This window comes from Coturnix japonica, chromosome 2 (genome assembly GCF_054131305.1).
Source record: "Coturnix japonica strain WE chromosome 2, WE-NBRP24, whole genome shotgun sequence".
In the NCBI taxonomy this organism is placed as follows: Eukaryota; Metazoa; Chordata; class Aves; order Galliformes; family Phasianidae; genus Coturnix; species Coturnix japonica.
In genome coordinates this window covers 16,211,911-16,455,703 of record NC_140664.1, presented here as the reverse complement: position 1 = coordinate 16,455,703, position 243,793 = coordinate 16,211,911, and the positions used below count along the sequence as shown (strand labels likewise).

General features: G+C 36.4%; 1 protein-coding gene across 1 annotated transcript; it reads right to left on the bottom strand.

Annotated features, from left to right (window-relative positions):
• Nucleotides 1-975: 975 nt before the first annotated feature.
• Nucleotides 976-149,051, bottom strand: ANGPT1 (angiopoietin 1). Its single transcript, XM_015856162.3, has 9 exons — nt 148,309-149,051; nt 79,996-80,151; nt 76,423-76,544; nt 66,433-66,665; nt 51,942-52,069; nt 47,863-47,964; nt 35,851-36,017; nt 14,346-14,476; nt 976-3,420 (listed from the first exon to the last, which is right to left on the bottom strand). Exons 1-9 carry the CDS (start codon nt 148,603-148,605, stop codon nt 3,260-3,262), a joined length of 1,497 nt encoding a protein of 498 aa, XP_015711648.1. The 5' UTR covers nt 148,606-149,051; the 3' UTR covers nt 976-3,259.
• Between the last annotated feature and the right edge of the window lie 94,742 nt (nt 149,052-243,793).

Genomic DNA, 243,793 nt, shown 5'->3' with positions numbered 1-243,793 from the left:
AAGTGTGAACAGTGACTTTATTATTACCACTGGCATTGATTGTTCTAGTCTCTTTGATGACAAATGCCATTTTAAATAAAGAAATGGACTTCAGGAGAGGCAACTTTGACCACTTCAAGGATCAACTTGAAGGTAACACATAGGTTAAAGCAATGGAAGGTAATTGGAAGGCCCAGGAGAAGTGACTGACATTCAAGAATCAGTTCTGGGCTCCTCATTCAAAGGCAGGGAACTTCATAAGAGCCCAGTGGAGGTACACTCAGATGAGATGGGGCCTGGGACATTTCCATTATGAGGAATATAATATAACTGAATTTCTCAGTTCAGCCTGGAGAAGACTGAGAAGGTTCCCTATGATAGAATAAGGGGCAATAGGCACAAAAATTTGCTTTTATAAATTTATTTCCTCAATTTTTTTAAAACAATTATAAAAAGCCAGTTTGGTTTGAATGAATGGAATTCTCAAGGTGATTTAATAGAAAGAAATCTGAGAAAATGGGGAAAAATGCATTACAAAGTCATGAAAATTGACCCTTTTAGTGTTAAAAGGCATACAAATGTAGTAAGAAGCATTGCTGGTGAAGGGATCAATGGAAATTTTTCCAAGGAATGATAAAGAAAACATATCAAAGGGAAAAGAAATAGGCAGCACAGTTCTATTTGTATTCGCATGTGGAATTAAAAAAAAATAAAAAAAAATAAAAAATGTTATTTTAAAGACTGTTAGAATTGTATGATTTGAAACTGAGAGAAATAATGCCCCACTAGTTTAAATGAGAAAACTGAATCACAACTGAAATAGGTATTTTAATCCAGTGGTATACACATTTCTGCATAAACTATAATGAAACTCCTTTCCTATGCTTTGAATAAATTTGCTAATGTTTCTTAGAGGGAGAGATGGTGGTTTGTAAAATGTTGTCAGCCTGCCACAGAAAGGCATGCTCAAAGTAAATGAAATCACAGAGCCTGCAATTTTAAGAAATGTTTTATTATAAAGGATAGGACATCAAATCCACTTTTTCTTTTTTTTTTCTTATTTTTTTTTCTTTTTTTCCCCAAACCGAGATAAATAAACAGTAAATACCATGCTTTTGATTTTGAATGCGTTTTGCTTTTTGCAAGACATTCTGTAAAAACTGCAGTCCAAACTTGGAGACTTTGAAATATAAATCTGTTGAGAACACAGCGGAAGATGAACCTCAGTCTTTGCGCATAAATGAAGAACAATTCATAAAACTGCTGGAAACTGAGACAAAACAGCCCTCTGAAGAAACTGCTGAGCAAGGACTAGTTTGGTAACTTATTCAGCAGAAAACAGCAAATTAATCCTTGTGCAGGATTATTTCAAATATATATATAAATATATACAAATACACAAAAAGAAAGAGCTTCTCACTTTAAAAAAGCAAACATCAAGATGTAGCAAAAACAGAGAACCTTGTGGGCTTTGTGATCTTTAATAAGGGATGTTTTAAAAATTCAAGTCTATTTTTTTTTTTTTCTCCATTCCATTAAAATAAACTGTTAAGGAAATAAAAGCAGTTACTCTGCTAAGATATTTGATCTTGATTGTGCCCAATTTCAGTAACAGTTCAACAAACAAACAGCTTACCCAAAAAACAGACAAGCAGAATCATCACATCCAGTTTACAAGATTGATCTTGGTCCTAGTTTAATCAATAGAAATGTTACTTTTGATTTCAGTGGGAGCAAGATCAAGGTAGCAGATGTAGAATGAGTCTAAGCTCCTTTCCCAAATTTAGTTTAGATTCTAGTTTATTCACATGATTAAATCACAAGGGTCTGTGGGCAACTTAACAACTTTTTTGATGTTACGATAGGGACATACACTTATTTATAGCTGAATTATTTCCACACAGCTCTGCAACATTTTAATACAACAGATTTTTTTTGTTTTGATTGTAGAAAACTGTAAACAGTCTTCTAAAGTTCTTTAATACTTAAATCCTTTTGACGCTTTCCACTCTTTGAGTCGGACCAGGGTTGCATGTACAAATTTAATGGCCATCACAGGAAATATAAACATGCTATTTACAGTTCACAATTCCTTATTTACTATACAAATCTGATGAGTATTTTTTTATAGTTGTAGCCTAAGCACTGAGAAGAGCTGGCATGCTTCTGATACTTACAAAAATGTAGTAATACAGTGAAAAAATGAAAATTTAGTATAAAAGTAAAATAATTAATGATAAATTGTGCACATGCAAGGATATTGTACAATGAATTCATTGACTCAAGCCAAGAATTAATGTCATTTTTTATATAACCTAACAATTTGCGTTCCCCGTACTTTCAATGGAAATATTCCATGCAAAATCATGTATTTTCTTTAGTATAATATTTCACAGTCTTTAAAACTTCCATCAGTTTTCATATGTGACATTCAGACCTTCTTTAATGAAAGAAGGGAGAAGGCCCAAAATACATCTACGTTTGTTATCACACTATAAATCCTAGCTCGGAGATTATGTCAATTATCTCATTTACCTCTACAGAGCAACTGATTTATGCTTCTTACCCTTATCATTCTTCGTACACTTGACTCAGTTTATTAATGAGAAACAGAAACATGTCCTTTAAGGATTTAATAAAAAAATAATATTATCACAAATCATTGGACTCTGGAATTAACTTAAATCATCCAGCTATTCAAATTCAGTTCATTTTAGAAAAACAATATTTGGAGTGGTCACCTTCAGTGCTTTAAGATGAGTTTTAATAAAGGAGTCTCTATAATTCTATTTTTTTTTTTTTCATAATAATGTCGTTTCACTTTTAAAAATCATTCTTCTTAGTGTACCTTGGTTGATGTGTTTCATATCTTCAAATTCTGATGCTGTTGTTGAATAACCTGGTATGTTTTTTGCATGTTTTATTTTTATATGTATATATTAAGGAAAACAACAACAACACTAAAAAACAACACACACACACAAAAAAAACCACCATTAACTGACAGACATTGGATTCAGTTAGATTAACTGGATTCAGTTAATCTTCTCTGGAAAAATCTGCAGACACTTTCTTCTAAACCAAGCCTCCCCAAGCCATTAAGACATGGGGTGACTGAAGGGGAGTTTTTGAAGGCTATTGACTGACAATGAAGAGTCTTTGCAGCATGCCTGTATGTTGCTTTCATGAAGCCCTTCAACTTTTACCTTCAGAATGTGATAGTAGTGCTGCTAATGGCAGTGGCATTCTGATTTGTTCTTGGATTCACCACTGAAAACCTTTAAAAGTCCAAGGGCCGAATCATCATGGTGGTGGAACGCAAGGAATAGCTGGGGCCTTTAAAGTAGTGCCACTTGATACCATTGAGCTTCCCATGGTTTTGTCCTGCTGCATAGAACATCCCATTGAGATTGGAGGGGCCACAGGCATCGAACCACCAGCCTGAAACCAATAAAGAAAAAAAATTATCTGCAAGACTACTAAGAGACTAAGACTACTTCGATTTTCTTTTCTAAGTTTATCTGATTAGCAACTTCTGGCATGAAAAAACTCATCAAGCTCATAAGGAATCCTGGAAGAGAGATGATGAGGATGGTTTTCTGTAGCCAGTTGTGTTGGAGAATACAGTGATTTACAGATCTAGAAAAGTATTTAATACCTTCTGTTTGTATACACTGAATGTGAAGCACGAGCAAGAACAATAAAAACAAACTGCTCTGCATGTTTAAACAATAATACAGTCAATCTAATTCATGTCAATGTACCATAATAAGACAGCACCTCACAGATGGTTTGCATAATTTTACTTTTTTGGTCACTTTGAGCATAGGTATGATTTAATTTTATTTACTGATTCATTTACTGATTTGTTTATTTATTTATTTATTTTCTGTTTCTTTGTGATTTTTCAGCTGCTCAGAAGGTTTACACTTGTTTACAGACAGGTAAGATGTTCTTGCCAAGCATAGGTTCCGAACCTAGGCATGCTGTGCTGTTATTACAGTATTACTATGAAATATCATTAGTATGCAGAATGGTGTACACTGAGATAGACAGAATACCTATGCATGGACAGATGGTCTAATTGGTTCATGTGGATGGGTGTCAGAAAGGCCAACTTAAACCAAGGTGAATTCACTGTCCACACACTACCATATATTCAGTCTCAAGTTTCCTAAACCATACTTTGAAATTTGCTGAACACAAACACATTGGAGTCACTAGTGTTGGAAAAGTCCTAACTCAGATACATTTGAGATTTCTTCACTTCTCTGTACATTCTCTGTTCAAGTTCTTGGCTGGACTTAGAAAACTGACAAATGTCCATTCAAATTTAAAAAGTAGTACAGGTTTTTTTAGGCTCTGTATTTACCTGTCTGCAGGTAGCACAATATTTCTAGTTATGTGATTATCCCTAAGAAAAGCTATTACAATATAGCTTTACAGTTGTATAAATACAATTGATTGGTATCACAGGTAGGATTAGAAAGTGGTGTCTTTTCTGCCCCTTCACTCTGCCTGTTTTTTCCCTGCTTCCTACTCACTGACCCTTTGAACTCTGAGCACAGTCTCATATTTTATTCTTTCTGAAACACAGGGCAAGAAATGTCTTCCCCAGCTTTTGAGCTTCTAGGCTGTTGCTCCTGATGCTGCATTGCGAGACTGTTCTGAAAAGTGAGGTGATGCAGATTTTGGAAAAAATAAAAACAGATCTTTGCTTTGTGACATCAAAACATCAGTCTGGTATGCAGAATGATTCCATGAACTGTTGAGCTGGCATAATTGAAGGAGAAGTAAACTGAGAAGTTAGGTCTAAAAAGAAATGCAACAGCTCAGCAACTTTTCAACCTGAGATTTCTGGCAAAGAAAATGCATGTAGAGAAATACCTGCACCTTTGTGAGTGCTTTGTTAACAGAGCACTGAAAATAAACCAGAAATACTTATGAAGTAGTTAACAATATTACTAAAATGAGGGAGTTTTTGCTATCTTTTTTATGATTGAATGCAGGAAATTCAAACTTGCTATGAGCACAGCTTTTGTTGCACATTGTATAGAAAAATATCATACTGCCTTTAGACTTCTGTAGTTATGATATGCATACATGTCATATATATATATATACATACAAACCAGGAGAGAAAATGGGCAAAGTAGTGAAAAAGTGTGATTCTTCAGATCTATTTAAAGTAGATGCTTTCAGATGATATCAACTACTCTTGATTACATTCCCAAGATCCCCAATTAAATTAGAACTCTAAATTAGTTAACTGTGATGAAGACATCAAATGCAGCAAGAATATCCCTCTCAAACTATTTGTGTATGTTAGAATGGAAGAGCCCTGAGCAACATTTGCAGCATCCTTGCAGTATGAATTTGAGGATTTGCCTTTCAGCCTCCAAGAGCCTGAGGGTATCAAAAAAACAAAAGAAAACAAAGGAACCAAAAAACCTAACTACATTTGTCTTTCAACACCATGAAAAGTTGAAACATTTTCATGTTAAGGTGAATTTTAGATTGCAATGGGAATTTGAGTTTTTCTTTAAACAACATGAAACTTGGCAATAATGTGATTACAGAACATAAATTGACACAGATAAACTAGGTGACATGCTGACTCCACTGAAGTTAGTGGGAGTTTTGCAGCATATCTTGATGGGAATAATTTTTTTTACTGTACCTTACTGAGTATCTATGTAATACAGTAGAAAAATGCATGGTCAGAATGAATTCCCAGGCTGCAAAGAGCTAATACTCCCAATGCCAAGAACACATTAACCTTGCTGGTTAGAAGCTCTATTTGTCAGAAAGATTTCTGCAGCTTTTCTTCATAGTAAGCGCTACAGTCTCCTTGAATCTTCAGCACAAGTTTTATGCATCTTTCCATAATAACGCTGTACTGAATATCTGCCTTTATTTCTTCAGGCAAATAAAGCCATGAAGTTTACGTGATGGCTGTTACTCTTGATGGCTTGATGCTCCTTGCTTTAAAAAACAGTCATTCCAGCATGATAATTTGTCCAGGACCCTTTGCAAACCTCTTTCAGGCACCAGTAAAGACAAACAATGTTTGTCCATTAAGAGGCTACCTAACTACCCAGATGCCACTGTGGACTGAAATACAGAATTTTAATTTTCAGTGTGGCTCCCACCCTAAATTCTGAAAACAGAACTAAACTGTGAGGAGCTTCAGTTAGGTAATGGGTGCTGCCCTAATGAATCTTCCAGTATCCTCACACTGACAGTGAGCCTTTTATGCATCTGTAATGAATACACTGTACAAGGGTATCTTAAACCACACCCTACTACTACTGATAAAGCATTGGCAGTGAGTAGTCTGTAGATCCAGTGTTTACACTGTCCTCTGTATTCAAATTCATATAATTTATGCTTCTAGCCTTGTACAGTAATTTCTTAAATTTTGGATAATACTTAGTGGGGTATTTTTTTCAGAGGTAACACTTCATAGTGAAATCTTAAGGGAAGAATTTATGCCAGATAAATTCTGGCAGACCTCTGTTTGAATACAATTGACCTCCCTTTGATTACAGTGATATACCTAAGGGGGTAATAAGCAAAGAAAGAGAAAGTTGTACAGATGATGTTTCACTGTAACAAGAGTATAATCTTGTAGAAACTTAAGACAGAGCTAAACAGAGAAAATCTAATCCTCATTTTTCAAATCTGGAACACAGATGCAGTTGAGTTCTGTTTACAGTGGTGGGATGAGGATATGTCAATCTGTGTTAGATACCATTTCATTCATCTTAAAGGAACAGCAAGAAATGCATGAACTGACATTTTGGGGAGAAGGTTTTCTGCAGTGCTATTCAAAATCTGTTACACAATGGAATGATTCACAGATACACAAGATATTACAAATATTTAGCGAGGACCCACTTAATCTTCACATCACAGACTTTTAAATAATTAGTTCTTTCAAAATACGTTTTAGTGAGCATTTGTTTTTGCCTACTGTAATGTACTTGTCTGTGAGACTATTCAGTTTAATCAAAAGATGTTACCTAACACTACATTAAGATGCTGGCTTTACTTTCTTGCATGTTTCTTAAAATATACATATACATATATATATACAATTTCCCCTTTATTTGTATGTTTGTTTTGTTCTGCTTTGTTTTGTTTTGTTCTCCATTTGATTATTTCTCTACTTCTTCTAGTCCTCTTCTTCAGTCCTCTAAAAACTCTTCACTCCCCACAGGGTCTCAGGTTATCACAAAACATTTAAGTGCATGTCTCAACAACAAAGTTAACCTCCTTTGATAAATGCAATAGAAATGTTTTGGTTTTTTTTCTCCTACAAGCTCAACTTTATGGACTGCGGAAAGAGGAATAGAACAATTGCCTTTCTTGGTAGCTATGATGAAATGGGGGAACATAAAACTGAGGTACCTAAGAGAGATACCTGGAACACTGGCCAGTGCAGGAAATACCAACCAAAGCAGATCCAGGGCTGTGAGACAATCTGAAACAAGGAAAGATTCCCAATAGTTAAATGTTGGCTTGTTTCCTGATGTTCACAGGATTTTTCTCCACTGACGAATCTTGTTTATGTTTCACTACAAGACAATGGATTTCCCAAATAAGCCTCAAGACCATTTGGAAGAGCAGTAAGATTTTAACCGCAGATATAACTTTTGGCAATGATTTCCATGAGACATTTGAATCATGTATGTGGATCATGAAAGGTAGACATTATGAGAAATAATAGTAGAAGAAAGATATAAAAGTGACTAATGAAGTGATAAAGGGAAGGCTTTCGCAAGAAGGTTAAGAAAATTTTTTACTTAGAAATGCAGATAGTTTCTTCAAGCTGCTGTCAACATCAAGTGCTTTGTAACTTATTTGAAATGAGTATAGTCTGACATTTTTTTGTGGCTAACCTACTTTTAATAATTTTCTTTTGTATTATAAGAAATGCTATCATCCCTGTTGGCAATAGAAGTCCTTAGGTCACAAAGTATATTGTCCAAACAAAAAGTAATTTAGATGTTACATTGCTAGATTGCTTGAAAATAAGCTATACAAATAAACATTAATCACTCCTGTAGACACTTGCTCTTCTGGAGAAAAGCACACTTATGTTTTGTGAAATCCTATGCACTGCTCTTTAATTACTATTGCTGTTACCTCTGAGAAGTTTTTAGATGTCATCATCTCTTTTCTTTAAATAAATGAATTTTGAATAGTTCAGTTATCTTAAATCACCAGTCATCATATCAGCCTCACAGACCTACGTTTACCATATCTTTAGTTCAATATGAATGTACAAATTCTTGTGAACAAAACCCTACCTAATAAAGTAGTATTACTCAAATGAGTAATAATATTACTAGAAGAATATAGTGGAAATCTTTTATAATGGTCATCTGCTTTGCTATCTAAAGTAAAAGCAAAGGAAATGCTCTTGTCCATAGTTAGCATTTATAAACATGGTAATATAATGATGATGCTCTTAGTAGTCATACATCTAATAAAACACATCTAATAAAAATAATCCAAGGATCCTACAAGGATCTGCTGAAAGATCTGGGGCTGTTCCTATAAGGACAAGGTGAAAGCTGGAGCTGTTTAGCCTGGAGAAAAGAAGGCTCCAAGATGACCTGATAGCAACCTTTCAATATCAGAAGGGAAACTATATGTTGGACTATATGGCCTTTAAAGGTCCCTCGCATCTCAAAGTGTTCTATGATTGTATGATTCTAACATCTCTAGCATAAATCAGTGCAATTCCAATAACTTCGTATCTACATGGTGGTTATATTCCTCTGACTATAAAATGTTAGGTTATACAAATGATCCTTCATGGATGGTGCCTTATGTGGAACATTGTTATGAAAGCAATGAATGTACAAATTGGTTGTTTCCTACATAAATGGACAAATATCCTTGGAATTCAGGCCAGATAATTTCAGGTGCACAGAGGTTACCACTTTCAAAGCTTTTGTTTCAAATAAAATATAATGGAAGTTGTATTTCTTATTCTCACCAGACCACATATGGACAGAGTTCTACATTTGAATAAGAACTTCCCTCCAAAAATGACAAGAATCCTCTATATTGCTCTTGTCAGGGATTTGTAAAATTTGCTAGGTGGAGAAAGAACAAGTAAAACAATAAACGCACTATGTTTTGGATTGCTCATCAAGCAGTGTCTCACCAAACAGTCAAGAAATATGCCAAGGACTGTAAATATATTCATGGGAAACATCTCTGACTTGAGAAACCCTTGAGATGCAGAAGACAGACTAGGAAAATACACAGGGGAAGTAATATTTATTTGCATTGTTTTTACACTCATGTTGAGGTATCTACTGTTTACTGTTGTTGAAGACAGAAGACTGCAGGCAAATGGACCTCTGCTTTCTGCCAATTAAATAAAAAACAACAACAAAAAAAAACCCTATTTAAATAATTCTATGCTTTTTCAGTCTTAGCTAGACATCTAGAATGTCCCCATATCACTTTGGCAAGCTAAATAATAAAGATTAATTATGTTCTCACGTCATCTGAAGCTAAATATCAGTGTATACATCCCAATTTGTAGTAAAGGCAAGGCAAACAAAGTATATTTGACTTTCACTATAGTATAAGTTCCTCTAAGTCATTTTGCAATGCTTGTAGGCAATTGCACAAAGAGTTTCTGGGGTTCAGCTGGTAGGCGGTGCCCAGCAGGACATTCTAACTTGGCCTGATGCCAACAGATTTGATCCACAGGCATTAAGAGCTTTTTCACTGCCAATAAGTCTGAAGTGTCCTCAATAACTATCCAGTGCTTCTTACAGATGAGAGTTTGTTACATTTGAAGTGCTGTGTCTTACACAAAGTTCGGCATGTGGATCACTGGGGTACTCTTCAAGAATAATGTTTGAAATGATATGGGAGCATAATCTTTTGCTCAGTTTACTGTTCAGAGATTTTGCACCAGTCCCTTGTGGTTATTTTCAAAAAAAGACAAAGATGATGCTACTCTGATAAACACCAAATTTAAATGAAGAAATTATATCAATAAATATACTTTCTCTCATCTTAACCCAAGGGTGCTTAGTTGAAATTTTCCATGATTTCCATAAACAAACAAACAAACAACAATAACAACAAAAACAGAAAAACAAACAAAAACAGATAAAATGTTTAACTTTTGTAAAAAGACCACAGGAGTTCAGAATCCAGCTCATATGTGAATGCACTAAAACTATTTCTTAAAATAAGTATTAGGATAGAGTCAACTAGCAGAATGGGGCTCTCCCAAGGACAAAGAGCACAAAAGCACAAAATTTTGTTGATGCTATATTATAATCCTCTCACTATTTAATTTTATTTTTATTCTGGGGGAGAGAAAGGGTAGAAAGGAGGAGAGAAAATATTTTTTGTATGGATTAAATAAAACTGCCAACAAGTAAGATCACAGAGAGAAATGTGTGTTCTCCATACATTTTTATTTTCAGCCTTGACTGTAACCATATCACAGTTCTGAGCTTCAGCTTATCTCAGGCTTTATTCCTGACATAAATATATTCAGTTCACCTCATAGAGATAACAAGATCACCCAAACTGTCAAGATAACAAGGAACCTGACTTTAGATTTCATATCATTCATCATTAATGTGTTGTCTGTGATGCTGCCAAAACTAACAGAGAGACTGATAACTTAAAAAAAAAAAAAAAAATGAAAAAAAAAGAAAAAGAAAAAGAAAAAGAAAAAGAAAAAGAAAAAGAAAAAGAGCTTTTCCAAAACCTCTTTTGGATTGCTACTTTAATCAGTCTTTTTCTGTGGCATAAAATTGAAATCTACCCACTAAACAAATGTTTTGTTTTTTAATTCAATTTTGGATACTTGTAAAGGAATGAGAAAGACTTTTTCAAGGAGTAAATCATATCAGTGTTTGGAAAAGATATAGAAGGGAGGTTGATTCACATTTCTAAAGCAATCTGCATGACTGAAGTCTTTCTCTTCCTGAAGAACTACACCTTACTAAATGCTGCACAGCTGCTTCAGTCACTTTTTCTGAAGGCCTTGTTGCATCTCCTTTTACACTTCAGTGACTTGTTCTATTTATGATTTCCTCACCCTCTGGTAATTCACCCCACTCCTCCTTATTCCTTTCAAATGCTACCAACATATTCCAATCTGTGGTTTTCCTGCTGATTTATGGGTCTGCTGCAGAAAAATATACGTGAATCTTTGTGGAATGGTTGTTCAACAGCAGGCTGACCTTAGCAGGGCATTGACCTGCCACAAAAGTCAGGGTAGGAAAATATACAAAACCTGCTGCTCCCAGATTTAGCTGTCTAGGAGCAGAGGTGGTTTTCCAGGCAGCTCAGATACATGAATGAATATGCACGTCAGCACAGACATAATCCCCATCTAGGAGATTCTCTCTGGGCTCTGACCTGCCCTGGAAATATTTACCCATTAGTATAGAAAGATAATAGTTTTAATTAAAATCAACTATTGATTTCTTACCCATTATTTGTCCCAAAAGTAACTTTTCTTACTCAAATAGGAAAACACACTGATCACTTGTCTGCTGGAATAAGTTTCCTGAACTGACGTTTAATAAAAAAAATAAAAATAATAAAAAAAAAAAATGACAAAAACCCATCTTCTGTTAAGAGGCGATAGTCTCATATATGCCTGAATGTGGCCTGAGCTGGTTATAGTCTGAGTGCCAGTGACCACAAATAATATCTGGTTTAAGGTCTGATCCAAAATACTGAATAATTTTTATGCTCCAGAGTTTTTTCCAAGAAAGTTAGAAGTCACTGAGGGAAATTCTCAGAAGATCGGATGTGAAGAGCCTTTCTTTGTCATTCAGTCTATGAATCAAAGAATCACACTGCAAGATTCCTCCTACAGTGAGATGTCCAAGATGTAAAAATGACCTTGCCCATTCAATGACTCAGAATAAGCACCAACTTTAAGAGCAATTTCTGACTCTTTTGCAGGTGTTTAGGTATCCATATGAGGAGCTGTCATGGTTTTGTAATTTTTGTTATTTGTATTCCACATCATAACATCACGTGGAGCCCAGAGAAGAAGAACTACACTTCCCAGAGGACCTCATGGTCAGAGAGGGAAGCACGTCATGGAAGTGATGCTCGCTCTCTCTCTCGCTGCCTGGCAGCAGGTGTGGGTGTGCTTCCAAACCGTGGCACGTTCAGTTTCAAAGTAGGCTTCTCGGTCTTTGGAAAATGCTCTCTCTCTCTTATTTTACTTGTTTTATTAGCCTCGGTTTCAATTAGATTGTATTATATTTTGTTATCTTACATTCCAATATCATAGTTAGTAACATAAGGTTTCCTCCTTCCTTCCGCTGCTCTGTTTCCTTGAGCCCAGCTCCCATCTCCCTACCCTTTTCCCTTTTTCCCTTCCCATTTTTGGGACCAGGGGGCTCACAGGCCTACTAACCCCCTTTCATGGACATAGATTGATCTAAATAACTTCATTACAGGAGCTAAACTTGGGTACTTCTCATCCACATTGGAGGGAACAGATATCAGTCACGTTTGCTACACTTACTGGTAGTCAGATTGATTTAATTCTTTTAGCTGTCCAAATGTTACTTCTTCATGATCTCCCCTCAGCCCAGTTCATCCCACTTGTCTTCTGAGTTTTGACTCTGCTCACTAAGGATGTTGTTTTAAACATTACAGAACACCTAAGTGCCATAATCGGAATCTACAGGTCTTGTCTTTCATAAGTATTAAAGTAAAGTATTAACAAGTGTTAAATCACAGTAGTTATTTCAATAATAGTATCACATCCAGGTTCTGGTAACGTTTAAAACTTACATTCTGTTATGAAGGGTGCTCTGAAAGTAACGCCTCCTATTTTATTATGCCTGTCCATGACATCACTGGTGGATGTTGGTGGTGTGGCAGAGATGGAACCATCCTACCAATATTCTGTTAAATTTTGTAGCCATGTGACAAATGGCAGCAGAGGGGCAGTCTGACAAAATATTGTCTGACATGGAAGTGCATATGAAGCAAACATGTGTTGCTGGATTTTTCTATGAGGAAAAAATTATACCCATTGACACTCAACATTCATTTTGGATAGTGCATTTCAGCAGTGGTGGAGGATCATAAAAGACAAGCCACATTCCAGATGGTCATGCCCAGCTGTCACACACACTATCAGCTCACCCACACAAATTACAATCAGGGAATTTTGTACAGAGCTCACTATTGCCTTCAGTGCCTGAAAAAAATAGTTGGAATACTGCAGTTTTCCTGAGGTAGGTCCCACAAATTCTCATAGAGGAGCAGAAATAACGTTGTAGGTACATTTGTCATGACTTACTGAACTTATATAAGACTGAAAGGAACAGTTCTCTGGATTGCATCATTACAAATGTCACCACTGCAGGCCATAGTCAAAGTGGTGACACATGAACTTCCCACTGAGAAAAAGTACAAGAGACAGCCTTCAGATGGTAGAGTGATAGGCACTGTCTTTTGGTATAGGAAGGGTGTGATTCTTTTGGGTTTTCCGGATCCCAGAAAAAACAACAACTCTGAATGCTACATCACAACACTGAACTGAAGGTTCAAACTTCCAGAGTCAGTCCAGAGAAGAAAGTCTTTATCTTGTAACACAATTACTCCAGGCCTCATATCATAGTGGACTGTGGATCCCACAGTCAGTCTTGGCTGGATTTTCCTTATACATTCACTGTATAGTTTGGAAATATTTTCTGAATATTCAGCCCGATGAAATAACTGTGTGAGCAACATTTTCCTAGCAATGATGTCATCAAAGCAGCTTAGAAACAGTACTGTGAAACCGCAGCTGGTGCAGATTGTTATGGGTCTAGCATGCAGGTTCTTCCCATTCAGTGCTGGAGAAAATGAGTAGCATTTCATTCAACAGTGGTGACTGTGTTGAAAAATAGTGTTTTGTAGCTGAGAATTTGCTCTATCAAATTGTGTTATTGTGATTTTTGTGTCTCCTGTAATTTCCATGGAAAAAAATAATAGACATTATTTTCAGAGTGAACTATGTTTCTATTTCCCTGCCCTTTCTCTCTTATTTTTCTGAGATATTCATTTCCAACATCTTATAAAGATCTTTCTCCCTTCTTCATTTCTACATTTCTTCCCTCTTACTTTGACTTTCTTACCTCAATAAGAATGCTAACTTATGCTTTCCCTATTGAATATGTTGCAACAAGGGATATTAGCACTACTATAACATACATAAAATGTAGGAGTAATAAAAATAAAAGGAATTTTTCACATAGTGCTTACACTCCCATGAATGCAACTTCATCCATATTTGCCTAAGGAAAATAGTGGACTCCCAACAATGTATTACATATCTCTAGAGTGGTACTCACCTCCAGTTAACATGAGAGCACATTTACACATGCAGTTGTCATTATCAGCATCTTTTGTACTGAATTCAGCACCATGCAGGATCAAGCTACTCTGTTTTCCAGCTGTTCCACTGTGACCTTTTAAATAAAGCCTGAAACAGTGAGAGAAAACAATCAGTGTCACCCAAAAGAACCATAAAATATGAAGACCTCTTTGCATATGAAGTTTGCCTTGTACAAAGTACATTCAGAAACTTCAGAAACATCTTGTTTTTTTGTTTTTTTTTCCTGACGAAATGAGGAAATTCTGGTGTTTTTTTGTTTTTGTTTTTGTTTTTTTTTTGTTTTGTTTTTTGTTTTTTGTTTTTTTCTCAATGTGTCTGTAATCTGTAATCCCTGCAGGACATAGTCCCTGCACCATAGCAGAACCAAGCACAGGGAATCCACACTGGAAAATGCAGGAAAGTGGAAGGTGTCAAAGACCAGAAAGGGAATGAGGATAGGTGCCCAGAGAATTGCAGTACATTGATACAATGATTGAGTATTTATGTAACTGTTCTCTTTAATGCGATACAAAAACAGCATTTCCTGCTAATGGCAATCATGTTATTAATCCCTACGCTTGAAAGGGTGTTTCATCAGTTTCAGAATTTTTAATTCCACCAGTTACATGACAAGCCAATAACCTGCTTCTGCCAAAGCTGTCTCTGAGTGATGAATGAAAAATAACTTAGAGTTCAAGCCACAGAACTCTTAATGATTTGCAGTGCTAAATATCTCTTTCTTTAAGGAGCTTTGTCAACTAGATGAAAACACAACCATGAGCTAGGAATTTAAGCTCAGCTTCAGCAAGTAACAACAGCATTTGTGTTGCTTAGCAAAAACTACTTTCTGCACATAGCTACCTAAATCAGACATCTGACTTGTAATTTTTTCATAAAATGTTGCTGGAAGATGTGAGTATATTTTGCTAATAATATCTTCATATACATGAAAAAGAAGACAGTATCTTAGAGAAATATGAAGCCATAATGTCCACATCTCCGGAACAAGCCTTGGTCACTGGGGCCAGAGAAAGAGGAAGAAGCATCCTGTACTTATCTTACTGAAGCTTTAAAGGAAGGAATACAGGAGAAATAGGGAAAACCAACAACATGTTTTGGGATAGACTGCTTCACTAAAGAGAAGGTGAGAAACAAGTTTCTTCTAGGGTTATTGAAGAAGGATATGTACACCTCTGAGATATTGAATGAGTAATGGAATCAAAAGTGGGACTTAAGCTGTAAAATGGGAGAGATGTGACTTTCTCTGGGATTTACAGATGGAAGTGTTATCCCAGAAAAATGCCTTCCAAACTTCAACAAACACAGTAAAAAAGAGCAGCAGTTATGATTCACTGATAGTGATTACTGTCTCTCAGATTTTGCTCAGTTTAATCCAGTGAATCTGGAGGAGTAAAAAAGCAAATGCCTTAAACAGAATGTCATTCCTGCATTTATTTATATGGAAATAGATAATTTGCTTCAAATTGATCATAGTGTCAACAGCAGAAGTAGGGAACATCCCTAACCCGGTCTATTATACAAATTAGTAGTTAAGACACTGGCATCTTTCAGAGATTGGAAGAAGAATCTGTTTCCTAGACATAAAGTTAACAAAATACAGTTCTTTCACAGAATTTTGTGTTTGAAGATCTGCTTTTGATAGGGATGAGAAGGGACATGCAGCTACCATATGACAGCTTTTCTTTATTTAAGTACAATACTAGCTTAGTTGTCTTGCATGCTTCTGCAATGTTAGATCCAAACAAATCCAATCTTTTTTAGCTTGTCATGGAACCATGTTACTGAAAGGCATCTTCTCTTTATCCCAGTGAAGCCATGTAGATTTATACCAAGTGACTGAGACATCTCAAGATGTGGAGTTATACAATTACTGCTTGGGGCTCTTGAGAGTCTAAAATTCACATTTTTAGACTGACTTAAACTTCACCTAATTTTCACTTATATTCTTCCTATGCAATATTTTCCACCTTTTAAAATGAAAACAACAAGTGCTTCAACTTAATATATTAAAAGAAAAACTTATTAAAAAACAACTGTAAGGACTATCTTTCCAACAGCTGCCTTCATCTGATTTTGATGCTGCATGTTGCCTGATCTGAATCTGATGATTAAATAACTTTAGGTTCAATTCTTAGAGTAAATTTTATCTATAGATAAGTATATACACATGTACATATAAAACTTCTTGGATTAGATGTAAATACTTTGCACAAATACTTTTGAATTGCAAAGAAAGGATAAGGCAAACTGTAAGCCACAAGAAAAGATCACGAACATTCTCAGAAGTTTACAAGGAACAACTGAGGAACAGAAATACAGCAAGTTCATTACATTATGCTATTGTCCAATCATAGTGGCAATTATCCCATAATTGTAATGTTACTCTATCAAAGCATGCTTTCTTTAGATAAAATTACATTATGATCTGGCTTTGTTCATTGTTTCTTTGTTCCACATAAAGTAAAGGCTGGAATTGATCTCAACTTCATTCACTGGAATTTTGCCTTGTTTTGCAAGCTGTGCCTAATTTTTTGCAGAACAAAATAAACTTCTCTGAGATCGTGTTGATAGAAAAATTACTTTTCAAGTGATATCTACAATCTGATTTCAAAATGCCACTATATCAGGAACACCAAAACTCACAGAAGTCTCATAAAGTCAGTATAAAAAACAAATACTGCTTACTTAAATCAGGAAGACATCGCTAGCCAGATTTTTTTTACTAACAATCAACACTATAAAACTCACTTAGTCCAATAAAAAATATTCTTACATTGTAAGAAAACACTATGGAAAAGACGAATGTGAGTGTGGTGGTGTGCAATGTTTTCCCCAATGGGATAGGCAATAGGATTATTTACAAGCATATGCTTTTACACTGATATTTTATAAACATTCCACTCACAGCAGATTTAATCTTGCCAGTTATTTTTTATTTTCCCTGAACACCATTTGTCTGGTAGGTCTCTAATGATTTAGCTCTAAACCTGAAATAAGCAATTGTAGTACGTTAACCATATTACAGCAGTGAAAAGATGAGCCGTACTCTGAGGCTACATGATGAAACAGGTTAAAAAGTGTGTGAGGGGCCAATTAAGAGAACAACTTCAGTAAGGCCCCCACAACATCTTTCTTTCATTCACTGGACAAGGAACTGGTTGCAAGACTCTACCCAGAGAATGGTGTTCAGTGGCTCAGTGTCCAGATGGTGATCAGTGACAAGTAGTGTCCCTTAGATGTCAGTACTAGAACCAGTGTTCATTAGTATCTTCATCAGTGACATCAACAGCAGGATTGAGTGCATGTTTAGCATGTTTGTGGATGACACCAAGCTGTGTGGTACAGTTGACTCATCCAAGGGATGGGATGCCACCCAGAGAGACCTAGACAGGATCAAGCAGTGGGCTGTGGTAACCCCCATGAGATTCAAGAAATTGAAGTACAAGGTCTTGTACCTGGGTCATGGCAACCCCAGGTAACAGTCCAAGCTGGGGAACAAAAGGACTGAGTGCAGCCCTGCTGAAAAGGACCTGTGGGTATTGGTAGATGGTAAGCTGGTCATGAGCCAATAATGTGCCCTTGTAGCCCAGAAAGCCAACCATATCAAGGGCAGCATATAAAGAAACATGGTCAGCAGGTCGATGGAGGTGATCTTGCACCCCTACTCTGCTCTAGTGAGAACTCATCTGAGTACTGTGTCCAGATGTGGAGTATTCAGTACACTCCAATACTCAGTATTCATATCCTGTCCTTGCAAATTTAGAAGTCCAGCTGGATGGAACAGCCTGATCTAGCTGAAGATGTGCCTGCTCATTGCAGGGGAGTTGAACTAGATGACCTCTAAAGATCCCTTCCAACTCAAACAATTTTATGATTCAGTGATTCTATAAAACAGTAACATTTTGATAAGGAGTTTTTTACTTAAATTGGTGTTGCCAAAAGAGTTCAGAATAAATAATACGGCAAAGTTGGCACTACACTGGGTAAAAATTTAGTCTGAAGCAAAAAACAAACCTGAAAGTGAAGTAGTTGGTTATCCTGTTTCTGAACTTCCATTCAAGCCATATGTGTCAGAGTCAACATGGTGTGAGATTAGCACGTCACTGTCCTGTACTAGTGAGTGATGATTCTACTAGCCCTCAGTTAGCAGTAAGTATCTTATGATTTAGGCTTAGTTATGTTTTTACTGATAACAGAATCAAATTGGTAGGACTGAATATTTAAAAGAAGCTCTGAATAGCTATCAGGACAGATTTAGAAAAGACGGTGATTAAGGGTGGAGCTCTTGTTTGTACTTAAACAAGACTAAGGAAAAGAAGCAAAAAATAAAAAGGAAACTAATTCCTATCAAAAGTCCAGGGGCAGTTTCAGAACTCCTGCCTTCTCACTTGCTCACTGCAGGGAAGTTCTGAAGATCAAGGGCAGTGCCTGAAACACTACTTAGATTTACAGTTTTGGCGAGAAAGGCAAAGTTATGGTGAAATAAACAAGAAGCCTTCATCTATATACACTGAAATTAAAATAGAAACAAATAAGCATTAGCAAATAAAACAGGAGTAAACAGGAGTAAGTAAAATGCTGAGTGTGTATATGAAGTTATAAGGACATCTGATGACATTCTTATGAAATTCTAAGATCATAATTAGGAACACAGCAGCTGATGGTACTTATTTAGAGAAAAACAATTTTGTTCATTGACGTACTTTAGGAAAGACATCACATTATAGAAAAAGCAACTGTTCTGTCTTATCTAACATGAGTGTTAGAAATTCCCTCTGCATTTTTTTTCCATGTGATTACTGTTGCAATAGCAGCGAGGGATCAATATAAACAGATGGTGAGGAAGAACTCTTAAACATACTTTGCTTTTCACCATTCCATACAGGGACAGAGCTCCCTTATCTCCAGTCTCTTGAAAGCAAAGCAAATTTAAGAACAGAGGGAATGGCCTTAGGTTGCACCAAGGGAGGTTCAGGTTGGATATCATGAAAAAATTATACTCAAAAAGAGTGGTCAAGTGCTGGAATGGGCTGCCCAGGGTAGCAGTTGAGTTACCATCCTTGAAGGTGTTAAAGAAACATGTAGTTGTAGAATTAAGGGACATGGTTTAGTGGGAAACTGTTGGTGGTAGGTGGATAGTTGGACTCAGTAACCTCGGAGATCTCTTCCATCCTTGGAGATTTTATGATTCTAAATTATATTGTGTGGAAAGAATAATTCTACCAACAGTTACATAAACATCTTAGGGCAGCCTGAAAAAGTCATTTGAAATTTACACTAGAAACCTCTTTTGATCACCTTGATTAGATCACCTGGAATTTCAAGAATGCACAGCTTAGCTCTTTTCACATGTTTGATGAGATTAATAGATTAACTCAGAATAACTTCAAATGAAGTTCAAAAAGAGTTAAGTATTTCTGGAAAATGTTCTTATGAAAATTGCATCATACATAATGAGACATTAAAAGATCTAAAAAATAAATGCAATCATAAATTCTTGTGTAAAGACTGCGTGTTAAACATTATTAATGATGAAGGAAACTATTTCTTTTTCGATGTTTGCTTATGGAGCACTTGTCCTCAATTAATTAATTATTATTTTTTTAAATTGGAACTAATGAGAGGTCAGTGTCTCCCAGAACTGAGATATCAGCTAATTCTTTCTATATATATACTCTTTTCCTGAGTCTCTAGAAATCATTAAGTTCTTTGTTTAGAGCACTCTGTCAGTGAAATAGCTAGGATGTCTGTAAGTCTCATGCAGCTTTGCTGGTCACGAATACACATTTTGTAAAACAATAAAAAATACATTTGCTCCCAAAATGCTTTCTTCATGGATATATTGCAAAATGGCATGAAGCATTAATAGTGATAGTTACCTCTGAATAGAAAAAGAAAAAAAAAAAAAAAACAACTTTTGTAATAAAGTTATATTTCAAATATTTGATAAATAATGTGATAAATAATCACTCTAAAGAAAATCTGCTGTGACTGAAGTTGAAAAGTCTGCCAACATCCTGTTAAAAATGCAGATGGACAAAATGTATTAACTATGTAGGAGGCCTAGGTCAGTATTCAATTTTTTCAGTATTTAGTACTCTTTACTTAGGGACAAGGAGAAACATTTCTATAAGTACATTCTCTTTGCTGAAGAGAATGGACTATTTATCTGTGGTCCAGATCAGGTAGTTTTCTGTGAGCTTGAACCGTTCTGAGTTGCAGACTGCAAGGCATTATAGTTGATGCTTTTGTCCTTCAGGTTAGAATTAGATTGCCTTGGTACCCTGGGCACATTTACATTCTTTTGTTGTTAGAAAAAATCTTCTTAAGCACAACCTACATTTTCAAGGAAAAATGTTTAATTTAGGTTTTAATAGAGCAGTAAGTACTCTCATTATTAAAACAATCAAAATTAAATATAATATTTCATCACAAATAAGGATTGTTTAACAGGAACTTAACAGCAGATGAGATAAGTAAGCATTAAAAGAAAATTAAAAGCTACTTGTAAAGAATTGAAAATACACTAGAGAAATTAAAGAAACACTATAAAGTTCAGTCACCACTACTATTACACAACTCTGAGCTGTTGCTAATCCATTTATCTAAATTGCAAGAGCAATTCACCATCTATATTGCTACCCATCCTAGGATGATTTAAAAGCACCTACAACATGAAGAGCAAGACTTTCAAAGCTGATGTCTGACTGGAAAAAAACACCAGTGTAAATGTAAAAAAAAACAACAAAACAATACTGAATTCTTCCAAACCTTAAATTTAGTTCAAATTGAGCAACAGTATAAGAAGGAAATTTGTGGACTTTAAACTTTATTGGACTCCTAGTAGAATTTGTAACTGAAAACAGTAGATGTGATGGTTCTGTAGAATGTCAAAACCTAAATAATGGAATAAGTAGCTCTGACAACTTAAACAGATTTTTAATTTGGCTCTGAATATTCTTGCGGTCAGCACATGTAAATAATTTCCTCCCACCATTCCTTACAAAAAGTGTAAGACAAGATGACCTCTGTACTTCTTCCTCTGCGATTCTGTAGCAATGACTCAGTGTTGCAATGATTAAACTTGACATTACTACAACTCCTTGCCCATTCTCCTGATGAGACAATTGAAATGTGCCAGCTGTTTATGACATAAGAAATATTAATTCAATATATCCAGGCCAAGAACATATATTTTTCAGTTTTAAGGACAAGAAGGTAATAGAAAATACAGCTATAAATGAAGATAAACACTTTTCCTATAGAATTCAAGTACAGCCTATAGGACATCATAGTGTAGATAGACCCTTTGTGGGACTTCATACTATTAAGAAAAAAACTTGTTTCCTCTCTGAAAAGCTAGTGCTAATTCTAGTTTGTGTTTTTGCTGCACGCACCTGACAGATCAAAGGAGGGGAACCGATAAATGGGAGGTCTCAGATGATATAGTCTGAGATGTGAGTGTTGGCTAACAACTGAGCCATGAAAAAGTAACAGCTACACATTACAGCAAACCACGCAGGCACCTCGTGGGCTTTTCTGTGGTACTGGATGTGACCACATAGAAGCAATATAATAAATTTGCCTTTTTCTATATTAAATTTCATTAGTAATTGACTCAAATGCTGTATAACCTGGGACAAGGTTCAGTAAGCAGGGATAATTAAAATATAGCCAGATTTATTGCCAGACAAATTTTTCCTACCACAGGATGGCCTGCCATACTACTGTATACAGACAAATTGTGCTTTGTCACAACTTACAGAAAATGTTTAAAGTACACTTTTTTTCCGGTCAGTGAACAAGCAAACATATGCTTCTATTACTTGAAATACATTCTGCAGAAGCCACAGGAACAGTCACTGAGGCAACATAAGCTGCTAAGTTTGCAGCTGATCTCAGTAACATGGTGGTGATAGACAGGAAACATACGGGAACACTCAGTTTTGCTGCTAGCAGGGAGAGAAGCATATTTAAAGGCTACTATGACAGTGATGTGTTGAAAAAGACTAAATCTCTCCAGTCTCTCAACAAATACAGCACAAATGATATACATTAATCTAATACTACAGTTTTCTGTTAAAAAATGTTTTTCAGCACAATGCTTACTAAAACAAAATCATTCATGCTATGCTTCCGTGGAAATCTGAAATGTAGCTTTTCAGATATTAGATTCATTATTTTCTTATTCATGAAAAATTAAAATCTCGTTACTGTTCCATCACCTAATCAAATGCTAAGATTTCTTACTGCTGCAGAAGCTACCACTTTTGTGAAAATTAATCTTTGTATAATAAATACCATGTTCATTTAGAAAGTATAGAGATTATTTTTATTTTCAAAATTGAAATAGCATGTAAGTGCTGAACATGTAGTTTGATGATAATACAAATTGTGTTGATAGCACTGAAAATGGGTGAACTTCTTAAAAAAATAAAAAATAGGAAACAAAGTTAAAACTTATCTGGACATCTGACCAAGGCTTGGAAAGCCAAGTTTACAGAAATTTGGTTAACTTTTAAATTTAAAAATGTTTTCTTCCCAGCTAAAATACAGTTCCTGGGTTTGGCTGAAGGCAACAGTAGAGGTGCCAAATCTGATTCTAAAGGGATTTTTCAGCACAGAAGAAACTTATAAAAGTTTGAAAAGTTGCTAAGGTTTATTTAAGTAAGTAGACCTCTTACTGCTTGCGTCTATCGATTCTGCATTTTTATTTTAATTTCTTTTCCACTCAGTGAAACTTTGGATTCATTGAATATTGGTTTGAAATTTTATTTAACTCTGAATTCATTAATCCTGCTTGAAAATCAAGTCGAAAAGATTATGTGACTCCAGTAAAACTTAAATTTAATAATTATTCCAAAATAAGCTTTGAGTCATAAAAATCTCATAGGTAAATACATGTTGTTGAAACTCACGCGGATATTTAATAAAAGTGAATTTCATAAATCCATGCTTTAGTTACACTGAGGGTGACATTAATTACCGTCACCTATATGCATTGTACATTATCCTAATTTGCTGGTTTAGATAAAATTTAAATGCAAAACTTAATATATCATCATGTTGTTAGTGCTAATTTTTACTCTTATGACTGCATCTATCTCTGTAGAGATACTAGCTTCTTGTTACCCTGAAGTGTCATTGAAAAATATCATTTGTAAGCCACAGTGAAATATTTATCACAGAGTTTACTTAATTGAAACTAATTAATCATAAGTAACTGCAAACGTTATAAATTTCATAGACAGACCTATCTCAAAAATACATAAATCTCATTGAGATATGTTGGCATTTGATACTTAAATTGTATAAGCACAGTAACTTAGATTATCATGCTTAAGAATACGTTAACAATTAATGTAGTTTTGTTTCTGTTGGCATTCATTTGGTTTTACCCTGTAAAAAGCATGCTGAAAATTATGGCTGAAGCTACAGTTTTCCTCTAAAAAGGTTATGTACCACAGGTCCAGGTCTACGACTTAATTATTCCCATTAAAACTATTCTGTACTCCATTCTACTTTTTGCAATCAGAAGAGGAAAATTGTGAAGATGATATCCAAATGTTCCTTTTTATCCCTATTTACTGAGATGCAAAAGAAAATATAACTAGGCACATTTTCATGAAAACAGCAGTATCTGTGCAGTCTGCATTTTCACATTCTCAATATTTTCATACTCCCTTCAATAAGAACTTATTACTAGTACCTATTACTAAAAAACCTTAGGTTTATCCAGACGACAGACTTTTGGCATTAGAAAGTAAATTTCAAGGAAGCGGATAAGTTTTGTACATGTATAATTTTTCATGTACCACAGATCTTATGTGTATTTGTATATATGTAAACAAGGACACATGCACATAAAATTAACAAGAAAATACAACTAACTTCCTACAAGGAGATTGTACACATATTTTTAAAATTTATCTTTACTTTTTGTTCACTTGTGGAGATTTAGCCAAAAGTTTGTTGAGCTTACCCTACCTTAGTCTGCCTGAAACAAGTCCTAAGGGTCTGGACTATATTTCAGAGTAAAAAATGATGCAGTATTTTATTTGATATTGGCCCCTTCCTTAAATATTAAACTACTTCTCTGAAGCTGCATGGGCATGATATCTTAAGTGACAAATCAGGCAATGACTTAACTAATCCTTAAGCAGGCCTGTACTGCAGGAGAAATGGAGATCAAGAGTAGTATATAGTACAAACTTTTCAGCAAGCAATGAGAGCAGGTAGTAAGAATAAGATGATAGCAGAACAGAACAGAAAAAAAAAAAAATAAATGTAAAACTGAAGACTAGTACTGAGGCAATGTCTTCAAATTCCAAAGATTTTGCATAAAACAAAATGGGACAACAGCCTGGTCCAAAAAGGTCTCTGACATTGAAGTATCTCCTAAAAGCAGACCAGATCCTGTGATTCATGTTATGGAAACATTTAAACTTTTAAATAACAAAAATAAAATATTGTCACTCTGATCATGAACCATATTGGATATTCCTTCAGTCCATGTATTATGGATAAAGTTGTTGGCTAAAAATATGAGAGGAACAATAACTAGATCACAGAATTACAGAGCCAAAACATGTATACTAAACTTTCTTTCCAAACTTGTTTCTTAAATAAGATGTAATCTGTAATTACTATAAGAAATGATTTAAATACTAAATTGGAAATATCATCTAGACTGAATAGACTTTTCCTCCGTGTTTCCACTGGCACAATAGCTAACTGAAACTATGGGAAACATCTTTAAAATACTTATGCTATTTTTTTTCCTCATTAAGAACTTTACTTTATGGAAAAGAATCACTACTGACAGAAGTGGAAATAACCTACAATTAATATTTCATCAATTTTATTTGGATTGTTTGTACTTTAAAATTATTATGGTCTGGCAGTGTAATCCTGTTTTACAATTGTCCTCCTTTGGGCATTTGTAGATTTTGGTTTTGAACTTTCTCCAGTGTTAATGACCTACTGACACCCTCAAATCATGCTATAGCACTGCTATAACATAGCTGGAAGGTAATTAGTTCGTAGCTGCCAACTGACAACAATTTAAAGCAATAACTAAACGAATAACATGTTAAAATAAATATTTTGGGTTCTGCATCAGATTTTCAAGATTTATGATGGGATTCATGTCAAGAGATGCGTTCTTTGCACTGAGTGAATCCCAGAGGAAAATACAGAGCTGAGGACATTATTTTCAAAGAAAATGTTTGCCAGAATTTCCATTCACTTACATATGTTTATTCAGTCTTGATGTAGACGCCATTTAAATGTTTATGAATTTCTACTAATTAGATTAATAGGCTTAATTTGGTGGCTGTGTAAAATGACATCAGTAAACAGTAAGGAATGTTGAAAAAACACTTTCTGGAGATGACAAGAAATGCAATCATTTCCAAGAAGGGGAAAAAAAAAATGTAAGCTTTTATTAAGGGCAATGTAATGGTTGTGATCTCATTCTTACCATAATATGTACATATTTTATTTTGATGACATCTTAAAGACTGTACAACAATAAAGAGGCAAGAATGAGTTGACCTTCTGCAACAGCTCTGATGGTACTGTCTTTGCTAAGTACTAAGTATGCTCTTGAAATTTGTTTTAAAATATGCCTAAGTGCATAGCTTAATCAGAGCCTAATTGTATTTCGAATAAAAAAATAAAGAAATTGGAGGAGGATTAAAAATAGAAAAAGATGAGGAGAAGAGGATGAAAGGCTTCCCTTACTCATATTGGATCATTCACACAGCAAGTATGATAATATGTTGGGTTGTTTTTTCCTTTTCTTTCCTTTCATTTTTTTTTTTTTTTAATTTTTTAAATTTTTCCTTAAAGGCTTATGGCATTAAAAATGGGATGTAGAATGGAAACATACAACCAAGCTTGTCCCAACCTTGCCTGAATAATTTGCAACAACTTCAGCTTGATCCTTTTACTCTTCAGTGGCTCTACCCTACAACAAATTACATTCATTCTCTGGACTTTTTCTCAGTTATCATACAAAGGTTAGACTTTAATTCTGATGGCAAGTGCTCAGGAAAAAAGTAAAAAGTTCTAAAGGTGATAAACAGAGAGTTTCTGTGAAATGCTTATGGTAACTTGAAAAATAAATATTGGCTTCCTCATTTGCTTGGTTTTCTGAATGCAAAATTTAGTTTTAAAAATGCCAAAATGAGTTATGTGGCACTAAGACCTCCATAGAAAAATATAAACAGACTGTTAAAACATATTTCAACTCCCTTGCGTTATTTGTGGCTGATAAATAGTCACATGCGAGTGAAAGTTTCACCGACTGTCACCCGTTTATGATCCAAGTTCTTCACTGGTGCCACACTGACCAGGCAAACTGAGATTGGCATGTCCTGCATGCTAGTTTTTGTGTTTTTTCTTCACTAATAACCAAGGTCATGACCTTGTAAGAGCTGCAATTCAGAATAACAACTTCTCTGCTTCAAATGGAATTGAGAAATGTACAAAAGGGATTGACTTCAGTGCAACCAAATTACAATATTAAATATTAAATAAAAGAACAAATACAAGAAAATGGAACAGAAACAGTGCATGTCCTCCTCAAGTGTTGTGAGCTGTTCTTACACTGATTTAACACTGAAAACTCAGCACACTTTTGTATCTGATGATACAGAAGACTGCAGACTGATTTATCTACAGCACTAGACATTAATTCATCTTTCTTTGTAGTTATGCTTCCAATGTTACTGTGCACCTCTTTCTTTCATGATAATAGAGGTTTGTTTTAAATTTGCAAACAAACCAACGAAAAAGAAAAGTCAGATATCACAATATTTCTGTGCTCTGATGCTCAAATTTGATCTATTTGTAGCTTTATGTGAATAAGGAGCTCAATATATCTGGTGTTGACTCCACTTTGTGCTCTAACTCATCAACTGTATTGTTGCTGTAGAATAAATAACATGAAATATCACAATTGTTACCATCACTTCAGAGGAAGATAAAGGAAATTCAGGGATGTTTCCAGTTTGCGGAGATAATCGCACTCTTCAATCCCGTCTGCCTCTCCCCCCCCAGAAAAGCAACCAAAGCTCAACAATGACAAAACACATAGAAACCAACAACAAATTCTTCAAGGCAGCTATTGACTCTGGGAAAACTGGGATGATCTCTTTACCAAATTATCTCCAAGCCTCGCTCAGCTCTTGTCTCATGAAAGATGTGAATTCACATACTGTTTTGCTGATATTAACCTGAACATGTAATGAATTGGGGCAGAAAATGTTCTCAGAGTCAGGTTGTAGATACATTTCCTAGTAGAAGTATTAAAGATAGAAGGAAAAAAAAAAAAAAAAAAAAGAAAAAAAAAGAAAGAAGGAAAGAAAAGAAGAAAAAAACCCAAACAAAATCCAACAACCGAGATCTGGTTGGCTGGGCAGTTGGTAGCATACTTCAGAGACTTTAACCACGAACATATTTGATTAAGTAAGGGTCATTCTAAGAATTCCTAAATGTTTTTTTTTTCACCAGATGAAAGCTTACTCTGTTGGGTCCAAGAGCAGACATGAGCTCATTCTGCCCACACACCATCCTGGTTGGAAGCTTTACTGTCTCAATGTGTGACACTGAGACCATTAAAGGGCAGAATATATTAACTTGGGCCTGGTGCCACATAGACAGGTCTATCCAAGTTCTGTTGAGCATAGAGAGTGGGCAGAGAGAACCAACACCAGTGCAGGCACAGGCAGTGCACCTCTGTTAGAAACTCAGGCTTTCAGTCTCTACCTTTCTTTGTTTCCTCATAGTGGAGAATTAAAGTTTAAACTTTTTTCTGTTGTTTTTCTGGAGATATTGCCAATTGCCACTAATGCATAACAAATTCTTCAGAATCTTGTCAGCACCTAGGGGTTACTTAGTTCACCTAGGTCAACACTTAGTTCATTCTTACAGAAAGCCTGATCATTCATAGGAATAATACAATTTATCTAACCGAGATCCTTTAAAGACACATCTAATCAACTGTATCCACATTTCAGCCTTACCTGGCCCAACATTTGGAAGTGTCAATTTCTTCAGGTTTGATTAAAGTTATGACAAAAGCGATGTCTAGGCTAAATACTTTTGAGCTGAACCTGTGTTCTGGTTCTTGAAAATGTGCTCCATTTCCTAACATTTAGACAAAACTAGTGATAATTCTACAATCATTAAATCTGTGCTTAAGAGAGAGATATTTTGTAATCCTAAATTTTACTGATATATTTTTTTCATCCTGCATTTTACTTCTAAATATGTCTCCCACAGGTTTTCCATGAGAACATCATAGTGTTTGTTCCCTTGACCTCATTTATCATCCCATTTAAAATCATTTATTGTCCTATTTAGTTATTTATTTATTTATTTATTTATTTATTTATTTTTGTGAGAAGAACAGAAGACATTACATATCTCTCTGTGATGGACAGCCTGTATTCAAATGCCATATTCTTTTGAAGATGTCTGGATATTCTGTGAAGTATAGTTTGAAATAAAAAATTCCTTTGAGTCGCATATATGCCAAGGTATCTCACCTTCACAAGGTCCTTTTATGCAGGAACTGTTTCACCCTAAACCCCAGCTGAGACATGAAGTTACTGTCTTCTACAATACACTAATTTCTGCACTAATACAAAGGTTGATAGATTTAAACACTTTTCTTGCTTTGTGTGGTAGTTTTTGCACACACATAATAAGTCTACTTTTTTCTTTTTATTTTTTTTTTCTGTAGGTGTTCTCAATGGATAAGAGTAGTAGATGGACCACTGCTTCCTATGCTTTACATTTTATATAACAGTTGGTTACTCCTAGGATAGAAGCTGTAGTTTTTATTCACTCAGCAAGAGAAGGGTTTTAAACCACAAACTATTCTCACAGCAGTGCCATAACCAGTTTGTACACAGTCTAGGGATGATCTTTTTTCACTTTGCACCAATATATATTTGCAACACTTAATCAAAGTCTATTAACTCAAAACGAGATGTAATCTTTGGAGCAGGGAGCATTAGAGTTCCATCTTCCACCTCACTGACAACTGATATCTACGTACGAGGGCTGCTCTGAAAGTAATGCCTCTTATTTCATTATGCTGACCCATAATGCCTGACACATTTCCTGAACAATATTAGAGCCTCAGTGAAGAGTCTGTTCCTCTGCAGCACAGACTGTCCTCTTCTGGAATAATATGTCTCTGAATTTCCTCTGGAAAATGAAGTCTTTAATCCACGCTTTTTCATTTCTTTTCTGAGTATGAGAGGACATTGTCTCCTGATTTCAGACCATGATCTGTGAATCATCGGTAGGTATAAATTGATGCCTTGCTATTTTCAGAATTTTAATAATGGATAACTCTAGACAGCTCTCTGCTCTACATGTTGCCTGATTTGGCTTCCAGTCTAAAGAACTTATCTCTCCCCAGGCATATACAGAGATTGAAGCAACCTAGTTAGGGTCCTATAATCTGTTCCTAGAGTCCAACAACTTTAATGCTAGCACTGGAAATCTTTATCTCGCCCACCTGTAAGAAACCACATTTGATTTGTGTTCAAACACTTAAATTCACTAAATCCAGGATGATGTTTAAGTCCAATTAATTTGTTACAAAGGAGTTTTTTTTTTGCCTGAAGTAATTTTGAACTGATGTGTTTATTTTATTGTAGATAAGCTTTAAGGCAAAATATGATAATTTTATTCCTACTCATGTATTTTCCTGACACACACACACACACACACACACAAAAAAAAAAAAAAAAAGAAAGAAAGAAACAGAAAAAGAAAGAAACAAACAAACAAAAAAAAACCCCAAAGATTGTGGAATCCTGGAGAAAGAGATAATGACATGCCAACTGTGTTCCACAGTGATAACTCTGGTGGAACATGTCAGAAAACAAGCTCATGTGCTTGAATACCCTGAAAAACCAAAGGAAAGTTTCTAAAACTATAAAAGCACAGTCAAACTTAATTATTTAAAGCTTCTTATCAAGAGCCTACCGAAAAACCCCTGAAGGTGGATTCTGTAGGTATATGAAGAATGGATAGAGGAGAATTACTCAGTTTTGGTGAAGAAAATACATCAGTCTGTAGAAGGTAATTGGAAATTAACCAGCTGAAATAAAAGGGGATACATAAAAGCAAGACTGAAGATAACAAGAACTCAGAAGAGGTTTGAAAGATCTAATAGTGAAAATAGACTACAGATGGATAAGTGGATACAGAGAAATGGTTAGATCTTTGTTATATTAGATATTCTTTGAATAACTTATACTTAAGACTTTGCTTTTGTCCTGAAAGAAGGCTTATTGTACAACCTCTAGTGCACACCTTGCAAAGCAAGTCCAATACATTCCTATAGTTTCAAGGAAATAATTTCTCAGAGTTTTTGGGACACCTTTTCTGGCTTTCACACATATTCTTGATATTCCTGCATTATAGAGTTCTAGAGTCAACTGTAACAAAAACAAAACAACAAAACTCAACTCAAACATGGCAAATAATAAAGAACTGTGCAATTGTTTGGCAAAAAAAAATAAAATATTAAACATATCTTCAAATCATGTAACGGATGCATGCCACAGATACTATTCTGTCTGTTGATATGATTTTGCATGGTTATTTCATCTGAAGCAGACTTGCAAAATAAATTTTAAGCTTCTAAATAAATGTAAATTACTATTGGTTCAAAATTTTGCACCATGACAATTTTTCTGAGTAATCCTGTGGATTTCATACTCGGTAAAACAGTGCTCGGTCTGGGCACTAAACCTATGTTTATTTTATTGCTTAGCTACCAACAATTTTCATCTGTGTCCTCCACCATCTTCTCCATTTGGGCCATTGAAGGTTCACTGTGATGCTAATAATAGGGAAACTAAGCACATGGATCAGAAAAAAATTCCAGATAAGGCTGATCCCCTGTTTTATCTATACTACTAAAGTGTAAAGAAAAGTTACTCACAGCAATTGCATCACTGAAAATTCCCATTCTGTTTGAAACAAATTCCATCAATTACTTATGTCTGAGGAATGTTACATCTAATTTTTCTCTATATCACTGATATTTCCCTGTCTACTTGTCTCCTGTTTATTCCACTAATAATTCATCTATACAATCTTCCATTTTATTACAAGATTTCCTAATCTCATTCTCATTCTGGTTCCAATAGAAAGATTCTTCTCCTTAATTTTAAGCCATCACCTTTCGCTCAAAAGAGCTGGGACATTTTCTATCCATCCACAGTTCTCACTTACACTTTCAGCAATCCCAAAGTCATGCCTACATAAGTAGTACTGACTCATCACCTAATCATGTTTCTTCATGAATAAGAACAAAGATAGTGAGTCACTGTAGGAATTGGAAGATTTTCTAAATAACATATTGGCGAAATACTGTAATACCTTGTCATAGAGAATATAATCAACCTTTCTAAGGATTCTGAGGTACAAACAGTTTGACTAACTTAAAATGTTATTTCCACCATTCTTCATCCCATGCCTCACTTGGAAGTGCCGTTCCTACATTATGAGTAGCAGAACCAGATGTGCAAGTATGAAATTTTTGCTTTTCGTAATCCTGTATCAGTATAACTACTTTCATTAACTAATAAGTAGGATTATGAAGTGTGATGCCTGAAATCCCAGGATATGATTACTCTTCTGGGTTGATTCTGAAGGATCTGAGGACACAGCTTAGAACATAACTGTACAGCTCACAAAAGCACAATGCAATGTTGACAGAGTACCAGAAGTGCTCTAGTCTGTACAGGAAAATAGTAGAGGCTATGTGATTCCTGGGTGACTCTTGACTAATTAAAATTTGTATACTTCTGTGAATACTTCTAATTTTTTTTAATAAACTTTGCACTAGATGTGGGGTTGTAAGATCAGATTCATTTTACTGTATGGTGATTTTACTTGGTGTAGTGCAAGGCTTGCAAAGAATTGGTCAGTTCACTGTATGTGGAAATGGCCCTGTGTCTAATCTTTTCATGTAAATAAGAAATCTAAGGATGTTAGAAAGGAAATTAATCACTTAGAAACTTCCAGGCTATTGAAACTTTCAAGTGAGGTGCAACGGTGGTTTTCCTATTGACATTATTTATCATTATAAATTTATTATATCACTACACAAATTCTCATCTCTATATACTTCTTTGGAGTCATCATCTGGGATAAATACATTTTATTCTACATTCCCAGAAACCTTTTTGAAGCTGTCTCATTTTGAAAGAGAAACAAGAATATTTTTAACATACATGTGTTCAGCATTACTCTTTTTAATCATAGATTCTTTAAACTAATAAAAAGTAGTAAAGAGAATACAAACAACCCAGAGAAAAAACAGAACCCTTCTGAAATCACCAATTGGGAGTTATCCAGAGTGAATCAAACTTTGCATAATATTGGAGTTGGATTTTCAAAAAAAAAAAAAAAAAAAAAAAAAAGCATGAAAATGAGTTTACATATTTTCATAGAAACATTTTATCATTTTGTAGTATTTGCAATCATTTTTTATTTACTATACTCATCTGCTAGAGCTGGATCTTTTATAATTTTTTCATGTCTTCCAAATGTACAAGGTACTGCCATAGCATAAATGCTCAATTTTTTGAGCTTTCCCTTCCATTTCAACATCCTTCCTCCATTTATCTACTGTTCAGATCACCTCAGAAGTTTTTTTCTTTATTGTCTGACACTTAGTAAAAACTTATGTTCCTTGAAACCAATGTAAAGTATGGATAACCTACAAACACTTCCTTTTCTAAACAGTGCTGAAGAAGCAGAATTTACTGCTGGCCACAAGCAGTAAATTCTAATGGCTTCCAAAACTAAAGAATATCTAATTTGTATGGCAAGATGACATTAAACAAACAGTAAGTGAAGTTCTGAAAAAGGTATGCTGCTCTGTGCTTCAGGTATTGAAAGCAAATATGGCAAATGCCTGACAGCTGACAACTGTGAACAAAAGGAAAAGCAGAAGTTTGAGAACTTGAGAAGTTCAGAGAGCTCATTTAAATAGCAGTTCCTTAGGTAAAGGACAAAAAGCATTCTCTGAGGAGTGGCCAGATGCCTAGGGCTCAATAATCAGGCTTTTATTTGGTCTGCCTTCTGGAGCTGCTTCTATCACAGATAGTGATACTGGCAAGCAAAATAAAGAGTTGCCATGTCACAGGGTGCATTTTTATAATAATTTCAAGAAAAGTCCAACATTCACTTTGTTCACAATATATTTGCTAAACATATATGGCCCTGCACTAGGCACTAGTAAGTCTCTCAAGTGTTAAGAAACAATCTAGATTTGCATGCAGCTTATGATGCATCATTTCTGGAACTTGTTCATTTTCTTTAAATATGCAGATTTGTTTGAGTTAAAGTGACAGAGTAATTCATCTGAAACTGCAAGGTCCAACAGAGATGGATAGAGCTTTTTTAGCTCTTCATGATTCCCTATCTGCTCATTCCAGAATAAGGTTAATGAAACTGATTCTCCATTCCCTGGACAGATTGAATCAAGCAAATTCTGATCTTTCATTGAAATATGAAAAAGAACAAGAACCAGAACTGCAGTCACTGTTATCAGTTGAAATTCCTACAGAGTTTGTGGAAATGTGACTCAAACAAGAATAGCAGAATTCAGTCATGTTACCCAGTCTTACACTTTTTTAGGCCTTCACACCCTCTCTCATTTAATTTCTACAGCTTTAAAACATTTTGTTTTTCCTGTTAAGCACAAGTATTTTAATGGATCGTTTACTCCAGTTTCCAAGTTCAGAAAGTATATTTTATATAGCAAAAAACCTCCCTTTCTTCTAATGAAGTGAGTTTCCTTTCCTAAATACTTCCCTCTTCCTATACACATACTGGAGTCCTAGACTGATTCAGAATGATTTTCCTGGCTTCATCTTCTATCCATCAGCATGTTAAAATTAATGTATTTCAGAAATCTCCAAGTGTTGGTTTCATCACTAAGGTTCTTTAAGAGCACTTTGAGACAAAGTTTAATGCCGCCAACAGAAGACAATACGAGAAAAGGTTACATCTTGGGCTAGCGTTTTTTTCTTTGGCCTTGATAATAAATGGTACACTACCATTTGTATCAGTATGGCTAGATTTCCTTCCCCAAAAAACTAACATGGTCTTGTTCTTGGCATAGACTGGGAAATTCCCTGCTCTGTGGAGTCCATATGGAAACAATACTGGTTAGATCAGGATAAAACTGTGGATGGAAAGGAACAACAATTAAATATATGCAGGTAACTATAGATCCTTTCTTAAGCTTGATTCTGGCCCTGGTTGTTCATACCTGAAGCAGCTTTGGGTCACAGCACCCAGCAGAGTTCCCAGGCTGACAGAGGGACAAATAGCAACTCTCATCCCCAAAAATCTTTACCTTTCCCCTACTTTCAGCACTTCACGTGATCTTAAGATAGGAAGAAATCCCTTAATGATTTCCAAATTTCTCTGCTGTATTACCAGAAAGATGGTAAAAAATTTTTTAAAAAAGACAAGAAAAATTTCTCACTATTTTGCCAGGAATTAGCCTACATGAATCCTGAATATGCTCCCTTAACATAAGCTTTAACAAAAGGTAAATCTGCAACATTTTTCTGATTCCTCGATTCACATTGCTACTGTTCAGCCTAGAATAAATGAGAGTAAAAATGACACTAATACTGTCAGCAAATTCAGCCATCGCATCCTGAGTAATACTCCTGTCATCTTGTTTAACTTTCATCATATTTTTTAGAGCTGTGTGTGACTGTCCTTTGATTTTTTTTCCTCATTTGACAAGTATTTCTCCCATCTTCTCCTCCTGTGTTTGAACATCTTCATATGCATAAGGTCCACATGATACACATTTACAATTTTGTTTTTTGTAGAAATACTTCTATCCTCTTTTGAGAGATTTCTTTTATTCATTTCACTCTTCGCTTAAGAGTGATTCAGAATGAATCCACCTCCACCTTCATCAATCAATGTTTTATTTCCACCCAGTAATGTACAGCATTCTGTTTTTATTCTTCACTTACATTAAATTTAAGTTTGAAAATATAGGGTAACAGCACATTTTAGTATCTTTTCCCATCTCCATTGCTTTAGTCTTAACATTTCCAATATTAACATTTTTTAAATTTGTATTATAATTGATTTTGTTTCTATTCAATCACTTTTGAGTTCTGATGCTCTTAGAAATGTTAAAATTTATGCAAACTTTTAGTACTTCTTACAAACAATGCAATTGCTTGTTCATTCCTCCTTCTCAAATGTGTTAGTTTTTGTCTAGCTTTTCATCAATGACAATTTAGATTTCTATGCCATTTTTTAGCAACTTTTTGATTTTACATGAAAATCAAAATCATATTATCCTTTCTCATGCTTAACAAGGAAACAATGAACAATATTTAACACTCGGTAGAGAAAAAAGAATTTCAACAGATTCTTACCTGTAATTTTGCTTTTCATTTCCTATGTGAAATCTGTCATACTGTGAATAAGCTCGGTTTCCTTCCCAGTCCATTAATTCAATTCTTAGAGAATATTGCCTCTGACTTGTTATAGCAAAGATGAATTCATTCCCCAGCCAATGTTCACCTGATGGGCTACCAAAACCCTAGAAAAATGTTTGCAGAAAAGTTAGATTCAATTATCTTAATTTATAGAATATTTATACAATAATAAAAGCATCATCCCATTTTACCTATATATTTTAATTACTGGTCATGGAGATACTGTGCCCTGGTCTGATAGTCTCTAAAATCAGTCCATCATTATTTAACATGAAGGAAAATTGTGCAATTCAACTCATTTTTTGAGGGCAGTGGATATTATCAATAAAAAATCACTTCTTAATTTCAAGACATAATAGTTGGAAGCTAAATTTCTATGAGGATTGCTCAAAAAGTAATGTTTCTTCTTTTATTATGTTGGCCCATAACATCAGAAGTAGATGCAAGTAGTATGGCAGTAGAGATTGATCCTTCCTATCAAAATCTCATTATTTTTTGTTGTCATTTGATAGATGGCAGCTAAGGGGAAGTCTGACAAAATGGCATCTGACACAGAGACGCATATGAAAGAAAAGTGTGAAACCTCCATGAGGAAAAAAATAATAGCTATTGACATTCATTGCTACTTGCTAAAAGTTTCTGGAGACCAAACAGCGGATAGGATCACAGTGCAGTGGTGGATGGTGTGTTTCAGCAGTGGAACAGCAACAGCAGATCATTTCCACTGCTGCTGATTTTTAGAAGCCTGGCATGCAAGATGCATTCATTGCTGGCAAAAATGCACAGCTAATGGTAGTGAGTATGTTGAAAAACAGTGTTTTGTAACTAAGAATTTGCACAGTGTTATTGCTCATTCTGTATCTGTCATATTTTCCATGGTTATAAATAGGAGTCATTGCTTTCAGAGAGACCGGTGTATATTCTTCAATTTTATCTTTATTTTTATCTTTAAATTACATTGATTTAGATTATATGTTGAACTGAAATTAGCTGTGAAGGACAGTTCTGACAATTCCTCCACTGTGTCTGTGTGCTGCAACAGAAGATGTCAGTCTCTGGTTTAAAATCCTCTTCTGTATATAGCATATGTAGGACAAGACCCAACCTGTGAGTGATTCCCAGTTAAACTACGTGTTTCCATCATTCTCAGTCTACTCAGGGTCATATTGCCTAAGATTTTGTCTACTATAAATCCATTTTATCTTACTACACTGAGGTGGCATAAAATATCTATATGTGTTCTGTTGCACTGAAACCTTTATTTTAAGGAGATAGCATATTTATATAGATTAGTCAAAGCATAGCAGAGGATAATGCAATTAAAGGCACCTAACTCTTCTTACATTTCATATATATCCAGATGATCTCATTTCCAAGCTATACTATTCTTAAACATGGAAAAATAAAAGAGAAAATAGAACCAGTGTTAAAACTGCCCTCCTACTCATATATATATTTTTTGTGCAGTAGATATTATTTAAAATTTTAATCTGCTTTTGAGAAGAACTATTTCAAGGTTACTGGTTCAATCTTAATCATATTTCTTGAGTCAGGAAAAGTGGAAGCTGGAAAAGTGCTGATTTCCTTATACTGATGTACCAGGAACGTTTTAGAAGCCCCTTGTGAAAATGTCCTGATTAAATTAAATGAATGACTGGATGATATTCTTCTTTTAATACAAATTCACCTCCTTTTACTAAATTGCATCTGCCAGACATATTAAAGAAATGACAGAAATTTATGGTAAATTATGTCTGCTTTTGGAGTAGACTAGACTGCAGTGAATGCCAAATATTTCCTTTACCATTAATTATGGGAAGTTACCTTCTTCTCTGCAGTGCCCATCACAGTATTAACAGACATTATTCCCTCTCAGTTTCAAATCATATGTTAAACCACGTGACGTGCCTTTGATTGATTCGTTGCAGTTTTCAAGAATAAGTGTGGACATTTCTAGAGAGAACCAGTTTTTTAAAGAATGGTAATATGAAGAGATGTCCTTTGGACAGGTTTTCAGTCAGGAAGATGTGTCTGTGAGGGACACTGGCAAGAAATTAATTTCATGTATGATCTGAAAGCGCAGCCTTCTCTCTGTTGCATTATTGTTTCACTGCCCAGGCTGCAGCCTTGACTAAGTGGGGCATGTGGAGATGGAATCCTGCTTCTCTGGTAGGTGCACTGTCCCGAAGTGAAGCTGCAGGGCAGGTAAGATTTTGTTCAAGCAACACATAAATATCCTAGCTGCAAACTACTAAAGTGGAAGACAGTAGAAGCTTAGAAGCTTATGACTTCTAATATTTGAAGAAAGGTTTTTTTTTGTTTTTGTTTTTGTTTCTGTTTTTGTTTTTTATTTGTTATTGTTCTCAGATGAATTTACATTGAAAACATTCTACTTAGGAGTCATTTTTAACTTGACTGTCTGAGCAGATATTTAGTTCTAACTAAAACAACAGCCTGAGAATATGTCATATCTGTCTACACTGAGCTGAGTTCAGCTTTTGTGTAAGTATGGCTGCCCTATAGCTCAGAGGGCATCGAGTGAAACCCATGTACCAAGTGTTTAGTCTGCAAGAACTGAGAATCAGTCTGTGGTGAGTCTCAGGGAGGACTCAAACTTCAATATAAAAGTCTATTGTTATTTCACACTTCCTTTCCTGTGCATTATTTCACTATATCCTCCTTCTTAAAGAGATGATTTTCCATTTTAGTCCCCGTGAATAATTTTTGTATTATTCTGTTGATATCTTGCTTTGAACAGAGCAATCTGCCAGTATGAGCTCTGCTCCCTAAGCTTTCCCATGATGATGGTTCTGTCTCTCACCTACTGCTTTGATTTCTTTTGCATGCATATTTGACATCATACATACTTTCAAAAATGTACTGCCCTATTCCTCATCTGCATAAACCCTGTCTGAAGCTGAGTAGTTTTCAACATTTCATATGTGCTCTTTTGACCCTTTTAATCACCTCAACTTATCTCTCTGCACTATGGCTCTCACACATGGTGACTCCTGTTGCAGCAACATTGGCGATGACCTAGTGGAGCAGACTCAGCCAGACTCTGACAACCTACTTTGCCCATGGTTATTGCTGCTTGTCTGAGAGGAAGGGAAAACATACTCTGCAGGGCTACTCAGCAGGCAGTTCTTTCCCCTAAAATCCAGTAGTCAGAAGTTCTTTTATCACTGGAGCTTAGGTGTCTATATACCAGTCAAAATATGTGACATTGATATCTATGTGGTTTCTTATTCTAGAAAATACATATTATTATTTTTAACAACTCTCCCCCTTTAAAAGAAGATTTTCATCAAATTCTTTCTCCCATTTTCCCACTGCTGGCAAGCAGTAGGGGCCCTCCTTTGAACTGTGGCTCTACTGAGTTATATTTGTCTTATCTTATTTAAATTACAGCTTATTCAGGATGTAATACATGTGGCTTTTTAACATTGTGTTCCCATATGTGTTCTATATAAACTCCAGACACCATATATAATTATTCTGAAAATAACAATTTTTCTTCTTCACATTTACACTTCCTTCTCCTTTTTCACGTGCTATTACGCTAAGATGAAAATCTATCACTAAGTGGTTTGCTCTCCTGACCAGAGGAAATGAAGTTGCAGCACGGTGTGAGTAAAAATGTTAATGGTGGAAAAAATGTGATGCGGAAAGTCTCTGCATTAGCTACATTAGAGAGAATTACTTCATTGAAAATTGGAATAGAAATGACTAGGCTAAAAATGATTTGTGTTTCATATGTACTGATGTATCTCTCAAGTGATATTTCTTTTAATTGGAAAACAGCATTCTTGGAAATAATTTTCATTGACAATCAAAGGCTTTTTTGTCACTATATACTCAAACAGATCTCTTGAAATGACCTGATTAGGAAAAAAAAAAAAAAGAAAAAAAAAAAGAAAAAAAAAAGATATGTATTTTTTGTATTATTGTCTCTTTATCATTCTTTATCATGAGACACTTCTTTTAAATTAAACAGCTGCTATGAAATAAAACCAAAGAAGCAAGCAGAACACAAAAAATACCTCTGGAGAAAGGAATACTCCTAAGGATGGGTATTGTATTTTATTAAGCACTTAATTTGGTTGGAAAACAAACAAATAAACAAACAGGTAATCATAGCTTTCTTAGATTTAAATCAGACACTAGTCTGATTCAACTTTTAGTTTGCATTCCTACTCTAAGGCTGGCAGAGAAAATGATACTAAAAAAAAGATCATAGCAGGCTCTTTTGATTATACCTCAGTGTCTTTTAGCCCTCAAGAATAATTCTGAATTTTATCTTCAAACACAAAATCTTTTTTTCTTCAGCCAGAAGACTTATGGAAACAAACTTGTGTGCTTGTGATGCACACCTGTATGCTATTTTTATGAACTGCCTCTGGAACAGTTCTGAGAATGGGATATACATCTCACAAACATGAAGTTCAACAGAGTTTCAGGAGAACTGATGCTGGGTGATACAGCAGCTCAGAAGTTGCCCTTTCCAGCTGCCTGTCAGCAGGAGCAAACCAGCCAGCCAAGTGCAGATATTCAACACGTATTGCCTTCAAGGGATTCTTAGACATCTGGGAGAGATTTGACAGAGATTACAAGGGAACTCAAGCTATTGCCACAGCAAATTTTAGAAAATATTTGGTAGAAATTCATGGAGATTTTAAGTTATGAGAAAGGACTTTTATAAGAGACAAAATTCCACAGAAACTAACCTCATTAGGTTTGCAGTTCATGAGTCGATTCAGTAACTGTTCAGTAATGAAAGTCAAGCATTTTAGTTAACAGCAAAGTTATGCGCATACTCCTGTTTAACTCTGTGCCAACTGATAAGATGCTTTCAGCTTTGCCTATAAAGCATGTTTATCAACTTATATGGGCAAAAGTTGTTTATCTCAGACCCAAATCTGTTATTAAATGTGTTTGTTTTCCTTCACCTACTGACTGTCAACACTCTTGTTTTTCTGTATTGAGATGACTGTAACAAACACTTCATGTTAAAAGTTTGCACTTAAAAACAATGAAGTAGGTGTTCCAAGTCATCCTCAGCCATCAATCTAGTAAAAGAAACATCTGTATTTCATGAATGTGCTTGTATTTAAATATAATTATTTTTGAAACTCAATGGAGTTTCAGTACTGCTCCAAAATTGCATTTTAAGTGACTAAGAGATACAATTTTGTCATTAACTTTTTGTATTTCATTCATAACATGTTTCCAAGTACAGGGGTTAATTCCTTAAACTTTATATTTTACTGCAAAACACTCTCATTTTCTTTTTCCCTTGAAATTTGCATAAGGTTTTGGGATAACTGGTAAACTGGATGCTTCTGCTTCCCAAAAGAGTGCTATTGTAACAGGAGGAGGTCAGAAATTTCCAAAAGTTTTCAGAACTCTCCTACATTTTCGCTATACAAATCTTTGCTCTGACTTAGCGTACTTTATTTTCACATTTCATTTTAGTTTTCACAAATTGGAAATATTTATATTTTCTGCAGCTGTTGAAAACTGTGTTATGTTTATTATGCGTATTTTGGCCAAGTTTCACCTGAAGTTAGAAAAAAAGATATCACTCTCAGCTAGTAGTTTTGTTATCAAGGAATAATCTTGTGATGTTTTGTATTGCGTTTAGAATGGTTCTTGCAGACATGATAACAAAACTTATTTTGTATATGTACTAGGATGAAGCATATATGTACCAGGATGAAGCAAAGGAGTCTTTGTTCTTTATGACTACAGCTATATCATAGAATTGTGTATGTTTTGACACAGTGCCCAACTGTTTTATATATATTAAAAATAATAAATAGGAATGTGTTGTCCTCTTACATGCATTAACAAATAGAATCAAAAATAATAAAAGCATATTTTGTAATTATTCTAGATGACTTCCAGGTTCTACATCGCCTCATTTCCAATTGCATAATGATTAACAAAGACAAAAAGCAGTCAGGAGTACAAAGAAATTTAATTCAAAACTGATTTGAAAAATGACCTGAAGAATTTAAGAAGTTGATACTTATTCAAAAATAATAAGTAGGGTGCAAATGACTTTTATTAGGTTTGGCAAATACTGTGGGGTATTCTGCTTAAATCATCTTACTCCAAGTTTATTAAAAAATTATCTCTCTTACTTTATTTATTTTGTCTGATAATGTTCATAGGAAGCTTTGACTTTTTATAGACAAAATAAAATTGAAACCAGACACAGTCAATATATTCCATGGGTTCATCTCCTGTCAGACAATTCACTGAATAAAGCAGATAATAATTCAGTGTTTTACAACAGCACTATCTTTCCAGAAGCCATAAAGAATATTCAGTACATTTTGCCTTAACTGAGGATGTGGCTTGAATTTTGTTTAAGAAGATAATTTCTTATAAATTCAGTATGATTTTTCATTTCCATCAAGTCAGATTATTAATTGTATATTTATTTTGGAATAAACGTATGCCCTATAGAAATGGCTTAAACTTTCCTGAAATAACCGGTGTGTTAAATAATGTTAACTTAGAAATGCATTAAACTAATAATAAATATTTGTAATTATTTTTATGAAATACCACCAAATGTTCTGTGCAATTTTTCAATAATATGGGTGGAACTCCAAGGTAACTTCTCCAAAGATTAAATGAAGAGTTACTTTCTAACTAAGTACAGAACTAAATGAATGTACAAGTATTCCCCATTTGAAGTTTTTCTCACAATCTTGCAATCTTGTAAGCATTAGGCTTACAGGTTGTTCTTCTCTGTCTTACTGGAGCTTCAGTGGGAAACTAAAAATTGAATGAGAGTAGAAGATTAATACCAGAGTCAGATAATTATAACACTGATTTGACATGAATTCCAAGGTTAGGGGCTGCTTCAGTGAGTCCCAAAAGGAACATATCATGAAGGAGATGTATACCCCTCAAAATAAAATTGTCCTGTGATGAGAGCAAGCAACATTCATTTGGAGGCCAGCAGAGCAGGTACCTAAGGATCTCTCTCCAAAAAAAAAATCTCTCAGAATATCCTCTGGATCTTATAAAATAGCATGTCTGCCTTTTGCTTAGAAAGTTTGTTCAATAAGCATTAAAGAATACATTCAGTATAGCATAGTTAAAATGTAGCTACTCAATACTATGTTAAATTTTTCATCAGGAAATGTTCCAAAAAATAAAGATGCTTTCTTGTGTGGTAGCATCTCCATTACCATTACCATATATTCCACTCACTTGAAGTAAAGATATTTTTCAGATGCAGATTGTTTATAACTCATGACTTTGAAATGTACTATTTGTAGGAAATGTATTTGTGCCTGTATGTTATGAAATTATTTGTGTCTTAACTGTGTCTTTTTCATCCCCTTGCATTCCTCTCTCACGAGCTTACCCATTTAACAAATGATACCACCCAACTCATCTATACTTTTTTTTTTTTTTGTTGTCTTCTGTCTTTTCTGAGGATGTGTATTCCCTAATTTTTTTCTTTCTTCCAGATCTATTCCTTTTCTGAAGAAGTAAAGTCTCTGGGGAGACCCTATAGGTCTCTACAATTACCTGAAAGGAAGTTATGGCAAGGTGGAGGTGGTATTTTCTCCCAGGTAACTAGCAATAGAATGAGAGGTAGTGGACTCAAGCTGTGCAAAGGGAGGTTCAGGTTGCATATTAGGAAAAAATGTTGCTATGAATGAATGGTCAAGCATTGGAACAGACTTACAATGAAGTGAGAGAGTCACTGTCTCTGCAGATGTTCAAGAAACACGGCAATGTGGGGCATTTCATGCCATAACTGAGGGGCATGGGTTAGTGGGCATGGTGGTGGTGGATTGACAGTCGTAATTGATTATTTTAGTGGTCTTTTCCATCTTTAATGATTCCATGACCCTATGATTCTCAAAACATTCATTTTATTTATTTATTTATTTATTTTTTCAGGAAGAATCATACTTGCACTGCAACGTAATCTGTAAAGATGATACATTTTCAAAAAATTGAATCTGTTCCTGAAGAAGTTATAAGATATGCCTTGCCTCCAATTAGATAGATGGATAGACAGATACAAGATAGATAGAAAGATGCATAGATTAGACAGACAGTCTAATTGGAACCAGCCATTCTTCTCTTCAGATCTGTTTTACTAAGCCACAGAAGGAAGGGGAAGACTGCTCAGAACAGCAGTCAGACAAAAACTCTGCTCAGAAAAAATTGCTCAGGTAAGCTATTTTTTATTTTTATTTTTTTAAAGACATTCTCTTTCCAGAACTTAAAACTCTAATTCCCACTTCAAACAAAGAAATACGAAAAATGGCAGAAACCTGCTTTAGGATGATCCTAGCTGCTGTTGTTAAAGGAATTATCTAATATTTATCTTTAAATATTTCTGATAATATACAAATAGTAATGTAAAAAGTCTGTTTCAAGACATGAAAGAGAAGATACAGTAAATACTAATAAGAAAAGGACAGGAGACTGAATTCAAACAACTTCCTCAGAATTTCTTCAAATGTATATATCTGAATGTATAAAACCGGTATTGTCTATAAGATTCTGTATTCAAAAATCTTTTGTTCTTAAGAGCAAAAGCACAAGTTCCACTGAATAGCATATGACTGATGCAAAAAAATGAACTGATAAGAACTTATGCCAATAAGAAAGAAGATAACAGAATAAATCTGCACAAGGTTTTTATTTGTCAGGTACTGTTTTAGATACCAAAGAAAGTTTAACTTTGTTTTCCAGAGTGGAGATTGGATATGAATGAAAATGGAGCTAAAAGAACAAGGAGAAGTTTGTAGCACTGTTGTCACTAAATTTTTAGTGATTAAAGCATGGAATGAGTTGTGTATTCCCTACTTTTGATGTATTTATCTCTCTATTGATCCATTTCATGTGTTTATGTCTGTGGAATACGCTGAACAGGAATTGAATTTCATAAACCCTTGAGGCATCCGTGTGAAACTGAGTCAAAGACAGGGATTACCTCAAGATTTTTCAGCAGGATGAATCAGTGGTAGCTGGGTAACTCCTGTAACCAGCAGTGCTGTCAATCACCTTTACAGAGAACTTCCCATGTACCTCCTTTCAGAGCTACTTGTCATAAGGATCTCAAGTTAGAGTTAGAGAAAATATGCAAAGATCTCATAAAATGAATAGAACCAGAAACTTGTGAAGGTGATAGTGACCTGAAACTCTTAGCCCAACCTTGAAGCTGTCATTCAGTACTTGCTTGTAACAAATCTTTCCACTATTTTTGAGATTCTTTTCCCACAGGAACAAAATGCACTGAAAGTAAAAGAATCCCCAGAGATTAATTACTGCTGTTACATCATCATGATAATGCTTATTTCTGTTAGATTAGATACCCTAGTGAGATACAAGTGCAAGAAGAATGTCCTAGAAAATCTAGAAACTACATCTGAGCATGTCTTAAGAACTACTGTATCTCCTACCACAGCACCTGGTTTTCATTGGAAGAAAGAATAAGTAGATGGGTCAGAAAGGAGCTGTGAAGTGATCTAGTAATCTCTGTAGACCCTCACTGAGAAAAATAAAAAAAAATAAAAAAAATTAAAAAAAAAAAAAAAGAGGCAATTAAGTCAGCATTACTCTTGTGTTGAAGCTCAAACTACTTCACATTACAGTAATCTCCAGTTTCTTCTACAAACTTCAGTTGTCCAACATATTCTGGGATAAGATAACCACAGCTAGAGGCCTTTGGTAGTTACTATGGTGGAAAGAGAGATAAAGCTATATACCAACTGTTTTCATGATTCATAGGATGTTTACCAGTATAGTCTGAAATAGATACTACAAAAGTGAGCTACCTACTGGAAGATTATAGTACCCACAAAGAAAATGAATTCAGCTTGCTTAAACTATAGAAAACGCCCATAATCCAATCCTGAACAACTTCATACCATTGTAATGGAATTTTTATTTATTTATTTATTTATTTTAAAAAAACAAAAACGGAGTGGTCTATGAAAAAGCAAACAAAGAAGTATCAGAGTAAATTTTGAAAATTCATATGCTGTGAATAAATTAAAACAAAACATATGTAAAGAGCAAGTTAGATTGCGCACACAAATTCTAATTTCTTCATAAGAACGATATAGTGGACGACAGATTGACCATGAGCCAGCAGTGTGCCCTTGTAGCCAAAAAAGCCAATGGCATACTGGGGTGTATTAAAAAGAGCGTGTCCAGCAGGTCGAAGGAGGTGATCCTCCCCCTCTACTCTGCCCTGGTGAGGCCTCATCTGGAATACTGTGTCCAGTTCTGGGCTCCCCAGTACAAAAAAGACAGGGATCTCTTGGAAAGAGTCCAACTGAGGGCCACAAAGATGGTGAAGGGCCGGGAGCATCGCCCCTATGAGGAGAGACTTAGGGAACTGGGTCTGTTTAGCCCTGAGAAAAGGCTGAGAGGGGACTTGATCCAGGTTTATAAATACCTGAGGTGTGGGAGCCATAGTGGTGAGGCTGGTCTCTTTTCAGTACTGCGTGGGGATAGGACTAAGGGTAATGGGATGAAAGTACAGCATAGGAAGTTCTGCACGAATGTGCGGAAGAACTTCTTTACGGTGAGGGCGACGGAGCACTGGAACAGGCTGCCCAGGGAGGTGGTGGAGTCTCCTTCTCTGGAGATATTCAAGACCCGCCTGGACGCCTACCTGTGTGACATGGTGTAGGGAGCCTGCTTTGGCAGGGGGGTTGGACTCGATGATCTCTAGAGGTCCCTTCCAACCCCTACAATTCTGTGATTTTGTGATAATCTTGAAATCTCTGGTTCATCCCCCCAGAAAGATGTTTTCTATTTTATTTGACTTGAAATGAAAATAGAGTAGAACAGTTTTCAAATTTTCTGCTAAATTAGAACTCCAAAAAGCCTGATTTTCTATTTTTATGATTTCTAAAAAATTGTGTTCAATTTAAAAAATCCGTTAAAAAAACTTTTTCCTAAAATTTATATTTCCGAGTAGTATAAAAATACTGAAAACAAAGAGTGCTTAGAATCCAAAATGATATTTCGGTTAAATAATCTGACATTCCTTTTATTTACTTATTTATTTTAATTTCTGCAACAGAACTTTTCCACAAATTATTACTGACTCGATCTTATTTACTTTTTCAAGCATTTTAAATATTCTTTCCATACGGTACCTTTTGAAAACTGTTGGAAAAAAAATTTTCCTCTTCCAAGTTTGTAATATAGCTCTGAAATCTCACTGAGAATGTCTCAGAAATGAAATCCAGTTCTCAGGGATTCAGAGAACGAAACTCCACATAGAAGTTTGATCAGGGAATGAGTGAGAAGCTCGGAAATTATTTAGACTGGAGTAAATTCTTTTTCTTTTCTTTTTTTTTTTTTTTTTTAAGTTGGCAATGGGAAAATAACCAGTTAATGTAATGTTATCTGTAATTTGGTAAGTTATTTATTGTCCTTTAATTCTATTTGAAGTATCAACATTTCCAGTACATTGTCTTAATTGGCAGAGGTGTTATGTGGGTTGGGATAAACCCCAGTAAAACTCTTCATTTCTATCTGAGAAGCTCCAAATTCTGAAGGAGTTCCCCTTAGTTGAAGGCATACATACATTAGGAATATCAACACATCCTCATTACCCGTCAGTGTGACAGCAGTTCCAAACTTCAGAGAGGCAGACAAGACAGTAACATTTTGTACTATGTATGCCTGGACATCATCTCATTTTAATCTCAGTATCTGAACTGACAGAAACCCTAATTCATACAAAATAATACTCAGCTCACTGGGAAAAAAAATTAAAAAAAATAAAAAAAAATTATGACTTTAAATAGTAACAGGCATGAAAAAGGTAGTTCATAAAAGACTACTGGACATCACACCATTATAAGACTTGCTTAAGACAATGGGAAGTACTATTTGAAATCTCTTTCCTATGAATGTAGATCTATTCCACATCTTTTACCTTACCATTTTGTATTCTTTCCAGCCCTTCTGGAAATCCAGACTCCCATCTTCTCGGTGCTGTATAACTGTCCATCCTCCTCCATTGATTTCCATATTACAAAAGACCTGTGAATTAACAAAAAAGTAGAGATACTCGCATTGTATCCTGTCATTTTAGAGGCAGAAAATGTAAAATGTAAATAATGGAATTGTGGAAGCCTGTTTCCTATGGATTCATGCTTTATGCCTTTGATGGCATGCTCAGACCCCATATATGTTGAAGTGTAATTTGCTCAATAAAGTCTTATGTTCACTCAGAAAATTAACCAATTTTAAAGAGGATAAAGAGGATATTTATTTTTCATTAATTTTTCTCTCTTTTTATTCTACCTTCTTAAAAATATATTAGATACATTATGAAATATTACAAATGCTACTTATAAACTATTTTTTCTTGGCATGTAGTGATAACATTCATTATTTTATGATATAGTTTTAAGATCCAGCTAAATTTCTCAATACTAATTGAAGCAAATTTTCCTGATTTTCATTCCTAAGTACTCATGTACCCCAGAGTGGCACTGCAGCTCTCCTGATTTTCACTTGACTGTGAGTTTGATAGTTATATTTCCTTTATTAAGAAAGATGTTAATATGTGAGAAAGTGGAAGAGGTACTACCTATCAGTTTAGCTTTTGGCATTCACATTAACAAGACAGCACTGGAGAGTAACTTAGAGCTTTAAGTTGCTTTGCCAAGTCAGAGGTTAATATCCAAATCATAATATCTTTCATTTGATAGAGAACCATATTCCACTCTCAGCAAAACAATTTAAATATTTCCTCCTCATAACCATTGTCACAGTAATCCTGTGCATGTACTTTTGTTTTCATTTGCTCCAGGCATGACAAGCGAAGACCCTGTGTAGGTACAAGAAGGAAACAGAATACTGAGCAGTGAAAATATGTGAACTTCATTTAGGTTAACCACAAGAAAACCCACAAATTTATACAAATATTTTGGCCTTATTCTTTGTTCAGGGAAGACAGTGAGAGTCAAAACATTTATCTACAAGATTTAATTTCTTAATCTGATTTACAGTGAGAATTTCTAAATGATGGATTCACTTTCCTTGCAAGTCATGTAAAGCTCCCATGAATCCGTGCCAATTTCTAAAGCATTAAATCCTCATCTGTACTAAGACTACTCATTTTAAAGACACACACACACACAATCACAACACACAAAAAAAAAATGCAAATCTTTTTATTCTAGAATAGAACAAAATGCCTATTAAAATACTTGAATATTTTCTATGCAATATAGCAGGTTAAAGGAGAAAACTGCAGATTGAAAGAAAGATTTACAGCAGCTGTCATTGTGTGGTCTGGCACTTTCTATGGTGGTAGACACAAACACCTGCCGCAGTAACAGGAGTGCCAAGCTTCTTATAGATGTTTGCTCCACACAGTTCTAGCCAACAAATGTCCTAGACTGGCTTCTGTCCCAGGCAAGTTCAGAGCACTCAATCATTAAACAACTTTTAGCATGTTCTGATGTTTAATCCTCTACCAAATAAATAATTGAATGAAGAAAAGTGACTTTGAATATTTATGCATCTCTACATTCTGAGTTTATCGTCAGCAAAAAGAACCTGGTTTAAATTAAAAGGATATTCAAAGCATTTCACTACTGCCTTCTTTAAGGCATGAGTAAAAGTACCCAAGCTATTAAAAGGCATATATGGAATTATTTGTACATAATTCATAGTTATGTAATAAATTATTAAAAAATGTATAATAATAATGTAGAGGGCAGTGCAATTCTAATGTAAACAAACCTACTGAGATTACCTCATACTGTACTTTAAGTGCTTCCACACTAAGTCTTCACAAGTCTACACTGTAGATTTGCAGCAACAAGCTCAAGATCAGCCATTTGAGATTCAGAGAATGTCTCTCTGATACAGAAACCAAACCTGGAGGTAACCAAGCCAGAACCACATGGACATGGAGATACTGCCCTTGGCTTTCTCCAGCTCCTGTAACAACAATGACCTCACTCTCATTGCCCTTTTGTCCTCATCAGGCTCTCTTCCCCCACTAGCTGAACCTACCTGTGTAGCCCTGAAAGGACTCTTGCCTTTGCTGTCACTATGACCAAGGAAGAATTGTTTATCAACACCATTAAGCGCTGCACACACACACACACACGCACAACAAAGTAAGCCAATTAATAAGCTTAATATTTTAAGGTAAACCTTTTCCCATTTTAAAAATATGGAATATTATTTAGATGCTTTTCATCAGAAAGGAATGATGTATTCTTCACATAGTATTGCAAAAGATTTTAAGCCAGTGAACTGATGAAGCTAGAGGCATGAAATAAAAATTGCAAGCTGTTTTTTTAAGCATATAAAAATGAGGCATATGGATGTTATGGAGCTGTAAGCATGAAGGACAATTTTCTATGAATATAGGAAGGCATAAGGAGCAAAATTATTAGAACAGACAGTAACGTTTGTATAGATGATGAAGGGGCTTTTGCTATTTGATGTCAGGATGCAAGTATCCCTTAGGAAATATATAATGTAACAAAAACCTATTTCTGTATCCAAAAGTATAACATTGCCGTAAATGAAGCAGTCACCAGAGGCTGCAGGTATTACAGAAGGCAACAATCTTGCAGACTGTTAATGCAACCTTAATTTCTGAAAAAAAAAACCCACAAAAAAAAAAAAAAATAATAATACCAGGAGCATCAGTGCTACAGTTCTTTCAGATAGTTACAGTTTTTCATTACAGTTCAGATTCAGGAACTTTAATAAGGCTAAGTAAATTCAGTTTGTGCACACAAGTCTGACTTTGGTGTAACATCTCTGTTTGAGACGAACAGCTTCTATGGAACTGCTGTTGCTCTTTTCCTGTTCAGTAACGCTTAAAGATGCCTCTACGTTTCATATAATGTCCATTCATATTCATCAAAGTTTTACTGGCCTTTGCCCAAAGCACTCTCCCACTCCAATTGTAATCATGCTTTAATGAATACTAATACCACAGTAAATAACATGTTGACATTCAGAGGTTCCCAAAGGCTGTCCAAAGCCAAATTCATGTTGGAAATAAATTTAACATATTTTAGTAGCATTGTAAAGTACCTACAGAGAGTACATTATATGGTAATATTTATACCGTGTTCTTCTGTTTTCAGGGTCGCTATTTTACTGCAGTAAGAATAAGATAACAGAAAGATAGAGTTCCCTTCCTTCTGTCCAACCCTTTTGCTGGACAACACTCTACTTTTTTTTTGGCAGGTAATCAGCCTGTAGCCACGGTGGGGCTGCTCTGAGTTGTGCCCTGTCAGAGGGACAAACCAGCCTTTTCCCTGCATGAATTATCATTAGCCCATTTGTTCACTTTCCTAGCTTCAGCTGGCTCACTTTAGCCACAAAATCATTCTAGAAAATGCCTCTTTTATAGACTAATGTTTCATTTTCATCCCAAAAGCTCCCAAAGATCTCTTCAGAGAACAAGAAAACACAAGATCCATGATTTCAACAGTGCTAATATTTAATATGTTTTCTCTGCAGTCAAATATATTCTTCCTTGCTACATACAAGAAAAGTATGATTTTTATAAATCTTTGTTTTTAAATCCATTAATTCTTCTATTTCTCTGCTACTACATCATCTCCTCATCAGCTTCCTTATTACAGCATTTTATGAAATAACATAATATAATAGAAGAAAACAATAATTTCATAATAGAAAATAATAATTTTCTATGCCTCACTGCAGATTTATTTGTGGCTATAGAGGGATTCAACTGAACTCGCTGAGTGAGAGGAAGTGAGTCAACTCTTGAGTGTATTTGCACTTTGTGAGGGATTCTCTGTCAGTGAGAAAGAAGAATGTCTGAAATAATACACTTTATCATTATTTTCATTCTATTGTATTTTTTTTCAAGTCTGAATATAACCAGGTTTATTTGTTTCGGTGCAATAGTTTGAAGAATGAGAACTTCCATAAAGGCTCCAAATGCTCCTTTTAAGGTTAGGGGAACTTCCCACTAACAAAAATGAAAATAAATCATATATTTTCCTTACCTTTTTAGGATCTGACACATTGTTAATATAAATAGTGTAGACACCACTTTTGTTAAAACCAGATTGGTATACATCTGCACAGTCTCTGAAAGGCTTTTCTTCTTCCTTCTTCGCATTCTTAAGTAAAACTGAAAGCAGAGAAAAATACAGTAGTATAAGTTGCAACAGTAATATTAAGCATTTTTATATGAAAGAGACTCTTGCACATTGTATTGACATTCACAGTATTAACTATGCTGTGGTCCTTAGTAATTGAGTAAGTTCTATTAAAGAGCTATTATGAAACTGTCAGACAAATGGCAGAGGAGGCACCAGCAGAAATAATTTACGATGAAAATAGCTATGCAGAGTATCCTGTCTACAGAGAGATGAGCACAGCAGATTCCTTTTGAGAGCAAAGGACTGTGCAGCTGCAGGTGTTGCGCCTGAATAAAGCTGTGCTTGGGAGGTTGTCAAAGAACACTACAGCAACAGTATGCGGAGGTGGACAAACTTGTTCAGTGCTGTGATCCAAGACAGACTTCACCTGGGAGAGCAATACAAAATCTGGAAGGAGAGAGACTATGCCTTTTCACAATGATACACTGACTTTTGAATGGCCTTAGGGCTTGTAGCAAGGGAGTTATTTGCTTAAATTTGCTTTTTTAGGGGTACAGAATGATTTCATGAGTTTTACACATGCGTATAAGTTGCTAGACACAGCACAGAGGAAAAAAAAGAAAAAAGAGTTCTCCTGAAGTCACTTATATAGAGTCATGTTTAGTCCTTTTATGACTCAGAAGAGGAAAACAATTAATACTGGAAGACTGGTGCAGATCTTGATATTGCGTATCACAGATCACTTATGAGGGCTGACCCAAAAGTAATGCCTCTTAATTTATTATGCTGGCCCACAACATTGGAGGCAAATGGCGGTGCTACGACAGTAGAGGTTGGACCTTCCCACCATTCCATCCCACCATACATTTTGTTGCCACGTGACAGATGGCAGCAGAGGGGCAGTCTGACATGGAAGTCTGCTTGGAGAAAAGGTGTGGAGTTGAACTCCTCCACGTGAAAAGATTGTATTCATTGACATTCACTGATACTTGCTGAACATTTATGGACACCAAACAGTGGATGTGAGCACAGTGAGGCAGTAGGTGGTGTGTTTCAGCAGCGGGGACAGCAGGTCACTTCTGTTGGTGCGCTTTTACTAAGTGCAGCATGCAGACTAGCAAAAATTAATCACTCTGCAATAACAAATAGCCAGTGCTGGTGACTACATTGAAAAAGAGTGTATGGCATCTGAGAATTTGCTCTATTAAACAGTACTATTATACTCTTTGTATCTGTTGTAGTTTCCATGGTAATAAATAGGAGGCATCGCTTTCTGAGTGAACTAAGTATGCAGTCTAGGCTGAGAATTCAGGAGGGAATGTTTGAGGATCCCGGCTTTGTAGAGCTAGGAGATTCCCTGTAGAAGTGTCATCTGAGAGCATTCCCTTCACTTTCACAAACAAAAGTAGTCCAACCCCACACGATACTGAAGAATATGATTTCTTTCCAACAACACATACTTTAAGCACATCAGTATTCCCATAGAAATCCATCTGTCTACTCAGAATCTTAAAGTTAAACATCGCCATAAGTGCTGTGCGTCGCTCAGGCCAGCACTTCATTAATCTCTTCAATAAGGAAACAACATTTAAGTCCTTCAGACACACTCATTGTCTGGTGACACACACCTCGCCCCCAACCCCCCCCCCCCTTTCCCCAATTCTTTTGCTTGAAAATTGCTTGAGTTTTAGAAAGAAAAAGGATTATGTCTTATCCACTCTCCAATGAAGTGGTCCATACTGTAAATATGGCACTTAATGATAGTGGTGTACCAAAGAGCACGTCTTGCACAGCATGTGAGACAATCTGGGCCATGAAAGAGTTTGCTTTGCATCTTGATACACTAACCCACCTCTGAACACTTCAAAGCAATATTTTAGCATAATGAATTTTTGCAAGATTGTCATTTATATCATTAAACTGATGCAGAAAGTGAAGAAGAAAAATGACAAGTATTTTGCCCCAGTGGTTTTGTGAAAAGGGAAAAATGGTTAAAAAAAAAGAGAAGTCCAGACTTGAATCATAAGATTATCCTACTCTCTAGGATAATCTCTTATTTTTCCCTATCTATGCACATGTTGTGCTTATTGTTTTCTTTGAACATCATCAACAGAAATAAAACTAGATTCAGGTACTCCCATGTGAACTTCATTTGGAAAATTGACTACTTTGGAACCTAGAAAAGAGGCAGTGCTGGCGATAGTGATAGGTGACACTTCCCTGTGAGATGGGGCCCTCAGCAAGGCACACAGAACAGTGCATGAAGGTGTCAGGTTTTAAATAAATAATAGAAGCAAGTCCTTCATGACTTGTGTTAATTAAAGATTTCACAGTACTTTTCTGTATGCAGATGGTGTAAGCATCAGCGGCCAAAGTCCAGCTTGAACGATTACTTGGGGTTTGAGCCAAATCCCAGAGGAGTTAAAGCAAAGCTTCTTATTGATTTCAAGGGGCTTTAGATTAAATCCATTCTTCCCAGCCTGAATTTCTTGAATGCTGGTGTTTCAACTGCAAACATTAGTTTCTCTTGTCTAAAAATGTATTTTGTTGCACAGAGGCAGGGTCTTCATTTCCTTCAGTTTTAACTACTTATATTTTAATATGTACAATATATATAGAAGGGTCATGTTACCTCTATTTTACCATAATATGCATGTTGGAAAACACTTAAGAGTCACTCAGGGATACTAAGATTTGAATTTGGTTCCTTTTTAACTGTAAGTTAGACAAAAAAATTTAAGGATTGTCTCCCAAAGTTAATATTATTTGACTTCCAAATGAGGTAAGATTATAATTTCAAATGAATTATAATTAGATTTAAAAAATAATTTTCTCAGGAAATGAATATCATAAAGCATACTTAGAAAAATATTTTTACCTTTTGCTTAGAGACTAGAGAAAACGCAACAAAACTACTGTTGACATCGGAGAGGAAGGTGACAGGGACAGATAAATGCTTTGCATATACTCAGTTTTTTCCTTTCCTTCAGTATGAGGCAGCCAAAATACCCAAGACCACACATAGCAGGTGTAGTAATTTTCTATAGGTTAAGCAACCCAATTATTTTACAACAGCGGGATTCATGCACTGAACTGCTGGAGCCAGCAGAAGACAGCTTTGTTTGAGTGCCTGTCATCCCTCTTCCAGAGAACGAGAAGGAAAACTCAACCACTTGTGAAGCTGCTGTTGAGCTGTTACACATTGCAGCACAACACATTTAGTAAGAGGAACACAAAGTTATTTTCCTAAAAAGATTGTGCTGTAATTTTCAAACTTCCAAAGTTATCAGAAAACTGGTGATGAAGTCATGGCCCTATGAAGCCATAATGGCTATGTGTAAAAAACTGCTTTCCTGAACAGAAGATTAATGAACAGCAAAATAAATTCATTTCACTGTACACCCAAAAGTCCTTTACTTAATTTTCAGCTGAACAGCTTTCTCTTTGGTCTATACTATCTACGTTTCCCTACCTGGGGGATTATTTCTTTCAGTTGCGAGTTCTTTGGCTCTATTTATTTATTTATTTATTTTCTCCAAAGCCTTGGATGACAGATTGAGTCCAGGAAGCATAGTAAATATAAGTGCCCAGGACTATTCCAGGTGACTTTTCCCATAGGGGTGCAAATAAATGTAGATTTTGAAGACCAAGGAGCTGTGACACGCCAGAGCTGAGTGGCTCTACTGCTAGTAAGTGATTTGCAAATTAGTTTCTAAAAGTTGTCTTGAAAGGAATCTGTTTTTCTACCCAAATATTAAAAAATAGCAACTAAATCTAAAGAGGAAATAACTCCTGAAATATGTAGTATTCTAAAGTCTTCCTCTAGTAATACATAATATAAAATATATTGTATGTTTCATTTTTGTTATATACATATCAAAATTATCTAGTTTGATTTCTACTAGAAAAAATATTTCAAAAATAATACATTGATCTTTTTGAGAATTCTGGTTTGGTTTTTTTTTAGGAAAATGAAGTACTTAATTCACTATAGTTTGTCTATAAATAATAAAGTATACCAAATTACAGTTCATTATGTTGACTGAATCAATAAAGTCACATTCATATTTACTAAATTATTTAAGTTCTGAACTGGCATATTTTTAAAATCAGTTGAGACTGAGTTAATGACTAGAGTCCTGTGATCTGTAGTGATAGTCAGTAAATGAAAGGCAGCTGTTGTTTTTTGTCTATGATGGTGACTTAATTGGGCAGATATTCAGAGATTTCTGCAGTATCTTATTTAATTATTTTATTTTCATGCCTTAAATGTTTTATTTACACAAATCCAATTTTCTTAGAAGACTCAATAGTCACTATACAAACCAAAAGGTACTTAGGAAAAATATTCTTCGTGCTTTTGAATCCTAGAAGGAAAAGTCTGTCACCAAAATCTTGCTGGCAAATATACTTTAAATTCCACCTGCTTTGTTAAAAGCATTTCATGTGAAAATATATCTCTCAGATGAGAAGCTTCTAACAAGTTGAAAAGGAGAAGCTCGTAAACTGGTGTCTTTCTACCTAAAGCTGCAGCATCTAAGGACAGGGTCATTCAAGGACTACAGTGTGGTAGTTGCTATCAGTATCCAGCCTGCAAGCAAAGTTTGCCTTAATCTTGTCATGGTTCCAGAAACACAGTGAAAAATCCTACATTTCCATAAGATAGCCGGTATCTCTAACCCCTTTTCCAGCCATTTGGGTGCAGCTGCTGTGCTCCACTGCCTTTCCAGTTAAAGTTGAAAATACCACCCGGTTTGCAAAAAATTGAATTGGGAACAGTCTGATAATGTTCTCAGAAGGATGTCAGTCAGATATCCCCAGTGTGGAGGCCCAGAACATGGCCTCCACCATGCATATATGTTCCCAGAGTTATCACCAGGAGCCATAAACAGATCTGACAGAGAAAGGGTGAAGATTATTTTTGTTTTGAGGAGGAAAACTCTTTTTTTCTTTTTTTTTTTTTGCTGACTTACAGCCAGAGGTACAGTGTGTCATTCTAGTGGCCTAGTCTTGCAGATAGCAGCATCCACTTGAGAGCACATACTGAACTACAACATAGATGTCGGCATTTTGCCAGTATTCCCTTCAGTAACACAGTTGTGCTGCAATTGCTCTGCGTACAACAGTAACAGGCATAAAACTGGAGATGCTCCAACTCAGATTTGCTCTCCTGATAACCATCCTGTTAGGTTTGTAGGTCCTGCCTACAAACTGAAATGATAGCCATAGATGTGCATGTTTCTGTACCTGGCAAAGAGGATTTGAATAGTGCATTTCCTGGATTCCAGGCTATACATAAGAATACATAAGAAGCCAATGATTTCTACTTCATACTACAAATTTTTCACCACTTGAAGTAAATCTATTATACTTTGTGGACCCTGTGTCACACTCTTCATCATCATATTTTAGCCTTTTTTTGTTTAATTTTTTAGGCATAGGATGAATTTTGCACAGTATTTGATTATCAATCAATTATACTATGCTACATATTTTTCTGATTTCTTTCTGTTCATTTGTAGTAATTTATAAGATTTTAGAATTTATAGATTTTTTAATTTCATTCACTAATAGTCAAGAAACAAATCCTGTGCTTTCCATTCAAGATTTACTTGGGAGTTTACCTTGAACCTACATTGCTATTTAAGCTGGAAGGAAGCAGAGCTCTAGAACTCCTTCCTTGGGCACACTCAGCTGCTGAAAAATTAGAACGGAAAATGCTGACCTTAGTTTGAACTTTCAGAGTTTATGGCAGTATGAGTAAACGTTTTCATTTTCTATTTAAGGGAGCATTTCATTATTCCCCCCAAATAAATCTGCAGTGTCATTTAAATGAGTGGTGCTGCTCTTCCTATTGCTGTTGGTTGCAGTCCACATGGCCAGAATGAATCAACTAACACGAGAGATCCAGCAGAAGGCTAGGATTTTGTTTCTGAGTTGGGGGCTTAGCAGTACCAGACTCCTCATCCCCCTTTCTCCCCCTTTTTTTCTTTTCTCTTTTTTCTTTTTTTTTTTTTAACAGACATGTAACTCCATTGGAACAGCTTCCTTAGTTTGACTTACTGTTGACTTTCTGTGTGGTTCTAAAATTACTAGAATGTATGGAGAAGTGAAAGGATTTCGTTCCCAAGGAGCAATGACAAAAGAAAAAGTAGTCCTTTTCCATCAGCCCCTAGCCCTTCATATTTTCATGCATACTCCTTACTACTGCATGTGGGAGGTCCAAATGAATGTGTAAACCTCTCTTAATATAATTCAACACAACTACCAAGCTATGCTGAAATGCAGTTAGCAGGGCTAAGTTGATTCTGCCAGCCTAAGAACTAGCACAGTCTCAGATTTGTTAGAAACACAAAAGGTCATTACATACAAGAATTTCAGATCCGCATGTTTAAAGTGAGGAGAGAAGAGAAAAGGCTCAGCAAATTAGTTGCCTCATACTAATGTTTATAGAAAAGTTTTAGCAGTTAACAGAATATTACATTTCTCCTTTTTTCCTCCCCACTAACACTGTAAAGTAAGAAAAGCAAACAATGGCATAGCAAGAGTACTTAAGCTATCCAACTACTTATTAAAGAAATTATTTAAAGCAGAGTTCCTCTCCTGTAGCGCTGCAGGAATTGACTAGGTCTTGGAAAACGATGTTAACTTAGTGAGCTTTCACCCTCTCCAGGGCATAATTATTTACTACCTAATAAATTATCAACAGTTATCAAGTCTGTTTCCCAATAAATCTGGCCTTAGTGACTGGTAACAACAATAATACTTCGATTCACTGCACATTTGAAAGACATCACTTAGGAATACCATAAAGTGGTCCTCATTAGTGAGCTGAAATAGAATGCCTTATGGCCCGTTTACAAAGAGATAAAGACACTTAATTATCCAGCTGTAATATAGTTCCTTAATAGTTTCTGCTTGAGACAGCAGTTTTGCAAGTAACCAGCTATTCATGGAGAGATGAGAAGTAAAGAAGTCTTTCACAAACTGCTAAAAGAGAGATTAAGCCACTGGCTTTGTTTAATATCTCCAGTGCCCATATTTCTTTAATTTATTTATATTTTTTCCACACAGAAACCCTAATGTGCCTTTAGTGTTTCCAGCTGAATCATGCATACAAAAAAAAAAAACAAAAAAAACTTCACTAACAAGCCATTTGGGTGACACTAGCAGTGTTGTTGGCTGGTTTATACATGCTGATATCCCCTCTAATATCTTTGCTGTGACTGCATAAACCATTTTCACAAAGCAGAGTGAAAAGGGATTTGGCACTGAGATACTCTGTAGGAGTGAGAGATGGTAATTGACTTCAATATTAATAACCAAGAACTGAAATAGAAAAATATATACTCAAAATGTTCATTCTTCAGCAGTAACAAATATCGACTCCTTGCTGTCACTTTCAGGAACTCAATAGGGATAAAGTACAGAAATCCCCAGTTCTGTTTTGAAGATCTCAAATATTTTTCCCACTGACAAACATATTAAATGTTGTACAATTCAATTAACTTATTTAAGTATGGTACCTCCATTAAACCACAGTTTGATTTGATCATAATTAACACATTTAGTTGCATTTTATTATACAAAGTAACTTGCAAATGAAGTTATCCTTGACTGAACTGGATACACATATTTATTTTAATATATTATTATTTGGTATTAAAATCATTATTTCTTTACTTTCAGAAAACAAATGAACCCGTGAAGTACAAAACAATACTAGTGTTGATGTGCGGGTGTTTCCTACACAACTGCACAAAGACCACTGCAGCACTTCAGTGTCTTTCTATTTGGTGGTCCTGTACATGAAAGACAAGGAAGACTGAGTGTTTCCTATGGCACACAATAAAGTAAAATTCCATTTTTTATCTCTAGATTCCAAGATTTCAAAATAGATACAGATGCAGGTGTTTATCCTAAATAAGTCGAGTAGGCTTATATTGGTGAGGTTTGTGTGGGTAGAAAAAAGTGATTTTTTTTTTTTACAGTAATCTTCTGCAATAATGTAGAATAGGTTTGAAGGTTGGAAGGGACCTTCAAAGGTCATAATCAACTGCCTGATCACTTCAAGGCTAACCACAATAAGGATAATGTCCAAATGTCTCTTTAACACTGACAGTCATGGGGTATCCAGTTGTCTTGCTGGAAAGTCTGTTCCATAGTTGGACCACCCTCCGACTAAAGTTTTTTCAATATCACTATACAAACACATCGTCATTCTTAGCTTTGACATCTTTGAGTATCTATGTAGTGCTCAATGGCAGAATAAGAGACCTGTGGAATACAAGTGGCTTCAGTGCATTAAAACAGCTTTTATTCAAAGATCAGGTGTGGCTGCTGTAGTTTAGCCAAGTCAATTTAATTGGGTTTTTATTTCATTCTTAATTAGTAGTAAGAAAAAAATAATAAAAATATTTAGAGTTTATGGATAAAGCGTCCTGTTTTGTTATTTGTGTTAGGGTCATTCAGTTTCAGCTACAAAAGAAAAAGAAAAAAAAACCCAAAACTGTCACTTTATTAATGCATTTCTTTCTTTAAACCATACTTAAAATGCGTGGATCAAGGCACACTCTTGATTCACATCAGATCTACATCTTGCAGCTAAAGCTGGTCATAAACTTCATAAATTATCAAAAAATCTTGTTCTGATTGCTTCCATACTTTGGAAGAAAAATGAAGTGACTAATGTGCCATACAAGGTTCCTGTCTCATGAGTTGCACTATATAATGTTGAACAAAAACCTTAATAACGGTAGGGATGAAGTACAAAAAGAAGACAAATGTTAAGGAGCTAAAAGAGATTTCTAGTGAAATGGTTACACAGAATATATCTCAGATGAATACCAATATTATTGTTGCTGTGCACATAAAACCAGTAACTGTAGTGTACAATCTTATACCATCTACTTTGCTGTCTAAAATGTGTTAGATTTGAGTAATTAATTTGCCTCATTATATAGCTGAATCAGTACTATACAGAAAATTCATGTTACTGAAAACAATTCAAACAGTAAGACTTAAAATCATCCTTAGGAGCACCTGAATCTTTTAATCTATGTTGGCATTCTGATGAATCTTATCTAATTCTCTTTTTAAATACTCACTTGTATTATAGAAGTTGTCTTTGAAGTCTATCTAATGAAACAGGCCAGCTTCTATGCTGGGGTAATTTTGTTAGTGCCAGTGGAGTTTCCCCTGTGTCTGCAACCTTCAGGTCATCTCTTTGAAGTTCTCATTCTATCCTCAATCTATATATTTCACTATAGATTTTAACGTCATAACAATTGCATTCTAAGAAATAGAATACTTAAGGTTTAATGTTTTGAGTAAATGAACTGCTATGCCTTTTAAAAGTAAGTATTCCAATAGAATAAAGTTTTCCATGCAGTATTTTCTAAAATATGAAAACTTCTCAGAAGTCTAGAGATTTGAACCTTTCCAGAAATGTCTAACCCAAGTTATTTACTTCACAAGCTCAACAGGCACTTTTGGGGGAGGTAAATTCCTGTCATACATGTGTATTATTTTGAGAATTAAGCTTAGCTTCTCATCAGCATTCAAGAGGAAGCTAATGCTTTATTTCTCCCCTACTAGGAGGTCACAAAAACAGATGTTCATGACAAAAGTTTCTTTACTTCTCCATTAATTATAAGTACATGAATTTAGACCAAAAGTTTTAATAAGGTATGCTAATATGCAGTCTGACTATATATATATATAAATAAAGAAAATGAAAACAGAAAAGGACAATAAATGTTAAATATAAAGTTAAACATATTTCCACTCTGAAATTTTTAAATTCCCTTATGCTGTGGGTAGGAGTAATTATGAAGTCATGCAAATTAATGTAAACATGATAGGCACACGAGGTCAATTTTCTTCTACTGGAGCAAAAATAAGAAAAGAACAAAGTATTCGAAAATAGGTGGGACTTCAGACTGAGCACATTTTGTGACCTTTGGCTTTAAGCATAATTTCCCACTGGACTAATGCAATTCTGAACTACTTAGTTTCAACTTGGGTATACTTCTATGACAAAGATATTATCTTTACTTAACACAATTTGCAGTGCATTCCTTGCAGTTTTTTCAGTCAACGCTACAAATCCTTTTGAAGAGTATTTTTTTCTGACCTAGAAACTTAGTAAGTTTCTCACATACCTTAGATGTTTATTGGTTAATGGTAACATTAATGTGACTAAATCAGCAGAGCTATCACGCTTTTCATATTCTGAAATACTCATAATACCCGGTGATAGTGAAAGAAACAGAACTTTAGATAGTATCCAATTCTCTGTTATCTTCTATAAGTGAAGGACTTCTACAGCTTTGCAGGTAGATGTGCAGTGCATCTACAAGGATTAATTAAGCCTTAAGCTCAACATTTCTATTTCTCTAGTCTTCTGTTGCAGAAAAGTAAAATTCACAGGCATTTGTTTTTTTTTTTATATTTGAGTATGGAGATTAGTTTATTTCTAGAAAGTTTCTTTAAATTTCCACAACATGAACAGTCATTTCAATGAGGTTAGTGTCTTAAAGCACTGTTTTTTTTAAAAAAAAAATCTATTTTAGAAGTTTATTGACAGCCCTTCCAAGATTGTTTAGCCTAAAACTATATATGAACAAGATACAGACACAAGCCAAAAAGGAGACTTCTGTGTCCCCCACAGTATCTGGCATTTATTTGACTCTCTGTATTCTTTGGGATCTTTCAGAGTTTCTATTTTTATGGTTTATATTCATCTGAAATCCAATAATTACTCATTGTCAGAGAGAGGTGGGTGGTATTTTGGAAACAAAACTCACAAACAATTTGTGCTTAACAGGTGGCCCCCATCTCAAAACTAGTCTTCTACAAAACCAGCAGTGAAAGTGGGATCTGGATTTCATCTTTTAGTCCATCTGTATTTTTAGAAATTATCCTCTTTTTTACTTTTTTTTTTTTTTTTTTTTTTTTTCCCCTTCCTCACTCCCCTTTAAGTTCTTCAGAAATCCTCACAACATTTATCCAGCCATGGTTGAAGTACCAAAGCAGATTATACTGTAGGATTGTCATTCAGTATTAGGGACTATGTTAGTTATGCTTTTCAGAGTGTAAAACTAAAAAACTAAACAAAAGCTATTTCTGCTCAGTACTATAGCTCCATGGTGGCCATCAATTACCTCACAGACTACTAAAAATCTTCTAACTTACTTAAAATAATCTAAAAATAAATATTCTGATACAATTATATCATTCCTGGAATAAATTTATGTCATGATTTATAATCAAAAAACAATGGTTGGTTTCAAACGAAGTCATTCAACTGTAACTTTAATTTTACTTAAAATATCTTTCTTAATTCCTAACTTTATTTCACAAATTGGAAAGCTTGAGTATAATGATGTAAGAAAAGGAGACCATCTTGCTGTCTGTGACACTTTTTGGTTTTTATCTCAGGAGAGTTTTCAGATTTCTTGAGACTGGCAGTATTTTGTAAAATAAACAAACATACATATAATGTAGAATACACAGTCATACACATTTAATTTATAGTGGGAAATCCAAAAAAGGTACTTAAAGACATTCTTAAAATACTGAAGTTTTAGCCACATTTTTCAGTTTCTCTCATCTCCTGTTTTCATTCCTGGGAAGTTACTCATCTGTAACGATCTTGCCTCAGTCTTAATGCCTTGCTTAGGTCACACTTCCTTTCAAAGATGAGGATCAACAGTTAAAAACTTGAAGTTTTTATGGGAGTCTGTCTTTTGCTAGCTCTTCATCTTTATAATAATTCAGAAATCTTTATTAGACTCAATGACATCTAGCAATCAAAACTTCACATAACCAAATATTATTGTTTGTCAATGACAGATATCTATTACTGGGTCTCCGTCTTCTCTCCAGTGTTGGCTGTTTTGTAGGTTTACATAACAGTATCGTACATGCCTTATTTCTCATCCAATAATTCTGTATTCTACAGCTCTCTCTCCTCATATGGAAATCGTTCCAGGTCTGTAATTATTTCCCTTATACTATTCTGTTCTGGATCATTTCCATTTCTGCTATATTCCTTATGAAATTAGATGACCAATATTTAACAGTATAAGACAGAAGGGGTGTCACTGATGTATGTTTCACATTTAGCTATTCTCTACCTCCCAATAAACAAGTATTATGACATATTTTATGTGTTAAGCGTTAGTGCATACATGAAGGCTTCTGCAAGGCTAAATTTCATATTTTTGTTGAGAATTGTGAGTAGCCTAAGTTGTATTTCCCAGCACATATACTCTTCTATTTTCAACACATATTTGCATAGACTGAATCTAGTAGCAATTTTTATTGCAATGATTTCATTTTCTGCCTTCAATGGAATAGTCTCATACTCCAGGATATTATGTCTTTTAATTTGGATCCAGGAGCCCAGGTTAAATGAACCACTTCTGAAATCCTCATTCAAAGTCTTTACAAGAAGCAAATGAGGAAACCAAGTTTAGAAAAAATGTGTTTCAGTTTTTGTTTTTGTTTTTTCTTTGAACCAAATTTGGAATATTTTGAAAATCTTTTTCTAATCTTAAAAAGAACTTGCAGTAAAGATCCATATGAAAATAATATATATTTCATATTGATAATAATTTAAAAATACTCCTGAGCTCTATTAGAAAGCCCTGAACACAACTTTGCCAGGTTTCTTTGCCAAAAGATCGCAAAACCTGATAAATGAATTGCATTGCATCACAATTTTTCTTTACTGATATGAGAGCAGCCTACTATGAAGGATGTTATTTACTTCAAAATGCTGGGGAATTGTCTAACAGAATAAGCAGAAGGGAACACTTAGAATAAATATGAGGAGGGAAAAGAACGTAGTGTATCAACATGGGTCCAAGCAGGAAACACTTCCAAAAGATGAGATGTAATCCTCGCCACTGGAACTATTCAGATTTAAGCCACACAAGTTGCATGGGAATATACAGCAGAGAGCAAACCCACACTGCCTTGAGCTGAACAGCATGAATGATATATTTTTCTGCCTCTTAAACCAAACATTGTGTAACAATGCAGGTAAATTATTTTTTAAATTTTAAAAATTATTTATAGTAATTACTGCTCTGGAATTACCAAGAGGAAACAAGCTGGAGACCTTGCAATGCTGGTACTTAACATCACATAGACCTTTCTTTTACACTTCCAGTCTCACTGAATGTCTAGCAGAATTTGTGCATCTACAGTTACTCTGTGTTTACCCTGAATCTTTCCTCAGAAGAGGTTTGATGACCTCTTTGTTATCAAAAAGGTTTCTTTGATGTTTCTTTTCTCAACTTTATTTCTGCAGCAGTAGTTTTTACTTACTGCTTGGCATATCAGACACAACTGTTTACCCCATTTTAGTTGCTAATCGTAGCATATGACCTTGCTGTTACATTCTCCCTTACATCTCTTATTCCCTCTATGTCATATAACCTTTTCCTGTTTTTCATGTAATGTATTCTTTCCAGTGTCATATTTTCAACCCTTACAGTGATCTCCAAGCAACATTTGTCTCTTTCCGCCACCTACATTGCATAGTCCTGATGAAAGGAATGTCTGTAATATTTTTAGCATTAGAAAATAAAAACCCACCTCAATTACTTTCTCATTGTCAAACAAAAACCAAACCAAAAAACAAACCAAAACAAACAACAACAACAACAATAACAAAAAACAACAAAAAAGAAACAGCAAACCTTTATTATAAACAAAAAACTCGTTCAGTAGAAGAACTACTTTTGTATGGTTACTGCACCTTAAGTGCCTACAACTGAATTCATCAGCTTTAAAACATATTTATGTGTATGGAATTCTGGTTTACTTTCCTTCATTTTCTCTCCAATTACTGTAAAGGAACTTGAGAGTTGGCACCCATAAAGTAACCATCAATAAATGCGTTTGGTTACAGAAGGAGACAGATGCTCTAAGGAGCAAAATAGTCAGTTTTGCTCAACAGCAAAACAGGTAATGTGTAGTCAATGAAATTTTGTCCTACAGCAGCTAAGGTTATGGTACAATAACTCAGTGATATTCGATTAAAAGAATAATATATGACTGTTAGCAGAAGGTTTGGCTTCAGAACTGACATTAAATGTTATTTGATTGGTGGGTTCTTATCAGGTCTTTTTTCTTCCATTATAATCCTAGAACCACATGAGTCATTTTGGTTAGAAAATATCCATAAAATCATCAACTCCAATCATTACATAACTCTGCTAACTCCACCACTAAATGCTGTCCTTAAGCACTGCATCCACACATCGCTTAAATACCTCCATGTTCTTCTCTTTCTTGGAATAAGCTAATTGAGTTATATAAAAAATAATACAGCATGTCAGAAAGAAATCTGTAATGTTTTATAATTCTGCTTTCTTACCTCCTTCCTTAGAACAGAGTGTAATTAAAGTATGAACTGTATCCATCAATTCAAGCTGCTGCTTCTGCAGGACACTGTTATTAGTTGTTGCCTTGTTTAATTGCTTCTCTAGTTCCTGGATTATGTAGCTTTGCCGAGTGACCAAACTCTGTAGATTCTCTTTTTCCTCTTTCAGAGTGTCCATCTCTTCTTTATGTCTTTCTTCCATTTCTAAAATTTTGTGCTCAAGTAAACTAAAATAAAATAAAACATCAAGCAGATATTATTTCACAATAACTTTTTTCATAACACAGGTAGTAAAGCAACTTTATCTTCACTGCAGATTTCAATCAATAAATTATTTATTCTGAAATGTCACAACAGTTAAACAGCACAACATTCCCCATCAAGTAGACAAACATGACTGATCACTAATCTTCAGTCTTGTAACTGTTTGCTTTAAAATGGTGCTAAAAAATAAAAACCATGAAATTACATGTCTAGTTATTATAAAAATCAGATTTTATAAGCATATAGACAGTAACAATTTTTTATTACAGTGGTTCAAGCAGAAAAGTCCAAGGTAGGCAAAGAAGGGAGAATTGAAGGGCACTGAAGAAAAAGCCATTAGTAGCATGGGCTGTTCAGTTTGATAAGAGGTAAAAAAAGAGTGAACTAAGGAATCTTTGTGAAGGGTTTTGTGACAGAATGGAAGTAGGTAAGTACTAGCAGCTATCAAAGGATGTGGAACTCAAAATACCATTTGATGTCCTCTGTGAAGCTGGGAATAGAATTGTGTATCAGTCGAGTGCTATCTGCTTCCACATTTCACAGCTAATATCTGTCAACGGTGAACAAGATGTTTTTTCAAGCCTTTGTTTTGACTCTGTGGTGATGCAATGGGTTTACATAACAGAGTTTTGATAGATAGGGATAGGAGAGGCAGCTCTTGGAGGAGTCCAGGAGCTGTCCCAGCTAACTCCAAAAGGGAACTATCTCTGGCCAGAGCTGAGCCAGTAAGCAAAGCAGGTTTCACCTCTGGGAAAGTGGATTGAAAAAAGGCACAAACACTGCACAACAGTAGCTGAGAGGACAGAGAACATGTGGGAGAAATAGCAGTCCCCAGAGTCAGGGCAGGAGGGCAGGAGGTGCTCCAGACACAGTGCAGATGCTCCCTTGAGCCCAGGAGAGGCTTGTGTTACATTTTGTCTCTGTGCAGAACCTGGGCATCACACAGAGCAGATCTCCACCTGCAGCCATGGTGAAACAGTGGATGTGGTCTGATAGAGCTGCAGCCCATGGAGAGCCCCTGCAGGAGCAGCCCTGGGCCAGAGCTGAAGACATGGAGAGGAGCCCACAGTGGGTCAGAGAGGCTGGGGTAGCTGCCTCTTGAGGGGACCTGTGCCAGAGCAGGTCAGTCTCAATGGATGAACCATGTGGTATGGTGCCATACTGGAGCATTTATTGAAGAGCTGCAGTCTGCGGAAAGCCAATGTAGGATCAATTCAGAAAGGAAGGCATGTCATGGAGCATAGGGCAGAAAGTGATCACGTAGGAGAAGCAGAAGACAGAGCATTATGGACTGACCACAGCTCACATTCCAGTTCCCTACACTGCTCAAAGGGAGGAAGTAGAAGATGGTGATTACAGAGGGAAGGTGTTCTTAGTTTGCTTTTAGTTTCTCACCACTCTAGTCTGCCATCAATATATATAAAAGACAAAGCATGTAGTACGTAATACGAGAAAAAGTGGTATTTTTTATTTGCCCATCAATGGTAAAATACTACAGCTGAGAGCTTAAAAGAAAGATTTTATTAATATTGGATAAATAAATAAATTTATCTCCTCTACTACTTTCTTCTGTCTGGTAATTCTACTGTACATGCCAAAATAGGTATTTCTTATGCTAATAAACCAACTGGCTGTTACAAACTTCCTAACAAACTGCTTCCTGTCCAAGACAGTTCTATATTCTATTTATCTGCACTCTTCCCCCACCTTTGTTTTTACTCCTGGGTAATAGATCAGTGGCAAAATGCCTGCATAATTTCAGGTCATTTAACCTAACTGAAGAATGTAATAAAATCCATATGGAGTAGTTTGTACTAGATATCACAGAGCCTTAGTATGAGCTGCTACAAATGATAACAATGCAAGGATTAAATTCAGGCCCTGGATTTGCTGTACAAGCTAGAGTAATATAAAAGTTTGTTTTTAGTGTGTGTTTTTTTTTTTTTTCTCACTAAATAAAAGAAATCAAACAACAGATCTCTCTCTAAAATGTATGAATGTTGGACTTGCAAAGAGGTTGAAAAAAATATACTTTGCAAGATTAACATATCTAGTTCTGTGAAAATTACAAGGATCTGAGTGAAGAAGAAGAAGAAATTAAAAGAGGGGGAGGGAAAACACTTTTTCTTGGAGTCGGATTCATTCCCAAACACAAGGGTGAACATGATATTTCATTCTTAAAGTCTGTGTTTGAATAGGTGCTAGATATGGCTACCTCCCTCTTTGACATCCTACTTAATATCCTCTCATGACAAGGTTACCCACTTACTGGACAAAGAGAAGATAATGGATGAGGTACTTTCATAGATTTTAACAAAGAATTTGATACTGTCTTTCACAGTATTCTTCTGGACAAAATGCATATAGCTGGACACATAATAGCACTGGTGAACAACTGACTGAATGGTAGGACTCCAAGCATTATAGTAAATGAGTTAAGCATGAGGTTGGTGGCATTGATCCCCAGTGCTCAATTTTAGGGAATTTTCTGTCAAAATTTTTTATCAGTGACCCAGAAAAAGAAACTGAGTGCACACTAAATTTGCAAATGACACTAAATTAGATGATTCCCTTGAGAGTAGAGAGATCTTGATAGAACGCTAGACAATAACCAATCATATAAAATGTAATAAGAAATAATAGTGGATTATGCATTTGGGATAGTGTAATCTGGAATATATGTTTAGGCTGGGGGACAAGTGGCTGCACCGCTGCAGAGGGATTTGAAGTTTTTGGCTTATGGTAACCTCATTATAAGTCAGCAGTTCAGCCTGCCAGCCAAAAGGGCTCAACTATATTTAGTGCATTAAGTACACCATAGCTAACCTGTCAAAAAAAAAAAAGTGGTTGTCTCAACTATATTTAGCATTGGTTTAGCTTCATCTCAAATGCTGTGTGCTGTACACATTGGGGCTCCACAATGTAAGGGATAAAGCTATTAGATTGTGTCCAGTTGTGGGCAACAGCAATGGCAAAAGGTCCAGAGGGCATGACATAGAAGTGCCTGAGGATACTTGGTTAGTTGAGCTTAGAGGAGGCCAGGGGCTGATTTCATTACTTCTTCAAGAAGGATGAGAGACAGAGGTGCTGATTTCTTCTCTCTGGTAACAGATAATAGAGCATTAGGTCTGAAAGCCGCATCAGGGCGAAGTTCAGATTGTACACTAGAAAAAAATCTCTATTGAGAGGGTGGATCAGGATGGATCAGGCTCTCCAGAGAAGCTGTCGTGTTTAAGTCTGTTAAGAACGGTGTAGATCATGCACTTTGATATATGGTTAAATTTTTAGGTTGCCTTTTATGGAGTCATAAGATGGATTTATGATTACCATAGGACCCTTCAAACATAGGATATTCTATGATTCTTATAATCCACAGAAAACACTCAGACTTGACAATGTGGGGGAAAAAAAAAAAGAAAAAAAAAAAGAAAAAAAAAAGAAAGAAAAAAAAGCCATATTCATATTGCTTTATAATTAAACAGTAGGTAAAAATGAAAATTGCTCCCTTTGTTCATGTCTCAGTACAAGGCATCTCCTTAACTCTTGTCCATGTCCAAATTTAAACAATTTACCTATCTTAATGATTTCATTTAAAAGACTTTCACAGTCACAATATATGTTGTTTCCTACCATAGCCCTAAGAACACTGTAAATGAACCTATGGAGATGACAGCCTTATTTGAAGTAACACTGGACATATCAAGCAAGGAGGAGGAAGATGACAATAATTAAAGCTTCCCTGTTTAGCATGTTCAGAGACAGACAGAGAACAGATGTTTTACAGCTTTAGGAATAATATATCCTAATATTTATGAGCGGTGTTTTGAGAACATGTGGTGGAAAGATGGGATTGTCTAGATACTTGGTTTCTTTACAGTTTTCTATGCAGATTAAAATTCTTGTTATTATAAATTGCAAAACTAAGCTATTTTAAGGAATGCATATGCATTTGTGCAATGATCTTTTCATAGCCACAGTTATACCACAGATAAGAGTAAGTCCTCAGGATAGGACCACTCCCTATATTCCTAGGAGAAATCCAAAACAACTGCATTTAATTTTGTTTAACTAAGAATCAGTGAGAAACTGTTACTAAAAGCTCTGATGAACAAAAGCAAAAATTTAAATAAACTGGAGACTTCTGCACTAGCATGTTCCAAAAGGAAAAAATTCTAAACAGCATGAGAAAAGGAGCTCTTATGGACATTGACTCCAACAGGGACACATTTTTTTTCAAATATATTATTAAATTAATATATATTCTATTTCACTTAAATAATGTGATAGAAACCTCATCAAGAAATCTTTAAACAGGTTGGAAAACATACACAATATATTTAGAATTCTTAAATGGTTGTCAGAGCACTGTATTGTGGAAATAAGTAAAATAATAAAAAAAAATTTTCATTAATGACCGTTGTTGACAAAAACTCACAAAAATAAAAAAGAAGGTTGTCTTTATATCAATTAATCTGGAAACACTGGATACTGTTGTACAACGTTCTTTGATGTATGATGCCACTAATATGATGAAATGACCGTTTCCTTTCTACTTCAAGCTTACTGTACAATTTTCTTTTAGGTCTGAAAACGTTACTGATCTAAACAGTTGAAGCACTCATGGGAACCACGAAGAAATAAGTCACTATTCACGAGAAACATCATATCTATATACACATAAACACACAGACATATGCATACATGTATGCATGTTTTAAAATTGTAGCTTTCTATCTGTGGGAAAACATCGAGCACATTGGGAACACAATGAAGTTAGGAAGAACAAAAAAACGTTATCATATGGGTAAGTATCAATATTATCCATTTGAAAATGGATCCCTGGAGTTACTACCTAGAAGACATTGAATTAATAAACAAAACCCTTAGCACTCCTCCAAAGTAACCATGTTTGTTTTTTATTGTACAATATACTGAGATTTGTCAGGCTGGGAATCTATTTTCAACAAATGATGTGTTAGCTTTGTCAGGATATAAACTAGTGATATGCCTCGATGCAACTGTGCTGTGTTCAGGTGATTTAGAAAAAGCCCTCTGAGGATGCTGAACAAGGTAGAAGGCCAATACAGAAGTCAGAGAACGACTTCCAGTGAAAACTGCTGTCGGTTTGAAAGGTGATGAAGGAGAACATGTAGAAAGCAATCTTGTAGCTCTCTGGGGAGGAAGGAAGTCTGGTTTAGACAATCTGCCTTATAAGGTATGTAGTTTATTCACTAATCCATTCCAGACCATGGCAGTTTAAGAGAGCCTTTTTTTTAAAAAAAAAGTCTTTGTTTTCAGAGGCCTCAGTTTAAACATGTGGGAATGGGATATAGACCAGATCGTAGAGATGAACAACTTCAGCATTAAAATAATCTTTAAAGAAGAAAATCGAGACTTATTAGAGATACAGATAAAATCATTTACTTTTTTAAGCTATTCAATAATAAAAAATAAAGGAAATAAATAAAGAGAACACATCACACTATGAAAAATTCTTTGGCTGTACATGTGTGTTTTTCTTCTATTAAGAGTGTATGGGAAGATAAACAGGTAGAGAATTTAAATGCCTGTATTTGGGTGCAGTAATAGGACTTTCTCAATAAGATACTGCTTTGTAGATACTTTTACATGGATTAGTTTTTCCCTGAATTTATAGGTGCTAAATATCTGTACTTAAGTAGTTGGACTAATTGGTTCAAGGAGTTATAAAAAAGTATCCCCATAGTTCTTCAGGCCATGTTATTTACCCTCTGCCTATTTATTTTTTATTCCAGTTATACGACAGTTCCACTGAAATCTCAAAACTGAGGTCAATAAAATGGATCCGGATTTACCTTCTTGCATATGCAGAGCTTGCAAAAATAAATAAATGGACAGACATACTGCGTTTCCTCATCTTTCACACAGTCAAATGATAACACACAGTCAAATGGTAATTCACCATTTTAAAGTACATCTTTCATAGAATGAGATTTCTTGTACTTCATATTACTGTCATCTGATTATCTTCAAATTCAAGTTGTAATTTATGTTTAAATGTCACAACTGCTAGTTACTACAAAAAGGTCCAGAATCTATTATGATTTTCCTCTTCTATTTACAAATTTCAGAACTGAACAGAAAGTTATTTTCATATTTGCATACTGAAACAAACGGCACATAAGTTAAATGCAGCTAGTACAATATGGAAAAAAAAAAAAAAAAAAAAAGAAAAAGAAAATGGCTCAAAAGAGAACTTAAGCAGGGAAATCTTTCAAGAATAAATTAAAATAGCATTTTAAAAGCCCAGTGGGATTAAAAATGGCAATGCAAGAAACCACCATTTACATTACAGTGGGTGGGAACCCACAAGACTAAATTATTTATGGCATGAGAGCATTCAACAGAAACAAGATACTGGGGCAAATGTGACTCTACTTATGCTATGGAATATCTTTCACTTCAGTGGGATAAAATGAAAAAGTTGGCCCCTCTTCCCAGCAGAGGCAGGAAGTAAAGAGTGTAAGGCCAAGAAAAGAGTGTAGTCGAAAAAACATGAAACGGTCCCCTGTTGATAAGCAGTACTCATTGTATTTAAGGATAATATACAAAGTACTGTAGTATATCAACAATTGCTTATTATTACTATAATATTTTGTATTTATTTCATCCAAAATCCAGTTCTTTGGAAGTGATTAAGATCTGTATTTTTATTTTACATGGAGGAAAATTTAGCACAGAAATGATCTCCACCCAGTGCACCATCTGTTTTGATTACATTTTGGACTGTAACAGTTCCCGCACTTGTTCCCACTGTGGTGCGTACCTACTGCAAAAGAAAGGCCCTATGCACCAAACTTCAGTCCACGTAGACAATAAAAACAAAATGATTTATCCAGTTCATTTATTTGAAAATGAGATTACATAGATAGACACATTCACTTTAACTACCAGCAACTAATGAACATCATCATATGAGTAACCTGCAAACACTGCTAAAAGTTAAGCAATGAATATACCAGTGATTTTTAGCTTAACTTATTCTCTCCTGAAATCACCAAGATTCATTCCATAGTGAACTTAACACACATATAAATGTTTTCATGATCAAGAACATACAAGACTAAGATTATGCAGTTCTTTGTTATGAATAGATGATACAGAAAATGATAATTCCTATCTTAATGTAATCATAATACTACCCTCTTTCTAATTTTATCAGTCCCAAGGACACAGGATCAAGACATGAGAAGTGTTTGCCAAGTTCCTGCTTTATGATAAGATGAAAACCCACGTAGCTTTACCTTTTATACGCAAACACCTATCAGAGAAACAGTGGGTACTGAAATGTTTCTTTTTAGCATACCAGTCCACCTCTTCTTCCTAAATACCAAGCCAGAGCATTTTACCATGACATAGACTGTTTCATCATCATGTCAGTCAAGTCAAAGGTCAACTTCAGTCGAATTTATTTGTTTACTGACATGAAGGCTTTACACCCTGACACATTGCTAAGATAAATAAATTCAGATTATCGAGTACACAAGACGTCACATGAGTGACTCAATCTCTGGATCAGGATCAGTGAAAAATTCTTGTAGCTAAACAGACAGCAACAGATAAAAATACAAGCATTTACATATTTAAAAGTCAATATTTGGATTAATCTCAAATTGAAATAGGCCTGTTAAACATGTAAGCTTCCCTTCTGCACAACAGCCAGATAACACTTTCCACCAACTACAAGAAAATCCCATATACACAATTTAGATGAATTACTTAATTCCTGAGGAACTGAAATCCAAGATAATTCCATACTTAACTATACCAACCTCCAAATGAAACACATAGAGTTCAAGAGTTTTGAATGCAATCCAATTTCTCCAGAAAAACAAACAAACAAACAAACAAAAAAAAAAACGCAAAACATTTGGTGAAATTAATTAATTGAATCCCCTTCCTTATAACAAATAAATTGCCTGTTGCCATAACTTGTAGCACTCACAGCATATTATTTTCAGCTAAATATATTCCTCAATCATTTTTCTTCAATATCTGGATCCCTGTTTGCCTTCTCCCTCTTGCTTCTTGCTATTGATAATCACTGTCCTCTCTATGACCCATCTGTTACTGAGACAGGAATACCAAACTTTGTTTTCCAGACAGGGGTGTCCGTGTCCCCCCATGTCCACATCCAAGTCCATTTTGGGCTTAGGACTGCAGAACAAGAGGCTGAGAGAGGTCCTCTGGGAAGTGGCCAGCACAGCCCCTTGTCAGACATGGCCAGTCCCCATAGCAGTGAGGACTAAAATAAAAATGGGAAACAAACAACCCCGTGAACAGCACGACTTGTGAAGATCAGGGGAGTAGGTGCTCAGACTCTGAAACAGAATACTCTAGGCAACCTGTAGAAAGATCCATGCTGAAGGTTGCTGTCACTCTGCAGCCCATGGAGTACCCAAAAAGTCAAACAATCCTGTCCTTAAGGATTTCAGCCCATGGAAAGGAACCCAATGGGAGCCAGGAGAAATGCTAAGAAGAAGAAAAGAGCAGCAGAGACAAACTGTGATGTACCGACCCAAGCACCTACTGACCATCCTGCTGTGCTGCTCAGGATAGAGGATTTGGAAATGAAGGAGTGAAACTGAGCCTAGGAACAAGGTGGGGAGGGGTTGGGGGGGGGAATGTATTTTTGCTTTTATTTTCCCCAAGTCAAACCTATTTTCCCATACAATAATTGGTCCCCGTATCTCTCTGAATCCACAAATGGCTTTTTGTCTTTTTCTCCCAGTTCAGTTGAGAAGAGAGTAAGAGTGCAAATGAATGGACATCTGGTAGCCAACCAAATTCTGACATCCTGGACTGCTAAGTGCCACAATTTTTGGTACTCACAGAAAACCACCAAACTAAAGCTTTAGAGACATTCAGCCATCAGTTCCCTCTTGCACTGCTATTTAGCTGACTTGCACAGTCAGTGCCTCAGTTTCTGTGTACCTCTGTGGAGGAGCTGAAGAGTCCTGGTTGCTGTATGTAGTTAACACTGCAAATGCTGAATTTAAGGCATTTGCAGAATTCAAGAAGATAACTGTAGCAAAGAAAGGAACAACACTGGAATTTCTTCTCAACATTAGATTTATTGTTTCATAAATAATGTGCTGCTGAACAGCTGTTGTTTGTTTCACCCTTTAATTTCAGCATAAAACCCAAATTTTGTAATTCACTTAAAAAAAATAAAAAAAGAAAAAAAGAAATAAAGAAAAAAAGAAAAAAAAACAAAAAAACCCACGGCTCCAAGATGTAATATAGAATGAAATTATTTATTTAGTGTAAAGAAAAAGATTTTTCTACATGTTAGATCATCATAACCATTAATTTTAGTTGAACTACTGAAGCTTTCCTATTTTTAATGCATGTAAAAATTACTGATGATCTCATAGTATATATGTCTGCTTGAAATTACTCATCCAAATTATCCTTATGCCTTTCAGTTGTGATCATATAACTGAGTTGTCACGAAACAAATTGAGATACGAACTTACAGTGAAAATGAAAATTAGAAGTCAGCTGTATTATACAGGAGCTAGGACAGTGTAAGTTCACACTAGCTCTTTCCACCTTTACATAAATATTACCTATGGTTTCAACTTACTGTATTTATTTCATAAGTTACTTACACAGTATGGACAAACCATGTTATTTTCAACAGTGAAAGAGTTTATGACATAAGTGAAATTTTCTTACCTGTTTTTCTCATGAATTTTCAGGATTTCATTTGTCTGCTGTAGCAGCTGTTTTTCTAGCTTGTAGGTCGACAGTGAATTTTCCAGTAGCTGAATTTCAAGTCTGGATGTTTGATTTAGCACCTTAACAATAAATTAAAAATATTAACATATATAAAATCCCAGTTGTGTTGCTATAGCAATGTAAACATATTGAAATCCTTCTCTTCGGATTTGATGATTTATTAGAAATAACCCTAATTTCTAAATCCTTTTCTTTAAACTCAGCTGTTCAGCTAGTGCAAATGAACTCAATCAGCCTACATTGATATGAAACAGCTGACACTCTGGAACTCTGTGTGCTGTAGAATAGTACTGGTCTTGGAGAAGAAGGAAAGGTGACTGCCAAATAAGCTTTATTTCAATGGAAAGAGCAAAATATATGTTTCAAAAATTCATTCTTATAAAGGAAGCTTAAACTAGAAGAGTGAATGTGTACTTGAATTTAAGCCAAAGTATTGCATCTGCTGTTTTGTAAATAGAATTCTAACTCTAGTTTGCCCCTGAGATCTCCCTTTGGGTAGTGTTAGCAGAAATCTGATGTTTGCTTATGTTAGCGCCACTTGCCCTGTTACTTTTTTTTACATCTGAAGGCTGTAATCTTAAACAGTGTTTTGTGTAATTTTACTAGGTACATCAGACTGAAAGAAGATCATTCAGATGGAAGAGAATAAATGCTGAATAATAGTTCAGAATTGAAAATAATATAAAGAATGAAAGTAATAAAATTAGTTATGAAGGTTGATTTTGCTGATATATCGTTTTTCATTGTGTAGATTCTGGAGAAGAATTTATCAGTATTTTTTAGGTAAGTGTGCACACAAGAGCTGTGAGATGTAGTCACTATTGGAACTGAATATGATTCCTCTTTAAAGGAACCTGTCAGACCTATCTTGGAAGGCCAAATATCTGCCTCATCATAGGATTAAGTAGTAACATCTTTTCATGTACACCCAACAGGAATTTATGTTACAGAGTACAAAGGAGGAAAAAACAATGGCTCTCAACCTTAATATATGCAATGCCTTCTTTTTGTTTGAACTTCTTGATACTCACAGTGACTTGAGTTGGCCTTTTAATAGGGTACAGTGGTTGAAAAAATTAGAATTGATCTCTATGCAGATATTTTGTTGTTTGAGATGCATATATTTGTGAGTGCCAGGAGGCATCACCATAGTCTGAGAGGGAGCCGGTAGGAACTGATGTACTACAAATGTTGGCAAGGTGACAGGAAGGCACCAATAGATTAGCAAAAAGTATATATCGGTGGAGTAGCCTACTTAGTTCTCACTATCTCACTGTTATTAATCAGCATTACATTAATCTTCCTCAAGTTGAGTATTTTTGCCCATGATGAGAAGCAGTGAGCAATTTCCTGTCCTTATCTTCATCAAATAAGTTTTTTTTCTTAATTTTCCCATTGTCCTGCTGAGGCTGTAGACTGAGGGAGTGGCTTGTGGCACTCCTAGCAACTAGCCATGGGCAATCCACCACAGCCTTGGAAGAATCTGTCAGCCTCAGTTCTGTAGCCCTCTGCACCATGCTTTTCTGATTAATAGTGGAAGCAGGGTCTACAATTACTTTCCCATGTTGCTGTGAGAGTTAAAGTAGGAATTGTGTCACTGGACTGAAGTCAGAGCAAGGACTACAGCAAGGTAGATACCAACTGGTATACTGAGCATCCTTTAAATTCTTCAGCTATAGGTATAGAATAAGAAGGAAGTCACTGGTGTTGCTTCTACCTTGAACTGATTCATCAATGTAAAGTGAAACAGGGGCAATATACATACATACATACATATTTTCCCTTATGTAGTTCAGTGAGGGAACAACACGTGTTCTCAATGTCTGCACCTAAGGAGGTCTTTTATACCTACTCCTACACTTTTTTCTCTGCTGAGCAAGTGATATCACAGACCATAGAAGGTATTCAGAGCTTCTGCATTCCTTTAGATATTCTGTTGAATTTAGATATATTTATTGTATTCATTTATATATTCTATTGAAATATCATTCCCAGTCCTTTCATAAGTTACTGTGGTATCTTTTTGAAGCTGTGGTCATTTCAGATCACTACATTCTTTATTGGACATTTATCTACTAATCACAATGTAGAAAAAAAGGTAACTATGTAAGGCAGCTCAGCAACAGCTTGTACCTATCATTCCTAGCCAGAGTTATTTAGAGCATGTCTTTCATAATTGCTGCAGCTTCTCAGTGCATTGTAATGCAGCTACATAATAACATGGTAATGACATTTTAAATGTGAATAAGAACATTACGATCTCTCAAGAAGTACATATGCAACTAGAACAAACCAAACAAAGGCAACACATAAGCTCCTGTGTAACATACCACATGGTAGGAAGATCAAAAATAAATAAGCATCTTAAACTGATAGAACTCAAAAGGGAAAACGCTGTATGTTGCAATAAACCCAATAGGAAATTGTACTCTGTATTGCAACAGTGATATATGTGTCACTTGAATCTAATGTGTTGTTTGGTTCTGGGAATCACATATAGATGGCTTTTCAAATTCATGTGCTATTATGCAATTTTGCAATAGTACACAGTGTTTTATAAAGAACCTGATGCTGGTCCCTCTATCATTGCACTGTAAAGCTGCTGATGTACAATACCTTTCAACTAGAAACATCTCCCAAAAATTAACCTTATAAAAGAATAAAGGCAAGTAATAATGAAGATCAAAGGCTCTGTTTTAGCCTGAAACTCATTATCTAGCTTGATATTTGTATCATTCACAGTTGGTAATTGAGCTATTAATTTGAAGTCAAATAATGATTTAGTTTCCTAGCCATTCCAGTCTGCCTTTCACACCTAGAGCTAAATATACTAACAAAGTCAAACCTAAAGCAAGTCACATATAAAATCATTGTTGTTCATACCACCATGTAAGTAAAGACATAAAGCTGTTGGAGAGGGTCCAGAGGAGGGCCACAAGGAGGGCCAGGGGGCTGAAGCAACTGCCATATGAGGACAGGATGAGGGAGCTGGGCTTGTTCAGCCTGGAGAAAAGAAGGCTGCAGGGTGACCTCATTGCAGCCCTTTAGTACCTGAAGGGTACCTATAATCAGGAGGGGTGTAAACTCTTTGAAAGAGCCAATAATAGTAGGACAAGGGGAAATGGTTTTAAGTTGAAAGAGAGAAGATTTAGGTTGAATGTTAGGGTGAAGTTTTTTACTAGGAGATTGGTGAGGTATTGGAGCAGGCTGCCCAGGGACTTTGTGGATGCCCCATCCCTGGAGGTGTTCAAGGCCAGGTTGGATGGGGCCCTGGGCAACCTGATCTAGTAAACATGGAGGTTTGGTGGCCCTGCCAGGCAGGGGGATTGGAACTTCATGATCCTTGAGGTCCCTTCCAACTCGGGTCATTCTGTGATTCTGTGATCTGTGATTCATTTTGTAAGTTTATTGGAAACCTGTGTTGAAATGTTTTGCATGATGATGTACTAGAAAAGATGGGGAAAATTCCCAGAAATTAGAAGCTTTTAGGAAACTGCTCAAGGAACATACCTGTGTTTCAACATCCGTGAGTTTTCTTGTCTGCTCTGCTGTCTGGCTGAGGAGGCTGGTCCCTATCTCGAGCATGGTGGCGGTGTGGTTCTGCACAGCGTTCTGCTGCAGCTGCACCATTTCCGATTTCATGTTTTCCACAATATAGCTCTCAAGCTGGAAAAGAGAAAAGGTTGTAGTTGGGGTATTTTTACCTGCTTAGGCCTTCTGGTGACATAAAGATGCATCTCTGTCATTCCCAAAAGGGAAAATTCAACAGGGCCTTCAGCTTATCAGCTGGAGCAGGGACCTGACTTTCTGGTAGCTCCTTCCAGTCTCTGAGTCCCCATGTTTTCCCAAGTACCACAGCCTGCTGGCATGAAGTCCTGCTTGTTTCCATCTGTGTCAAAGTTGCAGCAAATATTTCTGGTAAAGTTCTCATGGCAGTTCAAAAATGACCACACAAAAAAATCAAAGCTCACCACAGAGACACTCTAGGTCCTCTTTGAATATTATAGCATGTGAGTCCTTCCTGGAAATGGTCCTAGCCTTCCTGGATTATTCCCATCTCACAGTCATTCAACAACATGACATTTTACTGGGTTAGATTCTCTGCAAAAAGATCCACAGACTAACAACAGGAGCCTCAAAATTTGTGAAGGAACAGAGACAGTATCATGGTAATAAGAGAAGGAAGCTGCTGATCAAAAACTATTAGAAGCTGTTTTGTTCCTTTGCTTTCGTAGCCTCAAAATAATTTGGGTTTCTTTCACATACAGTTAAAAAGAATGTGAATTAGGACTCTCAGAATAAATTGAGCACCTCAGAGGGTGACACTTTGTTTTTGTTTTAGTTGACATAGGCAGGGTCATTCCCTTCTATCCACCTAGACCCCTGCCCTGTAACACAAGACCATGAAGCAGGACTAGCCTACAATATGAAGAGACTGTTACACGTATAACCATTGTTCTGCCATCTTGCTTAATATACTCTGCAAAGTATTAACGTGTAAAAAAAGTGGTTTGGGGCACTGGCTGCAATACATTCCACTAAAATAAGCTGGATTTGAACCAATTTACACTCAGTGAAGATTTGGTCCCTGGTTTCTTTTTGTGGCTGAACATGCTTTTTATGGCAAGCTGATTCCAGACTTAAGCAACCACTCTTTACCTAATAATTTTAACCACATTAGACCTCCTTCTGCAGCAGCAAGGATGGTTCGTTGTGAAAGGTAAGCTGCACAACTAAATAGTGAGAGCCAGATGGAGTTGATTTAAAGGCTGAAGAAAGGAACAGGAGTCAGGCATAAACTGCATGATTAATAGGAAGGGTTGCTTTCATCTTATCTATTAGCATTCCTGTGCTGATGGGTAACTACTGTAAATATTCTAATGAGCCACATCAGCTGAACTTAATTCAGATTTCTTACAAATTTGATCAGTTATGTTTGCCTCTTATTAGTTTTAAAAAGATTCCTACAGAAAAGAACACTGTTGCACTGTAAGGTGTTTTCAGAATGAGACAGCTGAAGGTTTTTGTTGTTGTTGCTTTTTTTGTTTGTTTATTTGCTTTAACCATAGTTTGGAAAAATGGTTAATGCACATGATGTTCAAAAGTGGTCATCCTTTAACTTCAGGCTAGAAAAACTTCTGCTTGAATTATCAGGTGACCTCTCTGATCTAGAAACCTGCAGAATGTTATAAGTGGTGGGGATATTTTTATATATAATATACAAATGAGACCTAACAACCAAAGAAAACTCCGTATATTGCAAAATGATGCCTGAAGTGAATACCTCCCTTTTCCACTGTTAGTGGAAGTTCAGTGCTATGTTTTAATTAATAAACTAAAACTGAGATGTTGCAGATATTAAGCTAGCTCAAGGAACTTTTGCAAATCTATTATATTTCTACACCGTGCTTTTACGTTCAGTAATATTTTGCCTTTATTTCTTTCATGTCAGATGGTATATATATATATATATATATATATATTTGCCATCCTTTGTTTCTTGATGGTTTTATAGCCTTTGGATTTATTGGCAAGCTATCTTCTGATTGCCAGTAATCCCTGTGAAAGAGCCCTAGGAAAAAGAATGGTTGCCGTTCTCCAAATTTTACTTCAAATACTGGAATGCATGAACAGGAAACCCAAATTTCTTTCCCAGAATCAAACACCTGATGAAACACAGGGCCCTCAAGTCCTGGTACAGCCCAGGATTGGGTACCAACACACCACAAATTTCCATGCATATAATATCTTTTTTTTTTTTTTTTTTTTTTTCCAGACATGTTTATAGCGTGTATACATCATGAATGTGCATTATTTGTTCAGCTTTCTGAAACTGTCTCACTCACTGTGTAAGCTATGTTATACATATGTGCTATGGATCTTTGGAATCCATTAATAAGCATAGCGGCTAAACTCATTACACATACACAAATCAGAAGTTAGAAATTTTCACACACCAGTAAAAAGAATTGTGGATAAGGATGTAGATGTAAAAAGACAGAAATACTTCTGTATTTCTAACAACTTTCTCTGAATGCTATTTTACTAATGTCATGGAAAGGATTGCATGTGAAATTTATTGCGTATGTGTGGAGCTACAGCAAGTTTTACCTAGCAGGAACAAAGGCAAAGACTGAGTCATACTCTATACTTATAGTTCTTCTGGATTACTTCTAGTTATTGTAATATAACACATTTTCTGTGGTATACATTCTTGGGCAATTGCTCTTGGTTACTCACTCCTAAATCACACTGTGTTTGAATTAGGGACTCTCTCATTATGACAACAAAGCTGACTGTCCTGTTTCTGAATTAATCAGTAGATGCTTTTGTAAATATTTGGTTTACATTAGACTGCCAGGTGTTCGCTCAGGCAAAGGAGAGTAGAAGATTGAAATAATGAAGAGGTTCTGTTGCATTAATCTTATTTCCTTCCTTCATCTACAAATCTTTTAGTTTGCTCAGCAAATTTATTGGTTATAATGACCCTGCTAAAATTCAGTGACCAATAGGCCAAGATTTCACCTATTATTTTTATTGCAGGAAACCAGTATTTACTGGGTTCATTATTGACATGTGCTGAGTCTTTTTTTTTCCTATTTCTGAAGCCTTGCATCTTTGAAGGCTTTGTATTGAGTTTATTGAGCCTTAGACTGATATTTCTTTGTGCTTAGGTAACATGAATAACATCTATTTAACAGGTAATAGATAAAAGGATACTTGCATGGTGGCCTCACCAAAAATAAGTGACACACAGAAACTCATTCCCAAGAGTAATCCTGAGAACACCTAGGTTCTTCTGTCTCTGAGAATTTGTTCATGCCGTAAGGTATTTAATTTCAATTTGTCAAGATATTCTGCATTAAAAAGTAAATATGTCCTTTCAGGTGAGTGTACTTTGTATATTTGGATTTTCAAATCCTTTTCAAATCCTACTAGTTACTCTTCTTTCAGTTACTTTTTGTTGAAATAATGAAACATAATTCTTTTCTGCATTCTTTACCCCAGATTCCACCCTTCTCACTGCATGGCTTTCTATTGTTCATTGATGTTCCTGTTATTAACTCAGACTCATTACGTTGTACGGGAGTTTTCAGAAATGCAGAATTACAAGTGGGATGCATAATAACGTTATAACATTCTCAGAAATAAAACTGTCAGAAGGTTCAGTGTTATTGTTTAATAAACATTCCAGAGGATTATACTTTACAAGTATCTAGCTTTTTCTGGACAACATTTATTGAATAATCTTCATAGAAACCACCCAAACACTAACAGAACTATTAAAATGGAAACAGCAACTTAGGGCCCAAGAAAATGATAATGGCTTGTGGCAGATGGCTTATAAATAAAATAAGAAGTTTTTCTTTTACTTTGATCAAGTACTGTTGGTCTCATGTAATTATATGGTAAGGACTGCTATGATATCCAGATGACATTAAGCTTTCATATGCTGCCTTTGCAAGAGAATGCAAGTTAAAGTAACAGCATTCTGCTTTCACTCTTCTACTATCAAATGTATATTATACAGCATTTGTAATAATAGAAAAACAATACACCAGTGATATAAGAGGTGTTCTGTCTTGTCTTGCTTTGCACACAAGAAAATGTACAGTAAAAATGTATTACAGCAACCTGTTAATACTGTTTTCTCAATTCCTTTGTCAGAGTGGGGGATCACACATTAGGGAATTGTCTGAAAGTAATATTTGTAGCAACACAGAAAATTTTCTTTTACAAATACATAAAACACCTCAGTGGGAAAATCAAATATATAGAATTTCTGTGAATTTTACAAAATTGAAGTAGATAGGAAGGAGCTTATCTCTAAGAAAAACCATATAAATTGGATAGGATAGGATAGGATAGGATAGGATAGGATAGGATAGGATAGGATAGGATAGGATAGGATAGGATAGGATAGGATAGGATAGGATAGGATAGGATAGGATAGGGTAGGTAGGGTAGAACAGAATAGAGTGGAACTGAACATAATGTCAGAATGAAATGGAACAGTTCTGTTTGAAGGGACCTTCAGAGACCATCTAGCCAACTAACTGATCACTTATAGATACCAAAAGTTAAAGCATATTATTGAGGTCATTATCCAAGTACTTCTTGAATGCTGACAGACATGAGGTATCAAGCTTTTCAATAGGAAGCTCGTTCCAGTGTCTGACCATTCTCACGGTAAATAAATCTTTCCTAATGCCCAGTCTGAGCCTCTTCTGGTATAGTTTAGTACCACGGACATGCATCCTGTCAATGGTGACCAGAGAGCAGAGCCCAGCACCTCCCTCTATTTCCTCTCCTTGAAAAGTTACAGAAATAAATGAGGTCATCTTGTGGCCTCCTCCATGCTGAACAAACCAAGTGTCCTTAGCCTCTCCTCATAGAACATTCTGGCCCTATTACCAGCTTTGCTGCACTCTTCTAGATGAGTTTAAGGACCCCAGTGTGCTTTTTATATTGTGGAGCCCAGAACTGCAAGCAATATTGAAGGTGCTAAATACAGTAGAAGAATCACCTTTTTTTACTATCTCACTATGCTGTGTTTGATTCACCATATATATATTTGCATACTTAAAAAGCTGGCATTACATTAAAATGCAGGTGGAGAGGACACAAAGGCAATGAATAATGCTCAGAAGTTAACATGTTCATCTACTCCTGATATGAAGCAGCTCTACCTGGATCTTAAGCATATCAAGGAAAGTGCACATCAAACATAAAAACTGTAGATATATGGAAGCTGCTCTGAAATTAGTGCCTCCTCTTTATTATCATGGAAAGTGCAACAGATACAAGTAGCATTATTTGGTAAATTCTCAACTACAAAACATTATTTTTAGTAGTGTCTTCACCATAAGCTGTGTATTTTGGTTAGCAATGGACAAGGGCCTAAAGATCTGCACCAGCAGAGGTGACCCACTGTTGCTGTCACCACTGCTGAAACTCATCACTCACCACCTCACTGTGCTCACATCCACTCTTTGGTCTCCGTAAACATTCAGCAAGCATCAGCAATCAATTCTAATAGGAGCCAGAATTAAAAGGAGCCAGGAGAGTAACCCAGCAACTGTAAATGCAGCTGAACAAATATTTAGGAGAAAAAATAGCTAGAGAAAATTTGCTGAATCATTTTTTTTTAATTGTAATATCTCCGAACTTCTATCCCTCATGCAGCAAAAAGATAACTCTGTTAATGTTTTGAGTTACCCCTTAATGGTTGTAGTTTATTTGCATAATACTTAACAAATTAATTATTCTCTACTTATGTTTCTGGAGTTTCTTACTTCCAGTAATATTGTAACCAATAATTTTTATTTCTTACTTAGATAATATTTTTTTTAAATCTTAAGTCACTGTAATGTCATTTTTCCATATTCTATCCCTATCATAGAAACAATGACTTCCTGTATATATATCTTTCTAGATCATAACATGCTGAAATGAATACATGCAATTCTTAATGGAAATATTCATAGCATTATTTTTCCCAAACCTAATCTTGTAAATATATTGAAGATACTTTACCTTAGTGAAAACTGAATGATTGACATTTCATTTGTTTACTAGCTAGCTATAGAGGGTAACTAACAGAGGCTTACAATCAAGTTGCCCTCAGGAAAAACAACAACAACAACAACAAAACACCTATTGTTGATTCTGTATGTTTAATTTATAGCCTGCATAAGATCTATATAAATAAATTGTTGAATATGTTCTCATATGCATAGCAGCACACTGCTACAAATATCTATCACTTGTATCTTTTAGCATCTGACCAGTGAAACCAGTCTCATTCTGGGCACAAAGGCCAAACCGTTCCATTCAGCTAGCAGATACTGAAATCTCTGATCCAGATGACTTATACTAATTATCTTTGTCTTCACGGTGGTTTAACCTGGTTTTATAGCAAACTTGAGTTAAAAAAATGCTATGAATTTTTTACGTATTGTAAATATATATTTATTTAAAAAAACCAGATTTTTCTTTCAAATATAAAATAAAAATAAAAATAAATAAAATAAAATAAAATAAAATAAAATAAAATAAAATAAAATAAAATAAAATAAAATAAAATAAAATAAAATAAAATAAAATAAAATAAAATAAAGAGGCTATTCAGTTTTGTCAGAAGAAACCAGTCATCAAAGATGTAAAATATTATACATCAATCACCTTCCTCTTGTCCACCAAGGTGCTGTCACTGGTGGACAAGGGGAAACAACCTATGTCATTTACCTTGACTTGAGCAAGGCCTTTGACATGGTCTTCCACCACATCCTTATCTCCAAATTGGAGGTAGGTGGATTTGATGGGTAGACCAGATGGATAAGAAATTGGCTGAAAGGTCGCAGACAGAGGGTAGTGATCAATGGCTCTATGTCCAGGTGGAGGCCGGTAATGAGCAGTGTCCCCCAGGGGTCTGTCTTGGGACCAGTGCTCTTTAACACAAAGCAAATGATATCCTGGGCTTCATCAGGAGATGGGTAGCCAGCAGAGACAAGGAGGTGATTGTCCCTCTCTACTCTGCTCTTGTGAGGCCCCATCTGGAGTACTGTGTCCAGGTATGGAGCCCCCAGTACAAGAAAGACAGAGAAGTGTTGGAGAGGTTCTAGAGGACAGCCACAAAGAACCACAGAGAATCTCCCCTACAGAAATATGCTGAGGGAGCTGGGGTTGTTCAGCCTGGAGAAAAGAAGGCTGTGAAGCAACCTAACTGCAGCCTTTCAGTATCTGAAGGGAGCCTATAAACAGGGGTGTGGGGGAGTAAACTCTTTGAAAGGGTGGATAACAGCTGGACAAGGGGAAATGGTTTTAAGTTGAAGGAGAGAAGTTTTAGTTTGGATATTAAGGAGAAGCTCTTTACTATGAGAGTGGTGAAGTGTTGGAATAGGCTTCCCAAAGAGGTTGTGGATAATACCTGTCTCCAAGGTCAGGTTGGATGGAGCCCTGGGCAATCTGGTCTAGTAAATGGGGAGGTTGGTGACCCTGCCTGGCAGGGGGGGTGAAGATTCATGATCCTCAAGGTCCCTTCCAACCCGGGCCATTCTGTGATTCTGTGATTTTAAGACACATAGACATAAGTAGTCTTACAGCTTTCTCCAGGTTCAGTTAAGTATCTACAGGAAATTTGTGCCAGAATGTTGGACTTCAAGAAAGATGTACCTTATTTTCAAGGAGACTTAAGATGATGAAAAATGGCCATAATTCTGGAAAACTGAACAAATCAGGAAAGTTTAACTTAATAAAATGGTAAACAGGAAAATAACTAATTATAAGCATATAAGAATGCAAAGAGAAAGAGAATCATATGTTTTCCATATCCATGAAGCAGAAATTTAACTTTTCCATATAAGAGAAATGTTTTATAACAGTACAGGTAGTAAAACACTAGTAAAATGTTTGCTGGAAAACTGAAAAGTCCATCACAGGGGGTCTTAAAAGAATGTTTTAGGTAAAGATCAGAATGAATAAGTGGTATTTTATGATTCTTTCTTATTTTTCATTCACGTTCTTGTGTTGTTTTACTTCAATCTGTAAACTTAAAGAATCAATTTTTGGATTTAAACTATGTAATATAAATATTACTGGCCAGTAAAGAATTTGGAACACTCATCTCCTAAGAAAACATTCTGAACGAAGTCAATAGGAAAGAAGGTTCTCATCATTAACTAAAATCAACAGATTTTAGAAATGTATTAAAATCAAACATAATTATATAAATAAGAGAAACTGTTCTGTACAGACAGCAAAATCAAGAATGTCACTGAGGATGTTTCTGAATGTATGCATATATCTCAGTAATAATGTAGCCTACAGACCCATCCGAGAAAGTCCATAAAATCATGGCAGAGTATTGTACTTAAGTTACTTAGGCTGCTTTAGAAATGGCAGTCCATTTGTAGATATTTGAATGTCAGTGGTGGCTTGGCATTTTTGTGCCATGTTCATGTTATACAGCAAAGTACATAAAGTGTATTAGGTAATAATGATGTTGAATAATGCTGTACACTGTATGATATCCCAATGAAATCTTTAGAAACTGGAAGACTACTTCTATTAAACACTGTACTTAATAAAAATAGAAATAGTCCTTGCTTTGTCTGTCAGGGCAATATATAGAGAACACAGAGTTCTTTGTTTCAAGACATCAGAAGACCTCCTTGGTAACATTTACAAAGTAGTATAATATTCTATATATGAGTAATTTAGAAAAGCAAGAAGTATCATGAAATATCTGGCATATCAAAGACTGTGTATTGACATGGGCAAAGTATTGATTTTACTGGCCTGATATTTCAATCTGAACTTCCTGCTAAGACATCCTCAAGACATCTTTCCAAATTGTTTTCAGAGTTTTATATCATTCTAAAAGCTTTCATGCCTTAGGCAAAGCCAAAAAATCAATATAAATGAAATTTATTTTTCATTTCAAATGTGATTAATTACTGTCATTGCAAAAGCATACAACACATTTTAAGGATTAATTTCACTTACTTTTATATGAATATTAGATCTCTTGCTTTTTTATCTTAATGTTTAATAAAACCAATAAGGAAAATAACTGAGAATCATCTCAAATGTTATTACACAGTCCCATAAGGAAGCTACTTAGAGCAACTAAATTAGAGCAGTATGTTCTATTTTCTACTGATTAGTAATATTTCTGGTTCAAAGATTTATCCACTTTAATGTTAATCTTTAAAAATTTTATGCAGGGTCAATTGTATTTTTCTTTCTTGATCTAAATTTCCAGGTCACTTAATTCTATAAACAAAATCTTTTATGATTATACAGTTGGCTGCAAACATGACCCATGCCTGATATTCACCAAAGAAAATGGTATGACTGTAGAAAAGGCATTGTCTGCCATCTTGCCCTAAAAAAACAAATGAATCTCAGGAGGGATTTCTTTAGATCACTATGGAAGAGTGGAAATAATTTTCTTTGGTGAATTCACCTTCATGAGGATCTCTTTCTGGAATGGCTCGTTTTGTAACAACTTCTGTGTAGCTGAGTGTTTAGACATATTGTGGCTTATTCCTGAGGAAGGGCATACTGTTTGTAATCAAAATAAGCTAAAATCAAGTATCTCTTTTCTACGTTACATAAGGTCTCTGAAAAAATGTGGCTTTCAACTGCATAAATAGTTCTGATTGCTATATTACACTGGTGGCATGTAGCTAAACTTTCAGTGAACCTGGGAAACTGTTATATAGTTTGGAGGCAACACATACCTTTTTATTTGTATTATAGGAGATAGAATAATGTTTTAATAATGTTTCACTAGTTCATTTGTAATTCTGCTTGGTTTCTTACACTCATCTCTATGACATCTGAGCATATTTTTGATATTCTATGTATGAAACACTTTAACAAGAATGGTTATGAGATAACGGCTCAGATGCATATTGCTCTAGAACTTGCACAAGTTTCTTCGTCCTGTACTGCCTGATAAAAATACCATAGAAGGGGAATCTCTTCATTCATTTCCAGGAACTATGCCTTCAACTTTTAAATCCCCTCTGATGAAGAAATCATCAAATCTTTTTATTACATTTGTCAGTGTTTCATGTGTAGTTGTAACTTACTTCTGCCTTTTGTGAATGCCTGATACAACTTCTCATAACCAGATGAAGACCCTAGGCATTGTATTATGATGATGACTGCCAAAAATCTACTGTCTTAATTTTGGGTCTTTATTGATTTTTAAACCATAAATGGGAAGTATCGATACAATAAACCCGTTCTGAAAGTGATGCAATTTCTGCTCATACTGGGCTACAGGAGCTACAGAAACATCAACAAACACCTTCCCCACTGTTGCAGGCAACTATTAATCGAGAGAGACCCATAAAATATCTACTCCCTATGTCCCACCAGCCTTAAAATTGTTGGCCAAAGTCACGATCTCCATCCTATGCAAGCACATCCTCTGTGTCTGATTTTATCATAAATAGTGGTGAATAAAAATAAAAGTGATCAAGTATCGTTTGCTAGATGACAGAGAGTAATTCAAGCTTCCAAGAGTTTCAGTGTTACAGGAAACGCAAAGCTTACTGTGTGTACTCCCTGTCTGTCTTGAATGTGATATTTCACAGACTTCTGGTAAGACCTGAACCATGGTAGGGTTTTGCTTTGTCCAAAAACAGAGAAAGAGTAGACCCAGTGGTTCTTGTTGCCATGCTTAGTGTTTGTGAGTCTAACATTATCTCAAAACACAGACAAAACTGGAAGCAGAAGAGATACGCAGTTTCATGTTGGTTCATGGTCTGCTAGAGGTCAGAGTGTGCTGCTACTGATTTGCGACTCTTACCAACACATTTGGCAAGTTAGAGCAGCTGAGCAGACACAGTGCTTGTAAGCAGATGAAATCCCTCACCTGAGCACCTATTATTTATTCTAAGCTTTACAAAGAGTGTGTAACTTTGTAAAGGGGGGAGGTGGCCCAGCCAAAATATGTGCAGCCCCAACCTGATTTCTTCCTGTGCTAATAGAACAGCACAAATAGCTAAATAAAATTATTGTCAAATACTTCTTTTCAGTTATTAGAATGAGAAACCTGCGTAAGAACCTGAGATCAAAACTGTCACATATTCAGCAAATATGTACATACATTTGCAAATACAAATACAAGTGTGCATATATAAAATAAATATGAGTGCATTCCAGTAAGTAGATTTCTAATCCCTGATTTAGAAGCAGCAGTGGAAAGATCTGAAGTTCACTAAACCATATAATGTAATATTCCGGTACTCAACTTACAAAGAAGACTATGAAAACCAATAATACAGAAGCATCTTGGTTTATCTGGAATGGAGTAGTTCAAGAGAGGAATTAATAATAACCTATTAACAATTGTTTAACAACTGTATAGAAATATAAGACCTTTTTTACAGAAAATATCAGAGCAATATAAGCATATGTAGATTATCCTGGTTGATCCTGGTTCCTCTCTTCATTAAATTCCTCTGTGTATTTTGAAAGGGAGCAATCACACATTTCCCTTTAGCTATGAATGTGTGTTAATGCAACCTCCTTCATCTCCAACTGTTGGAATAAGATTAAGGATGTGATTATGGAGATCAATTCCTTGCCTTTGTTTACTTCATGAATGCTACAATTCCTGAGAAATGTAACACTACAAGTTTCTCCAGAGAGATCAAATAGTGGGAAGAAATATTACCATTCCAATTAACTACTAATTGATCTTAGTGGACGTTCAATGATAAGGAGTAGAGTCAGGTTTTTCTGTACTTTGCATGTACCACAAACTTAGTAGATGCTACAAGAAAAATGGATTGTCAATCTCTTATTTTACCGAAATTCTGTACCACAAAAACCATGGTCCAAACATATCTGAATATGGGAAAATGTGCAAATCTTTTGGAGATATTGCTGCACTTTTATCACTGAAAAGAGGAATAAAAGGAAGGGCAGTAACAGAGGAATATTTTCTCCAAAAGCCTGGCTCTAAGACCAGCATTTTTCCCCCTTTTTCCAGGACCCGGCAAGAATATTCCCTTCCACTTCAGTTTACCTTAATCACAGCTCTTCCTGGAAGTCAATGTTAACAAAAAGCATCCCTCTCTAAGTCCTGAAATCATGAGCTAAAGTGGGAGAGAGCACAGCCTTCAGTTTCCTAACTGCTAACTAACTGTCTTCAGTTTCTCTGGCTGTTACACAGCTCCTATTGCTGCTGTTAACATACATGCATACAGAAACACCCAGGCAGAACAACAAATGTGGTAGATTACAGACAGAGGAAGAGGGGCCTGTGCTAAAAGTGGATAGCTAGATGAACAGACAGACAGTTTGTATACAGTAACTTGAAAATACATCCAGTTTTACAACGGAAAACAGAAGCCATTAGGCATTATTTCTAAATGTTATGCTTAATTAAAAAATAAATAAATAAATAAAATCAGAAATAATTAGATCCAAATGGCTTGCAATGCATGCATGCTCAATACAGATTCAGAGAATTAAACTTTTTAAAACGACAAACTGGATACTTTTTCCTAGTAAAACCCATTTGGATGTCTGTGATGTATTCTTTAGACATTCTAAGTATGACTATCATGCCTGTGATCAGTTAACTAAACTCCCAGGAGTTCTGGCACCGCCACTGCTCCTGCATTGCCAGCAAGGCGTCAGGGTCAGCTGTCAGACTTCTGCTCTTGCTGATTAAGTTGCCACTTCTGTTTGTAAATTTCCACAAAATGTCCGTGTGCCCGAAGTGATAACGATCACAGTCACTTCCTATTTGTAATCCAGGAACATGCACTGGCCCTTGCCCCAGTGGAGCTTCACAGTTCACAAATACAATGTGACATTCCTTTTGACATGATTAATGTAGTGAAAACATAGAGCAGTAAGTAAAGATGAGACAATGTGGTTATTTTAAATTCTTCTAGTTTTGCTTTCTTGATGTACCTTCTACACTACTTTTAATTTTACAATAAATTCCAGGTAGACCCTGTGTAACAATAAGACTAATGTTTTCTTGCCAAGTAAAACCTCATTCAGAAGAGTGGTTTTGTAATATGTCAGAAGCATTCAGAAAGTAATAAAAAATGCATTGAATAAACTAACAAATCCCCATAACAATATTACTAAATAAAATGAAAATATCTCAAGCCCTTGAAAAATGCTGTAACTTTCAGAATCAAGAATGTCCACTGTTCAAAATCAAATACAGATATTCCTAAACTTTCAAGTATTCAGATTCAGGATTTTAGTTCAGTCTCATTTTCATAATGATAACCATGTGGTACTGTTCTTCTCTCTCATGGGTAAGGAAAAATAACTGTTGCACTGTAGTTGCAGAATATAAATGCAAACATTCAGGTCATTAGTTTAACCACATGTGCAGAACATGTAGGAATTAAGACAACATTTATCATGACTACAGCTATTCGATCTAAAGGAGAATTGACATCAATAATGTTCATATCTATCACACTTTGTACCATAATAGTAGAGAACAAAGTGCTCATGAATCCTGAGGAAAGTTTAGCAGCTGTTTTGCTGAGATGTAGGTCACAATTACGCTAACAGTTAGACATTCTGCCCATTAGCTGGCAATCATATTCATGCCCTATAGTTAGGGCAGTATGGCATGCCAATTTCTTCAGTACTGAAAACAGATGAAATATCTTGTCTGACCTTAAAAGAATGCTGTGATTGTAGATCTAATCATACTCATGTCTCCTGCTCCCAGATGACCCAAGGAAACTGTTTCAGATATGGCAAAGCACATCAGTCTCCCCCCCCGCAAGTCCCTATATGCAGACCAAAGGAAACCCATGTAAATGACACAAACACACACAAAAAATAATTGTGCATGAATGTTCCAGGACAGAGATTTTTTTTCTTACAGAACATGGGTCTTCCACGCCTGGTACTGAAACAGCATCAACCCAACTGTATGCCGTGCTTGAGGGCATAATGCACGGGGGAACCAACAGAGCCATGTGAGAGATCTGTGGGGTGACAGACTAGGAAACCCCTGATTCCCCCTTACATCGCTGTCTCATCTGGATCCAATCCTTTAAGTTCAGGTAGCACTGAGGTTTCATTTCCACGAGGTCAAGTAATGTGGGGTTAGGACGGACACATGTGGGTTTATCTCTGGAAAAAAAAAGTAAATGATCCTCTACTGGGATGAGACAGGAAGGTCAGATAAAGTCTGGAATCCTGATATATTAAAGTCAATGGATGTTTTGCAGTTACCCTCAATTTGGCCAGAATTTTACCCTTGAGACTTCACTTTTCTTTTTCACTTCCAGCTCCAGAGCAGGTCAAAATATCTTCACAAAGCCTATAAGAATGTCATTATTTTAACATTAATTAGCTGTTTGCAACTGTAATCTGCCCTGAAACCAAGAAATGGGGTTTATCATCTTACCGTGACTCTGTTTATCATCTATTACTGTGATATCCATGATTATTTTCGTGTGAAAGGAATGATGTTAACATTAGTACAAATGTGTAAATAGGGATTATTAACCATTATTATGCTTGGACTAAAATGCTAACTCCTAAACATGGAAGGAAAAAAAAACAAAACAACAAAAGATAAAACATAAGTGCTTTTGTTCTACTTGAAATAAATTACAATGCTACCAAAAATTCCCAGCAGGAAAAGGAAGGGAGAGATGTAAATTTCTGCAAAAGGTGTAAAATGTTTAATGGATTTCTGTGTGACAGTGGTAGAAGCAGTGGGATGATTCATTTTGTCAGTGTGGTGACAAAGAATCAGGAAAACAGAACTTTTTTCTTTGCAAATGGACTGCAAAGCCCTTCACAAAGCTGCTTTCTTTAAAAGGAAGAATCTAGGAAGAATTATGTAAAATGAGCAAAAGCTGCAGAGTTCCAGTTGAGAGCTGAACTTCCTGAAAGGTCGGGGTGTTTGGGGTTTGTTTGAAGCTTATCTTTTTTGTCTCTCTACAGTTATAGCCTGGGCTCCTTCCCAGCTGAGCAGCAGCAGTGGCTTCGCTTTTACGGCACCCCAAAGGAGGGACCATTCCAGCAGACCACTACAGACAGCAGGCCATGGCTCGAAGGCATCTTCTCCATCATAACCCACAAGCGAGTTGTGACAAGAGGCTCAGATAGAAATCGGCGGTATTATCACTGATCTGAAAGACTTCTTCCAGGTAGGACTTCTGCTTGCCAAAGAAAACTAGGTAACTACAAAACTGCTCTAGCTGATAGTTCCTCCTCCAAACTGACAGCTGAGTGTTTAGAAATTGTGATTTTCCCTCCTTGCATTCATTCACTTATTAACATTTGCATTAGATAGGGTTACTCTGAGGTTACTTTTTAATCTGGGATGGTTGCACAGCTTGGCACTGACAGCAGAGGAACTTGCCTGCTTTCACCATTGAAAGCAGATTTTTGCAAGATGTAAAAAGGAATACCTCTAGCTGTACTTGTAGAAATCCCTGCAGATTTCGTTTTTGGACGTTACAAGAGAATAAAAGAGAAGTAGTCAAGCTTTATTCATTTGTTCCAGCTTCCAGAAATGCAGCACAGATTGTGGATGCACCCCTGCTATTTGAATTCAGTGCATTCATAATGCTGCTTCTATTTTTGTGAGGTGGAAAGGATGTGGGCTCTGGATTTCTGGTGGCTGCAGCTGATTATTCTCAAGTCAGCTCAGTACAAAGGTTTAGTCTATTCCCCACTTTCCAAGTGGTGACAATGTACTGGTGTAAGAGACAGTTCTGTAATATGTAGAAGTAGCTTCTGTTCTCATCCTGCCAGAAAAGATTGTATTCCACAGCTAAGTCAATTAATTTATCAGGTAAAAAGGAAGCTGATGCTGATAAACCATCTGTGGCTAAAATTAAGAGTGTGAGTCCCTGCTTAATAGCAGTGCCTATAAAACACTCTGAAATAGGAGTAGCTAAAGAGCACGTAACATCTGAACTTTTGGCTTCCTGGTTTCCGTGACCCCTCCTCAAGGCTGTTACATTATCTGACAGAGTTTCTGATACACCTGTGAAATAAGAAACTGAAACATGGGCTGTCCCAGTAGCTTTCCTTAGGTGGCAGCTCCAATTTCCTTTTGTAAATATAAAGCAAGCAGTGGCTTTCAGAAAGTAAGATCCATGTGGACTACCAAAATCACGAAGTGCAATGACAAGTCATATAAATACATTCAGAAAAAAGTTCCCTACTATTTGTTTCTAGCTTATGCTTATTCTGCTTTGTAAATGAATGTCACCATAAACAGGCATGAAATTATTCAAAATGCTATGTAGAATTCAAACATGGATCCAGCTCTGTTTGCCCTCTAATTACCAAGATGCTTCAAACAAACAGTGATATTTAAAAGAATGAACCAAAGAAAAATGTCAAGAACAGCTCAGTGCTTGGATGGATTTCCTTCATCCATGTTCAAGAATGTTGGAGGACTTGGTGCAGACTGCACTAAAGATCAGTTGAACCAGAGCAAAGAATGTTCAAATATTTTATGGCCATGGGTGTTCACAATCTGTATCCATTAACATGTTCACAAAGGAAGAGGGATTTTTAGTATAAACTGGCTTTCTGAATCCTGAAGTGCTAATAAGATCCCATTATTCCATTTTATTACTTTTATATGTAAAGTCAATTCTACTCTTGCATTTACAATGAAGATTTTATTGTAAAATGAGTTAGATGAATGCTAAAAAGTAATACATACAGTATAAAATTAGCTCTGGTGAAGTTTATAATTAGAGTGCAATACTATAGGAAATAATCCTGAATTGTCAAGGGACAACATAGATGATCAAATAGTTTTAATTAATCTGTATTTTTAAATATAATGCATTTGACTGTCCCTTTGTACATCAGAAAACTGACGGATTAATAATAAAAAGGAGATTTAATTTAAAGGTGACTTTTAATGTTAATACTTCCAGAATAATCTTATGTAAAATAAGATAGAAGCATATATTGAAAATGGTTTACAGTCTCTTGCTTGGATAATTTAAATTGATTTTAAGTAGTTGAAAGTTACTAAAAAAACCCCACAAAACTCAGTGGTTTCTGCACAGAAAATTATGTCAGGGAGAGACATAGGAATTCAAAGTGATAGTAAAAAATGACTCTCAAATAAAAAAGAAAGAGAGCATATAACAGAACATCAGAGCTGCTGAAATAAAAACAACCCAACATCTACACTTCAGTACACTTGTTAACTTCCAAAACTGGATTAACTTAGTTATTTCTTCTCTTTCCCTAATTCTGCGTAATACTGCTCAAATTAGTGCAACTTTGATACCATTCAAGGATAAGCTTGTTAGCACATTAAATTGTTTAAATTCATACACTTTTTCCAACATAAACAAATAATCCAAATATTTTCATCTAGACACTGTGATTTTCAGTTACGGAAACAGAACATTCTGTAAGAATTTAAATCCACAGTGTGACTTGGAATATTTTTATAACACAATGCCAACTTAAAGTCAACCTTATATTTGGCCCTTTTTTTGCTTACACTCTTTCCAAGTAATACCAACAACAATATGTAAGTACATGATGGCAGTAAGAAGGTCTTTCTGGTCATTTCTATTCCTTTTTTATAATGAGTAGCACTTTGTTTCTGTACAGTGTTCATTGACTTAACCAAGCCCAGAAGTAATATGTAAAGCTAGGAAGACAATGGAGGACTGTCTGCAAACCCAGAACTTACTTTATCCAGTCAACTTGCAGAGAAGAGCATAAATTGGTATAACTCATGATGAGTTGGAACCTCTCACTCAAGAATGAAAGCATCTGTCATTGTACAGTTCCTCACATGGAGGAGTATAGGTTCAGGGTAAATTAATTGAATCAAAGCTCCTGGATTATTGTATTAAACCCACCTAGAATCTAGTAAATGGAAATGCCTTTGACCATTAATGACCTGAGCTGGATTTTACAGGTGAACTGTTTGTGATAGGATCTCCTGATTACTACTAATTTCCTGAGACTGTTAAACTGCAGGCATCTTTCTTCTTTTTTCCCTTTTAGTTAACTGCATAAAAGTTCTAACTGTGTTCTCATTAAGGATAATAACAAAACTCCATCAATTTATGAAGTTTGTTTTTGTGGGGTTTTTTTTGTTTTTTTTTTTTTTCTTCTTGTGATCTCCCCTTTTACAGAACAGTTAATAGATCTTTGCTGATAATATGAATTTACATCAATTAGATGTAAAAAAGACCCTCAGCTTACTTAAAACCAAAAGCATCTTGAAAAATTGTACTTGAATAAAGCATCTTTTTAAAAAAAAAAACTATTTTGGCTAAGTTTTCACTGCTGGATTTTTAGTGGACTTGTTTCTGACACTTCAACTTAGTGCTACTGTTAACTTCAGGCACAGAAATGTTGTATCACCATGCATACAAAGAATTAACCACCCAGGACATGGTATTGCAGTGGCTTAATATTCAGCAGGTCCTGCAGCCACCACAAGCCTCATTTTAAGCAGGGAGTGTTTTCATGATTGGGGGGATGATACAGGGGCACACACATAAATGTGCATAATCTAATGGGTGAGGAGCAGAGTGTTCAATAGTTTGACCTCTGGGCTTCATTCTACATGTCCCTTTCATTTCAAAATTGTGTTCAGTGTGTTTAATACCCCATATCTTTACACTCCTCACATCGTCAGCTTTATTCCAGTTTTATTATTCACATGGAGAAATAAAAGTTAAAGTCTGACTTTTATATGAGATGTCATAACGTAAATAGAGGCAAATACTTCTTTGGTGACCACAACCTGTCTGTAAATCTGTTGAATCAGAGCTAAAAATAATCAAGTTCCATGTTGCTTGGCGTAATTCATCTCTTCAATTTTATACTCTAGGAAAACAGAAAAATATTGCTAGCTATTAAGGTAGTATCATAGGTAGTTCATTATACATCTCAGCACCATGGATTCTAAAATTATTTTAATGTATTTATAAAGGGTAGAATTTTGTTCTCTTTAATTACTTTCCTCAACAAGGGGAGACTGAGACAATCTGATGAAGTTTGCCAGTATTAGCCCACTAAATTCACCTCTTTTATGGGCACATTTCTTTAGGTTTTAGAGATGAGGGTACAGCCTAAATATTTTGTTTCATTATTTGCTTTATCCTGGAACCTGTATCAGTTCAGTATTACTGCTGTTCCTTCACAAGTACATCCTAATGAGTAGCGGCAGCAGCAGTTATATGATTAGTGGTTTTAGAGATGATTGTTGAAATCCTAAATACTATTAAAACAGCCAACCTAAAATCTGAAAATGTTACTACTGAGCAAAATACCTCATAAAATATCTTGCCAAATGCACAGATTTAACAGTAGACATAACATTGACTATCAAACATGGACCTCACCTTCCAGTCACTTGTATTAGTCAAGTCACAGAAGATTCACCACTTTCTACGTAAAAGTTATTCAGTATGCCACAAAAATATATCTCAAATAAATGAGAAAGCATAGGAACATTTTAAAAAAATCTTAAAAATGTTGTAATTCAGATCTAAAAGGATAGACTTAGGTCAAAGACAAATGTTTAAATTCTTCCTACACTGAAAATGGGTCTTTTTAGTCTTAACAACGGGATTTGTAGTCACAAACATGGTGAACAAGGTAGTCTGTTCAAGCCAATTGGCAAGTACTCATGTACGCTTCAAATCACAGGGAGCAAGTTCCAAATACACTTTAGATTTCCTGGATAAATCCGTCTGCACTAGGCATCATTTACTTAGGTACAGCAAACTGATAATTTCAGGCTTTTATTTTCTTTACAAACCATCATATGACTGTAGAAAATATGACTTCTGTTTCCTCCTCAGACTGAGGGGCTTTAAACCTAAAATTCCCTTCTGTTGGAGAGGTTCCTTCCCAACATATACAGACTTGAATGGCTCAAATGTGTTCTCACCTAACTCCTACAGCAGGACCTCTATGTCATGAATGTACAAGTTGCATGACACTAAAAAGAAAATACCCAAGGATGATAGCAATGTTTAACCCCAGTAGCACAAATGTTGCATCCCAAAGTTCCTCTCTTTCACCAGATCTGTTTACAAATTTTGTAAGAATCATTGAATAAGTAAATGAGAGTAAATAATCTTCCTTTTCTCACTCCCTTGTCTCTTTCCCATTCCCTTCATCATAAGAAACAGTACAAGACATTTTTTTCTACTTTCTTTCCTCACAACTGAAGATACTTTCAGGACTACCTTTTTCCGTAATCAGAGCATGATGTAAATATATTGATTGATCTGGTATGATAAAATCAGATCCTTTCATCAGACAAATAATCAAAGAACAAAATGGAAAAAGAAAAAAGAAAAAAAAAAAAAAAAGGCATTAATTTTCCTACCCTTTACTTTTACATAAAACTTTTATCTGTGAGCTTTTTAACCATTTTTTTGTTTGTTTGTTTGTTTGTTTGTTTTTTAATTGTGGAGTCATGCAGGTATGCATCCTTCTCATTTATACATTCATTGCATTTCCTTTAGGAAGACGTGATACTAAATACAGTGAATTTCTGTCTTCACTTTTCAAAACTCCCAGGTATTTGAAATGATAAAAAATGCAATACAGTGCCAGTGGTTAGCATTTTAGGATAGTTAAGAACATGCAGATTGTCTTCAGGTGGTGAATACAAATAAAGTTACTCATGACATGGTAGTTGTTATCTGCAGAAGATCCCAGAGCAGCCCAAGCAGTTCAGTGAATGTGGCTTTAGAAGAGCTTCGTTTGAAGTTGTATAATTCAACACAAGACATTCAAGAAATCGTCAGCTATTTGAAAGAGGGCAAAGACCTTGAGAAGCTGATATGGATTCACTTTTTCCTCTGCTGTTGGATGACAAAAACTTACAATGACTGAATTTGCAGGATTGATGCAGTTGTGCAGATACATACATAAAGAGATGTTCAATCCTGTGTGCTCCCATGCAAATTTGTAGTCTTTCTGATGAAACTAATCCTACACAGCTTGCATTTTATTACTTATGGCACAGAATTACCATTACTGTCACATTGCCTTTCTTTTCTTTCCTTCCCATATTCTTTTGAAAGCTTTCCCCTTCTGTGTGCCTGTCTGACTAATTTTATACGCTGTGTCTTCACAGCATATAAAGAGCACTTAGCAATATTGTTCAGGGCCTCTTTATGACTTTTTACATATGTGTCCAATAAATACACAGTTTATTTCCTTCAAAACCAACTCATTTTAAAGCTGTGAAAACAAGACTGAGGTAATATTCAATAGAAGAATAAATTTAAATTGGGAAGCTTTTCTTGAAACACAGTCAGAGAATATATTGACATTACTGTATCTACCTCCTGGGGGTGATTTGGATTGTGTTTTCTATGTGAATTAAATACTTAAAAAAAAAACTATTTCCTATCTGTTCATGGAAGGCTACTATGCAGAAACCAATTATAAGCAATTGAAATTATCCACTTAGCATCCATGTGTCACATACACAGTTCCTACTAATGTTAGTGGAAACACTGCAGTGGTGTAGAAATAGGCTGATGGAAGAACCTTAAATTGTGGTGTGAAGAAGAAAAATAAAGCAAATATTTAATTACACTGGAAGAATAAAACTATAGGCCTGATTCTGTTTCTTTTGTAATTGTTTTGATTTTTATGGTTTCTTCATAGCTTATGCCTGTAGAAGTTAAACTATTAATAAGCTGCAAGAACAAAATCATAGTTGACTTCAGAGGGTAAAGCTTCCTATAAACCACTTTAATACTTAGCAATATTTAAAACTTTTTTTATCCTAAACAACTAAGGATCAGTTCTTCTGACTAAACTGGTGTCTTGCAAGTTGCATTATTATTGCATAGTATTAGAGATTAGTCTAAGAAAAAGAATTTCTGAAAAAATATACTGCGGAGATCTGAGGTTTTATGAAACAAGACAGTATTTTAGTAATATTTTCTTCTGCTTCATTGCATTGAGAAAAACAAACAAAAAACCAACAACAATAAAAACATTAATGGATGAAAGTAGAAGATACATAAGAAAACAAAAATAAGGAGAAGATAAAATATGAAAATGGGGAGCATGCAGCACTGGTAATAATTAAAATAATTGCTGAAGAAATTAAGAAAGATAAGAACACAAAGACATTAAAAAGTTACAATTATTTATACCAAAATGTTATTTTGTTCCAAATCTTACTTCTGACAGTATTCTCCAGTAGGTTTATTAGAGCAGAGTGTGCCTAGGATTTCTAGGACAGTGTATTGTCTAAGATATCCAAAGCCTGGGACCTGAGGTAGGCTTATATGTAGACAATTGTACATTACAGCTACTGTTCAATCCAACCCCCCATGCATTTATCTAATACCATTTAAAACCCATTAAAATTTTTGGCCTCCACAACATCCTGTAGCAATGATTTCCATAATTTTATTAAGCATCATGAGAAAAAGTACTTCCTTTCATTTTCCCTAAGGGAAATGGGGACAATTGAAAAGGCAATGTGTTAGTGGGTGACGCTGCTGTGGAAGACACTTGCAAATCTGCACAAAGGAGATACTGAATTTGACCATTACTTTGCAGCAAGCAATGTGAGGGGGTGGTTACAACACAGTCTGAGGACTAAGCCGAATTTTTACAATGGAGGGAAAACAGAGTAGTCCATGATTGTAACATCTTCTGGCTCCACTGCTGTCAATACCCTCTTTTCATTTCTGTGAACCACAAACCAATGCCAGATGTTTATCCACATGTATTCAGAAAGAAATATTAGTCTCTGAGAAAAATAGTTATATCTCATGTATATTCCATTGAAGAGCTCCAGACTGATACTTAGATACATGAACAGGAAATTATGTGGATCCTAGAGGCAGACCAGAACACAGCCTGTGGTAGAGCAAGTGGCATGTTTTCATATGCTGTGGCTTGTGCTTTTTGAAGTGGTCATGTTATGAGCTGAAAACATCCACATGTTTAGATAGCAAACATGCATGTAAGAATGTAAGATGTCTGGTAATGAATTTCTACTTTGAAGAGTGTGTCTTGCTAAATGGACAGCTACAGTCTGACACCCTCACACCTTCCCCTTTTAGGATAAGAAAAAAACAAAACAAAACAAAAAACAAAACAAAAAAAAAAAAACAACAAAAAAAACCCCCAAAAAACCCAAACCAAACAAACAAACAAAAAAAACCCCACACAAAATGAAAAAGCCCTCCTCAAACTTCTTCTCCTCAGACTTGTTCTTACATTTCTGTTCACTAGATTAAAAAACAAACATTCTGTATTTTCTTTTTCAGTACCCAAATGGTTAAATCTTCACACTGTACACTGCTAATTGCAGAATTTGAAAATTGTCAGTTCTTATCTGGTTAAGTGCTTTCAGATAGAAATCAGGCGTTTGTAGCAAAAGTCTAAGGAATTAAGGCAGCAGAAGCACACTGAAATGTAAAATCTATTCTGTAAGCCTCAATTTTTAATAAAAATATTGTCCTTCACCATAATACTTAGCACCTCTTTTGGGCAGATGATCAAGACTTTTCCTGGGCTTGGAAGGGAAGGCTAGAGTACAATGTATCAAGTATGAAATTCTGGCTCTACAGCTTTTGGCTGCGTGTAAATCTTCTGGTAAGTAATAGATAAAATATGAGCACTGCCAGTAATTGATGAAGAGGGAGACAGAAATATTACTCTGTGTTTCCAACCAATGGCTACTTCTTAGACTCATTCTAAAACCCTGGGTGCCTGGAAAGCATAAAATAACGGTAAACAATTGCAGCTGAAAAACTCTGGTGTTTAGGAATGCACATTTGGCAGTTCCATGTTGTCATGTTCAGTTCAAATCAGTTCAGAATTCTTAATTTCTTTACAAACATGTATTACCAGATATGCCCTCTACTAAATAACTGGCAGTGGATGAAAGAAGATAGAGGTAACAGACATATCTTATTAAATTGATCTTTTATCATATTTGTCTTTGTTTCTTATTAATATTTGATAAATAAATTTGTAATAATGTCAGCAAAAATTGACATAAACTACTTGTCAAATCAGAAAAAAGTTTTCCATAGTCTTGACAGGGGAAAGGAATCCACAGATGTTTGTAAGAAGCCTAAATACCACTTAGCATACTTAAACACCAAGAAGTTAGGGATGATAAAACATTTGCACTGAAGTTACTTCTTATTCTGTAACTACATAGTCTTCACACAAACTGTAATTACTTCATCTATATACAAGTATAACTTTTCAGGGTCAATGCCTCTAAATTAGTTATCACGCATGAAAGTGACTGCAAAATTTTCACCTCACATGAAAAAGGTGGTTCACAAGTGTGACTGGCCAAATGCAAAGTCTGCTGAAAGACAATAATCTCACATCAAGCTTGCCAATAAGTCTTCAGTGAGAAAGAAAAGGGAAAATTTCATCCTTGTAAAGGCAAGGAGATATTTACTGCTTAGTGAAGATCAAGTGATATTAGAATTAAAGAATTATGGCATATCCTGGGCTGTAAGGTATCTATGAGTAATATCAAGTTCAACTTCGCACACAGCAACCTAAAACTGTATACATAAGATCACTGTCTCAACATTTCTTGAACATCAACAGGCTTGGGCTACATCCTGGGGTAGGTCTGTGATATCACCTGAACAAATAAAAAGAAGTCTCAAAGAAAGTGCAGGAAAATCTCAGTTGAGAGGAATCATGTAGATAATTTTTAAAGATAGAACTGGAAGAAATGAGTTTGATAACATGGGATCAAAACCTACATGTCATAGAAGACTTCAAGAGATAATGCTGTGAAGACTTACTTGCATCATCTGTGTACAAGCAGTATTCTAATTATATCTTCTAAAAAGATCCCTCTAACGGAATCTCTCAAGGGTCTCCAACAGATGCCCTTCTGAAAGGCATTATTCCAGGCTGTTCATTTTAGATAAATGCTTATGTTGTGGTTATCATCTCATGGAAGCTGAGAGCAAGTCAGACACGGGGAAATCTAACAAATACATCCTTAAAGCACACAGACCAACATATTTTTTTTTTCAATGCACTTCTGTATTTTACAAATGTATATAACTGTACTGTCTGTTTGGAATAAGTGCCCTTATTTATCCATTACTTAAAGTAAGTATTATCTTAAGATAATAGGATAAAGAAATCTCTTCAGAATTCATAGAATCATAGAATATCTTGAGTTGTAAGGAATCCATAGGGATCACATAGTACAACTCCTAGCTCTACACAGGGCCACCCAGTGTGGTGAAGGAGATGAGGAAAATTTCTAAAGAAAGTGGGACATTTTCTAACTGTCCTTTATTTCTAGTCTCAGATAGTGGCAAGTTCCAGCTAGGAACGAAGATCATGCAAGCGTGTTGTTGGGATATATGCTTGTACCGTAAAGGTCAAAAGTAACACCTGACAGGCCCCCTGCAAAAAGCATGAATCTACATATTGTTCAAATCATATGTAAAGACAGGCTCAAAGTATAGCTGAACTGCATTGCCCTTTGCGGACCCCTCCTTTCCTCACTGTTTGTATAATGCTTCTGCACTCCTTATATATCCATACAGCTCAAGTGCCTGGAGCTGGACAATACACATAGTATGTTTGTTTCCCTTGGCCATTCTGGATGTCCTATCAAATAATAACTGAGTGGAGTAATTACTGCTTGTTTTGGCTTGCTTTACTAACCCTTTTATCATTTTAAATAAATGTGATTTTAAATAGCTTCTAATTTAAGCTGTTCAAAAATGTGATCATGTGGTGTTAAGTTTGACATAGGCTGCCCATGTCAATAGCAGTTGCTGCGTGACAGTATTTGGCACACTGATCCTTGAAAGGAAACTGCAAAATAGCTTGTGATTCTGAGATAAGCAAGAATGATGGAAATGGTTGCTTTATAGTGCCAAGCTGAAAAGACAGAACAAATTAGAAACTCCTGTGGTCTAAACCTTACTGTGCCACTGTCTCCACTTGGCACCTCCATGCTTTAGTTTCCTTTAGGAAAATGGGGATTAGCTCATGTTTACATTTGAAGAAAATAAATCTTGGGCTCTAAGTGTTCCCAATAGCTCTTTTTTACTCAACTCACTTGTTTGGAACTGGAACTTATGTGAAAATAAGCAACAATGAAGTAAGAATAAAGAAGAACTAGTCTGGAAAGGAAAAGAAGAGAGAAGAAAAGAAGAGAAAAGAAAAGAAGAGAGGAGAAAAGAAGAGGGGAGAACAGAAGAGAGAAAAGAAAAGAAAAGAAAAGAAAAGAAAAGAAAAGAAAAGAAAAGAAAAGAAAAGAAAAGAAAAGAAAAGAAAAGAAAAGAAAAGAAAAGAAAAGAAAAGAAAAGAAAAGAAAAGAAAAGAAAAGAAAAGAAAAGAAAAGAAAAGAAAAGAAAAGAAAAGAAAAGAAAAGAAAAGAAAAGAAGAAAAGAAGAGAAAAGCTCTAGCCACCAAGGCTCTCAGAACTCAAGAGATCAAGAAAACAAACAACAACAACAACAAAAAAAACTCTTTAAATGCTTAATTAGCTCTTTTAAAAAGTTTGAACCACAGTCTAGAATATTAGGCCATTTGTATAGGCATTCTAAAACCAATTATGGGGTATGTTTCAAATTAAGATAATTATGTTTGTGCAACTACTGAAGGCTGACAGATCTACTTTTAGGTATGTTTTCTGAAACATGTAAATTTAATGTGTTGAAAAAGCAGATCTCTAGTAGAAAACCATCAGAAGAATTTTGTCTTTTACTCTCCAGAACAATGGTCAGGCTGGAGAGTAGGTCAGAGAGGAACCTTATGTGGTTCAAAAGGGCAATTGTAGAGTCCAGCAGCTGAGGAGGAGTAATTGTACCCATCAGTACAGGTTAGTGGCCAACCTGCTGGAAATGAGCTCTGTGAAGAAGGACCTGGTTATCCTGGTGGACAACAGATTCACCATGAGCCAGCAGTGTGCCCTTGTACTCCAGAATGCCAGTGGTATATTGGGGTGCATTAAAAAGAACATGGCCTACATGATGATCCTCCCCCTGTACTCTGCCTCAGTGAGGCCTCATATGGATTACTGGAGCATTTCACCTATGAGGAAAGGCTGAGAGACCTGGAACTGTTCAGCCTAAAGAAGAAAAGACTGAGGGGGTTTAATATCTATGTTTATAAATACCAGATTGGTGGTTGTCAAGTGTAGAAGCCCAGGCTTTTTTCAGTGGTGCCCACTGACAGAACAAGGGGCAATGGGCATAGATTGGAACACAGGAATTTCCATATAAACACAAGGAATAACATCTTTGCTGTCAGGGTGACAGAGCACTGCAATGGGATGCCCAGATAGGTTGTGGAGCTTCCCTTGACCCAAGATATTTTCCTGTTGTTTTTTTTTTTTTGTTGTTTTGGTTTGGTTTTTTGGGGTTTTTTTGTTTTTGTTTTTTTTTTTTTTGTTTGTTTGTTTGTTTTTCCTGTTACAGGGAACCAGCTGTAGCATAGGATTTAGACTCAGTGATCTTCAGATTCCCTCCAACCCTTATGATTCTGTGCTAATTAAAGCAGGTTGTATACAAGTTCTGTATCTTTCCTAGTTTCTGAATGAAAGCTGGAGGATGAAGAAGTTATTTTTTAGCTTTAATTTCATGCTATTTGCATTTTCCAAACACACTGCTGCACTGTGTCCACAATGCGTATGGGGATACTGAGTTCAATTCCCAGATAAACTTAGCTGGAGAGAAAAACTGAAATGCTTTCATTATCTGAAGTTATTTAAGCATAGGCACAGTCTTGAGAACCTATGTACTTTTTAACCATCAAGTAGCACTTTCTTGCCAGAACCTAAGTAGTTTCAGAAAGTAAAAGGACTGAAGGATTCTGAAGTATTTGCTTGGACTTTGGAGTTGTGCTCCAATTGTTTAAATATGGTCTACCTGAAATGCTTTCTGATTCCTTTGTATAGGCAGCAATATTCATATTGCTACAGAACATTACATAGAAAAAGCTAAAAAAAAAACACAGCCAGCCAACCAACCAACCAACCAAAAAAAACAAAAAACAAACAAACAAACAAAAAAAACAAAACACCAGACTTTCCATTATTTCTTTTGAACAAAGGTTCATTTCACTGCTAATGCATGATGTAAATTGCCATTTTTGTTTGTAATAAATTTCCAAATATGCCTGAAATCTAAATATCAGTATATTACATTATCTAAATCAGCTGAGTGAAGCAAGTTCTATATCCTTTTGAAAGCTATTTGTATTTGGGAAGTGATTCCTGAAAGGACTTCTTATTTTAATAATCACTGGTAACTTTAAGAAAGTTTTAAATCTTTCAGCTACTATGCTTCAGTATCTGTTACTAATGTTTGCTTGCCAGATGATTGCAAAACCTTGTGCCAACTAGCTAAAGAACACCAGGATGCTGGCTCCATTGAAAATTCACTTGCAAAATGTACCCAGTGTCTAAAACTACACACAGTACCTCAAATCTGAAATGCTGCATCTTGGTTCAAATTTTGGTAATAGCCTCACAAATGCTGCCACTTAGATCCCTGTTATATATGTTACACAGTACCGGCATTTGCAGGAAGGCAATTTAGCAAGCACGGAATTTCACAACAGTCAAAAGATACTGTATATGTATGGATGTATAGCACCATGCATCAAGTATGCATCAGGTTGCATTTTCAGTTTTTTACTTTACATATTGTTCATGTATGCATTCAACATACACACATACCCTATCCACTCTGCAGTTACTATGTACAGCTATTTCCCACTTAGATATTTGTTGAGATTTTATAGGAAACATGTATTTGTATGCTTTTCTCACAAAGTTGATAAAAAATGTGTTGGAATTATAATAATGGTCCATTATAGAACATCAGAATCCTCTGGAACTGGTACAAAAATACCTGGCATTTTGGCATTTGTAGCTCACTGACATGGGAGCCTAAGAAATAATTTTCAATCAGTAATCTTTTGCTTACAATGTCTGTCTTTTCAAGAATGTGTGCTAAAGTGACAAGTTGTGCCAGGGAAGATTTAGGTTAGACATAAGGAAAAACTTTTTCTCTCAGAGAGTGGTCAGGCACTAGAATGGCTGCCCAGGGTGGTGGTGGAGCTGCCTTTCCTGGCAGTGTTCAAGAGGTGTCTGGATGAGGAGCTACAAGATACGGTTTAGTAGTTTGTGGTAGCAATGCTTATGGGAGGATGGTTGGACGAGATGATCTTGTAGGTCCTTTCCAACCTTGTGATTTTATGATTCTATGATTCTAATTATCAATGTTAATGAATCATAACATTTATGACACAATCATATAAACTGATACTCTTTTATAAAAGCTACTCTTTTAAATTCACAGGAGGAAATATTTAAATATCAAAGGTCTATTGATTATTTATGGAAAATTTTTCACTACTACTTGGCCCAGATGAACATGTGAAAGAAAATTTGATTCAAATAAGGTAATAGATGTATTCTGCACACCAAACCTATATGAATGAAATTCTGCCATCCTTAGCTTATAGAAGACCCAGGTAAGAAAAGCTGTCAGAAACTGCTGAGCAGAAACAAATTGGAGACCATGGAGAGATGTATCCCATCCTAACTTAAAATTAATTTTATCCTGCTTTAAATAGTGAAATTGACTAACCTACACCTCATGGAACTACAGTGGATGGGTGAACCTTACAACTCATCATTAGGGTGAATGCATTGGAGCAAATGCATAAATGTCTCAGTGAATCCTACCATTCTCACATCTGTGTGGTCTTTTTCGGGAAAATGGAAGCATGTGAAGTTCATAGAACCATAGAATCACAGAATGGCCTGGGATGAAAAGGACCACAATGATCATCTACTTTCAACCCCCCTGCTATGTGCAGGGTCAACAACCACGAGACCAGGCTGCCCAGAGCCACATACAACCTTGTCCTGAATGTATCCAGGCATGAAGCTGTTTTAAAACCTTTGCTTTCAAACTGCAGTTATTAAACAGTTTCAATCGAACTATACCGTATTATTTAAATCATAGTTTATTCAAACCTTTTTATGTTTGTTTAGGCCCAAGCGGAATTATTAGATTTACTCCTGTGCCAAAAACATAGCAACTTCAAATCATATTCTGTCTTTCAATAACATATGTATCTGTGGAACACCTTTTGGCAGTAAGAAAATGCTATTATTCTCATTTTGCAGAGGAGAAAACTGATTCCTCATGTCTCTGGTTCATCCAGTATGTCAGTTAAATAAAGGAAAGCTAGACTTTATCTGGCCTATTGTATGCAGCTAAAACCTTTCAGACTACTGAGATGACAGAAGTAGTGTAATGTTCCTACAGTGATGAGAGTGCACTAGTAACGTGCTGATCTCAATATAGTATCTGCATAGAAATTAGTTAATATTAACATCTGACCTAGAAATCAAGCTAGTAGTTTGAGTTTAGTTCAGCACTTCTCAGTTCTATAAAAGCAATGCAGATGAAAAAAATATATACATATATCTGGATATACTACACTATTTTACAAACAGAATTATCACAGATTCAAACAATTGGACTCCAAACTCCCAAATGGCATAGACTTATCTCACTCTTTGCCGTAATATTCAAACAATATTGGCAACTAAAATTAAATGTTATTAAAACTATACTGGCATTAAAGTGGAAGAAAGGAACGCAGATAGATAGAAAATGATTGTCTGTGAGAGTCTCATAGTTTCATACTGAAAATATATTGCAGAAAGATGGTGAGTCAGAAATAAAAAATAGGGTAAGAAAGACATCCTGGGACATTTCTAATCCTCACATTAGTCCACAGTGCCTGAGTGAGTTTTGCTCCTCATCTGAAAAATATAATGCAATTTCTGGAGTGCTGAAACACCACAAAATTAACAGAGAGAGTCCATAAACTTAAAAACTCCATCTATTAAAGTTAACTGCACATTTGCAAAATTTTAGATACAGTGACATGGTAAACACTAAAAATATGACTTGTGCTTGATACATGTGTGAATAATCAAAAAAAAAAAAAAAGAAAAATAACAAAAACAACAACAACAATACAGATCTCTTTTATCTATTCTACTGATTTAAAATGGTAAGTTCAATGAGACATAATAATTCCAGTAAGATATTTAACATAAAAAATCATTAATTTGTCAAATTAAAAATACATATATTAACTTCTGAGGCTTAGAAAAATTATGATTAACTGCAACAAATTATTCAGAATGCCTTGAAATGAAAGATAAGACACAGTTTTGTTTTTAAAGTATAATTTTTCCAAAGCTCAGCAAATGCAAATGCATACATATAATTAAAATTATAAATAAGCATATGTATAAAAATCACCAGTTAAGTCCCTTGGACACTTTCAATATTCACCAGCTTTATTCCTTCAATATCTGAGGAAGGCATCCTGTTATCTTCTAATTACTCTCACTGGATCAGCACTGTCAAGCAGTGATGTAGGTCAGCAGTTTTGGCATCAGGGTTCAAACATGGTTTGCTGAGCTTTTTAGCACTTGCTCAAACAGAGTTTTCTGCTTGTGCCAATGTAGCTGTGACTGAAGGAGGATTAGTACACAAAGAATCTTGAGAAATGTACAATGTTAACTGAGAAAAATCTGCCTGAAGATATCTGCTTTCCTTTGAACTGACCTTTGAGGTGTGCTGAGACATTGCAAACAAAACCCTACTAGAGGAACAGGAGCCATTGACCCTCCAGGAGGACCCTACATCCCAAGGAAGTGCACCTTCAGTGCCACGCAATCCTCTCCAAAGACTTATACTCCAACTGAAAAAGCTGGGCTATATTACTGAGTCTCAGCTGAAAACACAGAACCCACAGGAGCACTGAGGACCATAAAGGCTCCATTTGTGCTACTGTGTTAGTAAAAGAATGAGAACTAAAAGCATTCTGATCCTCTGAACTGCATGCATATGCAAAAATTGCTGGTATAAAATCCTTACAAAAGTTCTACATCCACTAGAATGTAAATAAAGAGTGTCACACGCTCTCTGCATTGCTTCCTCTCCTGAATAATGTGTCTGGCCCTTGCAAACCATACACATGTGGCAAAACCATCATTCATTTAAAACAATGTAGTGTACATGCCGGGTAACCTAGATAAAGGGTAAGACACCTGAAGAGCACCCTACAGAGTAGGATCACTGTGCATGTTCATGCTGAAATGACGAGCAGTCTGAGGCTGGGAATGAGATCCTGGAAGAAAAAGAATATTTTTTTTCTTGCCACTGTGCCCCTGAGAAAGGGGAAATCAAGGTGAAACAGCTAAGTGTAAATAAGGACCCAAGTATTATAAAAGACCTCCCTCTTTGTGGAAGGGACATAAAACCATCCTGCCCAAATACATCTGTCTAATGTATTCTAAGGCTTTTACTAAGGCTGTGCACTGAGCAGATATAGCCTCCCAGCACTGCAACTCTTCAAAGTCTGCTCTGCCAAAACACCCTTTTACTTCCACTGGCAGTATTGCTTAGGCAAATATGCAGGGTCAGTCCTGAAGGCAATAAATAGCCATGGACTCTAGACAGTCTGAATCACTGTGGCATTCGATTTAGTGCATCCTGATGACATAGCAACCTTCTATGGAGTGGCCAAAAGGTGAGCATTTCTGGCTGAACTCTTAATTGCCATCATAAAGTGAACTTTCCTTGTTCCCATAGCAATACGCCACTGAATAAAAGGTGGACTGACAAGTAGAAATATGCAAATTATTTACTTTTTCAGTTCACTGATGCTGTTTTGCATATTCTTTCATTCAATCCATTTAAAATCTCCTGTTGCTTCCGTGCAGCCATCAGGCCATGCGGAAAGGTAAACACTGAAGTCTTTATTCTGCTGGTAGCTGACAGCTTCTCTCCTTGGAGAATGAAAAAAAAAAGTCTTTTTCTTCCTCATGTCAAATAACAATAGAGGTAGCATTAGTCACAGCGAGCGTGGAAATCTGCCAGGAAAAGAAAGTAAGTAGTGCCCCTGTAGAAACCTCATAAAAATGTCCATTAGGCTTTTGGAAATGACCCTTAGCTACCAGCCAAAGCTTAATGAAATTGGCAAAACAAGAAAAGCAAAGTCTCACTTTGCTTTGCAGCTTTCAAATGACCCACAAACCTTGTTAAAATGGATCAGCAGTGGCAAATATAGACTCTGCCAAATTTCTTTGGCAAAATAACCAAAAAATCTGAAAGAGAACAGGTTTTTATAGAGGCAACAAGCCTGCTGGTACGGTTAGCTGCTGTCAACATCTCTCACACTACAATCAGAAAAACTCCCTTTGGCTTGTTTCCTTAATTAGTTATCCTATTTAATTTATTTCAACCAGAGTCCATGGGATCAGATCATGCAGTTCTTTATTTAGATAAAATCCAGATGAAATTAATGAAGGGCCAGAGTAAGGAGAACAAGATTAGACTTTCTGAAGAAGTTGTTGTACGTCAATAGCAAGGAATTATTTTTTCTATTTTTTTTATTACTTTTATTATTATTATTTTTTTTTTTTTACAAACACTGCTGTACAGCATTTACTATTTTATTGTGAGCCTTAGTGTTCATGAACTATAATTTAGGGTATATTTTATCCTGAATTAATCCAAACAAAATTATCAGCACTCAGTTCCCTGCTTCCTGCTAGATGTTTATGTCTGTGAGATGATAGGATCAGGATTTCACCTTACATTTCCTTCTAGAAAATGCAGTCCAAATCAAATACAACCTAAGGGTTTGTAAAGAAATCATTTCTTTTACAGAGAAGTTCTGTCTGACTGTTCTCAGATCTTAAAATCCATTAGCTTTTGAAAAGTTCAGAATTCTTTTGTCAGGATGTGAGCAAAACAAATCCTATCCCAATTTTTATACGTAAAATTGTCCTTATATACCATCCCATATTTACATACTTACAATTCAGAAAATAAATAAATAAATATGTTTAGCCATACTGATCTAACATGACAAACAAAAGGTGAATGGATGTATTTGTACTGGTAAGGGTTTTTGCTGAGTCTCAGAGCTGATTCTCCTTTAGATAGTTCTGAGGACTCCATCATGTAATTGAAGTCAATAGGAATACTAGTGAGAATATGAACTTTCGGATTATAACAAAGCAACCTGATTTTCCCTGGACCTCTGTGCTTGTACAGGCCTTTATTCACTGTGTGTCCTGCGCTGTTTGTGGACCATGACTGCAGAATTTTAATGAACCCCATGCAGAGTTCTTTTCAGAGCCTGCTTCGCAAAGATGCTTGTCACACTGGTCACACTGAGAAATTCCCTGTGTGCCACTGCTTTATTGCTTTGTGCACAAGTTTAAGTCTATCTTGATTTCACTTCATATATTTTCTTGAAGCTGTTATATATGGCTGATAAACTGCATATTCTTGAAGAAGTTCAGCTTGGTAATTTCATCTGCCCTCTGTTTTCCCTCCATGCTAAAATTTCAAACAGACTTAGAAATTTGGTAAATTACATAACTCAAACACAGCACTGGAGTTGGAGCATTTCTGTTTGTTCAAGAGCATTTACTTTTTTTAAGATTAAAGTTTTAAAATACAAAAAAGATCTCACTATAAAATTAAATCTGAGATCAGCCAGAAGCCAATGGAAATTCAGGGTGAAGACTGAAAACCAGGACCATTAGTCATTGGCAACTCCTGAGACACATGAAGAATTTTAAGTAATTTTCCCTTAGATATTATATATTAATTAGATATTATATAGTAATACATGGCTAAATACGGGGCATTATGGTACTTACTTAAAAAGGACTGTGTACAATGTGCTTGTCTTGCCTCTGCACTTCATAGACAGTGAAAACTCTACTCTCCATCATGACTTTAAAAGCTTCATGAACTGAGACCAATGACAAGCACAGAAGAAAGGAAAAATGATAAAGTCTCTGTTATGTTCTGTGGTTTGTGTATCTGAACAAGTACATGAGGCAGTTAGTTCAGATACTGGCCATGAATCCCAAGTCCAGCTTCTCAGGTGGTCCTCTCAGAGCACAGTAAATTCCTATGACATTTGCATGGTATGTGGACCACAAAGGAATAAAATACAAGGCATTATGCTCTCATTATAGAGGAGGGCTTTGTGGCATCTGTAGGATGTGACCAAAGTACCAGGATAAAATTATCTGCTGATAAAAGTCACATGCCTAATTAAAAAGTAAGCATACACTTGATTTCACTCCAGATTCAGCTTTAACTTTGTACAAATATTCTGGTATTATTCTATCTTTCTTGTTCCCCTGAACTTCCTGCTCAGACTGGAAATGGAAGGGCCAGACAATTCTTCTCTCCCCAAGGGACTTTGAGAGCAATTACGAAGAAAAGAACAGTCATATTTTCAAAGTTGGTGCTGACATCTAACTATAAATCATAGATCATCAGTGATTCTGAACAGTGAGCTGTACTGCCAAAATCCATAAGAACTATTATCAAAGGCAAAAAAAAATCTTTGTAATCAACAGATGGTAATGGGATCAGAGTGCCTGCTTAAAACTTGCATGAGAAATTCCATAAACTTCTATTATTTTCTTTGGATAAAAAGCACATTTAATGTATAGATGAGCAAAGGTCTCCTACAAAGCAATTTCACCAAAATATAACTTGATTCTATTTCATTCTAATTTTCTCTTTACAATACTTAAATAACATTTTATCTACACTAAATGTATTTTCAGTTCATATATATTGACAGGAAGGTATATGCTGTTGACCCTTTGGTTCATAATTGGTTAAAAACAAGCTAGTTTCATATTGCTGGTATACAGAGGTCCTCACCTACTAGAAGGTACACTGTGGTTTGTAAATGCCCAAAACTTAAAATCCCAAGTTAGGTGAGCACATGAAGAGAATGGGTTTATAAATGCTTACTCAATTATAACGTAAGCTCAGTTCAGCAGATTGTCAGCTAATTATTAAATATACATTACAGCCATTCTTAGCTGAGATATTTGGGAAGCAGATGGCTCCCATCAACAGAGTTAAAAATAAATAAAGACATTTTCAGAAACATCTGGTAGGGGCAACAATCATAAACAGTGCCAAGCTACAAAATTCAAGTACAGCCACGAAATCTGAGTGCTTCTGTCCCCAAGTTTATGACTGAATAGAAACAAAGGTTTGATCCAGCTATAAAATTTGATCTGCAATCAGATTCCAAATTCTTTCCTTAGTGTATTTGATTGTCTTTAGAACAAGCTATTTTTTTCCTCAGCCTTCTCATTATTTACCACAGGTAAATGTCAAAGTAGAGATAAATCTGACACTTCAAGTTTTTCTCTTGTGTAAATTAAATTGTGTAAGTCGGGATTGTTATTCTGCTACCTTTTAGCAACTGAACTTTACAAAAGTAGTTTTCTGAGACTTGATTTCACTGTCTTCCAGCAGTCTCTCTCACTGCAACATAATCAAACTTTTTGGATGAGAAGGGAATTGTATTACTTACCTTGATATTTTGATTTGTCAACAATTCATTTTATCATGAAGGGTAAAAACCCACCAAAATTCTGTTTAAGTGCTCCAATATTCTTTTATTCTCTTACTTATGTTTCCAAAGAGACAGTCCAGTTCACCCTAAAATATGTCAGTCTGACCACCTCTGGGTATAGTCATCTTTTTCCAAAGTGTAGTTCTAATTTAACCACTGAATTTCCTGCTGAATCATACTGTCCCCTTCATAAGTTTTCAAAGAAAACATAACAAAGTTGGGGGTTGCTGATAGGGTTTTTTCTGGAAATGTTACTGCACTAGAACGTCACCTTAGAAAAATGTTTTCCAGAATGACACTGCAATCTTCCAGTAAACTGAAGCACTAATAAGCAGCACTAGAGCAGAGCTTTACATTACAGTTACGACTTTTCCCAAAATCCAAAGTGTAAGTTATGAACATTTTGTTTTCAAGATGCTATGAAAATAAATATTATTAGGGACACAAATGCTTCTATTACATTAATCACATTTTACTTCTATTAAATGTCAATTTTCAGTATTTGGTTTTATTTTATTTTATTTTATTTTATTTTATTTTATTTTATTTTATTTCATTTTATTTTTTCTTGTTCTCCAGTAGATTCAGGTTGCATTTCCATAATTACAAGAAATAGGTCTTTGTAGAAAGAAAAAGGAAACATAGAAAACAATAACAATACCAAAAAAAAAGTTTTTTACAAGTAAAGTCAAAAAAGTAGCAGTTGTCTATGTCAAACTTGTATTGATTAATGATGAATAAATACTGTGAAAAAAAATCACTCTGAGTTAAATCAGTGTTAGAATTTCCTATCACAATAAGGAGAGTGAGTTTACCATTCATTCCTTAGAAGTCTTCCGTTAATTTAATTTAAATATCCTAAATTATTTTCAGCATTTATTAAAAACCAAAGCAGCACAATTACATGACCTGTATGCTTATTTTAACCCTATCTGACATTTGTCTGAACAATAAAAATTACCTACTGTGATAATCATGAAAATGCAATCAATTTCATATTTTTTAGGGCAGAACAATAATCTCATAACTGATCAACAGAAGAGTTGAAAAATGGACTAGCCTTGCTCTGTGAAATAAAATTCGGACACTTTCTTACTGTTTCTCATATGTTATCTGTTTATTTGCTGTGTCTGGACAGTCTTCATTCTTTTGTCTCCCTCCTACCCAACATCACATGCATTAACCAGGACAGTGAGTAGTTTGCCAGCCCTACCCTACTTCCCAGCTATGGTAAGAGGTGTGCAGCTGACTGCTCTGTGACTACCACACTGCTGTTAGAAACCACATAGAACACCACATCTCTTCTGTGCCACTCTGTTCATAATCGCAGGCTACACAGCCCATCCAAAAGAGTCTTTTAAGACCTTCAAACTCTTTGCATTTTGTTTTGTTCCACCATGAATGCCAAGTGCAACCCTTGCTGTGTATTTTCCAGCACAGTTGTTTCCACATTCAGCTGATACCTGAGGTCTCATTCAGCTCTGCTCTGGGGTGATTACTGAAAGAATTAGAAGTCCTACCAGCTTCAGTTTGAAACATCTAGTTTGATTTTTTTTAAATCTCAGCAGAGCATGCCTGAGGCCAAAGCTTTGGTGGTCTAGTGGTTAACACTGCTGTCTAGAGGCTCATGATATTTGAATTCCATTTTCTGCTTTACCACAGATTTCCTGTGTCCTTGAGAAAGTTGCTTAATCTCCTATCCCCTCAATACACAGAAGAAAAAATGGATGCTGCTCTTCTTTAGAAAGGGTGTAGTGAGGACAGTTCTCTCTTTCAGAGGAGAATTTACAGCCCCATAGTACTTAGGCAGAATAATATGAGAATTCTTTAAGACTGACTAAAACGTTGGGATATTTACTGTAACAAAAAGGGATCTGTAAAATACAGGAAGGACTATTTTGTTGGTTTGCCACATTCAGTACCAAACTCCATCCTAGAACAGGGGGAGATCTCCATTTCTTGGCTTCACAGTGGGACACGAAAATTCTGGTTAGATACCTTCATCATCCACTCTCCACAGCCACTCTACAACTGCTGGAAGTTTGACTTAGACAAAAACAATAATATTGTTTTTAAAATACCGTATTTTTAGTCCATGCCTTGATCTTAAAGAATTAGATCTCTGCACATACAGATAACACTGGGTTGAATGTAGATACTGTTAGGAGAAGAGATACTGGATTTTCTGTAAGGACTCAACTGACCTAACACTAATTTTTTAAGAAGAATTTTGCCAGAATCAAAAGGTCTCTTTGAATGAAGCCAAATTACCCATGGCTGTCTGAAGCTGGTGTTGTGTATCCCACTATTTCCTAAAGCTATGTATGTGTAAAATATACACTTATAAGACCCAACATTTGATCACTTATTTTAGTAACATGTTTAGATATGAAATATAGAGAAATCTTAAAACTATTGGTAGTATGATACAGATGATTACATACTGAAGAAGAAACACAAAACGAAATAGATAGTATGTAGTTTGCAGATTGCTGTAAATAAGGCCTCACATAGTTCAGCTGATTCCTGCCCATCTCTTCTGCTTGCCTCCCACTGGGCACAAGAAGGCTGGTCAGGTGGACTAAGTGGCAAGTAAAAAATGGGCCAGCTTGCTTCATCTAAATTACAGTTGATGATAGTTGCAAGTGTTGCTCCTCATGGGTTAGCAAAGAGGACTGCTACTATCTTAACAGCAGGTAGTAGAAATAAATTAAGCACATCCTTAATAAATTTGCATGTAACACCAAACTGCAGAGAATTGATGCATAGGGGGGCAAGGCCCTTCAGAGATAACTCAATAGGCTGGGGAAATAGTGTGACAGAAATCCAATTCAACATTGGGTGCATACTTATCCACTCAAGGAGTGACAGCCCAGTGCATTACAGAAGGATGTACATCTACTGAACATGGAACAGCTTTGCAAAACAGAGCAGGCCCTGAGGGTCCTGGTCAAGCACAGCACACTATTCAGGCTGACAGGCTTCCTCCCTGTTTGGTATTTACCCATAAAATATCCTAAGCTATTTGGCTCTCAAAAATCACACTGGGATCCCTGCATCACTTTTTGGCATCTCTTGCGGAGAAAAACACTGACAAATTGGAAAAGAAGCATTCAAGCAAATCCATGGCAGTAGAGAAAATACTATGTAGACAATATTTTTGTTTGTTTGTTTGTTTGTTTGTTTAATGTCATTATTTCCACTGTTTGGCCACATCCTCTGATATTGATAAGGGCACTGCTGTATGATTTCTAATGCATTTTTAGGTGCCTATTCAATGTACTGTGTATACCTACCACACATGCTTGCCTATTCTCGGGAGAGAGAAGAAAGTGGAAATGAAAACAAAGCAGTTTAACAACACAAAGAAAAAGGAAAGGAAACCAGTATTTGGACCTGTATCATGTAAATATCCAGGCTAAGAGATTACTTGCTATCTCGGTACGGATTGGTCTATCTTTCTTCTCCAAGGTAATTACCTTTCTTAAACAAAAACCCAAATGCTTTCAATAAATCCATTTTACAGAAAGATAATAGTTCCTTCAGAAATGTCTCCTTTTAGATCAGATATTCATTCTCCTGTTCTTGAGTCACAAGTGGTACATAATTAAATACGCTTTTCAATGTTATCAAAGTGAACTGTTTAACTGAATGTCTAAGTGACACAAACCTATTTGTTAAAGTTTCCCTTCTCAGTAATGTTTACATTTCTTCTACTGGTTGAACAAGATGGCTATGTTGTTACTCATTTTTTTGAGGCTGAATTGTTTTCAAGCAAGTGAACTGTACCATTCCACAGCTATGAAACAGAAATATTTAATATGTGTATTTTTAATTGAAGTATTTAACCCTAAGTACAATTTTTTTTTCTTAAAAAATGCAGTACTTGCTTTTGCTTACACAACAGAAATTGTAAACATTTTCTAGAACTACCGTGAGACAATTTTAGCAAAATGCATACAGACTTGTAAAACATGAAAATTTTCCTGACCCTGTTTTAAGTTTTGTGAATGGCTATTGTTTGCTTAAGCAAATCTCAAATCAAATATTTTTTGTATATTAAAGAACACTGCCTGATAGAGTGATCTGACCATTTGAAAATCAAAACAGGAAAGCTGTGCTTGCCCATGGCTTGGTCAAATGTGTCACAAACTCGATCAGTAGGAATAGTTGCCACAATTGTTTCCAGTATTTAAGTCAATATTCAGTTCCACACACAGTTACCTAGTCATAATCCACTGATTCACACAGATGAGCTGATTGAGATGCACTTCATGGCATGACAGCTGTGCATTGCCATCAAAAGTGTGGCTTGCCTTTCACATTGTTGTTGTCAATGCTGAAATGCACCTCCATTGCCTCACTGTGTTTACATTCACTGTTTGATCTCCATCAATGTTCAGCAAGTGCTGATCAATGTCGTTGGATGCTATCTTTTCCACATGGAGGAATTCAGTTCCACACCTTTGACTCACAGACACTTCCATGTTGGATGCCATTTTGCCAGACTTCCCCTCTGCTGCCATCTCTCACACAGCAACAACACGTAACAGAGTATATAGGAAGATTCAGCCTCTACTACCATTCTACCAACATCTGCCTCTGATGTCATGGGTTGACATAATAATGTATGAGGCATTGCTTCAGAAGAGCCCTCATAGAATATATTCACCTTTCACCAAAATCACAGATGAAAGACTTTCTAGTAAATCTGGTAACACTAATAGTGACAGATGCATTGAAACTGTTCATACTATATCCTTGAAAATGTACTTTATTGATAGAAAGGAAGTATCACAGCACATGAGTGGACAGTTGCTTGACAAAGCCTGACCACTGCTCATATTCATGCTCTGTTTCTTGGTTCCTTCAAAAAAATTCTTTATATCACATAAACTTGAAAAGCAAGTATTTCAGAAATGTAAATATCCTGCAATACTTAAACAGTTATATTTTCATGACAACTACAGTAAGTACACAAAGCTTTTTTTTTATGGTTATGCTTAGGACACGCTAAAGTGCTAAATGTGCAAGCAATTATGAACTTGGCACAGTAGCAGTATTTATTTTAAGCCCTACTTGTGCTGCTTTGGTGGAGGATGTTTACTTAACCAGACTCTATTAAACATGCTGAAGACTTTGTACTCTGAAACACTTTTAATTGAAGAAACACAGAAGCAATCAATCATAACAAATCGTAAAGAAAGGCCGACAGGACCATGCAAACAGAATAAGATCTGTAGGTGTCTTTTTTATCTTTTAAGGAGAAAAAAAAAAATAAAAAGCCTATTTGCACTGCTAAAATTTGTGTTTGTGGAAAAAGATGTCCTGACAGTGGTGGAGACTAAAGTTCTCTATTTATTTACAAGTAGCGCATGGTGGTGGGAACTCTTGCATGGTCTCTTGCCTTTCCTATTCAACCTCTGACCTAATAGACCTGATGAGCTTATCCTCTCTTGTGACAGGAAAAATCCATGCTGAGTATACAACCTATGGGTCTAACTTACTCAAACAGTGCTGAGCAGTGTTGCTTTTCATGCCCCATTTATAAACATATGAAAGCCATTGCACTGCCTTACATTCCTGCTCCAGGAAATAAATTCAATATAACCCTGAGCACCAGTAGATGGGAAGCATTTCTCTGGCCACCTTACTCTCAGACTGCATCTGTTCTGAGCTGCCAGATGTTAATTTCTAATTTCTTTTTTTAAGCGTAAGTTTAAAAATAATAAATTAGCAGGATACAGTGCTGAAGCTGTTTCAGAGCTTAACCTTTGCACTGAAAAAGGGGATTTTTGACAGATATTGCTTAACAAAAACTTAAAACATTTGTGCAATGGGAATTTCGCTTGAAGGAGAACTGTAGGACTATATCCAAAGTGTAGAAAGATGAAATGCTTTACTTAAATCACAGATCATGAGGAGGTATTTCAGAACAATACAGTCACTTGTGTTTTACAGTAGTGATCCATCAGTATTCATTTAAATTAAAATGTCCTTGTAATACCCTCCTGGAAAATTAGAATGCCCTCTGCTGTTAAACACTCTTAAATCTCACAAAGATATTGATGGTTTTTTAGCTAAGGTGGTTTAAATTTTTGTTTTCTGTTCTAATGAGTATGATTACAAATATTAATATAGTGGGTTTCTTCTTGTTTGTTTGTTTGTTTTTGCCTTTTTTTCTGTCTTTTGACAATGCTGAAACTTCATTTTGAGATCCTGAAATGTGAAATGAAGGATAATAGCCTATTTTGGCTTATTTCTGCTCAGATGTCAAAAACATTAGAATCTGATCACAGTTTTCTCATACATGACCAGTAGTTAATGTATAAGATGGATTTTGGTTTTCAGAATAGTATACCTTCACTGTGCTTCAGTAATTGAAATCATAATCTCAACAGCATTGCATACTTGTGTGTGGGTCACAAAAATGCATCAGGAAGTGAGACAGAACTAAATTTTTGATGCTGTTCAGAAATTAATTTTTGAGATAAATGACCCTTATCTTCACGAACAAGGACATTTCAGTGGGAAATTCACATTCAAAGTCACGGGTAGCCTTGGTTGCAGTGACTGTGAAATGATGGAGTTCAAGAACCTTACAGCAGAGAGGAGGCTGCAAAGCAAGCTCACTGCTCTAGACTTCGGAAGGGGGATTTTGCCTCTTCAGGGATCTTCTTAATAGAGTACCATGTGACATTCTTGAAGGGGTGAGGAGCCTGGGAAAGTTCGTTAATATTCAATGATCGCTCATCATCTAGGTTCAGGAGAAAAACACCAAGAGACTTGCTTGGATGAGCAAGGAGCACTTGGAGAAACTCAAACACTTAAAAGGAAGCAAATAGAGTGTAGAAGCAAAGACAGCCTGGGAGAAATATCAATATACTGTTCAAGCAGCCAGGGATCATATTAGGACAGCTAAAGTCCTGATAAAACTAAATCTGGCCAGGGACATCAAGGGCAACAAGAAAAGCTTATAGAAGTACTTCGGTAACAAAAAGAAAGAAGCTCAGGGAAAAATGGGGCCCACTCCATAAGGACTCAGGAGAACTCATTACCTAGAATATGGAGAAAACTGAGGTACTCAGTGATGTTTTTTGCTTTAGTCATAACTAACAAGTTCTCCAGCCTCACCTCTCAAGTCACAGAAAGCAAAGGCGTGCAAAACCACCTACTGTAGGAAAAGATCAGATTCATGGCCCTCGGAGGGATCTGAAGGTACACACATCCATTGGACCAGATGAGACGCATCTGAGGGTCCTGAGGAAACTGGCAGATGCTAAGCTAGCATCCATCTTATTTAAGAAGTTATGTCAGTCTAGTGAAGTTGGTCTCATTGATTTTTATTGTTTCTAATTGTATAATAATCATCTGCTTAAGAAAAGTGATGATTTAATACCTATGTTGAGAAAGATTCAGCTGGGGTCTAGTTCTTTGTGACAGCATATTTTCCAATGTAATAGAAAAGGAATTACATTTATTTACGTCATTCTAAAAGCAGATACGTTTTTCACTGCTTTTTATTTATACACCACTTCATAAAGAGCTTCTTCAAGTCCCCGAGTTTATTTTCATTAGCAATTTTATCATGGTTACTCATGTCCCTATCTGACTTAGCTGGATGTATGTCATCTGTACTAAATAATCTCAATTCCCATTAATATCAGCATGATATAAAAATAAAACCAAATAGTGAATTTTTTTTCTAACACAGTAAAATCAAAAATCAGATTTAATGTTCAGATTTTATTAACTTACTTGAGAAATTTTATAAAGGAATCTCTTCAAATTAATGTTCTCCTTTTAACGTTCCTTAACATAATACTGCAAACAACTGCAGAGGAACACTTTTTTCTATGTTTATGTCAAGTGACAGAAAGCAGAACACAAACTTTGTCAATAATGCAAAGAATTCCTAGCCAGATCCTCTTATGTTGTAAACTTTTCTAAAAATTCAATTAATGATCAAAAAGTCTGACTCCTATTAGCATAGATATTCAGCAGAAAGTAAATTCTCAAGAATATCTGAGATTGTCATTTTGCTTGTAAATTTTTTGTTGAGTATCTGTCTTGCAACACTGTATAAACCAGGTAGAAGTGAGATTTAGGATGCCTAAAATAATATTTACATAAGGATGAGCAAAACAACAAAATATTTTCAATAATTTTTACAAACATGGTATAATTAAGAATTTTATCAAGTTTGTACTTGGTCCCTCCTTTTTCTTTGCTTTATTGTTTTTCATTCAGCTTTTACTATTTTCTTCTCTAATTGCACACTGAGTTAGGTAAACATGAATGCACATTATTAATTGATAGTTAATAAGACATTTAAGTATCTGTATCCTAAATACTGAAGGTACGAGGATAGAGTCTTTTTAGTAATGTTTGTACAGAGTATGAGCATTTTTTCCTGAACTTGAAAGAGAGTGCTTATTAAGATATAATGCATATTATGATATAATCTTGCCAGATTATAGACACATTTCTCGCCTTTGAGATGTTTAGGTAGTCTTGATAGCACAAGGACGAATGAATTAAGACTAAAGGAGGAGAGCTTTAGATTTGATGTCCAATTACGTTTTTCACTTAAGAAAAGAGGCTTCACTTAAGAAGAGAGGCTGGTGAGGCACCAGCACAGGCTGCCCAGAGAAGCTATGTATGCCCCACCACTGGAGGTGTTGAAGCCTAGACTGGATGGGCCCTGGGCAGTCTGATCTACAGTTGATACAGGATGGGGGGGCAAAACGTTGTGCCTTTATACATCTGGCATCACTAATCCAAATACAATATTTTTACAGAAGATGTCCAGAAATATTGTTTAAAATCTGTGATTAGTCTTCATATATTTTATTATATGCCAAAGATGCACTGACAACAATGAAGACAACATTTTAACATAAAGCATGGCACCTGCATTATCCTCTCAGCAGGAAAAGATTCAGTCCTAGATCTCTAGATCAATTTCACACCTAATAGTACAGAGTTTAAACCAGATAAAATTCTTTAACAGGTCTTTTAAAACCATTGGAAAAATTAAGATCATAGTTTTCATTAGTAAATTGCAAAAGCTGTTATCATTGTTTAGAAATAATTTCTGTTCATTGGAAAAAAATGTATTTCCCTATTAAGGAGAAACACAGAACAATAACAATCTGTTTAAAAAAAGCAGGACTTGAATAGTATCATCAGTTCTTTCATTTACTACTTCCTGTAAGTGATCCTGGATTTCTTCGTTTTCTTTTCAAGTCCATCTTGGTTAACTGCATGCTGTGACATGCAATTCTGGGGGATCTGGTTAAATTACAATACTTTTCTGTTCTTGGCAACCCAAATATGAACTATATTGCTTGCTTTGACATTGAGAAAGTTTATGATAGAAACTCAAAGATATCACATTTTTTACTTTTTCCATTACGTTTTAATTAATTTATTCATTTAACAATCTATTTATTTATTTATAAACATCAAATATGGTTTCTCGATTTGTCCGTGTGGCTCACAACAGTTTTATTTGCTGTTCTCACACACACACAGCAAATATAATTTTTAATATTATGCTTGCTCTCTCAGTACTCCAAGAAAAATAATTCTTTTGTGGAGCCAGGCGTTGAATCTGATGGTCCTTGTGGGTCCTTCTAACTCAGCATATTCTGCAATTCTATAGTTCTATGATTCTATGATAAAAAATAAATGTGGAGGTCTAAACTTTGCAAACATTGCACCTGCATTGCATTGCCAAACTCCAAGAAGCATTATTCCAGCTAAAAATGTTAACTGACACAGTTAAACAGAATTAAGCAGAGCCTCAGTCTATTGCAATGCACATTTTGAACTCACAGATCCCCTTCAGACACACTGAGCTTCCCTCCAGAAGCTCTCCCTACTTCACAGAATATGGGTTGAGAGACTGCGGCTGTGGCCTTTCTCTCAGTTTTGGATTTGGAGATTGCATCAGAAAGGATGATGACCAGCTTTCTCATAAATAATGAGTTTCAGTGTCAATCCATGTTAGGAGACTCCAGTGTGGTGGGAAGCAACAAAAAATCAGGACATGCAGTTTTATAAATGCAGCCACTGCCTGACAGATTGGAAGAGCCAAGAATCTAAAACAAACTGGGTTAAGCAGGAAAAACAACACATAGCCTGTTTGTTTGTTCATTTTTCTTTTGTTTTTTGTCTTTTGTCATATCAGATCATGCATTGGAAAGTTTTCAAAAATCCAGTGTCTGGTAAAACAGCAGCAACTTCCAAGAGGAGCACCATTTTCAGGAGCTCCTTAGTCAAGAAATATCAGAACCAAAGACCTGAGGACTTTTTCTTTTTTTTTTTAACATAGCATTCTTAGACTGGATTTTGCAAAGTAAAGAAACTGTTATGGTTAATAACCAAGAAGCAACCAAATATAAAATATGCTAATCATGGGAAAGTTTAGAAGCTCATCCAAATTTAACTTGAACACCACTCTTGTCACTAGAATAAATCTTCACCCGCATAAAAATTTGGTAATCCCCAACCACCTCCCCTCCTACCTCCCCCCTCCCCCCCCCCCCAAAAAAAAAATATATATATATATATAAGCACACAAAAACAAACAAACAAAAAGAAAGCAAAAAAATAAAAATAAAAAAAGAAAAAGCAAAACAAAACAAAAAAACAATAAACAACCACACAACCATTCTGCATCTCTATCCAGAGGATAGAGAGATAATCTACTTCTTTAGGCAAAATAATAATAACCAAAAGCTGTAAATACCCCCATTACTGAAACCCTAGCAATATCATATTTTTGTTCTGGAATTCTTTGTCATTTTATTTTATGTCCGTAAATTACACAAAAGACATTCCAATTTTAAAAATCATCAAGATTCACAACCATTATGAAAAAACAAACTCAACTTGCCAAAAGGGTCTGTTTATTTCCAAATGAACATCTAATTTGTTTTAGCTGAAACCAGTTGCCAAACTACAGCCAATTTTAGGGGAAATACAATTATGATCATTGCAGAATTCCAACATAAACACATTCTGAACAGACATCTGCATACACTCTTAAGTGAAAATAACCTTGAGATCATCAAAAATCAAGGATGTGTCTTACTTGCTAGCAAAAATCTGGAACAAGATTACTGGGTCTATTTAGCCTTGAGAAGAGAAGACTGAGAGGGGACCTGATCCAGCTCTATAAATATCTGAGGTGTGGGGGGCAAAGTGGAGAGGCCAGACTCTTTTCAGCAGTGTGTGGAGACAGGACAAGGGGAAACGGACAGAAACTGGAGCACAGGAAGTTCCACATGAATGTGCACAAGAACTTCTTTACAGTGAGGGTGACGGAGCACTGGAACAGGCTGCCCAGGGAGGTTGTGGAGTCTCCTTCTCTGAAGATTTTCAAAACCCACCTGGACGCCTACCTGTGCGACCTGGTGTAGGGAACCTGTTTTGGCAGGGGGGTTGGACTCCATGATCTCTGGATGTCCCTTCCAACCCCTACCATTCTGTGATTCTGTAATTCTTTGAAGAGCTGAAATCAAACTCCTAGGGCCACCATAAGCATTGTAACATAATCTGAATACTCTCCTGCCATGCATCAATATTTCCAAGAGAAAGACTTCCATAAACTCGCAGACCCTTCACGTTAATGTATTAGGCACTGTTCTAAAACTGTTTCTCATTAATTCTATATTGTCCTAAGAGTTGTTAAGAACACATTTCCTTGAATGTGTCTAAATGCACATGCAATGAAAACCTTCTTTCCAGAAAGCATTGGTCAGTTCCACTTACAGGCTCTCATGTAGCCCAACTCAAAGACATAATTTCCATTCTTTCTGTTTTACAAAGAGCAATTGAATGGATTCACAAGGACCTGTTGCTAACATTGGAATGTATTGAAGTGGAATGGAGAAGAATGGAATAGAATAGAATGGAATCAGTTTATTTATGAGACCTATAAACACCAACTGCCTGACTACTTCAGGGCTAACCATAAGTAAAGGTATATTATTAAGGGCATGATCCAAATGTCTCTTGAACACTGACAGACATGGGATATCCATCACCTCACTAGGAAGCCTGTTCCAGCACTTGTCCATCTTCACGGTAAATAATTTTTTCCCAGTGTTCATTCTGACCCTTCGCTGGCTCAGCTTTGTACTATTCCTGTTCTGTCATCAGATCCAAGGAGCAGTGACTGGCCTCTCCTTTTGCTTCCCCTCCTCAAGAAGATGCAGAGAGCAGTGAGGTCACCTCTTGGCCTCCACTTCTCCAGACTAGACAGCCCTAGTATCCTCAGTCTCTCCTCCCACAACATATCATACACAGAATACACCCCCGGTGATTCAGATAGAGACAGTTATAGAGCTCCTTCTCCACCTGGACTGCCACAAGTCCATGGGACCAGACGGGCTTCACCTTCAGGTGCTGAGGGAGTTGGTGGAGTTGATTGCCAAGCCACCTTCCACTACCTATCAGTGTTCCTTGTTACCTGGAGAGGTCCCAGAGGATTGGAGGCTTTCCAGTGTGACTCATATCTCCAAGATGGTCTGTGAGGTGGATCCAGGGAACTACAGGATTGTCAGCCTGACCTTGGTACCAGGGTCAGTTATACATAACAAATCATCTTAGTTGAGATCACGCAACATGTGTATGACATCCAGGGGATCGGGACCAGCCAGCACAGATTCATGAAAGGCAGATCGTGCTTGACCAACCTCATCTCCTTCTACGACTGGGTGACCAGACTGGTAGATGAGGGAAAAGCTGTTGATGTAGTCTACCTAGACTTCAGCAAGGTTTTTTATGCAGTCTCCCATAGTATCTTCCTGGGGAAACTGGCTGCCTGTGATCTGGACAGGTATACACTTCTCGGGGTAAAGAACTGACTAAAGTTGGTGACCTGGGGGTGCTGGTTGATGCTCAGATGAATATGAGCTCACAGTGTGCGCAGGTGATCAAGAGGGCCAATGCCATCCTGGACTACATTATAAATAGTGTGGCCAACAGGAGCAGACAGGTGATCATCCCCATGTACTCAGCACTGGCCACATCTCAAGTATTGTGTTCAGTTTTGGGCCTCTCACTACAAGAAAGACATCAAGGCCCTGGAGTGTGTCCAGACCTGCTGAACCCTGGTGAGGGGTCTGTAGCTCAAGTCTTATGAGGAGCAGCTGAGAGAGCTGGGATTGTTTAGCCTGGAGAAGAGGAGGCTCAGGGGAGACCTCATTGCATTCTACAACTTCCTGAAGGGAGGCTGTGATGAGGAGGGGTTTGGCCTCTTCTCCCAGGCAACAAACTGAGCCTGAGGAAATGGCAGCAAGTTGTACCAGAAGAGGTTTAGATTAGACATAAGGAAAAACTTTTCCTCTCAGAGAGTGGTCAGCCACTGGAATGGCTGCCCAGGGAGGCAGAGTTGCAGTCCCTAATAGTGTTCAAGTGGCGTCTGGATGAGGTTCTGAAACATATGGTTCAGTAGTTTAGTGGGTAGTGATGATAGGAGGACAGTTGGACTAGATGATCTTGTAGGTCCTTTCCAACCTTGTGATTCAATGATTCTATGATTCTGTGATAGTGTTATTAAGAGGTATAATTTGTTCTCAAATCAGTTGAGGACAGATAATAATACCTGCTTTATGCATGAAATTCATAGTACTTATATTAGAACTACTATATGTCTCAAATTTCTCTATAACCAGAAGAATAAAAAACAGGGTTTTCTAACAGGATAGTTTAGCACAGAGACATCCACATATCTCATGACTTTAACATTGTGCCAGCTTTCAATCGGAGAAGCCTGTGCTGAAGAGAGATTATTTTGAATTTTGTAGCAATTAGCTAACTGTATTTCTAAAGTCAGTACAAGGGTATTCCCTGACAGAAAATAATAAAATATGAGAAAGGATTCTTCCCAAATACATAGTCTGCCATTTGAAATTGCAGATGTTTTGAGTCTCATTCAAATTCTCCTTCCACAGCACTTATGAATTCCTAGATGATACATGATCCTTCTTGCTTCTGTCTCTATAAAATAGCATGCACAGCTAACACTGTTTAGGTATTTCAGGATCATAACTGGAAGATGAAAAATTGTACATATATCTGAATGATTCTCTTGCGCTAGGGGAGGCTAAAGTATGCCAACATATCCTTCAGTCATGTGCTGAAATAAAAGGAAGCTAACTCTTTTTCAATCCCTCCCTGGTACAGTGAATATCTGAAAGAAAAGTTGGCGTCACCAGAAATCAGACCACCTTCAGACAAAAGGATGAACTCCATAAGTTTTCTAGCTGCATTAACTTAAGCCCTTCTGGGCATTGCCCGAAGGAAAAGCTGTGCAGATGAATATGAACCTCTTGGGTAAGAAATGCAAAATAAATGTAAAAGCAAAATGGAATACAAGCATGTGTTGAAGTTAGTGACAATTTAAATCAAGAGTATGCTTGTAACCATATGTTCAAAATTATTTGTACATTTGCAAAATAAACAATGCCTGTTTTGCTTGTAATTACATTTCATTGAACTGAGAGTTGTTAGATTGTTCTCCAGACAACATAAAGGGAAGCAGAAGCAAGGCTGCTGAATATTTCAGTAAATATAACAACAAACAGAGATTATCTTATGTCACTGAGAGAAATTGTGAGAGAAATTAATCAAAATCAATTCAACATTATCATTCTCTCAGCTTGGTAAAGTAACCAATTATATTAAGATATAGATAATCCTGGAAGCTCATACAAAAGCTTATTTTTCTGTCAGGATTGTTTGAGCTAATTGGTGATAGACCATTTGTCTTTACATAAAAGACATTTTTTCTTTAATTTTTCAGACACTATTACATAGTTTTAAAAAAAAAGAAAAAAGAAAAAAAAGTTCTTTCAACTCAACATTTGAGTATTATTTGGGTTATTGAGTTATTGAGTATTTTTCTTTGGGTTTATGTTTTTAATAGTTCATTTCTTTACATGCCTTGTCACAGAGATAACAGAAACTTGACTTAACAATCTGGCTCTTTCAAGAAGATACTAGAAAAAAATGATAAATCAAACAAAAGTAGGCTATTCTAAATATTTATATGAACATAGCTTTCTAAGACCTATAGTAGGGAATGCATGGAAACATATGAAGAGTCAGCTAAAATTGTATACAGTATAGTAAACATGTTAAATTTGTAGAAATGCATGTAGTAGCTTTAAGGAAAAAACACAATGATCTCCTTTCTGTGGAAAGCACACAATATGAGTTTAGGCAAATAAGTAGCAACATCAAGTTTACTCATAAAATATCAAGTAGACACCCATGTTGTCATAGTTATCTGTTCTGCACAGAACAATATTTCGCCCAGGAACCACAGCAAAATAATATGTCTAAGGCAACACCACAAAAGCATTGAGGAATTTGGCCCAAAACTCTCCCTAAAGGAAAATCCTGTTGAAACCAATTGCATTTTGCAGCATGCAAATCTCTGCTATTATCCCACTAGTTCTGTTACAGCTATTCTACCACGAACTTGATGCAAAGTGGATACATTTAATGGCTTTCACACTGAAAATAAGGCTTATTCATCAGTTCAGCTTTTTGTTTTCAGTGTTAAAAGCAGAAGAAATTCTATGTGCAACTTCCCATCCAAGTGTGCAGCAGACCAGTGCCTTGTCCTGTCCTTTGACCATACTGCAGGTCTAGGACATGCACCTGCATGAAAAGCAAATGTATCTCAAAAACAAAGAGAACTAGAAAGTAGCTGAGTTTACATATATGCATGAATTAACTTTGCCTTATCACATATGCATTCACAACTTCCAGACACATGCAAACACAAAAACTTCCCACATTTGAAAGCTAGACAACCATATAGAACTTTGTTGTCTTTGTTGAACTAGCAGTCACAAGTCTGGTTTTAGATCTTACAGTTCTCATTTTCAACAAAAGTTGATTCTGTAGGTCCTAAGAGATGAACACTGAAATTTGTGTACCCTGATTGCCAGCCAGCTTTGAAAAGGTAATCTATATATGAATTTCCAGAAAAACTGAGCTTTCGGATACCCTTTTGAAGTCAGTGGTAGTGGTAGCTGCCACATTTGGAGGTCAGATTTTACATTTTGGTCTAGCTTGATAGTTTTCTGAATATATACGAGCCTCTGAAGATAGTTCAAAACCACAAACATAAATTAAAGGGAAAATACATTTAAAATACTTCAAAACTACAGTAAAACTGTGTGATTTGCCTATCAGTATTTAAAGAAAGAGTTTTAAAGTACATACGTCAAATAATAGTAGGTATATGCATTTCATCAGCCATTTGGATAAGTCCTTAGTGTGATTCATGTAAAGCAGCACATGCTCTATATTTTACTTGTCATCACATTTAACCCCAGTGGGGAGTGGTGATGTTGTTAATAAATTATACAGGTCGTTGGAAGGAATTTTCAACAACATCAAAATTCAGAGTTCACTTTTCATTTTGAAAGCTTAAGAGTTAATTCTTTTTGATGCATTTCCATATCTTCACCACACCAGTGGAAAGTGGTGGACTGTAACATAGTAAGATGCTTTCTGTTCAGGAAAGGTTTTCATTTGCTAGGATGAAGAAATTGCCTCCTTCTTTTGGCACACAGAAGTTGATGTCAAATGGTTTGGCTTTTCCATGGATGGTGTTGAGGACACACTGGGAATCAAGAACCAGCTGTGTATGAACTCCCACATATAAGCACAGCAGTGGCTATCAACCAGTATTACCATAATGGATAGGAAGATTGACTATGTTATACATGAAATAAGTACAAGATATTAATATTTAAACACACAAAAATTTTCAATTTTCCAAAATGGTTCCCTCTTGTGATTTCACTACTCAAAGCAGCACATCTGGAAGAAAAGTCTGTTTTTTGTGTTTTTACAACGTAGTTTAAGTTTGGGTTCATTGTATTGCAATGGCACCTCTAGTTGGACACCCTGAAACACAGGATTTGGATATATATATTTATGTGTGTATATATATATATGTCAGGTCTCGGTGCAAGTGTGAGTATCTGGTTCTTTTGCTGATTTAAATCCATACCATTCCACTCTCCTAGGCTGAGCAATTGAACAGCAGCTGAGAATTGGTCTGTCATTTGCTACCACAAAACAAACAAACAAATAAATAAATCAGAGATGCATAATTTCAGAGAAAACAGCATGCTTATGTGTCTACATTAGTGAGCTGGAATTTGATAATTACCATATAAGCATTGCAGAATCAGGTCTTGATACTATTGTTAGCTAGACTTAGAGTTCCAAAAAAAGTGCCCTTTGTGTACCTTGGATTTTCAATCGGATAATGAAAGCAAAATAAATGTCATCGCCAAACCTGATTGGCATGAAGGTTTATCCACTGATGACTGTAAAATATATTGAACAGAAAAGGTTACAGAAGCATGAACAATTGTTGCCATTATTTAAGAAATTAATGCAAGACATTAAAGCAAGAATAGAGTCTCTGTGGTCTTTGTGAATGTTAAAGAGATCTATAATGCAAGTATGCACCGAACTTATTACACGAACACTACCTCTTTCATAATGTCAGTCATTAAAACAGCAGTGTTTGATATGAGGTCCTGGATGGACTGAAATTGCTTGAAGTTCTATCTTTGACATCCTGCAGCACAGACCCCTGGGTTTGCATAGCCCTGAGCAGAGAAGCTGATGGGAGGCCTGATGGTGGTTGCAGCTCCTCACAGAGAGTGGAGGGGCAGTGCTGAGCTCTGCTATTTGTGACAGCAGTAGTACCTGAGGGAACAAGCAGATTCTATCCTCGTGGCTTTTCTCATTATTTACATTTTATCTGGTCGCCTTTACAGTAAGATCTTTTGCCAGCAAGTGGCAACATAGAAACAGCAAAAGTAAAAAGTACTGGAATGCAGTATTAATAGACATCATCATCAGAAGATGCCAGAAGGATGGCATACAGTCCTATCAGTTGAGTGATGTGAGCTCCACTAAGTTCAGATAAAAAGAACCCCTGTTTTCAGATCATCTCTGCAACATCCAGACAGGCATTTCTAGTATATCCCTAAACAAATCAGAGTATTATTATCATGTGTTCACCATGGATCTACTTGTTTATGTCACCTCATAATTACTATAGGAACTTTAACTTATGCAATTTGATGATGGTATTGCAGTTGTTTGTTTTTCTTCTTTTTCCTTTAGCATGAGCTAAATTAGACAACAACAACAACAAAAAAATATTTTCAAATTAAATCTAGAACCAGGGCAGTTACAAACAGTTCTCTTTGAACTCAGATGTCTCTAGTTCAGTGGGAACAGTTTGCATAATCTCTTCTATATCAACAACATTCCACATGCATATTCTCTCTATCTTCTTCAGGAAGGAGAAAAAAAAAAAAAAAAAAGGAACTGTAGAAGCAACTGTTCCCAGATAAACAGGACGACACCAATACAGTGGGTCTCTTTTCTAATATCTTAGCTCTGCCTAGACATGGATATTGAATCTAGGCTTCTCCTTCCTATCCCAAGATAATACTGGAACTTGAATCTACTTACCCTCAAATCTGTTAAGGCAGTCAGTTTGTAGCAATCTGCTGATATTCTCTTTATCAGTAAGAAAATGTTTTCTAGTGACATTTCTTTCAGCTTCTGAAAAGCTCAATTTTTCAAAAATAGAAGGAAAATAGTTTTATAAATATGCATTTAAATAGATGAAAACAAGTAATTTGAGATTATTTAGTTAAGAATTATAACTTTTAGGATAAAAAACACAAAATTTTGATTTGGAAGTGTTGTCCTGGCACACAGCTCCCTGAGGTCCCTGAGGTCTGAAGCTCTTCAATGACTGTATCTGACATGGAGAAATTCTGTCACAGAAATGTCTCAAACAAATGCTCAACGAATATCCACAAAACCTTAACAAAGAGGAATTTTTGGCTTTAAAACACTTTTATGAAAGAAAACAAAACATTTCCTGTCTGACTTCTGGAAAAAAGAGAGAAGGGAAAAAAAAAACAACAAAAAAACTCCATTGGACTCTTAAAAATACAAACTAGATAGATAGAAACCAAAACTAGGTTTAAATTAAAATAATCTACCTGGGCTCTTTGAGAGCTTAATTATCAACTGATATTTCAGTTCTTTTTTGGTGTTTGAGTTGATTGGAAAAAGGAATGCTGAAAAAACCTGACTAGGAAAGTCACAGTGGTGCTCTTTTTGGTATGAGCAAAAAAGGAAATACTGGAAATCTCTTTATAATATTATTCTCATGAGACATGCATCCTACTTTCAGGACTGAGGAATGCTGGGAGAAGCTTGTGCATACAATGAAAGCTGCACATAAAATCTTGCTCTCAAATGAATAACAACAAAAAAAAGTTTTGAAGTTTCTCTGCTTCTCATAGTCTGGGCATGAGCCTCCTTTAAATGCAGCAGATTGACATTGGCATTGCTTCATTGATGCTGTTGACACAATTTCTGATCTACACTGTGGTTCCAAGACTTTCTAAAAGTGGACTTTTTGTACTATAAAATGATACAGCATGTGGCATTAGCTGGTATCTTTCTAGGCATGTGAAGGGAAGAAATGGTTGGGGATAGAGACTGTACTATCATCTCTTGATGTGGTACCCCACAAATTTATGCTGACACAATGCAGGGATTGTAGAGTGTATTGTGAGGAAGCACACCATCTGTTTTCTGCCTCTGCTCTTCTATAAATAACAGACTTCAGTCTCCGTGGTTGCCAGGCTAGCATTTTGCAACATACCCCTCCAGCCCTTTAAAATTCCTCCTGACCCTCTGGGAATTTCCTGTTCTGCCAAGGAGGTTTGTCCAGACAGAACTGAAGTCAGTCCCTTACAGAAATCCAGTTCAGAAATCCCCTTACAACAAGGCAGAGAAGAGTCAAGGACTTGTGTCCAAAGGGCCAAATAGTAGAGCTGGCATTTCTGCCACCCCTGGAAACACTATGGGAAGGAAAGGGCAAGGGGTCACCATCTCAGTGTGTCCAAGATTGGGAAATTCCCTTTCCTGGACTGGACTCAAGCTCAGATTTTTACCACTGATTCACTCTGAGCAGCATCAGGCCAAGAAGCACAGTAACTCATTAACATCACACTCCGGGTGAGAGTCAAGAGACCATTTTTTCCTGTTTCTAGTTCTCTCAAGGCTACTTAATGATAATGGCTTGATTCTGTGGAATGTGTTGAAAGCCTCCTCTGGGTTTATATTCCCATGGGATATTATTGTTTTTTCTAGTCATACTTTTTGGTAAAGGGCTAATGGTGGCAACACCTGGAAAACATGTGATAGCAATACCAGGCAAAGTCTGATAGAAACAAAAACAAATTTAATATCCACTCTGTTACAGAAATCACCAAGCAATTCTGACTTAGGATGTGGAGCTGTCTCACAATATAAAGCTTGCATTGCATTATGAGTAATATTCTAAAAATAATACTACAACTTGCTTATAGCGTTTCAGAATGACTTTACTATGGAACTGAAAACATGACAGCATTCAAAACCACACTGACATAACTAACACTGAGGGCAGTCAGCCTGAAAATTAAGAATACAAATGGAAAATTTACCCTGAAACACATTTCCAGTGTGGTGAATTATAGCCCAGAAAAAAAAGGACCAATGTAAATTGAAATGTCAATGGACCAAATATTTTTTGCTGTAATTTCACGAGAGCTTTATGATCTTGGCAGTGAAATAATAAATGAAAATACTTAAGTAGTATTTAAAAAAGCAAGAAAAAGGAAAAGATGTCACACTGTGGTTCATATTTTACAAATGAAGTATCCTTGTCATATCTTCATGCCCATAGCAGCGTGACAATTTCAGTCTTGCTCAATTCTGCTTCTAGGAAATACCCCATGGGGTCAGTGGCCAAATTACTAAATGTTTCCAAGATGTGTAGGAGTGCAAAATTGTTTGCTTTTGTTTTGTTTTTTTAATCCTGGATCAAGAAGCATTTTTGCTGTTTCTAGGGTTCATAGTGTAGGGAACACTGGGAGGCAGTATGGTAGAGGGTAAAAAATGGTGTTTTTTTGACTTTCTGGTTTAGGATTAAGGAAATATAATCAAGCATCCTTTCTTTATGGACCCAAATTCCAGACAAATCTTTTTATTCCTGTCTATGTTTAATTTTATAACTCCTTAGTGTTGATCCATACATTCACTGTACTTCAAAAGACAGTATGTAAATATATTGCTTAAACTCTCAAGTACATTCATTATTAATTCTCTGTATAACTGACAGGTTTACTCTAACAACATTTTTAAGATGGCTTGTGCAGCATGCGCCATCGTGGCCACCTTTCACCAGCTAAAAAGGCACCTAAAGTCATATAGTCCTCCAACTGAACCGTACAGAGAACTATCATTCCCCCTTTTTTGATGCATTGGATTATTTTGTTACTGTTTTTTATAGCTACTCTAGAAAATTCTGGAATTTCTATCCTCGTCCACTTATTCAAATGCATCAAATACAAGTGTGCAGTTTAGAGTAACAAAGCAATTCCCACACAATTCTACTTCCTGTTGAAGTCCAAAGTTACTGAAACATACCTAAATGCTTGTGATAATGTCCTCCAACACTGAAAGAAAAACAGTTTGTTTAAATGGGTAAAACTTCCCATATGCTTGTTTCTTGGAATATTTACAGTTAACTCAAAACAGGACTCTTGGTACTTTCAGGATCAAATACTCAGATCTTGCAAAAAAGTACAGTTGACAAGCTTGGGCAAACTATTTTCTAGTATTTCTGGCCTATAACTCATACATAATGTCCCAGGTGCTCATTTGATGTTAGTACATTTTTTCTTCACTTAATGGTCAAATACATGCAACAACTGCAAACATTACCTCTGAGGCCCTCACTGATAATGAGAGCATTCCCTTAGGAGTAACATACTAGTGACCATCCACACTACCACAAATGGCATTCTGGTTCTGTTCAGCTTTAACTGGGAGTAGCACTCATTTCACATACTTTAATAACCAGCAAAACTCGGAGACTTCACAGTTTCCTCTTTAAAACTCGATGTTGAACATCTCCATAGTTTCTTACTTTTTTTTTTTCTTCTTACATTTAGAAAGACATATCTTGTGCATTTAATTTAATGTTTTATTGGGAAATGTTCCTCAGCTATGATGACTTAGTTCTCAATCCAACTGTATTACTCCTGAAATATATAGTGTTTTAATAGTTATAGAGCCAAACAGCCAGTAAATAATTTGTAGCTTCATTGCTTCAGGGTACTTGATCGAACATGCTGTACATCAAATTATTTTTTAAGCCTTTTCTATCAAAGGAAAAGTTATCTTATTCTGTGTGCTTTGGTGACATGTTGTTACCTTGAACAGAACAACAATTTATGGATTACAACAGCAACCTTCACCTTTTCTATCAGCTTTCTAAAGAATCCTTCTATCAACCTCAAATAGGCTGGCTTCTTGTTCTAAGTGCCATCTCATATTTAGCTCTCACAATCTTTTGTAGAGTTAACTCTTGCCATCTTTCTGTCACCGATACCTGATAATTCAGGTCCTTTACACTTCCCCTGAGATGACCCTTTCCAAGAGGTAATAGTCCATAGTTATAAGTTTATCTTCAATTCTTTGGGAGTCACCTGTGCCATAAATACTCTGTCATAAAAAAACAATTTAAAAAGCTATATATATTTGTATTTAATTTATAGCACACCTAAGCCACAAACACGGCATAAGCACTGTGCATGGTTTACCCAGGCATTACATTTTGTCTTTAAAGAAGAGTACATATGTGTGAAATGAGGTGCAAGCATTTTGCTGGGGAGGTGAGATGCAGAGACTCAACTAACAAGTTGGTTTCAGAGAATACAGCAGAGAGTGAAACAATGCCAGCTTTCTCAGCAAGAATCTGTTAGTGAGGATCTAAACAGGTACAAATAATTCTTAAGCAACTGACATGAAGCCAGGAGCCAGCACAGTTATACTGAAGGCACACAATGTCAGAGGAATACACAGAAGGACACGTAGTGAATCAGCTGAAATTCTTGTAAAATCCAAGAGATCGGACTGAATCATTTAAGAAAAATGTGAAGAGAAACAACCTTAATCATCACCTCTTTAGTTTACGGGCTAAAGTGATAACAAATTTTGCAGTCCGTATCTTCTTCTTACAAAAATAGTAACACACTAAAACTTTCTTGCAGAGGAGTGATGGCCTTTCCCATTAACACGATAGAAGTGACGCAGGAAAGATAGGTGGCCCTCGACCATTTATCTCTACTATGGTAAGTCACACACAGAGTGAAGTTATTTAGTCTTAGCCAAGAAACAAAGGGGAATAGTTCATTCAGGAAGAGATTAAGTCATTTATTTGAGCAGTTCTCCCTCTAAGCAGGTCCCCAGAATTCCAGGCACAGAACTAAACATATTGTGGTTGGGGGCTACCAGTTACTGTGTTAACTTGCCTATGTGGCCTAGAAGGTCACAGGAGTTTCCTGATGAATTAAGATTGCAGAGAGTAAGTATTTAAATATGACACCCATAAATATACTTAGTCCTTAATGACAGTGATTTTAAATTGTCACTTGGGCTACTTTTATCTGCATATGAATGCCCAAATTTCAAGGACTGTATAATTCTTCATTGAGTTCTTTGGTGCTGGAGAAGACTTCAGGGAATCAGATTTTAAATAAAGTGTTATTGAGAGATTTCAGAAATATCAAACCATTCCCAGAGAGATTTTTCATAGAAAACAATAGTTTTATGAAGTGAGATAGTTATCTGAAGGTCCTTGCCTACCTTCTAAGGTCTTATGGCTTAGAATGGAGAACTGAAAGGATTGCAAAAGGTCATATTATTATGCTCCTTGTTATTTACATTTACATACTGGGATTATGAGAAATTTTTTTTAAAAGAAGGACCTACTCTATTTTCTGAAAAGATTTTTGCATGAAAACTGAAACTCCCAGAGGACTGTTGTCACTACAGCTATTTGAATCTGAATGTAAGACACTGAAAATTAGCATGTTAAGTACAGCCACAGGTGATTTAAACAGATAATAAAAAATTTAACAAGGTTGTTTTTTCCCAAATCTTCATTATTCAAAACTTCAGCTGTAGATGAGATCCAAAAAGGAAAAAATATTTTTTATAAACAAAGGCCGACAATTTTAAAACATTCATAAATAATATTGTATTAAGAACATACAAGTCTTTCATCATCTTAAAGATAAATGTAAAATCTTATTGCAGATTATATAATGAATGTTGCCTCTATTTTTATGTATATTTAAATTGAGTTCAAGGATTTGAAATATGCTGAATGTCAAATATTAAACTACACGTTGAAATAAGAATATTTTCACCCATACTTGGGGAGGAAAATTATCATATTGAAGGCCAGAAAGTCTTTGAGAATTGCTGATATTTTGTTGCAACATTAAAATTGTGGGAAGGTGCATCCAAAATACAGTAGTGCTTTTGTCTGTAAACTCTCCGGGAAGAGGAAAATAAAAGCCTGGCCTCCTAAATGATGTAAACCTGAAGACAGAAGTTTTATAACACAGGCAGTGTTACTTTCAAGTAAATCCTCTTGCATACAGAAAGCCTTTGAGGGAAGTTTGGTTTTGAAAGGGGACAGAATCAGTCTATAAATGGCATTAATGGCCTGCCACAGAGATAGCTTTTGGGTACTAAATTGATTAGTACCAATCTGATCATTTGTGCTGCAGTGTGAAAGAAGCTGTGCTGTCGAAAAGAGGCAGATTGCCTTCTAAGGTACTCTGCTTATTCTCTTTGCAGTCTTCTCCCACAGCAGTCTAGCTTTGCTTTAATTTCCTGGCAGAGTTGTTCAGACTTGATCCTATCTCTCGGGAAATCTCTCAAACTTGTTTGCCTCTTTGGTCCAGAGCGAGAAGAAAGAATGCCAGAACACAGATCCTTGTGCAGGACAGAGTCAGAAGACTAGTCTGCTAAGTGGAACAAGTGGATTTCAGTTGTCCCTTTGCAGCCTGGTACATGATTTGCAACAAGACAACCAGACAAAATAAGCCAGATGGCAGGAATTTACTCTGATAAATAAAAATTCCCAGAAGATGTGAGGAAAAATTAGAACTGTATGGTTATGCCAAGCCCTATTAAAGAAGCAGATGCCATGCACACATTCTGATTAGCTTTATTCTGTAAAGACACAAAGCACAACCAGGTTTGCCTTGCATATAAGGGCAGAAACATATATGGGGTGGGCAGTATAAGGATCCAATATTTTTTTCTGGAGCATACACAAATTTTTGCAATAATATGGGAAGGACAGGGGTGAACACATACATAATCTATGGGCTACAGAATGTAAGACCTCATTCACACAGAATTAATCATGAATAGTACGCAGAGATTCCTCTTGCTATCAGCTCATCTAGATAAGGTTTTCTTGAGTCCACAAGTCAGTTTCAGGAGATACAGAAAGCAGGAATTCATCAATTTCCTTAATTTTAATTGAACCCTACCAAATGCAAACCAACCTGTTACTCTTTAAAAACAAAAAAATTATAGTTATGGAGAATGTTTTAAAATAAAACTTCCAACAGCAGATAAGTAGGTATACAATGCAAACATGGATTTAAGTCAGAACACTAGAAAAGGGTTTTTGTGCACCTTAGTAACAGTCACTCCAAAATCTAAACGTATGCATATGTGTTTGTGCAGGTGTGCATGTGTGCACCCATTCAGGCACCATGGAGAGGAGTCAAAGGCAAAGGACTTCTGCAGTCTTCCTACAGAATTTTCAATCAGCCACATTTTACTCCTAGAATTTCAACACTAATTAGAACACTAATTTTCCACATGACTTCCTCAGAAAGATTATAAAATAATATTGATTTGACTTATTTTTGCTTGTTTTCTTTCTTTCTTTTTTTTTTTTTTTTTTTTTTTTTTTTTTTGCATGGAAAAATGCATGGAAATTTAACTTGGGCATCTTTCCAGCCGACCCCATATCTGTCATGTTTTCAGTGTCTGTGCACACATGCTTGCACTTTAATATAGCCCTAGTTAGATCTTATTTAGAAAAAGATGTTGCACTAATTTTACTATCTTAAGCTTTTTAAGGGTTAAATGAACCAGTGCAAAATTTTGAGTATGCTTCTTATCCCAGTGTATGACTTACACTGTTTTAGATTAACCTGATTCCTAATTAAGGTAACAAAAAGCAAAGATTGATCTTTGTGCATTAAGATTAACGAAATGTAGTGCAGACGTGCAACAATTTATGGCATCTCCAAGTTACCCTTCCAACTGAATATTCAACACTGGTGTTTCGTAACACCATCTAAAATATGCACATGTAGTTACACAAGAATAACCTTGTGTTTAAGTACTGCTTGTTTTATAAAAAAAATAACTCTTCCTATGAAATATGATACTATTTCAATGTCCTTTTCCTGATCAAACCTCAACCTTTTAACAAGATAGGAAATCCTTGTGCTACTGGGAAGATTTCTACAGACAGTAGCTGTTTATTCAAAACAATTGAGCTGCTGGTGCTGAAAATGTGATTAACAGCACAGCTAAAACCAAGATATTTCTAGAAGGCCCCTATTTACTTGCTCTTTGCAGCTCAAGGCAAGTGCAGAGAAGGTGTGCATGGACTGCGCTGCAAAGTTGAGATGAATACAAACAGGTTGCTAAATATCTTCATCTTTCGGGGTATGTTTGCAATAAATCATATAAGAGAGACCAGATTTGATAAGACAGAGTTTATTCTAAATTTCTGGTAGCAGTGGGTCTGAAAAACAGTCCATTCCTCACTGGTCTTCAAGATCTGATCAAGACTGAACTATAATCCTGTTCATCTTAGTTGAGCAGTGGATGGAGCAACAACTGCTGGAGAGGATTTGAGAACACTGTAACAATGAGTATGAATCCCACAATTTGAAGAATATGTCTTACCTATAATCCATTTATTCAGTTGCAATCTGAAAAATGCACTTAACAATACATTCATATTCACTGCAGTTGTCTACTTAAAAATAAATAAATAAAATAGTTCCACACTTTAAGACAAATATCCTTTCAAAGGAACTTCTGATCTCACTTTCTCTAAACATTGACAGGATTACTATCATATACAAACTGCTAATAGCACAAAATGTCTTCCATGAGAAAGGCTCCAAAAGCAACACAAAAAAAATAATATATTAAGCCACCCAGCAGCCTTATGAAATTTAGTAATAGTACTATGTCTGCGTTAGAAAAGGGAAACAGGAATACATAAAGTTTATGTTTTCCTTGCTGCCACAAGGGAAGTCTATGCTACATCCATGAACAGAAAGTAAAGCTTAAATCCATCCCACTTAGCTTAGGTGTTTAAATCAAGAAGTGAGCTGTTCAAGATTTCTCCAGTCCAGGTAGAGAATCAGGGACTTCCATAGGATGTCTAAGATGGTTGGCTCTTCCTCTGGGTTTGCTCATGTCTCCTGACACCGAGCTGAGAGAATCTCCATATCTATCATCTCGTACATCTCTGGACTTTGGCAAGAAGTTTGGGACTAAAACACCCAGCTCTACACTTTTCCCACAAGGGGGAAAAAGGTTTCTTTCCAAGGCACCCAACACTGTGAAGTAGAGAAAGCTTCCAAACCACAAAAGGGAATGGGAAAGATGAATTTTCAGCACCCTCAGACTGACCAGCCATTTATATCAACTTCATCTAGAAAGTCCCAGTGCTCCAAATGGGACATTCCACAGGGCATGTTGGTTGGACATTTTTGATGACTAATGAATGTAATATTTTATTGTTACCACAGTGTTCCTAATTACAATAGTCAACAGTGAAAATAAACATAGTCAGGTTCTACTGCACATTATGACAAAACCTTCTGTCCAAGCATGGGAATTATTGTTTTAAATCACTTTGTAACAAATGTGACAAAGTCTGAGACTGGCCTTCGGTCTACTTGACTGATTCTTCTGCCTCTTAATAAATTTTTTGTAAAATATACTACTCCCCGTAAAGTTTTCAGGCATTTCCATGTTTGAACACAGCTTTGAATTTTCTTAGAGCCTGTTTCTTTCAATGAACAAATTCTTACTTCATAAGGTTAGTTTCTACATGTATTTCTTCACAGTTATGTAAGTAATTTCACTAATTTCTTTTATGTAATAGTTCAGTTGTGCAATATTGGTTTATATTGGTCATGTGAAATCTCTCATAAATCTATATAGTTTATTCTTATATATTATGTCAGTTTTTTAGACCATGGCCACTTTGGGGCTCGCTCTGCCTTGAAGTTTCCAGATAATTTCTAAAAAATATATTAAGAATAAACAAGTAGACAATGAAAGAGATGCAGACGCTCCAGAAAAACTGCTCATAAATTCTTACAGCACAAATGCTTTGAAAGGGAAGGGAAGCAAACCAAATCTTCTCAATTTGGACTTTACTGTCGTGCCAGCAACATTTGCAGAGTAAATAATTTAAAAATAATATGTATATTAGTGAACTGGATTGATTGTGGCCTACGTTCAGCTCAAGCTTCTGTGTCTGCTATCTCCATGTAGTATACAATTAAGAAAAAAAAAAAAAAGTAAAAAAAAAAAAAAAAAAGTAATTTGTTTAGATAAGGATCAGAAAAAAAAAAAAAAAAAAAAAAAAAAAGAACAAGCGGATCACGGAAAACTCACTATGGTAACAGAAATCATTACCATTATGTTGACTGAGTATATGAAGCACTCATCTGTATAGCCGGGCCTGTATATATACTGGATCCATTGATACCATAAGTTCACCAAGCTATGAGAAAGTTCCCAAGCAACATACGATGATAATAATTCATATAACTCCTCTTTGGCAATGCTTGGACTCTGCAGTTAAATACCAAACAGTATCAAGTGTGCCAGTCAGTTAATGCAAGAAAGAAAATGTGATGAACTGTTTGTTTTGAACTATTAGTATAAACATATTGCAGAAATGAAACTCAAGCTTAAACAATGGGGAAAGTTATCCGGTATTAAAATAAACAGTTCTAGGAAGACCTCTAAAAATATTTACCAAATCATCTTCTTTTAAATAATTTCCGTACAGAGCTTTTTGCTGCGTCCCCAGTTTGCCAGCCAATCTCACTTACACTGATTGCAGATATGCAAATGGTAATGGAGAACGCTGGGGCTTAGTTGTCTGTAATCAGCATGCCAAGAAAGCACATTTTTATCTAGAATCAAGGTAGGAGGTCATCAAAGAAGCACTTTTGGTTTCAAGGGTATAAGAATCTATATAAAAAAAAACAAGAACAACAAAAATGTCTAGCTTCTAGAAATCTGCTAGCAGAAATATTATGGAAGATTTTTTTTTTTAAATAAAATACTATTCTAATTATTAAGCAAATCTTGCTTTCACAAACTGTCTTAATAAATTCTCTTTCAGCATTGCAGGCTAGTATTTGTGTAGAGAAAATACTATATTCTGCAAAATATAGCTTAGGTACAAATTACTGACAGTTCTGTATATTATATAGTGCAATAAATGTATTTATGTATGTCAGAATATATCTCAAATTCCGAAATACAAACAATATTTCTTACTATAACTATTCAATTCCAGTCATAGACCTATCTTTGACTATTAATTAATGTTTATTTCATTCACAGCAGGTGCACTGTAAAATGCTACCAGTGTAGAGCTATTTATCTCTGATGTTAAAAGTCAAGGAAGGGAAACAAATGCAGAGTGTAAAAATAAGATATAAGATATCTACATTATGTATTAATTTACACTTAAGCATTATGATCCTTTTGAAAGGAAGCAAGTTATGTCTGAGGTGATTTGTAATGGCAACAGCAACAAAGCAAATGCAGTATTCAGAGATGCTATAATGGAGCTGCATCAGACTCATTTGTTCTGAGTGAGCGGCACTCCATCACACAGAGAAATAGGTCCTTTCATTGCAGAGCAAGCTGACACATGGGGTACGTGCACAAGGCTGGCTTCAAGTAAGGCCCTGGGAGGAGAGGGTGGGGGTTGGGAGGAAAGGGGGGGCTGGTTCTGCCCACTGCCAGTTTTTCAATCACTGCAGAAGAAAAGAGTCCTCAGTACAAAAACCTTTCACTGGGCTTCCTACCTGCTCAATCACTTCCTTCCAAAGTGTGTGAGCACTAACCCTAACTCAGACTTTCGCACTCCGGAGACTCATTTTTCTTCCTGTTCAGTTCACAGTGAAACAGTGATCTTAGTTCAGTCTCTAGTGGACAAACACAGAATAAGTGAAGTCTCATAAGCATGATTCAGCAGGCAGTTTGCTCAAGTAAAATCATGTGTGCATAAACACAGATACAGATTTTCCTCTAAGTTCTTGCCTCAGCCTCCCAAGGTACGGCAAAATAATTTCTTAAGAAATGCTTTCCTCTACAAAAGACGCCCCCTCTTTTCCAAGCCTATATTCTATTCCCCAAAGCAGACCAAGTTATTAAAAACTGAAGAAAGTAGTTCTAAATAGAAAAGCTTGGTTATATTTTGTTTTATAGTCACATGTTCACTGGATGGAGTTATTTCTCCTTCTAGAGCCAGATATGGAAAGAGTACAATTTATCAAGAGATCAAAAAAGATTTTAGTAGTCTGTGGGGGATGGAAGGGATGTTTATGTTTTTTAACATATTTCTGTTCTGAATGGTGTTTGGACAAACCAAAGCTTGTAATTGAGATAATTGTCAATAAATATACTAATAGGATGCTCTAACCTACCTAGCAGAGTCCTCGCTAGATTTTCACTGATGGTCATTCTTTGTATGAATTTGTGTTACAGTAAAATCATGTATCCATCAAAGGAGAGCATACAGAAGTATGCTTGTACCACTTTACATGACTGACTGCATCACCAATTGTTTGATATTCCCAGTTTTGCCAAGTCAAAACATCAGAGTAAGAATGCAAATCTTACAAGTAATAAGATACAAAGGCTATTTCATTATTTATTTATTTTTACTTGTCAGCTCTCCCAGGGCATTTTCATTACAAAGACATGGACAAGATACTGTAGTGTATATCATTGTGCTGCTCTGAGTAATCCTGTTAAGATGAATGAGGACTGCTCACATTTATTTACATATTTAAGTATTTTCTGGACCAAACTTCAGCTTATATATTGGATTTGAAAAGTTTAGTGGAAGGTCAGATCTCTGGCACAAATTCTTTAAAAGCATTACTTCTGCTAAGTTACTACAACACCTTTCACCTCATTTTTCCCTTTCCATGAAAGAACAAATACAAATTAAAACAGGCTGTTTCAAGCCCACTGTAATCTATGCAACTGAAAAGTTTTACTGTGATGATATAGAAGTGTGAATGCCTAAGTGCTTTTTTCTTTCTTTCCAGCAATTAACTGGATGGAATAGTATTACAGGATCTATTTCTGGAGAAGCAGTGATATTCTTAACACGGTGCCTATAAGTGCTGATTATTTTGAATGTCCCCTTTTGCTGTCGGAGTAGCAGGTATCCTGCATGACATCTACTCTGACTCTGTGAACCGTAAGTGGAGATTATAGGGCTACTTAGTCACCTCTGTCCTTAGAATCTCTGGTGCATTTTTGTATGCACTGGCTCACAAAACACCCATCGTCTCTCAAGATAAAGCTTTAAGAAACTGCATCTTTTAGCAGTGTGAAGAAAATTCTGTTCACAAAAACAATGCCTCTAGAGGAGTGCACTCTGGCTGTAAGATTTTGCCCCTATGCACAAATGAGATAAAACCTCAGTTCTCAAAAGAACCCGTGAAAACTACGAACTACACAAGCATCATCAAAAAACAAAACAAAACAACGAACACAGCAACAAACATTCACTGAATGAGAAGTGAAAAAGTAAACACTTACTTTTTGCAGCCACTGTGTGTAGTTTTCCATCACATGTTCCAGATGCTGCAGTTTCTGGAAAGAGAAATCCTGTTCCACGTGAGGAGCATCTCTCTGAAGAGCATTAGTGTTGTACTGGTCTGTTGTGCTTTCACGACAGTTCCCGTCCTGTTCTGGCAGAATGAAAGTATAGGTGCACTGCCCATGCTGAATCCGGTTAAATCTTCTCCCACTGGCTTCCGGACCCCGGCGCTGAGTGGTACAGCCTATATGAGCAAGGAGTGCTGCCAGAAAAGCAAAGGAAAGGAAAACTGACATGTTACTGTTACTTTCCTTTCCCACTCTTAGAAAAACTTTTTCTTCCTCTTTCTTTAGTTTTTTGTTTTGTTTTGTTTTGTTTTCCTCAATTTCTCTTAAAGTCTCTAGGAAAAAAAAAAAAAAAAAAAGACTGGAAAAGCACACTTTAGAAATCAAGCTTGGATAAATTGTTATTTTCTTTTAAATTTAACTATGAGAATAGCTTCCTTAGTTAAAATTGGGAATATTTATTGCATAGTAGCTAAGATTTATTGTTTCCTCTCTGTTACAGTCCAGCATGTAGCCTGCTTTAGTCAGCTGCATATGCATATCCCAGTCTCTTTCCCCTACACTATCTGCAGCAGAACTGCTATTTTCTCTCAGACTTCAGTGAGTTTTATTAAGGTTGCACATTCAAGCCAAGCTGGAAGCAAGCAGCCTTTCACAAGATGACTTGACAGGAATGCGTGTATGAGTGCGCCCCTATGCTAAGGATGGCTGATGGCTCGTACAGAGGGATCATCTTACAAACTGGCTGGATGCATGACCTCAATCATGCATGGCTTTCCAGCCCCTGTTGCACACAATTGCTGAAGGCTTTTGACGAATTTACGTACGTTTAATAAGTGAGGCGGTCCACCTTAATACACTTCATATGTTCACACTGACCTATTAAAATGTAGATAAAGTGTAGAAGTTTGTTGTAATCCCTCTGTAAATATACAAAGCACTGAAATTAAAAATACTTTCGGTCCTGTGCTGCTCAGTATCTGTTAAAGAATTTTTAGCCAGGAGAATGACACTTATGGGAAAAAAAGTTACATTTAAGTCTCACATACTTTTGCTACTTTTTTAAGGCATTTGTACTTCCTTAGCAGAGTTTACAGAGTGCTTCATGGGACAGAATGAAATTAAAGCTGCCAAGTAGCAACAGAAAATGAAACTTCAGATGTAAATTAATTTTCTCTGTTTGGCTTCTAAAGTCATTATAAAACATTGAGGTAGAGAGGCAGAGCCAGTCCAGGCTGCCAGCTGTATCCCTGTATAATTATCACACTTCTGCAGGGATCTCTCACAAAAAGTAGAAACATTCTCAGAGCAGCATCCTCAAAAAAGGTTGTGGTAACTATTCAAGAAACTAAGTCATACATGAATAGTGTCCCTGACATTTGCCATAGACAAATCCTGAATGCGCAAATTAGAAATAAAACAGAATATTCCTAAACTTTGGAGAAATTTGGATCTGAGTTCCTGCTCTAGTATTCACTTTGCACAATTTTTCATAAGAAAGCTGGTAATCTTCTAAATGGGAGATTTAGAATCTCTTCAAAAAAGAAAAATACATCTTGCAATATTTTTACATGAAAGATCTATCTGCAAGAATACAGAGTGCAGGTATCATCATACAGCTCTCACCTCTATCACAATTTCATTCTGAAGGAACTGCCTGGGTTACTCAGCCAAGCATCCATCCTGCTCCTGAACGAGCTCTTTCTACTCAAAACTGGGGATGAAGGCTTTTTGTCTTGCATTTGAAAAGGAAGCAACACAATTAGATCAATAAAAAAAATCTCCTGTAAAATCAGAATATCCTTTCATCTCTGAACTGCTCAGTCCACCTTTGCCTCTTTTTCTGCCTCTGAGAACCAGCTGTGTGTACTGTACTTGGTTGCTTTCATGCAGCAGTTCTTACATTTCTCCAAAGCTAGTCCTGCTGTGGTTTTTTACACTCTCTTCACAATTATTATGAAATGTAATTGCAAGATATTTGCTCACATAAGATCAGAGAACTTCAATCAAGAAAAAAGCCTGCAGGATCAGACATTCAGATCAGACTATTCAGAATAGTAACAGCTGTTCTCTGTGAGGAACATTATAATGATGCATGAGTTTTTAAAAGTAAAAAGAGAACTTTATAAAAGGGCCTTAAAGCAGATAAAAAGGGAATGGCAAAGGTGGGTGTACAAAAGGCTTCCTGGATTCTTAGATCTCATTTGAAAATGCTGCTACTCACACAAATGCTGCATTCACTTTCTGTGAGATATTTGAGCAACCGACTTACTCACAGGAAGACATGGAAAAGTTAAATCTTAAACATATAACTTCTATTTTTCAGATAAGAAAGACCCTCAGAAGAGCAGACTCGCTTTGGTGCTACTGTGTGGCTCCCTCCCATTATCATGGGGCAACTTCTCCTTCCCTACCATCTCCTTCTGAAGGGCAGTAGCCATAAGGACCCTCAGGACATGTGCAGAGTTATCAAGCATCTCTGGCATTTGCACATTTATGTCCTGTTCAGTTCCCTGGCCTGGCACCTGTCTCTCATTGCCAGGTTCACCCCCAGCCCCATGTGGATAGAAAGGAGAAGGATTCAGCATCAGTGGGAGCATCTCTGATCAACACGCTACACTAAAATATTCCTTACTAGAGAGATGTGAGCCCCCTCCCTCAATGAGGAGCCACATCTTTGTTGTGGTGTAGTGCATCTGTGACATCTCAACAGAGAGAAAGCAGAGCACAGGGCCAGTGAACTGTGCAGAGACGCAACTGAATCCCCACAAGAACTCATTGATGGCTGAAAAGGTAGCACCTCTGTTGGCTGCAGTTGGGCTGTTGCTTTGGTACAAGGTTTGGTTTACTCTCCTCCCTGAATCATTCATGGTCTCATCCATAAATAATAAAAGTGCAACAATAAATATGGGGGAAAAAATTTGCTTCTAGGTTTGCAGCCACATAAATCCATAGTACAATTTTCTAAGGAATTCTATTTTACTTAAGGAACAGAAGATTCAGAAATAACAAGAGTTTTTATTTTCTAAAATTCCCTATTCCTACAGAGTTATTTACCATTTTCTTTCCAAAAACAAAACAAACTAGGAAAGAACAGTAAAAAAATAATAAACTATCTTGCCACAGGAGTTTCAGTGTTTTCTTGTACTTCATTTGACAAATAATTTATTACCACAATACCACTTGATATATGTGGTACATTTTTTTAACACATAAAAAACAGCCAAGTGAGGAAAATAAAGTTCTAAAAATTCAGTCAAAGTCATTGTAGATATTTCTTCAGGATGCTGTATTAAATAGTATAGATATAATCTGAATGTTTTGTCCAAGATTGCACAGAAAATCAACCAGAAACAGCATAGGAACATGGATATATTTAAAAGACTTTATTTTCCTAAGACCACTTCCTCCAGTGCAATGACTAGTTTTGTATTCCCTGAACTCTTCCTTCTGTGTAACAGTGAAGGGACAGATGCAGAGGTTTACTTCCCAGACCATGTAGTCACATACACATTGTTTATTTAGCAGATGTACAAAATTCTGTAGCTCACCATGCAACCAGTCATACAAGGCACAAGAAATTGGAATTCAATGTCCAGATAAAGGTTACATTCACAAAATATCAATTCCCATTTGTCTATCTACCATTAAAATAATGGAATGTTTTTTGTCACAGAATCATATGCATGCTCAAAGTTCAAATGCAAGTTCTAGAGAACCAAAATCTATTTCTGTTTCTTTATATTTCTGCTGCAATATGTGTTATTGCAGTAGATGAGTTGCGTTAAAGTTGCATCATGTCACACACTTTAATCGGAGTTACTCCAACTTGACTTCCTCAGTGAAAAAGGGAAGTCGCTCCAGAGCAGCAGCAAATTGGTACAAGAGGCAGGCTTTTTCTCTAGGTAAACCACTGCTATAGAGTAGGATACTTTTTTCCTCAATATTTTGCATTCCAAATATAAAATTCAAATGAATAAAATGTAATCATAAGTACCATACGTCTGATTGGTTAGTTACTAAGTATTGCCAGTGACTTTGGCAGAGTTGGTCCAAATTCACCCTAGTGCTGAGACCAAAACAGGATATTTAAGATTAGTTTCTCTTATTCTTGATTGTACAGAATCCATATGGTACTGAGAGCAGCTTGTGAGGAACACTGGCTTATCATGCAATATCAGTTTCCACTACTACCTGCATGCTTACTTTTCATGATCTCCTGGGAACAAACTAGCAGTCATCTCAGATAGATTGCTTCTCAGGACTAAGTTTGTATATTTACATGTGCATACCTAAGGCATGATCCCACGTAGCACAGCCTGCCAGACTCTTCCTTCAAAGGAGTATGTTGCTGGGCTCTGAGTCACATTGCAGCCCAGAACTTGATTTATCCCAACATTTGATTTCATACCTGGGCACAAGTAAACAGCTGGGAAGATTAACATCAGGGCAAAAAGCAGCAGCTCTTGAAAGAACATGGTGGTTTACCACAGAAATGTCTGAGCTACTGGTTATGCTCCATGACCTGCCTGAATTTTGTCTCACACAAAGGTTGTGAGGCTTCTTGGGGGCAAAATATTTCTTGGACTCTCTCCAAAACCAATGGCAATTAAGACAGCTACGTATTTTCTGAAAACTTATTTTTGTACTGCTGGAAATATGGGAAAAACAAGTTGTAGCAAATCTTTGAGCTTATAAATGTGGAGTAAGAGCATCTAGACTAATTGAGTTAAATTTGCTCTCATTCACTAGGGGATAGAGGAGCCCTCCTACCATCCTCTTCATTGTTGGTCTTGGATAAGTTTAGTCATTAACCTTTACATTTTGAGGATAGTCAAATCATTTTCAAAGACCAGCTTCCATCCTCATTAAATGGGAGTGGTTCTCACTAAGACACTGGACATGACGCTTCTGTTTGAAGATAATAAAAATAGATGCTCTAATATAAAATGGCTATGGAGAAGGCCAACACAAATGACCTTCTATTGTAAATTCTAGGAGAAAGAAAAAAAATGATTGCCAAATTTAGAATAAATATTTTATATGACTATACACTTTTTAGCCACACCATGTGAATGTCTTTTCACATACACACGTACACTTCTGCCCACATGACATGAGAGTAAATAAAGTACTTGCCTCACAGACAGGATTTAAAGCTCAGGCTTTAATTTTCACATGAACTTAAAAACTGGATCTAAACAAAATCACTTCTGTTATAAATTGAATCAACAATGCAATTATGTGGAAATGACTTATAAATAGCATTGTTTGGTTGAATAGTTTTCTTAGTCTTTGGACTGTCCTTAGGCCTTGTTCCTCATCAGGGAGAAGTCCAGGAGAGAAACAATAAGCCATTGGTACGTTACCTTAAGCTTCTGAATTAATTTAACACATAACCCCAAGTGCTGTGCAATCTGTGCATCTATTCTTGAGGCCACAAAGGCAGGAACCATGACAGCTCTGCCTAGAAAGGGAAAAATTATAGTCCCCCAGGAATGTCTAGCAACAAAATGAAGTTTCTTCAGACTCTACATGTTAGCAACTTTATATGTGTCCTTACAGCTTTAGTGCTACGTGGCTACAGCCCTACTACCTAATGAAATCCAAATTCTAAATTAAGTGCTTCTTCTCCCTGTTCATAAGGAACACTGGAAAAATAACTGTTAGTCTCACAAAAGGCAACACTTTGGTAGCAAAATACTATTCACCAGACTAATATGAGACTTTTATATCATTCACACACCACAGAGTTCTGTCTCTCAATCCCCATTAGAAATTCTTTTCTCCATAGGCCTCACTGTTGCTTATATCTTTTCCACTTACGTGCAACAAAAAAAGAGGGAAATGATGTCACTGCCCAGGATAGTTAGAGCATACAGAGTTAGGTCCCACATGCCAGAGGTAGGTTTAAATCTTTGTACTGTCTTTGTATGTCAGTATCAGGACATACATGTCAGACTCTCATCTTTTTGAGCGTATGCATTCAAAGCAAGGTATGAATGGAGCTTCTGATTTTTCTTGGTTCAGACATGTTTCCTGAATGAACATGCTCAACTTCATGAACACTCTTAGCATTCACTGAACCAAGTTTAAAGTTCTGGACAGAGTTTGACTCTGGGAGGAACAGGAGAAGACAACATTAATGATACTGCAGGAGTCCAGTCTTCCAGCATTTGGATTACTGGATGTACTGGTGAAAGGAGAAGAGCCACAAATATGATCTAAGGGATGGAACACCCCTCCTATGAGGGCAGGCTGAAAGATCTGAGGTTGTTCAGCCTGGAGAAGAGAAAGCTCTGAGGTGGCCTGATAGTGGCCTTTCAGTATCTAAAAGGGGAGCTACAGGAGAGAGTGGAATAGACTCCTTAGCAGGGCCTGCAGTGATAGAACAAGGGAAAATGGTTACAAGTTTTAAGAAGGTAAAAGGTAGATTTAGGTTAGATATAAGGAATTCAAAGTGCAGATGCTGAGACACTGGAATAAGATGCCCAGAGATGTAGTAGATTCCCCATCCCCGAAGACTTTCAAGGTAGGGTTGGACCAGATTCTGGGCAACCTGATCAGGCTGTGGATGTCCCTGTTCATGGCAGGGGAGCTGGACTAGGCAACCTTTAAATATTCCTTCCAACTCTAAGGATTCTATGATTTTTCAGGAATTAAGTCAAATTCTGAAAATATATTTCAGTAGCAAAGCTAGCTATTGGACTTCAGTGTACCTAAAAACTCAGAGTATTTGGAACTACGATAGCTTCAACACATGCAGCCTTTGTATTAACTCATTCCCAGCAGCTATGTTCCAGATCACTGATACAGCAGAGAAAAAGGCAGGAATCAGTCACAAATAATTGAGGGGATAAGTAAACAGCAGTGTAAGGTAAGTAAACAGCAGTGTAGACATTGGAAGGGAGAGGCATACAGAGACAGTCTGGAATTAAGAATTACAACTATTTCTTATTTAAGACAGTTGTTTATAAATAAAATATCTATTATATTTTTACAGTGTATTTTATGCCCTGCACCTATTTTTTATTTTTGTAAACAGATTCTGGTTTCACATTCCAGGGATACAAGGCAGAGGTTTGACTTTCTGTGTTTCTTTTTGGTAACATCTTCCAATACCAAAGTTTGTGTTTAACTAATTAGAAACTTCAATCAAACAGTCAAAACTATTTTTAAGAGGTCAATGAGATTCTTCCCATCTGTACATGCCACTTTTAATTAGGAAATAAAAAGTCAGACAGCACAAATAAATATCAGTGAGGCAAAAGGCTAGTAATGGTTCATGAGCAGAGTCCCTCGGAATTGCAGCAAGGCACGCCAGCTGAGCTGCACGAAATAGCCCCAGTACACCACAGGTCACCCTTCTCAGCCTAAGTATAGGATTCACTCACCCTATACATAGTATGTTCTCATAAATTCTATAGGAAGATAAATTTATTGCCAGTTTGCCCTTATTAATTAGCCTACTGGAACCAAGTCATTAATAGTAGTCAGAGGTAGTATTTTCCAACAGAGTTGAAAATAGATTTAGTAGAACTCATGTTGGGGGTGGCACTGTGCACGTCGGCTGTTGCACAGTGATTTACATTCCCTTCAGAAATTCCCTCCAGACTATTTGTACAACCTACTCAGGCACCTTGAGACAGGTCCCAAATCACAGAATCACAGAATCACAGAATTACCCGGGTTGGAAGGGACCTCAAGGATCATGTAGTTCCAACCCCCCTGCCTGGCAGGGCCACCAAACATACACAAATGGGAGGGGGAAGTTCACTGGAAGAGGGACTGTGGTCACTGTCAAGTTGGGGTACCCTGCAGAAAGTGGGCATGGTCACACTATTTGAAATAGGCAACCATAGCAGCTGGCCAGAACATAGATCTCAAGCTTTCAGTCACGCTCAAAATGCATAATCATCAAAAAAAGAACAAGGTAGGTAACTGACAGTATTACAAGCATCTTGGGTTTATTCTACTGAAAGTGGTATTGAAAATTCTGTAGCAATTGAATAAATAATAAATATAACACAATTTGCAGATGGATCCTCAGCCACTCCTATACACACAGTACAGTGTCAGACTCATAGCACTGTGGCAACTGTTCCTCCTAGAACAGTGCTGTATGTGCTCATATGGAGCAGCTATCTTATACGAGTAACAGGACCTGGGCTTTTTCCTTAGGAGCATGTGTACTCATAAGGCACTGGGTCACCAGTGCACCAGTAGCCCGAGAGCCTCATTTCCCAACATAAATAGAATGGAAAATGGTCTGAAGTACAAACAAATGTTTAAACACAAATGTTTTCTTCAGTGAGAACTCCAGTTACAGCACATCTCACATATGTTAACCAAGGGTACTCAAATGACCCAGTGCCTCTAGTAGTGTGTAACTCAAAGGCAGACTCCTAATTCACTTTAATCGCCATAAACCCATCAGCACACTAGCAGACATGTAACTACTGTATGCCAATAAAAATGTTGTTTAAACTGTTAACTGCCAGTTTAAAGCAGCAATTAATCCCCAGGATCAACACCTTTGAAACTACTGCCATGGGGCATAGATAAATATTAACCTTGGCTCCTGGGGCAAGTTAAGGTCTTACGACCTGGCAAAGGATCACAACTAGTTGTTTAGGGCTTTATCTCCGGTTCTGCCATTATGTAATTCATTGGAAAATAATCTTGAAGGGTATTCTGGGTCTGGCATTTTGAAAATCGAAGACCAAATGTAAGAAAGTTTGGGCCTATATCTGATGAAGGTTTAACATTCAGTCTTGAAGACTCCAGATGTCTTGGCTTGTTCTCAGTGCTCTCAGGTAAAAAAAAAAAATAAAAAAAAGTCATATTTTGGGGGCAAATTTGCTGTCAACATACACCTGAGAACTGATCCCTGCTTTGGTTTTGGTATCTTCCTTACAATCTTCTAAGTCAAAAAGCAGAGATGCAAGTATTTTGAAACTTAGTTAAACCTTATTCTTTGCATCAGATAACAATAATCTTGGTGGAATGATAAAGTCTGTGAGGTACATGACTTGTGGGAATGCAAATTCTTCCTTCTAAAAGTATTAGAGTCCCTGTCCTGTGTTCAGCACACATTCAGTGAACATTTATCAGTTGTGCTTGCCCAGGTAACACTCTTAGCAACAGCTAAGCTTGTGGCACTGAGTCTACAGGAGCAGTATGTGTCAGGACATGAGAGTAGGAGAAAGTTTTAAGTAGAAAGTAGGAAACTGGACAGATCTGCAACCAAGTATTACCAGTAGTAAAGTACTTTACATCTCTTGTCTAAGGTTCAGTATGAAATTAATGTGTTTGTTCAGTATCATGTATTCAGACAGAGATTTGTAGTCATTTATGAAACACTGTTATTATAATTTATAAAAAGTATCATCTGGCCAATAATTTTTTTCAAGTAGAAAAACATTATTTTAAAGCAAGTGGCACAATAAGCACAATTTGAACTATCAAAATCCTAAGTACAGCTTTGAAGATGAAATCCAGATACAAGTAGGCAAAGCTCTGAGGAGTTTTGATGCATGATATGATAAGAAACATCCTCTATTTTACATGTTCTTGCCCTGTAGCTGCACACATATCCCCATTCAAAATGCCATGAACTCAGGTTCCATTCATTCCCCACCCCAAAATGACATTACATAAGTGGGAAGAACCATACCACGTGACTAGAAATATAGGTATATTTATTTTTTCTAGAGTTGTTAGTGCTATCTCATCAATGTAGTGAGTTAGGAATGGGAACCTAAAAATTCACCAGTAACATGACAAGATCAAACACAGATGGATCTGAAGGAAAGTGAAGAGAGTGGGGACATCTGACATGGCCCTGCTTTGTCCACATTGAGTCAGCTTTTGTGAGTTCTCTATTGGACTTTTGTTTTTAATTTAAACAAAGGTTTTAATATGTATGGAACCATCACTCTAACTTAGCAGTAGGTAATAAGCAGATATAAACTTGCCATTTCTAAATCACATGAAGGTAGTAAGGAATGCAAAGTAAGACTGTGCTTTGAAGTCACTCTCTGTTGTAGGCATCCTCTCCTGCACTGAGGATATCTGAGACAGTACTCCAAGTGAAGTTTCACCAGTGCAGAGTAGAGGAGCAGGATCGCCTCCCTCAGCCTGCTTCTTTTGATGCAAACCAGGATATGGTTGGAGTTCTGGGCTCTGAAGGCACACTCTTGGATTATGTTCAGCTTGCCCAAAGTCCTTTTCTGCAGGACTGTGCCCAATTCTTTTGTCCTTCAGCTTGTAATGATAGGAAGGGTTAACATGATCCAGGTGCAAGACCTTTCCCATGGATTTGTTGAACCTCATAAGGTTCTCCTGGACCCAAGCCTTCCTAGGTCAAGCTCAAGCCTTCCTAGGTCTCTCTGGATGGCATCCTGTCCCTCGGGCATGTTGACTTCATTGCACAACTTGGTCTTATCAACAACATCACTGTTCAAAAGTTTAGGACCTTAGAGCACAGGTAAAACTTAAATCTGAGGCAGCACAGTAACACGTTCTTGCATGGGTCACAGTCATGGATAGGATACTGAGTTTGAGAGGTAATGATGGAAAACAAATCTTTGAGAAGTCCCTTCTCTCAAGACTTTGAATGCTCCAAGGTACTGGAAGATTTGTTTGGAGAATTTGAAAATCTTATGTATTAGGAGAGACAGGAAAAATAACAAAGATGAGAAAGGGGGTTTAATTGCTCTATTTGAGAAGAGTCTTAATGGAAATCATGGTCTGAACAGTGTCACCTGTCCACCAGTACTCTCCATTGTCAGCACATTTACTCAAGTTCTCAACAACTTAACAGTGTCCTTTCAGACCATCCTGATTCTTGCAGTTCCATGAAAGAGTGATGAACAGTCTCTATCATGGTATTATCAAAATTCACAGAGAGCATTTTCTCTCCCTACAGGCACATAAATTACTGATCAAACAAGATCAAACTTGACTACATCATTCCACGGTACCCAGTGTGTCATAGCTTTCTTCCCCGGTAGGCCCACAGAGAACTCAGAGAATGGGAAAGCAACTCACCTAGCAAACCGAGGTGACCTGAAGAATTAAGAATGAGTCTAGCTGGTAATATTATAATAATCAAGAATGTCATTATCATGTCAATGGAAAGAATATCAATAATCCATATATCAAAATATATATAAGAATATAAGAATATCAAAAACCAATAATCATTGGCTGGAAAGAATACAAGCATTTCTTGTTATCCTCTCAGATTTCTCTTTTGCACTACAAACTGTTGACCATGCACTACTCAAGTCTCATTTATGAAACAGCCTAAGACCCTAACATCAGAACAAGCAGATAACATAATGGAAGTTGTTTTGGAGGAAAATGTATCCCATCAGAAGAGACAGGAAATTACATCTTCAGTGATAGGTCTGTTCCCTCATAAGCCCTTAAAAAGAAGTAATTCTTCCTCTAATGTTTTTTTATAATCTGTTTTCAATTACTGCATGATTGATCCATTCAGTTGGCAATATCGTGAAAAGATGTCAAGCAGCATCACTGCTGTATCAGAGATTAAACAAACAAAGATTAGCTGAACCCAGTAGGAAGACAGGTCAGTACTGATGGTGAGAGTTCAATTGCATAGTGCATTCTCCTTTACTGCCATGTAAAGGACTTGATTTCAATTGTAATCCCCATAATTTACAGAAAGACAACCATATGGCATCCAGACAGCTAGTCATCTGCTCTTAGTCATTTCTCAGCCAAATCATAGCGATACGAGTATTCAAGTATCAAGTATGAAGTTTGAATCTCAGCCTGCACAAAATGCTGCACTGTGCCTTGGTAACACAAGTTGTTGCAAGCAATCTGATGTTCCTCTGCACACTGCTAAAATGTCATGTCAGCTTCAAGGTCTTGGTCTGCTTGATAGGTGTGTTTCATGAGCTCTGCCAAAATACCTAATTGAACATCCAGATCTCATGGCAGATACACGTCTTTCAATGCAAGGCAGCTCGACAGACTAAAGACCGTCTTTTCAGGGGAAGATAGTTTTTGTTCATTTGTTTTTTACTTCAGTCACAGACTTTGGATCTAAAGGACCTTCACAAGCCTACCATGTCAGATGGAAGGCATATTTCTTTGCCAAGTATTTAAGTAAGGTAAATGCATGCAGGTGTTTTCAATGTTTTGTTTTTAAATCTACCTTTCTGTCTATAGTCCTCTAGAAATGTGTCAAAAACAGGAGATAGGATTATTATGATTCCTCTGTCTAGACAAGAACTCTAATAGCACTGCGATGAGCACTCTGTTAAGGAGAAAGAAACAAGAAAAAAAAATAATAATAATATAAAAAAAAAAAACAAAATTATGATATAGTTCTGCAGAAGAATCCATAAACGATCGATTATAACCAGCTAATCCACCTCACCGTGCTAACACGCTCTTGGGGACAACCTGACTCCCACGGCTGAGCCCTGCGCCGGGCATGGCGGGACGCGGCCTCCCCCTGCTGGCCCCGCGTGGCATCGATCACAGAATCACAGAACTGTATTATAGAATGAGTTGGGTGGGAAGGGGCATCAGAGACCATCTAGTTCCTGCCCTGTGCCGCAGAATGGCCACCATCCTCCAGCCCAGGGCCCCTTCCAGTCTGGCTTTGAGCACCTCCAGGGATGGGGCATCTACAGCTTATCTGGGCAGCCTATGCCAGTGCCTCACCTCTCTCTGAAAGACAAATTTCCTGCTAATTTCTAGTCTAAAACTCCCCTTTTAGTTTAAAAGCATTCCTCTTTGTCCTATCACTGACTACCTGTGTAAAAAGTTGATTTTCCTCCTGTTTATATGTTTCCTTTAAGTACATGGAAGGCTGCCATGAGGTCTATACACCTATCTGGGATTATCCCAGCCCAGGTGCAGTGCCCTAAACTTGGCCCTGTTGAATCTCTTTTGGTTCACATAGGCCTCCCTTTTGAGCTTGTTCAGTACCCTTTGAATGGTATCAACATGTATCACTGGTAGTTCACTAGAAAAAAATAAATAATTTTTTACTCTTCTCATTTATTTTATTCTTATTTTTTCACTGTATATTTCTCTAATTTACTCTCATTTCATAAACAGAGTTAAAAGGAATAAATAAAAAAGGTATACAGGTTCATATTCAGGCCATCATGGGAAGCCACACATGGTCTTTCAGTTCCTTGGTTTTTCTGTCAGGCTATATTCATTTGCCATCTAAAGGATACCACTACTAGTGCTTTTGATTATAAAATATCTGCAACTGGACATCTTCCCACTTTGAGATCAGTTATTTTTTACACTACTTCATGTTTCATTATCAGAAGTATTTTAGTTACTGTTCTGTCCACGGTGTCCATAGCATAAAATTATCCGTAAAATCAACATGGTCATAATAAAAGAATTCTATTTAACCATGAGGAGCTGTCTTAACAAACTTAATCTTCACAAATGAAAATAAAATTAAGCCTTTTGCGAAATCCAGGCAATGTCACATTTCTGGCATTAATGCAGGTTTTTATTTTAACAGTGCCTTGTGCAGATATTATTATAGACCTCACAGTATGGGTGAGATCTCAGAATCATTAATGTTAGTGAAATTTTTGCCGTGCAAGTGAGCTTTTACCTGTGAATACTTGCACCAATTTTTTTTCAGCAGTTCCCTGGCTACACAGACTGCAACAAGCAGTGCAACAGCCCTGGTAAGAGGATCTGGCTTGGACCCAAGCCTCAAGCCCTTATCAGACCAACTCAACTTCTTGTTTCAGTCAGCTGTAAACAGTTGATAGTATCACCGAAAACTGCAGGAACTCTGTTATAAATAATACTATCTGTCCTTGGAGAAATTTCATTTTCCCCTTTACACATAGCCCTGACCTATTTGTAATGTTAACCTATATGTAAGGGCATTAGCATTTCAATGTGCTCAAAACTCAGAGCCTGTATTACTGCCTTGTATAACATGCAGTTTTCTCCTCCCTGTAGGAAGTTTTCAGGCTCTGGCTCTGCATTATCCATGCCATGATGGAAAAGATATAGGGCATGGGATGTTCAAAATCAAGAACAAATGGACTAAATGAATCCTTCAGACCAGCATAAAGCAGTGAAACTACAAGAAGAATGCTGGTGAGAATTCTGCTCTTCTGTCAGTTTGTACAGGATTCCGCTGTCACTTTTCCAGCATTATATTTTGCATGAATATGGAAAAATTCTTTAATAGCCATGACATATTTTATATCATAATAGAAATGCAATAAAAATAGTTCTTGAGTACAAAAGCAGAAAGGGGCTGTGATTTTAAATAGTTACAACCATGTTTTCTAAGCTCCTAGTAGGCTGAAATGCCCAAGTACACAACAGTGCTAGTGCCACTGTAGATTTTACACCAACAAAAAACATCACAAACACAGGTAGAACAAATGAGAAAGTGTTTGGCCGAAGGCTATGATGAATACATCAATCTATGGCAATATGCTCATTTTGCAATGCATTTCGAATACCAAAATAGCTAAACTGCTATTAGTTTATGGGATCAGGACCTGTGCATGCAAGGTCCATTTGACATTTATTCTGCTAAAGAAATGGAATTACTGAAGATACTTCTATTCATATTTCTTTCAATCAAAGATTAAGCAATTCTAGCCTGCCTCTCAAGACCAAGAAGTCTCTCTTAGTTGATTTATGTTAAAATAAAAATAAAAATAAAAAAATAATTTTAAAAAAGGACTTATTTTCTTATTTTTACCATTTGTCACTGTGTTTCATATGTTTTCCATTTGAATTATAAGCAATATTGCTAAAGAGTAATTACACATACTTTCTCTTCCCATTTATTCCTCTGAAACAATTTCATAACTTTCTTTCTACTTCCTCACATTCCTCACCCATTCACCATCACCAAAGAACCAGTTCTTTCCTTTTGTAGTAAGACAAAAGACAAAAATTATCATCTTGTCTACAAAATCAGACGTAAGAGATTTCAAGGTCCTAACAGTAATTTAGAAGGGCAAGTCGACAACATTTTGATAGTGGAAAGGAGAGGTGGGATTAAATATATGAAAAGATATATTTATGGGCACACTACATTAAGCATTGGCAACACATTTAACATATTAACATACTCAAGAATTTGAATGTAAAGGTACTTATATGCAACATGAATAGTATTTATAGGAAAAAAATACAAGTCCCTGTAATTTCATTTCATTGTGTGCCCCGGTGGCGCAAGTGGTAGGAATGCCGCCTTGCAACACCAGGGCCTGGGGTTCGAATCCCCCCTGTGGTGCAAGTGGTAGAAGTGCCACTTTGCAGCACAGAGGGTCGAATCCCGGGAGTTGGACTCGATGATCTCTAAGGTCCCTTCCAACCCGCACGAGACTATTACTATTACTATTACTATTTTTAAAAAGAAGAAGATACTAAACTACTGGAGTTTTTAAGTTTTCATATCCTTTTCTCACAGTTACAACCTTTACATGCAACATTCTGTCAGCAATGATGACTTTTGTGTTTTCTGCCAGTGCCTCAGGAAAGCAAACCAGCAGGCCTTTTCCTCACTTATAAATGTTTCAGATTAGATGAAAAAAATAAAGTACCCAGTCAAGCAAGTATAGATAGTTTGTGGGTTTATTTTTCCAGAAACAAACATTATGATAGTGCAGCAAATGTTAGGCATAAAACACAGCAGCAACTTCAGCCAGAGATATAATCTATCTCCACATCAGCCAGCAGACAGACTTTGCTTAAAGATTTTTTATCTCAAAACAAAGATTATGATAACTTGAAGAAAATAAGTTCATTCTCTTTTTTTATTTTTTATTCTATATTATTTTGTTTAAATTGTGCACATAAAAGCACAGTCACTTCCAGTTCCTACCTTTCTGTGGGCAGGTGCTCCTCCAGAGCTGTAGATGGAAGGACTCTGAGAGTTCACAGCACCAAGTGCAGCAATTTGGAAAGATTTAGTTCCAGAGAAAGAGATTGTATTAAGGAGCAGAAGCACTGCATCAGCATGCATAGAGAGGAAGTATATCACATTCTTAGTACCACAGCAATTAAAAATCCAGTGTGGATTTACTGGGTTGAGAAGGCTTTCACTATTTAAGGGCTCCAGGCATTGCAAAGCTAGGAATGGTAACCACAGACAGCATCTGCTCTTTACATATTTGCTTATTTTAGATTATATGGCAACAAAGAGACACATAAAAAGCCCACATGGTGACACCTAGTCAAGTGCACATTACCCCTCTTTATGTGCACACTTTTATGCTCTTATTCCTTACCTCCTCCATGGAGGTAGCTTACACTGAGAGATATCTCACTGAGTCAGATCTCACTGTGGCCAACCAGCAGACATTAGGTAAGATGTTGTTCCTGTGCTCTAGTACTCCCCACATGCTCACAAACTCTATTTCTTCATTAAACCTGAGTCACAGGTAAAAAGACAGTATATGAGTAGAAAGTGACTGTGGCTTTCCCCAACCTCGGAAGATGTCCTAAGAGATCAGATGGACCCAGGACAGAACAGGGAAAGAACCAAGTCAGCAACACTATACCATGACCCCTTTTTAAGCCTATAATGAATACTTTTTCCTCTGGTCCAATTACAAGTTGAATCCTTTCCAGTAGGTTTTTTCTCTATAAATTTAGTTCACAAACTCCCTTAGTGGGGATAACTTCACCACCATAAGGCTGAAGTTTACCACCTTACCCTCTGCTGCCTGTGGCTCTCCTTTCAGTGCTAGTATTACAATGTTTTGGCATAAAGCTGTCTAGCACAACTATGTCCAACTTTAAATTTAGTTTCCCCTTTGTTTTTAGACTGACAGCCCATTCATCTTACCCTTTAAAATTCTTTTTTTTTTTTTTAAAACTTACACTTGCACTCACTTACATGAGTTCAACATCCTCAGAATGTACATAATGCAGTATTACAGCAAACTTCCTCTGCCTACAGCAGCCGAAGACCATCATGATCAAGTGCTTCAGACTGAAGCATCCTTTAGCATTTGTCACAAACAGAGCAAATCTTTACTTTGTCTGAAACATTTCTTTTGTCCCTAGAACTAGGCAGAATTTTCTCCAGAAACCATCTGCATTTGCATGGTTTTAGATCCTTCATCTGGGAGAATCTTTAAGTTGAAGAGATCATTCTTAGAATACTGACAAGCAAGGGAAATAATAAATATTTGCTTCAACTAGTGTCAGAATTTTAACAGGTCACTGTCACAAAGCAATTTCAACTATACAACCAGGCAACTTGTCCTAATTGCCTCATTCCGGGGACTCTTTGATATTCCTTTCTTCAGCCTTCATCTTCCTCCATTGTGGCCTTTGCTACCAAAGTCACTCTTGTGATTCTTTCTGTAATCCTTCAAAAGAACTTAAAGAAAACACTGAAGCCTAGCATGAAATTACTTCTGAAACCTTACTTTTCTTCACTGGTCCACATAGATTACCTTAGATAAGAATTTGTGTCAATACCTGCGTGCCTACAATTATGCTTTAGGGTGAACCAATTGCTCCATGTGCTTCAGGGGCGCATAGCTAACTTCAGCTTCTGCCGTTTCCGTGAGTATCAATCTTTGTGCTTCCCTGAGTGCAACAAGGCTGTTTCTGTAAAGAACCTGAGATAAGTATTCATACTCATCATACCCATTTCTCTTATTCTATGTTTCGGTATTAGAGAGGGAGAAAGGAGGGATCACTCAGTACCCTGCAAGGCAAGCTCTCAAAGAGTGCTGGAGTGAGTGTACTAAGATCACAGCCTAACCACAACTTCTCCTTCCCTACTCAAATATAGGAGAGGTCTGATTGCTGATATTCCCCACTGTGGCTATTGCATATAATAAATATAATGCTTTCTGCTGAAGGTATTTTATGATCCTTGAGGTTGTATTTATGATTTCAGACAAATTCAAGTACAAAGGGAAATTCTGTACAGTGAACCATGACTTCACATAGATATTGTAATCATATATGTACAAACAAAGGTACATACACACGTGCATATATCTGTCATTACTGCAGCATATATACTGCCTAAATTCTGAAAACAAAAGTCACGACCTTTCTCTCTCTGGCCTTAGTTTACAGCTGTGTAACTCAAGTGAAGTCACTGTAAGCCTAAAATTAATTATTTGGCAAATCACAATACAAAACAAAACAAAAAAAAACCTTCTCATTATCTTGTGGTAATGCACACATTTTAAGGAATAACTTTTTTTTTTTTCACTCCCTCAAGAGTGTAGTTACAGTTTAATATTAATAAATACCAAGCAAGCTGAGGACTGAATAATAATCAGTGGGACATTAGAAGACTGATACTTCTCATTACTCAGTAACGATGATTGTTTTAAAATAATACTAAAGGTGGATTTTCAGCTCACCTACCTATCTCAGTAAGAACTTGGTACAGCCTATGCCTGTCTGTCTTTATAATGAACATTTCCCCAGATCTTCCTTGTGAAACACAGACAAAAACAATATGCAGTCAGAGGTGAGGACAGCTGCTAAACTGCAGGAAAGAACAATGGCATCCATTTAGCCCTGAGAATTTCTGTGGTTTTGTTTTCCAGATTTTCCCACACCAGAGGTGATTCAGGTGCTGTCATTGGCTTAAACTAGAAGCATTCCAGAGTTAAAAGCTGTTCCACACAGTTTCACTGCACATTTACAGGTGTTTCAAGCTGCAAACAGTAAATACTTAGTATACCATAAAGTTTCTGGATGAGTTTGTTGGTCTGGAAGAGTTGTAATGGACTGGAGGCAGAGCACAGCTTACAGTCAGAGTAGGGTTCAGGGTTACTTCACATACCCTGCAATCTTCCCAGTAAATCCAATTGAGATTCAAAACTGTTTGGTGTCCAGAAACAGATATTGTCATTTTCCAGGTTGTTAAAACTGTCATTTACAGCCAATGCAGCATGGCAAGCACCATGCCTGAGGCAATGTCCTGCTAAAACACCCAGAGAGCTGTTGCTAGCTTCCAACTCAATGGCCTTTGTAACTGGGAATTTAAAATGGACTAAAATACTGAAACTATACAGCCACCACCTGTGTATTGTTGTGTCATGGTGCTTGTCACTTTCAGTCGATACTATAAAGGTTAGACGCAAGATAAATTGGGGTCTGGTTTTACACTCAGGGAAGCAGACAAGTTAGGAATGTTGGACCAGCCAATTTATGTAGACAAAGTCATTTGATACTTACGTCAATAAACATGCCGATAACTCAATTAAATTTGGCACTGTTTGTAAGGCAAATTCATCAGAAAAGCGTCTGACATCACAATTGAAAATAATTGTGAAAAGTTTCATCTATTAGCTCATGGAGTCCTGTAACAGCAGGTGATTTTCATAGCTGTTTCTATGTCAGGAAAAAGTAAATATTATTTTTCAAGTGACTAGTTTCCTCTTTTTACTGTTTTATTTTCATTTAATGAAATCTGAATCAAACTTTTCTAATGAAGTGAATAACTATTGATTCTCTTTCCTAAACTGAAAATCTTCTATAAACAATTAATAAAAATATTTTAATAAGTTATATTATACAACAGTAAAGTTTAGCATGGATATTTTCTCATGTAACAACATGAAATTAAACCTGATTGTTTGCAGGTCAATATTTAGCACACATAACTCCACTAAGAAGAAAGTACAGAAAAGAACCGCTACTTTTCAACAGGTGGTTTTAATCATTAATTTGAGCGGGTCTTTCTTCCCATATCATCTGAGTAATATTTTCCAAATAAGGCAACTAATCTATCTGGTATTGTACATTTAGTCCTTTATATTATTTATTGGTCATTAATGTATCTGTTCTTAAGCAAACTTCTATAACAGTAAGAATGCACAGGTTTTCAGGCACAAGCTTTCTGACACCCAAGGAAATGTAGTAAATCTGAATACTGACTTCAACCAAATCTTCCAGTTAGCCTGGCAGTAGACAGTATATCTCTCTACAAACTTTGTGTTACTTCTCTCTTTAATTCATGGTAACTAATAGAGTATTAACTAATATGTCTCCATTAGAATATTCAAAATACTGTTGTTTAAGATAACATTATATTCAACTTTGCACTATTAGCAATTTTCATGTTCTAGTCTCTGTATTTTAATTCTAAAATGTCATATTTTGTTCATACAAATACATATTTTAATGTATTTCTGCAAATTTGTGAGATGGCATTCAGGGAGGTTGAATTTCTAAACACAACATCCCTAAAAATGCAGGTAATTTCTAGACTCTTCCCCTGTAGTTGTCTTGAAAAAACTGCTAAATAAATGCACAGAATTTTTATAATACTTAGAATGTGGTAACCATCAGTATAGACTGCATCATCTGCAATGGGGCCAAGTTTGAGACAACAGCTAACAAATCCCTTGCAGTCAAGAATACTTTTCAAAGAAATTTGTAAGTTTGTTTTTCTTTAATGATCTCAACCTGAGAGCAAGGCTACCCAAAGCAAAATAGTCTAAGAGATGAAGAGAAGTGTGGTAGTTGTAATTTTTTACTCCACCTTTCTTCCTTGAAAAAAAATGTGTAATATGGTGTACTTTGTTATCATATGCTTTCATTTACCTTATCTAAGTGCCAGCGGCAGTCACCAGGATTTCTAGTCCTAGTCAAGCTAATCATTCCCAATATTTATTAATGCGTATTGGATTTTTTATGCCATGTATTCTTTATAAAACACAATAATTGATATAGGAGATATACAGTAAGACAAGTTTCACACTAGAAGTTGCCAGTGAGTCACAGACATGGAAGAGTTAAGGGATCAATTTATTTTCCAGATGACCTGGGTTTTGTAGCCTAAGAATGTGACAGGATCCTCTATTTAATGAGCACAACAAAACTGCCTCATAAGTAGAAAAGAAATAGGGTGGAAAATCTGATTGCAAGAATTCAAATTTGAGTTTGGCTGCAAAGGTTAATGTACTCTACACAGCAAAAATGCCTGGGCAAGGCAAGATCAGAGTTTCTCTGGAGATAAATCCTAAAGTATGCATGAATTAGGGAGTTAGCTGAATTTCCAGTAGAGAATATCTTACAAATAAGTTCTCTTCTGAAGTTCCTGAAGAGACCACTCCAAGTGACAAGTAACAGGTATCCAAGGCCTGCAAATAGAACCTTCTCAGAACAGGAAGTCACATGAATAAGACCTTCCTGTTATAGTGTGATTAAACTAAGTCAGTCTTCCTTACACTTGCATTTATAAACACTAATGACTTCACTGTCTCACTTGGATGATACAGATACTGTGAACTTCTTTTTCTATTTGACTTCACATGATGTTTTTATTTAAGTGTGGACTAAGGTATCCTAATCAATGTAAGACATTACTTACCTAAAAAAACAAATGGATCTAAAAACTGAGGAGCTAGTCATTGTTTCATGTCCATTTGTTCTCCTGAAAATCCTCAAGAGGATTTAGAGGACATCAGTGTGGTCTGCTGTTTAGTCACATGGGCCAGGTAGTAAGGAAGTGACAGTGAAAGAAGGCAGGGGACTCTTCCAGTGAAATTAGCAACACTGAAGTTTTTCTGTCCTGCAGGAAATAAACTGGTGTGAAACACGAACATTAGGAATCACAGGGAGCATGTCTCAAGCTCGTTTCTTGTCTTTCCTACTGTGAGGGCTGTATATTTCAACTTCCACTGAGCCATTTGAAAAACATTTGTCACAGCATGCTCTGTACTTGAAATCCATAGGAATTGCATGTGCCGTGTATAACATCATGACTCTATAATCACTTGGTATTTTGGATCATTTTCATTTCTCTGCTTAGCACTTACATTTGCCAGTTTGTTCCTCCATGCTGTAATGTCTTCTTTTATTCCTGAATTTTTACCATTAGTGCACTTACTCAGTTTTTGCTCAGTTATAGCTCTCACTGGCTACATCTATGGTTCAGCTGTAGATTAAATCCAGACTTTGCTTGAATATGAACACTCCCACTACATGATACAGAGTGCTGATAAACTTACACTTCAGCCAACGAATTAAGTTTATAGTAGTCAAAAAAATGTTGATGAGCTAGCATTGTGCCAGCTAACGTTATGCTAAGTCAGGACTGGCTGACCATGCCAGATCTCCCACAGCTAGTGAACTTCCAACAGATAAGTTGCAAGCCTTCTCACAGTCCTGTAGAGTCATTGTCCTTGGAAGCAGTCTTGCATCTTTTATATGCAGGCACAAGGCCTTGTATTTTCCTTTATCTTTGGTTTTCATCTGCTGTCACAGTCCTAGCTGTGGACTTGCCATGTTTCTACATTGACCACTGCCACATAATTTAATGTTAGCTACAGCACCATGGTTATGGTTACTAGACAGGAACAGGATTTGAGCCAGATCAAGGCCATGTGGTCCTCATTTGCATTGCTCCAGATTCCATTATGTTTAACTCAAGCCAGAATGAAGGTGGGTAGATCTAAAACAGCTGCTAAGGCTCTATTGAGAGACTCTTGTACAGGTCTCTTATTGCCAGTATGGGCAGAGATTCTGTATGCTGAATTATTAGGCTTATTTTGTCTTTACAGGACCATGGCATATGAGGCTGCCTTCCTATGTCACTGTTTGAACTCTCCTTTGCACAGTTTTTGGCCTGAATGAGCTGAACATCTCCCGTGAGTTCAGAAAGTACTTCATCCAGGTGCAGCCACACAGGAAGACTGGATGAAGCAATCCTGTTTCTCCTGTGGAAGTAGAAAAACTTTAACCATGCACCTTCTGTGCTCAGAGCTGTGGGAGAGGTCCTGGTTTTGCTTTGTTTACTTGTGTGTAAAGGGACTAGCTGTGCTTGACTAAGGTGAAGGCTCTGAAGAAATGTTAGCATCAACTCAAAATAATGATTGCTAAATATATGTTGTGAAGGCGTCCTACAAGTACTTTGAAAAGCTTAGTTGCTGCTTCTCCAAGATCTAGGCAGATGCAGATGTTTGAGAGCTTGATCACCTTGTTTGTTACCCTCCGAGAAGAGGGAGCATCTGAGGACAAACTGGATCATTTTTGAAAGCCTCTGAGACTTATTTCTCTTTTCTTATCATTTTCTAAGCATACAGCCAGCCTCTAGGCATTTTGCCAATAAAACAGTCTAATATCGCTTGGAATTTTGTCCCTGCTATTCTATCGGACAGGGGACTGGCCACAGGCTACCTCTCAAAATAAGCTTCCTTGGTGCAGGATGCAGCAGCTCCACGTTTGTTTTAGGCTTTGACCTATTATTAAACTTGTTATACCCTTAAAAGTTGTGAATCAAAATCCCGCATCTGGTTATTTCCACTAAAAAAAAAAAGAGTACTAAGTAGTTCACACTGCTGAATTTGCACAGTAGTCCACTTTAAAGATAAGATGTAGATTAACACATATGTCAAGGAAACTAATAATAAATTCTACTCAAAAAGTGTGCTTGGAAGAGAAAATAGATCTTATACCACCACTGTCAATACGCTGCTACCCCTCTCCTCTTCCCCTGCCCCCACACCTCCAGTTATCATCACTTGTTATTCTAATTTCAGCTAATGTAAGAGAGAAATCTACACGAATTTAAGATCAAATATACTCAGACTTTTCCTAGGATTATAGGATTCTCCATGGAGGCCGTTTTTTTCTCCCCATACATTAGGCATACATGGAGCATTTTGCAGTGTACAGGAAGGACTCATGATGTTGGGAAAATATTTCTCTGCCCCTTTACTTGTGTGGGTGACTGCCATCATGAATCACAGTGTTATCTCCCAGAAGTAGCTGTAAAGCCATCTGTATCTGTTGGTCCCCATGATTTGTTACATATCTTTTGAAATTCTTCTTCATGCACTGGACCCAACCATGGAAGAATCTGGAGGGCTTTTGTTGGATCCAATAGTTGCAGGACTTTCATCCTCCATTCTCATTGGGGCACATGGAGAAAATATATTTTATTTAGGTGGGAATCTACACTGATTATTTTTATTTTTCCATTGTTTCCATCAGTTTCTGTATCAGTTAACAAAGCCAGCTAGCTGGGCACATGAGGCTGGTCTTCAGCCAAATGGATAGGTAATATATGAAATTAAATGTATGGGAAGAGTCAAACAAGCAAATATGGTCTGGCCCAGAGTCGGTATAATATTCTGTTGTTGTCCTGGGCCAGAGCCAAATGACAGCTACAGCTGTACTCAATTACTTGCACACAAGATCTAAACAGGACAGGAGCCAGAAGATAGTGTAGGTAGGTTATGAGAGACCCAACACAATGTGTAGAAAGGTCTTTACAGGCAAAGTCTTACTCAAACACCCCCACATCTCCTCACTGTTTAAGACATCTACCACTTGAGCACAGTTTCCACAGTCTGTGTCTCATACACCCTCCTAAGCAAATAGCCCTTTGCATTTTCATTTTCATCCAGAGAAGAATAAAATAATAATAATAATTTTAAAAAATGGTTACAACCAGTCTGGTTCTGCAATCCTGGGAGCTAAATACATGCTAAAATTTGCAGTTTCTGTTTTGTGCACTCTGCAACATCTTCTTTAAAAATCCTTTGTTTTGAAGTATTTTTACTTTCTTTCCTTGCAGACTTTAGTCTCTTTGTAGTTAGAATCCCAGAGCCTTCAGGGTTGAGAAACAGAAGTGAATTCATATAGGTTTTAGAAGATGGTCAGAACCATACTAATAGAATCTGCAGTACAAAAGTAACTGAAGAGAAAGAAAAAGAGATAAAAACAAAATATATGGGTAAAAAAATAATGAATGAAATTGTATCATTCTGACTCATTACTGCAACTTCCTGCTGTGCTTATTTCCATGAATTGAAACTGGCCTGCTACATGAAAGCATATAGGCATGTTAAGAACAAATCTTGTATGGATAAGGCTGAAGGAATGTGTAAAGAAGTAAACCTGATGCTGTATCATTCATGCAGTTGTTGGGTTGGGTTTTTTAAGTGGTTTTTCTCCAGAGGCAAAACACAGATTGCCTAGCTATTTCATGCTAAAAGTCCACTCAAGAAAGAAGTGGAGTTTACACAGAATGGAAAACCATCACGCATTCAATGGGATGTGCACTTGGAAGATCTAAGTCTGAATGATTAGGACTGAGGCATGAGTTCAGAAGCCAGAATTTCTACAGCTGTGAAAAGACTGGGAAAAAAAAAAATAAAAAATTATACCTTAGAAGTTCCTAGAAGTTCCTATCTGCCACACTTACCTGCAGACACTACACAGAGCAATCTGAAGCTAGGTTTCTTCATCTTCCCCCTTCACAGAACCAGCACATTTAATATTATGGCAAGTAATAACTTTATAATCAGTGAACTTCTGTTATTACTTGTGACCACAGAAAATTGTCTTGACAACAGTGGATTATTAACCCAGTTTTGAAGTGAAAATTAAGAAAAGATAAGGGACCAGAAGTTTTCATTTCTTGTTGACCATTTTCCATTGATTGACACTTCAAATAGGACAGCTCTGAAAGGGAAAGTTAAACATGAGTCTCCATAAGCAACATCTATGTAGTCCTCTCTCCAATGTGGATCCTAATCCACTCCAGGATACCATTAGCAAGGGTAAACTGCTGTCTGCTGTTCAACTTTTGTCCACCAGGATCATGAGGTCCTTTTCTGCAAAGCTGCTTTCCAGGCTGATTTCCCCCCAGCATACACTTAGGCCTGGAGATGTTCCTCAGTAGGTGTAGGTCATTGCATTTCTCCTTGTTGAACTTTATAGATTTCTTACTGTCCAATTTGTTCAGTCTGTCAAAGTCTCTCTGAATGGCAGCGTGACCCTCTAGTCTATCAGCCTCTCCCCCAAGTTTTGTGCCATCTGCAAAGTGGCTGAGGTTGGAGTCTGCCGTGTCCTCCACATCATCAAGAATAACAATGGGTGCAGTGCTGATCCTTGATATATACCACTATATCCAGTTAGATTCTGCTTCACCATTCGCCACCCTCTAGGGCCTGGCTGTTCAGTGAGTTTTCAGTACACATCACCTCAATCTTTATATCCAGTCCATAAAGCATAGGGTTGTGTGGATGAAAGTGTCAAAGTCTTTACAGAATTCACTAAAAAGTCCAGCATAAATGACTGCCTAAATGTGTTCCAAATTACTTTGTTGTACACACAAACCACATGCTTTCAACAGCCATAAACTTAATGAAATTCTCAACTCTCGTGTGACTTCACACATATCAATTTTTATTTATTTATTTATGTTTAACAATTAAATAAAAAAGTTAGTTATTGGCTTTTTTCCCTCTCCAGTTATCTGCAAGATTTTAGGCTGTGTTCAAATTCTGGATATCTATGTTATCTTTTCAGTCTTTCTTCCTTTGCTTTTTCACTCAACTTGAAGAAGTTAGGGCAACACCCTTCCACTAGAAGTTATCCTTCACCTGCTGCTAGTTCATTCCTTCTTGGGCTTCTGAAACTTCTACCTACGTCAATCCTACTCTGTCACAGAGGTTTGGCAGCTAACAAACTGTTAACACTCTTGGCAGTGATCAAAAACAGAAAGGCTTTTTCACCCTTCAGCTGCAAGCCATTTTTCCTACTTGCAACAGACAGCCCCAAACAGACTGCAAACACAAAATTGCAGCCAAACCGCAGATCTGACAAAATGCAATCAAACAAACCATTACTCAACAGATAAGCAAACAAATTAATTTACTCCCAGGGAACAAGGACTTACCCCTTCCATACCAGCAGTCACACAGACACATGGTGTTTCATACACTCTGTACTCTGCTGAGAAAAAGGAAATACAGATTAAAAAAGCCCTTCCTCAAACTGTGAAGCCCTGTAGAAATAAGTAGCTTTTCTGCCCCTATCCTGGTGAGAGTTTAATTATAGAGAAATAGTTTCATATTCTTTTTCTGCTCAAGAATTTCCTGAGCAATACAGAGTTGAAGACTGGGAGAGTAGTTGGTGAAATATTCTTGCAATTCCTATCTGGATATTTATTTTCAGTTTCAATCAGCTCCTGGCCCAGATGGCCCTAGCATGCCTCTGTTGGTGTTAAGCCCTACCATGACAGGAGAAGCTCTCCCCACTTAGTGACAGCTCTGGGATAAAGATGCTCTCCCATGGAGATGTGATCTGCCTTCACGTATTTGTAGAAGCAGATGAACTTGTAACCGAACATCTTGATGGCAAGTGAATGTCACATACAGACAAAGTCAGTTACAAACTCAATCCTCCCTCCTCTGAAAGAAGCTGCTTTCACCTCTACCCATTCCTAAACACAGGGTTTATCAGTTCAATTGCCTGTCAATCATATATAAAACAAAAATTCTCCCTGTGGCAAAGGTAAACTGCCTAAACGTTGTCAAGGCTTTACTTGCAACATTTCCTGTAGGCTTGCCTAGGTTACTGTCTGGTCAGATTGCTGGCACTTACCTCTTTCCGTATACTATATGGACAGCCTATATCTAATTTGAACATTGTGAACTCCCAGGAGAGTTCTCATGCAGGAGCCTAAAAAGCTGTGCACTGCCATGTCAGGGAACATAAACAACGCATGACACACTGCAGTATGTTACAGATTATCGGAAACACGATAGCTGCGTCAGTGGAGTACTCTACACAGGCTAATTTACCCAGCTCCACAGCAGTTGGATTGCTTGTAGTAGCCAAGATGCAATGTGCAGCACAGATGTATCCTAATCATAAGGCTGCAGCATTCTGTGCATTTAGTCCAAATGGCTGAAATTTTCACTGAACTGAAATACACTTCTGCACTTCTGGTAATCAAGTACACGTTTAAAATGTTTAACTGTGAATGTAGACAGGTGTGATATTTTAGCTTATCTAATCTAAATTATAAAATAATTATTTTTTTTTCTCTGCTAAACTTAATACTATTAAATCAAAGTTGAATAATCCAGATTACTCAGGAAAGCAAGGTTTTTCACATTGCCCTCTGCTTTATCACTTTTGTTTGACTGATATCAGCAGTTAGTACACAATCATAGATGTAGTCCAAACTAAATGATAATAATTTTATCACATTAGGGATCTCTTTAAGAGACTGTAAAGGGAAAAATGAGACTTTGACATATTTTTTATTTAATGAGCATCAGAAAGGTATTGGATAAAATTTTGTGGAACAGAAAGGAGGACCATAAACAAAAATTAATATTTGTAGAATCACGGAGTGGCTTAGGTTGGAAGAAACCTCAAAGACAACCTAGTTCCAACATCCTTCTGCAGGCAAGGCTGCCATCCACTAAATCAGGCACTAAAACAGGCTGCCCAGGGCCCCATCCAGGCTGGCCTTGAACACCTCCAGCAATGGGGCATTTAAAACATCTCTGCACAGCCTGTGCCAGCACCTTCTCTTCTCCACACTGAACAAGCCTGGCTCCTTCAGCCTGTCTTCACAGGAGGGACACTTCTCAAGTGAAGTGCCAAAAGTTTGGACAGACAGGTGAGAAAAACAATGCAGAGAAGACTTCTGAATTTAGTAGTTTCAACATTGACTACATTTACTTACATGTTAAAATGTTGGGATGAGGTGTGAAGGAGTTAAATGAACCAAGAACAAGCAAAAATCTTCACTCTGTTTGAGTCATAATCATTTCTTGCAAATGAGGACATGTTGATAGGTATGTCAATTTGGTGTTGACAGATGCAACATAATGCACGCTGAAGAAAAATCCCTGAAATAAGTAAGGGTTACTGACTTAGTTTTGTCAACCCAGAAGATGAAAACAAATATTCAGGAGATACCTCTGTCATTGTGGAGAGGGAATTAAATGTAGAGTTAAGAGGATAAGATGTTAAAAATGCAACACCGGAAGTTGATTAAATATATGTATATATATCCTGTCTATCAGAAGTTGGCTGTTTTACCTTGCCAATGAGGTCCACCAAGCAGGTCACACAAAAAAGACACTGTAGAAGTACGCAGTTCTGAGAAAGGCTCTAGCCATGAAAATCTTGTGTGGAGAGACACTGGGGAGTTTGGAGTTGTATACTTCAGAAAAAGAGGCATAGAAGATGAGATGATAAAAATGGGAAATTGAATTAATGTAACATAATCATGGTCTCATAAGATAAAAACAAATACATCTCTGGAAAATGTCAGCATTTTATCAGAATTTAAAACTCAAAGTTATTGGTTGAAGGAGGAAGTAACAGGATAGGCAGAAAAGGTTTTAGTTTGGAGGTTTTAGCCAAAAATGTAACAGGCTTTCCATGGAAAGCATACACTATTTGTAGCGGAAAACATTTGATCATCCCTAATTTAATTGTAGAAAGTCAGAAGTGGGTATGAAGTAGGTATTTGACACATATTCTAAACAAGGCTAGAAACTTTTTCTCACAGAAGGTGGTGACTCACTGGAACAGGTTGCCAAGGATGGTGTGGATGCCCCATCCCTGGAGGCATTCACAGCCAGGATGGATGTGGCTCTGAGCAGCCTGGTCTGGTGGTTGGTGACTCTGCACATAGCAGGGGGGTTGAAACTACATGATCACTGTGGTCCTTTTCAACCCAGAACATTCTGTTGTTCTATGGGGATATTTTGCCAGTGCTTTGGAAAAATTCTTGGCAGCCATTTCTCTGTAAAGATACCTCCTTTATTTTCACAGATATTCTTCTGAATTATAACTAACTTGATTTTGTTAATCTGCAAGGAACACTGCAAAGTCACATCTACAGTAACTCAATGTTCTTTTAACAAATTTTGAGCCACACTTTTCAATCAGCTCTAATTTTACGAGTGAGTGGTTTAACCAGATAGATAGTTGTCTGCTCTGGCTTTTGTCAGGCACTGCAGAATGTCTCTTGTTTTGTCTTACACAAAAGAAAAAGGTTGTGACTGCTGAATTTAAGCACTGCAAATGAAGTTGTGCAGCTACATTTCTTCCAGTTTAGAAGATGTCAAAAACTTCTACAGCAAAGTATGGAAGCTGTTGTATTTCTGTACACAAAGTAAGTGATAATGAGTTTTCTTTTAATTGAATTTGTATTGCTATGTTTGCAGTCAGCCAACACAGCAATCTGTTCCTTTGCAAGATAAAGCATGCCAGTTCTCACATGCTTTTTTTTTTGGGAAAAAAAAAAAAAAAAAAAAAAAAAAAAAAAAAAAAAAAAAAAAAAAGTGAAAATACATATTTAGATAGATTTAGCAAAATGTATCTTCTGCAGTGCAGCCACTGCATAATCTTTTTCACCAAGAAACAAATACTCCATCGTTTTTTGCAAAATCTTGGCAGAGAGGTGGGTGTCTGATACCAGTGCTTCCTTGTTTTCCTGGGCATTGTGGAGAAGATCTCATAGTACGGTCTTGAAGCCAGATGTTTCCTTTCCCTGATGTGTTGACGTACCAAACCAGATTCTCATCTTCGTTCTGCTGAGTGTAAATTCAAGATATTTCTACAGTCAAAGAAGGAACCAAGTACAGATTTTGTGTAGAAACATGCCAAGAGTCCTATCAAAATTTTAAAAGCTTACTAAAAATTAAAATACTTATCCAAATGATCTGATTATACATGACTGTCCAAAACAGAACACTATGGTTTATCACACTTTTAGAGCAGTTTCAGTACCTAACAGGGTACCTAACAGGGTACTTCAGTACCTAACTGGGTACCCAGGGTACCCAGGTACTACCCATCTTAGGGTAGAACAGGGTACTCCTGTGACTGGAAGATGAAACCAGAGGTGGAAAAATGAGTGAAGACTTGGTCAGTGTTATGAATGCTTCTCTACGTCTATTTTACTGCAACATTCACTGCAATTTTGCACTTTAACCATGCCTGCTCAGGGGTTACACTGTTTTGCTATTTCTTGTCTCTCTTAAGTCTAATCAGAAACTGGTGTTCATCTGAACTGGGTATCAGCTGCAGTTCATAGAACAAAGCCAGCTCACAGTGGTTAGCCAAGGGACCAACACCTCCTACACAGGTCATAACTGGTGTTGGTCACTGGAAGCAGTGAAACTGCTTCTGCTAATTTCTTCATGATACCAGGCAAGATATTGTTAGCAAGTTCAATGATCACATATAGGAAAAAGTTGACTCACCTAAAAGGTGATGAGAGTTTCTGGCCACAGACCACTCCTTCTCAGGAAGTAGCTGTTATTCAGAAGACATTTGCCTTTTAAAAGCTAGCCCTTAAATAAACGCAGAGAGGGGTACACTCAGGGATGAATTGCTTGCATTTGTGCTCCCTGGGTCAGCCACTCCCTTCTCCTCATGCTCAATCAGTTCAGGCCATGATATAACATTTCCCCTACACCTGGCAATAGCAGTTTTGGAGTTTGAACATGCAGTTCTCAGCCATCCAACTTACAGTTGTACAACACAGTTCAAAGAGAGACAGAAAAGTGAAGGCAAGGTGTGAGGATGAGGCATCATCCTGCCTTCAAGTCCCCGTTTCTCAAGCTTCCCTCAAAGCTCCCCTATTACTTCATGCTCCATAAAAGACTTTGAGGTCCAGAGAGGATTGTGGATTCTAGATCCTCACTGTATGGAGATTCCAGGATTTAAAAATGGTTAAGATCTTTTTAGTATTTCCTATTGCTTAGCCTTAAGATTTGCTGAATTTTGCGAGCTGAGAGCCCTAAACAGATGCTATTAATCTGGTGTGTAAGATCTCTTTAGAAAGAGAATCATTGAATGGCTTATGTTGGAAGAGACATAAAAGATCACCTAGTTTCAAACCCCCTGCTATGGCAAGGTTGCCAGTCACTAGGTCAAGCAGTAGATCAGGTTGTCTAGGGCCAAATTCAGCCTGGCCTTGAATATGTCCAGGGATGGGGCACCCACAGCTTCTCCGGGCAGCCTGTGCCAGCATGACACTATGAAAAACTTCTCCTTGACATCTAATCTAGATTTCCCCTCCTTTAGTTTAAAACTATTGCCTTTAATCCTATCACTATATACTTATGTTAAAAGTTGATTTCCCTGCTGTTTATAATCTCCCTTTGAATACTGGAAAACCATAATGAGGTTTCCCTGGAGGCTTCTCTTCTCCAGACAGAATAAGCCAACCTCTCTCTGTCTTTTTAAGTGAGATGCTCCAGCCCTCTAATATGCTGTTACCTACTGAGACTCACATAGTTTGTAACCCACGTGCACCCTTAAACACTACCTCTGAGTGCCACAGTACTTCAGCTCACAAAAAGCACTTGGAGTGAAATAAGATGGGCATGCAATAATTTAACATGATGCAAATGAAGTCACCTAACCTTGTAGCTCAGCAACATGTTAATTAGGAAAGATCATAATTTTCATCACCTTTCTTTCTATGAAAAGAAAAGGAATATTTAAGTGATAAAGATTTCTCTTAGAACACATGGGGGAAGCTCTTCCAGAAAATATTTTGAAGGAATTTCTATATATGAATATACATATAAGTAGTAGTTTTGTAAATTACCATTCCTATAAAAGTATAAAAATACAGAATTTAAAGAACATGCAAAAAAAAAATAAAATAAAGAGAAACTAAAAAGACAAACCAAGAATATAACTGAACTGGAAGTAGAAAGAAGCTGGGAGAATTCTAAAAATGAATATTGTTTTCAAAGGGAGAGGTTTTTGCAGGCTTATAAACTTCAGTAATGATATCCTTTATCATTCCATGATGAAGTCCATCATCATTTTATCCTTCATAGTGTTTATAAAACAAAGCTACACTTTTTTGCTTTATTTTAAAATGTGATCTTTATAAACAATAAAACCAAGCTTTTACAGTAGTCTTGTAACACTATTATATATTTTATGCTTTATAACCTTATTCTTATGTCAGTTTCCATAATATTCTTGTATACAGCCCCACAAAAATCTATTACTAACTTTTCTTTCTTGATTTTTTTTTGGTCACAGCACTGCTTTTCTATGTTTTTAGTTAGGGAAGTCATATGCTTTACATTACTCTGCTTGTAAGAATAACAGTTATTTTCATATTCTCATTAAGCTCTAAAAGATTATCTAACTAATTTATTTACAGGGTTATTTCACTCTATGTCCCTATAAAGGACAAGAGCTGTTTATCTACTTCTTTTATAAAAGCACTCTTTTTCCCATAGAAGGAAAACATGAAGACATTTCAAGCTGGATATTTAAGATAGTTCTAATTATCTCTGCTTGTCACCGTGCAAAACATTACTGTTAAAATTTAGCAATGTCCTAAACTATAAATGATCCCTACCAAATACGAAGTAATGTTTTCCTCTTTAAAACAAACAAATTATATCCATGGAGATTGTTCTAAAATTATTCTGCCTGTCTTGCAGGCTTACTCTTTGCAAGCATAATTTAGCATATGTTCACTGAATTAAAGGGAGCCATAAGCTGTCAATTCAACTGATGAGTTGATCCTTCCTGTACATAAAAGATAAACACTTGTAATTGAAGTTGGAAGGGGAAGGGGAAGGGGAAGGGGAAGGGGAAGGGGAAGGGGAAGGGGAAGGGGAAGGGGAAGGGGAAGGGGAAGGGGAAGGGGAAGGGGAAGGGGAAGGGGAAGGGGAAGGGGAAGGGGAAGGGGAAGGGACCCTGAGAGTATGAATTGCTCTTTAGCACCAGAAAATTAGCAGCACATGTGGAGGACAGTGTGATCTAAGCAAAATCTGTGGCATGAGCTAAGACATGGTGGGTCTAGAGGAGGACAACAAAGATGATCAGAGGACTGGAGCACGTCTCCTTTGAGGACAAGCTGAGAGAGTTGGAGCTCTTCAGCTTGGAGAAGGCTCCAAAGGAACCTTGTAGTGGCCTTTCAGTTCCTGAAGGGGGCCTACAGAAAAGCTGTGGATGGGCTTTTTACAGAACAAGGGGGAATGGTTTTATATTGTAAGAGGGTAGATTTAGACTCTTTATTGTGGGGGTGCTGATAAACTGGAACATGTTGTTTAGTCAGATTGTGGATGCATCTGACTAGTGCTGCCTGGAAGCATTCAAGGCCAGGCTGGATGAGGCTTTGAGCAACCTGGTCTAGAGGGAAGTGTCCCTGCCTATGGCAGGGGGTTGGAACTAGATGGAACAAGCTCCCTCCCAACCCAAACCATTCTAGGATTCGATGATCCTATTGCAATCTTCCATCAAGTTGGCAACAACAGAAAATGGTTCAACCTAGAAAGTTCAGACCATCCATTACTGTCAAATACACCATGCTGTCAAAGCCCACTGGTCCAGAAGGCATATAAACATGGCTGGTTGGGTTAAGATACAAATTAAAACTGCCTAGGAAGAAGGCAAAATGGACCTCATTTGGTCTGTGACACAAGCAATGTGTCAAGTGTGTTCTCAAGGGTGGATACTGGCAGTGACAATAAGCATTATAATGCACTGGTGCCCTTCAGTACTGGCACAAATGAGAGCACTAGGTAAGAAAATCTTTGTGATGGTTACTTTGGATAAAATGATTAAGATTTGTGATATATTTGCAAATAAAGTTAGCAGGGACTGTAAGGGCATCTTGTATGGCATAGATTGTATTCCTACAGCTAAACTATTTACCCTTCAAAACTGGCTGACTGTGTCTAGATTTCCGCCTGGAAATCCTTACCCATGCTGGGGTCAATCTCAAGATTTTTTTGAGAGGGTGCTACTGGACCCATGGCCAGGTAAGAAGTATAACAGTTGCTAATTGCCAACAGTTACACAGTATAGACAATCACATGCCTGTGCTTAGGTTTGCACACTGACCATCTACTAAGAGAGGGTATTCTAGTGCAGGCAACATAAAAAAAATATCTCTTTGGAGGGAAAAATTTCAGCCTTTGGTAGTGCTTCTATATTACCACTGACTTGGCTGCTAGGTTAGGGAGTGCTGCCATCAAAAAGGGGATGCTGTGATGTGCCCTTGCAACCCCAGCTGTTTGAAGGTTTGCAAGGTTATATCTCATATTGATTAGCACTCAGTGCCAGGTGGCCCCACAGCGAATGAAACCAACATTATTTATTCTGTCTCCAAAGCCTTTCCAGGGCCATTATCTGCATCCAATATCTTAAGTATTACAATGTCTCTTGGCAGCATTTCACACAGTGCAATATGGATTCCTGCAGAACCGAAACCCTCAGCCATTATTTGCTAATGGATGCAGTCTAATGAGGAATATTGTGTTAAAAGAATGTAGATAGAAAAGGGCATAGATTTCAGAGTCTAAAAGAAAAAAAATAAATAAATACTTAAGACATTAAAACCAACTACATTGTTGTCAACAGGACATTTCATAAGTATTTTAGTTAAAGGGTTCTGTAAGGCCTGATTTAGAACCATTCATAGCATGAGAAAGAAGAATAACCTTTGATCTTTTTTAGTTTTCTTGCTTAACAATCACTGTTTGAACTTTTTTTCTTTTTTTTTTTTTCCTTATGCAACCATTATAGCAGAGAAGCTGTAGCTACCTCTTTGCAGAACCAGCAGAATAATATTTGGGAATACCCTTGATAGATTGGAACATTGCAGAAATGAGCATTTAAATACAAGTGTCTGGAAAACAGCAGTGCCTCCTGCCACTGTGCCTCTTGCACATGCATTGCTCCTGGCCCGGTTGCTCTATGACCACTATATTTGTCACTTCTTTCCATTTAATAACACTCCTCCTGGCTTTACATATCAAATCTGGGTGATGTGCCTGGAGCGTGACAGTCAGTGCATTTGTTGATGGAAGACATCAGAGAAGTTACTCAGAAAGATAATACAGAAACTCAAGTCCTATTCACAACTTCATCTGCTTGGGATTAACCACAGCCACACCCTTCTGTCTTTTCCTTTTACCAGTCACATTTTGTCATAATTTTATCCCCATGGTGTTTTGTGACTTTCATACATTTTCTTTTCCTCATGATGATGTCCCAAAGCCTAACACTGTTTTTAAAACAGGAGGCAAAGGATTGCCAGAGTGCATCTGAATCTGTAACTTTATAGATCATTGGAGTCTCTCACAAGGGGTGAAATGCACAACTCTTTTAGTATTCAGGTATATTTATAGATGAGTTTATATCTAAGAAACTGTTCGAATCGCTATGGTGATCTATGATGTGAGGCCATCTCCTACCCCAGCACAGTGATTTATGAAAGTCACTGACTTACACAAAATTATGGAAGGATTTTCATTTTTTGGCAGGTGAGACAAAGTATTCTCATAGCAATAACGGGGAGAGAAGCAAGCATGCCTTAGGTTGTGGAGTAACTACCTCACAGCATTTGGAATAGGTTTTGCTAGAGTCTGGACACTTGAAACTTCAGTCATTCTGCATATTGGATATGGTCAGAATATTAATTACCAGGTGCTACACATCTCCAGTCTTGGTTCTACTGTTATCAAAGCTAGAAAGCAGGAGACACTTGCAGCTTGAAAACTTAAAATAACTCAAAAGTGTTGGTAAAGATATACTTGCTCTGAAGGTACATAAAGTGCTCTTTGTCAGTTTTACTAAACGTGTTAAATGACATAGTGCACACAGCAGTTGACAGCTTGGTTAAAACTTACTTTAAAAGTAATTAAAAGACTTCTTTTATGGCTTCTTTTTATGTGGACAACGTCAGCTTACATAGCAAAAGGAAAATAAGACAAGGCTTCCTGAGGAGCCAGATTAGACCTCTTGATTAAAAGAGGCATAAATGATAAATGCGTAGCTTCCATTTTAATATTTCTGTACTCTCTTCACTGGTGAAAAGCATGGAATGCTGAGGGCTGGAAGAACAAGTAAGTGTGGACCAGAGCTGTGGAAATATGGTTGTTCGGAAAGTAATCTCTCACTTGCTAATTCAACAGGTACAAAAACAAAAACACTGTAGAAAAGTCTGAATAATGTTATATTGTGGAGACTGAGAAATGGTTTCCTTTTCCTACTGCTCTTGAGGGAATTTTTGGAGGCTGTTTCTTTAAAATACTTTTTTGTAAAATACAGTTTTTTCCATTGTCTTTGAAGAAAATAAGTTTAAGGTCAGTGGATGAATTTTGATCTACAATAATATTGGCTAAATTCAGTTTAGAAATGTTGACATTGTTATCAGGGAAGAAATTTTGTCAATCACAACAGGAACAAGATTTCACCTGGCTCATTCTGTTTGAAAACTGCTCTCCTTTGTCAACTTCTTCAGCATTATGGCTAATGAGAAGTTAGCTTGAGGGGCTTTATTGCTTTAATTTTCCTCTAAGATTTCGCTCAGTGATACTAAATGGATCTGCAGGACCATCAAAATATCATACATATGAATATAAAATACTATATAAGAAAATGCATCATTTAGTCATGGTTTTGCTGATTTTGTGAAATAAATATCATTGAATAAATTCTTGTGGGTTTCTGAGCTTCATCAGCTGTGGATTAAAACCTCAAAAAAAAAAAAAATGGTAGCTAAGTAGAATAAAACTTCAATTCTACCAAAGGTCTTGTTCCACATCTCAATTAATAAATAAAGCAGATAAAAAGTCCCCTTAGAGTACATTTGGATTGGCCACCATACCCTTATTACCATTTTTTACCAGTCTCATTTACTCTTAGAAATACTGTGGAATGTGGCACGACCTGTGAATGGATGAACTGTGCATACATCGTGGGTAGGTGATCTGTGGTTAAAAGCAACAACACTATGCTGTCCTGAGCAACAAAGATACTGAAAACCGCATGTTACTGCTAAGTCATTTTATCTCATAATCAGTTGTACTTCCTTACACTGAAGATTAAAGTCAGCCCAAGTTCCTGATTTATACTTCTTTTTTGCTGTGTTATTTCAGGTAACTTGATGACGTAACCTGACATGATATAATTTAGCATTCCTGAACATGGGGAAAACTGAATGTTATTTCAGCTGCCACACATATTTTTGGATAGTAAATTTTAAGAGTCAGACTTCGTTCAAGAAGAAATAGATAGAAAGCTGCATATAGACTATGAAATCTTATCAATTTAAAGAGTGGCTGTGGATATTTCTATTGTACTGTGGTCTGTAACAAACACTGAAAATATCTGTACTACATATGGCTGCAAAAAATACAATAAAATCAAAATGAAACATTTTCATATAAAACAAAGACAGCAGTATAAGGTAATGTTAAAAGATTTCTGTCTGTATAGACTGGTAAAATAATGAACAGAAGGATGTGAGAGGAAGCAGATATCACCACCTGACCACAGTTCTATGATGCCACTCAGAAGAATCTTGACAGGCTGGAGAGATGGACAAAGAGGAACCGCTTGAAATTTGGCAAAGGTAATTGCAGGATCGTGTCCTGCATCTGGGGATGAGTAACCTCAGGTATCAATCAGTACAGGCTTCAGGCTCACCTGCTGGAAAGTAGTTCTGCAAAGAAGGGCCTGGGTGTTCTGGTGGATAACAAGTTGATCATAAGCCAGCAAAAGGGCAATATAATCCTGGGATGTATTAGGAAAAACATTGACAGCAGGTCGATGGATCCTCTACTCAGCTGTAGTGAGACCTCACCTGGGGTTCTGTGTGCCAGTTCTGCGCTCCTCAGTAAAAGGGAGATGTGGAGATCCTGGAAAGAGTCCAGTGAAAGTTTATTAAAAAAAGCATCTGTCATGGGAGGAAAGGCTGATGTACCTGGGCCTTTCTTTCTCCCACATGTTCCACCTGAAGTGAAGGCTCAGGGGAAATCTGAGCAAAATGTGTAAGTATCTGATAGGTTGAGAGGCAATGGGCACAAACTGAAACAGTAAATTCCACCTGAACATGAGGAAAAACCTTTACTATGGAGATGACAGAGGTACTGGAACACTCTGGAGTCTCCTTCCCTGGAGATATTCAATAGCTTTCTAGACACAGTCCTTGGTAATGTGTTCTCGGGGATGCTCGTTATGAAAGTGGTTGGATGAGATGATCTGCAGAGAGCTGTTCCATTCTCTGTCGTTCTGTGATTCTGTGATTTGTAACTGAAAGAGGGTAGATTCTAACAACAACGTGATTTTTTTGTTTGTTAGTTTTTCTTCTTGTGGTAGAAGATGTTACCCTTAAGCTGAGTTCAGGGAGTATCTAGTGGCTATCTGGATATGTTTCCTGCAGAAAGTTCTGTTAAACCGTTACTAACTCCTTAGGGAAAAGAGGGATGCCTGTTAACACTCAAGATATTTAAAACTAGATTATAAACTTCAGGGAACAATTATAGACTTCCAAGGGAGATCAACATGTGACCCAACACTCAGTTTCCCATCTCTAGTTACACTGGCTCTGCGGTTGGACATTTCAGGGGACTCAAAACAAGATACCAGTCTCTCACATCAAGGGCAATGGCGGTTTATCTGTGGCATGTTTGCCATTGTTCTGGCAAAAGTGTTATTTCAATAGAGGTGTGCTGACACTGTAACCAGAGGCAAATTGAGGTCAAGACACAGCAAAAATCCTGCTAAAAGGTTGACAGGAAGAAAAGGCACGTGAATGTACACACCTCGGACTTAGCTTGTAAATATTAGCTAAAGACTGAAGCATGAGATGAGGCTGGGGAATTCTGAAACTGATTACAAGTTATGGCCTGCTTCCTGTTTCCATTGAAGTCAAAGGCAAAACTCCCATTGATCTCATGGGAACAAGTTATACTTTCCCATTCCATTGCTCTGATATTTTAATGGACTTTAACATTTTTGCTTTAAAATATCACACTCATGCTGACAGTTTAAACACCAAATTTCTTGACGTTTGGGTAATTTGAAATAACCCAGATGTGAAAACTCCTACAAACAAGATTTATAAAGGAAACAAAATCTTACCCTTAATGTTGACAACTCTTGCAATACCACTAACATCAATAAAGGCAAGAAAAGTTATTTTTTTCAGCTCCACAGGGACAAAACCATTCAGCTACTCCCAACTGAAAAATAACTCCCAGCAGGACTTCAAAAGATACTGGTCACAACCTTGCATATATGAGTATTCATTAGTACTTCTCAGTAGTTCTCTCTAACCTATTTTTGTGCAAATTTGTGAGTTCAAAGGTCACACTGTACATCACACATAGCAATGTTGGTGAGCTTTTATAAGTATAGGTATAGTTGAAGTGCTAAATTACAGCATATTACATGACTCTGTAATGGTAAATAGAGAAAGTTTTGAATCTTGGTACAAAGAAACCTTTCAGTTTTTGAACCTCTCAGACACAAATTTCATTTTTTCTTTGGATTTTCATTTCATTTGATCAAATTCCTGGGCCAAAATAAACCTCTTTCTTTCCGGACAAGAGGAGGTGAACACAGTTATTTGTTGCACTAAACTAACAAAATGCCAAAGTCAGTAGTGGACTGACACCCTTGTGATGAATCGACTCTCGTGACCCTTTGTGATGGGTTAAGCTGAAGTCTGCATCACTGTTTTTCATAGAATACTCTTTGTTCTGCCTTAAGCATTCAAAATTTCCAATTTGAAATATCTAATTGTATTCACATAGAGTTTTTATAACAGTGAAACAGTAACCAAACTCAGGAGTGACATATCCTTCTGTACTTATTCCCGTGCAAATAAGATGGAACTATCCTTACAGAGAGCCATCTGCATGCCTACACATTGCCACTGTGCTTTTTTTTTTTTTGCGTGTTTTTTTGTTTGTTTGTTTGTTTTCAATTAAAGATTTTTAGAAGGGGCTTCTGAAAAGACACTAAGCCAGTCCCAATAAAGCCTCAGCTTGGCCACTTCAGAGCCCTTGAGCACATGGGGAGGTGAAGAGGAGCCCTTTATTTTCTGTTCCCACCTCTCAGACATGGCCTTTCTTTCCATGTGTCTTTCCCCAACTCAGAAGGTCACTGGCTAAAGGCAAAGAATGGTGAAGACAAAATTCAATGCTGGGACAAAAATAGTCATTTGATTTTTCTTTTCTATTATGTTTCGCTTTTCCTCCTGGGATGTCAATGACCCTGAACTCAGAATATCCATCTTTCTCTAATCCTTGTGGTAAAGAAAATCTTCTTTTGTGACAGTATCCCATACATGGTGGTTATGGATATAAAAATAATAATAATAATAATAATTGTGATCATAAGGAGTAAGTGAAAATAGAAGGCAGAGTTTGGAAACAGCTTTTATTCAGACAGGCATTCCTGGAGCTTTGCCTACAGGAATCAGGATCTATCACTTAATCTTTTCTGTGTATATTAATATAAGAATCATATAATTAGTAAATTACATGCATAAGATAAATGTGCAGACAACTGTCAGGGAATAATCAGTTGGAGGCCTCTCTAAAATCACCATTCATAAATTTAAAATCTGATTTTTTTAAAACTCTGAAGGAGGAAGGTAATTAGCTCCCATTACATTGTAATGATGTTTGGACAAGTACTTCCCTTAGATCTCTTTAAAAATTGCAGATAGGCTCGTTAATAGAAGAGGAGGAAGAGGCAACAATTAAAACTGAGTAAATATTTTGGAAGAAATGAAATTTTGTTGAAGCAGATGTCTTCCAGAACTGTATCTGTTTCAAAAACTTTTCCAGAGACTCGAGGCTTTCACAGTGATCCAACAAGCAAACAAGAGAAAGATCAAGATCAGTCCTCAGATTTCATTGGTGCAGATGTTCAGATGTCAAAAATGCATGTTCAAATTCTCATTCTGACTCATTCAGTAACAAAACCATCCCAGACTGCAAGAGAGAGAAACAAACGTGAACACACATAGTGAAGTCAAAAACCACCCTCAAAACTATAAAACTATTTCTGGTTTTGATGAACATTCTTCATCCTTTTGTTTTGTAAACATTTTCAGTAGGTTTAGGACTTTTTCCAAAATAGAATCAAAATTTCAATCCTTGAAAGTTCTACAGAACAGTTTTTGTCCTCCAGTATGTTTTGTACACAGTACACATCAACTACTTTATTACTATGATGCTATTCATGTCATACCCTCTTTATTGCACGTAAAATTGTGTTATTTATATTTTAGCATATAAACATACTTCTAGTTTATAAAAGAAATGGAAGTATGAATCAGTAATCACTACAACTATAAAATACTTCTTATAGGGATAGAGTAGGCAGAACTCCACTCATGTAGAGGTATGCAGAGATTTGCAAGGGCTAAAAAGACATTGTTTCCTATCATTATCTTTTCTCATGAAAACACATGTTCCTCACACTGGCTGTCTCGGAAGTGCTGAACTGATTTTAGTTGTCTGTGTTGACACAATTTGCTTATAGGAATTCATTCTCTGTCCCTTCTGTCAGTGTAATACAGTTTGTCATGGCAGCTCTAAGTGGAAGAAACTAGGTAACCCACTCAGTCAATTCCTACCCTGGACTTGATTTAGACATATGTGTTGAAGTAACAGTTTTTCTAATAAGCTTACTTCTCTGTCCTTTGCCATTCTATAGAATAAATATTGTTTATTTTTTTTTGTTCTGTTTTTCTTTGTTTGTTTTGTTTTTGTCATTTTTTGTTTTTGATCATTTTTGGTTTTGTATTTTTTTGTTAATTATTAAACTATATTATTAAATTAGCAAAGATAATGAGGTCTCCTGTTTTCTAAATGGATAGCTCTGCTAAGTACATGTGCAATATGTTAAAAGCTATACTATTTTTATCCTCCTTGTAAAAACAGAATTTGATTCAGATAAATGCAAAGATAAATATGTCTGAGCAAATACACTGTTGAATCATACTACACTTTTGAGTGCTCCTCTTTTTTTTACTCATGTTTTTGTCTTTAGATTGTTTCAAAAACTTGGAAACAGCTGGGTATGCTGACATCATGCTATCCATCATGTTGCATAGACCTTGAAACTAATAGAGGCAATATCTGTTCTGAAAACAGAAGCAGTATAGCTGCCTCAGCCTGTCATCTATAGTGCTCTGGAGATGTACACAGCACCTCTGCAGAGATTGGATGCAGAAAGTTGCAGAACTTGTTTCTATTGCACTACTAAGTATAGACACTACCTTCTCTTCCAGCTCATTCCCCTGATGTATCTCCTTTTAATAACATCTGCCAGCAGTGTGCGTGTATGAGCCAGCTTGCAGCCTGGAAGTCCACCTGTATGTTCCCCCAAGGGTCTGTCTTGGGACCGGTGCTCTTTAACATCTTTATTAACAACATCAATGAGGGAATTGAGTGCACCCTCAGCAAGTTTGCTGACGACACAAAGCTGAGTGGTGCGGTTGATATGGTGGAAGGAAGGGATGCCATTCAGAGGGACCTTGACAGGCTGGAAAGCTGGGCTCAGGTGAACCTCATGAGGTTCAACACAGCAAAGTGCAAGGTTGGGCTGGAAGAACCCCAGGCACCTGTACAGGCTGGGAGGAGTGGTCCTTGAGAGCAGCTTGGCAGAGAAGGACCTGGGGGTCCTGATGGACGAAAGACTCAACATGAGCCAGCAGTGCGCTCTGGCAGCCCGGAAAGCAAATGGGATCCTGGGCTCCATCAGGAGAGGGGTGGTCAGCAGGGATAGTCATTGGGAGGTGATTGACCCTCTCTACTCTGCCCTTGTGAGGCCCCATCTGGAGTACTGTGTCCAGGTGTGGAGTCCCCGGTACAAAAAAGACAGAGAGATTTTGGAAAGGGTCCAGAGGAGGGCCACAAAGATGATCAGGGGGCTGGAGCACCTCCCCTATGAGGACAGGCTGAGGGAGCTGGGCTTGTTCAACCTGGAGAAGGTTGAGGGGTGACCTCATTACAGCCTTTCAATACCTGAAGGGAACTTACTCCCAGGAGGGGAGTAAACTCTTCGAAAGGGCTGATAATAGCAGGACACGGGGAAAGAGATTTAGGTTGGATGTTAGGGGGAAGTTCTTCACTAGGACAGTGGTTAGACGCTGGAACAGGCTGCCCAGGGAAATTGTGAATGCCCCATCCTTGGAGGTGTTCAAGACCAGGTTGTTTGGGGCCCTAGGCAACCTGATCTAGTAAATGTGTATGTTTGGTGGCCCTGCTAGGCAGGGGGGTTGGAACTACATGATCCTTGAGGTCCCTTCCAACCCCGGTCATTCTGTGATTCTGTGATTCCGTTGTGCTGCATCAAAAGAAGGACTACAGATAATCAGTTCTGAACAAGAAAAACTTCTTCACAGAATGATAAGGATTCCTTATGTTAGAACTGTATTTTAATATCAACAATAACTACTAAGAAATACGTATGCTTTTTTTTTTTTAAATGAATACTCCTCAGGTACTTGTTACTTAATATTTGTCAATGTTTGACTTATTATAGACAAGTATAATCAATCACTCAAACCATGCACATTCAAAGATGACTGTGGTTTGCAGAGAGATCTTGGAAATCTTTTCAATTTCTAAAATAATATTTATTTTTAATATCCTGAACAACATCTAGTTTAAGCAGCAGAAATAAAGTGCCTGGGATATACACAGTAAAAGAATTGAATTTCAGGCAAAGGTGGTTGGAACAGATGGATGAAAATAGCACAGTGGAATTAAGTGCTGAGTGTTGCAGTAATATGATCCTTCAGACTTCTCCTTCTGTAGACATATCTTGTAAAGTCTATAGAGACCCTGCTCTGAGGTATACAGCACTGCTTTCAAACTTATGCTCTCAGGACCTTCTAGCTCTAGGTAGAGTCACTGTCGTACCTAGTCTTCTCACTGTGGTTGGCATATACATGCATGCAAACTCATGCATAAAAACATATACAACAAATGGAAGTAAAGACAGGAATAAGATGAGAACAAAATGAAATTGAAATGACCAGTGGACAAACAATTAAAACAAACTTCTGTTTTCTTCACCAATGACAGAAAAGTACATCCAAGGACCAAAATCGGAAATAATTAATAAACAGTTATTTTTAGCCTGCAAAAGAGTTGTTTTTAGACAACTGCCTCAAGAAATGTGTAGATATAGCACCTAGGAGACCGATTTAGTGGGCATGGTGGTGATGGGTTGATGGTTGGAGTCTATGAAGTTTGAAGTCTTTTCCAAACTTAATGATTGTACAATTCCATGATTTTTTCAAGGAGAGAAGGATCCTGCACTTGTGATTGATCTCTCTGCTGAGCAATGTCCCTTTTACTGCTTGCTGGACAAGCCCTCATCCACCCTCAATACAGTTTGTATTCTTAAATTAACTTCTGTTATTTCATATTTCTTCTGAAACAAGAACACAGCTGGAAACTACACAAAAATTGAAAAGCCCTGAATATGTTAAATACCATACATACAAGTATATGTATCATAAATATATAATCACCAGAAGGGCATACTTTTTTGCCTAATAAAAAAGCCTGTATGTGTTCGCAATCCAGTGAGGGGAATACTTCCAAGGTTTTGGCAGGTACCTTTGCACTGTTGTCAAGGACTGTGACCAAGATGCTCCACTGAACACATAAAGAATAGCTGGGCCCACCTAGTACCTTTTCAAGAATCCATGCACATCATAGACCTGCAGTCTTGAAGACACCTCTCTGCAATTTGTTGTAAGTATGGCAATCCTTCAGCAACTCTGATATGAAGAATTAACTCCTAGAAACATCGCATTCCAACCTTAGAAATTAAGATTTGGCATCTCTGTTCCTCATCCTCAAACAATCCCACAGAGCTTGCTCTCCTTTGAGTCATGGGTCTCAATGAAATAGTCCTTCACAGATGCATCTTTTTAAAAAAAAGTCTGGACAGCATTTTCAATAGTAAAAGGACACAGGGTTCAAATGCAATAATAAAAGTAGATAAAACATGAACAGTTAACCATACCAAGAGAAGAAACAGCATAGAATAACATGTTAACTCTCCAAAAATAAATGTTCATTTTTTTGTTATGCTTGGTTTGCTGAAAACAATATATTGGAACTCCAAAATTCTAGTTAAAAGAGCAACAAAACCCACAATTTTTTTTTTCCTACAAGTAGAATAAAAAACAATTTAGAGTCACCTATTTTATAATAAAATTAGTGCCCACTTTAGTAAACATCCACAATAAAAAGCACATTCTCACATTCACTTTCCCAGTGTCTGTGGCTTCGACATAGTTCATGTAAGTTCAAATTTCTACAAAAGTGATAAAATACATTTTGTTTTTCTACACTATGAGAAAGAAGTCACAAAGCTGTCAGTCTTAGATTATAGAATCAGAGAATTGTTTAGGTTGGATGGGATCTTTAAAGGTCATCTAGTTCCATCTCCTCCTGCCATGGGCTTGGACACCTTCCAATACATTGATTGCCCAAAACTCCCTCCAGCCCAGGCTTGAATGCTTTCAGGAATGGAATATTCACAACTTCTAAATAGGTAGCCTGTTGCAGGACCTCACCACCATCACAGTGAACATATTTTTTTTCTCATATCTAATCTAAATCTACCCTCTTTTAGTATAAAGTCATTGCTTCTCATCCTATCACTACATTCCCTGCTAAAGAGCCCCTCTCCAGATGTATTTTTGTCCCCCCTTCTCTTGGACTCCCCTGATCCAGATGCAGGTCTTTACACTTAGCCTTGTTGAACTGCATGTTGTTCACACAAGCTTTACTCTCAAGATTGTCAAGGTCTCTCCAGATGGTATCTTTTCCTTCCAACATGTAGACCACACCACACCTCTTGGTGTCATCCACAGACTTGCTGAGGGTGCATTTAATTCCACTATCCATGTTTCTGACAAATATACTGGTGTCCTGAGAGTCATCACTTGTCATTTTTCTCTAATCTGTATATTGAGCTGCTGACTGTTAATCTTTGAGTGCAACTATCCAGCCTATTCCTTACCCACTGAATAGCCCATCCATCAGCTCCACATCTCTCCAGTTTAGAGACAAGAGGCATCATATGTGACACTGTTAAATGCTTTGCTCAAGTTCAGGTAGATGATCTCAGTTGCTTTTTGGTAATCCACCAGCTCTGTAACCCCATTGTAGAAAGCCACAAAATTTGTCAGGCACAATTAGCCCTTAGTAAATTCTCATTTGCTGTCACCAACCACCTCTCTATTCTTTGTGTGTCTTAGCATAGTTTCCAGGAAGATCTGCTTCATGATGTTCCACAACACTGAGGTAAGACTGACCGGTGTACTGCTCTCTGAGTCTTTCTTTTTGACTTTTTTATAGATAAGGAATACGTTTCCCTTTTACCAGTTGGTGGAAACTTCACTAGACTACCATGAGTTCTCAGATACAACAGATAATGGCTTAGAAACTTAGGCATATATGTCCATGCCATAAAAATATTGAACTTCATCTTGGGGATGAAACTTAAACTTTATTGTGCAACAAGCTTGCTAGGATGCTATGTGACATCTTGTGGTTAACAATCTATTTCTATGTTCTTTGTGTCTCTAGAGGAGATTGGAGCCAAGTCTTCAAGATTGTCTTTGGAAAGTCAAAGTGAACAACCACATACAAAATAGCATTGCCTAAGGAGAAACATGCTGTGCATGGATTAATGGAGTGTGAAATTACATTATGTGTAGAAATATCACCCACTGGTGCACCTGAGGGATTTCAGACTGTGGAGTTGGTATAAGGGAAAAAAGTGTTATCTGCAAGCACCTGAGCATGCATGTTTTGAGAAAATGGAAAACAGTAGGTTATTGCTAGTCTGCCTTTCATATGAACAAAAATGAATCCTCATCTGAATTATAAATATATTTTTTACTCCTGTAGCAATCATGGACTGGGAGGTCTGGGTCTGAAATTCTTGGCGTGTATTCCCATGGGATATGAACTCAACCATGATATTCATGTTGAAGGAGAACTAGATTTTTTCTCCCCTTTAGGCAGAGGATGTCGTAAGGAACCTTTTTGACTCATGGGAAGGCTTTGAATTCTGCCCACATAGCAGAGCATTCATCTCACGTCATACGGGAAATAAACTGAAGCAAGTTTGCCTTAAAGTACATTGTGCTTATTGCTTATTTTTTATACTAAAATATTATATTATATTAGTATATATACATATATATATGTATGTTATATATATATATTAGCATATATACTAATATATCGATATATATAATATATATACTAGTTATATATATTATATATATATACTATATATATACTAATATAATAATAAATATATTATTATTTAACATTTACTTATATTACTGTAATTTGTTGTCATACATTCTATTGTGTCCAACTAACTTGAATGAGTTCTATAATAATATATATATGACTTCAAACCCAGCCCTTCCAACCAAAGCCATTCCATGATTCAGTGATTCCATGATTCTAATCCTTTGTGAAAACAAGTTTTAGTAGGCCTTGTAAAGTTTTTGAGTCTGCTATAGGGGAGGAAACAGCTCCAAACCATGACAGCTCAGAGTGAGGAGACAGCCCAAGCTAGATCAGCCCCTTGTGCAGCCACACAGAGAAAAATTCTAGCCTCATCCCCAGGACTCTTTTTTCAGAGCTGATGCTGTAATTCCCACAAGGTTCTCTCATATATGCAAATCAGTTTCTTGCAGGAAAAAGGGTTTGACTCCAAATTCAGCTAAATTCCCACTCTGTTTGGCAAGTGATCCTTATTGAGTGCTATAATCACAGGCTGCTCAGAGCATTAGTCCAGAGACTGAGGGGAAGGGTCAGCAAGACAGTTCAGATGTAGCTCTGATTTCCAAGGGACTTGGTAGAAGCATGAGGAAGAGGGAGTGCAGAAGTTTATATACATCTTTGGGCCCTTCAAAGCAAAAATAAAGCCCAGCTGCCTATTCTGGCTTATATCCACGGCTGCCAGCATTTCAAAAATGTTTTGCAAGGGTTATCTGAGTTTTCCCACACTAGGAGAAATGTAAAAAATTCAGTCTGGGTTACTTATTACATTAAAAAGAATAACTAACAGGTAAATAAAAGTACATGTGTGCATATGTATGCAAGTCCATGTGAAAGTATGCACAAGAAATACAAAATGGGTATTTGTTCAGTTTGGGTTGGAGCTAGCAGGTGGATTCTCTGCAGCTGAGTGAGCTGGTAGAATCATTCCTGTTTTGTCTGTAATCAAAGCAAGCACATAGAGAAAGAAAATAGGGTGTTTTGTTGTTTTTTGTGGTTTTTTTTTTACTTTCAGCCTCATAAAACAGTTGAAGGGACAACAATGTATGTGAAAAAACATGTCTAGATACTTCTAGGTAACTGAAGTTTTTGGAAGGAGATACTCTCTGAAAATATTGAAGTTATAATTTCTTCTTTATCACAGTTTTACCAGGTAGTGGAGTTTCAATATCAGTGCTGTGTTACATTTGTGACATAGAAATAAACTTTCTCTGTTGGAATCATTTCTGGTAAAACCACAGTTGAGGTTTTAGAGCTTTCTGATATATTTAAAGTTTTAAATATCAATGTTATTCTGGTTCAAAATGTATTTATTTATTTTATTTATTTATTTAGTAAATCTACTGCTTCTAGTAACTGAAGAACTCAGTTTGATTTCTGTATTTGTCTTGATTTATTTTCATGCATACTTTTTTGCTTGGGCAGAAGAAACCTACTACAGTGTCTCAGTTTTACTAGCCACATGTAAAATGTGACCAAAACATTAAGAAATGCTCATCTATTTAGGATATGTTCTCATCTGTTTAAGGTAACATAAATATTAGCATACTTTCTCAAATTTCAGACACACACCAAATAAGATTAGGCAAAGCAACAGTTCTTCCAAACTTGCAGTTTCTGCTGCAATTTTATCCTATATTTTTAACCTTCATTATATTTTCTTTTTGAGTTTATATTACACATGTACTTATAAGAGGCTGCTCCGAAAGTAATGCCTTCTATTTTATAATGGTGGTCTGTGTCCTCTGGGGCAGATGTTGGCAGTACATCAATAGAGGCTGAACCTTCCCACCAACATTCCGTTACATGTTGTTGCCATGTGACAGATGGCGGCAGTGGAGAACTCGTTTATATTTATCACATCCAAGGGCAGCTAAGAACTGTTGCAGAAAATTCTCTAATGTCTTAAAAATCAGATATTACCAGCCAAATGCACCACAGCTCCCTAACTCACATGGTACAGTTCAAAGCAATTGCGGGTATGTCATAGGTCCATTCTGACCAGAAAGCCTGACGACACACTTGGACTCTGAACAGTGTTAAACAGGTCATTTCACCTTGCAGAGACAATTCAGGCTTAAGCTAAAGCAAACGTATTTTTCAACTGACATAATGAAGTCTCTACAGTTTCAACCAACACCAGTAACATGCTTATTGGTTTTTGTTTTTTTTTAATGCAAAGCCTAATTAATATTCTGTGCACAAACGATTTCATTAACTGATAGTAAAGAAAACTGACTATTTTCCAAATACTTTAGTTCCTATGTTTGTGTGTATACGCAACAGGTAATTTATTCAATATAGGGTTTGGGGTTTTTTTTTTAATTAATTAGCAAATGCAATTTTTTACAGTTTTTTTCAACACTCGCCATCTGCTCTTAATTAACAAAAGCAAACAGTGATTGATAGATAGATAGATAGATACTGATCTAGGAACAGTCACAAGCTGTCAGCATACGGGTGTGGTGAAAATCAAGAAAATAAAAATAGCTTCTCTGACTGTTTGGAAGTTCTTTATACCTATTTGTATTACTCTAGACCTCCACTGGACTTGTAGGGTTCTTTTAATTTCAAAAGCTGAAAACCGAATTCTTACTTCTCCCTTTACGTAAAAGAACAAACTGCTTCAAAAGTGAAAGTAAAATGAAACCCCTAAAATAAGATTAACAATGTTAAAGAAGAATGATGATTAAAGACAGAGGACTAGGGGAAAGAGTGAGGAAGAAACGCAGAGCAATGACAATGGAACAAGTCATGCAAATCTACTGAAAAGTAGCTGGAGCAACAAAGCACCATAGGTTTGAGCATTTTCTCAAAGATTTTGAAAGCCATTAACTGGAACATGCTCAGAAGAATATATGGAGCCTGAAAAATTGCGCGGCTGCAGTTTACAGAGGAAAAGAGAAACCTAATTGGTTAACTGGCTCAGAAAGTCAAAAAAGTAGAAAAACAGAACATCAAAGAAATAACCACCTCATATGTTACACAGAAGAGAATTTCCATGGTAGTATAATTACAGTGTAAACCACATTTTATATGAGCATTATAATTACACAAAAAGCTGTATTGGCTGTGCACCTTCAAAAGAGGCAGAATACATTTGTTAAAGAAATTTCAGTGCTCTTCAGCAACGGAGGGGCTGAGAGTTCTGACCCGGACTCTTTCTCTTTTTGTCACTCATCAGCCACAGAATCAATCATTCTGCATAGAGAAGTGCAATCCTTCCATTTATTTCTACAGTGGTAAGAAAACAATGAAAAGTTAAGGAATACCAGTATTTTCAGGAAAGAAAAGCAATGTTTGACAGTCCATACACACTAAGTAAGCATCTATTTGTATTGTACAAAAATATATATATTACTTTTTATGATAAAATTCAAGGCTTTGAGATACGTTTTTGCTTTGCACTTCTTTAAAAACAAAACTTTACAGACACTATTACAAAAACAACTTGATTTGTAAAGAACCATTTAAAAACATTTAAAAACTTCCTTCCAGAAAAGGAAGGCAGATCTGAAGAATTACCCTTGTTAAAATGTTTTTAAACAAATACATTCCTTTCTGCATTTTGGATTAAATAGTGTAGTTTTTTTAATTACAAAATACTTTCCCTACAGATTTTCTAACTAACTTCTCCTTCCCAAGACTGTCCCAACACTTGAGCTAAAATAAAAAGGCATGGACTCATCTCTGTATTGTGGATTTGGGGAGGATTTTTGCTCATTGGAACCAGACATGGTATTTTACTTAAACTATTTCTGCTTTGCTGAACTCTGTCATGACATACCATCAAAGGAAAAAGAACTATTTTCAGTGGGGCAAGATAAGAAATTGTATTATGTAATTTATATAAAAGTATATCTTTAAGTAATTTGACTAGCTTCATCTGTAAGAAATAAATTCTATTCTCTCCCATTGGTATGAAGTTAGAATAAATACAGCCTGAATAAATTTAAAGTAAAGTCATAAGAGTAACTGAGAAGTTGTTAAAAGGCTGTCTCATACTGACAATTTAAAAAAGAAATAATAATTAAAAAAAAAACCAAACATTTTCAACCTTTTAAAACATTTTAAATTTAAAATCTGATTCCTTAATCTGTGGTTATTTAATAAGCTATTGTGGTAGGTGTTAGGTGTTAAAATCTCAGAAGCATTTTCAAAAATCTGAAAATGATCCAAATTATGTCACCTGTGAGTTTTACAAAAGTTCAATGAATCCTACCTCACCTCTGCAGAGATTCAAAGCACGTGTTTAACTTCAGAGACTGAGGGACAAAATGGGCCTGAAGCTCCATCTGTTTTCCAGCTAGTACCCTCTATCCACAATTTTCTATTTGCTTATGCCATTAGACCACCAGGATTCTGACAAAATGCTTCCTGCTGTGCACTAGGCTCATGAAAACAGGACTATGTCAGTGGGACTAGATATGCCAGTAAAAGTCAGTGCTTATACAGTCTGCAAAAGATCAGCGTCCCAGGGAGAAATGTACAAAACCGAAACAAAAAAAAAATGTTTGAACATATGCAACCGATGTAGGTGGTAAAACACAGTGCTCCTGAACGATGCAGATATATCTGGAGAGTTGTGGAGCATATTTGTAATGATTCAAGGCATCTGTCTGATCATATTCCTTTTTTGCCACTCCCATCATAATTTCAACATGTTTTCTGCAGGTAGGACATCACCTTTGTGGCAACTGTGCCCTCCACTTTGGACAGGGAGCTTGTTCAAAAATCAGGCTATGTCACCTAATGGAATAATATCAGGCTAAGGCTGGACTTTGGTGTGTTCTAGACAGTCAAAACATACTGATGATTCACATTATTCATGCTGGCCCCCACATAACATGACTTCTTAGTATCATGACTTTTATACTTCAACAGTTCTACCAGGGTGGAGGTTTGTGAAGGCTTAGAGCTAATTGAGTGGTGAAACTACAAGGGAAGCAGTTTTACCCATACACAGCTTTGTACAACTGTCTGTCTTTCGGCCCCTCTAAAAAGCACAAGGTGCCTGTGACAGAGGGCTTCCTGTATCCTGGAGAAATGAGATGAAGTTCTCCAACAACTCCCATTAAAAATCCCTTCAGTATACAACTGTCCTGGTTTCAGCTGAGATAGGATTAATTTTCTTCATTGTGGCAGATGTGGTGATGTGTTTTGGATTAGGATGAGAATGATGTCGATAACACACCAACATTTTATTTGTTGATAAGCAGTGCTTACACGAAGCCAAGGACTTTTCTGCTTCCCATTCTGCCCTGACAGAGAGGAGATGAAGATGCACAAGGAACTGGAGTGGATAGGATGAGGTACAGCTGACCCATCCTGGCCAAAGGTATATCCCATACAGTATAGCACCATGCTGAATGAAAAGTCTGGGAGAGAGGGCCAATGGAGTTAAGGGGCTCAGGAACTGGCTAGACATCTTTTGGCAGCTAGCAAGAAATTGCATTTTTCATCACTTTTTCTTTTTTTTTTTTTTTGAAAATTATCATTATTACTATTGTTTTGCCTTCCTTTTCTGTCTTATTAATCTCTTTTTATCTCAACCCATTAGTTTTACACTTTCTGATTCTCTCCCCTATCCCACTGTGAAGGAGAGAACGAATGTCTGTGTGGTGTTAAGCTGCTGGGTCAAACCACAGCATCCCTAAAAGAAAACACAGAAGATGATCATAAACTAATCCAGTTAATTGTGATTCTGGAATATCTTCATTAAGTAGTAGGAAGAGTAGAAATAGATAGATTTATAGATAGATAGATAGATAGATAGATAGATAAATAGATAAAATTATATGTGTTCTGATCTGAAATCCCCAAATGCAATGAAACTAAATCATCATGATAAAATGCCAAAGCAGATAAATAAGGTTAAAAAAAGCTGTTCATTAGTAAGTGTGAGTTCATTCAAAACCATATTCACTACATTTCATAGAAGTCTATTCTGTCAATATTCATATCAATGTATTTCAACAATAGCATGTTTCCTAAGTTTGTCACTTATAAAGGAGAACAATGCAGTTTCATTTAAATCCTAAGACACTTTAATACAATTCATATGATACCTGTGAAACATCATTACAACTTGTCAGTTCAGAGCAAATCCCTCTCTTTGAACACCTTGTTGTGATGAGAGCTGCCTGCCAAGAAAGCTCTCAACAGATGGATTGAAGCTCTGAAGAATGTCTTTCTTGAGTCAGGCCTTAGGGCTGTCTTTGACACTACTTTCACAGTAAGACTTGTAAATCCTTCTGTAATTTTGGGGAGGGATAAGCAGTGTCTGCAAATGCACCTGATCAAAATATAAACCATTCCAGAAGTATTTCCTAATCTCCCCTCATTTCTCAGTAGATAATGAAAGTGTATTTCACTAATGCCTACTTTCTGCTTTAAAGGGTCAGATATATCGTCTTCAAACAATGCAGTGTAGCAATGAAATATCTGCATAAACAAGAGGTTATATCAGGCGTTGTACAGATACATATGAAAGCAAATTAACAGTATGCCTTTTGTAGGGACTAATTTTATCTTACAGCTGTGACTCTGAGCCCTTTCATGCCTTTTAAGCTCACTGGCTTTTGGCTTTGTTTTTGGGTTCTTTTGAGGGGAATTTTGATGTTGTTTTGGTTTGGTTTTCAAATTGGGTACTTTTACTGCTCAGAAAAGGCTTTTAGAGTCATGGTACACATATTAACGTTAGAAATTACATTGATTGATACGTTTGAGCATTTAAGCCAAATCTCTGTACAGAAGATAAGATTGCAGGAATACAGCAATAATTGCTCATGTAATATAAGTTTTTTCCTGAACCCTTAAGTGACCCAAGTCTGGTTCTAGACAAGCATTAAAGGCTTATCTAAGCAATGAGATCCCCTTTGGGCCTGCAAAATTGAGCTGGCAATCTTGGGAATCCTCTCTCTCATAACATTTGTAGTACTTCCAGCCCCAAGGCTGATAAACCACAAAATGGGCTTTCTTTGTAATGTAAGCTATTTGTTTCTTCATCTGATTCAAATAGCAAAAGGAAGGACTATAGCACCTAGAACTGAAAAATGTTTGTAAAAGTGTGATATTTCAAGATAATATTTTTAAACTTATATTTTCTCTAGCAAAGCTGATGGTAGAACACAAGAAAATGTATTTGCCTTGAGATAAATTATTTTGTACAAAAGTGAAGAGTTTTGCTAGAAAGCAGCACTTTTGATGGCATTTTGTAGAGTTTTCTGAAAGTCAAAGTACTCAATTTTTGTCTAATCATACTAGAGAGAAAAATTAATATATATATATATTTGATGAAAGAGTGCACATTCTGACTAAATTCTGTTTTATTCCCCACAGATCACTGAGTTTTCTTTAAATTCATGTAGGCAGAAGTCAAATTATGAACATCTAGTGGGAAATAGATTTAATTCTTTTGTAAAAGTTGATATAATTTGGTATGTACAACTATTGAAACTGTACAAAATATTTAAGGCTACAGTATTACAAAGATCTAGAGCAAGAGATAATTTGGTACCCAACAATTTATTATTCAATGTGACTATGCAAAAATACATAAACTTAGTTGTGTGTTTGAACTTTTCCAGACTGTTGTCCAAGAGAGAAAGCTGTAATGCAAAGCAATGAAATTTCCTGTTGAAAAACATTTAATATAAATATTTTATGTCTTGCAAAAAAAGCAATAAAATTTTGCCAAAGGATTCTACTTTCTCATCTTCCAGAATGCAAACATTGTATGGATGACAAATTTCTGATATCCTTGAAATATGATATCATCTAGCAAAAATTATATTCCATGATTTCTTCTACAGGTTATTCACAAGTGAATGCACAATGAATCCCAGGAGTTTGCCATACAGGCAAAGATTTTGCATTTATAAGGCTCATCAAAATGCTGGTGATCCAGAAATATGCTTAAAACTCTGATGAGAGTGGGTGGTTTCTTCTTTTCAATATCCGAACACTCATTCAGTTTTCATGTAACCTCAGAATGTTTCATGTAAGAATTTTTGGAAAACGGTACACTTTTTTACTGAAGAATAAAGGTGACTGATTATAATTTTTGGTTAACATTCAAACCTACAGGTTGGACTGTCCGCTGCTAAATTAGTTGAAACATAACATTATTTCTTCCATGGGTGATTAACATAGAGAGCTACAGCAAGTATATTTTCTAAAGGATTATCAATTTTTAAAAAAATCTGGAACTCAAATATTTATCTAAATAGTATTTTTGTCTTCACCCATTTAGCATATAATTGGCACTCTTAAATTACTTATTTTACTGTCAGTAGTAATAAGTAGTAGATCTTCATAGACTTTGAATGTTTCATATGTATCATTCATTTGGAAAGAAATTGAATTTTCTTTCTATCAGAAATTATGCACTGGAAGTCACATATTATTTTACATCTTATAAAAGTTATTACCATTTACAAATATGCATTTGTTCTTGAATCAGTTAAAACCCTGAATAAACATCAACCCCAAATTTTTCCTCATAATAATTTTTTCCTGGGTTTTGAATGCTATTTCAAAGATAACTCTATGTGTATTCCCATGTAGGGGCATAGGATGCAGTCAAAACCTAGGCAATGTTATGTGTAAGCAAAATAAGTTGTGTGATGCTACTCTATACTTGACGTAAAACTTGTTACAACAATTGTCATATGAATCTGTTCTGCAAATAATAGACAAAAATATTCCATTTTGCCTTTTGCAAATACGGATCTTTAATTCTTTGAAACTTTTAGGCCATCCATCTTATTTTCCATTCTGCACAGCAGTCCAGCTCACTAAAAAGGAATTAAGTGAAATACGGTGTGTGTGTGTATATATATATATAAAGCAACAGTGTTTTATTAGACTGATTTCCCTTGGCTCTGAATTTCACTTAATGGCTCTTAAAGATACATTCTTTCTATCAAAAGTGTCTCTATAAGGAATATTGGCACTTACAGTCAAAATCTAATGAGACCTTGAGGTCTGAGACCACTTAATACTTTTAGAAGCAATGCGCAAAGTACTAAAGAAGTGAGAGAAAGTCTGTGCTTCTACCCTGCTACTTTAAAGAACTGGCCAATGAAGATATTCTATAGATATCTTACAAGTACCCACAGAAGACATTTTATTTCAATTTCAGTAACTCAGAGCCTCAAAAGAGTGATGAAGTCCTAACAAGAACAGCACAAAGTTATATACTGGATCTGATTTTAAAATTTAAGTACTATTTTCTACCAGGAATTTGTAACATTAGCAGAAAATACACATGGTTACTGCCTTTCAATTAGCTCTAGGATATCAAAGTCAGACAGTGCTGTGACATGAACAGTCCATTTTTATCATAGAACAACCAAGATGTGTAGGAAAGCAGAGAATCTTACAAATCTTTTCATCAAATCAGTGTATGCTCTGTGGATGTGGCTGATTCAAAGCACCAAATATTGAAAATTTTAAGTATGTTTTACTCGTACATCTTCTCCTTGTGGCATAGTAAAGACAGAATTGTATGACTTTTTTAAACTCCTCCCTTCTCATATTTTTTCTACGATCAGGCAACTTTACTATTGCTATAGCAATGTTTGATTATTTTTCTTTTTATGTATCTCAATTAGTTGGCAAGGAGAGAAAATTTATCTAAACATAATAGGTGCAAAAATTGTTGGAAGGACAACAATCCCACTTGTAAATATGTTTGACAACATGATAATATGAGTGTCATGCCAGTCCTTAGTTCCTATGCTGAGTTGTAAATCTATAAGGCATAACTATCTGGAAAGAAAAAAGAAAAACAAAACAAAACACAGAAAACATAAAACAACAAAATAATTCACAACATTCTTTTGCCCTATCTCAATTGAAATTGTAACTCCAATTAACATGTAAGTCTAAGCATGCAGTCTTCATTATGTCAGGTTCAGTGCAATTTTGAGGGTTTAAACCATGTTTTGAAAATTGAGTATAAATTCTGTCCCATATTAGGTTTGTTTCACTCTGCATTTCTGAGAATTGAACCTCTGAACAGGTAAATATACAGGACATCTGAAAAAAATTAACAATCATCAAATTAAGAAAGTGGACATTTAGGATGATGCAGATTATGTTTGTAATTTATTTAATAACTAATTATTTTTCTGTACAGTAACTAACGAAAATTACCAGTAAGAGTGTATTTCTTTGTTTTGCTGAACAGCAGGGTGAATTCATGTATGTAAATTCTTTGTTTGATTTTCCACTTTTACCTGTCCGCTATATATATATAAGTTCTAGCAATAGCTTTCAAATTTTAAAACATATGCCTAAGTTCTTCAAATTCACAGGAATAATTTTAATAGTTGGAAGAAACTCCATATTCTGGGTCACTGAATCCTGTTCTCTAACCACAGGCAATTACAATTAATAATCTCCTAAAATATTTATTCTGTCTTGAAAGTAGCTATATTTCTTGCCTCTGCTGTTGCTGTGAGAATTGTTATAAGACCTCACTGTTTTAATATTTAAGAGGACTTTTCTAATTTTCATTCCAAATTTTTATTTAATGCCAGAATTCTTCTTTTGTTTAAATAGCAGATTGGATTCCTAAACACAAATTATATTCCCTCTCAACCTGTCCTTCCAACCACAGAGACATTCTCCCTGAAAGATACTTCATTCTTGTACATACTGAGAATCACAGTTTTGAGACATAACTAAGTAGGAAACTTCTGCCTCCCTGTATCGTATCAATAACAAACATTTAACATAGTTAATCCCAAGTTGTTGAAGAGCTCAAAGTCCCATTTAAGCATCATACTTTGAAGTCTCCTTTACTCCTTGCCAAGTCAGAAGATGCAGTACTCATCTTGTACAATTTCTTATTTTCCTTTACTTAAATAATGATTTTAAATTGCTTACATTTTCAGAAGTTTGACACGAGAAATTACTGATTAAATTGGAAAATATGAAAATCACTGTAAAATATCACCCTTCAAATCACTTTTCCAGAAACTAATTGGAGAAATACACCAAGAAACAAAGTCTATTTAGGGTTTATATTCAGCAGTGACCAGAAGCAGGTGTGAGAAATCTTAAAATAATCAGCCTCCTTCAAGTCTTTCAGTCCAACTGTATATGCTCCAGAGGATCAGATAAACATCTGAACTTTTTAGACACTTGTCCATAGCTTAGCCAGATTCCAATCCATTTGGGGTTACACATCACTATGTATTTCCTTACTTTATTCTTGTCAGACCCTTCTAACCCCAAATTTTAAGAGGTCCACAGAATTTAATTGTTTAAATCCCCCAAAATCCAAAAGGTTAGGTGATTAAGTTCCACTTAATTCTGAAAAGTTAGAGTTCACTAATACTTAATGTATAACTCTGTCTAAAATGCATCATTAACATACTGAATTCACACAACCATGGAAACTTTAGTATTCCCTTGAGGTGAAGCTGCTCTAGTGTATGCACGTCATTTATTTCTGTTAATGAGTGTATATGTAAAAACGATCAAAACAAAAACACATTTCCATTTTCAGCATTCCTGACAATTGGAATGTATAGGTTTTGTTTAATATCGAAAGCTATACACTGTCATTTTCCTTAATATAATACCTTCTTTAAAAACATAAAATTCAAAATTGCCTCCATTTATTTTTGTTATATTGCTTTACTGTCTTTAGAGATTAATAAGTGTATTACTACAAATCTACACCATAAGTAAGAGTATTTTTCATGTTTTAAACAACTGTTTATTCATTTTTCAAATTCAAAGGCAACTATGCCTATACGTATTCAAACAACTCATAAAGAAGGCATTCATAAAAGATATTTTCACACCTAAGCACTTGAAATTGGGAACAGAAAATCCTAATAAAGTGTCTTACATCATTTTCAGAACTCAGACAATTTGCTTATCATTAATCAACATTAGCACACATTTCTACCTGTTAGAGACTCACCTGAGCCCTCATTATGTTCTTGCAGCTGAGAAGGTAACCTGGGGAACCTTAAAAGAAGTGTGGCCAGCTGGTCAGGGGAGGTGATCCTCCCTCTGCGCTTCTGTGAATTCACATGTAGTACATGAAGTACTGTCTCCAGTTCTGGGATCCACAGTTCAAAATAGGGAACTCCTAGAGAGAGTCCAGAGTAGAGCCACAATGGTAATGAGGGGCCTGGTGCATCTCTGGTATGAGAAAAGGCTGAGAGATGTGGGGCTGTTCAGCCTGGAGAAGACTGAGATGGTAGTCTTTTTTAAAGACTAATTAAAAAGCTAATAATTTCAAAAATGTCTATAAGGTCTGGTTTATGGTCATGTACAGTAATTCTAATATTGAATGACAGATTAAATTGTGTTGTCTAGACATAATGAGGTAAGAATATCAGGATTCCTGAAAATTTCCTAAGTGTGCCTTTAGTCTTTTTTTTGTTTGTTTGTTTAGGTTTTTTGTTTTTAGTCTTTAATGGAATGAGAGCTGCCCTGAAGAGAAAGATTTGGAGGATGTCAGCTGGTGAAAGATTCAATATGAACTGGCAATGTATGCTTGCAGCCCAAAAGACAAACCCTATTCTGTGTTGTGTCAAAGGAAGTATGACCAGCAGGTCAAGGGAGGTGATTCTGTCCCTCTACTCTGCTCTTGTGAGGCCGCACTTGAAGTACTGCATCCAGCCATCCTTTACTGGTGATGAGAATCTAATGAGGTTTAATTTTGTCAAGTGCTAGGTGTTACACTTGGGTCTAGGCAATTCCAGATACAAGTACAGACTGGGAGAAGGGAGTAGCTCTTTGGAGAAGGACTTGGAGGTCCTGTTGGATGAAAAGCTGGACATGAGCCTGTAGAGTGCTCTTGCAGCCCAGAAGGAAAACAGAATCCTGGAGTGAATCAAAAAGGAGCAGCCAGCAAGGAGAGGAAGGTGATTGTCTCTTTCTACTCTGCTGTTGTGAGGCCCCATCTGGAGTACTGTGACCAGTCCTGAGGCCCCCCATAGAGGAAAAATGTGGATCTATCGCAGCAGGTCCACAAGAGGGTCACGAAGATCATCAAAGGGCTGGAGCACAAATCCTATGAAGAAAGGTTGACAGAGTTGGTCTCGTTTAGCTTAGAGAAGAGAAGGCTCCAGGAAGACCTCATTGCAGCTTTTCAGTATTTGAAGGGAGCTTAAAAGCAGGAGGCAGACTGAGTTTTTAGACAGTCTGATAGTCATATGACAAGGGGGAATGTCTTTAAACTTTAATAAGGAAGATTTTGATAAGATGTTAGGAAGAAATGTTTTACTTGGAGGGTAGTGAGATGCTGGAACAGGTTGCCTAGAGAAGTTGCAGATGTCTGATTTCTGGAGGCATTCAAGGCCAGGCTGGATGGGACCCTGGGCAGACTGATTTTGTGTTTGGCAGCCCTGCCTATGGCAGGGGGGTTGGAACTAGATGATCTGTAAAGTTCCCTCCAATCTATGCAATTTTATGATTCTATTATTCAATTATATGACTGAGTATGTAGAATGGAAATAACTTTCTTAACCTCTTAGGATCAAAAATAATGTCTCCAGAGTATTTGCCATGAAGTTATTCCAGAATAAAGCACATTTTTTTCAAGGGAACATTTTATGTTTGAAGGCAGTAACAGATTTAGTAAATATCTTAGCTCTATTCCCTCGACAGTTGTGGTGTGACGGTGACAATGTTTAACATTTCCTTGATTAGTATGATGTGCTACTTTTACCTCAAAGTTTAGTTGCCTTCTCTGCCTATGATGAAAGGCGAAATGTTATTTTGACATTAAAGTACAGTGTTTCGATTTGATGGCAAAGCAGCGCTGGTCTGACATTGCAATGCAGCATTTGTCCTAATATGACTATTTTTCATTTTACAGTACATCTGTTTGCCAAATCATTATTCCGATTGACAAATTAAAAACATGAAATAGCCCTGAGCCTTTCTTTTTGTTTGAATTCCCTAAACTCCATTAAAAGGCAGTATTGACATCCTTAACACATTATAACAAAACTTTGTGTCATGGCAACAAGAAGCAGCGCATTTGTTTTGTGTTTGAAATTTGCTATGGTCATTTCTACAATGGTTATTTTTTTTTTTTTTCCAATTAAATTTTTGGCTCTCTACTGTTGAATACCCCTTCTAGGCTTCAGTTTTCTTACTGGATTTAACCACAAGTTCTGTACTGAGGTTAGCAAGGCATAAAAAATTAGATTCACTCTAAATGGATGTTTAAATTGGATAACAGGCAAAATCTCTGTCTGCATGAGACAACAGAATGATAAATGATTGTGCTCTAAAGTGGGAAGCTCTCCAGCTTATACACCTTCTAAAATCCCACTAAAGACTGAGAGCACATTAAAGACATTACTGAAGTTTCATTTGTAGATATTTATCAGTTTTTGTCAAAAATGTTAGTGAAACAGGCATAGAGAAAGAAGGTAGAACAGCAGATAGTGCTGATATATTTCTCAACCTCGAATCTGTTCAGAATTGAATTTGAACATGAGGCAAATAACTTTATAAGGTATTGATATAAAATGATATTTAAATGATCAGTTTTCTTATTATTCAGAAATATTTGGCCAAAGTATGACATATATGACTGTGAATGCTATTAAGATATTGATACCCCAAAGCATCATCTATTTTGGTTGAAATGATGGACAATTTTCCCCCTGAAATTCAGAGATGGTGGATTTAGCAGGTAGGGTACAGTGTAAAATTCCTACATGAACAATAGAAATTGTTGCCAGAAAGAAGATGACAGTTACTGTGTTTGTGCATTATCCTGCATTTGTGTTTCTACTAAGACCACTACTACTTCCAAAGATTGAACAGAAGAATCTGTAAAGATGATGCTTAGCTCCAGTGTAGAAAATATGTGATCAGTTCCCAAAGCCTTTCTTCATACTGAGTCACATATAACTACTCCAAGAGGAGCCCCACTTATTTTTGTGGGATTGTTTCTGCTGAATAACTGCTTGGGTTGAAAAATTGGAATCTGCTCGTAATGTGTGAATGGTCTATATCACAGAGCTTCCATAATCTCTATATAAACACACTGTAAATAGTTTACACACACTAAGGTGAAACAACCATCATACTATACACAGGTCCAACTTGCAGTTCTTGTTATCTTAGTAAAGAGTGGTGGAATTGTCCTGCAGCAAACACTGGGAGTTGAAAAAAAGGTCAACAACTGTTATAAAATAAAGTTCTACCATATGGCTTGTTATCGTTTTCATATGCTATTAAGTATGGACAGACAATAGAGTGAGTTTCAGAACAAACCTGAACCTTTTAAAACTAAGCTGAGCTCAAATCATGTCAATCATTAAAAGCAAAGCCAACTATTATAAATATATTTTACTATCTTTTCAGGTATTAGCTCATATTCTTCATCCAGAAAAAGTAACAAACTGTCTGAACAGAAGGTTCTTATCAGATTACTGTTTCAAATAAAATTTTACAGTGTATCTAGTCCTACATAAAAAAACAACTGGGTTTGCAGTACTCAAGACACTCAATGCAGAAATTTATCTAAATCAAGTTTAAAGTGCACATCATGAAACATATAATCCCAGGTGACCTTTCTCGGGTATATTTCAGAACACAGAATATTCCAATGCTGTCTCCTGCATAGCATAGAAATGCTACCTGATGTTCAGACATTCATTTGTTCCAGTTTGTGCCCATTGCCACTTATCCTGGCCCTGGACACCACTGAAAACAGCCTACCTTTATCCTCTTTGCACCTTCCAACACTGATCCCCTCTGAACCTTCTCTTCTTCAGGCTGAAGAGTTCCATCTCTCTTTTAGCCTTTCCTCGTAGGAAAAATGCTCCAGGCCCTTCATTATCTTCATAGCCCTTTATTAGACTATAATTCTTTGCCCAATTTTTCTCCTCTACTGAAGAGTCTAGCATTGGATTCAGAACCCCAGGTGTGGCCCCACCATTGCTGAGCACTTCCCTGAACCTGCTGCCAATACTTTGCCTGATGTATCTCACTACCCTTCTTTATAGCAAATGCATTGTGCTGGCTCATGTTCAACTTGTTGTCAACCAGGAGGATCTCAGGTCATTTTCTGCCAGGCTACTTTCCAGCCAGTTGTTCCCTAAAGATGTAGTTGCTAAAATCTTATTTTTCTGTCCAATTTGAAGAACCCAGAGATGCAAAGAAAACTGTCAGCTTTAAAATAAACAGATAAATAAAGTTTTTTAAAAAATAAATAATTAAAAAAAAAATAATTGTAAACTGCTTGTAGAAGTGTTGGAAAATCTGAAAGGAACAAGTGTCTGAGACTCCAGCTGTACACCATGGTAGACAGGAGCTCAATTGGAAGAAGATGCCTACATAACCACTAGTTCTATTGTATAACTCTGCAAAATTTCACATGCATGTTTGAAGCATATCTAAAGGAGTTATTTCAGTAAGCCACCTTAAAATCCTTGGGGCAGACTAATAATCCTGGGCAGAAATGATGAATTTCTATATTTAGATGGAAAAATAAATATATCTTTCATAAATCTGCAAAGATTGTACGGAACAGCACTGAGGGATGGCCATATTTAGCTAGGGATGACCTAGCCCAGTGGAAGTGAAATCTGCAATGACAAGTCATCTAGGTGGGCCGCAGGGAAATCTTATTCCTGACAAGAGCTCCTTTGTGTAGTTCAACTTAGTTCACTTTGGGAAGGAGCTTGTTTAGGTTTGTCCACATGAAGAATTCACATTATTTTGCAGCAGCTTTCCTTGGCAACAATTCAGATCAATTCAAATAGCCTGTATTGATGTGACAGACAATGCAAGCTTTGTCAAAAGAGAGTGGAAGGGATCCTTACAGGGACCTCTCAGAAATAGCAATGGTCCACTGGTTTCTAAAGAATTATCTCGTATTCACTTCACTGGCCATAAGCTCACCACAAGAGAGATTCCTCTTTTGTTTCTCAGAAAGTTCAGAACAGACAAGCAGATCACTGAAGATAATCTTAAGGACAGATCTGACTCAAATGTCCTCATCTGGCTGAAATGAAAAAGGTCTACTGTGTTTTTCAGCCTGTCTATCTCCACTTTCTGACTCCAGTTTGGATTAGAAGCCAAAAGCCAGAGAAGCAAAGACAGATGGCTTCTGGCCTAATCAAAAGCCCCAGAAGTTTAACTGCTATTGCAGGACTACTAGAGTGATTTCTCCAAAAGGAACTGGCAAATCAAGCATCTAGCACTCAAAAATTTGGTTTAAAGATGAAGAGCTTCAGCCTTCATCGTTTTTACTGTTTCCTCTCTTTCTGAATACTTATAGCTATGAAAACATTTTCACAAAAAAATATTCTCTCATTAGCCTCTTGCTGCATGAATCAGTTTGGTTTTCCTTTGAGAGCTCATTGCATGGCCTCATTCCTTTGTCCATGTACACTGCGGGTTTCGCATACAGTCTGTTGCAGTTGTACAAGCAGAATACAAATGTGTTGTAGAGTTGCACATGAATTTTCAATCCCTGTTTTGACAGGATCTTATTCTGCTCCTAGTTTTGAAAAATTAAAGCCATGAAAAATTGAAGAAGAGACAGTACAGTTTTGCATAGCCAATTCTCTGCATTGCTTCCTCACTCACCACCTGAGCACAGTGATTTATGATACCTTATTCTCTTTCCATATTATCACCTCAGTCATAGGAGGACCTTTCAGTTACAAAGCTGTTTCCTCTGACACTACTCCTATATATTGTTTCTTTGACATAGCTCATCTCCCCTATATCAGAGATGAGTTATCTATAATCAAATATAAAAATATGTTAAGGTGAAAAATCAGCCACAGTTATGCACAGATCTACTCTTTGGAAGTATAAGTAGTTTTATCACAATGTAAACAAAATTATAAATGGAAATGGCATTTAATTAGTGTTATGAAACAACCCCAAACAAAAACCTCAATATATATAGAATTCTTTCATAAACTTAATCTCACTTAAGTTTCATGTATATACTTTTTCTCAAGGAGTAGAAATTGAAAAGAGTATACTCAAATTATTATTCTGAACTGAAAAACAGTTAATATGCTCTCTCTTTGGGAAATTGTTTCTTAAAAGAAAAAGTTGAACCATTGAAATTAAGACTTTTTATACACAGACTGGGACTTTTTTGATAAGTAGCAGACCAACTAGAATTTCCCATTGTTCTAAGTGTTCCAATATAGACAACAAACTTCCATTTCTATCAGAAGCTTAAATCTCCCTTTAACTTACATTCAGGGAAACTATAAATTATAATTATAATTATAAATATAACAATATAATAAAGAGAAATATGAAAAGGCAACAAGATTAGCACAGAATTTCATCAGATTTGTACAATTGGATGAAGTTTGGGACATTTGATTTCACAAAAACCTACTGGAATTATGTATGGAGATAAATATTTAGAAAATATTAGCAGTAAGTGATCTTAACAAGCCTGAGTTCAGCAGTCTTTAAAGTGAGATGACAAATGGCTTCATCTTATAGTGATATCCACAGAATTGTACACTGGTCTGGCTGTAGAACTAAAAGGAACTGATTATTACTTGGAAGATATGACTGAAAACAAATCTTAAATCTAAACAGCTATCCATGAGGCTCTATAAACTGTCTTTTGTCATGAAATACACACAAGACTGACAGGGTAGGAATTATATATGATGTGACAGAACAGATGGAGGTGTGCAGAAGAGCAAACTGAGACCTCTTCATTAACTTCTTCCTCATTACTGCTCCTTCTTATGTATAATTAGTTACACAGACATGAGATTCATATAGTCCTTCAGATTCTATAATATTCTCTTAAAGTGATCCATATTTTGAGAGTGACATATCTGTTAAGTATGTCATTAGTGAAGACTCTAAAGGATTTTTAAATTTTCAGTGTCATGGTTTTCTGCACATTTTTATCTATGAAATGGTATCAACAGTCCCTTTTATCAAAGAGTCTTACTGTAAATTACCATTAAAACAAGGAGACATTGAAGATTGTCTGTTTCCATCTTGAAGAAACTCACAGATACCTGTACCATTCCTAGTTGGTGTTCGTGTGAACTCACCTTGCACATGTCCAGAAAAAGACTCAGGGTGTTGAATCCTAAAAGTCCTTTGCCAGAACTGATTTCTATTAGTCCTGTTCTTACAACCAAGGAATACAAAGTTAAGCAGCATTCCTTTTTCAACTTTTTGTGTACTGGGAGTCTCATGTGCCTCTTCCTTTCTTAGATGAAACGAACAAAACTCATCAGTGTTTCCTAGAAACCTTCATTTCATTCTCTTTTCTATTCATTCTAGCTGATCAGTATCTTCCAGAAATATGGCAAATGGTTGGATATACATCTAGGTAAAACCTCGCAAGTAATGAAAAATACTTGCTAGTTACGCAGTCATCATCCAGAAATGAAACTTCTTTTTGTCCAGCTCATAAATGTCTACTACATTTAGTTTGCCATACATTGGAATCAGCAACCAAATTTCTGCCATTGAAAATGAGAAATAACTTCATAGGGTTTGTGGTTTTCTTCACAGATAGTCACTTTTTTCTTTTTTCTATTGCTATTTTGATTTCAGACTGTATCATCAACAATTAACAATCATTTTGAATGGTCATAAGGAATGGCTTTATGTTTAAGTCTTGTTTGACTTTAATGTTTTCCTTCCATAAAAAAGATTAATTGGCCCATGAAAAGCCATTAGTGTCTCCAACAATAAATAATGGTTTTTGTTTCTACTCCTGGGAGTTTGCAAAAGCTATGTTCCCTCTCTTCTTCAAAGTAATAATTGACAGCAATGTTGAGATAATAAAGTCACCAAACCCAAGCCACCTCACCTACACTGTTAGCTCAAACGACTTCAAAAAAGTTAATGGTCCAGTGTGCTTGAATGGAATTTTGACCCTGGGGCATAATGGCCATTTTTATTACCACTCAATTGAAATATGTTTTTATGTGAAGATTAAACTTCATTTTTCAATTCAGTTATGGTGAAAATATAAAAACTAAGAAAACCATATTCTCTATACTACCATCATCTGTCCAGTTCCCAGCAAAAGACAGAGATAAAAAAAACCATAATAATAAAAATAATAATTAAGCACTGAGCTAAGAAACAAACTGAAGTATTTTTATAGACTAAATTCAGGATTTTTTCTTTTGTTAACAAGATGAAAACTGAAATGATTTCTTGCATATAAACACTAAGTGATTCCTCCATGGCTATACGTTATATGGAATGCACCCTAAAAACATACAAAACTCCATAATAGTTTTCTCTTCTTGTTCAAGAAGGTTTTTAAACTTCTCACCACTACATTCCTGGGATAGCTGTACTAGGATATCCACTTATTTATCTGGCTCCTTTAAAGGAAAGAGTATGGGGAGAGGGACAAGAATTTTGCATGACTTGGAGGAAGGAGAGCATTGTCAAGCAATTAACACTGAATATTTTGCTTGTCTGGTTTCTTGATCAAATTCCCTTAATTTCATTACACAATTCCATTGTGCCTTAAATATTACACATCTGGAATACAGCATAATTGCTTATTGGATTGATATCCCTTATTACTTTAAAATAAAGTACTGTAGGAAACACCATTTTTTGTTTGAACTTGTCTGCAAAGAACTCATAGTGGGTGGGGATGAGGGGATTTGTTGTTACACTAATATTATGTGAAGTAATTAAAATACCCCATTTATTTCACAGAGAGTGACTGACAGGAATATAGCATCACTTTCATTATTTACAGAACCATCATTTCAGAACAATTTACTTAAGTAAAAAGATTTGGCAGACTTGTATCCCCTGGAAACATACAAAAGAAGACTTGGCACACAGTTTTATTAAACAGTGAGAAATAATTTAAAGGTATTTTTCATCTTGCCCTCTCAATGGGATCTGCAGATATGGCTAAGGGACCTGGGGAAATTCCTTATCTGATCATGGTATTAGTAATAGATAAAGTTCAACTTTGCTTTTAACATACAATAATATGAGACAAAGTCAATATTATTATTCAGATATGCTTCAGTTCTCCAAATACTTCTAAAGTAATTCACTAAGCTTGTTTATATTTTGGCAATCAGGACCAATTATTGTGCTAGGCAATATATGAAGACATCCCCATGTAGTCTCATTTAAGTAAAGATAAAACTGTAGTGTAAAATGCATAAGAAGTGATAAAATTATGAATAGTGCAGTAAATATTCCAATTAACCTACTATGTCAGTTTTTTTCCACTTTCTTTTGGCTATCGACTACATTTCCATCATTAAGATGAGTCTAGCAGTTGGATCTGTATTCAGAAATGTTTGATTCAGAGTCAGCATCAAAGTTTTTTTTGTTTCAGTCACTAACTGCAACAATTTTTTACTGCATTTTTATCAGTGAACATTACAACATGACAACATGACATCATATGAACTTCCAACAGTGCCAGGGATAGATGCTTTACATTAATATAAAAAATAGATGTATGAGTAAGTGGAAATGAGCTTAGTATTAGAAATGGATATAATCACTGAAGCATAATGCTTCTTAGGCATTTTGAAATTGTTTCAAATCCATAAAATCTTCCTACTAAGAATGTCCTATTGTCTTTTCCTGACCTTCCCCTTTCATTTTCCTGGGTGACTTGTAGGAGCATAGTGTGTCAAAAAGATTTGTAATTAATTCTGTAGAAAAGTATTGTTTTTCATTAATTTAAAATGTAGTACAATGAATTTTCTTTAAATATCCATTCTCTGTTCTGAATCACTATTTGTTTCTTCCACAGTGGCCAATTCAACAAAATTTAACAGAACACTGGTGGAAAGGTTCGATCTCTACTGCCATACCATCAAAATCTGGACCAAAATAATAAAATAGAAGAGGGGAGCAGTGCTGCCTTCATATCCAGGTAATGACAGCCTCGTAGAGAAGCTGATGAAGTATGGACTGGATGTGCAGAAAGTGAAGTAAGTGGATAGAAAACTGGTTAATAGGACCCTTAAGGTGATCAGTGAAACAAGCAAATATACAAAAAACCCAGTTGGAGGCCAGCAACTAGAAGAGGTCAAGACTGGGCCAAATTCTGTTTAACATCTTTACTAACAAATGCCCCCATGCGTGATGGGCTAGCCTGAAGACAATAACACAAGAGGAGTAACAAATACACCAGAGGGATGTGCAGGTAAGCAGCTGAAAAAGGATCTGGGTGTCCTGGTGGACCACAGTGAATGTGAATAAGCAGTGTGCTCTTGCTTCTCTGAAGGCTAAGAGAATCCTGACCAGCATGTTGAGGGAGGTGATCCTTCCCCTTTCATTGGCATTAGTAAATCCACATCTGGATTGCTGTGTCCAGTGCTGGATTACTCAGTACAGGAGAGACAAAGTGCCACAAAGGTGATGAAGGGACTGAAGCATCTTTCCTGAAAGGATAGGTTAAGGGGAAGTTGGACTGTTCAGCCTGAAGAGGCTGTGAGATCTCCTCCTTGAGGGTGCTGAGAGGCCACATGACCATGGGCCTGGGCCCCCTGCTCTTAGCGTCCCTGCTGAAGCAGGGATTGGATCAAAGGGATCCAGAGTGCCCTGCCAGCTTTAGCTGGGATTCTAGATTGAATCCCCATTCTAAAGTTCAGGGCTGCCACTTCAACTTCAGTCTTGAAAATGAGAGAAACTAACAAAGACTGTTGAGTATAGGTTCACTTCACTTATAGAAAAAAGAAATCTTACTTCAGTGAGTAAGTTTATGTGCAGACTTAGTGTTAAATGGAAGTACAGCACAGAACAGTAGTTCAACCTTGGCATGAAATGCTGAGGGTGACAAAACCTGAAGAAAGATTCTGCTAGCTGTCTTCTGCTGAAAATAAGCAAATATTCAAACATGGGATTAAAGAAGTATTTAGATAGGACATGAGATAACTCATTGTTTTGTCCCATTGTCTTGTAAAAGGGAGTTCCCAAAGCAGCTGAACTTCAAACTACGTTTATTATCTTAGTCCTACATATATGGAATTTTAAAGAGCATCATCATTTTTATGGAACTGACCTGTTCTATTCATTAATTGTTAATGAAATCAAACACCTTTTCTTTTGTCATAGTCAAGCTCTGCTTCAATATCTGTGACTGCTTGAAAAGCTTCCTGACTGTCAGAAACTATGTTATACTTTTCCCCACAGTGTCACAACACTTAGGGTTTTTTAGGAAGATATTCTTTTGTGACATATGAGGGCTATTCTGAAAGTAATGCCTCTTATTTATTATGTTGGCCAGCAGCATCACAGACAAATACTGGGAATAGAGATTGAGCCTTCCCACCAATATCCTGTTATATATTCTGTTGCTATGTGACAGATGGCAGCAGAGGGGGGAATCTGACAAATGGTGTCTGACATGGAATTGAAATCCTCAATGCAGAAATAAATTGCACCCATTGACATTCATTGAAGCTTACTGAATGTTTATGGAGACCAATGGAAACAGCGGATGTGAGCACAGCAAGGCAGTGGGCAATGCATTTCAGCAGTGGCAACCATGGTACACCTCCCCCTGCAGAGATTATTACAAGCATGGCACACATGCTCTTCTTCATCACAGGCAAAAAATGCATAGCTAGTGGTGGTTTCTTTGTTGAAAAATAGTATTTAGCAGCTGAGAATTTGCTCTATCTAACAGTGTTATCGTGCTATTTACGTCTATTATATTTTCCATGGAAGTAAATAGGAAGCTTTACTTTTGGAACAATTTATGTAATTTAGGAGCAAAACTTTCTACAGGCAAACATCCTCCTCATTTAACTTACTCCATATATCCTGTTCAATTTTTTTTCAGACTGACATTTAATGTGAGTTAACAGTGTGCCCAGGCAGCCTTGAAGGGAAACTACCCCAGATGCATCAGGACCAGCAGTCATGTGGGTAAAGGAAGGGACCGTCTCGCCCTACAATGCACTGGCATGGCCTCACCACAATGAAAAAGTATGTAAAACTATTAGAGAACATCCAAAGGAGGGCTACAAAAAAGATGAATAGTCTAGAGAGGAAGAGTTACAAGGAACAGCTGAGATCCCTTGGTTCACTCAGCCCTGAGAAGATGATGAGAGGAGGCCTCATGGCAGCTTCAGCTCCTCATGATGGGTGCAGGTTGTCAGGCACTAATCTACTCTCTCTGGTGACAGCAATAGAACCCAGAGGAGCAGCATGCAGCTGTGTCAGGGGAGAGTCAGGTTCGATAGAGGACAGAGGACATGGGAAGGATACCCAGGGCAGCGGTCATGGCACTGAGCTGCTGGAGCTCAAGAAACATTTATACAGTGCTCTCAGGGATAGGATTTGATTTTTGGGTGGTCGTGTGTGGAGCCAGGGGCTAGACTTGATGGTCCTTGTGGGTCCCATCCAACTCGGGATATTTTATGATTCTATGATTCTGCGGTTATTTTGGATGAGAGAAGGAAAACTGAGTGAGCACACCAATAAATCAGAAAAACAAAGCCTATTTGTTTGTTTACTAGTTTATTTTTTCTACACATATTTGCTAATATAATAATATAACCAGCAGTGCATTTTGCTTGCACTTTTGGCTATGTATCCATATTGTCTCATGTTAAAGCATAAAGCTCTCTACAATCTGGAAAACACTGCAGCTGTACGTTACATTGTTAATACTAAATTTTATACATTGTTAATGCTAAATTTTAACAGCAAGGGAACTAAAATAGAAGGGCTTTTAAATTATTTATGTGACAATTGTCATATCAGTTGACACCAAGAACTCAAAATGATCTCCAGATTTATAATAGTCTAATCTCGAGGTGAACTCTGAAAGTCAGGACTATAACTGGTCTGCATCTAAAAGGAAACAGCACAGCAAAATTCCCTTGAACTCTCTAGAACTTGAGAGTGATGTATTGAAGCTTGTCATTAACATTTGGTTAGAAAAGTAGATGTTTTACACTGCATGTCAGAAATCTTTTTTTGAGTGGCTCACAAGGGATCTTCTCATTTATTACTACAAATCAATGACACTGTAGATTCACTCTGAGGAAAACAAGCTGTAAACTAGGATTAAACAGGTAAACTTGCTAAATAGACTTGCTGTGTTGTGGGCAAGCCAGTAATGTTGACTTCAGATTTAGCAGTGATCCACAGTAATAAGATATACACAGAGAAGCCCATTAAACCATAGCATGATCATACAGGTGTTATGAGTGACCTTTATAGTGAAGTGCACAGAGAAGAAAGTTTCTTGTACATTACAGACAGATGAGACAGCTACCTCCCCAGGAGAGCTCGTTAGGGAACATGCTTTCCTCATGAAATAAATACAGAAATCTTAGAAGAATTACATAGGAATATATTTCAATGTCTTCCCATTGGAAATGAGAGAATCCCTTGCCATCTCCTTGGGAAAGTAGGTGCCACATGGATCCCAGCTCTCAGCGCAGCTGGGCCTTTGCAGTTCTCAACCCTCAAATGCTCCAAGCTGTTCCAGGAATGAGCTCCTCTGGGTTTTGGCAGCTTCTAAATCACAGCTCCCATGATTTTTATTTATTGAATTTTAAAATGTTTTTAAGCATTCTAAATAAAAATTTTGATCAACATTTTAAGAGTTTCCTTTTAATTTCTCCTTCAAAGCATTTCCTCTGACATTGTAAAGCAATTTGACACCTTAAATCAATGTGTAAAGCAGGTCAATTGTAACAACAAACAAGGGAAGAAATACTTGGAACGAGAAATCAAGGTGTCTCATTCAATACAGTTTAGAGTAGCAGCTGTTTTATTATTGCAACAAAATGCAACCAAGATGCTATTTGGATATGAGAAACAGGCTTCACCTTGAATTGTGCTGAGAGCTCATCCTGTTTTCCACTTCTAAGTTTCTAAGAAAATACTAAAAAGAAGGCACTGAAGAGAAAAAACAAAGTAAGCCATATGTCAGAAGGAGTTTATCTTTACAATAAGGTGGAAAAATAAATAAAATTAATATAAATCAGCAAAATAAATTTAAAGGATATATTAACACAAAATTACAGCATACTTACATAATTAGTAACATCATGAGAAAAGAGTTATTTGAAGGCACAACATTTCTAAATATGTCACATATATGAAAATCCGCATTCACGGAATGATTGAGAATACAGTTTATAATTTTTTTACCCAAATCTTGTAGTCCATTTGAAACTGAATTCATAACAGGTTCTTTTTTTCCCTGGAGAAATTTGCAATTTTTCATTTCCACTGCAAGCAAATGTCAAACTTTCTACCCATCTTTGTCTAATTTTTTTTTTTTTTTTTGCAAGCACCAGGAGATTTTTTACACTGCACTGTGAGAATGTAGTATTTTCTTTGGCAGTCTGTGAGCCATAAACAAGGAGATATTGTCTTTGTAGATATCAATTTAGATGCCTACTATTTCAGTCTAAAGGGTATTTCAAACATGTGACTGCTGCAGAATTGCCAGTTCAATATATACAATTCTTTGAGGATTTCTTACTTTTATTTGCAATATACCTTTAGAAGAAGCATAAAAGAATCAGAATGAATGACAGTGAAATTAAACAGACTGAAAAAACTGGATGCATTAACTGAAGCATGGAAAACTAACTGTAAAATAAAGTGCCTTACGGAACTAAAGGTATCTGCAGGAACATTACACATGTATAATTGCATCTGTTAAAAACTTCTCAGGTAGTTAATTGTGGAGATTTTTTCTGTATAAGTAGTAAACAGGTTTCATGAAATTTTCCTAGCAAGTAACAGGTGCAGCTGTACCCAGAATGTACAAACTGGCAAGGTTTGATGTTCCACCTGTCCTCAGGAATGTATCCCATTCTGAAAGGTTAATTCTATTAGAAAAATGTAAGCTTCATTCCAAAGCGTATGAGGAAATATGTACTTTTGACTCTTTAAAACATAGGTGGTTGGAGATGCAATTGTAGGTTTCAAGGGAATGATGAGTGTTCTAAGGCAGCATTTTTATTCTTATACTCATTTACTGGAATGTAGACCTGTCTTCTAAAAACTCGTAAGAAAATGGGGAAAAAAACAGATTGGCATTGTTCATATTTTAAGAATAAATAAGATCCATACTTAATTTTAAAATTTAAATTATCGAGAAATTGACTTTACAGAACTTAGGAGTTTGGTCACGCATATAATCAGTCTATTTTAATTTTAAATGTTTAAATGTTTGCTTTATTTAATTTTAAATAAAGCAAAACCATTGATGGAAACAAGTATGAAAGTAGCCATTCTTTTTAAAATTAAATTCTTCTCCATTTGAATCTTGTAGATAGGTCTTTCTTCTACACATATTTAGGTAAATACTGTATATAGCACTTGCTTTCAGACTTCATGGCTAAAGTTAAAACAAAGCATCAGTGCTGCATTTGAAAAATAATTTGGGCTTAAAGTGGACTGTTGCATGTTTTTTGCTTTTATTTTAACTGTAATTTAAATGCTTGGATGTATAATCTGACTTAGGGTGTCAGAATTTACACGAAATATATTCTTAGATCTTGTTTTGAGAAGATAACACTCAACAGCAGGAAGGCTGAACCCTGGTGATTCTACAATCATAGCCACTACAGCATGGTGTCAAACCTTTTGTCTTGTTTGGGCCACACTAAGTGAAAAGGGATTTTCTTGGGCTGTATGTATATGTAAACTGCTTTGAAAGTAATGCCTCTTATGTATTTTCTTGGAAATTAGAGCCAAGAAAATGAGCATGGTTAATTCTGACAGAACAAACTGTCAGCTACTGAACACTATTTTTCAACATAGTCACCACCATTAGCTAGTCATTTTCACCAGCGATGAAGAAAAGCCTACATGCTGCGCTTGTCAATACCTATACCAGGTGACACTGCCACTCTCATCATCGCTGAAATTCATCACACACCACCTTACTGTGCTCGTATCCACTGTCTGGTCTCCATAAACATTCAGCAAACGCTGATGAATGCCAGTGGGTGCAAAGTCTTCTGTATGGAGGAATTCAGTTCCACACTTCTGCTTCACACGTACTTCCATGTCAGACACCATTTTGCCCCTCTGCTGCCATCTGTTACATGACAACATGTAACAGATTTTTAGCAGGAAGGTTCAACCACTTCTGCCATACCACCAACATCTTCTCATGTCATGGGCCAACATCATAAAACAGCAGACATTACCTTCAGAGCAGTGATCATAAAATATATAACAAATCATTTTAACTGTTAATATTTAGGTTAGATATTAGGAGGAAGTTTTTCTCACAGTGGGTGGTGACACACTGGAACAGGTTACCCAGAGAGGTTGTGGATGCCCTATCCCTGGAGGCATTCAAGGCCAGGCTGGATGTGGCTCTGGGCAGCCTGGTCTGGTGGTTGGAGACCCTGCACATAGCAGGGGTTGAAACTGGAAGATCATTGTGGTCCTTTTCAACCCAGGCCATTCTATTATGCTATGATTGCATGATTCTGTGATTCCATGATTACATGATTCTATGATTTATGATTTAAAGGCAAGGCTGTAGAACTGCACCAGCTCCCCACCCTTTTCTTCCCATTGTGACAATAAAGTTGGAGAGCTGTAAGACAGTCCTTTCTTTCCTACATTCATAAAGACATTCATTTATGCTTTCTTTCTCCAATCTCTACTTGAAAACAATCCTTTCAACCTGGTGTCTTAAACTCCTCTTTGACTGATGCTTCCCATGCCACATCTGCCTCACAGGCTCCACAAACTCATCTGCAAACTGTGCCGATTCTGAGTGAAGCTGTCTAGAAACAATATCCTGCTTTTCACAGGCCCTCAGAAAGTCTGGGAAAGAGTGATGATTTCTTTGTAGGGAAGTGACACTCTTTTCCCCCTGGAGTGCTTGTTTCTACCTCAGAGGGCATTTTTCATGCTCTGAACAATGCCTTGACATAACTTCCTGGAAGTCAGCCACGTCTAACAGGTTAGAACCTTTAAAGATTTTCCAGGCTGCAGGAATTTTTAAAAAGCATGATGTGGGTCCAAACACAGAGTTAAAACACCAGAGAGATCTAAAAATAGTGATGAACAACAGTGGGGAAAAGTTCCTATGCCTCCTTAATCTTCAGATTCACCATGAGATAGAAGCTGGCTATACAGATACGAGACACAGATGATTTGTGTGCATGCACCAACTGAACAGATATCACAGCAGATCTTCGTGGGAAGAAACTACAGATTGTGGAATAGTTTGAATGAGACAGTAAAAGAATTGGACTGCAGCAGATCTTGATTTGCATGGAAAAAGACCAACACAGAGCTGATCACAGTACAGGGAGTACAGAATTATGTAGATATTGTTTCTTTTTGTATGTTTGTAGAAGCTTTTAATACCAGCTTGAGGTTACTGCCTACAGCAACACAGAAACCACTGCTCTGATGGGAATCGGACTTGTGGAAATGGTAACCTATGCTATGCCATCATCTGTGCCTATACTTTATTTTTCTACTCAGTACAAGGCAAAAAGAAGCCCTTGTTGGCCACTGCTATTGGTTCTCCTCTTTTTCCTCTTGAACTCTCTTCTCCATTGACCTTGCTCTTAGACTTGAGTCTCTCTCCTGTAGCAAAGTTCAATACTGTTTCTACATTACATCATTCTTAAGAGATTTTTAGTCACAGTTTTTCTCTGATACCTTCCAAACCACAAAAATAAGGCAGTATAAATCCCTCTTTCTCCAATTCAGGTGGAAAATCTTCCACTGCACCAGCCAGAGAGCAAGGGAGAGAAGCAAACTCCTGACTTCAGTGCAGTGGCTGTGTGGCCCCATGTCAAAATGCTCAGCCACCTCAGCAGTAAGTTTACCTAAACCTCAATCTGATTTTAGAAAGCACTCCTTAGGCCCCTCAAGACACAGTTTTCATTAGCTCTTGCTTATAACTGGATTTGATAGAAAGCACAGAGCTAGATTTGCATGAAACCATCTGTTAGATAGTAATGATGGGATATCATGACATATGGCCATTTGGTGAATATATTTCCAATATTTAGAGCTATATAATGAGACAGAATCCCTTGACATAAAAGAAATTTTCTTTCAAGGAGGTCCTGGGAAAAACTCCAGACACAGACAGATTCACAGATGGAGTGTCACAGTGTATCATATATTTATTTCAGTGAGACAGTTAAGCATTAAGAAATAAAACACAACAACCATTTGAAGTAACATTTGCAAAATTCCAGTGGTTGCATTGCTCACTGTCTGAAACAGGTTAATTTTGCGCATGCATTTCATCCAAGATTTCACCCATCTCCATTACAGGAGAGGAGCAGTGGACAGAAACAATAAGCATTGCTAATTGTGGTGTTAGATTGTGCTGCATATCTTCCTCACTTCGTGCTAGCTTCCAAATTCTCACACATACCACTAAAAGTACACAGAATGAAAATAAATAATACACATATCACATGAAGAAGAAACCCATATTTTCTTGCTCAGATATCACCAGTGCAGTAGCACTATAAAATGTAGATAAAATGTAGATAAAATTATATTCAAACAGATAAGAAATACCTCAGCATTCAGCACTTAAATCTTCATCTCCAGCTCCAAACACATAAAAAAATTATTCTTTATGCACCTCACATGTTCTCCAGATAAATCTAAATATCTGTAAGAATTTCCATTAAATCTTTCAGAAGCTGCACTGTAATAAATAATTCATCTCTGTTTGTAAAACACAGTATAAGGAATCAGCCTCCTGTTTCAGAGGAGACTCCCCCATATATCTTCATGTGATCTTTAATAGCAACTAAGACCTATTTCTAATTCTACTGAGTACTGCCAAGGCAGCTGCAGAGAGGCAGTGAGAGGTTGTTTGTAGAAACAGCAGATTATTTTTCTTTCTCTGGGTAAGTTAGTATTTTAATTCTTTTAACCCTCAAAGTTATTTTTGGCAGAACCAACAGAACCAGCCATTGTGACAGTCTGATCCCACAGCCCTCTATTATTGTAAAGGATAGCCCCAGTTTTCATTTTCTGTAAGATGAAGACTAAAAAAATTCACCCGTAAAAAAATCATCTCACTCACCACTACCCAGATGACGATTTTTCTACACACCTCTAAGCCATTCTTTGCAGGAAGAACATTAGAATTTTAATCACTGCAAAATAATGAAAACCATGTACTGATTTCTCATTGTCTACTGATGAACCACATGTATATGTCTCTCCATCTCACAGCTGCACTTCCAGAGTCCAGGGAGAAGCATACCTGAAAGCTGCATGAAAATGAGAAAAAAAGAAATGTTGGTGAAGACTTACCATAGCTACAAGCAAAGCAAAATAGAGAGTATGTAATGTGGTCATCAGAAGTAAATTGATGCATTTTGGATGACAGCCAGCGTCAGCAATGTTTTTTGAGTATTAATTGTGAAGTTCAAGGCAACTTTCTTTGTATTTGGCAAAACTTGCTCAGGCCAACCCTCTTGAGATGCTCGTGGAGCAGCAGGCAGCCATGTCTACCTTCATCCATTCAGAGCACTGATGAGAATATAAAGTACAACTCTGGGACTACATGCATGAATCTGTGTATGGAGACTTGTGTGCATTGATGAAATCTAATGCTTAAATCACGACTTCTAAAACAGGCTGATCAGCACCAGCTGGGACAGGTTCTCAGAGAGTACAGAGGAAAAACAGATTATGTTTTCTTCTACTGAAAATGACTCCTTACCTGTATTGTTGTAAATCTCAGATCTCTGTTACATTTCAAAATGTAACAAAACTTCTGAGTTAAAGATGGAACATGCTTTAAAATTGCTAAGAGAACTGAAGAGCAACACAAAAGCCCTCTTCTTAGCAGATCACTCCATCAATGCTAAAGATTGAAGACATGAATAAAACGTTACTAAGGTTGCATCCAATCTTAATGTGTTGTTTAGCTTTACTAAGCATCTGTGAAGATTTATTTTTTTCTTACTCTCAGAAGATGTCTCTTTTAAACAACAAGGTACTTAGTCTACTACCAGAAATAAAGTCATAAGAACAGTATCTTTCTTTACAAAGGAGTAATGGCAATACATTTCTGTACGTAAAACTGGTTGCATTTCTTAAATAAGAGGAAATAAGTCTGCTCAGGGTAAGTGTTGCCTTCAATTTGCTGGAGTGTTACTGACATCAGGATCCACTTGATCATGTGTTCAAATCAACAGTATAATCTCTGAGGTAAGTCTTACTCTCTCTTTTTTTTTTTTTTCCTCCTAATATAAAGATGTTTCAAAACCTGAAGTTAGTAAACAGTTCAGTCTAATCTGCTATTTTTCCTTTCATCTTTAAGAATAAAGAAATTCTGTGCTGTATACAAACAAGAATGGAGTATAATGGCACCACTGATATATGATTAAACAGTTTTTGCAAGACCTGCAACTGTAAAAGGAAAGGATAGAAAATGACTATTATAGAAGATGTAATTCTGCATGTCTGAAATATCCCAATAGCTCACTTCTCTTGGAACAGAGGTGCATATTCTTGTATTTATCATGTGAAGGAGGTAAAACACACCTCTCTTGAGGAAAATCAAATTATGCACACAGTTTGAAGCCTTTATTTAACTCCTTTCCATAACCTCTGTTTTAGTGGTATGGTTATTCAGCTAAAAGATGGATAGGAGCAAAAGGCATTCAATTTAGCTTTAAACAATAGAATTTCTGAAAAAATCAACAAGCTACTAATTTTAAATTAGAGTGATTCAGGAAGGATTGTACATTATTTCATGTCCAAATACTTGAAATCACAGGACTAGACAAAGGCCAAAAGAAAAGGAAAAAAAAAAGAAAAAAAAGAAAAAAAAGAAATTTTACTATTAAATACTCTTCCTGTAATGAATCACACACAAATACACAAATCTACCTAGGAAAAACTATTTGTACCTCAGTGACTACTTGAAATAAATAAAACAATTTAAATCATAGAATCATAGAATTGTAGTTTTTCACACAATCATAGAATTTCATAGTGTTACATGACATACAATCAGATGTTGCAAATGAAGTATATATTTTGTGGATGTATCTTTTGTGTTACAGTTCTGCAAAGTGCCTAAACTGAAATACTGAGGGATGGGATAACAGTCGCAAAACACCAAGAAACAACTATATGGCATTAGGCTCCTTCATCATGACATGAAACACTAAGGTTTTCAAACACAGGAATCACCTAGTTGGATCAAAATGCCTCCATCTGCTTTTGACAAAAAGCAGCATCAGATATTTTCAGTGAAATAGATATGAACCACAGCAATAAGCATACCCTGTGTGTTATATGATATCTACTAGTTCAGCTAAAAATACTTAGCACTGTGCTGTAGGACTTTTTATTGTTGAAATAAATGGGTAAAATTACATAAATACTGTAATAAACTTATAACTTTACACTTACATTGTTGACTTATTCTCCAGAGAGTTGCAAGACACTTTATAAGCTCTGTAAGAGAGATAATAAAACCACAGTGTAACTTGGTAATGAAAGGCACAGGAAAAGTATAGGAGAGTTAGAGACTGGACAAACATATCAGTACTGTGACAGTGCCAAAATCAGAACACCAGGCTCCACTTTTTAAATCTTCATTTTACACATTTGACTACTTCTTGGGAAGTCTTCCTTATGCATACCTTCACATCTCTCTTACATATAAAGTCAATACAAATCATTCCAGTTCAGTTTGTGGTACTGCTAATGTGCTTCTGTTCATGCTATTAACAATACCTTCATGAAAAATGTAACTACCACCATACACTAAATCAATATCATTTTGAATCTCTTAAAGATGTACATTAAAGTGTAAATTCTCTACTCTTATTCATATAAGATCACAAGTTTAGTTGGATTGCACAAGTGTTTTTTCTTGGTTGGTCACACATAACAGTCTATTCACACACTTCACTCAACCACCACTAACTTCTTCTAACACCAGTAAGCTGATAAGCATGAAATACCTGGGTAGAGAACTGTGCCAGTAAGTGGTGGAAACAGACATCATAGATGACTATGTGTACCTTTGTAATGCACAATTTTTCTAAAGCTATAGGCAGCAAATTTTTACACACACTTTCATCAGTTCCCCTGTTTTTTAGCAATGATTTTCCTGAAGACACATTTCTGTAGACTCATGTATTTTAGTGAACTAGAACTTTAAATACAAAATACGTACAATTTATCCTTGTGTTGAAAAAGCAGCATTTTTCATCTAAGTTCAGGAGTTATTTTACCTGCATAACTAATTAAAAGTTGGTGGGTTTTATTCAAAACATTTTTTCTCGTGTATTGAATGACAACTGGGAAAAGAGCCAAATTCTTTACTGAATCATGTCATCCCAGAGGCAATATCTCTTAAACAGTTCAAAATGATCTATTTACATATGTATCAGTAAGCGGTTTTATTTAGATTTTCTTGGCATGCCTAACAATCCAAAACAGCAATACCTTGAGTGTAGAATAGAATGGAGAACACCAAATGAAACTATTATTTACCAGTCCATAATCACGACACAGTCTCAGAAGTGAGACTACTTTGCCTACTTTTGCTACTGTTAAATGAAACATGGGAAGAGTTTCAGACTTCTTTTTTCACTGTCTCCCCAGTCATTGTAAGTGTAGGGATGAGCTGCCAGCCTGCCCAATCATTCTGAGTGACAGAAAGCAAGTTCTTCTATGGTCACTCACCATTGCTTTCCACATCCCCTTTTCCACGTTATTTTTTTAGTCTTTTTCCTTCTGTTTCTCTAAAGGGTTTTTTGTGCCACCCCTTTGGATTTGGGCACAAAACACACCACTGCTTTCAGAGCCCATAAGTGACATTCAGAAACCCATCAAGAGCATTAATCATAAATAACTTCTTTATATCTTCAAAAAACTAGCTAATTTCTGCAGCTATGTAGTTCCCTGTCAGTCCAAAGGCAAATGAAAGAAAGGAAAGACCTCATCTTTCTGCACAATGAGTTACCATAAAACAATCAGCTAGTTTGATTTCTTTAGAAATCTTTGTTGTAGAGATACCTGATCTGTTAAAAATCAGTTTTAAATTTATAATGTGAGAATTTATGCTCTTTTTACAGATAATTATTTCTTGGCTGGGTTGTTGTTCTGATGGTTTTTGTTTTGTTTTGTTTTTTTGTAAATTAGTCATGCAATTTTTCTTGGTACATTGGGTTTCTTTAGGTTGCATCTGCATTAATAGCAAAAAATAATGCCTTCAAGTAAAGTAACAGAAACATTTTAGTAATATTTCACGTGTTAGTACTCTCTCCTAACATTTCCAGAATAGTATGTATTTTGCTACCTGTCAGCATCAAAGAAGAAATGCTACTTTCACTTCAGGCAGGCTTCTAAGAATAATTACTGGCTTAAGTGGTGTTTAAATAATTATTCTGAATAATCAACAATTTAAAAAGATACTTAGAAAAATCTTAACCCATTTTATAAGTCTATAAGTCAATATTTTTCATGTATATGCCAGAGATTTCTTCCAAATACTACCGGAATAATCTACCCTCACTTGCAACACTCAGAGAACAGCACACCGCAGTCAGTAACTGCATTCTAATAGTTAGCAGTGACAAAAGTTTTCAAAACGTCTGTCAGCTGAGGCACTGCAAGAGCTTCTGGCCTTGAAAAACAAAGTGTCAGGAAGCTGATCTGAAGTTATTGCAACTCAACACTTTTTTTCCTCTGCCCAAAAAGCCTATTCACAAACTCAGAGAAGCAGTTCACATTTTAAGCACATTTAGATACCTCACAAAATAGTCTTTGGAAAGGACTTGAAAGGAGCTCCAACTGTGAGCTCCACAGCAGTGCACAGTTCATCCTAACAGTGACTTTACTGGACCTGTCTTACATCTCTGTAAAGAGAAAATTGTGCCATTCAGACTCAGTACCTTGCATAGTGAGGAAAGTAAAAATAGTTTAGAGATAAGTTAAAATATATATATGGGAGTAGAGAAGTTGGACCATAATTAATTATCTCTCAGGGTAACTATTTCTTTATATATATTACTTTATATATAATTATTTGATAGGTAATGACAAACTGCCTAATGATTAGAGAAGTTGTCAACACTATAGATTTGTCAGCAACAGAAAGCATCTGGAGACCTATGTGGAAGTAAGTGCCACAGAACAAGATTTAGAATGAAATGTGCCAATAATGCTTACCTCACTACATAAATTCTTGTTGCACTTCTGAAATAATCTCACATTTGTGTTTTAAAAGATAGGGAAGTGATAGAACTCGAGAGCTACCATCCTAAAAAAGTGACTTTACAACAGAGTGTGAGAACTTTAACAAGCAATGATAAGTCACTTATAGAAGGTTCTCTAAATAATATCGCTCACAAGTGTACTGAAAAAAAAAAGTGGTAATAATACATGAAAGACAGGAATGTACTTTGTAATTTCAGAACAACTTTATATGTCAGACTGCCAGATAAATATTTACAACACACTCCAACTTAGCTGAACTTGTATGACTTCAATCAGGGGAACTGCTTCCAGACATGAAGGTCATGAAATATGTTATCAACTTTCCAGAGCCTGCCTTCAAAATCACATTAAAAGTGGAGAGCCACACGGCTGTCTAGTGTTATGTAGACTTAGAATCACTGATAGGAGGTTTATGAAAGCCTCCCTGGGGGAGAATAAGAAAAGACAAGAAAGAAGATTGTGCTACTATTACATTATTTAATAAAATGATGGAAGATTATTCTTTGCAGATGATTCTGTTAGCGATGCTTGGGAATACTGACCTGCACAGCAGGCCACATAGATGGCTGAGACTTCGAACATGGATGGCAAGAATCACTCTGGCAAGTGAGAACAAATGCACAGAAGGTCTGTGCAGCGGGCCTCTCACCAGATCTGCAGTGTCAAGTTGTCTTCTCTTAGAAGAAATGTTACTAGTACTATATCAGAGTGGAAAGAGAAAGTATACCAATTAGAAAAGACTGTGAATAGTGCCTAGAGACCAGCCAAAGTCATCACTTACAGCCACCACCACAGCTGGCAATAAATAATTACTTCATAGGTGGAAATATTTAAAGAAGAAATTGTTCAATATGATTTCTAAGCTGAGGAATGCACATTTCTGGGGAGATCATTATTATTGTTCTTTTATGGACAAATTTAGTTAATCCACTAAATAAGAAATTTTCACAGACTTTCCTCTATTCTGTTAAACAGAAGAGAGATAGAAGCAAACTATTTCAGGTGTGACAAAGCATTTTCATTTAGGCATTATGTTATATACAACAAATCTTCAAATTGCGCTTCAAACTAATGCTTTGGTGTCCATTCCTGTTTTGAAACAACACTGGAAATTATGAGAATTCAAAAAAATTCACAGTCATGTCTTCCTCCAATTTAAATGTTGACTTTCTTTATATTTTTTATTTCTGTTTTCTAAAGCATAAGCATATTAAAATCACTGCTTTCCAGCTTTTCTGTACATTAAAATAGGCTTTTTCAGAAAGAAAAGCTAAATTAACGTGCATAATACTATTTTTTGTACTTTTCATTGTGAGTTTACGTTGATCTGGAAAATGCAGAGAAGAAACGATTTGGGTATTAACTGTTTTTCTTGTAACACAAGTGAATTTATTACTTAGATAATACTATGGAATACTTTCAGATACTTCTGTTACTAGTGGATAGTAATGTTACTGAAAGTAAAACTACAAAACAGTAAAAAAGTAGAATTTTCACTCTTCTTTTTTTCATTCTCACATAAGAGAATACCATCTACATCTGTATATTTTTTCATTTAATATACAAGCTACACTGTAAACGTAAAACAAATTCACTTGTAGTCGAAATGTTTCAAATGTTTGTTTTTCAGTCTTTTTGTCCACTCTTGAAGTAGTAACCCATGGCCAAAGCTCAATGCATTTGTCATGCCATTAATCACTTCTGAAATCAATTCAGTTCAAGTTTGCTATAGTAACATCTACAGTGCTTTTCATGCACAATCGCCACATGGATTTGAGTATTTTTAACTATTTTTTTTCCTCTAATCTGTTTTATTTTAACACTAACTGTCAAAAGAACAAGATACTGTGAAATTTCATTGCTGTCTCTTGCTGGTGAGATAATCGATGGCACAGGCCTGTTTCTCTTATCTTTGGGGAGTGTTTAACAGCATATTGGGCGTTCCATTTTGATTTGTGACTGTTTCTTCTGGGTGGCCCAAACAAGCCCTGGAAGGTGTGAACAAACGGACAGCTACTGCTTCTATAAAGCAGAGAGTTTGTTCTGGATTCTAGATTTTTTTGGGAGGCAAACAGAGTAGGTCAAAACAGATCCTAGGATCAAACTGTTTGCTGCAGATCTGTTTTGAACAAGATTCAGCCATCCAAAACCAAGTCTGTCTGGGACTGGGTCATCCAAGTAATGACGCCAAAGAGGATGCACTAGAAGATGCACTTCCTCTTGTAGCCTAAACAACAGTGCAAATGTTTTTGCACTGGTAATGGAAATAGTCTGACAACACCTCACAAGCTAAAAATAAATAAATAAATAAAAAGACATTTTCCAATGTTCAGCCTGTCTCAGTGAGAAAAACAGAAAAAAAAAAAAAAGGGGATTGTCTTTCAAGCATGGCATCAGTCAGTGTTTCTTGTAATGGAATGATGTAAACAGTGCAGTTAAAAGAATACCAGTTTACTCAAGAGGCCTCAATTTTCTAAAATGTTTCAGGAACACTGTTACAGCTGAATCTTTTCAGACACAGAGAAGAAGGAGGCAACAAAACTGTTGTTTGAAATCTTCTGTGGACCTGGTAAAGTACCATCTTGCGTCAAAAAATCTGATATCCTTCACTGTTTTCTATAGAACAAAAACATGTTAAAGGATTTAGACTGACTTTATTTTTAAGTCCGCTGTTCAATTAAATGCATTTCAGCAGAAGGTTTTAAACTCCCAGATAGTTAGGAAAGTTGACGACCTACAAGAATATGTAGAATATGCATGGTGCTGAAAAGCAAGAGAGTGAAGTTTGACTCTATTAAGATGGATGTGGAGTGATTGATAACATGTGTGAGAATGTAGATAGGGGTTTTGAGCACGGAAGCAGAAGAGACTTGGAGTGTATTTTTACTCATTTCTAAAACTTCTTACTTCTAGAGCCAGAAAAGAAAGGCAAGGTTATTCATACTAGTCTCCGTTTTGCTGAAACCAAACCCGAGTCTCTGACTTGAAGAAATGCTGACCAGCTCCATCAGAAGCCTCTCATTCTGTACATGAATCACTTTTATATTGCACACCACCAACTAAACAAAGGTCAACATCCATTATGGATATTAGTTTAAAACATGAAAAATACATCAGCGCTCTTATGCCCTTTTACAGAATCATCCTTCCATTTTCTCTGCAAAAAGATCTACCCAGAAGACTGAGGAAGCTCAGTGGCTCTGACACACACATATGAACAATACTATCCACCTCCTAAAACTAAAAGTGTTGCTTAGAAATAAAACTATGACTGCTGCTTATGTAGGAATTAGTTAAGTGATTTTAAAAGACTGGGTCTTGGTCTTCTGACCATAAATAGGGCACAACATATACATTTATCCTAAAAAGAGAATTTTAATTTATTGTAATCAGTAGACTCTCAATTTCTAATTAGTAATCAGAGTTTCACAATTTAACTCACATTTTAGCTTAAAGTAAACATTAGAATTCATAAAGACAAAATATAATCTACACAATCCAAATCATTTAAACTCTCTCAAGCTTCTTTTTCAGACTTAATTTTTCAGTGTGGTTTTAAAAGCTTTTATGTGAGTTGCTCCCCATTTTCTTCATTGTCTTTACTTGTCAATACGATGTCTTCCTCTACAAACATTTCTAAAATTCTCCACTATGTTTTGAAACAGGAGTGCTGCAGCTAGAATGGTCTAATGCAGTACTGATTTTAACATATTTTAGCACACAACATTCACATACTCCACATTTAAGTTATTTTTCATGTCTTGTTAAACTGTGAGAGTAAGTTTGGCACTGGCACATAAGCAGTCTGCATTTATTGGAAGAGGGAAATTACATGCAGAAAGGTTTTTGTGCATCTTACTAAGAGGTAAAATCTGGATCTTTATACTCAGAAGGCAGAAGAGGACACATATATAAAGAAAAATCTTTTCTCTTTACCTATGATTATTTCTCACTCATCCCTAATCAAACTTGCTAGTCTTAATTACTCTTGACATTGTCCTCCACGTCATAAACTATCAGAAAAATAATAAGTAGTTAATAAATAGATTCCAGAAACTTTTTGCCTTTCAAGCCATGATAGAGAATCTTTGGAAAATGTTCTACAACCATTTGCTCTTCCTTTGTTCAGATCACTCCTCAAGGTTTCAAGATCTTACACAGTGTTCTCTGTTTTACAATCACTGCCACATTAAAAATTTTATCTGCTTTCCTTATATTAGAAACTGTACTCTGAAAATTGAATAATATTATCTCTATTCAAAGGTAAATATATGGAAAGAAAAGAAGCAGTTTCACGAGAGCTTCTTAATTTTCATATCCAACGCAGACATCTTACGTTACTGTGCAGAACACAATGTGATCCGATCATCTGGCAAAGTCATACCCTTTCAACTGTGAATTGAATAACCTGAGCTTTGGGGTCACTTTGAGCATCAGGTCAACATTTCTGGGTGGCTTCCATATTATTTTTTTGTAAGTTTAAATGTAGATCTAGCAGGAAGAAGCTCAAGATTCTACCACCTGATTTATTGGCAGACTTGAGGAAATCACTCCAGTTCTTTAAACTCCAGTTTCTTCATTGAACCTTTAAAGTGCTTATCTATCATTTCCCCTGTTTTGAGGTGAATGTTTTAGGCACTACAGAGAGGGTGGCTTGTTATGCTCATACTTGGCACCTCACTGCTGCTGCTCTTCGTCTCTCTCTCCTTATTACAGAGCCTGCTCTAACCCTTTCAGCACACTGAAGAAAGCTGTATACATTTCGTGATAGTGGCCAGCATACATGCATTGTCCCACGACTGTTTCTATTTCTCTGTGGTTACATTCATCATATCTGGGAAGTGTTTATTTTTTAGTATTGTTTAATTTTTCCCTTTAATATCATCATCTTACAGTGAAGCTAAGCCAAGTTTACATGTGCAAAATATTGTTACAAATGAACAGATCCTTAATTTGTTGCCTTCAATCTAACACATGCAAGTAGATTTATGACAGCACTTCTTGTTTGGTCCACATGATTTTTCCCTAAGCTGAACATTCTTTTTATACTTTTTCATGTTTGGTTTAAGTCACATCATATTATATTTAAAAACTTTTGGCTACATTTCATAACTCTGAAGCAGAAAAGCTTCATAAATTGATTTATGATCTGTAAAAAGACCTCATACAACATTTGAGCCCTAATCTTCATTTTAGTGTGCAAAGATAGGAAAAAATATGCATGTATGTGCATGTGTGTGCTTATGCATTTAATACATACATGTTTTTATGGTGTTACTACAATGTGGCAAGTGTCCAGGATCTGAAGGTTTCCAGCTATGTTACCCTTTAGGTCTTCAGTCAAATTACTAATGTATACATCAATAGCCCAATGGGTTTCTACCCATACCCTACACTCTTCAGAAACTTCCTCTTACCACTGCTAATGTAGAAACATTTCCTAGTAAAACTTTTATGTGTAGGACTACACTCTGAGAAAGAGATAGAGGGGGGAGAGAGACGGGAAAGTTAGAGGAAAACTGCACACTATTTTATCTAAGCAAATCACTACTGATCTCTCTACTGAGTCCAACGTTTGGTTTTCACTAATATTTTTTTGAGGAGAAAACAGCTGACACATTTTTGTCAGGGTGAAATAAACAGTGTTATTTTAAGCAAAGAGTACATACATATATTCAAAACCTCTTGGCATGATGAAGAATGGGACATCAGGGAAATAAAAGTGTCTGTTTTTTGTAAATTCTTCTTGGTCCTACACAGATCCTTCTCTGATCATGAAGGCTTACACGGAAAAAGGAAAGTATAAGGAATTCTCTTATAACTGATCCTGTCTCAAAGAGTTTGATTGTTCATAAATGTGAAATGTCCCAACTTTTATTTTTTTTCTTTTCATTTTTGTTTCTTTTTGTGGTCTAACAATTTTTCAGAAAGAGAAGGAGGATGGATATTTAGGACTTGGATATTCTCTTTTTCCTCCAGGAGCAGTGTCCAAGATAAAGAGTATCCAAACGTTACTTTTACCTGAATTTTCTGTGTTTCAAAACACTCAGTGTTTTGGAAAACTGAAGGAAAATTTTCTTGTTACATCTTCTGGAGATTTTAGAGCAGTGATATTGCTTTTCTAAATGTAAATTTCTTTGTACCTTCTGCCTATGCCAAGTCAACAGTTTTACCACTTAGTTATACCAGTCTCCCAAACACTACAGCACATGAATTTTCATCTTTCAGCTTTACAAGGTGTTACAGGAGTCGATCACTAAAAAGATCCTTACAGAAAGCAGGAGATAATCAAATGCCTGTCCCAAATCTTATTTTTAATTATTTAAATTAAAAAAATATAAATAAAAATCTGATAAACTCCAACTATTGCTGCAAGCATGTCTCAGTGATGGCTTTGGCATCAAAATCTCAATGTTATGTTAAAATGCTCAGAACAAAACATAGAAAGATAAATCATCCTTAGGATAGTCAAAACACCTTAAGGGTCTAAGAATATAAATCACAGTTTTGGAATAAACTGTTCATTTGCAAATGCCATTGAAATTTGTACTTCATGGTGAAAGAGTATATACTTGTTTATTGAACCATTCTCCTTTCTGAATTAGGTGCTTCCATCTGCATATTTTTTAGAGAGATGAGTCTGTCTGCCCTGGAGGTATCCGTAACTACAGTGCCAGATCCCCTAGCTGAACTTAAGGATTTGATACTTCCTTAAGTATGTACTGGCAGTCTGAACTGTGGAACCCATTAAGGTGGGCTAGGCAGATTTCTCCTCCATTGTCAGAGGCTGGACCAAATTTTCATGCCTGGCAGTCAGCTAACTTAGTGAGAAACGTTAAGCATAGTGTTTAAGGTACCATTTTTCATAAAGATGCACATACATACCCGCATGCATTGTATACATGAGCCTGTGAGGTCTGTAACTAATAATCATAGGATCACAGAATGGCCTGTGTTGAAAAGCACCAAAATGATCATCCAGTATTAACTCCCCTGTTATGTGCAGGGTTGCCAGACACCAGACCAGGCTGCCCAGAGCTACATCCAGCCTGTCCTTGAATGCCTCCAAGGATGGGGCATCCACAACCTCTCTGGGCAATCTGTTCCAATATGTCACCTCTCTGTGAGTGGAAAAAAAATCCTACTAATACCTTTTCTAATAGACAGTATTCACTAGGTAACCAATGTTCTGGCTCCTCAACTCATAGATAGAGTGACTTTATTTCAAAAAAAAATGTTGTGTACATTTGTCGTAATGAACTATGACCAGGACTGATGATGAAAACTGTACAAATCAATCTAAAACACTGGTGAAATTATGTCTGTCAGAAATCAGTCTGCTGGGTATTGAGTTTGAACATGATTACATTCTGGCTACACAGTATTGCAAATGTTCTTATAACAGTTTTGGCACAGTCACACACTCTCATCCTAGTTTAAGTTGTCAGGCTCATCATGAAGTAAACTATGTTCATTTTATTTTAATTTGGTATCTATCATACCAAAAAAATAAAAAAATAAAAAAAAATAAAAAAAAATAGACCAATTCTGTCCAATACATTAATAAAAGAGTTGGGTAAAGCCACAGCTCAGTCTCATCATTACTTGGATTGAGACCACAAGGGCAGGTAGTAAAAAGATCCAACAGGAAAAGCTACGTATGATTCTGACAAAACGGTTCCCTTTACTCAGGATTAATGCCCAAATGACAAAAAGGGGGATGAAATCCTACTGAAATATGGGTATCCTACTAGCTTCTTTATGACTTCTGTTAAGCTACACAGAATGATCTCTACAGAGTTCACTTCAGTATATAACTTGAGCTTTTATTCACCACTCTTTTTCCTACAATACCATCACAAACACTTCATACCAATTTCTAGGAATTATGTAACCGCATAGAACAGTATTTAGGTGCCTTAAATTCAGCATGTGTCATTTAAGAATCAATGAGTGACATCTACAGTTTCCCATTATTATCCCATAGAGAAAAATAAGCAACTCTAAGAAGTAATTAGTTCTTAGAGTTCACAGAGACACTGGAGATAATTTTAATAAAAGCATTTAGTTAACTGCTCCTAATTGTGTACATAATTTCTCCTAATAAGGTTAACTTTTTGATAGATAAGTTGTGTTTCCTACGTTTAATCTGTGAATTGAAATCACCTTGCAATATTTGGCTTTGGCCCTGTGGTCATGAAGGAAAATTTTGGCAGAGCAGGAAAATGTCCTGAGTTTTCTGTTTAGACCAACACTAAAGCTACCAGGTCATCCATCCTCTATGTTTTCTCTGTTTCTTTCTGGCTGGTGTTCCTTACTTAATATTTATTTGGCTAGTTTCAGTGTGTCACTGGACTCACTGGTTATGAGAAACTGCCTTATACATTATATCTTAACAAAAACACTCCTACTGCAAGCAAGTTATTTGAAAATCAACATAGATATTCCTGAAGAGGAATAGCACAGCCTCCTTCCAGCGGGCTGACAGGTCTTCCTTTGTTTCTTTGTTTTTTCTTTCCTGACACCATAGTCTTCCATGTTAAATTCAATTACTCTACAAGTCTCAAAACTCATCAGCATGATGGAATGTCAGCTCTACAGCTAAAAATCATGAGACAGAAGGCATTCAGGTCTATTTTGAAGTGGGACAAACTCACAGAGTTGTGTGGCTTTTTTAAATAAATGAATGGATGAATGAATGAATGAATGAATGAATGAATGAATGAATGAATGAATGAGCGAGTGAAAGAACAGCTGGTTCAGTTTTGGAAGACATGATGCTCTTACTGCTTCCAGATCTCACACTCTTATCATTAACAATTTGTTACATGACTGAAAGGAAGATCAGAGAATTTAGGACTGACTCACATTGTAGTCAGCACCTCCTAGTTCCAGGTTTTATATAAAGGGTCCATTAGATAGGGGATTGCTCTGCTTAGAAGCTTCATGTTTGTTATGGTGCAATGAATATGCTATCTTCTGATGACAGTATATTAGCTCCAGTATGTGGTTCAATGCCACCACATGAAATGGCCACTTTGTGCCTCATTCAGAGTTTGGGTGCCCACAGCCGCCAGTAAACACCTTTCAATGGGCTGATCACCTTTGTACCAGTCCAAGTGCCCTGCAGAACTGTAAGTCCCACACACTTGCTGGAATTGCCAAAAACTGAGGGGAAGTGAATGTTCAGATATGCTTCTTGAATGGATCTGTGAAGCCAGGAGCCCACACAGGAGGTAAAGTACAACTCAAACTGTCCTGCATTCATCTATGATCACACAAAGATTTCCTTGCTCATAAATAAATAATTACCAAGATGCCAGGACTCTCTCAACATTAATGCGGACACAGATCAGGCATGTCTACACAGCAAAGGTGAGAAATCTTTTGAACTCAAAACATTTTGAAACAGCTGTTTGGATGTGGTGCTCAGAGATATGATTTAGCAGAGGGTGGTTAGAGTTAGGGTATTATGGTTAGACTGTGGTTGGACTTGATGATCTTTGAGATCTTTTCCAACTTGAGTTATTCCATGATTCTCTGATTATCTTTTAAAATGAGGTGGGTGCTTTCCTACAAAGATATCTCCTTGAAATTTGTCATAGTGACATCATAAGAGTACATAAGAGTTTTATGATTAGCTGTTAATAGATGGATACACTAATTGAAAAGTTTTAATTCTTGTATTTAATTGAACTACTTAAACATTTACATTGTTTGAACTGATTGTTAAAAGAACACAATATCTTCTTTTATAATTCATTCTAAAAAGACTTGTAATGATGTAAATAGGCTTTCAGTCGAAATTTCTGTGTTGAATAGTAAACGTAAAAGGGGAAACTTTTATGTCTTATTCCTCAGCAAATGAGCACGGTTTTCTCAGCAGATGTTTACAATAAATTGAAAAGTTCCTGCCTGGAGAGTTTTACACAGTCTCCTACTGACAGAGTTAATCTCTCAGATTTCTATCTTCTTTAACCTGCTGCCTGTTAGTTAAAGATGAAAGGATGAGGCATTGATGTTTATTTTCCTCCTTTCTGGCAAGTGACTGCTTTACTACACACAAGCAAATAATTTTCTAATCACAGCAAGTGGCAAATAGGCAGTTTGCACTACTACAGGTTTGGGTTAAAAGTCATTGAATATCATGAATAAAATAGCTGTTTCTCATTTGCAATTCATTTCTCCTTGGGAGAAGAAATTGTGGTGCCACATGAAAGTACACAGCTGAAAAAACAGTTTTCACCTCAGCAAAAGAAAAGCTCATGGCCCAAAGCAGGTGAGGGATGAGTGAGTTCAGAAGAGCTATTTGGGTGTTACATAAGGCAAGTAGTACCTAGTGAGCATGGGAGATACCACTGAGATAGTGGTGTCACGATCTTGAGAAAACCTAGCAGGGAGTGATTTGGGGCCTGCTTCCTGACTGTGAGGTGAGCCAGAAAAATGTCCCTTGTTCTTTGAATCACACAGAATCATGCAGATTCTTTAAATCCTACTGCGTCCAAAATGGAAACAATAGCAAATTTACCAAAATCTCTTTATATCTTCTTGTCTAAAGGGGCCTATAGCCAACGGTATGATGCTGCGGGTTATGACTTCATGCAAAATCTGAGCTAGGTCTTTAGGCAGGCATTAATGTGGCCATCCCTATGCACCTTCTAGATTAAGAAGACTCCAGAAGCCAAGTGCCTGAAATATTTACTCTATATCATACCCTCTATTTCTTACCCCATCTAAACATCCATTATCAGGTAGATATGAAAAATAAGAGGCAGCAGAAGGTGGACTTAGACTTGGTCCAGTATGGTGGCTGTCACTTCTTATGATCTCAAAGTTTGCCAGTTTCATCTAGTCACTCAGTTTTAATAATAGTAAAGGAACCACAAGAATCTCTGTGCAGTACATGTGAAGAGGTGCTGTTTGGAGTGGAAGCCTTAATTTAACAACACAAGGTGGAGTATTCCACACTTTAAAGTTATAAAAATTATTACAAGGCTAACACCAATGCACAGTCTTTCTCTTATGGGAGGAAAGTCACACAGATTGACCACAGTTTGGAGCAAATATCAGCTTTGGTTTATTTAACAATTAGTAAGGGGATCTGGGTCTTTTTTGCTGCTTCTTAGCTTTCATTTATTTAAATTTCTTCAAATCACAGCAAATCTCAGACCAAATTGTGAAATAACCACACACAAAACTCCTCCCTATTTTTAAGTCTACAATGAGAGTTTAAAAGTATTCTAGGTATTAATTCTAGTGAATTGCAGTTATATACATTTCATGTCTCAATATTTCTTTTTCTATTACACATTGAAATAGCAGCTAAGAAGAAGGCCAGAGTATATGAGGTGCTGTCATACAAATGC

Excerpts from the sequence above, each read along its gene's own strand:
- ANGPT1 (XM_015856162.3), bottom strand. The coding sequence starts at position 148,605 with ATGTCAGTTTTCCTTTCCTTTGCTTTTCTGGCAGCACTCCTTGCTCAT. Across the intron at positions 80,152-148,308 it reads ACACACAGTGGCTGCAAAAA|CTTGAGAGCTATATTGTGGA; the intron begins GTAAGTGTTTAC and ends TCTCTTTTCCAG. Across the intron at positions 76,545-79,995 it reads TCACGGATGTTGAAACACAG|GTGCTAAATCAAACATCCAG; the intron begins GTATGTTCCTTG and ends TTTATTGTTAAG.